General features: G+C 41.9%; 3 protein-coding genes across 3 annotated transcripts; 2 read left to right on the top strand and 1 right to left on the bottom strand.

Annotated features, from left to right (window-relative positions):
- The first annotated feature begins 22,129 nt into the window (after positions 1-22,129).
- On the top strand, positions 22,130-33,489 carry ercc6l2 (excision repair cross-complementation group 6-like 2). The gene is made up of 20 exons (XM_084551687.1): positions 22,130-22,192; positions 22,489-22,919; positions 23,030-23,146; positions 23,251-23,444; positions 23,586-23,679; positions 23,780-23,847; positions 23,959-24,166; positions 24,309-24,449; positions 24,582-24,698; positions 24,782-24,901; positions 24,985-25,056; positions 25,368-25,513; positions 25,690-25,785; positions 25,923-26,022; positions 26,372-26,524; positions 27,033-27,125; positions 28,190-29,150; positions 29,231-29,385; positions 29,902-30,059; positions 31,340-33,489. Exons 1-20 carry the CDS (start codon positions 22,165-22,167, stop codon positions 32,532-32,534), a joined length of 4,647 nt encoding a protein of 1,548 aa, XP_084407813.1. The 5' UTR covers positions 22,130-22,164; the 3' UTR covers positions 32,535-33,489.
- A 6,909-nt stretch (positions 33,490-40,398) lies between these two features.
- On the bottom strand, positions 40,399-52,998 carry hsd17b3 (hydroxysteroid (17-beta) dehydrogenase 3). The gene is made up of 11 exons (XM_084551961.1): positions 51,788-52,998; positions 46,536-46,582; positions 46,211-46,286; positions 46,020-46,127; positions 45,839-45,906; positions 43,578-43,622; positions 43,433-43,467; positions 43,251-43,332; positions 43,097-43,162; positions 42,868-43,017; positions 40,399-42,778 (listed from the first exon to the last, which is right to left on the bottom strand). The coding sequence occupies exons 1-11, from the start codon at positions 51,936-51,938 to the stop codon at positions 42,623-42,625; spliced, it is 984 nt and encodes a 327-aa protein (XP_084408087.1). The 5' UTR covers positions 51,939-52,998; the 3' UTR covers positions 40,399-42,622.
- Positions 52,999-54,600: 1,602 nt separating this feature from the next.
- ipo11 (importin 11) lies at positions 54,601-181,566 on the top strand. Its single transcript, XM_084551960.1, has 30 exons — positions 54,601-54,866; positions 59,094-59,243; positions 61,227-61,327; positions 65,477-65,549; positions 66,828-67,031; positions 73,638-73,770; positions 75,080-75,138; positions 82,352-82,400; positions 85,833-85,903; positions 86,013-86,205; positions 86,628-86,780; positions 87,502-87,545; positions 89,498-89,588; positions 91,000-91,047; positions 95,854-95,959; positions 104,573-104,699; positions 115,080-115,113; positions 115,259-115,299; positions 115,390-115,506; positions 117,429-117,542; positions 121,071-121,186; positions 123,844-123,920; positions 140,286-140,365; positions 140,467-140,547; positions 142,326-142,421; positions 142,740-142,853; positions 143,344-143,465; positions 149,460-149,555; positions 152,751-152,835; positions 179,153-181,566. Exons 2-30 carry the CDS (start codon positions 59,106-59,108, stop codon positions 179,315-179,317), a joined length of 2,928 nt encoding a protein of 975 aa, XP_084408086.1. The 5' UTR covers positions 54,601-54,866; positions 59,094-59,105; the 3' UTR covers positions 179,318-181,566.
- The last annotated feature ends 52,801 nt before the right edge of the window (positions 181,567-234,367 follow it).

The following is a 234,367-nucleotide window of genomic DNA, read 5'->3' on the forward strand; positions in this document are numbered from 1 at the left end:
AGATTAAATATATTATGGCAGAGCACGAGTAAACATTTGCAAATAGAGGGCATATCCAATGAGGGTTGTCAAGATTAAGATTAAAAGACACAATTCATGCATTCAACCCCTTTACCTATATACCTATATTGAAGCAGAAGGAGGCACAGAATGCAATTATTTCAATATTTCATTCCCATGCAGCCACTTGATGGAACAGATCAGCAGCTTGACACCTGAGTCATCTGATCTCAGCAGCGGCTCGTCTGGCTGCCAGCAGCGCCGCACTTACCATCTCCAGTCCAGGTGGGGAGAGCTCTCAGAACAAATCCGTGATTTCCGCACCCCGTGGAGCGCGAAAGGAGTCAGTTATGATACAGAGAAAAAGAGCAGATTTGGTGTTGTGAGGGGAGAAGTGGACGCATCGTAATCCGTCTTAGCCGCAGTCATCGTGTCTCTTCGTCAGAAAGGGTTCACTCAACAATTACACGGCCGTTCCCTTTCTGCCACGTGGGTGGTCCCGTTCGCTCCATAGGCAGGACCCTTTGAGCGTCACGTGATTAGCCCCAATTTTTTTTTTTTTTTTAAATTTTTTTTTAACTGTACCAACCCATGCACAGCAGCTAGTGTCTGGCAATGACACACACACACATGCAGTCAGATATGAGAGTGCACGTCACAAAACTTTTGTGTTTCCCATCAAAGGCACGTGTGCACAGGTGCAGACTCACAAACACAATTTAGCTGTGCACAAATGATTAGTGCACTCATTTCGACACACACACACAGAGATACACCTTTGTGTGCCTGAAGGATCAGAATCAGAAGTCTTCATTGTGATATTGTGATTGCACAGTGTGGACGCCGGTGCACATATAAGCTCAGGAATAGTCTGTGGAGGTATGTGCAAACTGCAAATATAATGACGCATGCACACACAGACATACACTGAATCAGTAGTAAGTTTGGATGTGATGGAGACCAGCACTTTAACTGCTGTAATGATATCAGATATCAATTCAATCAAGGGGGAGCAAAGTTAGGCTGCGGTGCCCCCTAATGCCCCAGAATAGTGTGGGATATGCCCTTCCAGGAAGCCGGAGCCGTAACTGCTGCACCATACCTTTTCTAGACACATTCACGTTTGTTGTCATGACAGTAACGCTGCAGGACTCCATCAAAGTGCCGAGGGCCATGTGGGAAAACAGTCGTCCCCTTTCGAATACTGTAGTGCGGGGGCTGTAAAGATATGCCAGTAAAAATGCTCTGGGAGATTATATTGCAAGCATCTGCGTGAACTAATGAAATACGTATGCACATACGATGCCAAAACACCCTTGACCAAACAAGAGGAGATTTCTCTCTTTTTATTTTTTTTCTTTATTTACCGTTATGTGCTAATATGATTCAGATGGACCAGTTGTTCCCTTTAGGAAAGTTTATTTTAATTTTCTGATGCAGGCAATAGTTTGGATTTCACACTTTATTGAACAAGGAGGGCAACAAGTCCATTCAGGCCTGAAAGTTGTGTTCTTTTAAAAACAAAAAACAAATGTAAAGCCTGCATGTTTCTCGTATTGGCCTTAGCTTCTAGTAAAATAAATATGATCAACCAATCCACAAACATCATGTGGTTCTACTGTTTTACCCATGCCATTCACTCTGGATGCTGATACTAGAAAGTGACAGTGATAAACTGTGACAGGCCTTCTGCTTATTTTAGTCTGCTTGACTACTAATGCTTTAAAAACAGCAACACTCTCACTTGTCGTATCCAACGCTTTGATACGAGCAACAAACTTGTTGACCTCTGTGACCTCTTGGGGCCGCTGGCAAAGAGATAAGGCGCAGCCCTCCGAAAAATCTTTCAACAGCCTAACTTCTCCACATGCTGCAGCAACGTTGAGGTCTACTCCAGGAGTTGTTATGTCTCTGCAAGGACTCTGGCGATTCATTTTTTAGCCTTTCTGTGACCGTTTCGTTTACATCCAGTCCTCTTCTCCTGACACGGGGAGGTTTTAACGAGGAACGGAGATGAAGTATTTGTTTAGAAGCTCGAGGAATTGGGCATTGATCCCGGGATGACTTCACCAGCTTATCACCTTCTTTGACCCCTGGCAGGGCACTTCGCACCCCTCGAGGCTGGTGGCTGGCTAGCGACCATGGAGGAATAGCGGAAAAACCTTGTTTATGATTTGCAGGTGGATTACAGTTCAAAGGGAAGTGTGCCAGCGTGTTACTATCCTTTGCTGAAGCCAAGTTTTCTTTTGCCCAGTGTCATTGTCAGGCCTGATTCAGGGACCTACTGAGATTTCTTATCAACTTTGCATCCGTTACACGGAGAAATGATCAACTTTGGAGCAATATTTCTCATTTTTCAAGTATACATTCATTTTATTTTTGTCACAACGGTGAATAGTAGCAGTATCTAAACATCTAGCAGATGTCTTCCAAAATCAGCAAGCTGTACTCAAGTTAGTTATGAATGGAAATGGCAGGGCAGCTGTGCTTGCCAGCCATCGTAAGACTAGGTGGAGGAGTGGCGCAGGCAGCCACTCACATTTCAAGCCACTCACAGTGGATTGTGCATTGAAAAAAATAAAAAAAGACAGGAGGGAGGAGGGGGGAGGCGGCAGAGAAAAAAGAAGAGCGAGGGAATCCAAACAAAGCACACCTCTTGATTGAAAACAAATGCACTCAAGATTCCAATTAAGTAAGAATGTCCTCTCTCCCTCTTTCTGTCTTCATTCCATCAGCAAGAAAAAAGAAAGGAAAGAAAAAAAAAAACGGATACGGACGCCTGGTAGTGAGGGGTTCCTGGTGCTTAAAAGATCAGGTGATGCGTTCCATTCATTGAGAGAAGCGGACTGAACACAGAGCCCACGAGGCTTTAGCCGCATTCTTCACGGTTCCACCATTATGTGTGCTTGTCAAGTCGACTGTATATGCGCATGCCACAATGTGTCACAACATTTAAACAATAAAGGGTCATTATGAGATAATGTTTTGTCCATAATTTACAATGGGCAAGTGTAATTAATGACACAGTCTTCAGACTTCCACATTACCTAATCCACAACCTCTGAAGGATAATTGCTGCTGTCAGACGTTGGATCGGTTTCCTTCTCCATCGCTGTCAGCTATCATTTCAGTGCCAGGCAACTTTGCTGCTGCTGCGATCCAGTTTATTCATCCATTTTAATCAAATATAAACCCTACAGCAAATAACCTGGGTATTTTCTTTGACCTTTCACCAACAGATCGCTAAACTTGTTTGGTTTCATTCAGCTACAAAATATCTCCTAAATCAAACATATCCTGTCCTCCTTGGATTATTAAGCCACACTTTCATCTGCAACACAAAATTCCCTCTACGCCTGTCTCAGTCATGCCCTACAACACCTACAGTTGGCAGAATACATCTACCAGATCACTTTCTGGGGGCTGGAGCCTTTTCCAGCTGCCAATGGGCGAGAGGCAGGGTACACAGTGCGTAGGTCGCCAGTTTATCACAGGGCTAATGCACGGTGTATAGATTGGCGTCAGTTTGACGGTGTAACTACGGCGTCAGCCCAGACCCTACGCAGACCCTTACGCTGCAGGCTTATGTGCACCTCGCTAGAAATGTAACCACGCACCACAGCGACGAGGACCACAAGAGCGAGATTGGTCCACTTGGTAGTAGGGTATTTCTGCTTTAATATTTCCAGCTGCTTCTACACCGCTGCAATTTTCTAATTGATTGTTTTGGATTAATAATAATAATGGAACACATCGAGGAAAGGTTAACTGAGGAGGTTCGGAGATGCAAACATTTGTATGACTCGGCATAAGTTTCAGTCGCCATTGTTGAAAGTGAAGCAGGAAGTAGAAAGAAAAATTTATCCGACAAGCAAAAAAGAGCGTTTGGGTGACGTTTTTACAGATTGGCAAGCACACAAGTATAAGTGGCTTACACCAGCGTAGGCTTAGAATCACCACTTAACCTAAGGAGCATGTCTTTGGACTATGGTAGTTAGCCGGAGTACCCGAAGAAAACCCACAGAGGCACAGGGAGAACATGCAAACTCCACACATAAATGCCCCAGCCGGCCGGTGGTGTTCACTCTAGCTGTGAGGCGTCAGTGCTAATACTCCTGTGATTTACAGCGATATTCCAAATCTTGCTGAGCACCTTTTAAGGCACTACACAAACTTGCCCCTATAGTGACATCTCTGGGCTTTTAATTCCATACTTTACCGCTCGCCCATTCCTGTCTTCTCATCTTGGCCTTGAGTGTGCCTTTGCTGTGCCAACTCCTACCATGTGGAACCAACTTCCTGAAAGTATTAGGACTGCTGACTCTCTGGGCTGTTTTAAGCGACTTTTAAAGACTCAATTATTTAGACGAGCCTTTTCCTCGATCAACATGCTCGTATTGTCTCTATATGTTGTCTTTCCTCTAGAATGTCTGAGTTGTGGATTTATGCAACGTGTCTTGCTCTATCTTTAATGGAAAGCACTTTATAACTCCATGTTTTAAAAAGTTCCATACGAATAAATAAAGTCAAGTAAAGATCAGTGCAACATACTTCACTCATCTGTAGTTTTCATCGATCTAGTGAGGTCATCCAACCAGATTTTCACCGAAGTGGTTGGTGGTGGATAAGAACTGAAGACTCCTGTAGAGTTTCTGTACTCAAAACAGGTTCCTGCCCCGCTTAAGTCACAACTACCCCAGTAAAACAACTACGCCACAATAGTCAAAGTCCCATACAGGTACTATTTCCGATTTCCTGCTAAGTCATAAACTATCATCCCCCATTTTGATCCGGCAGTGGACTCCATCTCGTCCACCATGGCTGCCTGACTGCGAAACATCGAGGGCTGAGAGCAAAGCGAGAGCCTGCCGGGATGTTTATGCTTCAGCTCAAGATTGTCCTCAATCATACACCGAGCTGTTTGACAGGTCGCAGCACTGCCTGGCCTCTGTTTACCTCTGCCAATTTCCGAAAGGCTTTGTATGCTCAATCAGAGCAGCTCTGAGACGGAAGATTCCAACATTCTCCATCTAAGCAGCAACACAAAGAAACGGACCAGAACGCATCATAACTGGAAACACAAAAATGCGTTTGTTTGACCGGCTTAATCAGAGAAGGTAAACTCTGAGGTAAACAAAGCGGGACAAATGAATTTAAGATACGCAGTCATATGGATATGGCAGAGAAATGAGGACTTACTGGAAGTCAGTGTACACAACAATTTAGGGAAAGGATCCGCTATATCTACGTCTTATAGGCGGTTTATGCTCCTGTGTCAATTTGACGTCGTAGCTACGGTGACAGGCCAGACCCTAATGCTGTAGCCTGACGTGCACATCCCCAAAAATATAACTACGCATCACGGCAATGCAGACCGTAACAGCTGTCATTGGTCCGCTTGGTAGTAGCGTGTTTCCGCTTTGGTATTTCCGACTGCTTCTCCACCTCCGCAATTTTCAAATTGATTGCTTTGGATCAATACAGATGGAACACATTGAGGAAAGGTTAACTGAGGAGTTTCGAAGGTACGGACATTTGTATGACTCGTCTTCGGCAAAATTTCGACAAAATTTCTGTGAAAGTTTTGGTCACCATTGTTGAAAGAGAAGCAGGAAGTAAAAACAAAAATGAACCCAACTGACAAAAAAGACACCGACTAGTGTTTGGGTGGCGTAGGCTACACGCGTAGGTTACGCCGTCTAGTCCCGCAGAGCCTTAAACCATGTTTTATGGTCATCTTTCACAAAAGAAAATAAAACTATTAGATATGTGAAAATGGAGAAATGAAAATCAAAGAGTGCCTGACAGAAAAGTGTGTGGCCACAAATGAAAAGCTACATTTCAGATGAATAGTTATTGTGATTCGAGGGCATTTAAGAAATTCTGCGTCCTATTAGACTCCCTGTAAGAGTCCACTTCGCTGCTTGGCCCACATTTACTGTGAGATCTGGGATAGACAATGTTGGAGCTGGCAGGTATTTAGACAAGGCAGTGGTCTGTTCCGCAGAACTGGCCTGAGAAGCTGTAATTTTTGGAAGCGACCTCAGCCTCCAACGTTAACAGGAAACGTGTTCTGCTCCGAATGTATACACATGGCCTCAACAAATAAGCAAGTATAATACAACATCAACGCTGTGGCTCCACTGAAAGATGGGACACAGAAGAGAAGGAAACAGAGAGAGCAGTCACACACAGATGTAGCTGGCTTCAACAACAAATTCATTCTCAGAAAAATCATAGAAAGAAAGAAGGGAGACTTTGAGTTTCAGATGCACAAATATATTTGTTACGAATCCTAACATCTGCACATTTTGACATTCGCCTCAGTGGAAGGTTTGCTGGCTTCCACTTGAACGGAGGTGGGTCTCTGTGGGAGGCCCACTGGAAAAAGTGACACATTTAAAGGTAAGAGCCTCATAAGCTGTCCAGACCTCCATTTACTCACCCAGACCTCCTGTTCAGTCGAGCCTTAACAACAGCGGGAACTGTTACCTTCCTCAATGGAATCCAAGCTCATAAACAGGCAGCATCAACCTTTATTAGGAGAAATTATTCCAGCAGCACGGTACGCATGGACGCACCATTTTCACGTTCCTGAAAGAATCTACAAAATGTCTCCCACGTACAAGATTACAGTTATCGCTTGCTTTCGGCGCTCCTCACCAGTTATTCAAGCTAAGCCACGGTCTGTGGCGTGTCAGGGGCTGCTTCTCTTCACGGGCTGATGTTTCGGCTTTTGAGTTACATTAATGTAGATGAGACGGTATTTAGACGTGTTTGGAATGCCAGAACTCTTCTGAGGTAGGCTTAGACCTGTAATTACAGGATTTTTTGTGTCAGTTTGTTTGAGGAACATAAAGAGGCCTTTGAAACTTAAATTCCATCACTGTGACCCAATTTGAATCACACGACACACACACAGAGAGAGAGAGAGTTTTGTATACTGTGATGAAAACTTTTTAACCATAATTTCCCGAAACAGCTTACTTGAGTTTCACAAAGATCTCAGCCTTAAACATTTTAAAAAATGGTGACAAATACGTTTTCACTTACAGACAGCGCCAATACACAGCGGACTGAGTTGGACAGCGTGTCTCTCATTACAGAGATTGGGGTGTTTTTAAAGATTTAATTATCTGCACAAGTTGTGTTTAAATGCAGGCGTTCTGACAAAAATTGACAATATTTCAACTGGAAAATGCACTTTTCTTTTGCAGTCACAGCAGATTCTGGATAGTTTTCACCATCTCGACACGTCAAAGAAAGGTTAATGAGGACACGTCGGCCTCGAACTATCGGAACTTGGATCAACTTTTACAAACTGCTGCTCCTCGGTTGGAATATGCAGATGCAACAGGGGAATTTTCACACTCGCAGCTCCCATCAGAATCACGTCCGAGCCTCGTTTTGACGAGCGCCTTGCATATTCACGCTCCCCTTATATGGAGCGGAAGAGGCTTCCGCTCGTTTTTAATGTCACTGCCTTAGATGTGGTGCAGACCTGCGGAATATGCCTTAAAAAACTACCTGCAGCCAAACCACTGTGTCTGCATCAACTTTCTTCTGGCTCAGCAACGTGCCGTCACAGTCATCATCATGTGCTTGTTTTCCCCAAAGTACCATGAAGTCATAGCTTAAGTGGCCAATTAACCAAAACACAGTTCAATCTGGGACGTCTCTGGTGATAGCAAGAGCAGGACGAGGAGGGGTGTTTATAGCTGCTTCAGTGGACATCTGTGACTTGAGGATTATGAAACCTGCCTACTTTATCCCTGCCGTGTTAATTTCGCCCTTGCATTTCTGCGTGCGCGTAACTGTGCATTTTTGAATCGTGCCTTTGGGCATCTTGGCTGCTTCGGTTAAGTGTCTGGTGGAGCTTGCTGTGAGGTCTGACTTGAGCCGGGGGAAAATAGCTGTCATAATTACCCAAGCTTGTATCTTGCAGCAAAAAATAAAAAAATAAAAAAAATCCCTTTTTCCTAATTACAGCCTGCTAACAATCTTGTTAATTTATGCACACTGGTCAAGATGTGGGCACTTTCTTCTATAACTCTCTCGTATTTCAGGAAAGAACTGTTTTGCGGCGAACGCTCGACCACTGTCTCCGCTGAAGACTTTAAACAGATGAGGCTACGGAGTGATGTGTAGCCGCCTTTTCTCTTCTCCCTCAGCAGAAGAATGACACAGCAGTTTCCAAGTCAGGTGTGCGTGAATATGTAAATAAATGATAGTGATGAAATGGAAGTGGTAGCAGCCAGGAAGTCAGTATATGGAGAGAAAGGGGGAACTGACCTGACATTTCCAGATGGAATGGCTGAACGTAAACACAGCTGGATGAGAGTATTTATTGGCTGCATTTTAATTATTGCTTTGCCTTTCTGTACACTGCCAAGGACTGTTGTGTATACACAGAATGTGCCGCTGACAACTTATCTGCATTCGCATTTTTTTTTTTTTTTTTTGCAGAGAAGTTTCAAAAGAAGCATTGTCTGGGACTTTGGTGAAGTCAAGTGTGATGTAGTTGTGTGCGTCTGTTGCAACATCTCTTGATTTGCAGGAGGAATAACGAGAGGAGTCTGAATGTGAGTCAAAGGAGGAATAATTAGACACTGAAATAAAAAAAAGAATCTGTTTCAAGTCTTATGTGACACATCGTGCTAATATCTTGTTTGCGGGTTTGAGTCTGTAGGTGCCAAACAAACAGTCGTTCGTCTGTTCTCTCACCACCATGCTGGTGTGCAGCACAGAAATGTCAAACAATCTGAAACAACGTCAACGTAGGGTGCCTTGCTTCCTGGTGAACGGCAGACTGAAAGCTGTTTTTAGTTTCGTCTGGAGTGAAGGACAGGACGACAGCGAGTGTGTGCCCAAGTGTTGTTTTAGAAATAAAGAACCTTTCTTACAAATTACAGATGTGGTGGCGTTCATCTCTGCCCTCACATCATAACGTTTTAACGAAGGACTCAGCACAGTGTGGAGCCGCCCTGATCCTGACACGCACTGTGGAGCTTCACCGCATGCATAAACAGGCTGTAAAGACACAAAAGTGCTGAAAATACCGTGCTTTTCTATGGGCCTCTGGACATAAAATACAATTGTCAATGACGATCGTTTGGAAAGTTAAAATGGAATCTGGTGATGTAGTGGTTCACCAAAACAAGAAATAGAACAGAGTGTAGCATTGTCGTTGACGGCCTGGACTGAGCTGGACACTGATCATAAATATGTGTGTGTGATGTGCAGGCTTCTCTAGGCTGGAAATACAATGTTAATGGTAAAATACAGAATTAGCCAGAATATTAAAACCTCTGATAGGAAGAATTAAAATATCATTGACCTTCTTGCGGGCGGCACAGTTGAAAGGTGGTTAGCACTGATGCCTCACAGCGAGAAGGCATTCATGTGGATGTTACTTAGACATGTACCACCCACCTAGACCAGACCAGGCACCCCCACCCCATAGCAATGACACTCCTTGACCCTAACCTTAACAGGCACATACGCAAAAACGGTTTAGGAACAACTAAAAAAACATGAAAAACAGCACAAGGTGTTGATCTGGCCTCCATATTCACTAGATCCCAAACTGATCAAGTATCTGTGGGATGATCCACAGAGGCCCCTCCCCTCAACCCATAGGACCCAAAGGCCCCCCACTAACAGCATTCGGTTGCCAGACACCAAAGGACACCCTCAGAAGGCCCATGTCCATTCTCTGATGAGCCAGAACTGTTCTGGAGGCACAAGGTAGACCTACACAATATTAGGAATGTGGTCAAATGTTATGTCTGATTGGTGCAAATGAGTTATGTTTTTGAAGTAAAATTTTAGGTTTTGTTGTTGAATAAAAAGGTGGAAAGCAAAGTTTCAGGACGGGTTCTGAGTCAAAAACAAAAATCCACTTAAATTGCTTATTTTTTAAATAGGATTTGACATAAATCATGTCCAAGCTACACCCAGTGGTTACTGTCACTTCTCTGGTTGCACTGAGTAAGGTTGTGCTTGCCTATAAAGTCGTGAGGTCTGTGAAAGCCAGATTATTTTTTGCTCTTTAGGATTATAGTAATAAAACACACAAAGCTGCTCAATAAACCTGGTAAAATTGCTCAGAAGGCTATTTTGTCAAGATGCTGGCTAAGGTATTGTAAAACATTTCCCTGATTTCCATAGCTCAACACACACATGTACTTACATACATATACATCACACGGACAGCAGTGGGTGTGGGGGACGGGGTCCACATCCGCTCTGCAGAAGTGGTCTTCCAGTAACTGCCAGTGACACCTGAATGAAGCAAAGCGGCCTCACTTCGTTATTGTTATGAGCGGTCATTCCGAAAGAGGTCATGCGTGACTTTAAAGGAAATCCAGGAGGCCTAATCACACACACAAAACCCATTCATCCTTGGTCTGCCTCTCTCTCTCTCTCTCTCTCTCACACACACACACACACACACACACACACACAATGATTCGAAATGTACTTTTGTCTCCACCTGCTATACGCACACACACACACACACACACACACAAGCATTCAAACACACTTAAAAAAAACCAAACCTTTTCAAACTCCCACTAGGACAGTCCCACATGCCTGACATACCACAGAAACGCTCACACAAATACACCAGTCACTCAAACTGTCCGCGGCTGACAACTGATCAGAGACTGCGCCTCGCACACATCTCCCAACACACACACACACACTCTCTGACTCCTCCATGACTTCGCCGACCTCTGACCTTAGGTGAAGGGGGTCGTTGTCTGATGGTGTGGATTCATTCTCTTTGTGTGAGGTCATTTCCTGCCACGGTGACTGGGAGGAAGCAAAAGGGGGCCGCCTCGGTTGACCTCAAATCGAGGTACAGTGTGGGGGGGTCTGATTCTGATGGGTCCCTCCATATGAGCTGGGTTCTGCTCAAGCTTTCTTCCCGTTAAAAGGGAGTATTTCCTTGCCACCGTCGTCTTCAGGCTTGCTCTGGGGGTTTCAGACCGGATTTTGTAAAGCATCTTGAGACAATTTGTGTTGTTATTGACGCTATATAAATAAAATTTAATTGAATTGAAGGATCATAACGCAAAAAAAGCAACACAGTTTTATTGTAAAAATATGTAGCATGCATAATTAATTGATTCTATTGAGACATTTGGGTGTCTTGGACCAAACCTCGCTTGCTCAACATGTGTTTTATCACTCTATTGCACGTCATGTACTGACACACAGTGACAAATGAGCATAGATAACCGTATACTCTCGGAAAATTCAGCTTGATTTTGTCAATACTAATCAAGTCGTCGCCCCGTCCTTTTGGGGGGAAGATGACATTATGGTAGCGTCATCGGCAGAAGTTTAACTGCCACTCAGAGATTCCCGCTGCACTTTTTCTCCTGCGCAGACCAACACAGGCATCCCCGCTGCTCCACTGCTGCCATAAACCATGGCGCTGAGCGACAATTTCTACAAACAGAACAGAACCCAAATCCTCTTTGTTTGCAGTACATGTCAGAATGGGAGTCTGTGTATATAGTTCTAAGGGAGAGGCCAGAAATGAGGAATTTGCTCTGAGCAGCATTTGTAAACAAGACAAACATAATCAGCATCTCAGGAGCCACATCTGGCTCTGGTCGAGCTGGGCCTGGGCTCTGATTGAGAGACCCAGCAGGCTGTATTGTTTTGTTGCATGCCGCAGGAGGGGAAACTAAATGGATGGTATGTGAAACACTGGCGTTCTGTGAAACAAATGCCTTAATACAGAAAGAGGTGGGGAGAAATGGACTAATTGGAGCTCGTTGTGGCATTGCATCCCGTTGGTTTATTTATTCAATCTGTTTGAAGAAAATGGTGAATGTAACAGTCGCTGATTGACGCAGACAATGGAGATTTTTTATTAAGACCGGTTATGTAAGGGTGTAAAAGACTATTTTTTAAATAGATTGTCAAAAACAGCAGCTCAAACATTTAAGCTAATTTTCATTGTACGTACAAAAAAAAACAAAAATGAGAAAAACTTCGATTTTATCCCAGAAGCTGTAAGAATTATGAACAACAGAGGTAAAAAGGTATGAACACCTTTGCACTTTTAGTACTTTTTTTCTTAAATGAATGTCCGGGGTGTTGAAACTGCTGTTAAACCTTGAGTTTTTCTAATTTGAATGTTTCTTTTTTCATCTTTGCTAAATAATACATTGCATTTTAAGTTTCCATTGACTTATTGTTTATGCTTGACAACTCAGTGTCTGTCGTCATCTCACAAACTGCACTGCATTAAAGCAGCACTGGCAGTATGACAACATCATCTGGCTAAAACTGGGAGCATGTACGCTTGTATGCTTTTGTTAACAAATGCATGCTTGTAACTGTCCCACAATAAAAACCCAGAGGATATCAGAGAGGGTTCCTTGTATTTAGCAGCCACTGCGAAGTCCCCGTGTATATACGGAGCACATATATATAGCTCTCCAGAGCTGTGTGTGTAAAAACCATTGTGCTGCGAGAAGAGAGCCCCAAACATGCCCTAGGGGAACCTCCTCTTCTTCTTTTTATAGGGAGGGCCTTAATTCATAGAGACAAACCAAGCCGCCATTATATTTAACAGAGTGTCATAAACATTCCTGTATGCTGGATGTAAATGGTGAATGCGTCTGGTCAGCTGGGTAAACACAGTGGTAGGACCGCGCGGCACACACAGGTCTCACGTGCAGGCGCGCAGACGAATCGTATAGAAAGGTAGGAATGCACCTTGGGCTGCAAACTGGCCTTGTAAAACAACACCAGGACCTCCTCTATGTTATGAGATATTCTAGGTCATCCTGTATCTTGTGCATTTTTTTTCACGACCGCTAAACTTGAGTCCGAGACCATTTCAAAACACAAAAATCACAGGACGCTTTAACAAATATTCAGTATTTGTTTGACAAAACCTCAAGAATAACTCAGCTGTCCATTACAATTTTATACAGAGGGCATCCTTTACTCATCTTTCAGATTATTTGTCTTCTCTGGCTAAAATGTGCAGATTGTTGTCTTCAAAAAAGGTGTAGAACCTGAAGAAGCTGGCTCTCCTGTGTAGAGCCTTGCATCTGCACTGAACCACACTGCTCCGCTTTTTGTCTGCGCTTTTGTTCATTGGGGTGATCAAGTTAGCTCTCAGTGTGTTGCTGCACAGGGAAGCAGTGTCGAAAAATCCTCCTCGAAATCCTCCCTAGTTTGTTGTTAGATTGTTGTTCTGTCTCTCCCTTTGCTCTCCTCCAAGCTGACGATGGACCCAACCTGTAGTGTGGCGCTAACATATGACTGATGGAGCCCAATCAGAGTCTTTCTTTGAAGAAGCCTAGATGGGTCCCTGCACAGCAGCGCTCACATGAAATCTGTTCCTGCTCATCACCAGACCACCTCGATCCAAGTCTTTACAAGACTAAAACACAACCCACATTCAACCCGAGAGACAAAACATCTCTCTTGAAGTGGTTTCAGGGTTTGAGGCCTCTGCCGGTGTTGATTTGATTGAGCACAAGTATGCGTGCGTGCGTTTGATGTTTGTGTGATCTTCTCGGATTTATGAGCTAGTACATGTACTGTATGTGTGAGTGTGCTATGTTCATGCATCTGTGTGAATTGCCTCAGTGTCTTTCTGATACACTCAGTCATTATCTTAGGTCACTGAACACTGTAGCACTGAATGTTCAAGCGACAACGAGAGCGTTTTCTCACCACGTGTGGCCCAGTCTCCCTAAAAAATGTCCAACACGCATCTATGAATTCATTTAGGGATTGTCTTATTAGCTATTTCTTTAATGCCGCTTTTAACCCTTCATAGGGCACTCATTGAAATACTAACACTAATTCTAAATTTCAACCCTAGACTTTTTAACTTTTGTGACTTTTTTCAAAATTCTTCATTTTTATGTAGAAAACCAAGGTTGATGAAGATCAAGGCAACTTTCTCAGGTCAGGTATGGTCTGCAAGAAATGAATGTTGCCTTGATCTTCTCTGATTGGCTGGGTGAAAACCACATGCCTTTTGACCTGAGAGGCACAGGAACGCAATTGAAAATGTGTTCAGACGTTACCAAATATGGTTCCTCGCACTATAAAGGGTTAAGGGTTTTATTGCCCCTTTTTCACTGAACAGTCTATGTACTATATACCTTAAGTGGAGTTTATATAAGTATAAGCCGCCTATTATGTTTTCAACTTTAGTTTTGTAGAAACTCTCAGCAACAAGAAGCTCCTTCAGTTTTTATTTATTTATTCTTATTATTTTTTTGATTTTTTGAATTTCCTTTACTTATTAATTGGGGGCAATTGTGCCTTTGCTTTTAATCCAACCATTCGTTCACATAGTGGTGTGTACACACAGAGCAGTGGGCTGCCACTGGTGTCGTACCTGAGGTTTGGGGGTTAGATTCTTGCTCAAGGCACCTCACCCATGGACACTGAGGGATGCAAAAGTGTGTCCTTACGGCACCAATGCTGCTTTTTCTAACCCCAAATGATGATTCTGTAATGATTCTTTCTTGAGTAATGAAAAATGAATCATAAATATAATGTTGTGTTATGTTGTATATATTATATTTTACTGCATATATTTCATTTGCAACAATTGTACAACAGATAACTTTATGTGGGACCTATGAATTAAAACTCAAACCAAAACAATCACAAACTTCTGCATTTTGAAAGTCCCATGACTCTATGTGTCAGAGAGAAAAAGGCTCCATTCTTCCTGTGTGACTGCCTGACGAAAAAAAAAAAAAAACACTGACTGGTGGGCTCGCTGATATATTTGCAAATAACACAGTAATCTCCGCATGGCGGGCCAAACATGCCAGTGTTTGCTTGCTCGCTCCACATAAAAGAACAGTTCACTCATTCGTGCTGGTACGCAGGCGAAGGCAAACATTCCCTTTATTGTGCAGACTCCTCTCGTTCTCCTTCTTTTATTTTTTCCCCCCTTCTTCTCTGAGCCCAGGAAGGACGCAGTCACCCCGGAACTAGCCTGGAGGTCTTCAGACCACACACAGAGCAGAGATGACTCTCTCTCCTTCCCTCCTTCCTTTACTCCCTTCCTACCTCCTAGCTCATTTCCCACCATTTTATATGGTCGCTCATTCGGCTTTGCTCCGTCTCCTTCATAGGTCTCTCACTCACTTCCCACACTTCACCTCCTCTCAGTCCGGCCCGGTTGAAGCAGAGTAGAGTTTGTGTGCCCGCTATTGCCTCTATTTCAGTTCCAGCATTGTGCTCTGTCCGTCTGTTTGTTTGAAAATGCTGATGTGAACCATAGAGAGGATGGTCACTTGGTATGATATTTGTGCCTGCGGGACCACCCAGCCAGCCGGGCCAAGACACGGAGAGTTTAGGCTTTATTTTTCAACGCCTCCACTGTTCCCAGGGCCTCAGAGCTGAATGAGATTAATCCCTCTCTGTCACCAAGTATGTGCGATTATGACAAAGTCGGGATGGTAGTCATATTTTGGAACATCCAGGTGAAGGACAGGATGTGCAAACAGAAATACACATTGAGAGATGTTGAATTAAAAACCGTGAGTCATGTGAAAAAGTGTTTGTTAAAGATGGTCCTTCTAAAGGCAGAGGATGAAGCAAGGAGCTCCTTTAGAATCCGTGACATTTGGAGACATATGCCCGCTGAATGAAAGTCAACTTAAACATGTCAACACGTCAAAGAGGGAAGTAAATCTACCATGAACAGCTCACAGCTAGAATGGTCAAATTACTGACATAAACGGTTGAAAACGGTTCAACAGTAATCATCTTGAAACAGGGTAGCTTAAGAATTGTTTAAACTGTTTGTGGGACTGTGTTGGACAATAAAAGCAGGAAACCACTGGAGCAACACAGGAAACTTTCACAAAGCCATGATGGAAAACCAGATTCACACTGGCAGAGTGAGTTACCTGTTCCTGCGTATTGAAGTGGTTATATATTGTGTTTGTATGTAACTGGGAAGAGTTCACCGAGGCTGATGGGAGGAAGAATAAAGGCATAAATGGCCTTGAACCGGTTGGTCCGACTAGGTAGCTGATACCGTGGATAAGGAGGCCCGAGCGTCATGTTGGGTGGCACCATGTGTGAGTTGGGGATTTACAGTGTCTCCAGACCACACACAGACAAACAGGGAGAGGGAGGGAGGGAGGGATGGATGTAGGAAGGGAGGAGATATGGAGAAGAAGCAAACAAGGGTGAGAGAAAAGGGCAGATGGAAGCAGAGAGATTGGGGAGTTGGGTAAATTGGGTTTTGGATTCAGATTCAAGACAGCTATAATGTATAGTATTTGACTTTATAGAAAAACATTTTTGAAAGGGATTGTGGGCGGAAAATTATATAGAGTAATGACAATGTCATGTTACTTAAGTGTTCAACACATATGGGCCCCAAATTGAAGTGCAATTACACTGTATGCTCCAACAGAACATTGTCTCTAACTTATGTTTGAGCATTAAACTTTATGTAGCCACGTCAGTGTCCTCTGCATGAATCAAATAGCCTAACTTCTTATCAAACTGGCAGCAGAAGACAACAAAGAGACATATGAAAAGTGCAAGAGGTATGAACAAGTGAGTTTATGGTTTACCTGATGGCCCGATACTGGATAAATGGTGCAGAATGTGCCCTGCAAATGTTCAAATCCTGGACTGGACTTTTTCTCTGGGGAAACAAAGTTTTGATTTTCTGTAATTTTAAATTCAGACAAACATCACCTCTCTTCCACCACTGCCTGATTTGAATAGTTCAGTGTCACTGAATCATTTTAAGTCGGTTGCAGTCTCACATTAAGATATAAATCTGTTTCGGACATGCTTCGTTACATCCTGCAAAGCAAAACTGTGTGCATGTGTTTTAATGACTTATAGAGTCTAAAAGTGGCCTGTCTTTACATTTTTGTTAAGAAATATGTAGATTTACTTTGTGAATGAGGACAGAAAACAGACAGAGACATCATTATTTTAAGCTAGTGAGGCTGATGCCACCCTCACAACCACAGAAATGTGACGTATGGGACGTTGTGACGTTGTTTTTCCAGCAAGAAAGTTAAGAAAATGGCCAAAAGTAGCCACATTTCTCTTAACTCTGCTCATGACTGTATTTCACAACAGTCTCCTTTGACAGACTGCACTAAACACTGCATGGCCGCTGACAGATTTAAACAGACAATATACAGCATCAAGAATAGCATGAGGGAAAGAGGAAAAAAATGTCCAAATATGCCAATAAATACAGATTTGTATACCCTCAGAGCTAGATCCTACTGTGTGTGCCTTGTGGGGCCTTTTCACTGTGATTCACTGTAAAGTTTTCCAGCTCTGACTTGTGTATCTGGAGGAGCCGTGAAGGAGAAAGCAATGTGTGCTAAATGGTCCATAAGCATGGCTTGGCCTGGCCTTTCAAGCCCCTCTGGATCCCATATGGTGAATGTGTGTGCGCTGCATGCATGGACGCATGGCCTAGCCTTCAGCAGGACTGCTCCCCACCGAATAACATCCCATAAAACACTGACACAAATGCAAACACATAAGGGCATTACACATACCAGTGGTGAAAAACAAAAACTCCACATATCCTGCTTCAGTATGCGGCACCTATCAGGGTTGTTACTGGCCTTTTCCTGAAGCATTTTACTTGTAAATGCACCTATGCAGAAAATTTTAGGGTCCTAATCCACACAAGCACATAGATATCTCACACACGTATACAACAACCAAAGAAAAACAAGACGACCCATGCAGCAATGTGCTCCTGTCTCCACATGCTCTCCTGTAAGAACTGAACTACTACAGGCACCACGTTGTACTCCCCCAATTGTGATTTGGGGATCGGAGGGGAACATAATTGCATGCTTAAACGCCTGAGAAATGGACATCCAGTTCTGCTGAGCTGGTCCTTTTTGTGTGGCCTCATTGTTGAGACGTGCAGTCATGCAGTTCTTTGAGTCCCAGTCGGCGTTCATGTTGGGTTAGGGGTGGTGCAGAAAAGTGGAAGAGGGGGAAGTGTTGTCTAGTGGCCAGATATTTAGTTCCAAGATCAAACACTTTGTGCCCGTCCACCATGCCTGGCAATAGGAGTGTGGTTATTGCCAGAATGGAGTAAAAAACAAAAACAAAACAAAACTATGCAGAAATCAGAAGCTCTTTCTGTCGCTTTGTGGTTTAACACTCTTTTCGTCAGCCAACTAATCAGCTGTTTTAAAGGGCCTGCGGAGCCTTTGATAGGAAGACACAGACTACGCAAACACGAGCCTGCGCGCACCGAGTGCCCACATACACACACGCACAGACGCCACAGTCAGTTATACTTTTCGGTTGATGCGCTCGCCGCGGCCAGAGTGGACAAACAAAAGACTCCTGTATGGGCTTCCAGTGTAATGAGAGGCGGTTTGATCGTAAATACGTCGCTCTGCAGACTTTTTTTCCATCTCACTGCAGGACAAAAGAGACAAAGCCATCAAATTCGGGTCATCAGATGCTTCCGCGTTGTAAATCAAGCGGCTGAGCAGAATCAGTTGTGTCATCGGTGCTGTCTGTGGCCCCAAAGTGGTCAACGGGGAGGGACGAGGGAAGAATTCCCTAGTCACAGGTGAAAGTTGTACTGCAGAGATGAGAATGACAAGGGTTTAGTAAATCCTCCTTCTACCATTCCTGCGCTTGCGGCTAAGCCTCATCATAAATCATAAGCACCTGGAGGAGAAAATATGGAGAGCAAGGGGTTTGGGGATGAGAAAAACCTAATAATGTGTAAAGCTGCTAGGAAGAGGTTTAAGGTTTCTTTATAAAAAGGAACTGACACTATTTACACTGACTAGCCCTTAACTATACAACGATAAATAAGACAATGACAAGATGACAGCTGCATTTGAAATACTGCAGCTGTTGCAGCATACGTCAAACGCACCCTAAGACGCTGTGGCGTAGGAAAAACAACTTGTGAATGAACCATGTGGGTGTCAGTCTTACTTGCACTGTGCCTGGGATTTGGCCTATTGTCCAATTTCAAAAGACGTCACCATGGTAACAGGCCAGGTATTACTGACTCAACTTATTTCAAGAAGGAGGAGAATGAATCAATATTTTTCAAGCGTAAGAAACGGGATCTTAGGTTAACATTCCAGTTCTAAAGATTTGCATATACTTTTTTTTGTAGCTCTCTATTACACAAAACTGTTTTCACTATAATTATGTCCCAGCTACTGTGTCAAGAGCCGAGGAGAGGTAAACGTAGCCAAAACATCTCAACTGATATCTTCTAGCTCATTTGATTAAAAACTATGCGTGACATGTTGATTTTTGACATGTTTAGTCACGTTAATACAACTGTTTTCGGTTTCTTTGGGCCAGTACGCGCCATGAATGAATCGAGGTCCCAAATTAAGCGAGTGAACGGGGCGGGGGAGAGAAGGCAAATGAGAAAGAAAAACAGGAAAAAAAAATATGAATTATCAACCTCATTTTCCGTCTGTGCAATCAATGCTTAGGAAGCTGAAACTGTCATTTTTGGCATGGCGGTAATTACTTTTGGCTCACGGCGGACCCTCTGACTCACCAGAGAGAGCGGGAGAAAGAGAGAGAGGTGGTGGAACGTAGGAGTGTTTCCGAAAGCCTTTGAGCGTAGGACAAGACTCCCATTCAGGTTTTCGCTGATTATGACCAACAACAGAAGTTTAGGAAACGTCTGGTCCAACACTGTGTTTTATTCAAATCAAACCTCAATTCAGCCAAATTAATCTGATTGAGATGAAAGTTATGGCTGAAGGAAACACCTCGTCCAGAGAAAAACATTTTCTTAAGTCAGTCCAGGTGGGTTTCAGGAAAGCCGGTGGGGGAATTTCATGGCGGGTGCAAGAGAATGCACCCTCCTGACCTGATTAGAATAAATTATAAAAATGTTCCTTTTCATTACAAAATAAACGTCGGTTAAGCGGGCACCTCACAAAACTCCAAAAAGCTCCCACGGCTGAGTTATTTACACAACCATTTACATGGAGGAAGTGATGCACTTTATGTATTGTATATTGAATAAAACTTTATCTTTTTTTGTTCCTCACAACCCTCAGAAGAAAACACTACCGTTTCTCAGCTACATCCATTAAAACTACGAGTAAAACCCAATGAATACACTGGACTTCTACTGGCACATTATGCATCAACCATAATCTAACTATATCAGATGTAGTGTTACAACCTTTACACAGGTACAGTGTACTTCTTCAGCTAAATGGAGGCACCTTTTATTTTTGGATTTAAAGGTTACTTACACATTTTTTGTGTTGCTGAAAATTAAAAACTTAAAAACTTAAAACTGATGAACAATTTCAATAAAGGAGCATAGTAATTCTTGAGTTTGAAAACCAACATTTCTTTTCTGGAATTAAAACCAAAGGCCCAAAGCAAAAAAAAGAAATCAACAACAATTAGTCATCTGTGAAAATGACTATCACTGACAGCCTCTTATCTGCACCCAAGGCTCTGTTTATCCTAGCTAGATCTGCTAATGTATTACTGCGCATGGGGCCAGAGAAGGCCCTTGCGGTTCAGCGAGAGAACAAGTGTGTGTGAGATCTAGCGCAGTATGTAAACCGTTTGACATCAGTGTTTGGGCTTTCTTTATGAGAACATCTGTGGCAGCTGCCCTATAAATTCCCAGTGTTGAGAAAGCAGGAACACAAAGTTCCATTTTTGTATGGCAGTGTACCATGGCGAGAAGCGGACCTAGCCGAGCCGCATCTGGAGCACCGCGGCCAGCGTTTAGGGAAAGTCAGTTCGGGGATGGAGAGCTGAGACAGTGTTGCTGTGTGTTTATGAGACTGCTCTGCATAGCAACAGACAACTTTAAAGTGACCTCGCTGATTGCCATCATATCAACCCCAGAAGACAAATAAACGTGTTTCACTCTGTTTTACGTTTCTTCTACAGAACAATTAATATCAGATATGTGTGTTATATTCCTGTTAAAGCTGAGAAGCACTGGCTGATGTGATGATATCGCCGCTTCCTCTGCAAGAATGTCTTCAGAACCTGCTCTCTACAACAGCCTCAGACACAAAACTTTCAGAATTTTCCTCTAGATTTCTGGATATATAAAACCATCTCATGGTTGTGTGCATAATGATAAAATTATCTTATAGATGTTTTATGACTCTCAGAAAACTCAAGTTACATGCTAAAGTAGACTAGGAAGTCATGCACACATCCCTTAACATATTATTCATTCACTTAAAGGACAAAAGACCTTCTGCACAGAGTGAACAGAGGGCTATAAAATAATTTTAATACAAAATACACTTCAGATGTTTTAGATTCCAACAGCTTGTTGTCTGATCTGTCCCAAATTCCTTCCGCAGTATGAGGCAATGACCTAAAACATACAGACAAAGACATGAAAGAATATCTTCAGCAACAATACAAACAGTCCTCATCATCAGTGTCTGAATATGAGTCAGTTTGGGACAGAGAAATAAAAGCAACGACCCAATTAATTGGTCGTATTTAATGGGGACTTGCCTATACTGAATTGGGCTAGATCAGTTGCCAAGCCGCTGGAATCTAAACATCTAAAATATATTATTTATTATTATTATTATTGTTGTCCTTTTACAAACGTATTTTATATGCTTAATTTAATTTAATTTAATTTAATTTAATTTAATTTAATTTAAAGAAAGCACTGTTTAGATTGTGCGCAGCACTTTCAACACGATGTTCAACGGGACATTTGCAAGACGAAATGAAAATAACGAAATTAATTTTGAAATCATTCACTCTTTCACAATATGCCTAAAGGTGACTTGTGAATTGTCCACAAGACGTTTTAAATTGTTTTTAAAATCGGCGGACATGTGTCGAAAGTGTGGCAGCGGTTGTGAAACTAGGTAAACAGTCATCAGGCTGCAGTGGAGTTGCTGCCATGGTAGCCGCAGTTTGTAGTCTCTGCCCCTTTTCGTCAGTTAAATGGACATAAACAGAGGACAAAGTATGAACGACGTATTCAGGAATCTGCGACGTACATCAATAAGTTCGTTGTTCCGGGTCTCACTGGAGCATTTGTCTTAAATGTTAGCTACTAAGCTAATCAAGCTAGCTAACAAGCTACAGTGAGCATTCCTCCCCAGGAAGAAGAAGAGCAGAGGGGATGCTTGATGTATCCTGATGGCTTCAACTTCTAAAGCTGCAAAAGGTTTGTAAGCCCATTTTTACTTATTTCTACATTTGACAGCTTTCAAAAACGGATGTAGGCAACGTGAAGTTGAAGAAGCTAATATTTTGATTATACACAAATGGTTTTACATCGATTATTTTTTACGTTGCAAAGTATGATATGTCCTCAGTGTCCCTGTCCTGAAAAGATATTTCTTCACTTTTATATTTACTGTTTGTGCATCTTTTTGTTGTATCTTTGTGGTTTCACTAATTGTATTATAACTATTGTTCCAGGACGCTTTAGATTAATATATTTTCAATATAATTCCACAGCAGCATGGCGTGTGGGTGACAGCTGTCTGGCTCCGAACCCTGAAGATGGCACCCTGAGAGAAGCCACTATCCAGAGACTGACCTCCATCTCTCATAGTAATGACACAGCATGGGTAGTCTTCACTGACAATAATAAAGATGCGGGAGATGAAGAAGAACAGGAGGAGGAAGCTGTACCTGTCTCAAAACTCACAAGACCCGGCATGAACCACTTCATGCAGGAGAAACCTGTGTTTCCCAGCGGCGTCGCAGATCCCAGTCACTGCGTCCCCTTGGAGCTCAGTGATGCCGATGAAGACAGAGTCCCTTACACTATCAACAGATACCTGAGGGATTACCAGAGGGAAGGCATCAGGTTCATTTACAACAACTACGTCCGTTCCAGAGGTTGTATCCTGGGTGATGATATGGGCCTGGGGAAAACTGTGCAGGTACAAAGCATATTAGCTGCAGAACTACTAAAAAGTCAGAATTTGTTATTGGGTGCCTTCATTCAGCTCTCTTGCTTTCCTTCTTTCCACTTCCTTGATCTTTGCTTTAGGTTATTGGTTTTCTTGCTGCTGTGTTGCACAAGACAGGCACATGGGAGGATGTCAAGAACAACAGGCCTCAGTTTCTTCAGAGTCAGATGCCATCGAAGCAAAGTCATCCCAGCAAAGTATGTATTGAAATATGCTACTTAAATTATGAGCTCAATTATCGGATGTGTTCAATCCAGTACATGAACAGCACTCGACTCTGTTTTTCCCTCATCGGATCCAGGTGTTTCTCATTGTGGCCCCATTATCAGTGCTTTATAATTGGAAAGATGAACTGGATACGTGGGGTCACTTCCAGTGTGTGGTGGTCCACGGGCTGAGGAAAGAAGAGGAGCTGGCTCGCATCAAAAAGGGACGGATTGAGATTGCTCTGACCACCTATGAGACTCTTCGCCTCTGTCTGGATCAGTTTAACAAGTACGAACCATCCAGAGAAAAAAAAATCCCGGCACATTTTCTTAAGACATTTTATTTGTTTATTAAATGTGCAATAGATTTATTTTTTTGTAATTTTTTGGGATTCCTGTGTACTAAAATATATTTTTGCCCTCCCTGCAGCATAGACTGGTCTGCTGTAGTTGTGGATGAGGCCCACAAGATAAAAAATCCAAACTCTCAGATCACTCAGGCCATGAAGGAGCTGAGATGTAAGGTCAGAGAGCCAGTGTGTAATTTATAACTAGTCTGTGTAGATTAACTGCTTTGCATTTTGGACACACTTGATTATATCTCTGTGGTTATATCTCCCTCAGATTAGAATTGGTCTCACTGGCACCATCTTACAGAACAACCTCGAGGAGCTGTGGTGTGTTATGGATTGGTAGGTTAACAGACCTGGCAGATTTATAAGCACATTTTTTGTCACTTCAGTCCCTTTAGTGGAATTTATAGGAATGCATATTTTCAAAAATACTTTTTAAATTCTGTTTAGGGCCATACCTGGTTGTCTTGGCCGCTTGGGGCATTTCAAGAACAAGTTTTCAGATCCCATTGAGCAAGGGCAGCGGCACAGTGCGACCAAACGTGCCCTAGCTACAGGGAGGAAGACCGTCAGAGCCCTTGTGAGGAAGATTTCTCACTGTTTCCTCAGAAGGACTAAAGCTCTCATCAGAGAACAACTGCCTAAGAAGGATGACAGGGTAAGGCTGGATACGTCAGACTACAGCATTTTAATGGCTCTCTTCTCTCAAAACTCGCAATTAAACATCTTCATATTGAGATAAATGTACCTGATGTCTCAAAACATCCCTCTGAAAGAAATTCTGTGTTGTTTCGTCCAAGGTGGTGTATTGCTCTCTGACAGACTTTCAGCAGACGGTGTATCAGACAGTGCTGGACACTGAAGATGTGACGTTACTGCTGAGGTCTTCAGAGAAATGTGATTGTCAAAGTGGACGCACCCGCAGAAGATGCTGCTATAAAGTTTGTTCTTCCCTTTAACTTTTGTGTGCTGTATTGAGTCAAACTTGATTGTATTTCAAGTTGTCTAACTTTGCACTGTTTTCCCATTTTACTGAAGACTGACTATGAGATGCTGTTTTTCTTCTGCTTCAGACAAACTCTGAGGGTGTTCCAGTGAAGCACCTGTACTTTAGCTACCTGGCCATATTGAGGAAGGTCGCCAACCATGCAGCACTGCTTCAGTCCACTGCAGGCATCAGCAAAAAGCAGGTAAAATCATGTAATGATGCGTATTACAGCTTTCTCCTCTACACATTTTTTTTTTTTTTAAACGACTCATTTGTCTGTCCTAGGAAAAGTATGTCAGTGCCATTTGTGCAAACGTGTTCCAGAAGTTTCCAGACTTTGTGCAGAGATGCAAAAATGAAGCCTTTGAAGCTCTGTCGGACCCGATGTACAGTGGAAAAATGAAGGTACAGTAGAGAAGAAAGGGCTCTGTCATGTGCTCTCTACAGGCTGTTTCAGTGGACGTTAACGTGTGAATCTCTTCTTTTAGGTTTTGCAGAAGCTGCTCACGCATTATCGGCAAAAGAAAAATAAAGTACTTATTTTTTCTCTTTCGACAAAAGTGAGTTCTCTGTTTTTTTGTATTGCATGTCAATAACTTTGCACATGATTGCAGACATACTTTAGCAGGATGAGAAGTTTTCCAGTAAGAAAATGATTTAATGCTGAGAGTCTAATGGGAAGATAAAATTGAACACAGATTTTTGTCTATGTCTATCTATGTCTATTACCCCTATAGCCAGGGGTGCACCATCAGGACAGGCAGCCAGCGGATATTCTCATGTATAGATTTGTTTGCCGTGATAATAAGTGTTTTCACACTGTTGTTAGCTGTGCTTTAATTCCTTTATAACTGTCTAATGTCTGTCAAAGCTGTTAGATGTGCTGGAGAGCTACTGCATGGCAGAGGGGCTGGACTTCAGCAGGTTGGACGGATCCACCAAATCCAAAGAGAGACTCCAGATTGTCAAAGACTTCAACAGCTCCTCTCACGTCAACCTGTGCCTGGTTTCCACCATGTTGGTAGACAGTAATAACAATTAAGAGTATTTTGTTACAGAAAAGAATATCAAATGTTTTGAACTAAGTGTTGTGTTGTATCTTAATAATATACCTTTATGGTCTGAAGATGTGTTTTAAGTACTTAAAATTTATTCACAAACCTGACCCTAGTGACAAGTGTCTCTTCTATTAGGGCGGGTGGTCTTGGGCTTAACTTCGTTGGTGCTAATGTGGTGGTGCTGTTTGATCCCACCTGGAACCCAGCCAATGACCTTCAGGCTATTGACAGGTAACCTTTGACAGGTTTTCCACTCTTGGCTATATATTCTACAACATCATTTAGCTCATTGTTAATTGTCCCACATAGTATTTGAGTTTTGTCTGTTAATGTTTGTTGTTATTGTGTGTGTTTGTTTATCTCCCCAGGGCATATCGTATTGGTCAATGCAGGGATGTGACTGTTCTCAGGCTCATCTCCTTGGGGACTGTGGAGGAGGTTATCTACCTCAGACAAGTTTACAAGCAGGTAGCAGACATTTAAGACCACAGAAATATTTAATCTCAGCAAGGCACTTAGCTGGGTCACTGGAGTTTTCCGTGTATAGTTTTAGCTTTATAGAAACATACAGGGACGATCCTGCCATCTGCCATCTAGATGGCATAGACTGCAGAAATGTGTCTTTTGTTTACCTCAGGAAAGTGTGTTAAGAGATTAGCACTAACAAATAAAAATAGTAATCAATCTTGCGCCATATGAAGCCAAATGTTTGACTGTCTGCAGAATTACACATCTCTCCTTGATTTCACACGCTAGCATCTAACAAATGTGTGACTTAAGATAACTACCCTTCTATGCATTCCCTCCCACGTTCCAGCAATTGCAGTCGTCAGTCGTCGGCAAGGAAAGTGCCCGGCGGTATTTTGAGGCAGTGCAAGGGCGTGGTGTCCATAAGGGGGAACTGTTTGGGATCAAAAACCTCTTCAGGCTGCAGACCCAAGGGACGTGTCTCACCCGCAAGATTCTAGAGGTTAGATAGCCAACGGTCTTTAACTGTGTGACTGATGATGTGTCCTGTTACGCCGAACTGCCTGGGCTCACCTCATCCCACTGGCTCGTACCCACAGTCAATACAAGCTCTCACAAAAACTTAAGTAGTTTTTGTTTAATACAAGAAGTATGCCTAGCACTCACTAGATCCCAAACTGATCAAGTGTAGGATCCACTGGAACAAGTCTGATCCACAGAGACCCCTCCCCTCAACACATAGCACCCAAAGGACCCCACTAACAACATTTTGTTGCCAGTGACTACAGGACACCCTCAGAAGGCCCATGTTTATTCTCTGATGAGTCACAACTGTTTTTGAGGCACAAGGCAGACCTACACAATATTAGTCAGGTGGTCATAATGTTATGCCTGATCGGTGTACAGTAAACAAACTTTTAGTAAAGTTATGTTCTTCTTATGTTCTTGATTTTGACAACCAATCCAATGAAATGGTTCAGTTTTGACGAATGTGTGCTTCTTCCTGTCAGCGAGAAGGACGAGTGGAGGCCGGGGTAATGACAACGAGCACGCACGGAGGCGTAGAGAAGGAGGAGGAGGAGGAGGCGACGACTGGAGTTGGCGTGAGTAGCTCTGCCTTTCTCAAAGACCCAGAACACAGGGCACTCATCTTTCCCATCCCTCACTCCGTCTCCCTTCCCAAGCAGCCTACTCATCCTCCCATTCCCATGTGAAAGAGGGCATACCTCAAACAGGGACCTTCCTTGTGTGTCAGTCAACAAAGCCACACAATCCCATTTATACATGCCACAGCTTCTATTCTGACAGTGTGAAAATTACAAACTTTTTACAGCAACCGTCTAAACACACAGGCCAAGTGCTGTTTTTGAAAAATGAAGTGCAGTATATCCAGAGCACCACTTAAATGCGTTGGCTCCCAGAAAACATTTTACACTCAATTCTTTGTATGTTAGTGACACTGAAGGTTGAGCTCCTCTTTATTTCACTCCGCCTCTGATGTTGTTTGAAACAGCTGGATAAAATTACTCTCTCGTCCTAATGGAACGGGCAGACCACACTGAAGTCTTCTACTCTTCAGCTATTTATTTACACATGATACCCCTTATCGTCCTTTCCCCAGAGCGGTCGGGCCTGCTCTGTCCGTTTCACGATGCTGTTTGTCCACTGAGACCTTTTATATCATTGAAAAAATCCAGAATACACTAGGGTGCTTTAACACACGCTGAAAGAAGCTTGGGGCTTCTTTGCACACACACACACAATAAAGCTCTGCAAAACAGAGCAAACTTTGTGAAATTAGAATCACTGTTGGTGGCTCACGTAACTCTGGGAAATCTTGTGACCCCCTTCTTTTTCTTGATATTACAGCATTATGGAGGGCATGTGTCACGTTGATGTTTATGGTGATTTATTTTGAGAAGACATCTGTTTTGTATTAAATAATTATATGTCCCACGTACTGGTCCTCTAAAAAAGGGAGATGAAAGCAAGGGAACACTGGATGTGAAGAATTTGTTACCGCTTGTTGCAATTTTTAACCAAATCTCCGTTTAAATGTGGATCATTTACATTTTTCATATGAATTGTCTGTTCTCATATAACCCGTACCACTTTTTTTTTGTCGGTTCTTTTCTTGAACTGTTTGTTTCTGCTGTTTTATTTTAAGAAACATGAAGATTCTTCAGCTACAGATGGCCCCGGACCAAATAACGAACCAACGAAAGAGGACAGAGGTGCAACGGAGGTCCCCGCAGGGGTATTGGACTTCAGCAGTGGGAGTGAAGAGGATGAGGAGGAGGAGGAGCAGCGGCGGCTTAAGAGAAACACCAGTGCAGATGATGGCAATGGGACTGGGAGTTCTGCCACTGCTCCTGGTAGAATGAGTCTCCTCCAGCATGGTTTCTCCAGACTTCTTGAAAGAGTCAAAGAGAAACCAGATTTGAGTGAAGAGGACAGTGGTTCGGACGCTGAAGGAAGCCCCTTGGAGGAAGATGGTGATGATCAAACGGGGGAGAAGACCACTGTCATCTCCAATACAGGAAATGGTGCTGGTGGTCTCCCTAAATTGGGAACAAAAACCTGGGACACATTCAGGGATTCAGATGGAAAACATGGAGTAAATGAAAATGGCGCGAGGCGAGATAAGGTTTCTCTATTGAAAGAGAATGATGATGCTATAAGAAGGAGGCAGGGCCTGAAACGGTGCATTACAGTGGATGAGGAGAGCGATGAAAGCTCTTCACCAAACAAAAAGAAAGCTAACAAGCTCAAAATGCGCCACTTGCAGGGTTACTCAGACGAATCTGAGGATTTTGACCTAGAGGCGAAGAAGGATGCTTCACATTCACAAGACAGAAGAGGAGACAGAGGGGGAGGATGGCTTGGCCGGAACAAAAAGGGGCAACGTGCGAGTGCGAGGGACACGCGAAAATCCAAATACACTGAAAATATTGAGACATTCACTTCTTCAGAGGACGAGTGCACAACTGCACAGATCGAAGGAGCCAGAGTTGGGCGAAGAGCAGCAACAGACACAAAAGAGAGGCGCTCATCAAAAGGTGTTTCATTTACCAGTCTCAAAGGTCAGACATCCAAAGAAAATAATGGCACTATCGATGGTGTGCTAGGTAAGATTCAGTACTTATTTTAATATAGTAAAAGCTTTTAATGAAATCAGTTTTAGTGTTGATGTATTTTTGTTTTAAAGGGGGCGTACAGGAGGTGGCGTATACCCATTCTAACCAGCGCGTGGTTGGTGGGAGCAAAGCGGAGGAGCTCATCAGCAAAGCTGCCGTTCGGGACGTTTTTGAACGCAAAATGTACTCTCAGCTCCCGGCCAATCAGGTTCTAGAAACCCAGGAGGTACAGTATATACAGCCAACACTGGTCTGGACCAGTAACTCTTCAAGCATGTGATATTGAAGTTGTAGTTGCCACCACCCTAATCCATCCTTATGCTGATAGATCATTAAAGGATCAGTTCAAACGAATTAATACCATTAATTACCAGTATTTTGAAAGACTCATGCTTGCCAGAACATGAGAGTGGATATGCGCATGTGCTTGTGTAGCTTAACTCCAGCTAAGTGGTTCTTAGTGGGTATCAGCAGATTACCTACATAAAGCAGCGTATTTACATGCACTATCCTGCTTGTACATCTTAGTCACCAGTACTGAGGGGCGGAGAGAGACAGTTAGTAAATAGGCTTAGCAAAATAAAACACTGCTGGGTGGCTTAATTTTTACTTGTTGTCTTATCAAAGAAAGCAGTAATTGCAGTTATAAAGCTGACTTTATCATCCTAAACGGTGTTTGGATTTTTGAGTCTCGGCAAAAATTTGAAAACTAAACCCTCCACTCTGATCTTGACTTTGCCAGAGCCCGTCGGAGAGCCTACCCGACAGCCAGCCCTGCCCTGCCACCCCCATGCCGCGGAAGCCCAGCGCGGATCATCCAGTCACCTTTAACAGCAGGAGTGTACACCGCACGAGACGCACCACCGTCATCATTGGAGAGACTCCCAATTCCGTACGCAGGTAGTGAAAAGATGTCGAGAGGAGGTGAAGTAAAGAGAAAAAGACAGCAGCTGCAGTTATAAACAAAAAAGCAAGAAAGAAGAAGTAGAAGATGACATGTATTTACCATGGAGAAATAGCAGGAGTAAATGAGAGCAGCGTAGAGGTGATAGCAGGAATAGCAATGGGAAAATGACACTAGAAAAGAGAACCTACAGCAAAAGGAAAGAGGTTTAGATGGAAATAAATCAGGAAAGTGAAAAAGTAGATTAAAGCAGAAAGGAATTCCTGGCAGTGTAGGGAAGTAGGCCAAAACCCACCACAGATAGAGCGTGGAGCGCCCCCACCTGGGTCTTTGTAATTGTCTGTGTGTGTGTGTTTTTACTGAGAGACCACCTCTGAGCTTTCCCTTCCACCTATTTCCCAGCATCACGCCAAAGATTACCCAGTTATGATCAGGCCCGGCAGTGCAGGAGTTTTCCCCCTTCGCAACCACAGCCCTACTGGGACTAACCAAAAATGATCGCCTGAAGACTTCCAAACCCACACTGATATATACACACAGGTCCTAACAAGCATTTACACACACACACACACACATACGGACGAATAGAGCTCAAACACACAGCTCTGTCTGCAGCATCACCTCCGCTCCCCCCCCCTACCTTCCCAAACACTCGCGTACAGACACACAGACACCTCTGTGGCTCCAGTCTCTCTCCCCAAGGGGAACACTGTATCTCTGCCCAGAGACTCACCAGGGAGTGAAAATTCACACTAGTTATATTGATATCACCTCAATTAACCTCGCTGTTTAATGGCTTAAACCCACATGCACGTCAGTTTTTACTGCGCTTACTTTTATTTATTGTTTTTCCAGTGAAAGCCACAAATGGCAATAACACCAGTATAATGCTGCTGTACCACCAGTGACTTTGAAGTATTTCTGTCCCCGGGTCTGGTTAGACCAGCATTTTAATGACTGCCTCAGAGCTCAGGAAAAACACCTCATACTGCATTGCTGTCTGGATATGAGCCTGAATATGTGGAGAACTATTCATCTTAGGTTAGGCCTGACAGACCCACAGAATATCTGATTAATAGTATAGGTCTTGCTTTTTAAAGACATATGTGATGATTTAAAGTACCTTACAGTACTCTCACAGCTACCTAATTCTGGCTTTGTTCTTACAGTGTATGTGTAGATATGGTTTTAATTCATAGGATGTCAGCGGGTGATAAGAATTTTCTTAGTTGTCCATTTTTTTTAACTCTTTTTTTTTTGTGTTCTTTTTGTTTAGGCAGCAGCTTGAGGAAATGGCAGAAAGATTCAATTTCCCCACAGCCCATGACTTTGCAACGGAGATTCTGCGCAGAAACTCAACGCAGAGACTAGCCTGGCTGCAGCAGTACTACACTTCACTGAATGACCCTGACCTGGCTGCTACGGTCACAAACAACTTCCCGCAAACTGTTTCAGCACGAACCTCCTCCGATTCAGCTGCTTCCTCTTCACTCGCCACAAAAACAGCTGCCACAAAATGCCACACAAACACCAGAACCTCACAAAAGGAATTTCCAAAAGCTGCAAAAATCCCCGAAAACACCCGGAAGAATCGGCAACGCAGAAAAGAAACTGAGACTCCACAAAACAGCGTTTCTGCGACGGAGAAAAATGCTAGAATCCCACAAAATGATGTTCTAGAACCCGTCAAAAAGAAAAAGGTTTCACAGAAGAATGTTCTAGAACCTATAAGTGATGTTCTAAGCCCTGAGTCAGGGGACCAGGAGGAGACAGACTGCAGTGCCAGAGGACACAAGAGGACAAAGAGGGATAGTGTTTCTAGCTCTGGAGCCTTCGGAGCTGGTGGTGGTCTTGGCGTGGATCAGGCCAGCAGCAGTGGTCTGGGGTCTGGGGAGGCTGCTGCTTTCCTGAACCGCACAGACAGAGATACCCCTTCTTCTTCAGACCTCAGCCATGGCAGGTCCACCATGGTATCCAAACCCGCAGCGCAAGGACTGGAGCGGGAACTCAAATCATCTTCGGCGATGAGTGAAGCTTTGCAAGAGCAGAGAGAAAGCTCAGAGGCTCCTTCTACCTCCAGTAATTGCTCCTTGCTAACGGATCTGATCGGAGATACCTCGATTCTTGATGACTTGCTGAAACCCAAATCAAAGAGTGCACAACGGGGGAGCACACCAAAAACACCCCCTACTGGTGTTTGCATACCTTCTCAGTCCAGAATCGCTTTAGATCCTGATTCAGGCTCACCCACACGGCAAGTCAAGACACCAGAGCAGGCAAGGAAGGGCGGTCGCAAGGACTTCTGGGACATCCTGAATGAAGGCAATGAGGAGAGTATCAACAGATTAACAGACCTGGAGGAAGTACAGAGAGTGTGCATCAACACTAACATTGCAGCTAGAAGTAGGTCTGGACAAAAGGAGACCACAAGTCTATGGAAAACTAATGAGAAGTTCCTGTGGAGGAAATAATACAGACCATATATTTTAACTCTAAAGATACTCTTAAAAAAACCATACAAACTTTCCTACCTCTGGTTTAAAATTCCATATCATCAGTTCCTTTTTTAAGTGTCTTTTTTTTATTTACATGTTTTAAAAAGTACTCCCTGTTCACTGAGTTAAAGGGGGGACCAGAATTTTACTCAAATAAACAGGGTGTTAACCACTCTGGAAATCTGAACCCGTGTATGATTTATGGAAATTCTTTCTCCTAAACATAACCCTTGGTGGAGCACTTATACATGCTTGAAAGAGGGAACAACAACAACAACAATTCATCCCTCCATCCATTATCGCTTGTCCTTCAGTAAGCTGAGCGGGGCCGGACGTTGACGAGAGTGCACCCTGGACAGGTCGCCAGTCCGTCACAGGTCTAACACAGAGAGACAAACAACCGTTCGCACTCACACAAGTTAGAATTACAAATTAACGTCATGTCTTTGGACTGTGGGAAGAAGCCGGAGCCCTCGGAGAAAACCCACGCAGAGAGAGAGAGAGGGAGGATTTGCAAAAACTCTGCATAGAAAGACCCCATCCAGCCAACAGTGCTAACCATTGTACCGCTGTGCTGCCCACAGTTGTAAATATTGTATTTTCATTACAAAGGTACAACTAAGAATAATTCCCGTGGTCCAATAATCAATTGGACTATGAAGGATCCAAAACTGTGAAAAAAATATCCATCACTGCTTCCCAGAACTAAATCCAATCTGCTTGTTTTACTGACCGGCAGATGAAAAGCCAAAATATGGTTGGTTTACTCTAATACAACTCAAGGAAAAATTATATTGAGGAGTTTGACTTGACGCCTTTCGTGTGCATACTGTACACCGATCACCGATCCTGATATTATGTAGGTCTTCCTTATGCCTCAAAAACAGTTGTGACTCTTAAGAGAATGGACATGGGCCTTCTGAGGGTGTCCTGTGGTGTCTGGAAACATAATGTTGGGGGCCTTTGGATCCTGTGGGTTGAGGGGAGGGGCCTCTGTGGATCAGACTTCTTCCACTGCATCCCACAGATACTTGATCAGTTTGGGATCTAGCGAAGTTGGAGGCCAGGTCAACACCTTGTGCAGTTCGCCTCTGTTTCAGGCTGCATCCCGCTGGGGATCAAGGTGTGTCATAGCTATGGGGTGGGGCTGAGGGGTCTGGTCTAGGTGGGTGGTACATGTCTAAGTAACATCCACACGAATGCCAAGAGTTTCCCTGCAGAACATTGTATTGCCAATGTTATTTACTTCTCCTGTCAGTGGTTTTAATGTTATGGCTGATTGATCGGTGTATGTAGTAGAAGTTCAACTGCTCCCGCACCTGATAAGATGTTAAGCGGATGACGGGACAGAGAAAACCAACCCACCGTAGGCATCAGCCGTTACTGTTACAGGATACCACGACTGCCACCCAAGAATTGTTAGCTGGCCCCGCCGAGGTTTCACTTAAAGCTCCTTAGTGGCTCTTAACGTCTCTGTCACTCTGCACCCCTCGCTGCCTCCCACTCCCCAAGAGAGTGTGCATATAATGTTGATGGCGTGGTTCCCCCTGCAGTCCTCTGCGCTGTAATCTGAGCAGTCTGCGGCTCCAAGGCCCCTCAGAGTGGAAGCTGCTGTGCTATTAGTGAAATAACAATAAGCAGTTGAAGACTCAGTGGAGCTGTGAGAGGAGGGGTGTTGCGAGTGGTACTCACACCCTTCAACCTCCCATCCTTTCGTATTTTAGCTTCAAACTCTGTTCATGTCGTGACATAATTATTTGCACCGTTCCCCAATAAAAAAAAATTAAAAAAAATGTCACTGACATATCAAAGTTGTAGCTTTGCTCTCATAAAACAAAGTTGTTGTGTTTTCTGTGCGTTCGCGAGTGCTCGAGTGTGCCGAAACCCACAGCTGTGTTTGACCTCTTTCAGCTGTTGCTCCGGAGCAAACAGAACCCCCCAAAGAAAGCTGCTCTGTGTAAGTGTTGTGTTTTGTTTAGCAGAAATGAGAAAGTGCTGATAGCTATCAATAAACAAGAGAGAGAATTGCATGCCTCAACAGAACACGCAAGTCGGCGCATAGCGTGTGTGCGTGCTTCTGGGTGGTAGAGCATAGCTGCGCTCGCAGACGCAAGCGTACTGAGGCCACACATCTGTCACACCTGTTTAAAAAAAAAAAAAAAAAGCTTTCTCTTCCAAAACGCTTTCTGCCTTTATGTGTCATCTGAGATTTGCAGATCTCTATCGTGTCTTTTTGTGCTCATTGGTTCGAGTGAGATATCAGAGAGGCTTAGCATTTTGGTTAGAGGCTAATGGAGACCGGCTAACATGGCTCAGTGGCAAACAATGCTCTCTTATCTTTAATGCTATCTGCCGGATTTTTAAAAAGGATCCGGGAGTGAGACGTACAGCTGACCTGAGTGATAAATGACAATGTCTCCGGTCATTCTGATGATTGCATTTTATTCCATCACATACCGTGTAATTTCTACAAGAAATGCCACCAAAGAAGCGTTATTTTTTAGTCCTCCCATTAGCTTCTCGTCTTTTAGAGTCAAGGGCAGGCTGAGAAGCGTGTTTATATTTCCTGCCGCTATAACCTTGGGTGTCTTTCAAGTCTGTTAAATGCTGGACCCCTCAGGTAGAGCAGAAGAATGGACAGCCCCCCGGACCTGTAGGTTTATTTGCAGAAGGCCAGGCTGTGACACCTAGTTTGATTTGATTTGTAAAAAGCTGTGAATGTGTGTTGACCCACGCTGACCCGGGCCTCCAGTCGTCTTCGGCTCAGGTTTCCGTGCGTTCGCTCTGCAAAACTGTCTCTGATTAGCGAATGCATAAAAATGTGCACATGCGCAAGGGACGTTTTTAAGTATCGTTTCAGGCTGTGTATGGTTATTTCTTGCTATATGGCAAAGAAGATGTATTTTTCTGTAAAATATTCTAATCTTGTTAACATCTGGGCGGCACTGTGGTGTGGTGGTTAGCACTGATGCCTCACAGCAAGAAGGTTCTGGGTGTGGAGTTTACATGTATGCATCTCCCTGTGTCTTTGTGGGTTCTCTCCAGGTACTCCGCCTTCCTCCCACATTAATCAAGACTCCTTTATTGTCATAATGTGAGAACATAACAAAATTTTTGGTGGTAGCTCCTGGCAAATATAAAAACAATAGAAGCACTATAAGAATAAAATAAAATAGATTGATTGATTTCACAGCTCTAGGGAAGAGGCTGTCTCTCAGTCTGTTGGTTGTGGTTCTGATGTTTCTGTACCTTTTCTGTGAAGGGAGAGGTACAAACAGTCCATGGCCCAGGTGGGTGGGATCTGCAACGATCCGGTTGGCCCTCTTATGGACCCGTTTCGCTTGGACCGAGTCCAAATCTGGGAGAGAACCCCCCACAATCCCCTGTGCAGTTCTTAACGCACACTTGATTGGTGATTCTAAATTGGCCGTAGCTGTGAGTGCGGTTGTTGATCTCTCTGTGTTGGCCCTGCGATAGACTGGCGACCCGTCAAAGGTCCCGACCCCTGTCCCCACCTCTCGCCCAGTGACAGCTGGGATAGGCTCCAGCCCCCCCCCCCCCCCCCCCCCCGCGGCCCTCCAGAGGTCAAGCGGTTACAGAAGATGAATGAATGTTAACATCTGGGTTGTATTCTTATCAAATGCAGTTGGATCAAATCTAGTTCATCCTTGTACTCAACTTCCTGACCTCACCTCATAGTGTGGAGGCTACCATTCCTCTTACAGTGCTGTATTCGCCAACCTGCTGTATTCCAACATTTGTGAGCATCTGAACTTTTTGATATCACTATCGCTTCCATATCACTGTGACTTAAAGAGTTTACGCTCATATCTGCTTGATTAGGACATGTCCAGTGTAGTTTAAACCTGTTAGAACGCATGTCAACGCCCCACAACTGCGATCAAGTCCTTGTTTTAATGTTTGGCTAAAGTTGTGCAAAGTTCGGTTTTCAAGACAACACAGTCAGGAATGCAGATAGATACGAGAACCTCCCACGAAAAACTGATGTGATTTCAAACTGGATCCGATCGCTAGTACTCCGTCACAGATTGAGGAAAGTTGAGGCGTCAAGGAAAAGTGTTTAATTCCCTTCAAGGAGCTGCAGTAATGTATCTCACTACAATAATGTAGTGAGAACGGTTAAATAATTAAAAACTGACTGTCAGAGATGTTTATGCAGGAACACGATAAATGGTTTGTATCTAAGGACTACTAAAACAAAAAAAAAAAACACAACAACGTTAAGGTGACTCAGCGCGTTAACCGCCGCGTTGGAGGGGCTCCGAGTCCTCCCGTTGTTACGGTAACAGGCAGAGGAGGTCTCCAAATGTGGAAAGGACGAGAGAAAGACTTCTCCTTCATTAGGAAATTACACACCATTTGCCCCTCATTCCTATCCAGTTACCCGGGCAACTGTTAGCTGTAATTTGGGTTAATTCACTGGCTCCTGGGCCCTTCCGTTCCCCCATTGTGCCCCGTCATAAAAGAGATATAACACAGATGCACACATGCGCACACACTCCTACAAAGTTGCGTTTCGAATGCAGTGACTCACGCAGTAAGAGAGACTAATCCTCACTTTGTTTGCTTCTCCCCAACACGGCTGGAAGTAGGCATGTGTGGGTGGGTGGGTGGTTGAATATCAATGAATTGCAGTGAATTGAGATACGGTGCAAAACTAAACTTGGAAATCTCTTCACTTCCAGCGCATGTACCGAGTCCCAGCGAGTGTTGACAGTACAGTTTCTTGTTTTCAAAAGTTCCCCCCAAAAACACACTTGTCTTTTCTGACCCCGCTGAAGGTGGAGGAGATGACAGGAATGGAGGGAGGTCTACTCTCTTTTGGTTCCCTTTCCGAACAAAAGCAATGGAAAATTGTGCGTTTTCCCATGGGGTAAATATTGAGAGAGCGGAGATATAAACGTACAGAAGAAAGGCTTTTTCTGAGCCGCCCGTGTCTCTGTTGCACTGCCAAAGGCCCGTGCGTCACTTGATCCATTGTTTAGTGTAGAGAGGTCTCGGTAAGCAAGCGGCTGCCTCCCTGCTCCAGCTGCAGCCTCTCTACTGTTTATGTTTGCAGGGCCCTTCGCCTTGAAGTGAGGCTATACAAGCAAAGCCCAGCCATATGTGAGCACCGAGCCATCAGAGAAGTCACTGCCCTTTTTCCTTTTTTTTTTCGATCCATCCATCTCTTGGAAACTTTCTCTTCCCCACATCACGTCGCCTTTTTGTCCCATCGTCTTGTTTGCTTTCCATCGCCCGACGGTCCATCCCCCGTCCCTCTGACAGCCCGGAGCAGATGAAGGATTGCAATTATCTTCTTGAGTTTCAAAGACCCTCGCCCTGGACGGCGGAGAAGTGGCAGGTATTATTACCACCGTGAGAAATAATTACGCCTGGAAGTCCTGTGTGACACTAAATGTCCATGTGCTCAGTGGCGATTATGTCACAGAAATATTTCAGCTCAGCTTTTTAGTTTTTGTGCCAGAGAGAGACATCCGTGAAGGAAATATGTCAAAAGCATGATGTCTTTTACAGATCTTTATAGCTTTCCAATAATCAGTGAAAGCGTTCCAGTCTTGGGGTCAGCCTTTTTTTGCGAGACAGGTTTAGTGTGTTCATGTGTGCGAAGGTTACTGGTCCTGACCTTGGCTCCTGGGTGGGCTGCAGTGGCCGCGTGCTTGTCTTGGAGCGTCTGTGGACCTTTCTGTTTGCTGAAACAACAAGCAGTCGGTGTCCAGGGAGGAGAGAGGAGTCACACGGAGAGCATCCTCAAAGGCAGCACCTCTCCAACCCCGCCGCTCGCACACATAGACGCATGCAATCTGAGTGAAGAAAGCCTCCTCTGAGCCCTGACCACCCATGTTAAGCCATGGCCATCCTCTAAAAAGAGAACAATGACTTTCTATTGACCAGTTTTTTTTTTTTAATGAATCTCTCATCTGCTGGACACACTGAAGCTGCTTTCACTCAATGTTTATTCTAATAATGTGATCCCGCTGATGATAAAGCCATTATTCTACAAATGTAGAAGAGCTTTAAAGCTTTAAAAGAAAGTCAACCATCTTGCCCACCCGCAGTCTATCTGCCATAATTAAAACTGTAATAATAACTCATCAGCTTGGAGAACCTCGCTTGATGTTAGATGCTTTGAAACAGTAAATTAAAAGGTGCAGGCACCAATAAATTGCACATCACCTCAGGTGAGGAAAATCCCTGCTCTTGAGCAACCAGTGTAAACAACTTTTGCTTCCAGCTACAGGTAACACACACACGCACACACAAAATGATCAGACTGCAGCTTTTATGAAAATGCAGCTACACAAATATTACAGATAACGCATCTCCTGGAAATTCCCAGCGGTGCGGGGAGATGGCGCGATAAAACTAAATTAAAAAGGCAGCTTAAAAGGGAGTTCAAACAAGGCTTTATTAAAGCAGGGTTATCCAGGGGTGTATATCCTGTTTTTGACTTAGATCATCAACTGAAAATAACATGACACTTGGTCAGTTTATACGAAGAGGTTCATCCCTGCTGCTGATGGATTTTACAATTGGCAGAAAAGGCCAAATGAAACCTTTTCGTTTTCTGCCCTCTAGTGGACGTAGTTGTTACTGCGATCACAGTGATATTTGTCAATGGAAACCACACACGAGATAAATTAATTAATTTCTTGACACCACAAACGTTGTGTTTAGATTTGAAAGATAAAAGATAAAAAAAAAATAAATATGTAGGCTTTCTAGTGGTCTGATCTGAAAGGGTGTTGGGGTTGTACAGACTGAAGACTGACCTCCTAAACTACCTTTTGGTCTGCCTTTGTCAAACATGGCAACACTGCAGTGCACTTACTTTCAACTATTTATTTATTTCATTATTTATGTGCTATTTATATATATATTTTTACTTTTCTTAAATCATTTTCAAATATGATTATGTGGCACTCGTGTCAATGTTTTAAAGTTATGTTTTAGTTGTTTTCTTTTAAACTCCATGTGCCTTTAAAGGAGCAAATGTTTACTGATTGGGAAAGTTAATGCGACAGAAAAATGTTAACTACGACAGCATGATATGATTAGATTTTAAATTATCATCTTATAAAGTAGGTGTTTATTTTTCTCATGTGGGATCATCAAGTCATCAGTGATGCACAACTAGTCATGTTTTAGAAAACTAAGTGGGAGAAAATCACTAAATGTCCGTGCCTGATGTTTGCCAATTTGCAGAACATTTTTTCCCCGATAATTTCACAACTACCCTGAAGGCCATAATCCTCATTCGTGGATGCAAATCATTTATTGCACTCAATAATTTAACTGATCCTCATCTGAAACTCTGTTTGTGTGTGCACCACTTAGAAGAATACACAAAACTCCACGTTGGGTATCATAATTTATTTATCTATTTTAAGTTGTCGTCTACTGCTGACAAAAGCACACCATCTAAGCGTGGACCTTTCTGTATTAAATGTTTAAATACTAAAATTTTGATCAATCATGGACCTTTTGAAAACATGTTTGTTTGCTTCATAAAATTATCAAAAAGTAAAGGTCATATTTATCAGTTATGGATAAAGTGTCATGTGAAGAAGCCAAATATGCAAAAACCTGCCACGATAGTGCAAGAGACTATGTACACTGATCAGCCATAACGTTAAAACCACTGACAGGAGAAGTAAATAACATTGACCATCTTGTGACAATTCAATGTTCTGCTGGGAAACTCTTGGAACTGGCATTCATATGGATCTTACTTAGACATGTAGCACCCACCTAGACCAGACCAGGCACCCCCACCCCATAGCAATGACACTCCTTGATGGCAGCAGCCATCCCCAGCAGGATGCAGCCTGACACAACCACACAAAAATGGTTTAGGAACGACTCAACAGCACAAGGTGTTGACCTGGCCTCCAAATTCACTAGATCCCAAACTGATCAAGTATCTGTGGGATGATCCACAGAGGCCCCTCCCCTCAACCCATAGGACCCAAAGGCCCCTCCACTAACAACATCCTGTTGCCAGACACCACAGGACACCCTCAGAAGGCTCATGTCCACTGATAAGTCAAAACTGTTTAGAGGCGCAAGGCAGACTTACACAATTTTAGGACGGTGGTCATAATGTTATGACAACTCCTTACAAAAGAAATAAATTTCAGGTCTGTTGTAGGCAAAATAAGCGTACAATATATTCCTTCAGTCGTTGCGTTAAAGATTTTCCATTGGGCCAACCAAAGACTATTCTTAATTGAAGTTTGAGTTTTTATTCTTTGCCTTTTTCAAACAGTCAGACCAGGCATGGATCATCTGAGCTCAGGGTCACGCAGGCCCTCCATCCTCCTCCTTCTCTCTCTTACTCTTTTTCTATTCCCTGCTCTGCCTCTCACGGGGAGGATCGTTCATCGTGGCTGTCTAAACACACCGGTCACCCCGTGATTAGTGTCTGTTCTCAGTCAGACGTCTCTCTCTAGGACGTACTAATTCCCGCGATTGTGTGCGTCTGCGCTGTACGCGCGCGGGCGAGTTCTTTAAACACTGTACATCATCCTGCATGCAGCAGGATATCAAAACCCAGGTCTCCGGTGTAGTCTCGCTTCTCAGGAAGCGCGTAGAGGCTCATGCGTTCCTCCTCTGCTTTTGTGCGTCAGAACGGTGACTGACAGTGTGGTCTGGCGGTGTATTCATGTCAGGAAATGTTTCTTCCATTTGGGAGGGGGAACAAATGACGCTGAAGACAGTTAATAGTGTGCTTGTATCCAGGTGTTCTTTGTTTGAGCCCCACAAAGTTAACCCTTCAAATGGTGTTTATCAGTTTTATTATTAGGATTAAGGAAGACGCCATGTGTATGGAACATCTCCATTTAGACACTAACAGAGAATGCATGCAGGCGTGTGGCTGTGTGTGCATGTGCATCCTATAACAACAATGATGTGTGTAAGGCGGTGAATGAATTAACAGAACAGGACGCTTCAGCAGACCAGGCGCCAGACTCATTATCCTTTGCAAGATTTATGTCGAGGGCTACTCACACAAATAAACACACGCACACGCCAGTTGTATTAATATTTAGTCGCATATATTAAATCCAGTGATGTACCGTTCATTTTTAACTCTTAAAGGACGTCAGAGCTTACAATGATTTAAGCTTGAATGCATTAGCAAGTTTAGTTTAATGCTAAATGGCATGGTATTGACTCGGCAAACATTTTCTGCAACAGAAACAGTTTTCCAGGTCTTTCTGCTCAGCTCCCCGTGCTTCATTGTTTTCCGAGTCTTGTCTCTCTTTTGGTGCATCGGCTTTCACATTTAGCTGTACTTGTCTTTTTGGATTACCCTGCCTCACTCTGCATGCAGCGCTTTTTGCTGTCTTAACACCAAGGCTTCATTAAAACAAAGATTCTTTCATCTGGCCCTCTGTCACCTGTGTGTGTGTCCTTGCGTTTGGGTCTTTCCCTCGATTGCTACAACTTGTGACATAAATCAAGACACACGATGACTTCTGTCTCGTGAATTCACAGATCGCTCCATAAAAAATAAAAAAGCGTAAAAACGTATGCTTTTGACACACAACATTTAAATACTACACTCAAGGAGCTAATACACTTTCAGTAAAACTGAGCAGCTCACTGTGTCAAACTCTGTGTCCTTCGGGGCACTGGCCTGAATGTCAGTCAATATCATTTTCTCCACTGTAAAATAAGGTTCAGCAGATTTGGAATAAAGCAGGATTGAAAACGTGACATTTTTAAAGCTGCTTTCCTGAGGTCACCCACAATGTTACAAAATCTGATTATACACAAATACCCCATCTATCTATCCATCTATCCATCTATCTATCCGTCCGTCCGTCCGTCCGTCCATCCATCCGTCCATCCATCCATCCATCCATCCATCCATCCATCTCAAAGGTCCAAAAAGTAGCCTCACATATAGACAAATGTACGAACACAAAATGCCCACTTTACAATGCCACTTCACAATACAAACACTATACACGCCTACTTCGCACACAGGCACATATGCAGTATTATTATTAAGGAGCCAGGCGTCTTCACATTATTTAACGCGTACATTTGCTCCGACCGTTTTCCAAAGATGCTCTCGATGCTTGAGTCAGACCCTTCTTTGCTGCTCGCTCCTTCACGTAGTCCTGTGCTCTGCGTAGGATGAACTCTGCCTGGAGGATCTTGGGAGGAATAGACTGCAGTATCCAGCCCTGTACACACACACAGTCACACACTTGTAACCACAAGTCTGTTGCCTCTTTTTTTGACATTATCAGTCATTCGCGCCCGTACATCTTACCAGAACCAAGTGACAGAGGCTGCCGTTTGTTTTGTCTCCGGTTCGGACGTACTGCAGGGAGCTTTTTACGAAGTCTTCTGGTGACAGTGTCACTGTATTAGTTTTCTGGTAACCTGCCATTCGAGTCGAGACCCCAAACGGAGCCACTGCCTGGGAGAACAAAGAAATTATTTTTATTTTAAAGATGCACCTCTACCTTGAGGTGGAGTCTGAATGAGCATCAGTGTACCTGTATAATTAGTCCTTTATCTTTGTATTCAGCTTGCAGACCTTGGGAAAATCGCTCCACAAACACCTATACAGGAACGCAAATTCAATCAAAGCATGAGAGGGCATACAACAGGACTAGAGGTCTAGAAGTGTACTGGTGCTGCTGAATTTACCTTGGACGATGCATATAGGGTGTACAGGGGGCATGGGATGGAGGTTATTCCAGACGAAATATTTAAAATCAAGCCTTTTCCCCTGCAGAAGCAGAAAAACCAACAAATACTGTATTTTACAGCATGTTATGACTGTACTGCGTCACACATTGCATGTAATGAAGAAAACGTGTGTAGGAAACCTGCTCTCCATGCCTGGAAGGATTATTTTGCACATCTGGAGACAAAAAAAAGTTCATATTTAAGACAAGAACGATGTTTAGGTCACATTGGGAAAGACGGGAACTATTGCTGTGGTCAGCTATTGAAGTCTATTATCACTCTTACCTGGGCCATTGTTTTCACATTGCAGTTTATCACCTTTGTAATTGTCTGAAAGCAAAAAAGGATGATATGTATATGGTTATGATACACTATATTATCAAAAGTATTCGCTCACCTGCCTTTACTCATTCTATGAACTGAAGTGCCATCCCATTCCTAACTCATAGAATTCAATATGATGTCGGTCCACCTTTTGCAGCTATTACAGCTTCAACTCTTCTGGGAAGACTGTCCACAAGGTTGAGGAGAGTGTTTATAGGAATTTTTGACCATTCTTCCAAAAGCGCATTGGTGAGGTCACACACTGATGTTGGTCGAGAAGGCCTGGCTCTCAGTCTCCGCTCTAATTCATCCCAAAGGTGTTCTATCGGGTTCAGGTCAGGACTCTGTGCAGGCCAGTCAAGTTCATCCACACCAGACTTGGAAGAGGAAGGGGCCCGCTCCAAACTGTTCCCACAAGGTTGGGAGCATGGAATTGTCCAAAATGTTTTGGTATCCTGAAGCATTCAATGTTCCTTTCACTGGAACTAAGGGGCCAAGCCCAGCTCCTGAAAAACAACCCCATACCATAATTCCTCCTCCACCAAATTTCACAGTTGGCACAATGCAATCTGAAATGTACCGTTCTCCTGGCAACCTCCAAACCCAGACTCGTCCATCAGATTGCCAGATGGTAAAGCGTGATTCATCACTCCAGAGAACGCGTCTCCACTGCTCTAGAGGCCAGTGGCGGCGTGCTTTACACCATTGCATCCGACGCCTTGCATTGCACTTGGTGATGTGTGGCTTGGCTGCAGCTGCTCGGCCATGGAAACCCATTCCATGAAGCTCTCTGCGTACTGTACTTGGGCTAATCTGAAGGTCACATGAAGTTTGTAGCTCTGTAGCAATTGACTGTGCAGAAAGTCGGCGACCTCTTTGCACTATGCGCTTCAGCATCCGCTGACCCCTCTCCGTCACTTTACGTGGCCTACCACTTCGTGGCTGAGTTGCTGTTTTTCCCAAACACTTCCATTTTGTTATAATAGAGCTGACAGTTGACTGTGGAATATTTAGGAGCGAGGAAATTTCACGACTGGATTTGTTGCACAAGTGGCATCCTATGACAGTTCCACACTGGAATTCACTGAGCTCCTGAGAGCGGCCCATTCTTTCACAAATGTCTTGTTTCACAGTCTGCATGCCTGAGTGCTTGAATTTATACACCTGGGGCCAGGCCAAGTGATTAGAACACCTGATTCTGATCATTTGAATGGGTGAGCGAATACTTTTGGTAATATAGTGTACCATTTTTACAGTAATGATGATGTTACTGCTGCTGTGGACCACTCTCTGACACTACAAATAAGGGAACCACATGCTGCATGGCTGTAGGGCTAGGTGTGTAAATGCAGGACGGGACTAGGATAAATGTAAAAAGTAATTTGTTAATGGAGTAGTGCAAATAAAATAAAAAATAAAAAATAAAAAAAACAGCCTGTAGGTTATTTATTAAATATCTGGGCACCACCTTTGACAACCTGCTGAAATTTCCCCTCCAACACAGCGGGTGTCAGCGACAGCAATACTTCCTGAGGAAACTCAGCTCCTTTGGCGTCAGCAAAGACATTCTACTGACTTTTTTATTACAGTGTCATTGAGAGCATCATTACTCTCTCCATAACCTGCTGGTTCCGGTCCATCAGCCTCCAAAACTGAAACCGACCGCAGAGCACTGTTGCGGTGTGCTCAAAGATCATTGGCCTGCTTCTGGGAACTCTCCCACACATACACAACCAACAGACACTCAGCTTAGCGGGCAAGATCATCAAAGAGCCCTCAAAGACACGTCTTCAACTCAGCATTTGAGCGGCTTCCCTCTGGACGTCAGCTCCAGTGCCTCACCTGCAGAACTCAGAGGAGGAAGGCCACCTTCATCCCCAAAGCTATCCTGCTTCTCTCTTCTTTGTTCCTTAAAAGTGTCTTGCTCTTGCACGTCATGCTGCACACATGTGCCTTAAATTGTCTCCCGGGGACAAAGTTTTCTGAATCTGGTCATGCTTCTGTGTGTACACAAACATGTAGGGTTCATGCAAACTCTGTCTGCCAGTGGGATTCACACACTTTTTGCCGATGTACATGCCAATGTCAATTTGCCATTTAAAGTCAGAGGAGACAAAGATGCTGTAGCTAGCAAATAATTATAGACTGGCGCTGGGTGGAGGCAGTGATTCTCAAGAAAACTTCACAAGGCACCAAGTAGTAGCTGCAGAGGTACCACTGACCTTGTCCAGCTCCTCAGACTCAAGGAACCTGCAGGGGATGATGCTGGGCAGCATGCCTACGTTGTTGACTGGGATAGAAACAAGACACATTTTAACATGCTACAATCTTGAACACTGAATTCTTGAGTATGTGCATGCAGTAATGTTTCACATTAGGTGCGAGAACAAATAAAAACCAGACCTAAAACCCCAATGTTGAGGTCCTTCAGCTGATCTTCAATTTCCCCAAAGATATTTTCGTTTGTGAAGTCTGTTACCATCACTTTCACCTGCTGCCCCGTGCTGTCACCTGCGAAGGATGAAAAGGACATTATGTATTCTTGCAGGTGACGAACGGCGTTTAGATGCTTTGGAAGCGCAGCAGAACGTTACCTATTTCCTTGGCCACCTGATCCAGCCTATCTTTGGTTCTGCTCATGATGATCACGTTCATCCCTCGCTCGGCCAGCTGAGCAGCAACAGTGGAGAGGAGGATAAATAAATATAAATGAAACTTGAATAAATAAAATAAAGTATGATAAAACTTTAACCGGCATTAACCAACTGGACAAAAAAAAACAAAACGAAAAACTCCAGGTTCAGATTTTGTCTAGATAACATCATATTGAAGCTGCAGCTTTAGTCTTCCATATTTGAGTTTCATGATCACAAATATCATACAATCTAACGCAAACATGCTATTGAAACAATCACTTACTTTATGTGCATATGCTCTTCCTATGCCTTCTGATGCCCCAGTCACCACTGAAACAGATGCAAGGATGAGAGTTACGTGTGTTCTCCTGCTGTTCTTATCCCAACCACTAGGGGCACTGTGACTCATTCAATCATTCATTCATCTTCTGTGACTGCTTGTCCTGTGAAGGGGCCGGAGCCTATCCCAGCTGTCATCGGGCGAGAGGCGGGGTACACCCTAAGGCCAATTTAGAATCACCAATTATCCTAACGAGCTTGTCTTTGGACAATGGGAGGAAGCCGGAGTACCCGGAGAGAACCCACACAGATTCAGAGAGAACATGCAAGCTCCACACAGAAGGGCCCCAGTCGGTCTGGTGGATTCGAACCCGGAACCTTCTAGCTGTGAGGCGTCACACTGGGCCACCCCAGGGCACTGTGACTCACTTCTGAAAAGGCTAGGATTGTATTTGTATTTATTTGCCCTACTGTATACCCAACCCACTCCGTTCTAACAGGCTGTTCTAAAACAGCTTGTTCCCCAGTTCCGATAAGGAATTTGTTGAGAAACAGACAGGGTCTGCCTGCTTCTTTAGTGCTTAAAGCTCTCAGATTTTCTTCCCAGCCCCGATGATGGGACTCACCCTCTTCACTACTTTCAGGCACAAAGGGTTGAATGTGTATCAGGATAATAGACGGGCTTCTGGAGGCGGAAAAACTGCAGCAGCTGCAATGGTCTGTGTTTTTTGATGAGAGTAGGATACCTCCCTAAGGATCCCCCACCTGACACAACACTGCACACTCAGTTCTATTACATGTCATGTGCTATTTAAATTAGTTCTGTACAACAATGGCACCCATTTCAAAGTGAAAGAGGAGAAAAGCCAACAAGACTGTGTTAAGTTAATTGAAAGTAAATAGCAAACTGAATGTGACTAATCTCTGCCTTAACTATGGGGTAGAGACATTTGAATAAAATGATTTCCACTATGGCGTCACATTATTTCATCCTTTCTTTGATATGAACATAAGTTAACTCATCCAGCAGAGCAGCGTGTCCAAGTTCTGTGTGGATTTTTTTGTCTAGGGCCGTAGTTGTCTCTGGATTACCTATGATGTATGTACGTTATAACTGACAAAGCTCAAATCTCATGTTGAGGGTCAGTTCAACAACCTGTGGTTTTTTGAGGGTTTGTTGGTTTGCTGTAAAGCTGAAACATGAGACGGTTTTCTAGAAGGTTGGGGTTATGGTTGGCATACTTCCCTTGCCCCGCGGCAACTAAAATTTGAATTAAACGTCCATCTTGAACTTAACGCAGCTTACAATCACACAATTGTATATTTATGACTTTGGGGTAACAAAAGTAACATTGGGGTAGTTGTAAAAAAAAAAAAAAAGTTTTAGCACATTTACTGGAATATACACTGCCTGGCCAAAAAAAAAAAAGTTGCCACCTGGATTTAACTAAGCCTCCTATTGGATAATTACTGCGTGGGTGATAATCTTTCAGCTGGCAACAAGTTATTTAACCCCAACTGATGCAATGAGTAGCTTCTCATTTCTAAAACAACCATGCTGAAAGACACATCCCGTGGTCATGGGAAAAATGTTAGTCTGTTTGAGAAGGGTCAAATCATTGGCATGCATCAAGCAGAGAAAACATCTAAGGAGATTGAAGAAACTGCTAAAATTGGGTTAAGAACTGTCCAACGCATTATTAAAAACTGGAGGGATAGTGGGGAACCATCGTCTTGGAGGAAGAAACGTGGTCGGAAAAAAATCCTGATTGATCGGTGATCACTGAAATGTTTGGTGAAATCAAATCAATGACAAACAACAGTAGAACTCAGGGCTATGTTTAATAGTGAAAGAAAGAGCATTCACACACAATGCGAAGGGAAATTAAGGGATTGGGACTGAACAGCTGTGTAGCCTTAAGAAAAGATTCTGAAGCAATGGAATGTGGTCTGGTGAGTCCACATTTACCCTGTTCCAGAGTGATGGGGGCATCAGGATAAGAAGGGAGGCAGATGAAGTGATGCACCCATCATGCCTAGTGTCTACTGTTCAAGCCTGTGGGGGCAGTGCTATGATCTGGGGTTGCTGCAGTTGCTCAGGTCTAGGTTCAGCAAAGAATGAGGTCAGCTGACTACCTGAATATACTGAATGACCAGGTTATTCCATCAGTGGATTTTTCCTTCCCTGATGTTCACGGGCATATTCCAAGATGACAATGCCAGGATTCATGGGGCTCAAATTGTGAAAGAGTCGTTCAGGGAGCATCATCTTCACCTTAACCCCATTGAGAATCTTTGGGATGTGCTGAAGAAGGCTTTGTGCAGTGGTCAGACTCTCCCATCATCAGTACCAGATCTTGGTGAGAAAATGAATGCAACACTGGATGGAAATAAATCTGGTGACATTACAGAAACAATGCCACAGCGAATGCCTGCTGTAATCAAAGATAAAGGCGGTCCAACAAAATAATAGAGTGCGTGACCTTTTTTTTTGTTTTGGTGGCAACTTCTTTTTGGCCAGGCAGTGTATATGACTTACAAGGTTGGTTTGTTATCACCTGTAGCGGTAACTATTCATGCAAAATATTTGCCCATGTGCTTTCATTGTTCTCCCAACAGTAATATTAAAATGACACTGGAAAATGGAATCAGTGGCAACACTTGTTTGGAGAATCAGTTTCCTCTGGATGGGGACAGTTTACATAGTGCCCAACAAAAATCACTTTTATTTATGCAGGGGCATTATTATACCGTACTACATATCACCCTGGACAAATAAAACTAAAACTATGGGTGGACCATAGTTTTAGACCGAAACATTTATATCTGCAATATTTAGTCTCCAAGCAACCCAAACATCCCAAAACTGTCCAGCATTACTCTTTGTTCTAACCACGATTGGCTACCAGACAGCTGCAAATGAGCAGCAGTGGGAATACTTCTTTTGGAACAGAATCCGAGACAGTGTTTGTATTGAAACTGCTCCCCTGAAAGTTTTTTACTTCCTCACTTTGATGATGTTGCATTGCCACATCTTGGACATCTTGGCCAAAGACGGCGGCACGAATGTGCTCAGGAGGAAGTTCTATCTACTAGGAATAGATTATTACGGCAGTTGAATAATCATTCCGATTTTGCAGCTGTCAGTTTTCCATTGTAAAAAGATAACAGAGCAACATTTTTCCTATTATGTCCCCGAATACATAATTTCACTGCAGGGTTAGCCAGAGGAATCTTTAAATAGTTCTGTATTTTGGGGCTTTTCAGCGTCAGTGAAGCGAATACACAAGCACACAATAATCGGAACACTTTCAAAAGAGTCTGGGACATGAGCTTTATGCAAATGAGTTCATGCTGGCTTTTTTTTCACAGAGTGGCACAGAGTCCCACTGGCCAGTTAAAAGGATAGTGTTAAACCTCAACTATACTCCGACAAAACATTGCCCTGTACAGTATTGAATTTAAATGAAATGACACATAGTGTATTGCGATAGCTCATGTTACATTTGTTGTTGTTTTTTCGGTAGAAACCATTCATCGTGACACTCCCTGTTGGTTTCGTTTAAGAGGCGTAAATTTCTTAGTGCTGACGTCGTGAACTGAACACGGTCAACATGGGGATTTAGAAAAAAATTTGAAGCCAGAGGCCAATTTTGCAAGGGTGCTTCTAAAGTTCATGTTTATCCAGACTCCATTGTTTCCCCACAGTTCTTCCCACGATTACCATATCCTGATTGAGTTTACTGCTCCCTGTTAAGAGAAGCAGATAAGCGAATTACGAATACTGCTGGCCACCAGAGACAAGAAACAACAACCCAACAAAGAGTGACTTCGCAATCACTCGATATGATGTGTGTTCCTGAACTTATAGATAATGCAGGTGCGTCCACTTCTACATGACAAGAGACAAGACTAGAGAAAATGCATGCATAGATATCACGCGGCTGCAGACAAGCCTGTCCTTATGTGACGTCGCATTTGCTCGTGACATTAACCTGTTTAGGAAAGGAAAATGCAATCACTTCTTACATTGTACACGAAACAAGTACCGTGTGGAGGATTCCACCCCATAATTGTATATCTGACCACAATAAATGCACCGGGTGTGTGTGTTTTTTTTTTTTGTGTTTTTTTTCATTTTTACAAATTACACCTCATTGAAATAATTCATTTCATTAATTCTTAACACACACATGCATAAATGTTGTAACAATTCTCTATGTACCTGTGTGTTCAATATTTTTGCAACACGCAATGCATCTTAGGCCACTTGAAAACTGAAAAGGAACACAAACTCGTGCAAATCTGATTTTAAAATTGTAAAGAGTGGCATGAATGAAGAGGGCCGGGGTTAATGCAGCCTAGAACATACTGTTCTGATGTTGTTCTTCTGTGCTGGAATGGAATGAAAGTGGGCTTAGTAGAGAAAGGAAAGATCAGCCTAGTATTCTCTCTGTGTGTGTTTTTTTTTTTTCATGAGGCCTCTTTTAGCACTGTGGGAGACTGAATAACCTCTTCGGAAGATGCCAAATGCAATCTTCTAAGCCATTGAGACAGCTTTGGGACCTGCAGAGGAATGTTACAGGGAGTCTGAGCAGTGAGCTTCAGTGAAAGTTTAGGTTTTTGAGTAAAACTGTTCTCCTTTGCAGCAGTTAGACATTAATGAAGCGTAAATTGACATAGAGGCCCTCAGGTGATTTACTCCTGAGGTTTATTTTATAGCAGTCAGTTCAGATCACAATGTTTTTCTTGCTCTCCCCTGTGTAATCAGTGTTCTTCTGCTTCCAGTCAAACCAGTTTTCCCCACTGCGGCGTATAATTATTCAGCATACATTTCTCAGACGAACTCAGATTGCAAGTTGTTTTGAACTTATTTAATGACTGATGTTAAATCGGCTACGCTGTAAGCAACCGTTAAGTGGGAATGAATAAACTGCTTCAAAAGGGATAGTCATGACTTGTCTCCTTTGGTTCAATGTTACACAAGTGCAATCTTGGGTAACAGTGAAAAGTTTGAACTAGCCTGAGCTTGCAAATCTTCAGTTTCTTGTGTTACACACATATCGTTTAAAAGTAACTGTAATAGTTTTTCCTACATCCATCAGTGATCTAGAGTAAACATCTGTTTTTGTTCATTATCTCTACATGTCCAGGCACATTCTGCTATGTGTAAATCGTTAGGCGTGCACTTGGACTTCATCATGTGTCAGTGCACGCATACATACCTGCACACACACACACACACATGCGCCTCACCTGCCCACTCTCCCATAGAAGTAAAGAAAGTTTCTGTCAGCGGAAACCAAAGTTTTGGCAGAAGCATCCTACTGAAAAGCAGCAGTTTCGTTCCATAGTAGACAACAACTGCAGCCCCGAGAGCGACAAAGAACCTTTCCATCAAATCCATGCTTTTCAAACACAGCAAACTCGGGACTGCAGCCTCTCTGTGTCTGCGTCCACCGTAGGAGGAAGTTTTTAGTCCTGTGACAAAGACTGACAGACAGAGTGTCTAACTCTGCATGAGGACACTCCCACTTCAAGAACATTTCCACACACATATGCACACACACACACACACAGAGACTCTCACTCTATCTGACTTGCATGCAAACACACAGTGTAAGCAGTTGCAGTGCTAACAAGTTATCTATCTTCCTACAATCCACCAGTTTGTCTATCTATCTGTCACAGAGTCTGTGTGGCAGAGCCCCACATCAATCGAAGCATCTGAAAACTTTAGTAAATGAGAGATTTAGGTTTTTGCTTTTTAAGAAAATCCAAAACCTGCATTACCGTGAAACAGTTTTTACTTTGTGTTTGGGCGACGTTGTGTAGCGTGAAGGGAGAAAGTCATTTTAAAGTGAAATTAACAATGCGATGAATCGTGTACAGAGTAAAGAGGGCTGAATAATCTCTGGGGCGACTGTAGATCCTTGGCAAGCACAGAGACAAGTTCTGGGTTTAAAAAAGTGTTTAAAAAATTCAAAAACTTTTTGCCCAGAAATTCGCTGATCTACTCAAATCTCGTCTTGCTGCAGAAGCTTTTTCCTCATTATGTCCCCGAAGACATAATTTCACTGCAGGTTTAGCCAGAGGAATCTTTAAATAGTTCTGTATTTTGGGGCTTTTCAGCCTCAGTGAAGCGAATACACAAATACACAAGTAGAAGCTGACAACACCAGAGGACTCTTCCTGTTCAAGGGATAAAGCACAATCCTGGGAGGTTGGACTCTTTTTCAGTTTTTACGTCATCAGCCAGCCAATTGGACAGCTATGCTACCTTTAAGCTTTGCATGTTAAGACACGGTCTTCAGCTGTAGATTGGGTTTCTGTTCTCAGAAAATAAAATTAAATACAAAGGGAACATGATAAGGATTAGTGGAGCGTGAAAAACAACAGCAGGGAGATTTAGCCCTTAGCCCTTTCTTGGAAAATCACCAAAATCTGACTTCTGAAAATCCTGTCAATCCTGTCCTAACCCTAAACCTAACACTGTCAAGTCCAGTCACTTCCCTGCATAACATTTTTTTTTTGCTCACCAAAGAAAAAGCAGTTCATGACTATATTATGTTATATTTTCTGCAATGATCCTGCCTGTTCTTGAGTTCTGTCGCTGAAAATGTGCCTGCCCTCCATACCTGTCCTTAGGCTCGGCAACTGTTTGCTAAGAGTATTTCGCAAGTACCTCCTAGGTATGCACATGCGCTGTTTCAAAAGACAACAAAGCAAAGTATGTGTTAGAAAGTTGACGAAATGGGACACGTGAGACAATGTTGTTTACGATGCATGACTTCTAGAGAATAGACTGTTTAATTAGCAATGGATAAGCTCACGTCTGAGTGTCTGCGAGTGTCCCTTTCTATCTCTGCCTCCTCATGATATCACAGCGTCTACTGCAGGATAATATAATTTTGACCACCAGATGTTTGTCTGTCCCGTTTATAACACAGCATAAACATATTTTTCTATAAACTATTTACTTGATAAGGTCATGGTTGTGTTTTTTTTTTCTCAATGTCAGAATACATGCTTCTTTTGTTTGAGCTTAGATACATCCTTGGCTGCGAGCCACAGTCGGGAGGACGCATAAGAGAGGAATAAGGGTCGTAAACACCTGGGTTTAGGCTGTTACAGACCAAACTGTAAAGAGAATAGCAGCAATGTCAGCCTCTAAATAGGACGATCACATAATCACTCCAGTTGGACACATCACTCTGTCCTTTGCTCTTTCCTTGCTGAGAGGGGAGCAGATGTGCTGGAGCTGTACTACAGGGTTGTGGTTAGCCCCGTAGCTTAAGCCTAAACGAGTGAATGAGGCCTTTTGTTTTCGCAGTGAGGTATATTCACTGACGGAAATTTTCCTCAAACGTATTCATGAGTCCAGTCCAAATATTACTGCATTTTGTTTGGCTTGGCCCTGTAGTGGGAAACTTCTTGCAGAACCCATGTGACTTTGGCAGTCAGAGGAACGTGTTGTTTGGTCTCTAAGAACATAACCCATGTATACTTGATTAGTCCTATTATCATATTGCCTAAAAATCAAGCCCATATGTGTAAATTTGTTGAACTGTTGCATACCTCTGGGAGTATAACAAGTTAAAAATAATTAGTCCGGTCTTCTGTCACTTGTGATATGCCTGCAGTACTGTAAATGAATAAATAATTTAGTGCTTTAATATGAAAGTGAAATAAGTAGTCTTCAAAATTTTACATCACATTTACCCTGCCAAAGAAGCATGAAAAATCTAGACTATAAAGGGTTTTTTTCTACTTTTTGTTTTTTCTTAAACCATAATTGTTCATACTCATTTCGGGCATAAATGAAAACGTTCCTCAAACGTTCCTGGGCACGAATGTACAGGTTCATGTAGTTATATGTTAAATTTGGTAGTACCATAATGGAATATGTGGAAAACTACAAAACATTCATTCTCTCCATTGAATTATTACAATTTACTTAAAAGAGTGCTCTGAATGGACTGTGGACTCCTCTGACATATTTGTTGATTTTTATGTCACTTATCATTAAAAAAAAAAGTTGCCTCCAACATAGAGCTCAAATAATACATCTACTCAAAAAATATATCCGTATATTTATATATTTATAACTACTAAATTATTAGTACAACACAGTTCTTTCTTGTAGTCGTCTCTATGATCGTCTCCGTTGATTCACGACGTACGCACGCGTTCACGTCATCAGCATGCGTCTACTGTGTTGTCCCGCGCCATTCCTACAAGCGTGTGTTTCCAACTCTGTCTACATTACTGCTGGCAGTGCTTTAGCAACCAGTGCATCAAGCACAGATTCTGTTTTCTCTCGGCATTCTTTTAGGTGAGTCCAGTTTTGTGTATCTTCTCTTGAGCATCACTTGCTGAAGAAATACCACAAGAAGAAATACAGTCGCGGACGTTGTCGGCCCTTGGTTTCGTATTGGATAACTTTAGCTTGCTAGCTAGCACCAAAGTTAGCTTTGGTGTTAAGGGTAATGCACGATCTGGAGCTCTGTAAACCCCGTGTTTATGAGTGAGTGGGTGCGAATCGTATTCTGATGAGTAGACGACAAGCCAGCTAAAGCATGTTGACCTACATTGTAAATATTACACGACTAATGCAAATAAATAGCGAATCGCAGTAGTTTAAAATTGCTCTGATTCTTTGCCACAGGGCTTGCTTTGGTTCCCCCCTGTGCTACCAAAACAAACGAACCAACATCATAGACTAATTTCTCAGCAGATTGTGTCATGCGCTGTGTCTTGGCATCTTTATCACAACATTTCCATGCCCTGATAGAAGCCAGTAGACATGTAGGTGTGCATTATAATACGTGCAGACGTTTGATAACTTGGCTTTAGTCTGTAGCGCTAAAGCTATCACTGTTTAGCGTTAGCTGATAAAGTTATCCCTGCCGCTAGCATAGATGTCCACAGAGCCAAGCGTTTGACAGCTAGCTAATGTTAGTGACATCAGGTAGACTGAGTTAGGAAGGCTATGGCATGTGAAAACACCAGACATTTAGCTGTCTGACATTGGGTTAACATCACGGATTAGCTTCAAATTTTCAATAGAAAACAACTCATTGAAACTTTATTCTCAGGTTCCATAAAGGCCCTTTTATCCATTTGGATTTCTAAATATTTAATCAGAAGAATGATGAAAAAAGATTTGTTTTAAAGGCACAACAGACAGCGTAAAGGCCATTTTTGCAGAGGCAGTTCTTCGGTGTCATTGTAGGAATGGGATGGTTTCAAATTGTGATCCCACCGGCTTGGTAAATTTGACATTTTGACTTTTTTTTTATTACATGTAATTGTGCTGTACCTTCTCATTGCTGACACCGTATGGCATGACCCATCTTCAGATAGGGATTGCACAGGTGTATTGACGATGGCTTGCTTTCGTCAAGTGTCCTCTGAAGCCACAGCAGCGAACCAGCCAATCAGAAGCAGGGCCTCACTTAAGTGGATCGCAGCCATCCTTAATACACCTGTGCCATCCCCACTGTCACGGATCAAAATGTCTCCCGTGGACTCTTGACATTGCTCTGCCCAACATCTAGGTTTGATCGTTAGGTGTGTGTTTGGGTTCGCATCTTATCCTGGTTTCGGTTTAGTGTTTAGTGACTTTTACGTGGTATATTACAATATCTGGTTATTTATATGCCCGTATGCAACATTCAGATTTTAGTCTAAGTTAACAGAATCTGGGTCATTGCAGGTATCAGCCTTGACCTCTCTCCGTCAGTACAAGCAGATATGTTTTCTTCAATCAATAAATTTATCGTTAGTATAGTTTCTCCACTCATTTATAGATTGATTTCTCCTCGTGAAACATCCACATTGCACAATTTTTTTTCTTAGATGTTTAGTCATGTGATTTTGGTTCCTTTTCTTCTTCTTAGTTTTTTGGCAGCTTTGATGGTAGTTAACCGGGATTAAAATAAAAGAGGAAAATAGAAGTTTTGACACTACAGGGATGTGGTTTTTGTTTTGGGACAGAGCTAAAATAAAAACTACAAAAGATCAGGCTTGGTTGAAGCCCCATTCCGATCTGGTCGTTTAAATTTGCCTGGTTTGGCCCCGATACCGATCTGTTCTGATACCGATCAGGACATCAGTAGAAGAAGCCTGTAACTTTTACACTATTCACCATAAAAGTTCAGATTTATGCAGTGTACATCTAATAAACACAGTGTTGTTAATGCTTTAGCTTCCATATCTTGTGTTTATTTTAACTCTGTTAGTTGTCAGCATGTGGTTGCTTGCACCCACTTAGAGCTTAATGTTAATGGGAATCTGTTTAGCTTTATTGGTTTGTTTGTGCATAAAGAAGAAAAACTGTGCAATTGCGCTGGAACAGTGTTGCCATTAGCATCTGCTATAGAGACTCTTTGTTGAGTTCTCGTCTGAAAAACAACAGATAAGGTCTCAGAGGCGACTCCCAGGCACTGAACGCCAACAGTCCAAGTACTGTCTGTGCTGTCTAGTTGTTTTGAGGTTGATGTCAATGTCATTGATTACGCTGATGTGTCGTTACAACCCTAGATTCCAACTTGTTTGTTTTTAGGCTGCATTTCTTCCTGTTTGTGCTGGATTTAATCCTGTCATAGTTTATTTTCTTAATCAGACATTCATTGTTGTTTCAGTGTATGTGCATCATGCTCACACAATAAACACCGATCAGACATAACATTATGACCGCTGACAGGAGAAGTGAATGACATTGACCATCTTGTGACAATACAATGTCCTGCTGGGAAACTTTTGGACCTGGCATTCAAGTGGATGTTACTTAGACATGTATCCTCCACCTAGACCAGACCAGACACCCCCACCTCATAGCAATGACACTCCTTGATGGCAGCAGCCATCCCCAGCAAGACGGAGCCTGACAAAGGCACACACACAAAAACGCTTTAGGAACATCTCAAGAAAACATGAAGAACAGCACAAGGTGTTGACCTGGCCTCCAAATTCACTAGATCCCAAACTGATCAAGTATGTGTGGGATGCACTGGAACAAGCCTGATCCACAGAGGCCCCTCCGCTCAACCCGTAGGACCCAAAGGCCCCCACTAGCAACATACAGACACCACAGGACACCCTCAGAAGGCCCATGTCCATTCTCTGACGAGTCACAGCTGTTTTTGAGGCACAAGGGAGACCTACACAATATTAGGAAGGTGGTCATAATGTTACGCCTGATCAGTGTATCCACAAACAGTGATGATTACAGTAACCTTCATGAAGATAAGATTAAGTACAGGAGTGTTATATTAATGCATTTGTTTTCTTTAGTGTACCCAGTGAACTGTGCATGCATTATCTCTGTTTTTCTGTTTTGCTTTACTGACTGCTTCATGCACCTTCAGCTGCTGATGCATCTGTGCACAATAACCGAGAAGAACTGCACCTGTACCTATGGTTGTGGCCGGCAGAGACATAAATACCCGCCGTTCATGCCATTAAGACTGGTGTTACTGTTACGTTAACAACACCTACATATTAAACAGGGCTTTCTGATAGATGGTTTTACAGAATGAATAATTCTTGGACTGTTTGTTAAACAAGTCACTGTGATGTAACCAGCAGTGGCCACGGCACTGTTACTGAATTCCTGTGCAAGGAGAGCCCTGACGCACACGCAGTCACCACAGGGTTTTGTGGTGGTGAGTGTTTGCTTTTGGATGGTAGGTGGCAGTGTTGCTCCGTATTTTTCCCCCCACTCTTGCTGAAAACCAAGCAATGCGGCTCACTGCCACCGCACTACCTCTGCCGGTCTCACCGATGACCCTTTCTCCTTGTAGCTGTTTGCTTGAGAAAATCAGCCTGTTTCTGATAAGACAAGTATTTTTTTTTTGCACAGTTTCTGTCTGGAATTAACTAAATATAAATCTGACTGCAACGTCTTGAAATGATTAATTTAAGATCACAATTATATATTGGCTTTAATATATTTTTTGGTAGGGAGAATTAACAACCTGGTTAGGTTTTCCCTCTCATTATCGCCACATTTAAATATTGAGGCGCAAGTTCCTTAAGAAGGATTCGTGATCTAATTTTATGCCTGCTCTGGCGTGCGGTTTATTATTCTATCTGAGAATCCATTTTTTTCTGAGGTGCAGAGGCGACGGAGTCAAGAACTTTCTTTGAGAATGAAAAAGACCTTTGGACGTGTGAAGCAGGGGTGCACGGCTCAGCCTTTCGCGTGGCAGAGATGACTGCTAGTGTTTCTATTAGATTTGCTTTTCTTTATTCTGGAGGAGTTTTTTTTTTCTCCCCCTCCCGCTGTGTTTGACAGTGATTTCAGCGGCACTTGATCTATAATAAAGACGAGGAACAAGAAGATGCAGCCACACAGAGCAAGAATGGATTCCTCGTACTGACATTTTCGTGGATATAATTTGACTGGCTCAGTTTTCAGTACATGTTTTATTGTGTTGTTATTTTACATCCCGCAAAACTATTTTGAAATGTTTTTCCCCCCTGAACTTATCCTGAACTTTTTTACAGACTAAATTCTACTTTTTTTTCTGTCTCCTCCTCTTGTATTCTCCCGCAGATATATCCAGCTATGGATATAGACAGTGCCAGTTCAGTGGTGCTGCAGGCCTTAACCCAAGCTACCAGTCAGGACACAGCTGTGCTGAAGCCGGCGGAGGAGCAGCTCCGCCAGTGGGAGACCCAGCCAGGCTTCTACTCGGTTCTCCTGGTGAGGAACGATCTCAGACGAGTGAAATGCATTTCAGTAAATTTAAGGACAGTCAAAAACTTTCCCAGTGAATGTGTTGTATTTCGCAGTACGCAGTACGCCGGGTGTCTCAGGGTTTTATTTTCCAGCTTCTCAGTCTTTCGACACAGCAGCAAATCACAATATTGTGAAGGCCAGCGAAGGCCAGACAGCAAATCTCCACTGAATAGTTTTATTATCTTAACCACACTTCGTCAGTGTCTTTGTGAATGTTCCAAGAGACCACGTGTGGTTGAAAAACCACTGCACTGTGCCCTGACCTGAACAGTTGGTGTGTAACCACCACAAAGCCCACGTTGAGCTGCAATCAAACACTCCGACTTTTCAGAAATATTTGTTTACTATCCCACCGAGACGAGATGGATTTTAGTTTTATCCGTGGGGATTTTGTCAAGAAACCGGCTCAGGATGTGTTCAGCTAAGCTAAGAACAAAGACCTTTTTCTATTCTCAGGAAAATATATTAATTCTGTTGTAAACGGAGACGACACTGACGCACAACATCCTGTTTGAGATTGGCTTAGACGACACATTTTTAGACAACAATGAACTTAACAATCACATCTGTTCAGACCTGTCAAGAGGAAACCGGTACGTAACACCTGCCCCCAAGAAGAACCAGTGCTCAACGAACTTGCAGTCCAGAATAATCTTTAGTTTGACATTTTACTAACTTGGCTAACAAACAAATGCAGAATAAGATACAGGACACCTCCGCTGGCTCCCCAACCAAAAACAGGAAAAACCACGACAAAAACAAACTGGCTTCTCACCCCTACTTGGTGGGACAGCGGTTGAAACATTAAAATCTCATGGCTGTACCACAGGCTCAGATGAAAGGCCCTGAACATGGGGTGGTTCAGCTGTATGATCAGTCACAGGAGAAAAAAAAAAAAAGGGAGAGCGACTGCTCCATCACAGAGGCCTTTTTAAACTGCGCTCAATCAGCTGTCCTCCAATCACTGCCCAGCGTACAAGAAGCTGAAAAGACAAAGGAAGAGCACGGCATCTGTTAGTAAGAGATATTTCCTCTAGTGGCACAACCTGGTACTGCAGTAAATCTACAATACAACTTCATACAGCTACACCTCATGTTGCTTATTGCTTAATGGTATGATATTTACACATTTACGGCTTCCGAAAGGAAGATAGATGGTGACTTGATGACAGATCAGCTAGATCCTTTGACCCAGAAAGACACTTTATTATCATTAAATGCTATAATGTTAAAAAAGTTGGGGGTTCGAAGACGAGACTTTTTGTCTTGTCTAAGAAATGCATCTGAAAAGCCTTCGAGATTTTGTTCCTGACAAATTGAGATTTATATTCGTGCGTTTTGCATCGACGCCATATTTGGTACCAATTACGCCGACGTGCGCGATGTGTCCCGTCTCATTTAGTTTGTGTCTGTACCTCACTACGGAGATGGTAGTGGAAGGACGGCATCGATAAATCAAATGTCAGCCACGCCGGCGAGGTTTCAGTTACAGTGATGGATCTAATAAGTGTTTTTTTTTTTTTTTCCCTGCTTGGGTGTTTCAGTAAATACTTCCACCGTGCAGCTCCGCTAATGATCTCCCGTTCCCTCGACACAGCAGATGGATAATTTATGTCTGTGTTAAAACTAAAATAAAACTTTAAGCCTGTTTTTTTATTAAACTCGTGTTTGTGTCCGCACGAGCCAAGATTCCAATCTCTGATATTACCGTCCTGCCCTTTATGGATCTCCTGCTATTACAGCGTAAAGGAGAATGACTTTGAGAACACTGACAGTACCAGACGTACATTTTCTGGGGTTATGTTTCAATAAATTACAGCAATTAAGAGAAGTGCTCTGTGTTTACATTAGCATTAAGTTGTCCCATAAAAAGTGGCTCCATGGCATCAAACGTCTGCCATTATACATCAGTTTGGTTAAAGTTCTTCCTCTTCTTTTTCTTTGCAGAATATCTTCAATAACCACATGCTGGATGTGAACGTCAGGTGGCTGGCTGTGCTGTACTTCAAAAACGGCATTGACAGATACTGGAGGAGAGTAGCGCCTCAGTAAGTGCCGGCTTGCTTCGCTTTCCCTCCCGCTGCCAGCATCACTCCCTCACTCCTCCAATCTGCTCGTCTTCTTCACCCTTTCCCCTCATTGTCTCATCCACTCGTCTCTATCAGTCGGCTTGTTTTTGAGGGTTTTCCGCTCTCTTCGCGTCTTTTTTGACGCAGATTTGTCTGCTTTGTCTCTCTTCCGCATTGTCTTCACTTTCCCATTGTTTTTCCTTTTTACCAGTTCTAGCTTACGCCTGCAATTCTCTCTCCACCGCTTTTCACAGCTGTTATCTTTCTTTTTTCTTTTTTTTTTTCTTTAAAAGCTTCTATCCCGATTATTCATATCATCACGCTTTGATTTTATACCCCGTTTATTCTTTTGTGCCTCTTTTGTCTGGCTTGGATCGGCTTTGAGAACTCAAAGCCTGCGGTCTGTCTTTGGGTACCTGACTAGGCGGCTTTTGTTCGATTCGAATTGAACATTTGCTCTTAAATTCACGGGACGGCGGCTTGGCCGGTGGTAATCAGTTCTGCTTCAGCGCTCTGTGGCCACTCTTTGACCGCTACAAATTATTACTATTCTCTCCTTTCTTTGCAAAGTTTGTTGCATCTCACCGAAGTTGTTTCACTCTTGTCAGTAAACCTGAATTTCATTTGTGAGAGTGCTTTGCAAGGGCTTTGGTCTTTGGGTTATTTATGTGATTACCTTTGGACCACTGCCATTTATCCCGAGTCTCGACACTGCGTGACACGGCGCGATTCATGTGGTGACACTTTACGGAGCGTAGAAGTCATTACGTAGCATTTATTTTACAGTTATCTACAGTCAGATATGTAATATACAGCTGCTGTGTTGTTGGAACATATTTCAGTGTTGTTAAAATCATCAGAAATGCAAGTCCATTTTGACATATTGATTTCTTATTTCTGCGAGTATCTTGCCAATTTAAATAACTCAAAGGCCTTGAGATAGTCCTCGGGAACTTACATGTACCCAGTAGAGGAGCAGAAGGAGATGCTGAATACAGATGCTTCAGCATCTCGTAGCTGAAACGGCACATGCCTCGCTCATAAAGAAATATGACGAGATTCCATTATAGCAACGACTCCCACCGCTCTGGTCTCGTACCTAATGGCTTACTGGTATGACTGGGTCGCTTAAGGGTAATGGGTAACCATCATTAATGTCATTAGTTCAACCTGTGCTACTGCTGTGTTGGATTATTCTTATTTTTTTTAGTAATGATATCCATGATTTTTCTTGAGCTTCCCGTTTTTCCATGTTGGAATAATGAAACTTTAAAAATGTTAAATGTATTTTAGAACGTGACAGTAAAGCCTTCTCCGTTATTCAAAAATAATTAACAGTAAAACTTAAAGTATACTGGGTCTTGTCACATCTCATAACACAAATAAATAACCAATAATTTTACATATCTCTATAAATAGATTGGCCTTGATACCGGTCTCCTAATACTGACCAGGACATCCCCATAAACATCAATATCAATCAGACTTTTACATGAATGGCACCTTAACCACATAAAGGGCGTTACATGATACTTTCTGCCCAACAAGATGATTACAAGACAGTACAGGTGTGAACGGTAAAGTGAATTTGAGAAACTACAGAAATAAATGGTAACAATAAAATCACAAGAATAGACTTTATTGCCATTTGCACAGATTCAAGGAAGCACATGTACACTCAAATGCTTGCGCGAAGTTCCCCAAGTCAGCCTTTTTATAAAAAAACAAAACAATAAAGGTAAATATTTTAAATAGAAGCAGGAAGAAAAAGAGCATTTATTTGATCTCGCATGAATTACAGCTCTGTGAAATGGTTTCCTCTGCATCGTCGGAGCGTAGTGACAGCCAGGATTGGGTTAAGGGCCTTGATTGAGGGCTCAAGTGTGGCCACTTTGCGGTCCGGACACTTGAACCCCTGACCTCATGATCAGTAGCCCGCAGCCTTAACAGCTACTTAGATCATATGCGAGATGTGATCATAAATGATTCATTGGAATAGATTATGAACTTTAAACTTTCTTCTTTTAGCTGCTCTGAGTCCCTGTTCAGACCTTTGCATTAGTCCATCCGTCCTGGGCAACCCGATAGCAAGTGACCACGTTTAGGTACTCTTGTGTTCATACCTGCCATTGATAGAAGCATGTTAATGCCAGGTGTGAACACACGTATGTGCCTCCAGCTGGCTCGCCAGATCTGATCTCAATTTCATGCTCTGTATGCAAATAATGCAAATTTTGGTTTAACTGTAATAATTTGTGTAGCAGTTGAATGCATTTTATCAAGATTTTATTCATTTTAAATGGAACGCAGACCTTTAATTTTGAATAATGTAAGGTCCCTCCCCACAGAACCAGCTTACACAGGCTTACAGGACATCACACGTTTATATAAGGCAGGTGCAGAATGCATGCGTTTGCATAATTCCTTTCAGTTGCTGACAAGCGTGGTCACTCCTCTTTGCTGATCCATCCAAATAGTTTTTCCAGTGTACTGCAACAGAAGACCTTTTCAAAAGCAGCAAACATTTCTAACGAATTAACACAAAAAGACATCCTTGCAAAAGTGATGTACTTATTGAACTTATAATTTGAGGAGTTTCCTACAGAAAAACGTTTAACAAAGACAACTGGACTTGTAGAGTTTTTGCCACTTATCCAGTGGGAAGTTGAGTTTTAAATAGACTACCTAAAATTACAGAAACCATCCTTGAAAAAAATTTGTTTGACGTGTATTTTAGTGTTTGAGTTTGATGCAAGTCCCATCCACTAACATGGAGGAGGTGGAGCTTTTGACTTATACTGCAGCCAGACACCAGGGGGAGCTCTACTTGCTTTGGCTTCACTTTTGAGTAGTTCCACTGTCCATCTTTATACAGTCTGTGCTTAAGACGGTATAACGTTGGTATACTGTCTCAGTGAATGACTCCCTAGGGCAACTTACAGTTTCAATAAAGAGGTTCACAGTAAACCTATTATTGTTTTGTTTCTTTCAGTAAAATTATTACCTACCCACACGTTACATGGCTGATCTAAAATAGCCAAATTACATTTTATTTTCGACCGGATCATCAAATTCTTTGACTCCAAATGCTTACAAGCACAAAACAAGGCTCAGGCACACACTTGTTCGTATCACTATACCTTTTATTCCTCCTTCCTGTGCTAGTTTAAAGCTCGCCTCTCTCCCAGGAAAATGTAACGTGTAGCAAATCTTGTTTCACTAATTCACACTCTCCCTCTGAGTAGTTTGTCTTCCTTCTCGTTCGGCCCAGGGTTGCAGCACAATTCATTCCTCACATCAGAGGCGCTCAGTCAGCCTACTTTCTGCAGCAGTTCAAAAAGACAGTATAGGGCAAATTATATATATATCATTTGTGCATATTTTAGTTGTCACTGTTTTGCACAAACTACAAGATCTGTGTTGGTGGATAGCGAGGGGGGGAGGTTTATTCAAACTTTCCTAATTAAATCAAGCAGCAGTTGGCTGGTTCTACACTGTAGAATGTGACACATTTAATCGATTTAATCAATCTCATAACAAGCTGGCAAATGGATATCTACATCTTCATTATATTGACGCCTGGTTTGCATGTCTAGCATCCAAAATGAGATAATAATTGGTCTCCTAGGCTATTTATTTTTGCACCTGACAATGCCAGAGCAGCTGGCATCAATGATGTGACATGGAGGTTCAGTACTTGCCACTGTTACCTACAGCCATAAAGCCCTGGCTTCAAAACTCTGTCCTGTATTTTGTGAGGAAGTTGTGTGGATGTCTCTCCTTCCTTATCTGTGTGTATTTTTTTCTTTTAGTCTTACAGCTTTGTGTGTGTGTGGAAAATTTAATGAATCCAATTAATGTGCATCATGAATAATGAAACTGAGCTAAACTGCCGCAAAATGTGTATACCCTAATATTGGCTATATTAAATATTGAATTAATTCACTTAACGGTGGTTATTAAGAAGCACCATAGCCTTACAATTACACGTAATTAATTTCTGTATGTTTGTGTCTGTGTGTGTCTGTGTTAAGAACAGCTTTATCTCTTTGTTTTTGTTTTTTTTCTTCTTCTCTCTCCTCCCCTCCCGACATCCTCTGAACGCCTTTCCTTTTGGTTTGTTGACAGTGCGTTATCAGAGGAGGAGAAGACGTCGTTGCGGGCTGGTCTCATCACAAACTTCAATGAGCCTGTCAATCAGGTTAGTGGGGAAAAATGGAGCTAATATGGAAAATGGAAAAAAAAAGGTGATCAAACGTACCTATGATGTATGTACAAAAAACACATTATGTGGTTTTTGTACATCGCTGTCAGTATTCTACCACAAAGATACCATTCAGGAATCTAGCAGTGCGCGATACATCTGTCTGAAAGGACACGGATGGTGGCCTTAAATGATGAAGATCCATCCTGGTGTCTACAGGTTGTACCGCGTGTCCCTGAGGGACAGCTCTCTAACGTCAGGACTGATAGGGTCCATATGGCAAGCACTGAATACCGCTTGAACACCATATGTCTCATCAGATGCAACCTCTACTTGTCGGATCAAAACTCTGCAAGAGTGTGTGCATGTGAAAGTGAGCGTTCCATGTAGTAGTCCTATAATCCAGGCAAATCTTGGGATCCGACTTTTTATAGAAAATATGAATTATTGATAATTTGCATTTTCATTGATCACGCTGTTAGAAGACGTCAAGCAGTCGTGGAGGTGTTTTAATCATGCATTCTACAGACAGTGCAACAGTTCTCTTGTTTATTTGTGATTTTCATAACTACTGTAAATTAGTTATGTAATAGTTATAATGCCAACAATATGGCTAAATCAGGGTTTTTTGGAATTGACATTGAAGCACAACGTTGCTGTCAACTGCAGCCTCCCAAACAACCAAAAACTAGACTAATGAAGACCCAAATGCTTCTTAGCAACCATTACATTAAATATCAAGTCTGATTGAATACAACTTTCTCTGCTAATGTAAGTTGAGTGGACAGTATTGTAGAAACACGACGTCACCGTCAACTACAGCCTTAATAACCAAAAAAATAGACTAACCGAGCCCAGATTGCTTCTCAGTGTTGTGAAATGGACTGCAGAACTTCCATCTGCGCGAAATCCTGCATTTTGATTGGGCTGAAATGTAGGGGAAGAAAACACAAATGATCGATTGGGAAGTTTTAAAAGTTGTGTTCAACAGATATATGAAGTTCACCTTGATATAAAATCCTAAAAAAACAGATCTTCAAGAACTTGATGAAAGATCTGGAACTGAAGAAATGGACAGTCTTATATGAAAAGTCCTCAGATGGTGAATCTGTGGCAAGGTCATGAAAGACACATAGGATAGTATGCATAGTTTGAAATGTTCCCAATGTAGTAAAATTCTCATCAAGTTGGCTTAGGCATAATCACCTTCTGCCGTGTTAATGCTTTTGCCGCTGGTCATCTTTTCTTGTTTTTTTTGTTTTTTTTCTCCAACAGATAGCAACCCAGATCGCAGTACTGATAGCCAAGGTGGCCCGTCTGGACTGCCCCAGGCAATGGCCGGAGCTCATCCCCATTCTGCTCGAGTCCGTGAAGGGTCAGGATGGCCTGCAGCAGCACAGAGCGCTGCTAACCTTCTATCATGTCACCAAAACCCTAGCGTCCAAACGTCTGGCGCAGGACAGGCGACTTTTCCAGGATGTGAGTCCACAGCATTAGGCTATTTCAGAAACCTAACTAACCTGCTATCTTATTGCTAGTTGTTGTCTGTCCTTCAGAAATTTGTCATTTTGTCTTCTTCACTTTATGCAGTAGTTGTGTACACCCGAGTATACAAAAAGAAAAGTACAGCTTACACTTTATCCCCTGAGCTTTGCTGCTTGTGTTGCTTTTCTTGTGTTCTGCCCTCTGACTTTGTCGTGTACCTTTTTTTTTCTCTGTTAAACCATTTTCTCTTCTTCAGTTTTGTAGTTTGTCTGTAGGAGATGCTGTTTAGCTGCTCTAAAAGACCTGTCAAGTACAAGATTTATAGCAGCCGCTTTCTCCGTGCATGCATGCATTTTCACGCATGGCTCAAGCATGATTGACTCGTTTGGTAATAGATTTCTACGTGTGAAAGGATACGACTGTGTTACAGCGGGAAAATGTTTGAGTGAGTTAAGTGTTTCTTACCGAGAGGCGGCGAATCTTTGAAAATACACGTTTTTACCCTTGATTTTAAAGAAAAGAGTGGATAGGATGGGTTTAAGGGAATGAGAAGATCACATGGACAATCACAAAGACCAGCAGACATGAGAAGCATTGACTTGAGACCAAATACTTGGATGTCAGACAAATGAACTGCCTACGCCAAAACTTTTTGCCCTCAGGCAATCTGAGGAACAAATGCAGCCTGAGCCCCATTAAACGGTTCAGTTTTTAAATCACACCCTGATGAGTTTGACAGTGAAGTGCCCATGCAGTGCTCTCTTCCCTGTCACAACACAGCTGGCTCGGTGGCCATTGTGCCACACTCTATTAATTTCAGTTCCAGCCGTGCGCTTTACCTCCCTTTACCTTTAAGTCTTTTCTCATGTGAAGTCTGACATTTTTACCCTTGAATGACGCCAGTTTCTGTAGCTCTACGGACCCCCGCCGGCCACTTCATTAGGTCTAGTCCAAACACAGTTGAGTCAGTACCACTCTGTTATTTTAAACACATGCTGAAAACCATAGCCTTCATGAAGCTAAGATTTTGTGCAGGACTTTTACATTAGGATGCATGCGTTTTCACTAGTGCGCCTAATGAACTGGCCTTTGTATTTTCGGTACTCTTTCTGCCACAGACAAGGAAAAAAATGAGGCCTTTAATAAAAAGAAAAAGTGGATTGTACTAATTTAGAATTATAATGGGTGGTATAATAGGTGTATAATAACTGCGTGTTGCAGAGATGCAGACCACAGTTGCGATTGGTCCGCTTGGTAGCAGCGTGTTTCCGCTTTAGTATCTCTGGCTGTTTCTCCATTGCTGCAATTTTCAAATTGATTGTTTTGGATCAATAAAGTTGGAACACATCGAGGAAAGGTTAACTGAGGAGGTTCGAAAGTATGTGCATTTGTACGACTGGTCTTCAGTTGCCATTGCTGAATGCAAAGCAGGAAGTAGAAACAAAGATTAAACCGACTGGCAAAAAAAAGAGTCGGCGCAGGCTAGCGTTTGGGTGCCGGTTTTACAGAGCGAGCCAGACTGACGAGCGCCCAAGTATAAATGACTCGCACTGGCGTAGGCTATGTACGTCGGTTACGGCGTCTAGTCCCGCAGAGGTTTAAACCGTCCTTAAGGCACAAACAAGTTAATCAGTCATTGTTTTCCTGTATCTTACCTTTTCCCTCTATGCTATATTTATTAAATATATGGTAAACAGTACAGTATACTGTAGTATGGTCACAGTTTGTGCTTAAGTACAGTTAAGCATGTGTGGGATTTGAAGTGCATACCTTCTCAGAGAGTGCGTACACTTCTCTATAGTCGCAGCTAAAAGAGTTGGAGGCGCATGTTGACTGCATCATGGGAGATGATGCACTGATAGCAGCGCTTTGTTTTACTGTCCCACTTGCCGAAGCTTTGACTGCAAACTCTTCAGTATGCACAGAGATAAAATGCTTAGTGGGTGGAAAAAGGAAAGAAAGGGAGAGGTGGGGAAATGGTTTGGAAAATAAGCGATTGATGTAATCAAGGCCCGTTGGTGTCAGTAGGAGGGATCACCTAAGAAGTTGGAGAAGAGTGTGAAGATAAAGTTTAGGCTGAATTCAAGGAAAAGGAGGAAGGAACTGGGACACTTCTCCGACGTTAGATGTTTTCATTAGTTTAAGCATTGATCCTTAGAAAGAAATAGAGAAAGTTAAGAAGAGGAGGAATGCTCAGAAATGCTCAGATCCTACCGCTTGTGTCTGGAAAAGAAATTTAATATACACTATATTACCAAAAGTATTCGCTCACCCATTCAAATGATCAGAATCAGGTGTTCTAATCACTTGGCCTGGCCCCAGGTGTATAAATTCAAGCACTCAGGCATGCAGACTGTGAAACAAGACATTTGTGAAAGAATGGGCCGCTCTCAGGAGCTCAGTGAATTCCAGCGTGGAACTGTCATAGGATGCCACTTGTGCAACAAATCCAGTCGTGAAATTTCCTCGCTCCTAAATATTCCACAGTCAACTGTCAGCTCTATTATAACAAAATGGAAGCGTTTGGGAAAAACAGCAACTCAGCCACGAAGTGGTAGGCCACGTAAAGTGACGGAGAGGGGTCAGCGGATGCTGAAGCGCATAGTGCAAAGAGGTCGCCGACTTTCTGCACAGTCAATTGCTACAGAGCTACAAACTTCATGTGACCTTCAGATTAGCCCAAGTACAGTACGCAGAGAGCTTCATGGAATGGGTTTCCATGGCCGAGCAGCTGCAGCCAAGCCACACATCACCAAGTGCAATGCAAGGCGTCGGATGCAATGGTGTAAAGCACGCCGCCACTGGCCTCTAGAGCAGTGGAGACGCGTTCTCTGGAGTGATGAATCACGCTTTTCCATCTGGCAATCTGATGGACGAGTCTGGGTTTGGAGGTTGCCAGGAGAACGGTACATTTCAGATTGCATTGTGCCAACTGTGAAATTTGGTGGAGGAGGAATTATGGTATGGGGTTGTTTTTCAGGAGCTGGGCTTGGCCCCTTAGTTCCAGTGAAAGGAACATTGAATGCTTCAGGATACCAAAACATTTTGGACAATTCCATGCTCCCAACCTTGTGGGAACAGTTTGGAGCGGGCCCCTTCCTCTTCCAACATGACTGTGCACCAGTGCACAAAGCAAGGTCCATAAAGACGTGGATGACAGAGTCTGGTGTGGATGAACTTGACTGGCCTGCACAGAGTCCTGACCTGAACCCGATAGAACACCTTTGGGATGAATTAGAGCGGAGACTGAGAGCCAGGCCTTCTCGACCAACATCAGTGTGTGACCTCACCAATGCGCTTTTGGAAGAATGGTCAAAAATTCCTATAAACACTCTCCTCAACCTTGTGGACAGTCTTCCCAGAAGAGTTGAAGCTGTAATAGCTGCAAAAGGTGGACCGACATCATATTGAATTCTATGAGTTAGGAATGGGATGGCACTTCAGTTCATAGAATGAGTAAAGGCAGGTGAGCGAATACTTTTGGTAATATAGTGTATATATATATATATAGCAACCGATCCGTCTCAAAGTTGTGTTGTGTTGAGCATTCTGAGCTGCTGCTCCATTTCAGCTGTACAGAGGGTTATCTTAATGAATATTGCCCCTCTGCCAGCTCCATCCTGTCGAGCCATTTCCCTCTCTCATGAAAGCAGATCTGTCTGCAGAACCACTGCTCACTTTTCTGCTCCTTTCTCTAAGCTGGTGGTGAAAAAAAAAAACGCCAGGAGATCGACGGTTTCACAAATACTCACACCAGCCCGTCTGCCACCAACGATCACGCTGCCGTCAGAGATCACGTTCTGACGCTTGATGTGCATATAAACCGAATCCCCCGAAGATAAGCCATTATCTGGCTTTGTGTTTTTGTATAACAATAGAGGGGCAATATCCTACAGGATGGGTATTCACAAACAGATTGTCAATTGAAATGAACTTTTCTGGGGTGGCTTTGGTGTGTGCTGTAATAAAGACTCTTTTCACAGCTGGGGGAAATGGTTTGCTTTCATAGAAATTTGCCTCTTGTCTTTTTTTCTGTGTTTGTGGAGCAGAGATGTGCACGCACACAGATACACACGTTTTGTAACTGCAGAACTTTTCATATTCTTTTTATGACGTCACAGAGGTGGAAATAATAAGTGTTTCTCGGCTGCTTTGTGATTCTCTTTTTAATGACTCACAAACAATTCACAGAAGTCATTATTTGGAATTCTGTTGGCCAGCTACGTAGATAATCAACTGCTTTTTCTACTTTTAACCGCTTAGCTATCAGCAGAGTGGGTCGAAGCTGTCGGCCAGTTATAAAGTTGCGTTGTTATGGTGACGGGGACTCCATTAGTTTGTGTAGTAGTTTGTGGTCTAAGCAGCATTTTCCAGTTCTTGTTGTGTTGTTTCATAATGCTTATCAGTGCAGTGTGCCACCTGGGGTCACAATGGGGATTGTGGTCTGCCTCAGGAAATTACACCAAGCTTTACAAAGCCTCACCTTCAGCCATGCTGATAAAGCCTTTTTTTTTTTTTTTTTGTGAGTATGAAATACACAGATATGCGCGATTATCCATTTTGTGCTTCCTAGCAAACAGCTGGCCTTCTGAGGGTGTCCTGTGGTTTCTGGCAACAAGATGTTGTTAGTGGGGGTCTTTGGGTCCTATAGGTTGAGGGGAGGAGCCTCTGTGGATCATCCCACAGATACTTGATCAGTTTGGGATCTAGTGAATTTGGAGGTCAGGTCAACACCTTGTGCTGATTTTCATGTTTTTGTGTGTCAGACTGCATCCTGCTGGGGATGGCTGCTGCCATCAAGGAGTGTCATTGCTATTAGATGGGGGTGCCTGATCTGGCCTAGGTGGGTCGTACATGTCTAAGTAACATCCACATGAATGCCTGGTTCAAAAGTTTCCCAGCAGAACATTGCGTTGCCACAAGATGGTCAATGTTATTTAATGTTGTGGCTGATCAGTGTATTTGGTTGATTCATGATCAGCTGAAAACCTGCTTGTTGCATGTACGGCACAGTACACCAAGGGACTTGTGGAATTTCATCGTGGCTTGTCATGTTCAAGTTTCAAATCAATCTGTTTATCTGATTAATTGCTGAAGGAGAAAGCATGACAGGTTATATTAGACTCAGGATTATTTAAAGAAATGTGTTGTTTGAACTCTACTTACAATCTCAGGCTGAATGATGATTGTAAATCTTTTTTGACACCTTCATTTCACCTTTCAAAGAGTTGTCATTCAATGTACAATATGTTCATTTCACACACACAGACTCCTGTTTAAAGGCACCTTGTGAAGGTTGTGCAGTTCTTTTTGCTGTATTATGGGTTAGGAAATCGTCAGTTGTGTAAATGCTGGTTCAACAATGAGGGACTTGAGCTGGGTCTTTGTCACACGGTGGAAGAAAACGAAGGGGGGTGACAAATCTGAAGGCTCTATTATAGGGCACCAATATACTCTTGGAAGTGCCTGGAGAAATTTGGAAAATTGCCTTTTACCCCCATGGTTCCTTTGTAAGAATACTGAGCTGTGAGGTCAGATCTGCCTTTGGCCACAACATAGAACCCACTTTAAAAAAAGAAAACTCCCACTCACACACGAGTTGACTGAGTGAAAACAGAACAGCAGAATAGTGAGAAAGCCGGGAGACGAATATGAGATTGTTTTCTAAACTTGGCTCATCACTTTTAGGTTCCATGTGTTGGATTAGTGTTGGATCTGAGGAATGAAAAGTGGCAAGCTCCAGAGAAATCTCTGCAAAGAAGAAACTTGCCAATCTTGCCGTTTCTGTGAAGAATATATCAAACCCTATGCTGTGCTGTCAAAGTAGGGATTTCTCTTTACCCCCGTTTCTCAGAACTGTTTCCCCACTTCACTCTTCAGTGTAACCCTAGGGCACATAGTAGTTGTTATGGCAAAGGGTTACTCAGTTCATGTACTTGGGATGTGGTGATATAATTTAAAAGTTGATAACAATTTAATTTCATATAAGAACTTTGAGTTGTCCCCACTATATGTATTTTGGTATAAATAATATGACGTCTTACTGTCTCAGATTTATGAAGTATTTCCGCACCTATAGGACCCAAATTCACATGAGTTTGCTTCTTCTTCTTTGACTTTGATTTTTGCCAGCTTTTATGCTAGCCAACCGCTATTAAAACAGAAGAGGAAGAAGAAGTTTTGACGCTGCCGGTACATGGTTTTGGTTTATGGCAGACCTAAAATAAACAACTATAAAAGATCGGGCTTGGCTGCAGCCCGATACCGATCAAAATGTCTGGATCAGCCCCGATACTGATCTGGACATCCCTTCTTGAAATAATACTCCCCATATAATGTTATGACAGTGGCTGTAATATGAAGTTAAATTAGATGTATGGCTCAGTGGTTCCTCTTTGCTTTCTTTTTGTATATTATGTGGTGTTTTCACCAACATCATTGACTGTGAGTCTCAGATGTAGGTGGTGTTTGAATGCATTTAAATCTGGCATGACAATACCTTTGTGTTTAACGTTGTGTGTTCAACAGAGTAACTTTAAATGCATGTCAAAATAATGTTACGAGTGTGACTGACTGCATTGTTAACGTGTTTGTTGACAGCTGGCGTCGGGCATCTACAGCTTCGCATGCTCCCTGTGGAGCCATCACACGGACTGCTTCCTCCAGCAGATCTATGCCAGAGACGAGGCTGCGGCGCTAAGCTCGCTGGAAAGGACACTGCTCTCCCTTAAAGGTAGCAACAATTTGCACGCACTCGAACTCAAGACAAGAATGGTTCGATTGGCGATGTCTGTAATGGCCGAACAGAAAAGCCCATCAGCTGATGGCAGGAGTTGCAAGTTAACAGACTCTCGCCCCAGATACGTGGCCTCCTTTGTGATGTCCTAGTCGCTGGACCGGAGCAGCAGAATGTAGCGGCCCCTGAGAAAGTACCACAAACTGAGTCCTTGCATGCTGTGTATGCTGCCATCAGCACAGATGAATATCTACCAGTTGGAGCCAATTGTCCCTCAAAGCGGACACATCTGCTTGTTTTTTAGCAGGACTACTGAAGTTGCTTTTCGGCCCTGGCCCTATCACTGTGCCCAAGTTTAGATCACAAGCGACCCTTTGCAGGTCATATTATAGATCAAAAGAAGCCGACTAGAATTTATTTTTGAGGTTTCAGTATGATTTAATATATTTTCAAACTTGGTGCTGTGTGCACAATTTCATTTCTGTTGTCTGTGAAGACATCACATCCGGTTCATGGTATGTACAAAAAAACAAGCAAAAACGAGAGCAACTGTGCTTGTAGCTTTTCTTGAAGACGCTTTGACATTCAACCAAGCAGCTTCTTCAGTTGTAAAAGACTGATGTGGAGTTCGGGAAGGCACATCTGTGGGTGTTGCCCATCAGTAACTTGCATGGCTAGTGTCCAAGAACCCGATACTGGTGGATTTAGATATAATCTGCCATCGATTTACAACGCAGTCTTGACATCTGTCAGCAAAAAGTTCACACCTTGAGAATGGAGTTTGTTCTCGCAGCCCTCGTTTGGGAGTTCTCGCAGTTTGTTCTCGACATATCCTCTGGGCAGAACTTTTTTCTCGCATGGTGTCTGGTTTTTATTTAAACTCCTACTCCCCACCCGTCTTTTGGAACTGAAAAAAGCTGATTTGCGAAACCAAGAAAAGCAGTTGTCGTGTTTAAATGTGTTACAAATGTGTATGGGTGCCATTTTCCGTCAATTAGTGTTCAGGTACCAGGTTCAGTTTTCCTGCAAGTGGCTGCAAAAATGCTGATCGGAGCAAATCTATTCATGCACAATGGCAGCTAAATTATAGCCTTAAGTGACTGACTGCATCTTGCATAATGTGATTTTTTTTATTTATTTATTTTTTGTTAATAATGATCCTACCTTTTGACAAAAAGTTAATTAAGTCGTGAACTGTGCTGCTACTCTGGGAGACACTCATTATGTGTGGGAATCGACTTCGTAGTTAATTTGCAATTAGTGACAATCCTGCATACTGATTTCATTTTCAATCTGCCCCTTTCAGTGCTTCGCAAGTTGACAGTCCATGGATTTCAAGAGCCGCAACAGAATATGGAAGTGATGGTGAGTCTTAAGATATTTCGTCTGTGTCTGCCAGAGAACCTCCTCATATTTCCGAAAAAGCTGATATTTTTCTGTTTGTGTTTCGAGTTGAAAATGACTCCAATCACGGCGTGCAAAATATGGATGTTCCGTGGTGATTGAAAGTGCCTTAAGCCTTGTCTTGGTTCAAAGAGTCAAGACTTCTCAATGAGCTCTTCTCCCACCCTCGGTATGAAGAAAGTCAAACTTCATGAAACTGTTAATTCAATTCAGTTTAAATCTGGTTTTTAAAAAAAAAACCTTGAGGGTGTGCCTGGATAGGCTTTGGTTTTCCCCCTATGGCTCAGAGTTAATGAAATCATTTGCACAAAATATCCCAGGCCTTTGAACTCCATCTGCTCTGCTTCCTGCTCTGTGAAAGAATGAAAGTCAATGTTACTGCTAACTAAATGACAGTTAGCTTTTATAAAACAAACTAAACAACAGAAGCAGACTTTTAGAATGTGCTCGGAACTCTAAGATACTGACAGCATCAAACCTTCATTTAAAAACTGTTGGCAACAAAGGCAAACTGTGATGTCAACTCGCCTAGCCTGTGTCTAGGCCAAAAAATGCCACTTGAACACACTGCAACACTCGACTACAGCAAACCACCAGCTGGCACATATGTTCTCCACTTGCATGAAAGGAAATCAGAAGCTCGGAAGGTCTACAAACTGACATACAGAGCAGGTCTCTCATGAATCACATTGATCAGCTGGTCTATAATTGATGAGTTTGTTCATTCTCGATGTTCGTTGTGAAAATATTCACAGATTTGAATGTTCAGGTGACTTTTCATCACTTCTTCTCCTGTACTGTTTTGCTAAGCTGAACAGCCGATCAGAGAAATGTCTGTAACTTGTTCTGCCGCCTGAAGAGCCAGCGACAGGCGGATGATTAGTGCAAAAGGTACGGGACACACTGGAAAAACTAGGGCCACCAACGGCATAACACTTGGAAATGGCAGTCTTTTGGCTCACTGCGTCACAGCCCTTAAACTTTGGGCCGTGATCTCTGGTTTGCTGTGTTTGCCCTTTCAGCCTGTACCTCCAACAGTATGCTATGAACTCTGCAGTCATGATGTTAATAACTATGCAGATGGGAAAATTTTAATTCAGGCAAAATTGCACTTTAATAAGAAAGCGCTTGAAGGCACTCAGGAATAAATTATCTACTGGGACAGAAACTTGAGACAACAGGGCCTCTGTTTTCAGGCTTCCAGGTACTACTTGTCATGCATTTAAACCACAGGCAGTATAAAGGTGGACGGTGGAACAGCTCCTCAAAAGTGAAACCAAAGCAAGTAGAGCTCCCCTTGGTGACTGGCCGCAGTATAGGTCATAAACTCCACCTCCTCTATGTTAGGGCCCGTCCACACGGAAACGCAAAAACGCCGAAACGCAGAAGTTTTTCATCGTTTTGGCCTTTCGTCCACACGTATCCTGTAAACGCGTAGCCCTAAAACGCACTTTTCTGAAAACGGGTCCCAGGGTGGAGAAATTCGAAAACGCGGCTCTTGCGTTTCTATGTGGACGGCGAATACGGGGAAAACGATGACGTCATCGCCACACTCCCGAGCAGCCTTCCACATCCCGCGAGACGTCTCGTAACAACATCAACAACAATGGCGGACTACATGCTAGTTTTCATGCTGGAGAAGATATTGAGCCTATTAGGGTTACTAGGGCAAAATATCATACTCCTGTGCCACCACGCTGAGCAAAAAAGGCGATTTGTAAACAGCGCTGAAGATTTGTGCGCATGCTCCGCCTCTTCCTCTCCGTTTTTGGTGAATTTCTGAAACTGAAACAGCGCCACCTATAGGCCTGGAATATGAAGTAGCGTTTTCGGTCATGCTGAAACGGACCTGTGTGGACGCGGATATTTCTTGAAACGATGATCGAAAACGGAGAGGGAAAAGATCGTTTTCGTACGTGTGGACGTGGCCTTAGTGGATGGGACTAAAACACTAAAATACATGTCAAATAATTATATTTTCAAGGAATGTTTTCTGTCAGTTTAGGTAGTTAATATAATGCTGATACATGTTCAAGTGTTATTTTACGGTGATTTGTGTGAAATAAGTTCACAGTTTGTGTCCATCCTCAAATATGGCTCCCGTTGTCAGAAATGCCGAAAATGACAGAACGAGTTTCGCGGTAGATAATGCGTTATTTAGAGGCTGCGTTTCGGTGCCCCAGTCACTCCCAGTATATGGATATGCACTGATCTAATTATCTCCCGAAGGAATACAAATTACACGAAAGTTATATGGGTGAATAAACGATCGTATTTTATGCCAGAAATAAGGTCCAGGTTGTAAAAAACAGTAGTTCCTCTTTAAATGCAGTATCAAGAATGAATCTAATTTATAGAAATCAGTTGACTTTTAATCTAACTGTGCTAGCTAGTGCTTATAAAGTTAAGCTAGTTCACGTTACGTCTGGAGTCGTTTTCTTCGGGTTTTGACCAACTCTCTTTAAATGTAAATATTCACGGTCTGAAGTCAAGAGCACAAACACTTTTAAAAAGTGGCGGTAATGTAGTGAACACAAATAGCTTCTCATGCTATGTGACTTAGCAAGAAAGTTTGGGGTGAGGGGAGGGAGGGAGAGATGCTTTCAGGAGCAGTAGGACAAACAACGCAAGCACGTTTCATGAGCAACGTTTGTGAAAATATTTCCGATTTGTTTTGAGACCACGACGGAGTAAATAATAGTAATCGTATCGACATTGTGTGGGAAACACTTGAAATGGTGCCTTTCCATAAAGTGTTCTTTTGTTTTCAAGCAACCTTGACATGGAGAACAATCAGTCAAAGGTCAACAAGTCATTAGCTTTAAGAACCTGCTCTCGGTTGCTGTTGAGCTGCCTCTGTCTGTCGGTCTTTTTGTGTGCTTCTATTATCTACCACGTTTATTGCTTTATTAGTTGTTTTTCTTTTGCTTTTTGCTCCTTCTGTCAACTAGGAGAAGGGCGTTCTCTGACAGAAGGAACGCTCCATTATTCCACTAATGAGACAACGTTTTAGCTTGCAGGCTGAAGGTTGCATGGTGGTCGAAATGCTCCCATTAAAATGTCATTTGCCTTCATCTGTCATCGTCGGTTATTCCAGCTCGTCACCGTGGCGTGGAGTTAATATTTCATGTTGAAATATGTTATTTTTTTCTCTCAGACCGACTACATGCAGTTGTCGTGTGCTACCATTTTTCACCCTTTACATTTACATTCAGCTCATGGTGAGTTAACAGAGAAATATGCTTTTGGTACATCCATCAGGCATGTTAGGAATATGCCTCATATTATCTCAAATCAAATAATTATGTGTATTTTTTTGGCTAGTATTACATTTCTTACTTAACTATGAGAAAACGCAGTGTGATCTTTCATATATGTGGGTCTTCAGTTTCTGTTATTGTTAAATTGAGGATGCTCACAGAAACAAATAAGCAACATCCTGCCATCATTTATCAGCATCCACTTACGCACCAGGCTGGCTGTTTTGGGTGGGCCTCTTATTTCCCTCGTTCTTCTTCCACTTCTCTGTATATCGCTGCAAAACCTGCAAAAACCTCCTGATAACGTTAATTTATTATGTGACTTTATTTTTTTGCCCTTCCACTGATTTAACCCACTTTTGCATCTACATACACAGTGTTCAGATTTCCACCTGGATGTGACTCAATACTAGCTGCCATGACTTGGAAAAGAATTGAACTGAAAGAAATGTGATGTTGTTAATAGGAACAAGTGGGGTGAGTCAGACTCATTGGTATAATGGCTCTTAAATTAATAAGATGGATTTTTTATTTTTTTTGGTTTTGCTCAAATAAACCCTGTTCCTGAATACGAAACAGTGATTTGTGCAGTTAGTCACTATACTGCCACAAAAGCTTTTTCATTCTGTTCATAGGAATCCTCATTCGGATTATTTTGACTAATATCAACTACTTCCTGAGCTTTTAAGTCTTAATGTTTTTGAACAGATAAAAGACACCCGAAAAAGTGTTTCCGGGTAGAGGTTTAAGGAGGCGTCACACTCTTTTTCTTTTTTCTTTTTTTTTGTCTGACTTACTGATTAGGTCTTTAACATATTGATGAGTTGTCATCATTCATTTTGCCCTTCCTTTGGGGATGAGTGTGATGCTGGAAAAAAAAAAGAAGCCATTAATTCATATTAAAAGATCTAATTCCATTTCAAGGTTATTCCTCTATCAGGGGCCGTAGAAAAGAGTCTGCAGCAGTGTTCATTTTGACAGCCATTTTTGAATTCGACTAAACGCTTTTTAGTATTAGTTACGTTTTAGTCATTTTTATCTTTCATCAGTTCGGTTTTAGTCTAGTTTTAGTTGACCTTTTTTCTTTTTTCCGTCAACTTTTAATTATTTCATTTAGTCAAACTGCAACTAACAACATTATTTCGGGCAGCCATTATATTATATGTCGTCTTTAGACAAAATGGTAATCAGAATTTTCTCACTTCATACTCATTTAATTAATCTTATACACCAGTCAGCCACAACATTACGACCACTGACAGGAGGAGTAAATAACATTGACCATCTTGTGATAATACAGTGTTCTGCTGGGAAACTGTTGGACCTGGCATTCATGTGGATGTTACTTAGTCGTGTACCACCCACCTAGACCTGACCATGCTCCCCCACCGCATAGCAATGAGACTCCTTGATGGCAGCATCAGGATGCAGCCTGACACAGGAACACACACAAAAAACGGTTTAGGAACAACTCAAAAAAAAAAAAACATGAAACACAGCACAAGGTCTTGACCTGTCCTCCAAATTCGCTAGATCCCAAACTGATGAAGTATCTGTGGAATGATCCACAGAGGCCCCTCCCCTCAACCCATAGGACCCAAAGGCCCCTGCTAACAACATTTTGTTGCAAGACACCACGATACACCCTCAGAAGGCCCATGTCCATTCTCTGATGAGATGATGACAACTGTTTTGAAGGCACAAGGGAGACCTACTCAATATTAGGAAGGTGGTCATAATGTTATGCCTGATCGGTGTATGTATATGCTGGTGGTTTTGCTGTGCAGTGTGTTCAAGCTCAACTTCTTCAAAAAACATCTGTCTTTGTTTGCCATTGGTCCCTTGAACTCTATCTGCTGTGTCACAGCCCTTTAGCCAATACTTTGTGCCTGGGGCCCCGAAAAGGAGGGGTAAAGGAGACGGATTCTAGGGGCCCATGATTGAGGGGGGCCCAGAGATGCCCCTAATGATGATGAAATTATAATACAGAAAAAATAATGACACTAAGTTATTAACTAACATATAATCACAAATGTTTTATTTTCAATGTCCTGGTAACAATAACTTTATTTGTTTTGGAAACATCAACGCCTGCAGGGGGCCCCCCCTCCCCCCCCCTCTATTTATGTAAAATGGTTCAGTCCGACTGGATCAGCTGCAGGTAGCGCACCGGCGGTTTGTCACACAGCGCCACAGCGGGCAAGGAGGAGGAGACGGCAGTATGCCTCAAAAATCAGGCAGCCAAAAAAGAAAAGAAAAGAAATTAAGAGAGGAGAAGGAGTTGAAGGGTCGACAATATGTCACCCGGTATTTAAAAAAAAAAAAAAAAAAGGTGGGTTTGTTAGTTGTGGTGGAAAGTTAAGGAATATTAACTTTGTCCCTGTCTGTGGTCTATAAGCTAGCTCACTTTTCTCACCATGTTATCTCAAGAAAACTCTGGATTTTTACATTTTACTGCTATATTAGTTAAATAATCAATCCAGTCAAACATTTATCAAGCTGTTCTTATTCAATAATAGTTGATCTCCCCTCTGTCAAAATGATGCCTCATTGGTAATGGTAATGATAATCAAAAATACCATTAAAATGCATAATTGTATGTAAAATAGCATCAAAAAATTTCACCGCTGTGTTGGGGGGCCCTGTAAAGATTCTTTTCATGGGGCCCAAAATCCCTAGCGGCGCCCCTGCTTTGTGCCATTCACACACTGGTCTCCTATAATGCAGCAGTGTTGGACAGCTGCAGCGAGTTGGAAAATACTGACTGAGAATGAATAATGTTGTCAATTTCCACACAGGCTGCCTCAATAATGAATTTTAAAAACTTATTTTGCAGTTGAGTGACTTTTTTGTTTTCGCGACCTGATTGTCAATTCAGCCCTGCAGGAAAAGCTGGAAAAGACATTTGAATGGGTTTTGTTAATCACTGAGATGGAAATCACCCAGAAATGATATGAGATTTTAAAAGGCAGATTCATGAACAAACTGCTGCAACTTCCTAAACCCTCAAAATTGCCTGTGCGCAAGAACAAACTTGATCACCCACGGCTGCAGCATTTGCTGAACGTTCCCTTTTCTAAAATGGATCTCGGTTTGTTTGGTTGACACCGTCACTGCCTTTACAAACACCCTCTACATTACTGCTGACATGCCCATTTGATACCCACCACTCTGTCTCCCTTTTCTGTCTTTTTTTTATCTCCGCAGTTAATTTGCAGACATTTGTTTTCATCCTTGTGTATTCTTCCCTCTTGGTCCCTTGAGCCTCACTCCTCCTCCTCTTCTTCTTGTAAAACTTTTTTTTCGTGACTGATCCACTTGAAAATGGCTCTTTTACACTAATTTTCTGTCTTTTATTTCCTGTATGCTTTATGTACTCTCTGTGCATGTGTTTGAATCTACTACCATTCCCCCACCTTGGCTTAATCCCACCATTAGCTTAACAAATACCAGCCGTGAACCGTGTTCTCCATCATCTCACGCCCTCCTCCTTTGACAACCCCCCTTTCTGCCCCGACTCTGTTACGAGCTTTAGTTGCTTTGGTAGGCTGTGTTGGCCGGACGTGTGATTAATGAGACTGCTGTTGACCTCGTGGCTGAACATTAATGCAGAACTAAACAGATTGCGTCTCCATCTATCATCTAATTTCCCCACTCTAAGCTGTGGCTACAGCAGGGTACAGAAAATTGATTCTGTTTCATACTGTGTTGCTGGCACTTTTATTTATACCCGTGAGTGCAGAGGCAAGCGTGCCCACGCGCAAATACACACGACGCACAAATACCAAACTTATTTCCTTGTTAGGTTCTTTGCTCCCGGGCAGTACTTATGAAGCAATCATGAGAGATTCAACTCCAGAAATGTTGAAGAGATTAAACTCTACCTCACCCTCTTCTCATCTCTATCTTTTCAGGGTTTCCTGAATGCGGTGTTTGAAAGGCTAAAACAGTTCTTGGAATGCTGTGAGTACTCGTCTCATTCTCTGTCCTAAATCTCTGTTCCTTGACGTCTCATTTCAGTAAAGACACATAGTTACTGGTTTTTCATCTGGTGCATGCAGAAGGCACTTACTTAAAAGATTATGATCTCCAAAGTCAAGGTCTCATGATAGCTTCACTTAATTCAGGTGTCCAATTCAAAGTTCAGATCCCGCCATCCTTAAGGGTTTGACTTATAATTGCTGAAGTATTAGGAGAAAGAAGATCTCTAAGTACAACCCATGCTCACTTTGATCTTAAGTACGAACTGGACTCAAGGAATAAGAATCTTTGTAATGGTGAGATGAGAAAGACCAGAGTAAAGGTGACATGAAATATGTCTTCCTGGAAAAGCTGGTGATCTCATCGTACAATAGTAGATGAGAACATAAAATCCAAGCTATAAAGACATCAAAAAAGATTAAGTAATCCCACCTTCTGCCCCTCTTATCAATTGGTTTACATGTGACAAGATGTCTCACTGTGTTGTGTCCCAGTTGAATGTACTCCTTTAACAGCAAATACACTTTATATTCAGGTCAAGAAGCTGTTCAGTGGTGTATTTGCTCAGTCTCCAGTGCTTTTTATGTACAAGTAGTTCTTATACCAGGCTTAATATGCATACTCACCACCAACGGCAAAGGAGGGCGTCTGCAGGTGGACGACAAGTGGTCAGATCAGTCACCTGAAAGCAGTTTTATTCACTGCACTTCCAAAGACGGGCAGCTGAACACTTTAGAGCAGCCCTTAATGACACATTCAGAGTTTCCTGTCAAAAATGACAGGAAGCATTCAGTTAACACGACCCCCGGTTTTCACAGACTCTACCATTTACTTCTCAGTGACAGCCTTTGAGCAGGAGCTCCTTTTCAGTGGTAGGTATTTGCCGTTTTAGACCGAAATGTTCCAGGTTCTAAATACCACAGAAACAAAATTGGAAAGTTTAGGCAAATTAGAATTTTGTCGCCGTCAGTATTTTCTTCATTGTAAACTCTGCCTGAATGATTGTAAATTTCTAACCCCTTAAGGGCCATTTAACCTACGCTCGTAGTCTGCACAGATGGCTCGCTCTGTAAAAACACCACCCAAACGCTAGTTGCCGCTGTGTCTTTTTTGCCAGTCAGGTTAATTTAGTTTCTACTTCACTTTCAACAAAGACGACTGAGACGAAATACGCTACTACCAAGCAGACCAATCACAGCTCTTGCAATCTGCATCGCTGCAACGTGTAAAGGTGGTTTAGGCGTCAGTAGCTGATGATTTTCGCCGAAGACGAGTCAAACAGATGTTTGCATCTCCAAACCTCCCCAGTTAACCTTTCCTTGATGTGTTCCATCTTTACTGATCCAAAACAATCAATTTGAAAATTACGGAGATGGAGAAGCAACCGGAAATACTAAAGCGGAAACACACTACTACCAAGCGGACCAATCAAAGCTCTTGCGGTCTGTGTCGCCCCAGCCCCTAGTTACATTTCTGGGGAGGTTCACGCCAAGCTACAGCGTTAGGGTCTGTGTATGTTCTGCGCTGTCTCCTTAGCTATGCCGTCAAATTGAAGCCTAAACCGCCTATAAGATTACATTAAGAGCCCAGTTCCTCCAGTGGAAACCAAGATAAATGTTCTTTAAAATGTTCTCCATCTCGTTCAAATGTTCCATTACTTGAAACGACAATGAGTGAGAACCCCCATGTTCAGCTGCAGCTGTATAAGTTAAATTATACTGTCCTACCTCTCTATCAAGGGTCTCTATTTTCCATTCCACACAAGTTTGTCGTAGCATAGTACCCAGTGAGTGTGATGAATCTCAGACGCAACCCCACAACTTGCGATAGCAGCAGGCATTAGGAAAAATACAATTTATAGATATCAGCCCCAACTATCAGTTTTAATATTCACCCTGCTGATGGCAATGGAGACAGGATCGGGGGCCTGTTGGTATTTGGGCCTGGCAGATAGGGGAATCGGCAAGGCAGCTCACAGCTCTGCTCAGCCTGATAAGGTCAGCTGTATAAACTGCTGTCTTTTGGGCAGTCTGTGCGGTCCATTCAGATGTCTCTCTTCCTCTGTATGATGTTTGTCCTCCAACTCAGGTCACCTGTCTATTTTTCTAAATCACTGCAGGCTATTGTTGAAAACTTTATTTTTTTCTTTAGCTAAGCTACTGTCAGAAATAATGAATACGCCTTTGTTTCGGCATCATCCATTCCCGCCTGGGTCTAGATTGGCTTGTTGTTTCAGACGTATGACCCTAGGTGACTTTGATGTCTTTGCACAGCATCTGCTAACAATACTAGCTGTCACACACCTGCAAACACAGAAACAATGGCATGGACACAACGTCAATAAAATGCAATAGGGTTTTTGATCTGCATATTCCCTGATCTGTACAAAACCAGAAAGTGGCAAGTCAGCAGAGCTAATACTTTTACTGAATCTATTTTCAGCTTAAGTAAGTAACTTGCCGATAAAGCATGAGGAAACAATGACCCTGCCTGTTGACAAATGATTGAGGAAGGTCAGAGACTGATGGGGTCTGTGCTGGTTTCATCACGCAGGTTGACAAGAAAGTAAACAATGTGGGGCGTCTTTATTGGCCCTGGCATCGGGAGTGGGTTTATGGAGCCAAAATGTAGATCACAGGAAGCAGGTCATTCATTTTTGAGTCGTTTCATTAATGTATTTTATTAGACGCACCAATGCGTGTGATATACCCATGGGACTGTAGCAAACTTACACTGAACGTAGATCAAACCGAGCATTATAAAAATGTAAGAATCTGACTAGACAATAAAATCTCACGTTGAATATCTTTTCTTATCAAAAATGAAAAATTGTTACTGGTTTCTCATACTGAAAAAGAGCAGAAAGTCATAGCACATTGTGGAAGAGATCTGAGAGTCTGTATGCTGCAAGGTTAAACGGTTATCGCTGGCATTTGGGAGGCATCAGCTCACCTGTGTCTTCATCTTTAAATCCTTGGTGTCGAAATGTCTGAGATCTTTAACAGCTTTAGCTGAGATCAGAGCTCATAACCCGTTTCTCACAGGAGAGGTTGGCCTTGAAAGTTCCTTACTCCAACCGCGATCTGGGGAAGACTGATTCTTTCCACTTTGCTACCGGCAGCACAGCATGACACTCGTTCTCGTGTGAGACTCAGAGCTTTCATTATCTAGGATTTCTTGATACCACTGTCACATTTCCCCTTTAAATATACACAGGTGTATATTTAGCTGTGGTCTTGAAGTTAAGAAGCAGCTTTGGGACTGTAAAGAATTTATCCATGAAGGATCAATAAAGTAAAGAAAAATGAGCGTCAAACGAGAACAATAAGACGAAACTGGTCTTTATATTGCCAATATAGGATTGTCCAATGATGCTGCACGTTTGTGTGAAGTCTACTGCTTCTTGTGTTTCAGGTCGCCAGGTTGGTCCAGAGAGCACATGCAGAGAAAAGCTGGAAAAGACCATCATATTGTACACTAAAGTTGTGAGTTGATTCGTATATAATCATATCAATAAATTTCCACCGCGGATGTCTGTCCTGTTTTTAACGAGTGAGCTTGTCGCTAATATTTCTCCCATTCTCTTTGCCATAGTTATTAGATTTCCTGGAGTGCCATCCGTGTGCATTCATACCCCTGATCCAACGCTCGCTGGAATTCGCCGTTAGCTACGTTTTCACGGCCGCCGGAGAGGGCGTGACCTTTGAGCGCTTCATTGTTCAGTGCATGAACCTCATCAAGATGATTGTGAAGAATGACGCCTACAAGCCTCCCAAGAACATTGACGGTAGGATGTGAGACCTGTGGAAGGGCTAAAGGCCAAAAGAAGTGATATATAAGAAAGTAAAAAGACATGGCAGCTTTTCAAAGCTTATCTCCAACAGGGATTTGAAACGCGCAATGCTGTAATGCCATCACTGTACCTCACCAGAGTGCAGAGTGTTCATGTTTATTTCTAGTTGTTGGGCGTCTCCAGTGCTTTATTAGAAATGGAGCACATCACTTGGGCTTTGTTCTGTCAGCTAGTATAGTCTTTGTTGTTCTGTACCAATGAACTTTCTTCTGAGCAATCGTTTTAGAGAACAGAGATACGTTTCTTCTCCAAACTAAAAACAATACGTCGCACCATGAACGGTAAATTCAATTATTCTTTTTCCTTCATTAAAATTTTTTTCTTCCCCGTCCCTCCTCTCTCCACGCCGCCTTTAGAAAGCAAACCAGAGAGTCTGGAGGCTCACAGAATCAAGACGGCGTTCTTCACACACCCTACGCTGACGGAGATCGGACGCAGGCTAGTCTCGCAATACTTCCTTCTTACAGAGGAAGAGCTGGCAATGTGGGAAGAGGACCCTGAGAGCTTCGGTAAGAGCCCGCGCCTCCATCCTCCCCAAATACACACTCTGAATCCAAATGCCCAGACTTATCTGAACTTGCAGAGCCAACATGTTTTCTGGGAATTGAGAAATGTGAGGGTTAGCCTGTTTGGCAATTCACGAAGCCAACAATATGCCTCCGGGTGCAGGCTTCCAGCAGAATAATTCCGGCAGTCTTTTTTTATTGATTATGTAGTAGTACTCTGGTATAAAATAACTCTTGTGATTTATTACTGATAATATGTAGCATCAAAAGGAAATGCATGATTGCATTAGAGCATTTCTAACTGCATATCAAACATTATAATTTGTAGTCAAAAGCTGATATTTACAGTAGCATCGCTCCATGTTTTTAGTATAGTGCTCATTTGCATTCTCCTTAGAAATGTGTGCAGTGAGATAGATTATGGGGCAGAGAGTTTGGTATTGGGTGCAGCTATGGCAGCAGCTGAGGTCTTAGTAGCAGATTTTATTTTCCTTGCAGCTCGGCGCCCTCACAAGCTCGGTGTAATGACACCGACCACTCAGACACAGCACTTTACAAAGTTGAAACCACAGTGTTGACATTCGGATTCAGCTTTAGAGTCAGCCCCGAACCACGCAAGGGTGGAAAAATACATCTGCCGTCCTCCCAGATCTACAGTTTGAAACCACCGTCGTAACCTCCAGATCATTTCTATCACATAACACATTTTCCATCTCTCCTGCAGCTGTTGAAGAGACAGGTGGCGACTCCTGGAAATACAGTCTGCGGGTGAGTAAAAGACAAACTTGTGTGTGCAGAGAAATGGTCCGTCTTTTGTGTGCAGAGATGGCGGTCGTGCCCGCCGCTCTGCATGACGAGCTTGCCGTCAAAAAGAAAAAAAAAAAGCAAGATAAATATCATAAAACTACAGAAGAGGAACGTTCAAGAGGCAGAAAAACTAACCGAATGTATACATATTCTAAAGTCAATCTTTAAACTCATAAAAATGCAGATTAACAGAAGCATGACAGCTGATTTGATTTCAGTCTCATTGCTCTAATATTAATTGTATCATATTTCAGAAAGCTGTGTTTTATGTGATGGCAGTCAGAAGACCGTATACATTTCAGCATCATAAAACAGCCAGTGGCGCCTGGGGCTTCATAGCTCGTCTCCGTGGCTGAGTCTAGCTAGTCGGCGGAGGCTTATCTTCAGCTGTTGCCGATGCATGACATAATCTTTTATCCGCTGTCTTTATTTTTTCTCCCTGCCCCTTATTTCGCTCCTCTTCCCTCTCCGTGTCGGGCCCCATTTCACTTGCTTTCATCACTTTAGATGACTAACTTCTGCCCTGCTGCCTCTTTGAAGTACAGCGACAAACGCTTTTTTTCTATCGAACCTCGAGCTCTTGTTCATTTAAAGCATGAGGCAGTAGAAGAAAAGTGGGATTAAAGCGTATGAGAAGGTCCAATGTGAAGGATTTAGGAGCAACCAAACAGAATTAGAATTAGAGTGAGCCTGGTACATCATATACAGAGGGAGTTGGTTCTCCTCCACAGAGCCGGCAACGTCGCGCTGCCGTGTTTCTACAGTAGTTGGGAACAGACAAACCTCCAGAGAGAGCCTTTTGCATTTTTATGTTTTCACCACCACCATAGCCTCTCCCACGCACTTGGAACGGTAAGGGGCGAGGCAGGGATGATCAGTTGGTAGAAATCTGCTACTTAGCACATACATGCAACTTAATCTTACACGGTGGACCTTTAAAAAGTACATTGCATCACAATTTAGAGAGCATCTTTCTTTATTTTTTATGCTGTCTGTGTCTGACTTTGTGGCTCGGTGGAAGAGAGTTTTCATTTTTGGCCGAGGAGTTTGAGATTTTTATATTGCCGCTGTTTTTAAATCATACTTTAAAGTTACTTTTTGGGACTCTCACGCCTTAATTTGTGAGGTACTAATGGAGAGAGACAGGCAGGAATGGAGTGAGTGTAAACTTCTGTCATTTCTACCCATTAAACCCCATTAATGTTAGGACGTCGAACACAAAAAGGCACAGAGGCTTCCCCGATAGCTCAACTGGTTGCGCAGGATTAAAGTAGCATCTGAGTGTTTCACACAATCTGCCTTATACGTGCACAACCCTTGACTCGTGCACTTCCTCTTTTTGACCTTCGTATTAGCACATTGTCAACCTCAAGATCGTTCATGGATCAGATGTCAGTGTCAATCAATTCTGTCCATGGTCAGCAATTCCAACTGTTGATTACAGATGACGTTCCCCTGTCAATATAACTGTCTGTGTACACAGAAAAAGAGATTTGGGTTTTTTGACTTGCTAAGCAACCTCTGACCTCTGACCTCTCGCCGTCGCAGAGTAAAGGTTATGCTTACATGCTTGTGTTCACAAATTCACACAGCTCATGTACTTGCACATTTGTTTTTATTTAATATAGATTTTTTTTTTTTGGTGACATCTAAAATCAATAAATGAAGGCGGGTGGACCACAGAAATCCCACCTTTTGACTTTTTATTGAACTGAAAACTCAATGCATTGTTGACCATTGTTTGTGTGCATTTATGATGCCTTTTCGTATACGTGTTTCTGTGCTCCGACCCAAACCACAGTTGGCCTTGGGAGTTAATGACCTGCTGTGATGACTTCCACATACAGTGACGGCATGCGTTTGCTTTTCTGTTCAGCCGTTTAAGATCTTTCTTTTTGTCTCTCTTCTGCTAGCCTTGTACGGAGGTGCTGTTCCTGGATATTTTCCACAACTACAGCCAGACCCTGACGCCGGTGCTGCTGGATATGGTTCAGAATCTCCAGGGTCAGTTAAAATTTCAGTTGAAATGCTATCGCCATCCACTAATACATCTTCTCACTGTAAGAAAAACGTGTAGTCGGTAAGCATTCGGTTGGGTTCTATGTCGCTAAATCTAATAGGCGGTTAGGCTTGTGCGTCAGTTTACCCTACGCAGACCCTAACGCCGTAGCCTGACGTGAACCTCCCCAGAAATGTAACTACAGCGATAGTTTATGCCTCTGGGGGACTAGACGCCGTAACATACGTACGTACCTGAAACTTTTGCCGAAATTTCGCCATAGACGAGTCATACAAATGTTTGTATCTCCGAACCTCCTCACGTTCCTCAATGTGTTCCATCTTTATTGATCCAAAACAGTCAGTTCCAATTGTAGCGTAGGCTACGTGCGTAGGCTACGTGCGTAGGCTACGTGCGTAGGTTACGGCGTCTGTGTCCCGCAGTACCTTAAATGAGACTTTATCGTCTAACCCAGCTTTAAAATAAATAAAAACATTTCGTTTCCCGTCATTTTGGAGGAAATTTGAGGAAATTATTTTGTTTTATATCTTAAAGATAATCTTTTTTTCTATTTTTTGGATATATTTTATCTTGGTTGTGATATTTCTTAAGGTATTTACTTAAATAAGTACTTTAATGGCCTCTGTTTTAAATATCTCATACAGATACAATTGTCTCAACTTTCACACTCAGTAATGCATCAGTTCATCTGTTGCAAAATATGTTCCTCAGGCCTCACACCCGTATTTCCCATCGTGAAATGTGGCGTTGTTAACTCAAAGCCAGTGATGCGTATTTCATATATCTGCAAAGCATGTAGCTTTGTCACGGTGTCTGTAGCATGCAATCTGCGGTCTTGGCAGTGCTGTGAAATCCCACGGTGACTACCATTACAAACACCACTCTCAACTCTCCAGTCACTCACTCAGTCGCACAAATACATGCGGCACACCGCTCCTAGTCTCCTGGGGATTGGGGGGTAACGGCGCGCAGCTCTCGCTCTCTTGCTGAATTAGTGATGCCATTGCTCACACTGGCAGATTGCAGGTCGAGCGTCTGCCCTGCCTCTCGGGCTGCTTCCCCTTTTTCAAATGACAGAGTGGAAATTGTTGTGTTGGAGCAAGGAAAACATCAGATTGGGTAATTCTACGGCCGAAAGACGGCATCTATTGATCTTGAAACCTGAGTGCACAACAAGCCCTAATAGAGTGGGAGTGAGCAGAAGAGTAAAATGACAAAGGCAAGACTGATCTACTGGAGGCCGGGGTTCTTTAAGTTTTAACCCTGCTATGATACGATCCATTACGCGTCTTCTGTCGTGACTGAACAGCGTTTGTCCAGTAGGTGACACTCATCCTACAAAAGCTTTGCCACAGAGATTTCATCCGGTGTTTGTGTGTGTTTGTGTCTTTGCAGGCCCAACCAATGTAGAAGACCCTGTTCAGTTGATAATGAAGGATGCAGGTCAGTCAAATGTTCACCTACTCATCATCAGGCATGCAAACTCCTCACCTTTCGGCGAAATTCGCCGTTTTCAATCCAAATTGGGTGACTTATGTGATTCGTGCAAATCCGAGGAGAAAATATTTGGGGGGGGGGGGGGGGGTAGCCTACTCGTTGACTTTTATTTTAATATATTTTAATAATATAATAATATAATGTTCTATATACCGTAAATCCTCTAATATTGGCCTGTATTCCATTAGCGGCCGGGTCTCCAACATTGGCCGGTCTCGCTGTCAGCGAAGGTAAATAAAGGCCGGTCTCTAATAGCGGCCGGGGCTATTATTAGAACCATCTCGGCGGGTCAGGGTTTCGGCGGCACGGTGTGGGAGGATCCCCTCAGCGGGACCTCTCCCCGGCGTCGGCCGGCCCCTGCCAGGCGCATTTCCTCCGTGGCGGTGCGCGGCCTGTAAGTGCTCGGGGCGAAGGTGAGTCCGGCAGCGGACTCACTGTCCTCAGTGCGCTCCGACCGCGTCGCGCCGCTCATTTGTTGTTAACTAGTGCAGTGCCCGTCGGAAGTATGTATTGGGAGCTGAAGAAGATTTTTCAGTTGTGACCATTGTCGTGACCCATGTCTCCTCCCCACAAAGACATTAATTGTAGTGTTTTTACTGGTGGTTTTAATTGTATAGCGAGACACCTGCCCAGTTTCAAATCAATCGGGCCAACGGTTCGCGAGATATGCGTGCCACAGACAGACAGACAGACACACACACACAAACACAAACTCACCAAATAAGTTAAAAGAAATTCTTGATTTATAGATAGATGATAAAATCACTCATGTTTTGTCTGTCTTGCTGTTGCGATGAATAAACTGTAAAATAACGTTGAGTCTCCGTTGCCATGGTTACCATCTAGCGTTTGAGCCAGCGCAATAATAATTCATCAGTTAGAGCGGAGAAAACCTATTTTACCGATATATTTTACATAGCAGTGCACATCTTCGTGCCCGTAGCGAGACACCTGCCCAGTTTCAAATCAATCGGGCCAACGGTTCGCGAGATATGCGTGCCACAGACAGACACACAGACGCTTCTTGATTTATAGATAGATAGATAGATGTTCTGTATGCATACCATGTTATGGTAACTGTACGTTTTCAATAAATGAACCTAGTATTTTATAGGTTCAAATATACACAAAATCTTGTTTTTATTAATTCTACTCGTAGTTCGTTTTGCTCAAATAGAAATTAAGGCCTGCCTCTAATTCTGGCCTCCTTCCAATAAAGGCCTGGACCGCTATGCGCTTGAGTAAAATAAAGGCCCGGGCCTGTATTAGAGGAAATACGGTATATATAACCGCTGACTTTATTTACAGACGCGAACACATATTGAAATGTGTTGTCAGAGCCCCATGCGTAGCCCCTATGTGTTTATTAAACATGCACAGACTTTACCCGCCACTTGCAAGCGCTATGCACGTCACCGATCAATACCGCAGTAGCTATGTTACAGCAATTCATTAATTCAGTCTTCGACAAGGGAGAAGCAAAAGAAGACGTTCAGACGCCGGAAATCTCTCTGTTTTTCACGGCCCCAGAGTTGAATCCTCGTTCAGTCCCATGAATGAGATTATTGACGGAAGAAGTGGAAACATGAAAATTGGCACATTCAACTCCATTCAGACAGTGAAATATGCCCTTCAGGCCCGAGGAAAAACAGCCATTGAGCTGTTCAGGCTCAATGGCTCAAAAGTTATTTTTTTGGTAAAAATTAGTGAATTTGTAGTCTGTTGTCTTTGTAAATCTCTGTTTACCAAGCGGGGGGGGGGGGGGGGGGGGGGGGTTCGTGGCCATTTCCCTCTTTGCGCACTCTTCTCACCTTTTTGACCCCTGACCAGTTTGCATGCCTGCATCATTCATCATGTATTAACTAAATACAAAGTGTCAAGGTTGTAATATTTGCTTAGCTATGCTTAACTATAATCCCAGTCAATGCAAACAGGTAAGTGTCAATTGAGACATATTTGCACTTACATAGAGACTCATTTGAGTCTTGGATAAGACAAAGTCTCGTAAATAATGTCACAGAAATCGTACTTGTACTTATAGATTGTTCTTTTTTTGAGGTGTATTCTTATAATTTGATTCATTCTTGCTACATCTGCATCTAGTCGCCTCTTCATTTCTTTCTTTTTATTCCCTTCCCTACCTTCTTTTACTATTTATAACTCTTTGACAGGCCAGGGCTGCTACTGCTTTTATGGCGCGCACAACTAAATCATTGCCTGCTCAGAGGGCCTCTGTTAAAGCTCGATGCCCGTAGAGATCTCAGCAGCACGTTGACAGTGTTGAGAAAACAGCGGGCGCCGCTGGGACGACGGAGCTCTGCTGCGGTGGCAGATAATTGTGGCTGCGAGAGCCGAGGCTGGTTCAAGAGCCGGCGAGGCACTCGATAAGAGCAGCTGCAGATATTTTTTTTGTCTCAGGGGAAGAAATAAGTCAATAATTATAATAGTGGTAATGCATTTCCAAACTATGACATTAATTACACTGCTGTGAAAGACGGTCCTGTATTTTTCTCAGCCCCCAACCGAACATTTCTATAAATGCCTGTACTTGCGTCAGTGAGCTGAAGGCTGGTACAAGGACATAAATCCAACCCACAGTATATGCTGTAAAGCTATTTGCCATAAGTATTAATATACTGTGCTGCCAAACAACCACCTTTTCTACAAAGTCACAAACACCTGGTTAGACTTTTTTTATAGCTCACATTGCTGCAAACTGGCATTTAACCCAATATAAAGTTAACTTTTCCATTTTTGTGGCTTGATTCTTACCAGAACTTTAGTCTGGTAACACAGGTTATCCATTTGTTTCAACTGATAGGGGGGAAAAAATACCTCTACCTCTTTTAATAGAACAGATTGTGGAATCTAAACATCTCGCTTCTTCGACACTAGTCATAGTGTTGTCTTCTGCATAAAGCCCGCCCAAACAAGTCTCGACTGTAGACCAAAATTACCTTAATAAGCAGTGCTTATGCTTCTGCGTCAATTTGACACTGTAGTTACAGCGACAGCCCAGACCTTAGGCAGACCCTCACGCCATAGCCTGACGTTCACATCCCCAGAAATGTAATTACAGCGTCACAGACCGCAAGAGCTGTGATTCGTCCTCGTTTTTCCGGCAGCTTCTCCAGCACCGCAATTTTCAAATTGGTTGTGTTGGATCAATAAAGGCGGAACACACTGTAGAAATATTGACAGAAGAGGTTTGAAGATACAAGCATTTGTACGACTCGTCTTGGCATTTTTACAGAGCGAGCCAGACTGACGAGCGCACAATTCTAAATGCCTCGCACCGGCATACACTACATGCATAGGTTACGGCGTCTGTGTCCCGCAGAGGTATAAACTGCACTTTAAAGCTAAAACTTTAAAAAAAAAAAAAGTAGATGGGAGAGACTCGGGCTTTCAGGCTAACATCCATGTGGTGTTTGTGTAATTTTTTTGCGGCTCCACATGTGACAGCATTAACTTCGTCTGTCAGGAATTGTTGTACATCAAGTATATTTTCGTCCTCCATTAGCTCTCTGACATGGCTTTTAAATATTAATAAATAATAGAGTAGAAAACATCTCGTTTTGGGCATCCACAATAACGTAACATCAGTCTGGAACAGGAAGTGATTATTTTGTGTCCCGAAGCTAAACCAAACTGCGTCAGTAACACAAAAACATAGTGCAGTATTAATAACAACTACAACAAAATACTAATGAATAATGAGGATCAACATGCTATAGTACAGAGATCCCAGCTGGCTTTTCATTCCACTCTTCCACATGTGCTATTGCTTTTGAGAGTTTCTAATTTCCTGTCAGTTTTATTTATCTGTAAATAGTCCCTCAGAGGTTTTTGCGATAAGAACTAAGACTGCAGGATTACCACCCTTTGACCATCCATCTCCCCTCCCCTTCCATCCATCCTTTTTGTCATTAAAAATGACAGAAAATGCCGACTGTTAAATGATGAGACGGGGCTTATATAAGTCGAACCAGCCTTAGTCTCATTATGTGGCAGCCACGCCTCATATGCCCGATCTGCTCCGTAGAACTTTCTGGATGATTCTGCTGACAGATGCAATGAATTTCACCTCTCCCTTGCTTTTTTTGCTTTCTTTTTTCCCCTCGCACATACACTCGCAAACATATATAATAAAAGAGAATTAAAGTAGTGGGAAAATCTGTTTCCCTCCCATTAAATGCTTTCTCTTTTTCTGTTGTTGTTCTTTTCGTCCACTCTCGTTTTCTTGTTTTGTCATCTCAAAATGAATTTATCGTGTAGCTATAAGTTATAAATAGTAGCACGCTCTACTTGTATTGCTTGAATCTTTATCTCTCTAGTTTATATCGCTCTCATACTGTCACTCTTTTTCTAATCTTTTTCTAATCTTTTCTTTTCAGTTCCCTCCTATGTGTCACCATTACATCCTTTTTTTCTGAAGAGCACTAATTAGTGTTACTTATTCTATGTTTTTTTTACTACAAATTTTACTACGAATAACATACAGTGCTCATCTATAACCGTTTTTGCTTTTCTCTTATGGTATGTCAAAATTCACATGTTTGAAAAAGAGATTTACTGAAATTGTTATGAGTTGCTCTGTGGAGCCCAATTTTAAAGCGTTTTCACCCACACAGAGCAATCAGTGTTACTATAAATATGGAGACTAATTGTAATTGGTATTCTGACTGTGTTTTTTTTTTTTTATTTATTATTTTATTTATATATTTTTTTTTTTTTGTCATTTGGCCTCAGTGTACAATGCTGTGGGACTGGCAGCCTATGAGTTGTTTGACAATGTGGACTTCGACCAGTGGTTCAAGAATCAACTTCTCGGAGAGCTACAGGTCAACCATCACAGGTACTGTGCCGGGAGGGATGCAGTTCTTTCAACAAACAAATCTTCAAACATCATCCAACAAATCTACCTAAATTAAGAGAACATTTGATACTCGCGTTTTTGGCAACTCCATCATAGAAGAGTTGGACCGCATCAGATTGGCTTCATAACACCTCACAGTGTTTATATTTCCAAGCATCAGTGAGTGAACAAGATGACAGAACATTAAATCACCAATCTGTTAGTATTTTAATCTACACTCACATGCCAGTGTAGTAGGTACTAGCAGAAATCCAACTGTGACAGCCCTGCACTAAATCCCCCTTAACGACTGTCACAATGTTCAGCTGATCTTGAAACAGCGTCAGAAAGGTGGTTATTCAACTCGATGATCATTTTGGAGGAGGAACTTTGTTATTCAGCCTAGCCCACTGACTAAAATGGGGTTGTTGAAATATTAGCAACGTGGTTCAAATGCAGGAAATAATTTCTCCATATGGGATCAGTACAGTATAACAAAAAACATAGTTGGTACGACACAATACAGTTCAACAGTACTCCAAAACCTTGGATGTCCTGATCAATAATTATTTTTGCCCTGATCCGATTCCGTTGTATGTGATGATCTGTCCTGATCTGACTTCCTTTGTATGTTTTGTAAACATAAACATGAAGTTTAAACCAAGATTTTAAAGCCAGACAAAAAAAAAAAAAGTGGAACTACCTCAATCTGACTCACTTGTTTTAAAAATTCATCCCATTACATCAGCCTCCAAAATGAAAACAGTTGAATCAGCTATTCTCTCAGTCATTTTAAACAAATGCGGAATACAATAACTTTTATGAAGATTTGGGGCGGGACACATGGATACAGAAGCCTGGATAAATGCTCTAAGAGATCAAAAAGTTGTTTTTGAGGCTATCAAATCAAAAACCTAGTGCAGTATTCTTCGACATTAATTTATTCATATTTTACATTATTTATTGCCATATTTTGTATGATGTATTGGCATCTCATGAGTGTATGTGGTCTGTCTTTTGTTAGTTTGTATTGACTTATGGGATATTTGGCACTTGCTTTGCATTGTAGCACTCTAAACCACGTATGTACTTGTGCAAAGACAATTTATACAGCATGTGACCTCATTTTCAGACTGTAGTGGCGTCTGACGTGTGTCATAATTAGCATTCCTTCCCGTGTGACACGTGTTAATTAACTATTAACCTTTCTCCAGCTATTTCTTACCGTAAACAGCATCGTAAACCCATATCAAAACATCTTTAATACTCAACTGGTAATTGGAGTCAGTTTCAATCATGGTGACAATTCACAGCTTACGAGCAGCAGCCACATTTTTCATCAGCTATCAATCAGACACATAGCATTAGAAAAATAGCTGTGGAAACTGATAATGGGTCAACAGCTGCCAGATCAGTATGTGTTGAGGAGAGAGTGCAAGGAGCAAGAGAGGAGAAGAGTGGCCAGGGGTTGAGATGGTCTGAGTGATATATAGAACAAAGAAGTGTCCTGCACACACAATCAAAAGCAAAAAGCCTGCAGCACTCAAGAGGTCGGCCTCTTGGGCCGGGGGTGACGTCAGAGCGCGGGCATGCTTATGTCACTGCGGCCTTCCTCCCACGCGATGCAGGTGCGAACAACCCCTCCACTGTTAGACTGGCCCTTATTCTTTGATCTTTTTTTAAAGTTAACACCCCTGACACACTGCAATATGACCAGGTATGTCAAACAAGGATAGTGTTGCGTGAGAAGATATCCTGAGGGAAAAAAAAAACATTGTTTTCTATTGAGCACTTTGCTTTCCATTGCACAAATGCAAACACTTGTATACACGCTCCGCTCCTACAATAAGAGATGGGCAAAATAAAGGGCAACTGACAACGGACACTAACACAGAGCAATAGGGCAATAATAAGAATCCAGTCAGAAATCCTGCTGGTTTAGGCTCAGGAAATGTGTCACATGTCATAACCACTCTTCGACTGCCCAGAGATGGCAGAGTTTCGAGTCACAGTGAACGTCCGATGTCTGCCAAGAGCAGCGACTCTCAAGTGTTCAAACATTACAAGGTTATGGAGTATGCATCTTCTGCATTGATGGCATTGAAGGAATAATGCAGTAGGTAATAATTATTTATTAGGCTGCATAAAATAAATCTATGCATAGAAATAAAGGCCTATGAATGTATGAATCTAAATTCATCTCTTCAGCGAAATTGTTTATCGTGAAAACGGAACACTGACCTTATCCCTCAGCTGCCAAGAGAGATGCCTTCAGATTGTGAACCTATTGCTTTGTGCTTAGAGGAATTTTTTCGTCTAATAAAGCCAAGGTTAGTTACATAAATGACAGCGGATAAACTTTTCAACTTCCTTCTGAATTCCCTGTTCTGCAGCACTAAATGAAGCTGTGTTTCTGTCAGGCTTTAGATGCTCCTACAGTCTTTAGAAGAGGCTTCTGCAGTGGGAGTGCAGACGTTAAAGCAGCGACATGTTTGATGTTCCCCCTCACTGACTGGCATGTCTTCCGTGGCAGTCTTGTTTTGTGCATATGTATGTTCACAGACTTACTTGCATGTACCTTAGTTACCCAAGTGCGTAATGTCACCTTGTTTCACCTTACTGAAAGCTGCATTCTCAAGTTTGTAGTTCCTGAAAACAAGAATACGCTTCCTCAGATACATGTCTGTGAAGGTTCTCAGTCATCCAGGTCATGGTATATCCAAAAAAGGCTAACCATGCAGACATCAGTTCTTTGCACACCTGCCCAAAATGTCAGTGTGGCCGTTCTTTTTGGCTGGTGTCTCTTTAAGGCTTATCCCATATGTGTTCAGTAGGTGCATTGGTGCTGATTTTGGGATTGTCGGGACCAGGGCATTTGCAATGTATGCCTGTGTCAGGCTGCATCCTGCTGGGGATGGCTGCTGCCATCAAGGAGTGTCATTGCTATGGGTTCTGGATGCCTGGTCTTGTCTAGGTGGGTGGTACATGTCTAAGTAACATCTACACGAATACCAGGTCCAAAAGTTTCCCAGCAGGACATTGACTTGTCACAAAATAGTCAATGTTATTCACTTTTCCTGTCAGTGGTCATAATGTTATGCCTGATCGGTGTATAAGCAGAAAATATATGATTTTTAAAAAATGTTTCTCTTTGCTTTTGCTGGACTGTTGTGCTTTTGGATTTATTTCAAATGCCTGAGAGTGCTGGGGTGATGCCCAGGATGGAAGAGCTGTATTCAAGCCAGTGTATTGTTTGTCCACAGTGTGTTTACCTTATACACAATTTGTGTATTGTGTCTTGGGAAATGGTATTAGGCTGGAGAGATTATGTTCCAATGATCATTGTCGTCAGCTGCCACCAGGTTACCATATACGCTTAATAAAAAGCCTCGATGTACTACAAAATCATGTATCTGTAATATAATTTGGTTTTCTATTGTGAGATTAGTAATGCAAGATAGCACACAGCATACGCGTGGCTGCAGAAATATTGCCCCAACTTGGCAGCGTCTCACAAGAAGCAGAAGGACAATACCTATTCGGCGCCTGCCAGAAGCCTCATTCAAAGCAGATTTTCTGGCCGACACACTTGCCGCTGTTACCAGAACATTCCCAGATGCTGCACTGTCTGCCTTCCGTGGCCCTCTGGGTACTGGCAGTTGGAGCTTTTAATACAGCATGCTTGTTTTGATCTTCACATTTTCACACATTCCCATCACAAAACAATAAAATATGAAACACGTCCAAGTATGAGCTAAGCAGGGAGTTTCAGTTAAAAAAGAGTAAAGTCTCTTTCTGTTGTGAAAGGAGTTTCATTAGATAAAAAATAAATGTCTGTGGCAGACTCAGACTAAAGGTTGGGGGTAGAGGTCCTTATCCACCTGCTGTCACACCTGCGGGATTTTCTGCTGCCCTGCTGGCTTCTGAGCTCACAATTTGTACGCGCCCTTGACTATCCCTTGGGGTAGGATATCCTTTGGATCTCTATTGATTCTACTCCTGCTCATCATCTCTGGTTCTGATTCAATTCATAGGACATTTTGGGATGTACTTAATCTTCCAGCTCCTTGCTAATCTCCACCAACACTCGATGAATATAGCCGAACAAAAATCACAATTCAGTATGAACCAGTATAGCAAAGTAAATAAAAAGACTTCGTCTGTTTTTGTCAACACCAAGGACAGAGCCATCTTGATTTAAAATGAACATTGTTGGATTTGTGAGTGGGCAAAGTGAGCGGGGGTGTTGATGTTTACACTCAGTAGTCAATTGACCCATACACTGTGAGTAGAGATGTCAGAGACTCTGCCCGGCTGAGAGGGCCAAATAGAGCTCAAACTCAAAGTGCTGTGTGAGCTACCACATCATACATATTTAATAAAACTGACACAGTGTCTCCTCAGCTTTCAAAACTGATCCTAATAACTTGACGTGGAGAACAGTTCATTCATTCATTCATTCGTTTTCCGTAACCACCGCAATCCTCCAGAGGACTCATTTGGCGAGAGGCGGGGTACACCCTGGACAGGTCGTCCGTCCATCATCGCTAAAACAGAGAGACAGACAACCATTCACATTCACACCTACGGCCAATTTAGAATTACCAGTTAACCTAACGAGCATGTCTTTGGACGGTGGGAGGAAACTTGAGTACCCAGAGAGAACTCTTGCAAGTACAAGGAGAACATGGAAACTCTGCACAGAAAGGCCCCAGTTGTTGCTGTGAGGCATCACTTCTAACCACTACACCACTGTGCTGCCCATGGACAACAGTTGAAGTATCTGAACAGCCTTCTAATAGTAATTGTTTGCCTCATGGTGCATAAGGAACCCAGGGAATTTTATACAGAGCGTTACTTACCCAAAGACTCCAAACAAACACACACACACACTGTCACACAAAAGCTACATGTGGCAAATCAATGTTTTCTCAATCCTTGTTCCATTCTTGGGGGATAGAGGCTGCCTACTTGACTTTATAATGCAATGATGCTCTTGGTTATAACCATCCTCTTTACTGATTGGATTTAGGAAAACACCTTGCCTGTTGAGGACCATACAGATGTAATTTCACATGTCTTTGATGTCAGCTTGAATCAACCAGCGGCTTTATTTGTCCCCCCATTTCAAAAATACCAGTATTCCCTAGCGCTGCAAACATCAGGAATTTCAAGGCTCAGGACTTACTCGTAACGACGTTTAAGGGTGACATCGGAATATCTAAACTGACGAACTGAACAACTGAAACTTTCTTGGCAATCGACCACGGTATACGCAGGATAAAACCCTAAAAGTTCGTACGTTCCGTGATTGTAATGGATGTCTCTGAGGTAAATAACCCTTTGCTCTACGTCAAATGCTTCTGAGCCTATGCACCATCCAGTACATACATGGAATGCACAACTTGGAGGGTAATCTTTGTGACTGCCTTTGTGCCTCTTAAAGGTTTATCTGAGATAAATTTGAGCATTCTTCTGTCCAGATCCCTCTGTATGAGGTAGCAATAGTATAGATATTACTATCATCTTTTAGCAAAACGCTTGTGTGTGCTTGGCCGTCATTATTTGGCATAGTGACTACTCACTATAGTCCTACTTATACATTCATTGACTCGTCTACTTCACTTTTGGCTCAGTCTTGTCCAGAACAGTTGACGTACGTGAGTCATGAGTCATAGTGCCTTGGAGCATAGAGACGAAGGCTCATTGATACAGATACACATTCAAAGCTAACGCAGGACTCATTCCCGGACATGGCCACATTCCCTTAAAATCACTTCCACGGACTTCTTAGCAACGCCAGCGGTAGCTTTAGTGTCACCTACACAGACAGTGGGACAGATATAGAGTGTCTTCTGTCAGACTCTGTTGGCATAGACAGCCGTGAAACGCTTTGACGTTGCCTTTTGTTGCTTGACCTTTTAGTGTGGAATCAGAAGAGTCGCTCTCTCTCCTGGGTAGCCGATGGATGCTATAAAATAACTGTGTATAATGGTTCTCTTCGATTTTTTGCAATTATTTGTGGATTAAAAACATCATTAAATTTGGTATATTCACATGGGGTAAAATGTTTCAAGGTGTGACAAAAAAAAAAGCACCACACATTTGGCTTTTAAATGAATTCAACTCGCCAGCCTGTAGTTTGTGAAGGCTGTTTAGCGGAATGACTCAGACTGGATGGCTTTTTATACAGCCGGGTTTATGACTTGATCTCAAATATTGTTGGGAGTTTCCGTTCTTACACCACCTTTAGCATAACTGCTGTCTTTTGTTTCTTTTGTAACTGTTCCCGATGGGACAAGGTTTTTCACCTGGTGTTGACACCATTAAGTGAATAAACTTCTCAGTCCCATTGAGCATACTGACATTTGCTCACAGTGCTGTAGCTAAAAGGCCACACAGGAGTGCTGTAGAAGAGAAGTAGCCTTAGCACCTTCCACTCAGCCTCTACTGCCTTTTGACTGGATGCAAAAGGACAAATACCGAACAAAACGGTCTTAGAATTACCTACCTTAAATGACCTCATTCATATCAAGGAAACTGGATTTCCCATTCACATCAAGGAAACTGGATTTCCCATTCACATCAAGGAAACTGGATTTCCCATTCACATCAGATTATTCCAAAAACTCAACTATAACACATCATTTAAATGCACGCAAACATGCAAAATATGAAAGAAAAGAAGCGCCTTGCAACATTCGAGCAACCCATTTCCAACGCATTGCCCCAAACCAAGTGCAATATTCACAGAATAGCAGCACATTGTCACATTGCTCAAGGATAACGCATAATTAGGACACTGCTATTTTTGTAGCTCATAGTTTGTCCACGGATTTCCCTTGTGTTTGCCAGGATGATGAGCAGGGTTCCTGACAGCTGTGTGAAGTTATGGAGGTGGAGACAGGTTTAGCGTCGGATGAGTCATGTCTGACCTTTGAGTGACAGACAAATACCTCTGTCAACCTACCTGTCTATCTGCCTTTCTGTCCTTTTCTTCCACTTTGCCAGTGCACTAATAATAAACCGTGCCAGCTGTAGTCTCCCCAGCTCAAGCAGGTATTCTTTATTTGTCAGTCAAAGTCTGCGCGGATTTGGCCGCGTTTTTTGTATGGCATCCCGAGCCGGGAACAGTAATCTTTTAGTCACTCCCACAGATGCCATGAATGAATAATAATTAGCATATGGATGATGGTGTTGTCGGGATTTATTTAGCGTACGCTCGAGTATCGCGTAAACTCTCAGACATAAAGCACTTGCCAAAGGTTGTCTACTGCGCCATGTTACAAAGAACCGCCCATTTGTTGTCTTAAAGAATACTCCAAAAAAACTTCTATTTAACTTGTTTGTGTGATATTGTGACGAGAAATAATCGCCTAATCTGATCATTTGCATCACTTGTTATCCGAGCATCGGTGTGCTGGTGCCAGGCTGTCGTCTGCGAGCTGATTCCAGAGTTGTGGGAATGTGCCCATGTGTCGTCCACTGGCACAGCCACACCTGCTCTGTCATCGTCTTTCAACCGTCCCATATGTTGCCGCCTAAATAAACGCTTGTAGAAGATCACATTTGTCTGAGTGCCTGTTTTTGCTTTTTTATTCTTCTTGCTCCACTGCCTACGAGCAGTTTAACCCAGTGGAGTTTAAGTCCCGTCCCATGCGTTTAAGATGATGAGAAATCAAGTCCAGATGGCATTAAGCATAATGCTTTTGGCGATGGTAATCTGCATGCTAATTTTAAGTTCTTATCAAGGCTTTTGTTCTTAATCACACAGCCAACCTTGTCTTTCCTTTCTTGCATGCTCACACACACACACATTGATGCGCACAATATTGTTTGCCACCTCAAAACCCTGAGTCATCCTTTTGTTTGGTGTCTTCTGGCTAGCAGCCCAGACTTTGGTCTCTGGCTCCCCGTGGATTTTTGACAAGAAGCCAACAAGAGCGCCATCCGCGATCCTTTAACCTCTCATGTCTCCGTTCCTACGTCCCTCCATCCTCACAGTTCTGTCGGGGCCGGTCCTTAGATGCAGGTTCTACCTCGGTTACAAAAAGGGCAGATGCTGAGGGACACGAGCTCAGTGCAACTGTGGAAAAACCACCGCCTCCCAACATGTAGTGCCTCACAGTTGGGACACGGCGGTGTAAAGCATTTTAATTCATATCACACTTCACTCGGCCCCAGTGGTATTTTTGTCTGTTTTCCTAATTAGGCTTTTTCCCTTTACTTAATGTTTAGTCACTGGTTTCACGTTTCCTCCGGCTGACTGTCCTTTGCTAATACACATTCATTTTCTTCATCTCCTTCTCTATTTTCCTCAGGTAATCTAAGTAATTTGTTTTGAGACACTTTTATGTGTAAAGGATCACAGTGGTCTTCAATATCCAATATAACGGTAGTCATTTCTGCCTCTCCCTTGTGATGATGTGCACACACACATGTCCTTTAGACATAGTTTTTGAGTTGGATAAATGTTACACAACACTCTCAAGCATATTTAAGCCACTGATAGAGAGCCAGGTGATTCATTTCTCCAATTTATGATATGGATGAGTAGTGCACGGAGTATTTTCCTTCAAACAAAGCTTAACTGTCTCTTCTGTTCTCCTCCAGGTACAAGCTGATTCGCAGACGAGTCATCTGGCTTATAGGACAGTGGATCTCTGTCAAGTTTAAATCCGACCTCCGACCTTTACTCTATGAGGCCATCCTGAGCCTCATGCAGGATCCCGACTTGGTGGTAAGGCCTCTACAGGCTAAAACTTTCTTGTTTTTTCACTGCATATTGTAACTGGAGCACTGGCATGCCTCCCAAAAAACAAAAAAAACCCAAAAACATCGAATTCGTATTGACTGAAATGGGCCGTTAGTGAAAGTGCACAGTCAGCTATAGAACACAGTTCTCAGCTTAACAGCGTGGAACCACAGCCATTATGCTGCCAGCTTTCTACAAACGGAACCAAACATAGTGAGTGATTGTGATGAGAGTTTGTCATCTTATTTCTCAACTTAGTACTTTAAATGTTGTTGTTTTTTTTTAGTATATGGTAGTTAACAGACCCTAATCATTTGAGGTTCTGTTGGGCATCTCCCACAAATACCTTTTTAAACCCCAATTCCCCATCAGTCTTTGGACCTGAAGAAGCTACTTGGATGAGTAGCAAAACTCTACAAGTCCAGTTGCCCTTGGTTCAGCTTGTTTTTTTGAATATACCATGACCAGGATGACTGAGAGCCTTGACAGACAAACTGCTTACAACTTAATAGACTGGAAAGCAGCACTGCCATTGTAGAGATTAGCATCAGCTCCAGAGTCTCGACTGAGTTCTTTTCTAAAACACCACAACCCAACAATTGCTCTCAGGCACTGAGCATAAACCAACAATTAGGCAAAATCCACTAATAGTCCAAATACTGGGTGGGGGGTGGTTTCAGTTTTAGTAAGTGTGACAACTTTTACTTTTACTGCCCTCCACATGATAAAACTTTTAACAACGACATGTGGCTCTGAAGCATAAGGGTCTATGTTTAATACATTTCCTCACTTTTGACGTTTGGGTCAGGGCTTTTTCAGTAATTGTGGCGTAACATTGTGACGCATCAACATAATCCTCACAAATCAACTGCGTATTCGATAGCGCGTTGTTGCAGCTCTACGGGACTGATGTGTTTTCCTGTACAAAATTAAAACGTGTATTAAATGTGGCAGATTCTGTGCAGCATTTTTTGTGCACTTCAAAGAAATATTACCGTTCGTAATCGACTCTAATGAATCGCTGGGTTCAAACTCGGAGTCTAATTGCCTGTCTTACATTATAATAGGTCTTTGTGTTGAGGCGCTTTTAGATCTATGTTTATTTACGTGCCTCTTGCGATACCCCTACAGTATAATGTGATTATATAGTAATGAAGAGTAGGATGTAATTAAGATAATAACACATGTAAGGCCGGGCCCACGCAAACGGCAAGGTAAAATGAGTTTAATGTGATGGAAAGAATTATAATCTCACTAACATTTGTTGAACTCTCTGATGTTAATTGGATATCCCCAGTAATGACATACTGCATGTGATGCATCATCCATTCTGAGTGCTTTAGTTTTAAATAAACACCAAGGATAATAGCGATAGATCTTGAGCTTTTGCTACAGATAAGTTAACTGATCCAGCTGCATTAAAACCACTGACAGGAGGAGTAAATAACGTTGACCATATTGTGACGGTTTAGGAACAACTCAAAAAAGCATGAAAAACAGCACAAGGTGTTGACCTGGCCTCCAAATTCACTAGATCCCAAACTGATCAAGTATCTGTGGGATGCACTGGAAAAAGCCTGATCCACAGAAGCCCCTCCCCTCAACCCGTAGGACCCAAAGGCCCCCACTAAGAACATTTTGTTGCTAGTCACCACAGGACACCCTCAGAAGACCCATGTCCATTCTCTGATGAGTCACAACTGTTTAGGAGACGCAAGAGAGACCTACACAATATTAGGCAGGTGGTCATAATGTTAGGTCTGATCGTTGTGTGTATGTATATATATATATATATATAATGAATATTGAAGGACTCATGAAGCCATTTTGTATAGAACATGCCTGTCACTCCCCAGGACAAGGTTGTATATTTCATTTGCACATATTTTGCACCATCTTTTTATCCACTGAGGCGAGCTAAATGGTTACAGAGATTACTCATGTAATAAATTGGAATATGCTCTAAGGTTCATGAGGGTAATGATGGCTTTTACAGTTTCAATGATGTTTCTTCATGCCAGCTTTGCTGTTACGTCACTGAGCAGCTCACCAATCATGTTGTTGTTTCTGATCAATAACGTCTGGGCCAGTTAGGACCTCTTGGGCAGATGAATTATTGATCATAAACTTTTAATGGGCTAATGGAGAAAACTACCCTCTATCAATCAGTCCAATTAGTTATCAATATGTATATTGCTATTTGTGTGGTCTTTGTTGTTCTCACGAATACAATACATCACTCAGGATAGCAGTTATATTTATCTCACATGGCTCAGCTTCTGTACCTCATTGAAAGCAGTAATCAGTTTATCGATTTACCCTCAAGCGCAGGCTTCAGCTTGGTCACTTAGGCTTTATTATGTTACATTTTTAAGGGAGAGAGATGTTGGTAGGAATGATGCCATTTTTTAGAAGTTATTGTTGCAATAAAATGGCCAATCAAAATGCCTGTGTGCAAAGTGAGAGAAGCATTCGGTAGAACTGGCGCGGAAGCCAATAAATGAACTGCTGTGGACGGGGTCAGCGGAAAAATCTTATTTTAGCTACCAAAAATGAGGCCCAACAGCCTTTGGGGAACTGAAGCTTATACGTTTACACCAAAGCCAGGAGTCTCCATTTACAATAGCAGTAACGAGTTTTTTGGGTGGCGTTTTTACAGAGCGAGCCAGACTGATGAGCACCGCTGTTGGCTACATGCGTAGGTTATGCCATCTTCGTCCCGCAGTACTTTAAATGAGCCTTTAGTAGATGCGCTCCAATCGCAACACCGAGTCTGTGTGGATTAGTCTCAATCAGGCTTGTCTGGACACTAAAGTTTTACTCCATTCTTCTTTGTGAAACTATCAAGTTGCTCTGGCATCAAGGCGAACAGCCCTTTTCAAGGCGAGCCATAAATCCTCTGTTGGATCGAGGTCTGGGCTTTGACTTGGCCTCTCCAAAACATTCATTATTGTCTTTAAACCAGGTCTTTCTAAAAAAAATACATCTTCTCCCTAGTCGTAGCTCTCTTGCAGACTCAATCAGATTGTCTTCCAGGATTTCCTTATATTTTGCTCCATTCATTTTACCGTCTGCCTTTATAAGATGTCCAGGGCATGCTGCCGAAAATCCCCACAGCGTGATGGTGCCGCCGCCATGCTGGGGATGGTGGATTTGTCTTGATGTGCAGTGTTTGGTGTTGGCCGAACGTTGCGTCTGGTCTGATGGCCAAAAACCTCCATTTTGGTCTCATCAGACCAAAGAACCTTCTGCCAGTTGAGTTTGGTGTCTCCAATAGCTCTAGTGCAGATCTAATTTCTCGTTTCCAGGCTCCCATAAAGCATTGTACGCTGAGTTTGCTGCATCTTTAAAATGTTTCAGTGGAGTCACAGGGTGTTGCCTTGTTACTTAGTTTGTGAGGACGGTCTGCTCTAGGCAGATTTAGACATATGCCATGTTCCATTTTTTTAATCATGAATTTAACTGCAGGGTTTTTTGGAAGCCATCCCCTGACTGTTTGGCATGTCCTCTTGTCTTTATGGTGTAATTGTAGCCAAGAACTAGAACTAGAACTAGACTTAGATGGACTTTATTGATCCACAGGGGAAACTGCTTGGTCACAGTTGCTCAGTTGCACATAAAAAAAAAACTCTTTTGAAAACCACAAATAAAAAGGATAATAGATGTAAAAAAATAAATAAATAAATAATAATAATAATTAAAAAAATACATAATTACAAAATAATAAATAATAATAATAATAACAAATACATAAATAAAACGATAATGATAATAATAAAATTGAAATAAATAAAATTCAATATACAAGATTTACGTATGTCTGCAAATACAAGAAACAGAAATAGAAGTAAATAAGAAACAAAAGTAAACAGAAATACTAAATAACCAGTGAAAGGACCGTCCAGATACTTTACATTACACATGTTTGATTAATCACTTTACTTTCTACAAATACCTTTTCAATTTGACGGTTGTACATTTGTACAAATTACATCATCCATATCAGTCCTACCAACCATCCTACTTTCCGTAGGCACTGTTTTACGTCAGTGTTACAGCTTCATTTCCCAACAGGAAAACACCACATATAGCTAAATAATTCAAAAATAGAAATCAAACTATATCTTTAATAGGCTGACGCGGAATAAGTGTGAATAATAACAAGCTACTCCCTTTATTATTAAGTTAAATGTTTTTTTATGCTCCTTTTTTCCCAAGGAATCAGAGTATAGCAATAAAAGTCCAGTAAGATATGTTTTGCTAGGCGCATGATGAATTGCAGGTGCAGAAACGGTCTATGTTTTTGTATTATAGACCATGTTTTTGTTAATTAGCATTTCACCTGACTTTACTATAGAAAGATAAATATCTGCAATAAATGCATATTATTCTGGTAATTCTACACACTCTTGTAGCTTTGTGTGTGAGGAGTTTATTGCCCTCCATTAGCGGCTTTCATGAGCTCCATCATAGATCACAGATGCCTGTTGCTTGCATTGTGCCAGTTTTCCTTCTCATTTCCTCCAGTGTGTTCTCTCTCTTGCAGCTGCTGTTTCATCACAGATTCTGTGTAAAGGCTAAAATAATCTTGGCGGCAGGTTTAACTCCTTCTGCTTTTGGGTCGTTTGTGTTCCCAGCGGGAGGCAATATTTCCTAGAATTTGCTCTTAAGCCAGCTTTTGACGACGTCGAACCGACGCCTTGCTCGAATTTTTTGCTCACTTTGCCGTGATTGCAGAAAAGCTTAGAGGTTTTTGTGGGATTTGCGCCTCTTGATTCTAATCCCACTTAATAGTGTTTTTTGGTTACTGTACAGTAAATGCTCTATCCTGACTGACATCAGTTTTAAACCAAAATTTAGAAGATCAAAAGTCTGACAGCAAGGAGAGAACCTGACAAACATGAAATCAGAGATAAATGTAATGTTCTAGATCAAAATTTGGCTCAAGCACCCTACAGTGCGCTGCAGCATGTGGCTTTTTTTCCCATCCCAGTCATAAATATTTATCTTCAGTTCAACTGTTACGTTCAGTTCTGTAGCTGAATCTTTGAATGAGACAACTAACACAAATAATTAATCATTTATTTAAAATAGGTTTTTATTATTTAGCTAATTACACCTGAGTAATTGAATTTAATGATAAGCCAGCAGTAGGAAGGGTTTTTGTTATTGTTACCTGCCAGAGCAGTCTGTTTTACATTATTGCGTATGCATGCATTTATTTTTTTTAAATATGCATATAAAAGCTATCAGAGAAGCACTTGCCAAAACATTAGGTACACTAGCTACTATATTCTAATATAACAGCCCTGCACTAAATCCTCGTTCATGACTGTTCTTATGTTCAGTTTGTAGCCTTATTCGCACAGGTTTAGTTTTACCTGGGGATGTCACGTGATTCACAAATCACTCCTCTACATGTGGCGCATTTGCACAGGATAAGCAAACTCTGTGCTTTACTCAAATTTAATCTCCACCCCACTCCGTGTCAGAGGACAATTTACACTTTTTCGCAGCTTCAGTTAAAAACGTATTTTCGATTCTATTGATCCCGAGGCAGAAATTACGAATGATTACGAATGACCTGGCAGTATATAAATCATTCATCCATCTAAATGGTTGAATGTGCCAGTGGCATCTCGACTTTGCACCCAAACGTCTGTCCAAACTTTGATTTACAGCACATCCTTCGTAATTCTTGAGTGACAAGAGATTACAAATTACAGACACGGCCACCAATTATTACAAATTATCTGTGGTCCCCAGATAAAACTAGTCCCGTGCGAATAGGGCTTATGTTGAAACAGTGTCAGAAAGGCGGTGATTCAAATGTATGATCGTGTAGTTGTATGATTGTGGTGTTGTTGAACTAGACTGAATAAAACACTAAAATGTTTCCGTTATTTAACCTAGCCCACTGACTACAACATAACACAGCTCACTACTACAACCACTCACAGCCTCTAAAATGAAAACACAGTTAAATCAACAGCTCTGAATACCATAATCTCCACAAATCTAAGAATTAGTGCAGGACTGTTATATTAAAATGCATATATTTTCACTGGTGTACCTAATGAACTAGCAAATCAATATATTTACCTTGTAAGTCTGTGTGAATTTATATTAGTTGACGTGCTCGCAGTTCGGTTAGATACATACTGAAGCTCCTCATCAGTTGGAAGTTTTGCTATTTTGGATCTAGTTTTCCTTTTCTTTTCATAGTTGCCAATTGAAGATTTTCTTTTCTTTTTTAAGATTGAGTTGGTACACTCACCGATAAAACCTTCAGCCTCATTTTCAGGTTCAGTCTGAACTTGCCGTATTTTTTTCCAATCCCTCAGACATTTCCAGAGTGAACAATCATTTTCAGACATTGCGTATGACCCATCTGAGCGTTTCATCAAGCGATCCATTATCTTCTGCGCTTTGCCGACCCGGAATGCAGCTTCTCTTATTAGTGTTTTGAATTGGCAACAAAGCCAGTGCTTGGTGGCAACTGATGGGCCTTCTTCATCAGCATCTCTCCTTTTGTTGCTTGTTAATATATGCGCCATTGCTAAAACATTATTCCGCATTTTGTGGTCCTTTAAGCACAGGGGCTGCAATTTGCACAAATCTCCTAAAATCGTATTTCGGCAGTGTGTATCTTGAATGTGCATTTTTTTTCTGTCTTTCAACAGCAATTGAAATTCATGTGACCGAGGGCAGTTAGGTCATAATTCTTTTTGATCGATTCACAGTGTCTTTATGCAGCAATATTAAGTTTTCTGCCACGATGCAGTTTGGAGAGAGGATGAAATGAGATAAAATGACCATATTACCAAAGCCTTATTGTGTGTGTGTATATACATATTATATTTAACGGCATTCCATTATTATTATTATTATTATTATGCAAATACATCTGTGCATGTAAGTTAATTAGATGTGTTTCAATAACTTAATTTTATACAGCATTCATTCACTCTTTTGACAAATCCATGTGAAATTATTGGTATTGTAGTATTGTTTTCAGATGAATATGATCATGGCAGCCTCATAATTTGTGTCACTCCTTCCTAAACACAGACTTTTATCAGTTAGTAATAAAAGTATAAATGCTGTTAACTTTGTGGTTGGATTCTTTGCAGCAAGCAGCGACAGGCCTGTGATAAATATGGATTTTTGTGGGAGTTCTTTTTTTTTTTTTTTTTTTTATAAAAGCGTGCCGCTTATTTAAATCAGCCAGTTTATAATTGGAGAAAATGCAACAGCTAGTGAAGTGTGATCCTACAGATCGTTTGATGCCTGAAAACACACGCACGGCGCAAAATAAGTAACTTCCTGGAAGCTGACTTACCTTTGAAGTGAGCTAATTGGCATTTAAGGCAGAGACTATGAAAAGAGAAATGGCAACCACTTCGATAAAGATGATTTGTACGTCTTAAGAGACTCAACCAAAAATATGGATATATTAATGATTTGTGAACTGAAAACTAAATCCTTCGCACATCTTCTTTTCACAAATGCATGCTGTCATCCAAAACAACGTAATAATGATAATAACCTACGACAAACCGTATTTAATAGATGTAAATACATGCATATAGACAGATTTATTATTTAAATCAGGTACTGCTGGACAAATTGTGCTTTACGACCTGGTTAGGTGGCAGTAAATATTAACACAAAGGTTTTTTAGTGCTACTATTAATCACATAAAAGACCACTGTTAGCCAAGCTCTCCCACTTCGCTTCTTCTCTTTTTCTTTTTAGTCTTTAACTAAACTTAGTGCATCACTTGGAAAGACAAAGGTTTATGGCTCACCAAAGTTTTCATCCAAATAGTGCAAAATCACAAATTGGCCTGAAGGGGCTTCACAACCTGTCCTTAGACCCTCAGTTTGAGTAAAAGAAAACTGAAACAGAGGACAGAAAACAACTACAAGGCTGGTTCGAGCTGAGAGAAAGGCGGCAGTAACTGAAATAAGCCCTCAGATGAGCATCTATGAACACGCATAGATGTGGAGCTTTGAAGCAGATGAGCTGAAGCAGCAGAAGACCTCACGGCTTTCCACTCTTGACAGTTGACAACAGTAAACTGAGGCTACAGCGGCCGCAGGCTCACCAAAAGTTGGACAATGAAAGAGAAAATATAGCCTGCCTTAAATCACGTAAAAGCTTGGCTCTGTCTTGTATCGTGTGTTCAGGCTCGGGCTGGTGGTTTAATGATGTAGGGGGGATATTTTCCTGGCACTCCTGGGGCACTTTGGAATCACCTTTGGAGTCCAATGTACTGTCGCCGGGCATCTCCATCCATTTACAGCCATGTTGTTCCCGTCTTCTACTGACTGCTTTCAGCAAGATGATGCGCAGTTTCATAAAGCACACACCTTCTCGGGCTGGTCTCTTGGACGTGTTTGTTACAGCCCGGGTTTTGTGCCTCAACTCCGTGGATACGAGAGCCCAGCCCACAATGACAAATACTGCTGTGCTGGATGCTCAGGGGATATGCAGCGTCTGTGTTGTTGGCCGTCCAGCGTGGTCTGCCTTTGGTGCATAGCTGCATGTTAGTGGTTGGTGTTTGGGACTTGGGTGCTCCGGTGGTCTTGGAACCGGTCACGTCATCAGTGAATGCAGCTGACTCTGCCGGGAGAGCGATCTGGCGGTGGGCTTTGGAGCTGAGGTTGCCATTTGGATAACCCTTTTGTTTATCCGTTTCTGCTCGGGGAGGCTCGGGGAGGCTTGGGTCTGCTCGCCACCCATGGCGGTGCTTCTGCATCACTGCCCGGTTTCCCAAACTGCGGGTCAAGCCGAGGTTGCTGAATGGTTGCATGTAAATCGCACGTTAAAAGAAATTCTGCTAAAAGGGACCAAACAGGCCTTCATCCACTACCTCTCAGGTGTGGATTATTGAGTAAATGAAGCCTGTGTGTCATCCAAGGACTCTGGTTGTGCCATTGCAAGGCCGGTGGAGGAGAAGAGTTACAATAGCAGTGAGATCTCTGTTCTTATATTGCCTCCGGGGTCACCAGATCTCAATCCAACAGTGGATGCGGTGGCATGAGAAATTGCATCGTGAATCTGCAGGAACTACGTCATGCTGTCATGTCGATATCAACCCAAGGAGACCCATTATGCCTTCTTATTTTGACCCAAACTTGATCAAAATCCCTGACTTGCGTTTTAATATTTTCCCATTAATCTTATTCAATTATTCCCAATAGCCTATTCTTTTCATTTTATGGCTTATCTGTCTCTCAGCTGTGGTGCTGGCAGTGTAGCTTTACATCAGAGCTTTTATCCAGTCATGTTTCAGCCATCATGTGTCGCCAGAGAAGAAATCTGCCTGAGCCTTCACAATTAAACAGCAGACGGCTGAAGCTTGAAACGCATTGTAATGATGGTGCCCCTTTAACCAATCACATTTCAAGTTCGTATTCATAGGCCTTCTCTGTGGCCTACGGTGGCGTCAACGTTTTCGCGTCCTCTGAATGGAGGGTCAGAGAGCCGCTCCGTTTAAGCCAAACTAGCGCTTCAGGCCTTGGGTGGAAAGTGTACGCCCCGCCACTGGTTACAGTGTTGGACATTTTTTCATTATTTATTATTTATTATTTATTTAAAGAGGAGTGCCTCTTGAGATGTGTCATCTCATTTTCGAGAGGATCCTCATTAACGACACAGTATGTCAAAGTAATCCAAAAGCTCAGGCTGCTTGTTCTTGTTCTGGCTCATCATCTGACCTGTGCAGCGCAGTCAGTACGGCTCACAAGCGTTTGGGTGCTGGCCCAATTCTAAAGCAAAAAAAAAATAAATAAACGTGTCCCACCCGGCACTAGCAAGGCATACTTAATAAAGTGGCCGGCGTGCGCATGTGGTGAAAGGACTGGCCGTAATTGAGTTCTCAGCCGCTTACCTTCCTCATAACTCATTTACCGTCTTTAATCTCTCCTCCTCCATCTGATGACTTTCTCCCTCGTGGACATTTCCACCTCCATCACTCTGACACTGCCAGATTACGCTGCTGGGGTATATAAAAATTGAGGGCGCTGCTTCCTTCTACAACATTAGATAGCCCGCACTTATCTAAACTCGCTGAAGGCGCGCGCTGACACATAGCGGTGGTGTCTTAAAAGCCGGTTGTTTTGGTCTTTTCCGAGGCTGCCATTAGAGAAAAAAATCTAATTATTTTCTTTGTGTTCGGCTGAATATTACCCTTCGTGTTAATCTTTTTTTATTTCTTTTGATCCATGTGTTTTCTTTGTAGGATCAAACCGCAAACTCTGTCTCTCTCTGCTGCTTGGATTAGCTAATAATCCAGAGTAAATGTGTGATCCCTAATTTTGCCTTTTATAATGAAATCTTGTTTTTTTTTCATCATAGGTGCGGATCGAGACTGCCACAACCCTCAAACTCAATATCCTTCCTTATTTTTTACACAGTTTTTCAGTAGAGCTGATGAATAGATCACGCTAATTATGCTCGCTGCACCTCAGCCAAAGCAAATGAAGAATGTTTAATCTACCCTAATCCGTCTGGTTTCATCTTTAACTCACGATCACCCGTTGATGACTTTGAGTTCCGGACAGAACAGTTCCTCCCGGTGAGTACAAGCTTTGAGGATGAGATGAAAATTTTCTTTTCAATGTTTCTTTTTCCTAACGATGAATTACTCTGCTCCCTCTCCGTTTAGTATCTGGAGTCCATCTTTGGGCTGCTCTTCCAGCTGCTGCAGCAGGTGACCGAGTGCGACACTAAAATGCAGGTGCTCCATGTCATCTCCTGTGTCATCGAGAGAGTAAACATCCAGGTGAGTGAGTAGTCATCGGGGCAAACTTGAAATATCTGGTTCGGTACAAGTTTCTCCCGCTTCGTGAAAAGCAACCGCGCAATTTGTAGTTATTGACTCAGATTCTTCAGGGGGACGAGTGTGGCTTTGGAGAGACATTACAGCACAGGTACAAGACATTTGTCACCTCGTGCTACCCAGACCGCCGAGGTAAAACAACCATCTGTCATCAAAGACAGCCAGACAAAGGCATTTGCAAAGTGACTGAGTCCAATTTGTGACTCAATCACAAGGCCTCGGGCGGCGCTTGTTCTGATGTCTGCTCTCATTTACCACGGATATACAGCATCCCCTCCGCCACCGCTTTGCTTTTGTGACCATATGGATTTTTTATTTCTTTTGAGCATCCGTTCAGTCTTTCTAATCCATTTAACCGCCAACCCTTAAAGAAATTGACCTTCCTCTTAACCCCCTTGGGTTATTCTCGGATCCGTTTAAGCGGCCCCTTAAATGGTTCTCTGACTTAAGTCTGTCACAGAAATGGCTTTCATCCCAGTGAACTGTCAGTCTGGTTAAGTCTGCCCCAGTCACCGGCCTGGGCTAAACTTCTGGAGTCAGTGGCACTGCCATTAAAATTCTAACCCTTCTCACAAGGGATTTTAAACCCACAAAGACTGGCAGTCGCTGGGAAAACCAGGCAATGAAACCACGGGCGCAGCTAGAGTTGAAATGAACATGATGACAGATACGGTGAGATTGAGCTCCTTCTTATGCTGCCAGTCTCACAAATGTCATCCTAGGCTGGTTTGTGGCTTTGATTTTCTCATTTTGGATTGCTCTCCTCAAGGCTGTACATCTTTTTATTTTTTTATTTTTTTTTAACTGACTTGCCCACTGCTTACAAGGGTGCAATCGAGCAATAAATCCCAGTGTGGGGTCCGCAGCCTGGCCACATAGCCACTACTGGGAATACGAAGGGGTCGGCACAAGTCGGCACAAGGAAAAAAGGCAGAACATTGTGTCTTACAGTCGGCTGTCTGCACAGTAACGGCACCTAAATTACAGTCTGCTGTCGCAGTTTCCAGTTTCACACAGGAATTAGATCGATGGCATCCATTTGGCGTCTAACTACCCAGATATTTTAAGCACTTAAAACAACAGAACTCAGTGTAAATTATGAAGAATAGATATTGGCCTCATTTTACTATGCAAACATGCTGATTGGATGAGAATAAGCTTGGACAGTTTGTTTGGTTTTTGGATGCAGTTGCATGTTTCATACACCCAGCTGAGATGTTTCATATCCTCTACGGTTTAATCAAGTGGTAAAAATATCAGTATATGAAAGGCTGAAACATTATTCATTCTCTTATTTGTTACTTTGGTTACTTTAGCTGCCACGGATTCACAGATCCACTGACGGCACATGTCAAGAAAATTAGCTTATACTGACCGAATAGCAGCATCGTGAGATCTTGTGCTTTCAGCTTGTGTCCTGTATTTTGTTTCTTTGCCATTTGACTGTTTTGAAGTGTCTGATTTGGGCTGAAGAGTGATGAAGGAAACAGGGACCGAATTTACTGCTGTAACGCTCAAATCTTCGAGGGGGAAGCGTTACACTAATTGCACTGTTGCGCGTTTTTGCTTTATCCCGCATACGCATTGTTAACACACTTTCAAGGCCACACAAGCGCTTGCTTGAGTGGCTCCGAGTGTTTTTAGGATAATTATACACACTACTTTGCTGAGACAGCAGCAAATCAGCCACCGTCCCCCCTTTTGTGCTCCCAAATGAGACTTTTAATTTCTGCGTTTTCCACAGGAGACTTTAACATAAATTGGATATGGAGTCGAAACAAATTATCTGGTATTGAACCTGTAGGCTGAATTGCACTCGAATGCTTTCTTTTCTTATTTGCCGATGAATGTGTTTTGTTCTTCAGATCCGGCCGTACGTAGGCTGTTTGGTTCAGTACCTGCCCCTGCTGTGGAAGCAATCTGAGGAACACAACATGCTTCGATGTGCCATACTCACCACGCTCGTCCACCTTGTACAGGTACGGTGCATCAACATCAGCTGTATGCTTATCTATTTTATGCACGGCAGCATGTTTAAGCAGAACAACCAGGTTCAGCACTATGATAGGTTGCACTGGTCAGTGGGTCCGGCAATAGTTCAGTTGTTGCAGAAAACTCCAAAACTAAGTTACGGATTGAATGCTAAGGTGAGGTTATATTTCACCGGAAACACTGGCCTCCTTTGCTTCACTTTTATTCTTTTTACTTGGCCCTCACCTTTTAAAAATTTGTGACTTGGCTGGATAAGGAATCCTTGAGAGAGGCTCTCCGCCTTTCCTGCAATGTTATTCTCAGATCAAATCAAATGCTCAAACATGATTTCGGCAACACATATATATTTATAGGGTGAAGTCTCAAGCTGCGTTTGCCGGAGATTTTCTATGATATATATTTTTCCAATAATTTGCCTCGAAATCACTCAGGTTTATCCCTAACTTTAGTAAAAAAACAAACAAACAAAAAAAAAATCCATTCTCCATGGCATTGAAGCTGCCTGTCTCTGCCCTCAGTAACTTTTAGACTCCATCACTGCTGCGGCTGCATTACATCCCAGCGGGACATGAAATGCTCAGTAATAAAGACGGGCTCTCTTTGAGAGATTAGCACAAGTGCACATCTGGCAAACTGAATAAGACACTGAGGGTGTTGATCTGCAGGGTCTTGGATTATCCAACTGTGTTGCCACATACTAATTAGATGCAATAAAATGCAGATGTTAAAAAAAACGTATGGTATGTATTATTCATTTCTAGTTGCTGTATACAGACAAACAGTAGACATATCTTTCATCATTGGGTTGCGCGGGATGTTTTTGTTTTTTTGTCCGCCCACTGAACACACAAATAAATAGTCTGGCAACCTGCCCAGGGTGTACCCCACCTCTCGCCCAATGACAGCTGGGATAGGCTTGTTCCCTGCATATTTAGGCCACATTAATGTCATCAGACGAACAGCGTTGACACTTCGGAAGCACAACTTTGGATTCTCTGTGGCCTTGCACAGGTTAATCCCTCACTACGCCCACACAGACACACATGCATATTGATAATAGTAATAATTTCTCCATCACTTGGGGAACGCTTTTTGAGAGTTATCCTAGACATAGGCTTCACCTTAAAATGGAATCATTTATGTCACGTTCCCCTCGACAGGCACAAAGGTGAGTTAAGATGCGGTCACACGTACCTAACACCTTCTCCTCATTACCCTCTTTCACATCCTTCTGCGAGCGTTTTCCGTGCATACACAAAGTGGCTGAGTAAAACTTGAAGCGATGGGGCGCCTTGAAAGGGCACGGGTTTTCATCGACGGGCAGAAGTGTGAGGGCATGTGTGAAGAAGATGGAAGTGATGTTTCAAGGGGAGAGAGTGTTTCGTCTAGACTGAAAATGGTTGCCGGTGCTAAAGGTGGCGACTTCAAGAGCAAGAGCTCGTGGGTGGATGCAAAAGTTTTTGTGTGCTTGTGTTTGAATGTGTTGTCAGCAACCGTGCTGACAGTTTTGCTTAAGGGTAGGTTATTCTTTGATGAAATAGACTCTGGTCTTTCAGGTTTTTTTAAGAAAAAAATAAAAAATCTATTGTTGGGGCTTATCCAAGTCATTCCCCAGTGCTTTCCCCTAGTTATTTACAAAATAAACAATACAAGTAGTATAAGAATAAATAAATGATTAAGTAATCTACCTTTGATTTGTAGCTGACAGTTAGTTACTAGTGGATGTTACATGCCTTGCATATTTCCCACCAAAATGGTTCACCTGAACTCAACGCAAAGAATGCAGCCATTGTTCAAATGGTTACATACATATATTCTGTTCCTGCGTGAAATTAAATGATTCTTCATACCAGCAGTTGGCAGTAGTTGATATCTGTCATTCAAAAGGGCGAAAGCTACAGAGACTTACAAACCGCTGTGCAGAGCTTGCCTCTCCTGTGTAATGCTGATAAGCTGGTCCACAGTTTATTCATTCTAATGAATTATTAATTAGATAAGGCCAAAACCCGCCCACCAAACGGTCCAGTATGTCCCACGGGAGGAATTAGCAAAGGAAGAAGAGGAGGACAAGAAGGAAGAAGGAGGAGTAGATGGGGGAGGAGGAGTAGATGGAAGGCAGGAAGACGGAACAAGAAGCAGGGGGTGGAGGAGGAGTTGGAGGAGGAGATAGGTGAAGCGAGAATGATGAAGAGGAGGAGGAGAAGAAGGATGAGGAGGACAAGGACAAGTAAATGGGGACGGAGGACTAGGAGGAAAGGTAGAAAAAGGAGAAGGAAAAAGGAAATGAGGATGAGGAGGAAGATGAGGAGAAGAATAAGAAATTGCAAAATTTCATAGAAGAAATTAAATTTTTTGTCAAATTGGCACCTATTCCTGATTTGTCCTCTAAGAGGTGTGGACATAACACAACCCCTAGGGACCCACATCTGAACTGTAGGTGGCAGCAACGCCCCGAAGTCGCACTTATTTTTCCTCAAAAAATGACTTGATTGTCATGTGAAAAATTTTCAAAAATTTGGAAGCTCAGATTAGACGCAGCGATCCTTCTGTGTGCGTCCGCTTACTTCTGCATTTTCTCACTTTCCTTTCTCTTCTTGTGCAGCCATTTGCTCAGCTCAGCAGCCACTCACCAACATGGTGAATCAGATTAACGGGGATTAACGCAATAAATTGGCTTTGGTGATAGGAACCGCGCTCAAGGACGGTGTTTCCTTGGGGACATTTGGGGAACTTTGTGAGCGTCCTATCTCAGTTGGCTGCATCACTCGCTCCCACTGGTTGCAAAATATATCTGATAATATTACAGACATTACGCCAAATATATTCACTTAGTCTGCATTAACACTAATTAATATTTTAGTGTTGTACCACAGATTAGACAGATTTTATTCTGACTGTACGTTGCAGTGTAAGAGATCATGTGTCTTCTGTCCCAGTAGCACTATCCTGTAGTCTCCATCAGTTAAAGGCTATGCGGTAATGTAGAAGTCAAGATGACACACTGCTCAGCTGCTCCATCCACTTCTACATCTTACAGTATAGGCACGTACTTGTGTATTTTGCCAAAGGGAAAATCCACATGTTGTACTTAAAACTGCCATCAAATCTGAAACATAATAATCTCAGTGACCACTGTGTCACCTGTGACTTAGCTCTTGCAGTTATACCGCAGCGTATATTGCAAACTATTAAAGTGAAGGGCGTAACTGTTTTAAAAGGCCAATAAAATGAACAGAAACAACTCTTGCACCTTAAGGCAAGTATTCTGAAGCCAAACAAAAGTCCTGTGAGTACAACTAACCACTATGTGCACCAAGTGCACCTTATTATTATAAAAATGACTCTCTGACCACCAGTGGAGCATGGCAACCGTTGCTGGGAAGACCAATGATACGTAAATCCGTCTTAAAAAAAAAAAAAAATAAAGCCTACAAAGTGCAGTTTAGTTTTTTTTAAGGTTCCTGTCTGCATTTTTTTTTTGTCCTTGACCTTCCTGAATCTTTGCTTCCCCACAGGGGCTCGGGGCAGAGAGTAAGAACCTGTACCCGTTCCTTCTTCCTGTCATCCAGTTGAGCACCGACGTTTCCCAGCCGCCACATGTGTACTTGCTGGAGGATGGCCTGGAGCTTTGGTAAGGACACCCATGCGCTAACGTTTATGAGTTATAGCTCAAAAACTACCCGAGGCAGACATTTGCGAAGCACTTAGTGATCTCATTTTATCCTTTGCACACACACTGCATGGATGCTATGGCTATAGCTGTTTTTTTTTTCTTCTTCTTTTCTGTGTGCCTCAGTTCATTTATGATGTAATTTTTTTTTTTTTCTTAATAGTCAGAAGCCTCATTTACTGACTCATGTTGAGGACCTGTTTTAAAACGCAAATGCAAACACTTTCTGGACAAGTAGTGTTTAATGGGCTCACTGTTATGTTTGAGTCATTTCAAGGGCAACCTCTCATGTGGCTCACAATCTTGCCTTTATATTATTTTTTATTTTGGGAAAAATGCCATCACAAGAACCTGCTGCAGAACAGTGTGCTCATTTTTGCTAATGCAGAAGCTTTGGTTCAGGGTTACCTTTTGTTGTAACACAAAGCCTCCGTTAGCCTCAGCCTCTGCCTTGTGTTATTTCCTGCCTGACAAACAGCTGCTCCTGAGAAATATTTGTTTGCTTTGTTTGCAAATTCAATGTCATTTTCTCTTGCTTGCATCTTCTATCGTCTGTTTTTCCACTTATATTCCCCTCGGAGTACCTGTCGTATCTTATCATCTTCATAATCTACTTTTGCAAGGCGCTGTAGAGTCTCGATCAGACTGAACATGCTGTTCACACACTATATTGCCAGAAGTGTTCCCTCATCTGCCTTTACACGCATATGATCTTAAGTGATATCTGATTCTTAATCCATAGGGTTTAATATGGCGTCAGCCCACCCTTTGCATCTAAAACAGCTTCAACTCTTCTGGGAAGGCTTTCCATGAGGTTTAGGAGTGTGTTTATAGGAATTTTTGATCATTTTTCCAGAAGCGCATTTGTGAGGTCAGACACTGATGATTGCTGAGAAGGCCCGGCTCGCAGTCTTCGCTCTAATTCATCCCAAAGTGTTCTATTGGGTTGAGGTCAGGACTCTGTGCAGGCCAGTCAAGTTCTTCCAAACCAAACTCGTTCATCCATGTCTTTATGGACTTTGCTTAGTGCACTGGTGGGCCGTCATGTTGGAACAGGAAAGGGGCCATCCCCAAACTGTTCCCACAAAGTTGGGAGCATGGAATTGTCCAAAATCTCTTGGTATGCTGAAGCATTCAGAGTTCCTTTCACTGAAACTAAGGGACTAAGTCCAGCTCCTGAAAAACAACCCCACACCATAATCCCCTCTCCACCAAACTTCACACTTGGCACAATGCAGTCAGACAAGTAGCGTTCTCCTGGCAACCGCCAAATACAACTTTCAGATTGCCAGATGGAGAAGCGTGATTCGTCACTCCAGAGAACGTGTCTCCACTGCTCTAGGGTCCAGTGGTGGCGTGCTTTACACCACTGCATCCGACGCTTTACATTGCACTTGGTGATGTATGGCTTGGATGCAGCTGCTTGACCATGGAGACCCATTCCATGAAGCTCTTACACACTGCTCTTGAGCTAATCTGAAGGCCACATGAAGTTTGGAGGTCTGTAGCAACTGACTGCAGAAAGTTGGCGACCTTTTTCAACTTTCATTTGTGGCTATGGAAGTGATTGGAACACCTGAATTCAGTTATTTGGATGGGTGAGTGAATACTTTTGGCAATATAGTGTACAAGGGAACACAATAGCTGCTGATGCTCCTTATATATTTTTTTTTCTTATTCAATATATCCCTTGATTTCCTGAAATCCAAATTTCCTGCAAAATTATGACCTGTCGCAAAACAGCTTGCAAGTGCGTGTTGAAGGCGTGTTAAAACTTTGTCTCGATCATGATGACTACCGGTTGCCATGCCAACCACTCCATGGAGCAGTCACGTGGAGCTGTGAAAGTTGTGAGAAAAAAAATAAATAAGTACAGTGTATATAATCCAACATTTCCTTTTAATTAGTGGAGGTAGAGCAGAGTGCAGTATTAATTAAACGAAAAAGTGTGGGCGGGGCATCGATAACGCATTTTTTCATGGCTCCGCGCTTGGACCATACTTTGACCAGACTCTGGATCCATCGTTGCAAGATGGTGTCGCCTGTATCCCCAAGAAAATAACGTCAGCTTGGCCAATGCAAGGAAGTGGGGACGCATTGTCCATATTTATATACAGTCTATGCCTTAAACACATAAACATTCTTACTCTGTTTAACATAATACCAAATAAGAACATACGTTTTAATGAATTTGTGTCGTCACTATATTTTAATGCACAGGATAGTCAACTGTAACGCAAGCTGATTTTATTCCATCAGCATTATTTTAAACTTTTCCATCGTTGTTGTGTCAGTACACTACTTGGAACAGATTTGTCTTACACTGATGAAACCACTAAAATTTCTTCCCTTTCGTCCTTTTGTCTTTCACATCTCCTTCACCCTCTGTTACCTTTTCCACCTCTGTTTCGTCTTCTTTCTCTGTGTAATTTTTCCTGTTGTATTTCTCATCCCATGTCTTTCGACACCTATAATCTATGTCTCCCGCACCTTGTCCTGACAACTTTACCCATTTTCTGTTTTATCCTCTGCTTTGTGCTCTCTCTCTGTCTCGTATTTCTTTTTTTCTTCCAACTCCGCTGTCTTTTTACTTTCCAATCCTCCCTCTCATCGTGCAGGTTGGTGACTTTGGAGAACAGCCCAGCCATCACCCCGGAGCTGCTGAGAATTTTCCAGAACATGTCAGCTTTGCTGGGTGAGCTCGTATGAGATTTCTTTGTTTGCCGGCTTCTCAACCTGTGTGATTTGTGTGCAGATAAGCCCCCCCCAACCACCACCACCACCACACACACACACACACACACACACACACACACACACACACACACACACACACACACACACACCCACACACACACACACACACACACACACACACACACACACACCTCTCAAGTAACTGAACAGGATTTTGCATTAACATATAAATGAAATTACTTGTAAGAAAGGAAGGTATCACAGTAATATTAAGAATAATGCAACTATGATGAAGTTTGGATAAAAAAATTGCAGCTTCCAGTGGGTATGTCTTTGAGTGTGTGTAGTTCAGGAGAGACATGCAACACATTTCACATCAAAACAGACATAAAGATAAAAGAAAAAATAAATAAACAGCCGAAACAAACCGGTGTTATATGACTGATTACTTTTAAATGGAGGAATTAAGGAGGAGTAACGTTGAAGCAGCCTGTGCAGTGGAGTTCATTTCCATAGTTTCATTACCTACGGGCTTTGTAACTTGTACAGATCACAGTTGTGGCTTTGCAGTCGCCTCAAGACACCAGAGCCTCCTCTCCAGCTCTGTAGGCAGCTGTGAGGGGTGGCAGATAGAATGGAACTGGCTGGATGATTTATCACAGGCCCAGAGCATCGGGACACCTCACATGCTGAAGAGTGTGTGTGTGTCCTTCGCTGTGATGGGGAGCAGTATTGACTTAGTGAGTCAGATTAATATGACCACAAGTGTAGCCTAATTGGCTTGCTGAAGCATTCGATCACTTGCAGCACGGATGGGGAATCTGTGGAACACAGAAGAGCAGAGACCTCGAGAACCATAGACTGTAATGGAAAGGGAGGAAATTAAAGAGGATCAAGAAAGGGAGAGTTTGATGAAACCTAACAAGGAGGGTTGTGAAAATGAATTATTTAAGTGGCGATGGCAGGAAAATTCATGAAGCAAAAGTGACTTTAAAAAAAAAAAGAAAAAAAGGTTATACATCGGAGGAGCTTGGACACGAATGGATGGGAAGATAAGAGGAGCCCTTATCTAGTGCCGAACAGAAACGGGGAAACCGAGGCGCAATGTGCAGAGCAGAAAGGAGAAGTTTTTTATTTATTTACTTTTTAAGCTGTGTTAAATTTTAGACCAATCACAGGAAATTACACAGAGGAGGCTAGAAAGTGTCAGAAACAACAACCCCTGCAGCTAGGAGGCTTCTTGCATAGAGGCATGCAAAACTCCAGCAAATATTATGCTTTTTAGATTCAGTTTAGGGTATTTAGGCAAGGTATGACGGGCAGGGTGAACACGATTCATCACTAATCAATGATACTAATGCTTTAACATTCATCAGTCTCAATAAGCAAGGACAGACCTAGTGAAAATCTCTCTCTCTCTCTCTCTCTCTATATATATATATATATATATATATGTATATATATATATATATATATATATATATATATATATGTATATATATATATATATATGTATATATATATATGTATATATATATATGTATATATATATATATATATGTATATATATATATGTATATATGTATATATATATATGTATATATATATATATATGTATATATATATATGTATATATGTATATATATATATGTATATATATATATATATGTATATATGTATATATATATATGTATATATATATATATATGTATATATATATATGTATATATGTATATATATATATGTATATATATATATATATGTATATATATATATATATATATGTATATATGTATATGTATATATGTATATATATATGTATACACACACACACACACACAGATAATGTATCTACACTCACAGAAGAGTGACAGGTGGACCAAGGGCCGTCAGCCCTCATTGCAGTCACATAATTGATGAAGATCTGTCAAGTAATGAGTGCCCACTAATCAGCTGCCACATCAGTGGAGACGGATTGTAATATTGGAAAAGAGTGCTGGATTCAAGAACAGAGGGAATGGAAGGTTGGATGATGGCAAATGAAAGAGAGAAATGCGCGGACGGATAATGCGATGTGGCCTTGGACGAGGGCGAAGCACGGGCTCCAGAATGGAGTAATAAGGTGTGCTTCGAAAATAAAAGCGCCACCTTATAATTGTTTTTTTCCTCCCAGTGATCCAACATCGGTCTAACATATTACAACTATCGGACGTGGTAGAAATACATCTCTCTCATCAAACTTTAGCAATAGAGACAGATTTTTGCTCTTCTCTTAGGAGATATCCTGTTGTACCCATCTTGGTCAACAAAACACTGAAATATTACTTTGTGACCCAAATTTCCCCAACCATTACTATCATTTGTCTGTGTTTACCACAGAGACCTTTGCCTCATTTTTTTTCAGTATTTGGCTCAGTGTACATGAGTTCCACTTTTCTCAGGCCTTGACAAGCACATTAAAGCCAAGAAAATGAAAAAGGCCTTCACATCTCTCCAGGTACAAGGTAACAGCATCCATCAGTAAAAAAAAAAAAAAAATGGTAAACCCAACAAATGATAGGCAAATGCATTGTGGGGCTATTTTGTGCATTTCACAACAATTGGGCTTTTTTTTTGTAAAAGTCACATTTGCCCATTCCTTCTTCGATTTATGGAGTTTTTGCTGAAGCACCTTCCATTACTTAAACATCTTGTGCATGCTCTGATACTGCACTTACATCATTTTTATTCTGTCTAATACGGTTTGCCAGTGTCATATCAGCCATGCAAGCTTGTCATCTTTTCATATTCATATGTGGTAATGTGCCTAAAATAGATTTAAGCTCTTTAATGTTATTAATCTGTGACGGTAGTTCACATTTTATTAAGTGCTTAACTAATATAAATTGAACCAGAATTGTGAATTCTCACCACAAGGTCAATTTCCTAACCGTTCTTGTTCCAGTTGCCGTGCACTTTTAATCTTATTGCACTCGCACTCTGCTGCCGTGGCTTCTCATTGACTTAAAAGTTGAAAAGTGGCACGTTTCATGCTGACCAGCAGTTGAGAAACCAGTGTGATACCGAGATCCGTCTGGTAGATGTTGTGAGGTTTTTGGTCAGATCAGGAGCGATCTTTGATCCAGTCTGAGATTATCTCCTCAGCTGCTGTCTTCAAAGGTCAAAAAATCTTTGAAGCTCAGTTGGTCGGGGCTCAGGCTCAGCCTTTTTATCCCCGTCTTTGTCACATTTCTGTTAGCCGCAACATCACATCCCAAGTAAATTCTTTAACACTGCACTTGAGTGAACCTAAGATGTGCTGTCATGCTTTGTTGCTCACTTACTCTTAACCTTTGCTATTATTATTATTATTATCCTTGGTCTTCACATGATCCTTTGTTATCAGTAGATCGTTTTTGCCTGTAGCTTTTGTGACGTCTAACATTTGCGTGTGTGCAGCTATTTTATGTTGTTAACAGCCTGCGTTTTCTCCTGCAGTACGTTAATTAGTCAGATAACCTCAGCAGTAAGACTTAAAAAATAACAATAATTACAGCCGCCTGTCAGCGCTTAGTAGTCTCTCCACGCCTTGTTCCCTTTTCCTCTCTCATGTCAGTGTGAAAAACATAATTTTTTTTCTTAAGGTTACATTAGCACATTTTAAAGCACATTAACTGCATTAGGTGCAATTAGCTTGTCAATGCAAGTCTTAGAGGGAAAATTCAAAGCTGCTGAGATGAAAGATGATCGCTCTGAGGTATGGTCGAAGGTCAGAACAAATTAGCACATGGATTTTAAAATTATCCTTTAAACATGGTGAGCATAAAAATAAGTAGAGAAACATTTTCAACGCTTCTGCATCTATTTGCATATATTTATGTTTTTTTTTTTTTTTTTAATTTAAGAGGGAATGAACTTGTCCTTTTAGTCACTCTTTGGTCAGTCATCATCTTTGGCTCGCTTTCACTAAAACATCTGGCGGTTCATTTGTTTAGTCCACGGAGAGCAGTGGAGGGATGCGGGCCATTCAGAGGTCTGGCTCGGTTAGATGTCGAAGCTTGCCAGGTATGTGGCCTGGCCTTCCTGATAAAGAGCCCTGCTCCATCACTGCTAAACCGGGGCAGCGGATCCCCTAATTAGAACGTCAAGAGCCTTGTTTTGGCTGAATTGTTAGACAAGCTTTACGCTCTGTATCGCTGCCGCCACGCTCTGAACGAGGGCACATTGCAGGTGTGTGGTGGTGCACTGACTTGATGATGGAGAGCGAGCAGGCAGGGTTTCTTTTCCTTGTTGGCATCATACTGGTTAATGTGAGCAAGAGATACAGTGTTTACTTTCCAAGCCATTTTATTTTACTTTGCCATGTTTCTCACATTTGAGAAACTCGACACTTAACGCTTGTTTTCACAGCAAACACCCTCTAGCCTAAGTAAAAGCTTATGGTTAATGAACTACCAGAGGGTTTTGGTTGAAAACAGAAGGAGGAAATGTTACGTTGCGAGCTGCAAGATGGCAGAACATCACAAGGCAGAATTTGGTAGTTAACAAAACATTGTTTCTACATTTTAAAGTAAATAAATGACGCATAAAGAGAACATTTAAACATTTCAGCATTACTTTTTCTGAAGTTAAGTAATAGCAATTAAAATTCAGCAATGCATTGCTTGCTGGTCATCATTAAGAACTGGTGTACAGCCAAAGACACTCGGGACCATCCCGGCTAAAGGAGGGAATTACTAACATTCCTCATTATGTGGTCTCACAGTTAACTGCCCGGCTAATGCGCTTCATGGATCAATCCGGACATCCCCATTAGAGGACAACCTTTTTATTACAGGTGTCTCAGCTGGAAGTAATGACTTGGGTCCCAGCTATTGTAGACGTTGGTCATATTTGGCCGCATTTAACACCGCAACTAAAGAAATTGTGACAATTTACCTTGAGAGTACTCTGTATGATTAGCCTGGCGTTGCCACACTTGGTTGTTATCACAAAGCTTTTGGATTTTATTATGGGGCATGTTTCAACCATAGACTGTATAAATATGGACAATGCGTCCCCACTTCCTCTCATTGGCCAAACTCGCGAATATTGCGCCTTTCGTGTTTTCGTTGAAGTAATACTGCGCTCTGCTCTACCTCCACCAGTTACAAGGAACTGTTGGATTATACACTGTTGGCATGGCAACTTGTAGTCATTGCAATGTCACATCCTTTTTCTGTAGCGACACTTAAATATTCCCCAGTATATAATAACTACCCAAAATGAGGGAAACAATCAATCAGACCCATTTTGTTGTAAACATATTCAACTCTGCTCGCTGTCCATCACCACATAAAGCCCGCCCAAACAATGTGATTGGCCGAGCAGATATTTGCCAGAGCATAATCAGTTCCCAACAGAGCGAACCCAGGGGTGGGTGGAGAAAGGTGGGCTGTCTTCCAGGCTAGTATATGATACCTGTAGCGGTGTATTTAACGTCTCTGTATTTGTCTTTTCTGTCACTATTCTTAAACTTTTGTATCAGAATTTGTAATTGGTATCCCTTTGTCTTTGCATTCAAAAACTTAATTTTCCCTATTCAACCTCGAACTAAGTGAGGATTTTCATTTTTTTCCAGGTGTAGTGTTGGCAGCTTTTAGCTTTTCCGTCGTTGCTGTCATCTGATACACGGTGGTCTCCATGTAAAGTTGAATTTTTGTCACTTCACAGCCTCTCTCAGGCATGATTACTCATCCGTGACTTTTTCAAAGACTCAGTAAAGCGCCAAAGGGAATCCGCTTCTCATCTTGCGACTATAGCTAAGGCTTTTGTTGGCTGTGTTGTTTTTCATGTTCTTTGTGTACAGTAGAACCTGGCAAAGTAAGCTGTCTCTGTAGGGCTGCAGGGTTCATTTTTTTTTCTCCACAGAAAATCATCAAGGAGTAGCTTTGTGGCAAGGCAACCTTAGCACTCTGTAATAACATATTTTCAGAAATTCTCTCCAGCTGTTCTGAACTTTTTTTATTATTTAAATTTAAAACAAATAAAGAAGTTTGTTTCATGCATATTGTGGCTGTTAAATCACCACAGCTTTGCAGACCTTTGTAGCTGCCTGACTTGAAACATCCCAACAAACCCTATTTGTCTTGGTAGCAGATTTTGGCACCTTTTTTTTTTTCTTGTATCTCTCAACTTTCCTCACTTGGCTAACATTTTCAACCGCAACACACGTTGCGAATCGGGTTGGAAAATGACCACACATTTTAGCAGCGTACCCAACAACCATTAGAGGTACTTCAGAAGCAGTTATCACAGTCAGATGTGAGGCTCATTTTCCTGTTAATGTTGATAACTGAAGCGGATTTTGCAGCATATGCCCAGGGCTGTGAAGGATGTACTGACTAAAGCTTAATCAGTGCTTTCGCAGCTGTTTTTGTGACTATTTGATTATAATGCTGCGTGTCTGCGTGCGTGTGGGGAGGGTGGTTGTGTCCTGCCTTGCTGTGTCTTTGTGAAAATGTAATTGCTTTTATGGTATTTGGCAAAATGGCGTGTTCTAATTCAGACTCCAGTTTCCGATGTGTTTGTCCGTGGGCATTTCTACGCATGGAAGAACAAAATATTAGAATACACTTCAGTTTCATTCAATCCTATCCAAATATCACCTTATAATGGCAGCTCTTTAATATTTTCAATAAAAAAACATGACATTACACTTTTTGTGTTATTGCATTATGGCCAGATAGACTTTTATGTGTTTTATGTGTCCTTTTTTTGCACAGAGGGCGTAAACAGAAATATACAAGGCATGATTATCCTACATTTAAGGAATAATAAAAACAAAAGATGCAAGGAAAGTAACAACTATCGGATTTAATTTTTCATATGTTGTGGGACTAGACAACATAGAGCCCAGGTGAGATTCTTGAACAGCAGCGGACTGTGAGACTGTGGTTTATCGGGCTAGGGTTATGGTCTTGCTGAAGAAAAGAAGCAGATATGCAGCAGCTGTATGAGTAAATCTGCTTTTTCTTTTCTCTCTGTTGTATTAGCTCGGAAAATACTTGTGGATGCAGTGCGGAAATGGAGGTGAATTTACTTCTAATAACCAGATGCAGTTTGCATTCATACATGGACACTTGGTTAGCCTCGAATTCATTTGCAATAAAGGGGAATTGTGGGAATGATGAAAGCCTTATCAAGTCCGAGCCTCAAGTTCTCAGAGCTCCATGACCTACCTCAAGCCGAAAATGAGAATTTTTTTCTTTTTATATGAATACTTGATGTGAACTTCTACCTCCCCTTGCAAGGAAAATCATAAAAACTCCACTTTGGAGGATATTGCTACAGTATGAACACAGCTTATCAGCCAGGCAAGTCCCAGCAGTGGTTGTGGTTGTGCCATTATGGAGGCAGAGATCTGAAAGCTGTCATGGGCATTTCCCTCTTCTTATTTTGCCTTTGGCATAAAGGCAAGTAGGGCATGGGAGACTATACTTGCTGAAAAGTTTCGGATGTAATCATATTGTCTCACTGAGGTGTGATACAATGGATGACAATGCTTCTAAAGGCAGAGAACAGAGTGTTCTCTGGTTCATGTTTGCATTGGAGTTACACAATCGCTCTCTTCCAAATCAGAATCTAATGTACTATATCGTTGCATGCACTTTGGATGACTTCAGAATTTTCATTGTTTTTTTGCGTTGGTATCATAGACTGTATAAATATGGACAAGGTGTCGACACTTCCTTGTATTGGCCAAACTGATGGCAAACTTTTCCCGGGGATATGCCAGAGCCAGCCAGAGTCTGCGCTGTACGGTCCGAGAGTGGAGTCATGCAGAGCCGTCTTATCAATGACCCGAGTTTTTTACAACTGTCACAGTCCCATGGCATGGCAACTGGTTGTCGCATTTATTTCACATCCTGTTTCTATAGCGTCAAATGACTGGCACATGAACATGCATCAATATTATATAGTATTTGACGTGTGTTTTAGTGTTTTAGTTTGGCGAAAGTCCCATCCACTAACATGGAGGTGGAGCTTATGACCTATACTGCAGCCAGACACCAGGGGGAGCTCTACTTGCTTTGGCTTCACTTTTGAGGAGCTGCTCCACTGTCCATCTTTATACATGGTGGGTACAGACATGGTAAATAAATTGGTTATGGTCACTAACCCCGTCACGTATATATATGGAGGAAACTGTTCAAACCGAGTCTAAAAAGTCTCAAGTTCGTAAGTGCATTATTGTTATTATTATTATTATTTTTTGTGGAAGAATTACATTTTGTGAACAGCTAAGTTAGCAAGCTCATTCACTGAGCATGCCTGCCTGCTAAGAGAGCAGCTGTGCACACACACCCCATGAATTGGATTGTGGATTACTGGATTGAATTTGTAAGCCGTGCATGGGTTGGGTGTATGGATTGTGTTTCATAGGCGATCTGACAACTTGGGTAACGTCAGATAAACATAAAACACAAAAAAAGAAATTATAGGTCTGTGTGTCAGAACAATTCATAATAAAGTTTCAGGACCATAGTATTTATGGGAGTTTCCTGTGACAAACTACAAACTATGGGGCATCAAGAAATGGCCTTGAAGTATGGGGGGGAAACACAATAAAGCAGCCATCACCTCATCTGGACAGCATGAACTCTAAACAGGGAACAGCTAGATGGCCGGCCAAGTATGGCAAATCCTTAAACTCATTAGGAATCTGTATGCTATCTGCACTATTTTTATTAATTATTGGTAATCAAGTAGTTTCCGCAATTATGCTGATAAATTAATACTTTTAAGGTCAGTCTGTTAAGTGTGTCGGTATAAATTGGTAGTTAACACATTCTGTGTATGTGTTGTAACCACTTGTTTTGTGGTGTGTATGAAGCACACATGGCACCCGGGCTCGTGTGTGGACTGCCCAGCGTATCCACTAAATCGCTGATCTTTTAAACACGCATAGAAATCAGGCAAAAGTTGTTCCGAGAATTAAAGGTCACGCGTGTCTGAGTTTATTTCTCTCATAAGTGGTTACAAGCGTATTCAAAATGAAAGCCAGCCGTGTAATTTGCAGAAGAGAAAAGTAGAAATAATGTGGAAAATAACTATAATAATAGCAGGGAAATAACAAAATAAATTAAGACGTGACACTGAACTTTAACGCTTTGCCAGCTGAGATAAACCAGACTACCAGTCCAACTACTCTGCTGTAACTCTCCTACACACAGCTATTTGGGCGTTGGTGCGGTATAGCATGTGCTCTTAATTTAAGAGGAGCAGTCAGTTTAGTCTGAGGTTTTCCGTCAGATCTCTTCATCCCTAGGTTTCATTCCAGATTTTCCAGATCTTTGCATCTTTGGTATACTCCACTAGTCCCTCTGCCATCTGACTGGAGTTGCTTTTTTTGTTCTTTCTACTATGCCTGTAGTGTTGACTCATAGCTCACTCATAAATGTCCCCTCCCATGGTTGTGCCGTTCCGGGTCTTTGGAGACCTGCCGGTGGCATGACGGCCCCAAGCAATAATATCAGATTCTGGTCAGCTGTCGCTGGAGGGCTGCTGGGAGAGCTGTTAAGGTATGTGCCACCAGCTGGAGCCCACCAGTGGTTTTAAATCCTCTTCTTCTTTTCGACTCTCAATCAGTTACTCAGTGTGGATCAAAGCGTATTTTGATCACGATATGAATGAGCTTCATCGGTTGCTCATGCTGCAGCTATCAGCACTGCGTTTTCTGAAATGAGATTTGCGACTTGCTTGAATGCATTTTAAATCAAAGCTACAAGCGTGTAATCATTTTCACTTTTATTCTTTTTTTGTTTTGCCTTAAATTGCACAAAAGGACAGACATAGGAGCTGTGTTCAGCACTTTAACATATGTTGATCATATGTAATCAGCTGGCCGCTTTTGAACAGAACAGCAATTCTTTATCCTGACCAGTGTTTAGATGGCTGTGTTGGCGTATTTTTCAGTGGTTGCATAAGGCGTCTTACGTGTTGTTGGATGATAATAGGGTACAAGTGGCTTAAAAATGCTCATTTGTATATTACCGTGCCTCAAGGCTGTGATTTTGTGTGCGGTTGTTGGTATCCATTTACAAGCATGTCTATAGTACTGTCCCATTCATTTGCACTGTGAACGGGTATTGTGAAGGCAAAAGGAATAGGTTTGTGGTGATTGGATAATAGTCGATGATAAAAGCCTCTTTGTGCCGTTAACAGCACCAAACAGAGAAGAGCCAGCAACCCGTCTTTTTAACTATTGTAGATTCTCAGTTGGGATTGAAATAGGACACAGTGAAAGAATGGGACAATGCTGAGGCTGTTGAAATTAATATTTTCATCCAAAAGTTACATTTTGTGTCATCTACTAAGCCACTGCATTATGGATTTTGAATTCGTATCACTAAGAATTTAAAGGGATACTCCACTATAAATTGTACCTAGTTTTGCTCTGTTGAGAAGGCACTGGCAGGTATGTGTTGTGAGAGGACTATCCCATGCTAGACATCTGGACCAGTCCATTTGTTAATCTGTACACACTCAGCATTTACGAGTGTTCTTGTCTGCAATTGTGGGCTTGTGAAACGTCATCACACACTCCCCAAATACTGTTCAAACTCAAAGTACGCATCTGACACCATACGGTCCAAATACCCAGATTTGTACTTTCCCTGACTGTTTTATCGAGGATGCATTGGGCAGTAAGTTCTGTGCACTTGCTCCTGCCAGGTATCAGAGAATGCAGTTTGCTATTGTCATTGAGTACGTTATGTCTGTGAAGGTTCTCAGTCATCCAGGTCATGGTATATCCAAAAAAGCATTCAAAAGGCAACTGGAGTTTTTTGAGAAGGAAACTCTTCCAAGTCCTGTTGCCTTTTCTGAAGGATACTGAGTATGCTACACTTCCAATTCCAGGATGAATGTCCCTTTGTTCTTAGCCGAAGGAAGTCAGTTCCTACTTCTTCTTGTCATCATCGAAAAAGTGACCTGTGAGGCTGATGTATGGCTTGGTGATCCGTCATACTTTTTAGATTTGGATGATACATAAGTCATCAAAATTGACGTACTATTGAAGTTTCCTTTTGCTGGCAAACTTTCTGTCTCGGTTTCTCCACAAGGTTCAGATATTTAACTCAAATTTGGAAAATAGGTACCTTCTCCGTTGCTGGTGTAAATGTAGGCAAACGGTAAACTGCCACTTGCTTTATATTCTAGTGACACTGGCTTCATCCTTCACCGTATAAGGAGAGTGGCCTTGTGGGTAATGTAGCCTGTAAGTAACTTGTGGGCATTGTCAGAAGTGTGTTTGTGTGTTAAAATTTGTAGGCTTTTGGAGACATTTCTACCAAAAGAACCCCAAAACAACATTTGAATCGCTGTCGGTCTCCATCTCTATTTTCAGTTTTCATTGGAAAGCACCCATGTTTTTTAGCAGGTTTGTTGGATCAGAATTTTATGTGGTTGGAAGGAAGTAAACACTAAAAAAAACACTATTTGGTATGCAACTCTGAGAGCACAGTCTCATTTTTATGATATTTTACAGTAAACAAAGTCTGTTTGAAACAAGGGCAGCTTTGTATGTTCCTCTTGTAATTTTAAGTGAGACAAAAATACATGTAAAGTGAATACAGGTGCTGATTATGCAACCCTCTAAAGACGTTTGAGACAAAAATTTGCGCTCAGTCCTCACCCACGGACCCAGTCTCTTCTGCAGCGCTGCACACTTGTTGTGCTCTCCCTGTCCAATGATCCGATGTGTCCTTGTTCACCGTCTGTTAAGCAATCTGTTGCTTTTACTTTATTCTTTTAGGAAAAAAAAAAGACTCTGGTTGGACCAGAGGGAAGCGTTTAATGTGTTGGATCTTTTCTGTCTTTTTTCACAATGCATCCTCTACCCATGGTATTGTATACTGCACTAAATGACAAACTGCTTTCTGCACATCTGAGTTACTTTGACTTTTTATCCATTGTTTGTTGTTGTTTCTTCCTTCTCTTTTTTTCCCCACATATCTTTGCATCATACTATATCTGGTTTCTAATGCAGTCTTTGTCTTCCCTTGATCTATGCTCACTGATGAGCCAGCACACTGCATGTGTTTAGCGTTATTATGCTGAAAACAATATTTGTGGTGTTGAATATTCACATAAGCTGATGCGTGGACTAAATTGGTCCAGGAATACATTATGTACCTGGCAACGTAGCAGATGGCGGCATACATTATCTTCATTACCTTACTATGGCCGACAGATGGCCAGAGAAAACATATTGCATGTATCAACATTAATGCCTCTGGAACCTGCATAGTCAGACTGGATTCCGATCATGCTGTTCACCATTGACTTCTAATCTTTTTTTCACCAACCTGCAACTCTCCAGCAGTAGTCTTTGGGATTTGTGGAGTTTGGAGGCCGGGTTAACACCTTGTCGTTCTCTTTGCGGGGTGGCGAGTCACATTGTCCAGCAACTGGAAGCTATTGCCTTTGGGAAGCAGTTGTTGCCATTTGGAATTGTGGTCATTCTTAATTTTTAGATGGGCAGCACATGTTGAAGTAAAATCAGGATTTACAAGCAGAACATTGGATTGTAATGAAAGGATCAATGTGTCATTCGCTTCACATGTATGTTAGACTGAAGTTCATGCAGGGAAGGTTTCAGTTCTCTGAAGTTGATGGTTTTAATTGTTGACCAACTAGCCTTGGTTGACAGAAACTTATTTTTTTACAGCCTTTTTTGTTTTTTACTTTAAACACCCATAAATTAAGCAATGTCTCCTTGTGACAACCTCATTAGAGGTTGCAACGGTTACTGTGATTCCTCTTTAACTTGGTGTGTAATTTATAAAACTTTCAGAGGTCGCAACAATTGGATAAAAGGGTAAAACATGTGTTTTCTTTTGTTTATTTACCTTTAACGCTTTATGGGGCGAGGAAACACATTTGGTAACTTTCACACACATTTTAAATTGTGCCCCTGTGCCTCTCAGTGATGTCGAGAAGCATGTGGTTTTCATCGAACCAATCGGGATAGATCAAGGCAATGTTCTCAGGTCAAATGCGGTCTGAGCATAGCTGCTTTGTTAGGTGCCATGAAGAAGTGGCCTGATGTTGTGATGATGTGTATCTTGACAAGTGCCTGAATCGACACTTATTTTCTAATTGTCTAAATATATGTTTACATTTGTTTACCACTTAAGGGCAAGGAACCATATATGGTAACTTCATTGACCTTGATTTTCTACATAAAAATGTCACAAAAATAAAAAAAGTCTTCTTATTCCTTACAGTATCACTCCAGGGTTGAAATATCGTTTTGTCACTACTTAAGTCGTTTATACTTGTGCGCTCGTCAGTCTGGCACTGTGTCAGGGAGTAGAAAGTAGAGCTGTGTAGAAAGTGTCAGATTAACGCAGAAACATGAAACGCAGATCTTCTGTGTTAATGACAGCTCTTGGTTGTTGTATTGCAGGTGTTTATAAATGTGTCAGTTCTTGTCTTGTACATCTTTACGAGGAACTGTTAATTCTTTCTTTCTTTTTTACCCAGCCTGCTTATATTACTGTCAAACCGTTGGTTATGGTGTAAGTTTGGGCATTATTCGTATAATGCTCCCCTTTTCTTTGGACCAGCTGTTACTGCTCATGTCCTATAATCATTACTATTTTTATTTTTTATTATCTGTGCTGTGCATTTGCAAACTGGACTATAATTTACTCCTCTCATTTGTTGTTTTTTTCCCAGTTGTCCTCCTCTGCAGCCTCACTCATGGCACTAGAACGCCAGAACTTTTCCTCTCAGCTGAGTTTTGCTTGTTAAACTTGCTCTGTAACCTGGCAAGCTGTTGCAAAAAACAAAATAACAACAACTGTTACCTTAAAAAATTGGCTTGGTTTGCAAATCTGTCTTTCTCCGCAACACTTATGTGAATACATTTAACAACACATAGAATTTCAGCAGCAGCATTGTCCACTAATGATTATTATACAACTGGTGTTTGAATAGTTGACACTTTGAGCGATGGTAATAGACTGGCTATAGTCTCTAGAGTGCACGCACTCTCCAAAAGTCAAACCCTTCACCCCATCAGTCCATCCTCCAGTGTGTAATTGTCTAGTCCAAAATGTAATGTGTTTGGTAGTGCTACCTTGAGGGCATTTTCCTTCTTGATGCATTATCATATCTGCACAAAATGCCTCATGGTCAACCTTTTCAGAGTGAATTGTTTTTGAGATTACCCTTGCTGAGCTGTTAAAGTGCATCTCCTCTTTTATGATGATAAAATGCTTTGGCTTTTTGGGCTGTTATTTTACAATAGACATCGTTGTCCCCTTGAGTTTCGTGTCTGTACTATTACTCTTAAGAATGTGGGGAAAATACGTCCTCATCTGTGAGTCTGTTAGCGTGTACGCGGACAGCAAAGGTCAGGCAGAAAATCAGAGACAAAGCAGAACATATTTATTGCTACGGGTAATGATGCTGCAGAGGCAACGGGGTGCTTAATAATTCAGATGCCGTTCTTGTTAATAGAGTCTCGTAACCTCTATTAATACAAGCAGATGAAGAGCCAGTTGCACGCTTATAAAACTGTTGCTACAATGTTCATTTGTTGCATCATGGATATATTGAACTGAGCTGTTAAGAGGCTCATCGAGCAGTTTTGTTTCGGAGTCACTTCTATAAATCAGTTTTGTTTTTATATTCCTGTAAAATACATATCTTTTCAACTTGTGATAGCACTTATAGATGCACTTAAATTGGCGTTGTAAGAAAACAACTACATCTAATTGATTGTTTTTACGAACAATGTTTTTCCTAGTTAAGCCTGTTGTAACCCTTGTGTAGTTATCCAAACAGCTATATATGAGTGAGCTTATGAGTGAACATCTAATTTTGAAAACCAAAGTGGCTTCTACGCCATCTTTCCTGGAAAATTTCTGCTTGATATTGAAATATTTTATGGTTTCGTTCTGAAAGTTTGGTATTCCCATTGACCTTTAATATTGAAGATCAATGGCGTGGATTCTTATATCCACATGTTTTTATAAAACATGTACATATTTTTTTCCAGTACTTGTGTCCCAGCCGTAGACTGTATAAAGATGGGCGACGGAACAGCTCCTCAAAAGTGAAGCCAAAGCGAGTACAGCTCCCCCTGGTGGCTGACTACAGTATAGGTCATAAGCTCCACCCCCTTCATGTTAGTGGATGGGACTTGGGCTGAATTTCAAGGATGTTTTCTGTCATTTTAGGTAGTTAATATAATGTTGATACATGTTCAAGCGTCAATTTTTGGGTTAAGTTTCGTTTTAGTTAGTTGTTTGACACTATAGAAACAGGATGCGACATAATGGCAACCACCAGTTGCCATGCCAACTGACCGTGGGACCGTGAGAGTTGTTTAAAAAAAAAAAAAAGAAGAAGAACAATGTATAATCTATAATCCAACATTTCTTTGTAACTGGTGGAGGTAGAGCAAAGCGTAGTATTAATTAAACAAAAACGCGAGTCAGTCTGGCGGAAGTGCGATTGTCATTGTCATCTGCGTTTCTCCACTCTCGGACCGTGCTGCACAAACTCTGACTCCAAACTTGCAAGATGCCGTTGCCCGTATCCCCGGGAAAATAGTGGCCAATGCAAGGAAGTGGCGACACATTGTCCATATTTATACAGTCTATGATCCCAGCCCTTGAGGAGTGCCAAGCAACCTAAAATAAAGCCACTCATTCGTTTAGACATTATTATAGAAGTCAAATGGTGATTATCATACTTTGTGAAATTAGTTAGCCGCTCAGATATAACATCAGTGTTATATCTGATCTCTCTCAATATCAGATGAGCCATCACCTCATCTACCCAGGAGCCACGTGTAAATGAAGATTATATCAGATTAATTTCTTGCTAAAAGAAATGAGAGAAGATCTGCTTGAGCCTGAGGAGAGTTTCATTTCACTAAAAGCCGTGACAAAAGCTGCCAGACTTGGTTCCGGGTCTGTGACCTTGTTAACATTTGGAAAAACCTGAGCCCAAAAGTGATTCAGACTGGGGCAGGACAAAAATCGAGTGAGTAAAAGTTACTGGAGCTTGCTTAGGCCGATGACAAGCTGGATCCAATTCTGGATACAGTTGGACAAGCCTGCTACTTAACGTACCCCCCGGACAACATCGAGTCAGAATGGATTATTGTTTTTAATTTCTTGACCCTGAAGCACTGAGCATTTTTCATATCAGTGAGAAATTCTGGTATTATCATCCATCCAGTGTGCAAATGTGTGAAACCACTTGTCCAGCTGGATTATTCACCCACGAACACTCTATACTTGCTTCATCAGTTGTTCCTGCCTGTTTCCATCGATCCAAATTGAAGCATCATCTGATATTTTTTTTATTTTTTTCCCCCCAGAGTTGAGCTCCGAGAACCTGCGTACCTGCTTTCAGATCGTTAATGCCTACATATACTTGTCTGCCACGGAGTTCCTGCAGGTGAGACACACATGCTAATACTTAACTGACACAAACGTACATCATTTATGTAGAATTTCCCCATGTTCAGATGATTTATGTGTTTATTTTCCTCTTCACAGAACTATGCAGAGTCATTGTGTCGTTCCTTTTGCGATCTACTGAAAGACATCACGAACGAGGGACAGGTCCAAGTGCTCAAGGTGCTGTCAGTCCGTTCCTCTCAGACACAGTCAAGTCTAGTCAGTTGTATTCGTAAAGACTGTGTGTCTCTGCTCTCGGTGACTGGTGACTGATTTGTTTTTGCTTCTGTTGCCCGCTGAAAAGTAGATGCACCTGAGAATATGCAATATACACAATACACACAGGTAGTGCTGTTTGTCAACTGACACCAGATTATAGTGCCGGAGGAGCCTTGAGATTTCCGATATTGTTAAATTATCAGAGTGTTATGTGTGGTGCCTCATTCATCTCATTCTTTATCTGTGTTGGGCAACGTAACAGTATTAAAACAAGGCTGTTAACTAAACATTGTAATAAGATAAATGTTTCTTATAACATTCAGAGTTGCAGTTATTTAGAAAGTTGTTTCTATATTACTTAATATAGTACTATATTTCTATGTGGCTTTTGGTTCTTATGAGATAAGTGTCATTTAATTTCACTTTCAACCAAATTTCAGCCAACACACTATTGGCACATTGCCACTTCTTAGTTTGTCTCTTCTCAGATTACTGTCTGCAGACGCTCAACAGCCATCACATTCTAAACCTTCTTAAAGTCACTCAGGTCTCTGCAGCTGCTGATTTCTCCTCCATCCGAACATTAACTAGGAGAACCAACACTTCGCTTACCTGCTAATAATACGCGCTAATCGGGCATAACATTATGACCACCTTCCTAATATTGTATGGGTTTCTCTTAAGCCTCCAAACCAGTTGTGATTGGGTCCTATGGGTTGAGGGGAGGGGCCTCTGTGGATCAGCCTTGTCCCATTGCGTTCCACAGATCAGTTTGGGATCTGGTGAATTTGGAGGCCAGGTCAACACCATGTTTTTTTATTTAGTTGGTCCTAAAAAAAAGTTGTTCCTAACTCTGATTTCTCACATGTTGCCTTTATTGCAGAGAATCTGCTATTTTCTTCTTGAGTTGCATACAAATGCACAAAAGCTGTAAGACCTTTTTTGAGGAAGTGCAGCCGACAGTCTACCTTTGCTCACCAGTCAATTACGTTATTATTATCTTTTTAAATGCAAAACATTAGAGTTGAATTGGACCTAATTTAGCCCGTGGTCCAACCGTAGGAAGCCTGATGAGGATGAACTGATTCTTTAGTGCTTTAGATTCAATCCTCTCAGACACAATAGTGTTTCGGTAAGCTGGCACGCTGGCAGACAGTTGCACTGCGAGGTGAATTCGCTCATCTGCAAATAATGATAACAGCATAACAGTGGTATGTTGCAGATATGTAAATATGCTCTGCTGAATTCACTCGATTCCTCTGCATGCATCTTAGATTCATCTTTATCTGTTAACAGTGGGAAATGTCAGCTGTCAGAGTAACACTTGCCTCTGAGAGGACACCAAGATGGATTCTACATCGCTTTAGTCTTATTACGGCTTTTACGTTGCTGTTCTTAAGCTGATTTATGAGTATTCTTTGTTCTTTCAGCTTTAATCTCTTTCAGAGCACTCATTCACATTTCTCGGGAAAGTAAATCTGAAGCGACTAACACGGTGAATGTCAGGCCGTGACTAAAAGCGAAGATTTTCCTGTAGTCTCTTATAATCAACTCCCACTAACACATTTTTACGTCCTAGCACGCTTTACTCTCTGTACATTATTCTGTCACTGACCCTTTTTACTCCCTTTCTGGCTCCCTCCCGAGTCGTTCCCATCTGTTTCCTTTTGCTGCCGTTCCTTACCCCGCCCCTCCTCTGAGTGTCGCCGCTCATCCTTCCTCCCCCTGTGTCTCTGCAGGTGGTGGAGATAGCTTTAAAGGTTAGCCCCATACTGGGAGCCCACATGTTTCAGCCCCTGCTGCCAGCAGTCTTCAGAGGCATCGTGGACGGCGCGGTGAGTGTTACCTCTACATCCTGCACAGATCTGGACTGGGATTATATAAAAACGACAAACTAAAGATATATTGTGGTGAATTTCTTTGAATAAGTGTTTACATATATACCTTATTAAACCTTCTGACACATTGTGAAGACCATATAGTGGAAGTCATTGATCAATCTTCTTAGTTAAAGGTTGCCTTCAAGGTTCCTGCTGTGTCAGTGAACCTATCGTCCTTTTTCTTACTAAGCTTAATGACCTGTGCCTTATGTAAAACCAATTACACGTGGTTATGTTTCTGCACCTGGATGTGTGTGTGTGTGTGATGTACAGAGATATCCCGTGGTGATGTCCACCTACCTGGGCATCATGGGTCGCGTCCTGCTCCAGAACGCCAGTTTCTTCTCCTCGTTGCTCACTCAAATGGCCTCCGAGTGCAGCCAGGAGGTGAGGCTCGACGTCTGCCCTTCATTCCTGTCTCCTCAGCACACTCTCTCTGAAAAAACGCGACTGCAAAAGTGCCCGTCAAAAGGGAATGATTGCGAACGGGGCCGAGCGTAATGATCCAAAGCATTGCAAACTGTACAAATTTTCAGGCCCTAAATATAGAGTTGTCCTCTGTCACAGTGGAGATGATCCAAATGGATGTGCAGACTTTGATTTGCCTCTAATGTTGTCTTCCATTATGCCAAGACGAGACAGGGGGTTAAATGAATCAGCAGAGAAGGTCATTTTGCAGACTTTTATGACGGCATTACGACCATATTTTCCAACATTAAAAAATATATATACATTAGTATTCTGTGTAGTGGCTGTCACTTTTTTTTTTACCATTTCTTTCTTCTTGATACTTCATTGCTTTTGTTTAACCCCTGCATTCTCTCCTCTGTCTCGTACTCGTGTCTGTCTCTTCACCCGTCTCTCTCCTCCTCGTCAGACGGACCAGTTGTTGGGCAGTGTGATCGAGATGTGGGTCGACCGCATGGACAACATCACTCAGCCCGAGAGGCGGAAGCTGTCGTCGCTGGCTCTGCTCTCCCTCCTGCCGTCTGACAACAGGTGAGAAACATCTATCATTCATTAATCTGCCTGTGGGGCTCTGAGCTGGTCACACTGATACAGCTGACACTGCGAATTAAGGGGAAGCACATCAGCTTCCCCTTAGCTAGAAAGTTTCACCGATCAACTTACGCCAATCAGGCATAACATTATGACCACCTTCCTAATATTGTGTAGGTCTCACTTGTACCTCCAAAACAGTACTGACTCATCAGAGAATGGACATGGGCCTTCTGAGGGTATCCTGTGGTGTGGGGAGGGGAGGGGCCTCTGTGGCTCATCACAAAGATACTTGATCAGGAATTTGGAGCCCAGGTCAACACCTTTTTTTTTTAGTTGTGCTGGGGCTGGCTGCTGCCATCAAGGAGTGTCATTGCTATGGGGTGAGGGTGCCTGGTCTGGTCTAAGTGGGTGGTAAATGTCTAAGTAACATCCACACAAATACCAGGTCCAAAAGTTTCCCAGCAGAACATTGCATTGTCACAAGATGGTCAGTGATATTTAATTCACCTGTCAGTGGTTTTAATGTTGTGGCTGATCGATGTATGTGAGCTGTGTCCCCTTTGCACTAAATGAGTGCCAGTTATCCATCATCTGAGCGACGTATCCTCTCATGCACATTGCACTCAGGCCTACGAAACCTGCAGGGCTTCTAGACACACTTAACATGCATGGGAGTGAGGATGTGTTTTCAGAAAAAGAAAACTAATGCCCCCGCACACAAACACACCAAGCGGAGTTAAAATCGAACTTATCGCCTCTTTCTGGACTTAGTGCCACAGGTAAGAATATGATTTGGGGGCTTCAAGCCATAAATTATCATGCCTTAGCAAGGGGATCAGACATCTGTGCTCGGGTTGGCCTCCTCCTTGTACGTTTTTCGCCTGTTAATAGGAACACGCAGAGGACCGCGGGTGTTAAGAGCAGTGGATTTTTGTGTTGAGAGTAAACACCATCTGGGCAACATCTCTCACCGTGCTGATGAAGATCGGAACATGTACACACTGGCGAACGCGCAGAAGACAAGCCCTCTTACATCCAAAGTATTTATTTGCTTGTCAAGAGTTTCCTCACATCATTTTCTCTGTGAAACTTCTCTTGAAGTTGCTCAAAGGGGCTTTACTTAACTTTTCTTGTGATGTCCTATCTAACTGTATGATGGATGATGGTGATGCATGTTTTTTTTATCAAGATTTTGCGATGTTCAGTGTTCTGCAATCCAGTTATAGTAATCATGGACGTAGACAGGCATGAAATCCTTTGTTCTGCCCCCCATCCTTGGTCTGCAGCAACAATCGACTATGACAGCCTTGGCTGGTTAAGTGCTGCGTGTCAAATCAACTTTCTCAGCTGAAATTGGATGAGGTCCATATCATGTCCACAGCTGCCCCAGCAGAGTATCTCACTTTGGGTTGAGTGGTTAGCCTGCTTGACCAGTGTCGTACTTCATGTACAACAATCATAAGGATTTAACTGATGCCGTACATAATAATGTACTAACGGTGCTGCCTATTTATGTGATTATATGGGTCTGCCTGAGAAGTGCACCACATCCCTTCATATTCCCTAATTATTACCAAACTTTTTATTTGTTTTATGTTGGATGCCATTAGAAGAAAAGCTGTTATCTGGAAAAATGGTATGCCTCTGTACTTTGACAATGAAAAGAGTAATCACAGCTCATATACAGGCCAGATAATCACAGTGTAATTAAAGATCATCGCAGCCCCAGTGTTGATTGCCGTTGCATAATTGGGTTGCACAAAAATATTTACGAACAAATGAAAGACCGTCCCCTTTTTTATTTCTAAGGTCATCCCTGGTAGAGAATGGTTGATTTGCAGCATGAAATATCTTTAGCGCTTTAGCTCCCTCGTCTATTGGAGAAAAAGTGAACCATTATTAGACATTCAGTTTCTAAAATGTTACAGCAGGAAGCACCACTAGGAATTTGCTTTAAGGCATAAAGCAAAAAAAAGAAAGGCACGGATAGATGGCTGTGAAACAGCTGCAAGCTTGTGATATAAACAGCAGGGAAGCTTTCAATTTTAGGCATTTCTTATTATTCATTCTTGCCGACCAGTTAAAAATATCACATAAGAAAACCTACAGTTTGTGTATTTCCTTTGTGTTATGGATGGATAATTTGCCCATAAATTGAAATTAGATTGAATATATTATTATCACTGCCTGCAGCGTTCAGTAGTTTCCTTTGTGTTGCTTTTGAGTTCAATCACAATCACCTTTCTGACTCTTCTGCACAACTTGTTTAAATAAATCACCACTTTCGTTATTTTTTCTGATGAGGTTCCGCTCTTCTTGAATGTTTAATATTAATATTGTTCCTTGGTGAGCTAGAGTTTGTGGAGACTGACTACCAAGCAGACAAACTTTTCTGAGGGCACTTAAACGTTTCATTATATATTTAACATGCACAGCCGTGAGGTCATTTTCACAGAAGGCTGCTTTATTCATCAGAACCTCTTGTTCAGCCTTTTTCTTCTTGTACCAGTTCATCATCATCACCGCCGACAGTTTGAGTTCCGATGGGCGAAGCTTCCGTTAAGATACGTCAATAGTCGACGAGAGCAAGGACTTTAGTGAATCAATATGCGCATCTTTGGACCTGCCTGGACCTGCTGAGCTCACATTTTAGGTCGAGGTGTTTAAAACTAAGTTGGTGCGTCGTGCTCGGAGGATTTACAATCTTCTTGCAGCTCTTTTCCTCAACAAAGTTTGGATTGGTTTGTTTTAATCTATTCAAGACATTCATGCTTTGCGAAGCGTTCTTTAATAACTCACAGATGTAGGTTTAAACTGATGTTGCATAAAGGTTACGCTTTCATACAAGCATACACCAATCAGCCACATCGTTATGACTGTAGAAGTAAATAGCATTGACCATCTTGTGGCAATACAATGTTCTGCTGGGAAATGTTTGGACCTCGCATCAATGTGGATGATATGTACCACCCACCTAGACCAGACATCCCCAGCAGGATGCAGCCTGACACAGACACACACACAAAAACGGTTCAGGAACAACTCAAAAAAACAGCACAAGGTGTTGGCCTGGCCTCCAAACTGATAGTATCTGTGGGATGATCCACAGAGGCCCCTCCCCTCAACCCATAGGACCCAAAAGACCCCACTAACAACATCCTGTTGCCAGACACCACAGGACACTCTCAGAAGGCCCATGTCCATTCTCTGATGAGTCACAACTGTTTTGGAGGCACAAGGGAGACCTACAAAATATTAGGAAGGTGGTCATAATGTTATGCCTGATCGTTGTACATACTTGCATGTGCATTTTTCTTCTCACATGCAAACATTAAGTAAACAAGTAATTATTTGCCTGTAAAGTTAAAGTTGTCATTTAATTATTCGTCAAACGCAAATTTCCCAATGCAGCAGTTGAGTCCCAATTAAAGAACGTTTACCAGCTCGTCAGTCAACCCCTCACTCCACCAAAGCTCTTGTTTAGGGTCAACTTCCAGTGATTCAAATCCATTTAGAACCGCATTTGCATTTTCTGAGCAGAAAGCGAGTATTATACCAACGCTATCACAGCTTCTCTAAGGACCGAAAAGAGACGGTTGATTTGGATGAGGGCTTTATTTGCTTTGACTAGGTTGTCTGTGCATGCGGCCTATCATCTTTCAGAACATGAATCCACGTATCGGCGATTTGAATGACAGGCACGGAGCGGCAGCACTCGCCAGCCGCTGGAAAGTAATCACTGGAGAGGTGTTGGGCTGGATAGGATTAGAATTGATGGACGTGTTTAAATGTATGATAAGGGATCTTTAATACAATGCCTTCATTCAGTTGTTGCTATGGTTGCCAATTTGAGACTATTGTTAGGAGCTGGGCGGCAGAGGTATGCAGGGATGAGTTTTACTCTCCCAGGATGTTGGTGGTGAAATGTTACTGAGCGAAAGAAACACAGAGACAAATGTTCTGCTCACTTTCAGAAATATTCTACTTTTCTTTCTTCTTTATTCTTATATAATACTATATGTTAAAAAAAAATGATACTCAGTGGAGTCACAAGTTTCACATTATCATAGCTTGGATGGCAATTTTTACTCTACTAACGTGCACATGAGCCCCAAAATATTACTAAAATAACGTTAATCATCTCGTGAACAGTGGTGCATGTCACGGTGTGGCTCAATGGCTAAAATGCAAACTGTGAACGAGGAACAGGTTGCTCCTCCAAGCAGAGGTTGCGCTAGACTTTTTCGTTGTCTGTCATTTTGACTGACAGGGTCATAAAAATCCCGTCATAATCATTTTTTCCCTGTCACTTTAAGTTTTTTAAAATGAAAGATTCGGCTCATATAACCGGCCATCAAAGATGACTCAAGAATCGTGAATCCAGACGTCTATTTAACCGGCTCAATTGAGTCCTACCACATTTGGTTGATATATAATCAATAAACGGCACCATTCAAACATCTTCCATCTAACTCGGCAGAGAAACAAAACATAATACCCGACATGACCACTAGCAAACTAAGGCACTCAGCCGCTCACTCACTTACGCACAATACGCAGAGAAACGAAACTTAACCGACTCATAACCGCTGTTCGTGGATCCCTGTTTAACCGAGAGTCAGCTGCCACTCACTCGGCCGGCAGAGAAACGAAACTTAAAAGACTCTTAACCGACGCTTAACCGACTCTTACACTACTAATCAAGAGAGAAGAGAGCCAATTAATATGCTCACTCGCCACCAAGTGGTCTGGGGTGTGAATTGCAATCTGTCAAAATGACGGATGACCTTCAGATTTTTCCGTCGCCGTTTTAAAAAAACGGTCAGTGACGGAAAATATTCGGTTAACGCGACCCCTGCCTCCAAGCGACGTTTGTTGTTGAGCTGAGTTGGAGACATGTTACGGTCTAACAGGTCATAATGTTTTGGCTTACCTGTCTACTTCAACAGTTGATACGAAAAAGATTCCAACTCTTATGAACTAAGAATCAGGTCTTTTTTTTACTGTCTGGTTATGTGTGTGTCTTTCATTCGGATTTTCTATGTTTTGCCAAACTTCATACTCAGTGAACTTCATGCGACGTATCCTGGGGTCTACCTAGCCAAGTACTTGAACTGACAACCTTTGATGCATCAGTGCACATACCCACATATAGCCCGTCTTTGTTCTCTCCCTTTGTATTCGTTCGCCCGCCCCACTTCATTTCGTTCCCATTGACATGGGAAAACCCACCATCTTTCCACTATTTTCAAAGATCAACTCAAATAATTCATCAATGATTGCTGCTTGTCTCCAAGCTCGGGTGGTGGTGGTGGTGGTGGTGGTGGGTGTTGCAAGCCAGCATATTTTAAAGATCTCAGGTTCTGCCAGCCAGCGAGCTTCGTCTTAGACTGAAAGAAATAACAAAAGAAAAAAAAAAGGAAGAAAGCTGTGTATTAAGACCATAAGCCTCATCAGTTTTTATTTTTATGCCTCAGAATATGTGCTTTGGGACTGTAAGGCTGCCTTTACGGCTGGAAAATCACCCTTATCGCATGTGATTGATCAGTACAAAGGAAGCATGTGGCGGCAGAGTCATAAAAGTAAAATGTTTTCAATGCACCATTGCCCACATTATGGTTTGGACTTTTTTGATTACCCTCTGTATTGCTTTCTTTTTGAACTACACATGCTGAGCAGAGAAGCAAATGGGGTGGGTGCGATGCATGAAAAAAAAAAAAAGCAAATGTTGACATATGTGCTGCGACGTGAGTTGATAGATGGCCTTTTCAAAGGATGGCCATTTGATCTTTTTGGAAAGCCATTTTATCACTTTCAGCCCGGCCGGGATTTAACCTTGCCATTGATCTCTGTTGTGGTTTTACTCCTAATTCGACAATTTGCTCTTTTGGACCCAACACCCGGCTCTCTCATTCAAACGCACACAAACACGCAGCTGTCGGGCTAATGGTCTCATGACTAATGAATTGCGTGCAATCTGTGTGTCATCAGCGTGATCCAGGACAAGTTCTGTGGCATCATCAACATCAGCGTCGAGGCACTGCATGACGTGATGACAGAAGATCCAGAAACGGACACCTTCAAAGAGTAAGTGTTCACGTTTTGTTTGTCTTTCAAACTGAAGAGAGAAGGGAAAAGTAAATCAAATGTATAAATACTAGTACATCATACAATCCCATCTCCCCAGTGGACCTTTTCACGAGTGAATGACGTTTTTAATTTTGACAAAACTCATGCATGAAGAATGAAGAAACTTGAAGGTAGTTGAAGCAGTGCAACTGCAGATGTGGAGCTTAAATTTGTCAAATACCCAGAAGAAAAGATTTTGTCGAAAATTAAAAACAATCTTGAAGACGTGCTGACGAAAGGTGAGGAACATTTTAATAAACTTTATTAAATCAGTGGGTTGTTAACAGACCCCAGTCAAGTGAGTTTCAATCGTGCACCACCCGCAGATGTTCCTAATAAAAATCTAAACTTCCCACCAGTCAATTAGAATTGAAAAGAGATGAAAACATCTTCAATAAAGAAAAGGCAACGAGCCCAATTGATTTTTTTTTTGGATTTATTTAATCAGGTAATTTTCAGACCTCTTTTGCGCATAAGGCATGATAACAACATTTATCTCCGGGCTACGATGATAATGCTCTGTTGAACATCCCAGAAAACCAATAATGGATGAAATGCCGACTGCAACTGTCAGCTTTGAACCTCCTCTGCCCCGCCACTTTCAAAATGCTCGGAAACCCTCCTCCGATGGTGTGAAATGAACTGCAAAGTCGGCTATGTAGAGCAGTTAGTGTAAGTGTTTCCTGTAGCGATGTGATGAATTGTTTTGATTCCCCGTTGTGCTTCATAATGGACGAAAAACCTATTTGTGGATGCACATTTCCTCTGAGTTGTATTCACTTTTTGGAAAGGAAATCAACTGAGGCAGACAGCCGTGAGCCTTGCCATCTTCCTTGCCCGTATGTAGGAATTAAATAAACTTTCATTTTTTCATTTCATTCTTTTTATTCCACTGTTCTCATGAGTGGTTTGGAATCGTGTTTTTTTTTTTTGTGCCGTGGAAAAATGCAAGTTCTTGCTGCCATGGATAAATTCACTAAAATTACATGCCATTTGGCAAGCCGATTCAGTATGGTGCTGTACTCTAGTGTAAATGCAGAAAGTCAGTCACTTATCACAGCTATAAAATAAGGCTCCAGTGTCTTCTGTGCTGCACTGAACTGTATAGAATATGTAATATTTGGTCACAAAATATAGAAAGAGGAAAGCTGATGTTAGCAACGTTTAATCTGCAGAAGGGCTGAGAGTCGCTGCTGATCTCCCAAATCGATTCACTTCAGATTCCCAATTTAATAGATTCAATGTAAAAGATTCAATTTAATACCGATTCATCATATATTCATTACTTTTTGGGGATTTGCGGTATTTGCACAATATTTGACCTCTTAAAATTGAGTCATGTTTTGTGCAATATAGCTTTAAACATAATATATCCAGTTTAATCAGTTTTTGGTCCCATAGAAAATAAATTTCATTTCAATTTTATTTATATAGCTTAAATAACAATACATATTGTGGCGAGGAAATACTCTCTCTTAACAGGAAGAAACCTTGAGCAGAGCCCAGCTCACATATGGAGAGACCCATCTGCCTGAGGCCAGCTGGGTGGAGAGACGTATCATTTACCCTTTAAGTGATGTCCATAGCCAACAGTTGCTTATTTACTCATCTGGAAGAACAATATCATTCATATGGAGTTTTTGGGGCATTTGATAATCACGGATTCAAGTATTCAAGGTTTATTGTACAGGTAAAGCAGCAGTGAAATTAAATTGCAGCAATCAACACTGTGCAAATTTGGTGGGTTCCTAAAAACTAAATTAAATAAAGGAAAATGATAAAAATAAAGAATGAAAATAAGTCTGAATATTTCAGGAGAATGTCTGTACAAGTTGGGTCTAGAGGTGGATCTTGTTGGGATGGAGCTGAGGCACAAGTGTTCATAGTCCATATTGCCTGTGGGAAGAAGCTCCCTCTCAGTCCTGGTTATAATGGAACAGAGCTGCTTCCCAGAGAGCAGCCATCTCAACGGTCTGTGCTTTGGATGCTGAATGTCTTTAAATAATCCACTGTGCCTCGTTCCTGCAGCTTGGGCAGGGCAGATCCAGCCTCCCTTCTAGATGATCTTTCTCACTAACAGGCGGTTTAAACTTCTCTGTCAATTTGACGGCATAGCTACGACGACAGCGCAGAGTATACGCAGCCCCTAGCGTCGTAGCTGACGTGCACGTCCCCAGAAATGTACCGCGAGAGCTGTGATTGGTCGACGTGGTAGTAGCGTGTTTACACTTTAGTATTTCCAGCTGCTTCTCCATCTCTGCGATTTTCGAATTGATTGTTTTGGATCAATAAAGATGGAACACATCGAGGAAAGGTTAACTGAGGATTTGTGTGACTTTCAGTTTCAGTCACCATTGTCGAAAGTGAAGCAGGAAGTAGTAACAAATTAACCCCACTGGCAAAAAAGACACAGCACCGGCTAGCACACAAGTATAAATGGCTTGCACCGGTGTTGGCTACACGCGTAGGTTACGTACGCTGGTATCCTAAAAAAGCCTTAACTCCTGCTAAATGCCCCACTATGTTCATGGGGTAATCACTAACAGTGTATGTCTGTCGTTTGGTGCAAAGCAGGTGTTGTACAGATTCTACCACTGAAAGCAGCTGAATGATGTGGCTATAAGAGCAATGAACTAAAGCCGTGAGCTTAAGCTCTTTGTAAAGTTCTTTAAAGCAGAGAAGAGTTGCAGATTTTAGTGATAACTCTCCAAATATTCATTACTATGGGAAATCTTTTCAAATATTGATCATATCTGCTCTAAATATGTGTTTAAATCAGTGATTGCTGTCGTTGGTCTGTCTTTTTTTAGGTGAACCGACCTTTGTCATTTCAGTCTAGAGTTTAGGCAGCATTAAAACAGAATTTCTGATCACGAGTTACAAGTTGCTATGTTTCAAAGTCACAGAAGTCACCTCATCTCTACTGACAATAAATATTAAGTAACAAAGACAGAGGTTTCACTTGTAATTCTTTCTGCATGCAGATGAACCAATACGAATAGCAGGCAGAGCTGTGTTTAAAACCAAAGTGCCAGAGGGGTTCAGCCTTTTTTTTTGTGTGTGTGCCCCTGCCTTCATGTTCTCGAACTGACTCCTGCCGTGCAGCTTTTTGTGTGGTTATTAATATTGAATTTAATATTATTGTGTTTGCAGCTGCATGCTGATGAGCCACTTTGAGGAGCCCAAGCTGAGCGATGATGAGGAGCCACCAACCGAGCAGGACAAGAGGAAGAAACTGGTGAGTAAACACACGAATTGCACACAGGCAGTACGGATCCAATTGAAAAAAAAAAAATAAATCACTCGCACACACACACACACACACACACACACACACACACACACACACACACACACACGAGAAAAAGATCCTGTTCCATTCGCAGTTTTGTTAAATGCGCAGCTCCAATAATGTGCTCATTTCTGTTCATATCGCTTTTATTCTTATTCTCTTCGCTCAAGTGCCTTTTTCCATGTTCCCCAATCACAAAAATTGTAATATAGTTCATTGTGCGCTGGCATGCGTACAAGATTAAAACGCACCGAGACACGGGAAGCGCAGAGGAAATTGTATTTCTACAGTTAGATGAGAGGAAGGTGGTCACTTTGTGTAATAGTCAGGCACCAATTCAGAGCCAGCTCCCAGTAGCCGCTACAACTTCGTTCATGTAGAGCAACACATAATCACTTTTAAGCAAATCCCCTGGATGCACGTCCTGTATCTGCATCTTGTAAGGCTTCCTGCAAGTCTTAGGTCAGCATGAACGTTGGCGAGTACCTACAAACTATACGCCTCCTAGCTGGGAGGAGTACCCCAGTTAAACTGTGCAGCTATGCGCATATGCATGAGAACGCTTTCTGTTTGAAGATGCATTCGTCTGCTACTCCGTCACGCTGTGGAAGCTTTGAAATTGTAACAGCAAGTCTTGTTTAATTATACTGCTGGTGTCTGTGTGCGCGTGGCCTTCACCAAATGAGTGCCTGGGCAAAATTAAATTTCTATACAAAATTGATTTCACTGGCATTTAAAAAAAACATATTTATTTTCTCGTGTAACAATTCGTGTGACTTTCTTCTCTGTGTGTTTGTTTGCTGTGTGAAGTATCCTGGTGCACTTATCACCTCAGCCCAGACCTTGACTTTTTGCTCCAGGGAATAGAGAAGAGGAAACTTAGAGTCGCACCTCTCTCTGCTGTTTTTTATTTATTTATTTATTTTTAAATGTGCACTGGTCTGCGCACTTGGACGCGGCCACGAAGGCATGTGTATGGGAGTGACTGGTGTGCCCACGTAAGCCAGTTTTCAGTTCAAGGGGAGAGTTAATCATAAAGGACACCTGTGACATTTCTGAACACGTTTGACTCCTGTTTGGCAGGTGTGTGCGTATCCGTGTGCAGGCATGTGTGCATGAATCTCCGTGTGTTTGAGCTACTCTGAAAGCGCTTGTGCGAGACTAAAGGATGTTGTTTGTTGTGACACTATCCAATACCACAAACTCTTGTTTCTGCACCAGTTACTTGCTTCGTTAGATTAGATCAGACAATGGGCCGATGCAGTAACGCTGATTTAATCACTACCGTGGGTAATCTTGTGCTAACATTTGAAGCAGTCGCATTGCTTAATTACGTTTTAGGTGTTTTTGCACTTCGTGCCAGGGAGTTCTTGTTTAGCCAGCTCTCATCTGAAGGCGCCGTGTGTCCGCCATCTGCGGGGTTAGGTGGTCTGGTGCGTTGCCAGTCAGGCAGCAGGTAAAGGCAGAGAACCCAGACGCTGGCGCTCCGGACGTGAAATGTCACCTCTCTGGGGATGGAGAAGCTTGAGATGGTGGAGGTGTTGAAGCAATACAAAAAAAAGATTTAGTTTGTCTCTGTTTGGTTCTTGAACTGAACTCCTGGCCAGACCCTGGACTTTGTCTTCCTCTGTCTCAGGGCAAGTTTGTGGATATTTCTTCCAACTCTCTTACTGACATATGGAAATTCAGTGAATATTACATTTACAAAAGCCATGGTTGTATATTACAAGTTTATTCCTCACCTGTACAATGCCTTCGTCTGAAGGTCAAGCCGATGTAGATTATTAGTAATCAAGGACACCGATTCAGAGCGATTCAGATTCATTTATATTTCGAGTTAATATTCATTTGCTCTTTTTGTATTTTTCTCCTGGGATTGCTTGTCCTCTCAACTGAAAGTAAAGTGCATTACATTTATTTTACGTGTGCGCTAATGACTCGAGGCAACCATAAAATTGTTATAGGCTGAATGTTTTTATGTTTGCCTTGTTGCATGCCTCTTAGATTATGAAGAACTTTTGAAACTCAAAAGTCTTCTGCCGGGTTAGAACTGTAGCAGTAGATGGTGGAGGAGAAAGCTGGCGCGTCCCCCCCCCGTCTGGAGACATGCGGCCTGTCGCGATTTAAGAATCATGTAGTGAAGAAAGATTAGGCTCACTGGAGCAAACACGCACACATGAACATTAGGCCAAGTCAACTGAGATTAAGGGAGCAACCGTGCGTTCGTAACTACTGTTATGTTTTACTTTTCGCACACCAGGCTATCAATCCTTGCATTTCTCCTGTGGCCTCCTCTCCACTTCATCAACGCACCAGCCATTTATCACAGGCAGCGTATTCACACCCTACACTATTGATAAGTCAAATATCTATTTTGGTGTTTTTATGTCATGATAAAACTATCCTACCTTCAGTTGTCGAGGAGCTAAAGCACGTGATACCTTCGTTCTGTTCATTAACCCTACATGTCTTATTAAATATAGCACCGCAACCAGCAGCAATGTTTTTACAGCCACTGAAGTTCATGTATGACACTGCCTCTTGCAAAGGCTTGTACAAGTATTGGAATGAGAGGCGCAAACTGGTGCTTTGGTTAGCCTCTGCTCTACTTTTTGTATTTGCGTCCTGAGCAGAGCTAGCATTTGCATGTATGCGTTTGTGAAAGAGACTGAATATGAAAAGTACAACTGATGCGATTGCACACACTTTTGAGGTTTGATGAACGCAGAATGAATGAATGTTGAATCGTCAACCGTGGCGTCTATTGCGTGCCTTCCTCTCATTTTACCATTCCGTACGGAGCCTGTTGTCCCAGGCGCGGCGCTTAAGATTTATAGCCCCCACGGGGAGAAAAAAGGCTGCTTCGCCACAACTGCTGTCTTCTGATTTGTGCCCGAGTTGGGCTTGTTTTTCTGCGCGTGAATGGGGAGTTTGTTTTGTGTTTTGGAGGCCGCTGACGGTTCCACTCTGTCTTGTCAGGGATTTGTAAGGGTCTCTCACTTTGATCTGAGTGTTCCAGACAACTAGACCAGGCTAACTGATGCTGTGTTTGGACCTCTGTACATAATGCATCATTTGATTCTTGTGCTTCATCTGCAAGGCCAGTACCATCAAACAAGAAGAAGAAGAGGGGACATCAAAGACTTTCTCCGCTGGGTACTAATGACATGGGCTCCGTCTGTTGTGCTGTGGTGGCGCACACCCACTTGAGCCTATTCTTTTTTTTTTTTTTTTTTGACTACACAAATGTACGTGCACAGCATGCATACAGGTTATTGTACTGTGTTTGTGTGAGCAGTTGCCAATGGCTGATGAGACTCCAACATAAAAATAGAGGGCGAAGGTGCCTTATTACACACCATTGTGCAGAAATTGGTTTTGCGTAGTGAGGTGTGGGGGCTGTTTGCTAAACCAACCACCGTATGGGGATAGAAGCCACATTCTGTATGGTATCATTTTGTGAATTATGGCCAAATGCATAAACTAGAAGGCAGATCTGAGCTGGCTGAATAGGAAGATGTCAAACAAGCAACTGGAAATAAACATCAAGCAAAGTCACTCACACTTTGAGCATTGTCCACCCCCCTTCCTGGCTGATAGACCATTTTCATGTTGCTTAAGTGCATGGATTTTGGACTTTTTGCCTTCCAGTGAAGATTCTAGATTATTCAATGAGGGAGAAATACTGTTTTAAATAGAAAACTATGTTTAATCTAAATCGATTCTTTAAGTCCTCGCAGTACAACTGACATCTCCACATCAGATTTATCTGTGGGCTCCCTCACAATGAGACGTGCTGTTACTGGCCAAAAGAATCGCTCTGTAATCTTTCTCTGGTCTTAGGTGAGCAGAACAAAACACTTCTCTGCTAAGTTCTGCAGGAAAAATACATATTGAGACTCTTTTGCGTGCAATTGAGTCTGTTGACTAGTGCACCATGGCATCAGTGTGATACACAAGCACAGACTACAAAGCCTTATCCACCGTATTTTCTTAATGATTTACGGACTCGATTTATGTGACTGTATTGTGGTTGCAGACAGCACATGTTGGCATTAGTTTTCATACCAATCAGATGCATTTCTTGTCATGGGTTTATATAGTAAAGCTGCGTTGCAGCATCATATGTGCAGACAGACTGCCCATCCTCAAGTTTTTGGTTTTTCTGTTTTTGTTTAATGAAGTTTTGATTTCTCTGAACAGAATGCTCGGTTTAGTCATTTATGGCATTTGCTCAGAATGCGGAACTGATGAGTTTTTTGTTCCAGGCTATTAGGCTAATGAGTTGGTTTTCAGTAGTGCATCTTACGGCAGTTGGTATTGGTAATAATCTGTATAAATATGGTAGCATAATAAACATTATTCCCACAGTTGGAACAGTTGTTCTCGGATGTAAAATTTAGACGATTTTGTTTCCGATGATTGAAAATGTCGGCGATTTTTGGCACAGCAGAAATTGTCTGCCGGTCCGACTAAAAACTCATACAGGAAGCAAATAGCTGTTATTGTGTTCGTGTGTTACTGTGTTAATTCCCAAATGCATTAAAGCTGTTCCTGGCATTTAATCCTAGTGAGCATTCCTTGTCATAGGTCACTCAAGATTACTGCTTTATTTTAGGAATAGGAAATTTCAGAATAATAGAGATTTAATTCTGCTTTTGTTAGTTTCATCACATTCCCAGTTGTCTGGAAGCTCACATACACTTAGTTAGTTTTGGGTAGCGTTGCCTTTAATTGTTTAACTTGGGTCAGATGTCTTGAGTAGACACCCGCAACTTTCTTACAATACCTTTAATCCCATTCCTCCTGACAGAACTGGTGTAACTGAGCCACGTTTGTAGTCCTACTTGCTTAGTTTTCAGTTAGACCCACACATTTTCTATTGGACTGAGGTCAAGACTTTGGCTACTTCAATAACTTGACTCTCTGTAGAGGCATCATTGTCATTGTCTTTCTGAAAGACCCATTTGTGACCAACCTTTACTTCCTGGCTGATGTCTTGACATATTGCTTCAATATATCCACACAATCTTGCTTCTTCTTAATGACATTTATTTTCTGAAGTGTACCCGTATCTCCGGCTGCAAAGAACCTCCACAACATGATGCTGCAAACTCTGTGCTTCACAGTTGAGATGGTGTAAGCTTTGCAAGCCTCGCACATCTTCTTCCAGACGTAATGGTGGTGATTATGGCCCATCTCTAGAGTGGAAAAGAAATCACTTTTAATGACTTCAGCTGTACATATTGTGTCTTTCCTTTAAAGAGTAGCACCATACACCGTGATTTATGGCATTTATGTAGTTTGCAGTTTTCTAACAACATCAACAGTAATTTGAATTAGACCTTGATGAGAATCAGAAGTCTTATAGGCAGTTTAGACTTCTTTGTCAATTTGACGCCGTAGGTACGACCCTACGCAGACCCTAGTGCTGTAGCTAACATGCACAAGAGCTGTGATTGGTCCGCTTGGTAGTAGCGTGTTTCTGCTTTAGTATTTACGGCTGCTTCTCCATCTCCGCAATTTTCGCGTTGATTGTTTTGGATCAGTAAAGATGGAACACAAATTGAGGAAAGGTTAACTGAGGAGGTTCAGAGATACAAACAATTGTATGACTTGTCTTTGGCGAAATTTTGGCGAAAGTTTCAGTTGCCATTGTTGAATGTGAAGCAGGAAGTGGAAAGTGAAGCAGGAAGTAGAACACGACTGGCAAAAAAGACACAGCACCGACTAGCGTTTGGGTGGCGTTGTTACAGAGCAAGAAAGACTGACCAGCGCACAAGAACAAATGGCTCACGCCGCCATTGGCTATGTGTGTAAGTTACGGCATCTAAGTCCCGTAGTACCTTAAATGAGCCTTTAGCAACAATCACCTCCAGTGTGGAGAAGAGAGTATGAGAAATAGTTTGTTACCTGCTTTGAAATTTTAGAACAGGAAGATAAAGCATTAAACACATTACCTCATTGCCCCATAGCTATTATTGCTCGGAGTGAATGTAAAACATTTGCAGGAATAATTATTAAGTCCCGAAATTGTTCCTTCGTTTTCATTAAATTGTAGATAAGCAATAACCGATTCACTCCCCTTAAACAACTATTCTGTTAAATATGCATCCTTTTTGTGTTTGAGAAAGTAAAACGATATCTGAAATGATTGGCTTTCAAAGCCTCAAAATTACCCGCAAAAAAGAAAAATACTTCTTGAAGCTTAGATGAATTGCAGATGAATCATTAAATTGGTCTTGTCATTCAACCGTTTTTCATCGCTTCGTTTTAATGAACAGTCAAACTGCCTCCAAGAGTCCTCCAGAGGTATATATTTATAGGAAATGAGTTTCGGCGTGTTATCAATTCACACACAAGCATTAGTAATGAAGACTTGCATTATTACTGCTCCTATTCTCAAGCAGGCCATCAGTGTCAGCATAATTTGGTTTTGTTTGAATAACAGACCTCGGTGACAGTATTATTTTGCAGCACACGATATAAAGATTCTCCTTTGTGCTGCCTAAGGCAAACAGAGCGATAAAAATTAGTCTCCTTCTCTGTTGCTTTTCAGCTTTGCAGCCATTTGTCTGTGAGAGCAGTGGATGTAGGCTCTCGTAGTGCGACGGGATGCTAAATAGTTTGCAATTTATCACTTTTTTTTAAATAACTAAGAATGAAGCACATAGAGAAAGCACACTACTAGTACTTATTCAAAAATACATAGAGTAAATTGCATACAGTTTGCGGACTTTGATGGGTATCTAGACTATTTGTCAGTTGGCTGTTATTGATATTTGTAAATTGTTTTGTTTAATCCACTCTTTAGATCATCATACACATTTGTAGTTAATTATGATAGGTGACCGTCTGAGTGTCATAACTATATTTACTACTATCAACTGCATGGCAAAAACTACACCGATGACATCATGCCGGCAGTGGAAAAATGCTGCACTTTGACAAGAAATGTGTGGCACGTTCTAATCAGGTAAAGGATGCAGGAACATTTCCGAGACGCTCAATATCCTTCGGGGTGAAATGAGGGCTGTCCTAATAAAAGTGAAAATATATAGCACAGCTGTAAATCAAGAAAGTTGTCCCAACCTGAGTGTCGCTATAAAAAAAGAAAAAAAAGAAAACACTAATCGGGGAGGTAACCAAGAACTGATGCACAGCTCCAGTGTCATTGTATAGTACATGCAGGTGACCTACGTGTCCACTCCGCACGAGCTTCTTCTTTACGTAAGAGAGTAAAATAACAGAAGATTAAAAACAGTAAATCTGTGTGGAGTGATAAGGAGACTATACACCGATCAGGCAAAACATTATAACCACTGACATGAGAAGTAAATAACATTGACCATCTTGTGACAATATGATGTTCTGCTGGGAAACTTATGGACCTGGTATTCGTGTGGATGTTAGACATGTACCACCCACCTAGACTAGAGCAGGCACCCCCACTCCTTGATGGCTGCAGCCATCCCCAGCAGGATGCAGTCTGACATAGGCACACACACAAAAAGGGTTTAGGAACAACTCAAAAAAACATGAAGAGCAGCACAAGGTGTTGACCTGACCTGCGAATTTACTAGATCCAAAACTGATCAAGTATCTGTGGGATGATCCACAGAGGCCCCTCCCCTCAACCCACAGAACCCAAAGGCCCCCACTAACAGCATCATCAAATCAAATCAAATCAAAATTTATTTATATTGCACTTTTCATGCCTTTTAAAAGCAACACAAAGTGCCTCACAGAGGCTAAAAACAGCAAAAACAGAACAAAAAAATAAATAAAATCGAACCCTCCCACCCCCATAAAAACACAGAGACACGAGACACAAACACAAAAAGTCTGATAAAAACTACTAAAAACTAAAAATTGCTAAAAACTGAGGGACTAAAACTGTAAAATGGGAAAGAAAGGAACAATATAGATAAAATGCTTTCTAACGTACCATAAAAACATATTAAGAGAATCAATTAAAAGCTTGGTTGAAAAGGTGGGTCTTGAGCCTCTTTTTAAAAACATCAACAGTCTCTGCGGCCCTGAGGTTCTCCGGCAGGCTGTTCCATAATCGGGGACCATAATAACTAACATCCTGTTGCCAGACACCACAGGACACCCTCAGAAGGCCCATGTCCATTCTCTGACGAGTCACGACTGTTTTGGAGGCACAAGGAAGACCTACACAATATTAGGAAGGTGGTCATAATGTTATGCTTGATCGGTGTAACATTGAGATAATACAGGGAACATGCCAGAAATGCCATCGCGTTTTGTACGTTGACTTCCACCTGAGGGTTGACTGATGCTCTTTAAATCACTACATCTCTTGCCACCATCTTGTTCCGTAATAGCTTTCTGGAGCCCGACAGGTGAATTACTGCCACCAGCTGTTTATCTTAATGCGCGCTTTACTTTTATGTAGCAATGGTGGACGGGAACACACTCATCAACTCATGATAAACCCACACAAGTTCTAATAATAGATTTACCTGACTATATAATGATTACATACATGATTATATATATGCTTACACCTCCTTTCAGCACGATAAGGGCGTGTAATGAAGACTTTGTATGACTGACATCTCCTTGACCTCCCTGTTGCACCTCCTATAGCGAGACAGATTGTTCCTTCATCATTCTTATTATGATTATTATACTTGGAAATGCAAAGTTCCCATTAGGGTGTTTCAACTGGAACAACCCCACGGCTCAGATTTACAGTGTTTACTTTACTGTAAGACAACTAGTGTATTTACACACACACAAGTAGTACATTTGCAAATTTAAGGAGTCTGAGTTGACTATTAAGAGTAGTCCTGAACATTTATCATTAGTTGTGACACATGGATACAGCTGTTGCATGGTGGCACTAACAGGACGATAACCTGCTGATACTGGTATGCTATAAAGAGCAGCCTTTTGTCAAAATGAAATGCATGCACCACAGGGGAAAGCTAGAATCATTTTGCCCTCTTACCTCTTTTTTTTGCCTATGTTGCAGCTGTGTGGATCAGGTGATGCGGTGGAAAGGTGTTGAGTATTTTCACCTGTCAGCGCTCCGGATTTATTGGGAGTTAATTAGCCTGATTCAAGTATTGAGAATAATTGATCTATGCTCTGACAGTTCGCAGTTGTTAAACTGATCCTAATACGTCTTAATTACCAGCGGGGAGCTTATTCATTCTGCATATGGCTCATTACAGTGGGAGCTAATCTCTGTGATTTTGATTGTCTCCTGCGAGAGCTGTAAAGGCAGTCTGATATTCTCTCCCAGCTACTTTTCTCGTCCTCGGCTGTGTTAACTCACATTCACGACACTGACAAATGAGTGATCCTTTGGTCTTTGCCCGGGACAGGTGGATTATTGAATTGACTGAAGCATTAACTGTGATTGACTGAGAGCTAATGTTGATCCATACCAGAGGTCTTCCGAGTTTTTCTTTTTTCTTTTTTTTTTCCCCATGGGAGCGACATTGTCACAGAAAAATCTTTACAATGAAACACCAGGAACTTTAAATTTTGGTTGCATGGTTTAGACGTTCTACTATGCTGTGATTGGATTGAATTGCTCATTCAACAAAGGGCTGCAACAGCTCAGATTAAGCTCAATTATCGTTTTCCTCATTTAGTTTCTCTCAGTCTGGTTTGTGGCTTTGTTTGATTAGAAATTGATCAATGTTTATTATACACTGCACAAGAGAGCGATACTGCCAGATTGATGGCAGTTCCCTCCCATTCACTTTAATTGTAATGCTTCGGAATGCATCAGCATTCTCAGTTCCCCGGAAATAGGCTGCTTGCAGCACATTGTAGTGCATATTTCTCACTAATAAAGAAAGGAATCAGTGTGTGTGTCTTTTTCTCAACAACAAGTCTACTACACACTTCACAGCTCTGTGGGCCAAAGTAAGTCAGTGTCAAGTTGTCTGCATGGGTGGCTGTTGTGGGTTTTTTTTTTGTTCGTTCCGCTTTCACAACAGTATGTCTTCGTCCTCGGTGGATATTCGCCATCAGGGGCCACTAACATCGCATTCACAACAGTTTTCAATTACTGTTTTCTCACATAAAGTCACACTTGGCCAGTTTTGAACAGACGTGGTTTGCGCGGCGCTGTTAGATGAAATATAGTCAGTCAATGGGGCACAACTAGCTGAGTCCAGCTTATTTGATCTTTTGCTTGGATGAGGGGTTCTCAGGGGAAGTTGCAAACCACAGTCGGACTGTTCTTTACGTGAGCTTTTTGAACAGGCACTGCACTTCTACACCGATCAGGCATAACATTATGACCATCTTCCTAATATTGTTAAGGTCTCCCTTGTGCCTCCAAAACAGTTATGACTCATCAGAGAATGGACATGGGCCTTTTGAGGGTGTCCTGTGGTGTCTGGTCTGGTCTTGGTGGGTGGTACATGTCTAAGTAACATCCACATGAATGCCAGGTCCAAAAGTTTCCCAGCAGAACATTGAACTGTCACAAGATGGTCAATGTTATTTACTTCTCCTGTCAGTGGTTTTAATGTTGTGCTTGATCAGTGTGTGTTTGTGATTTCTGAAAAATGTATTACAAATTCTCCTACACCAGCTAACTAATGAATCCAATCACCCCACTATTTTTGGACATACCATGACCTGGAATGACTGAGAATCTTCACAGATCCAGTCAGTTAGAGTAACTCCTGTGTGCGAGTTCAGTTTTGGGCATGAATAATGTAGCTGTTATGAATCCTCAGCTATTTATGTGTATTTTCATATAATTAATGTTGCCATATAAACTGCCAATAAGAGATTGGTGAGCCGCAAAATGAACAGTGAAGATCTGCAGTATGTCAGCCATTGGCTTTTTGCTGTCAGTTCAACAAACTCTGCCCTTGACATAATTCGTTTAGTTTTAAGTGTGATGTGTTTGGTAGAAGAATTCTGACTGACTACTTTGCAGGCAGCAAAAACATTTTGATCATCAATGATCGTTCATTTTCTCACTTCAGACAGTATTGCATTCTTTAGCTGAGTGTAATTTTTAAAGCTTGGCCGGAAAACAACCGTGTTCAAAAGATCTAAACAACCAAGAAAAGTTATACTAAACAATAAAAACTGTTTAGACTGACTCAGTTGCCCGCTTATGATTTTTTGTTTCAGTTTAGAGAGGCCTCTTAGATTTAACACGCCATCTAACAGCTGTCACTGACCAGTGTTGCGTGCTGGAAAAATTCTTTCAGAGCAAGCTGCACTTACAGTGTCAAATCAACAACATCCGCGGCCTCATCTTTTATTAATGTTGTTTCCTCTTCAGATTCTCTTGCATGAAATCAGTCGCATTTGTTTGTTTAAGATATTTCTCAGTCTGTGCCCCGGCTTGAGATTCGGTGATATTTGGGCAAGCCTGCGGGACTTGCTCACATTCTCTGTCTGAGATGGAGTTTTATTCACCAGCACTGGGGATTCATCAGTGCAAAAAGCAAAAAGCAAAAAGCCCACAGCTTATACACTTTACCGGGCCTGGCTCATTGACTTTTTTTTTTTTTTTACACCTCTCAGAGAACAGCTGCACCAAAATATAGTCAGTTGTGGGGGGGATTTCTGTTTGTACCATTAAGTAATGTTTAACTAAGCTATCTCATTTAAATATCACAGACAAATTCAATGAGATACTCTCTGGGAAATGAGTTGGCTGAATAACAAAGAGGACGTCTCGGTGGCATTGTCCATTGAAGGAAATTGGTCTGACAGCGCTATTTGAGCAGTAATCTTAATTCTCTGTCTGCAGTGGTCCTTTTCTTTGACTCTGTTTAAGACAATGACAAAAATCAGCTGATCCAAACGTCATCCTTAAATATCTGTTTTTATCGAAATAATAATTAAAACAAGTTGTACCGAAGGAAACACATTTCAAACTTTCCTGTCCACACATGAAAACATGAATATTCCACTGTATGTTTGCTAAGATGCTGCCTTCTGGTTTGCTTTTGTTAGCAGTTTATAGAGGGATCTGTGTGTGTTCAATAAATTAAGCAATGTAGCTAGATTGTAGATTAATTTAGCTGGACTTGTTTTCTGAAAGCTCTGCAATTAGGCATCCATAGTGGCAGTGTAAAACAAATATAAAGTAATAAATGGCATTTTTGAATGCAACTGGATATTCCAAACAATCAAACCCGTTTTGTGGCATCAGGGAATGGACATGGGCCTTCTGAGGGGTGTCCTGTGGTGTCTGGAAACAGAACATTGTTAGTGGGGGCCCTTGGGTCCTATGGGTTGAGGGGAGGAACCTCTGTGGATCTGGCTTGTTCCAGTGCATCCCACAGACACTGGATCAGTTTGGGATCTAGTGAATTTGGAGGCCAGGTCAGCACCTTGTGCTGTTTTTCATGTTTTTTGAGTTGGTCCTAAACCAGCAGAACATTGAATTGACACAAGATGGCCAATCTTATTTACTTCACCTGTCGATGGTCATAATGTTGTGGCTGATCACTGTTACTCTTCTGTTCATCACTGCTTAAAGTTCGGCCAAATGATTTGATTGCCCTAGTTTATCTTCACCGCTGCCCAGTGTAACGACTCCAGGCCAGCTTCCTCCCACAAAAATGTTGTCGGCAGGGAAACTTTTGTCGGGCTTCCATGTTTACATTAACTGTGTTGATAACAAATTTTCAATATAAAGTTTTTTATCGTATTGACAAATTGCAAAACTTGACCGTCATTTGTCCTTGGTTTGATTGTAAAACGAAGTTAGAGAGCTCCTAACTGCAAAAAGTTGCTGACTGCGTCCTTCCACTTCTGAGTGCCCTCTTACAAATAGAGAAATTGGTCTTTTAGTGCCTGCCAGATGGTACACCACATTTTAGACAGGATGTCTCACATCACTGTTTGACCCATCTTGTCACTCAAATCCCCAGCTGCAAGAATCCCTCAAGTCACAACCTACTGCTTCACCTAATCCTCTAGAGTACAGGAAAGGCTTGCACGGAAGAACTTAAAAAAAAGCCAGGATGATCTTTAGATGATGCCATCCTCCTTTTTTTATTTTTGATGACACTCTTAATTGCTGTACATTAATGCACACATGGATTTCCATTCCCTATAAACATATGAAACCCCCCTGGACTCACCTTGGACACATTTTATGTGGAAATAAATGGGATGGTATTTTGTATTAGTTGATTTTGACTTGCGGACTTAAACATTCATGTTCATTCAGCAGTCGTGAACTTCTTCAGAGCAGGTCTTGGTGGTTCCCTCCCCACTGTCCTTCTCAACACGACTCCTGTTTTTGAAGTTGGCGTTCTCCAGACAGTCCACCCCGACCCCCTCCCATTTCTTGTTACGCAACAGGGCAAATTTGTGTCCAGCAACCTAGACAGACTACTGCCTATAAAGGTATACGTCTTATAATATGCACCCGTAGAAAAGACTGCTCTTACATTTATGCTCTCAGTACAGTACTAATTAGGGTATTACCATTTGTGCTGCCTCATTGGGTGAGGAAATTACTGCAATCAAGGCCTAATCTTTCGTCTAAGTCAAGAGACCATAAACTAATGAAGCCTCTGAAAAGGACAGCGAGAGGTGTGTATGTGTCTGTGTTTGCGGGGATCTCTCTCTCTCTCTCTTGATGTTCTTGTCCTTGTTTGGCTCTGTCCTCCTCTGTCTATTCTTGTGAATGTAATAACACTGATGAATGTGAATGACCTTATCTCTCAGCTCACGTTCTGTCTCACGCTTTTGTTCTTTTCTATATTGTCTCACTCTGTTTTTGTTTTTTTTCGTACTGTGCAACTAATAAAGTGACTATATCTTGCAATGTTTTACCCAGCTTTGTACACACTGAAAGACCATAGCCACACAGCAAAAGAAACAAACTCTCAGGGTAGATTGGGTGTTTTGTCAAATGTCTCTTTATTCTGCTATTGATATTAGGGATCGACCGTAACCAGATCTGGTATTGGTGTTCTGACGCACAGCCTGTCTCTAAAGGTTACTGCCTGGAGTCTTTTCCAATGCCCCACACACATTTTCACATTGGTTATGCCACAAGTAAATAGCCAATTAACGCTGTCCATATTTATGGGAGAGACATGGGATAGAGGAAGCCAGAGAGAAGGAAGCATCACAGACTGTGTGCTGCAGATGTTACTGACATTGCCGTCCGCATCACGACACTGTGTCCTGATATTAATGGACTTTGTTTTTATATGAATTTAATACAAAACATTCAAAAGTGATTCTTTATTGAAATGATATGTAGTATACAATTTTGAGAAACAAGAAGATCAACAAAAAGTCGGCACCTAAATGGGCATGTTTTTTTAAAACCTCCATAACCCTCCATTGCGCTGCAATAAGTGGAGAAACATTCACAATGAAAACACGCCGAAATTCTAGTGCGCTCTCTCCCGTATGCTCTCTTTCACCGCGGTGTGTTTTTATTGCAGCAACACTTGAACAGTCTGTCATAATAAAGTGATGCTGCCGAGCAGAGGAATAACTTAACAGCATCGATTACAGTCCTTTTTAGTAGTCAATAGTCGGGCTCATGTCGGGCCTCATGGTTCTGCTGGTCCACTGATCTGTTGTAGTTGAATAAAACATAAAAACCTTCTCCAGCTGCACCTCAATCTTCTCTTGTGTTTTTAGTACAAACGGGGTAATGCTTGGAATTTTGCTCTGGATGGTTCATACTTTCAGCTTCTTTGCCAACCCAGGCTTTTATTTCCTTCGATCAGTGCCCTGTGTTGTTGTACGGGGTGACAATGGAAATATATTCTCGCTTCTTAATTGTGGTTTTGTGGCTGAGTTGGGAGCTAGCATCAGAATCTTACCTTAGACGGTATATAAATATGGACAATGCGTCCCCACTTTCTTGCATTGGCCAAAGTGACGCTGTTTTTGTGGGGATACTGGAGGTGCCATCTTGCGACTTTGGAGTCAGAATCCACGCAGTACAGTCAAAAAGTGGAGCCACGTGAAGCCGCGATATTGATGACCCCACCACACATCCGCCAGTCTCACTAGCATTTCCGTTTAATTAATAGTGCGCTATCCTCTACTTCCACCAGTTACAAAGAAATGTTGGATTATACACTGTACTTATTTAGTTATTTTCCCACTCTCACGGTCCTCCACTTCATGGAGTGGTTGGCGTGGCAACTATGTAGTGATCATCATGTGGCGTCCTATTTCTATAGCGTCAAATAACTAGCTGAAACGAAACTTCTCCGGAAAATGGACACTTGAATATGCATCCGTATTATATTAACTACCTAACATGACTGAAACCATCCTTGCATTTATATATTTATTTATTTATTGGACGTGTACTTTGGTGTTTTAGTTTGGCCCAAGTCCCATCACTAACATGGAGGAGGTGGAGCTTATGACCTATACTGCAGCCAACCACCAGGGGGAGCTCTACTGGCTTTGGCTTGACTTTTGAGGAGCTGTTCCGCCATCCATCTTCATACAGTCCAACATGCTTTGTTTCAGAAGCTGCCACTGCTCTGCCGTGCTGCTACATTTAGTTTTAATAAGCTCTTTACAAACTTTACACAGCATAGCGGCCTGTTCCACCTCATACATTGAAACCCAAGCATTATTACTATATATTATTTTGGCATCTTCAGCGGCTCTCATTACTCCAGGTTGTTCTGTATTGGCAAAACTCAAAGGAAATGTCTCTGCAGAGAACAGTTACTTTATTTTGTCACTTAGACACTTTTCATAACATACAAAAACTTTAATAATGCAAGTAATTTGATATATCCAGGCCCGTACGATTGACTATACCATCCTACCAGATTTTCATTTGTCAACAGTCATGTTTCTTTAACAAGGAAAGAAACTGGAAAAACCTGAAGATGTGTTGTGAACTCATTTATACATAATTTGCATTTTCAGAGTATTTCTCTTTATTTTATTTGTGTGTAATCAGAAGTGCCTGCAGTGTCCATAGTCAAGTAGAGCCTGGACTTTGCACAGCTTTCAAAAACAATTTTACTTATCCTGATATTTATTGCTCTGGTCATATCTCATCTGGAAGCTTTTATGAATTTATTTGGGTTTGTGAAAAATAGTCCTCCGTCATCCCATTCCTGTTCATGTAATGTGTTCAGCGCTGCATCATTGTGAGCAGGAAAGACGTGCCTGCTTTTTTTTTTTTTTTTTTTTTTTTTTTTTTTTGAAAATTTGGTTTACCAGAAACAAAGACAAGCTGGTCCCGGGTTAAGAGGGACCTCATCCCATCCAGAGCATGGAGAGCCTGTGGTGGGCAGCACGGTGTTGGAATTGAATTGCTCTCCATCTTAATGTGAATAACCATCATCTGAGAGTAAATGCTAGCCACTACAAAGTTAATATTATGCTTCTTCATCCAAACGTGGTTGGAATATATGTGTCTGTGAGGTTTTTATGCGTCTCTTTGACATTTAAAACCTAAAGAATGTGAAAATATCGGCATTTCTATTTTTTATTTACATCTCAAATGGCTTTAGATATATGTGTATGAACATGCATGTAGATGTCCTTCAATAAGGCCTGCGTTTATTGGGACAACAGTAGATAGCTGATATCTTCGGGAGTTGGAGGAGAAGAAGCGTGAGGTAATAGGATTAGTGTCAGACTCTGATATTCAGCGGGCCCATTTCCACCGAGCCGGCCCGGCGCAGCTCCGCCAGCCAAACACATGGCACACATATAGAGAGACTTTAACTCTCTTACGTAACATCCATTAGCCACGCGCTCACATATGCTTCCGTAAATACTGGCATACGCTCTCGTTGGCAAACAATCCTTTGCTATCCTTATTCTTTGATGTTTTTAATCGGGGGCCGCCCTCTAAACTTTAATCTGATGCGCTACCTCGACTGGCTATTCTACATTTTTACTGTCAAATAAAAAAATAAATCCAAGGGGGAAAAGCAAACTTGACAACCAGTTAATTTCACTCTCAGTACTTTCAGTCTTCCCCTGCCTTTCCCTGGCAATCATCCACGAGATCATTTGTTCCTACTGAAGATATAGTGCAGATTTGTTCCGATAGTTATGTATTGTAGCAGGACAGAGTGGGATCAACAGTGTTAATGGTGATCAAGGAACCCACTGTAAAGGTTTTGGGCAGCAGTGGAGGTCTGAGATGCAGGGGGACGAGCTTATTTTACACTGAGTACAAAAAAATCTAATTAAGATCGACTAAAATGTATTATTTAACAATTTGTGCTGAGTCTCTTTTGATAATGGTTTATGCTTTCCAGCTACTGAAGGTACACTAAGTACTTTTTGAGGAGAAACCACTCGGTTCCAACCAAAGAACTTTAATAACATTACTCAAACTCTTATTTGATTTATGTCCCAGTCCAACTAGTGAGCCAGCATGTACTTTGGACTCTAAAGAGAGGGGGGTACTATGATCAAAACGATCCTTTCATAGCCTACTATCGTGTTACTTTTACTGTGTATGTGCTTCATTCATTCATTCTTTTCCGGCCGGTTTGCGTAAGAGGTTTATTTCACAGACAAAGGGATGTGCTTAACTTGCAAGCAAAATGTGTGCAGAGGGCAAAATCGCACGTTACTATTAAGGATTTGTGAAACCCCAGCAGCTGTTAGCATGCCAACGCCGGTCAAAGCCGAAATGCAATCACAAAAATGTTTGCCAATCTCCTTTTGGGAGTGCCAGAACAGATGGGACAAGTGTAGTCTATTTTACCGTGTCTTTTGCTTAAGATCACAGCGGACAGACTTACCCTTACCGCTGTGAGTGCTCAGCATTGTGATTATTATTATCATAATTACAGCTTTTATTTCTCTGCACATCTTGCCTACTTCTTTATTCTGTCCTCTCTGCTTTTTTTTTTTTTTTTTTTTGCTCTCTTCATCTGCTCACTAGGCAACTACCAAACCCTTTCCACTTTCTTCACATCTCATCTGTCTCTCTTCTTTTCATCCTGCCTCTCATTTATCTTCTACTCTCTGTGGCATGAAGACCATAGCTTCTTTATCAGCGAGCCACAGCAGGGAGCATGTCACTCTCGCTATCCCTTACTCTCCTCATCACTCCTTTCCTCTCATCATCACTCCACTTCTCTTTCTTTCTTTTTTTTCTCCTCCCAATTCCGCTGGTCTCATCTTTCCTTCTGTGCATTTTTGCCGTGACTGGAATATTTCGTTCGTGCACCATCAGGTCGGTGGTTCTTCTTCTATTCATGCAGACGTTTTTTGTCCCTCCATTTAATCGCTTGGTCAGTTTTCTTCTGCCCAGTTGTCACTCCACTTGTAGCTACACCTCTCAAGGCAAAAGCAAGGCAAATCACCTTTTCCTTCTTCTTCTACTCCTTCCCCTATCATTCTGTTACCTTGCCTTTGTCCCCCCCCCCCCACACATCCACCCGCCCCATTTACTCCTGTTTCATCTTCCTGACGGTGCACACTTCAAAAAGGACAGCTTGCCTCAAATGACTTTTACTAAGTTAACTCCCATCAAACAGCTGTGCAAATGACATAAATAAAAACGTGCTGTCAACTCAGAAAAATCTACTTATTCATGCGGCATTTGTATCCTGATGGATTAGTTTTTCTTTGTTTCACCCTCTCTTCCACTCTTTATCATCAGACTGGTTGAAATTGCCATACTCTGATGGATGTATCAGAGAACGTATTATTACCTTGAAAGAAAAAATTGCATTTATGGAATGACAGGAAAGTTTTTTTTGTTTGCTTGTTTTTTTTTTGCAGTTGAAACAAGAAATGATAAGTCCACTGCCGGAATTTTTGATTAATGCTATTAATGCTATTAATGCTTTCTGACTGACCCAGATCGCCACTGTTTTTTTTTTTTTTAAGTGCACCCTGAAAAAGAGTTGCCTTCATTTTAAGTTCACGTGTTTGTAGTTACTGTTGTGAGAAAGGTCAGTGCACATTTCATTATAGAGAATGCGATATTTTTAATAGATATACGCCGCTCAATCACAACATTAAAAACGCTGGAAGGTCAAGTGAATAACCTTTCTTCTGGGAAACCTTTGGTCCTGGCATACATTTGGATGTCACTTTCACACGTACCACCCACCTAAATGTTGTTGACACTCCTTGATGGCAGCAGCCATCCCCAGCAGGATGCAGCCTGACAGGCGCACACACAAAAACGGTTTAGGAACAACTCAAAAAAAACATGAAAAACAGCACAAGGTGTTGACCTGGCCTCCAAATTCCTGATCAAGTATCTGTGGGATGAGCCACAGAGGCCCCTCCACTCAACCCATGGGACCCAAAGGCCCCCACAGACACCACAGGACACCCTCAGAAGGCCCATGTCCATTCTCTGATGAGTCACAACTGTTTTGAAGGCACAAGGGAGACCTACACAATATTAGGAAGGTGGTCATAATGTTATGCCTGATCGATATATATGTATTAGTTTAAACACTTGTTTTTGGTTACTGGTAAACATGACTAACGTTATTTAAAGGCCCTGTATACCCTTGACACAACGGATTGAGGCACTTCTCAGGAGTGCATGGAAGTGTGCAGACTGTTTGATTGGCATCTTACCAACTCCCCTGTTGGCACTGCTACATCTGCCAGGGTAGCACAAATTAAACCTTCATCATTCTCATCGGTGCATGGAGTCTGGGGACCCGACTTAATTTCCAGTATGACTTTTCCAACCTTCAGCTTGAATGTGGGTCTAATCAGCCAGGGGGGCGAGGGAAGTGGGAAACCTGCGTTGGTGCGCAGGGCGCTAAAAGTTCATGAAATGTAAAGCATTTATCATATCGTATGGATTAAAATTAAAGTAGGACAGCGCTCTTTTAAATAGTTTATTCGTGCATTGCGCAGATGTCTTGGGAAGCCGCCGTTCCTCGGCGTGCAAACTGCCTACAGTGTTGCATCAACGCACAGGGGAGTCACTAAGAATATTAGTTGTGCATCAAGAAGAAACATCTGTGCAGTTCATTAATCTATTTACATCGCATGCTGTCCTACTTGTAATTTTTGACTGATGTCTCAGACCTTGTCTGTGCACACTGGACTTGAAGTGTGTTGATGAAAAGAATACAAGTGAACAGGCTGATAATTAGCCTATTTAACTGTATGTTGGTATTTACTTGAAATTAACTTGTATTCAACAAGGAACAGTGGGCACAGACTCACCAAAACTGGACAGCTGATGACTAGAGAAGTGTTGCCTGTCTGATGACTAAAAAAGGCCCACAGATAGTAAGGTCATTTGGTGTCAATAGCATGAATTCATTGTGTCAACCGTCCAGTAGGGGTTGTACCGACTAGCCGACTTTACTGCTGTACCGTGACGCTTTAAGCAGGAAGTCGACTAGTCTCCGAACACGTGACAATAACAACACAGACACTTCTGAGAAGACAGTTGAGGAGCCCAGTGGGTCATTGCAGCAAGGCTTCACTAAAGATGAAGCCCAGTCTACTGTGACATGCAGAATATGCAAGTCAGTAGTGAAATACAACTGTGTGAAGTACTGTTGCAATTCACACTCATCTGAAAATCCTCTCTACAGCAGTCAGTTAACAACTTCATTTGCGGTAACAGAGAGAAGGAGGCTACAAATCAGCAGTTTGACGGTGAATTTCATTGTCTACAGTTATTAGACCTTGGAGACCTCGGAGATATACTGCGTTATACTACATTATATCACGGTGTGAAGCATTATTAAGCGGTTGAATTGACGGCGCTGATTTATTTATTTGCCACCGAGCGAGAGCCACATATTAGTGTTTATGGAGTTGGCGTCGAAAGCATTACTTTCTACTGTGTTTTCATGTGTGGCGTCATCCACTCGTCAACGCCGACTGGACTTTCACCACTTGTTAGTCGACTTTAAAAAATTGGAAGTCGTTCAAGCCCTACCGTCCAGGCTGTAGGTGTCCGTGTAATGGTGTAGCGAATGTCTTCTTGAGAGACACTTTCGTCCCCCTTAATAAATCATTGTTTGAATTTCACAACATCAGTATCCTTGCTGACCGCGTCCGCAAATAACAATCAAAATTTTCCCAAGGCACTTTACAGAAACAAGAGCCTGAACCCCCCCCAAATTAATCACCACACAGTGACAGTGGCAGGAAAATCTCCTCTTTAACAAGAACACACCTTGAGCAGAACCAAGCTCATATGGGGGGAACCCATCTGCTTGAGGCTGGCCGAGTGGAAAGATGATCAATGGTTGCTGCTTTTGTTATTAAGTTATTTGATGCAGTTCTTCTATGAGCTCTTATTGCAATCGCAGGGAGCAGTGGATTTCTTTAGTCTTGTGTTGAGATGCACTTGTCTTGAAGGAACTTATGCTCTGAGGAAAATTTGACGAATCTAGTTAGAGATCCTGAAGGCGTCTGCCGGGCGAGGCTGTAGATCATGTGTCATAAATTAGCTGATGAAATTAACATCTGCCCGCAGTGTAATCCATTAAACCCTGCGCTGTCAGCGTCCGCCTTCACAATACAGACTTTGGTTTGCACTTCAATACATCATGCGGCCTCATCGCTAATTGCATCACACTGAAGCCGGTGCGTGCGCTCGCTCGCACGAGCACGCGCTGTGTTTGTGTGTTTGCAGTTAGACGTGAGGCACCTCGGGATGAGATAAAGAAGCACAGGTCGTTGCATCATTAACTCCAGTTAGCAAATTGCCTGCCTGAACTTCGTTTCCTTTCATAGCTTCTCCTGCGGTACAAATGTGCTTTTCTCTGGACAGAGTGGCCTGCTGTAGTGAATAATGGCTGTGAGAGGATGGTTGGAGAGGTCAGAAGGTTAAAACAATGGATTCTTAATCGTCTGTGAGTTTATCTTTAAAATTATCTACCGGTTAATCACAGATTTCCTTACAAATGGCAACAAATGGTTCTGGTTTTAGTGCCACGACATGCCTTGGTTCATTGCCACACTTCACAGTGTGTGCACTAAAGGTAACTAAGGCTGTTTGCATTAGCAGGAAATGTTTAAAACCTCCGGCACAGGGTCATTTGAATACCGCTGGTGTGTTTATTGTAATAATGTAGGACTCTTCACTTTGTTTGCTTTGGAAAAGGGCAACAGCAGTCCAGGGATTACTTCAGAGATGAGGGCTTTTACCGGCCCTGTCATTTCGTCCGTCTCCCTTCATCTCTGTTTCTTCTCATGTTTCCCACTCGTCTCTTTTCCCGAACAATGAGGTACTATGAGCTGCCACTGCCCACTCTCCGCGGCCCACGCCGTTGTGCCAGTTCCTGGTATCCTCATCTTCTACGTCAACGTTCCCTCTTTTCACATCTGTGTTTCCTCTTATTTTTAATTCATCATCCCTGTTAAATATCCACCAAGCAGTCGCATCCTACTTGCTTCCTTTGTTCTTCCTCCACATCTTCTACTACTCATCTCTGCCTCTGTTTTTCCCCAGGGATTACAATAGATCATACTTACCTTTCTCGCCGGTTGCGGCCTCATTTCAGACTGGTTTGTATCTTCATCGTAACGGTGCGTACGCAGTCTCAGCACAGCATGATCTGTGTACATTGCCCTTTATCTCGGCACTTGTGGGCGATGTAGAAACGTTCTGCTTTTGTGCCCGCATCTACTTATAACATGTTTACATTCTTTTTTTTTCAATTTTACCCTCTCCTCGTGCGTATCTCCTTTATCTGAAATCCTTTTCAATTTGCACTACCTAAGCAAATATTTATATACGTACTTATCCAAGCACACACTGTCAGCTCTTTGTTTTATTACTTTGTTTCTCTTGCATTTCACAGAAGGTCATTCCATATATACATTGATCAGGCATAACATTATGACCACCTTTGTGTAGTATTAATAATATTGTGTAGGTCTCCTTTCTGCCTCCAAAACAGTTGTTACTCATCAGAGAATGGACATTGGTCTTCTGAGGGTATCCTGTGGTGTGTGATGACAGAATATTGTTAGTGGTTGAGGGGAGGGGCCTCTGTGGATCAGGGTTGTTCCAGTGCATCCCACAGATACTTGATCAGTTTGGGATCTCGTGAATTTGGAGGCCAGGTCAACACTTTGTGCTGTTTTTCATGTTTTTATTTGTGTTGTTCCTGAACCGTTTTTGTGTGTGTGCCTTTGTCAGGCTGCATCCTGCTGGGGATGACTGCTGCCGTCAAGGAGTGTCATTGCTATGGGGTGGGGGGTACATGTCTAAGTAACATCCACACGAATGCCAGGTCCAAAAGTTTCCCTGCAGAACATTGAATTGTCACAAGATGGTCAATGTTATTCACTTCTCCTGTCAGTGGTTTTAATATTGTGGCTGATCGCTGTACATGTAGTGTGCAGTCTTGTTTAATTGGATGCATTGTGGCTGAGACATTTTAAGCTGCACATACAGACTGCTTGTATTCTGAATAAACCACTACTAATCTATCATGGTTATTGGGATTTATGCAGACATGTATCATTAGCATTTTCCCAATTAGATTGCAGTGGATATTTAAGAGGTCATTGGGATTAAAAATGCGTGCCAGGATCTTTCTAAATTTGCTTGAGCCATTGCGCCTCAGACTCCTCAATAGAGGATGCAGTCCTACGCACACAGAGCCACACACAGTTCCACCAAGTCCTTGCGCTGAAGGTAATTATGCAGGTTAGATGACAGCTTTTCCATTAAGCCTCTCTCCAACCTTGACTCTTTACTAGTGTGATTGCGCTGTAATGACAAAAAACTAATTAGCATGACAAGTATTGTTTCCAGCCATTGGTTAGAGACTTAGAGTTGTCCTTTCAATATTCTGCTTCTGAAAGGACTTCAAATGTTGTGTGGTTTTTGGGGGGGTTTGCAGTCCTCCTTTGTGGCTGTGCAAGTTAGAGTGGATACCCTTGGCAAAATGTCAAGTTTGTGTTAGGTGATGAAGGAGATTAAGTCGCAGAGGGAGTTTGTGTTTGTGAAATTCAGCTCTCTGATCTGCTTTCAAATGTTAGGTGGAGGAGGGTCAAGCCACATCACATAATAACAATAATTAATCTTACATGCTGAAGTGAGGGAGCTAGAATATGTTCAGGTATCGTACGTGCTGCATATCTGGAAGAAAATGCACCCAACTACTGCTGGTGCTATTTTCAATTATAGTATGAAAGGAAAAGACAGGCTTTCAAACATTTCCATGCTGTTGTTTTCCTCTGCCCTTGCTACACTTCACAGAAAATAAATGACAGTGTGCATGCCGACAGAAAAGCGTTGGCTCTCGTCAGCCATCCAACTTTTTCCTGCTTTTTTTTTTTTTTTTTTTTTTCCCTGCTCTATTGTTAAGGATTATTTTCTCAGCACATTCTTCGGCGTGCGATGAATGGCATCCCACTGCATGCGCTAAATCATTTTCTCCAGTGCGTGTTTTGTGTCAAAGTTGGAGACATGTTTGAGTAAAGTCACTTAAAATGCATGTGAGGGCGTTATTGGCAAATGTGCTTTTCAGCTACATTTGCGGGTATATTTAGCAAGAATCAACAGAATAAAGAATATTTAGAGAATTTGCCTTTTAAGGCAAATTAAGCTAAGCTCTAATTCATGTTTCTAGGTCTTTTATTGTTAAAAAGGTAGAGTAGGGCAGGTAAGGTGCCTCTGTATGGACGTATGTTTGTTCCGGTCATAAGCCTTGCGTATAGGGCTTGGCTTTATCTCTGTGTATACTGTGCAATACCAAGAACGAACGTGCATTAGGGACAGGTAATATGTAACATGTAGCTGAGTTGCAGAAGTCAAACAGTCATATGCACCCTCTTTATAGAGCATAGAGATAATCTACAAAATGAGAACACACTGTACCAACACAGCAACTGAAGATAGTGGTTGTTGTGTACACCAGTTAACATGTACTCACTCTCCAAAAGAAAGTTTTTAATCAATCATGTCAATGCGTCTTCTTCGGTAATAAGGCGATGCTACTGATCAGAAGAATAACAACATAAGATCACTGTAAGGCTGCATGGTTCCGCTGGTCCAGAGATCTGTTGCTCGTAAGATAATGCCTTGCTGCACCGCGGTCTTCTCTGGTGAAAAATACCCCCAGCTCAATGGGTTCGTACTCTGGTTGTTTTCAGCATATTTACAAACCCAGGCTTTTCAGCTGTGTATTTGAGTACAATGTTTTCCCCGAAATGAAATGTCAGCACTTCTGAAATATCCTTTCATCTGTTTCCTGTCCCGTCAGACAGAGTGACACTGGAAAATGTGGCAGCTAAAGTTTGCTGCTTTTTAGTTCTGAAACTTGTAGAGATGCACATCTCCTACCATTCATTGCACACTGTGTTTCAGGTGCTGTCTCAGGCGTGTGTCGTGTTGCCATGTTTAGTTTTAACATGTTTCCTGTCATCACCGTGTACCTTTATTTGTTATTGTTTCTTCCCCAAAGGTCAATTTCACTATGATGTCGTAATGTTCTGCAAGATAACTAATTACAAATGTGAATTCTATACAATTCGTGTACATGTATGTCTGACAGTGCTGTATGCGATGAAGATGTCAATTTCCCTGCGGGAACCTCCCAGAGGGATCAATAAAGTTGTCTATCTATCTATCTATCCATCCATCCATCCAATCTATCTAGATAGTCTAGACTGAATGTCTTATCCATAGACTGTAAATAAAGATGGATGACGGAACCTCATAAGTGAAGCCAAAGCGAGTAGAGCTCCCCCTGGTGGCTGGCTGCAGTATAGGTCATAAGCTCCGCCTCCTCCATGTTAGTGGATGGGACTTGAACCAAGTCAAATAATTAAATTATTATTTTTATTTTTTTTTCAAGAATGGTTTCTGTCATTTTAGGTAGTTAATATAATGTTCAAGTGTCCATTTTTCTGATAAGTTTGGTCTTAGTTAGATATTTGACGCTATAGAAACAGGATATGACATCACGATGAGTTCAAGTTGCCATGCCAACTGGACTATGAAGCAATCCCATAGGATTGTGAGAATAGTAAAAAAAATAATTACACTACAGTGTATAATCCGACATTTCTTAGTAACTGGTGGAGGTAGAGTACAGCGCAGTATTACGCAAACAAAAACAGGAATGAGTCTGGCGGAAGTGTGGGCGGGTCATCGATAACGTGGTTTCGCTTGGCTCCACTCTCAAGTAGTACTGCGCAGACTCTGGCTCCAACCTAGCGTCAGTTTGACCAATACAGGAAATGGATACGTGTTGTCCATTTATATACAGTCTACGGTCTTATCTACGATCTTCCTGCTTTGATAGTTCTTCTGATGGGACCCAGACTTTAACGTGTTCTCTCCCATTTCTTTGTCCCACTGCAGCTGGCCCTGGAGGACCCGGTGCACAGCGTTTCTCTCCAGCAGTTCGTCTACGAGAAGCTGAAGGCGCAGCAGGCCATGATGGGGGATCAGGGCTTCGGGGTCCTGATGGAGACAGTGGACACAGAGCTCGTCAGGCAGCTCCAGGAGTTCCTCCAAGGCTTCTGAATTACATCCACGGCCCTTCACTACCTTACACAGAAATAAGTCTTTGCCTAATGCTACCTTCTTACCCCGTTTTTGAAAATGTGCAGGAAAGGCTAACAATCTGCCCGACATGTGGACTCCTAGTTCAGACCTTCCCAACCTTTGCCCATGCTATGCCTTATCTATACTCAGACCTAGCCTTGTCGACTGTCTTCAGCTAACACCCTTGCCCCTTTCCGTATTGTCTAGTTTCCTTTTTTTATATATATATAATGATGTTTATGTGGGTGCTTAAAGAATGTCAACGTACGCGAACATTTTTAAAACACCCATATGAAAGTATCGCCACACTAGAGCTTCCATTCAACTCTTCTAGTTTCTTCACTTTCGGTGGTTTTGACATGAAAACAGGTGGAAAAATGGAGGAATGGTATAGATGTCGGGAGGGTCGGGGAGTGTAAATCAAATATCAGCCGGAGCCTCGGACTATTTTCTACGGAAAAATACACAGATTGTAGCAGGGACGTGGATGAACCAAACCCGAAGGACCTAAAGCAGTGTTTACAGAATCTATTCTTAAAAAAAGAAAAAAAAGAAATGTAATTTTGTACGTATGTAAAGTATGGATGATATTCTGCATGGCGATGTTTTGATTTTAGTTTGTTTTACTTTTAATTTCTCTTCCATTATTATTTTTTTTAAATATATAATTTTGTCACAACCAGAGGTCAAGTTGAAGTAACTACTGAGAAAACGCAAAAAAAAAAAAGTGTTTTTCTTTCTTTTTAAGTTGGATTTATTTTTCTGTAAAATGAGGGGAGGGGGTAGTTTGTGGGATTTTTAAACTGGTTGATTTGTAAGATGCTGAACCACATTTATATGTATATACATACTGCTGCTAACTGATGGTGTGTCGGAGCACTTTAATAACCAAAAAACTGTTTCACAATTTTTATTTTTATTTTTTCCATCTTATCACATCAGTGTACTGAAACACAGTGGCAGGAGGATTGTGCGAATTAGACTGCAGTTAAGAGACCCCCGACTTAAAGTGTTGCCATTTTTCACATCTCAGTGCTCTCATGCACGACGTACACACTTATTGCAAATGTTTTGTGTCGTTAAGTTGAGTTTTATTTGAAAGTAGCTGACAGAAGTGGCTGTTTAAAAGTCACATTGTGCGTCTATGTGTAGTGAAATCGATCACTTACAGAAAGTTGTGTGTAGCTGTCCTGCTGCCATGACCTTTTTTTTTTTCAAACTTTTTTGACTTAGCATATAGATGAAGCTTTGATATGTTTGGTTTGACAAAAGAACATTTATTTGGAAATTCGGCAAACACATTATGAAGAAAGGTAATAAACAACTGCATATTGGCACGTCCTTAACTGTTGAATAGATGCATTTATACAATAGCACGTGAACATGAAACAAGGTTTAAAAATTTATGTTTTGGTCGTTTAAAAATGAATTTAGAGGAAAAGTGGTTTAATTTTGGTCAAAAAAGTTTTCACTCTGCCTTTAATATCTGATTCATATGGATTTCTCGCTCTCATTAGGTTGGACAGCCTCCTAGGGGACGAGATGATCCTGACACTAGCTCCTTTGACACTGTGATAGAGTTGAGTAGCAGTCAGAGTTACAGCCTTATGCTTTCAGCCTTACCTATCCTTGAAACACGAAGAAAATACCTTTTTACTATCAACGCTCACTTCTTGGCTAGTTTAACATTATCAGGTTTCTTTACTTGTTCTCTGTTAAGGACAGCAGCTATGGAGTTTTGAAAACCACGCGCAGTAGATGGATTTGTGGGATTACACATTTGGTTATGTTTTGATGGGAAGTAATTCTTGTTGCTTTTTCCAAAGCCTTCAATAAATTGCAGTTATCAGCCGGTTGTCTGTGCCTGTCCATTGCAGATGTGAACAGATTGGAACTGAAAACCCCGGTCGTACTGAGTTCTTTTTCTGCTGTCCAGTTCTGTTGAGTGTATTTCCAGCAGGACAGACGCCGTGGCACAACTACCAAGCTTAATGACTGACAGGTGGTGGAGGTGAGACGATGGACTTCCAAGTTACCCAGGATGCAGCACCATTGAGAATCTAATCACAATAATGGCAGCAGAACAGGGGGAGGAAGAGGAGCGCCTCAGCACACTAAAAGAGAAATATGATGGTAAGCATACGTGTACATACATGTACTCCAGGGAATGCATCATATTTTATGTGAAAGCTGTGATCAGTTTTGGGATAGACTTGGTTAGAAAACAAAGACGTAGAGATGTAATTTCACTGATTGTAAATATGATAGAAGAGAAACCAAAGAAAGATCTTTAACTGAAAAATCCTAGGCTTTACAGCCAAGCAAGGGTAGCAAGCATATTATGCTGCTCACTACTGCACTGTTTTTACACAGAATTGGTAATAAACCAGAGTACAAGACTAATTGTAAATATGATTTTAATGATGGCGCCACATAAACGAGAGTCTATTATTCATTCTGACAGGTTGACGAATGTCGGAAATTTCATCCAATAGTCGTACAAGTCATTTCACTTTAAACAATAAATGACGAAAATCAGGGAACTGTCACTAAAGTCGTTAAGATGCCATATTGTTGGAACATGACTAAGTACAAAATCATGTGCTTGTTAGACACACTAAGTTTCCCCAGACTGTGATATTTTCTGTTTCATTTTCGGAAGTGTAAATTAGGTAGGACAAGTGCAGACTGTGCTAAAGTACTTGAAAGGAACTATCCCCCATTCAGAGAACCATTGTGTATTTGTAAAATACTGAGAAATGGTCAAACTGTGCTTTTTTTTTTCTTCTCGCCTCCATTTCAGTTCGACTGTCGCGCTACTGTCTGCCTCCCCTGTTCCGCCTTGGGGACGCTTACAACCGATTTAATAAAAAAAAAAAAAAAAAAAAGCAATATTGCTCTCTTCATACACTGTATTGCTGTGGGGGAAATCTGTAAATGCTGCAGCACTCAGCAAAAGTTGCAGTAATAACCAAGTGGACTCTTTAATGGTTACATCTGTAGCTGTTGTACCAATAGCTCTGCTCAGTAACTACAGGCGCTGTACAGAAAATAAATCTAGTATGCTTTTCTACACTGACAACTACTCTGATATGTTCTGGTACAAACTGCCTTTTTTATTTTTTTTTGCCAAAGGATAAGAAAACAAAGGGCAGCAGTGGCCAGCATCCACCAATTTGTCTTAATTGCCTTAGAATAAACTTACTTCTGGCAAGTGGTCACTTCAGTGGTTTATAGAGTGCGAAGACCCGATTAAGGATTCAACACCAGCCTTCACTCCCCACCCTGCCCTTTCTTCCTCGCCAACATTATAAATCCAAGCGACACGGCCATTCGTCTTTCTTCTCCCACCCTTTCATCCTTATACATTTACTACCAGCGGTGTTCTTTGGGGTCAGATAAGAACCACAGGTAGACTATCAGCCAAGCGTTGTGTTAATTACCCCGTGGTGTGTGTGACAGAGGAGAGCAGGAGGATTAGCTCTGATCAATAATTTCCATCCTTCATTGCTTTCCCACTTCAGAGTATATCATTGCACAGCAGCATGTCTCCATCTCTCTCTCTCTCTCTCTCTCTCTCTCTCTCTCTCTCTCTCTCTCTCTAAAACGTTTGATCATTTCCCACGATTAAATATATATTTTTGAATATCTTCTTGTTTACCTGAAAACTCTATACAATCTCATATCTGTATAATACATATGGAGCCAGCAGCCACTTAGCTTAGCATAAAGACTGAGTAAACAGGGTGAAAATGCTAGACAATTTTTACACTTCATGTTTGCATTGATAAAACTATCTATATGTTAATTTTATTGAGCGCATTATGCATCTGTCCCAAACTGTGGGAAAATGAAAATGTGTCTACGGTACTTGAGACTCCCTTCCCTATTCATTATGCAGCCTTTGAATCCAGTTAGTAATTTCATGTTAAAAAAACAAAACAAAACATAAAAACAACTGGATTCTCTTCACAGAATGCCTTGACGTCCAGGTCATAGCGTATCCAAAGTTGAAACGAGGGCAACTGGACTTATAGAGTTTCTTGCAGGTATTTCGCCACCCACCCAAGAAGCTTTTTCAGTTCTAAAGACTGGTGAGGGGTTGGGTTTTAAATAGGAATATCTGTGAACCTTGGATGACTAGGGTTTGGCAGCAACCAGATACTTACTATTCCTCATTGGAGGAAACAATACTGTAACCCGTTACCAGCCAGAAACTCCAGTTTCATGGTGTGAACCGAGGTGAAACTTCTTGGGGACAGGTGATAAGGACAGACCCTGTCCACCAGTCCTTTAGGACTTAAGAAGCTCTTTGGATGGGTGGCGAAATGCCTTCAAGAAAGTCCAGTTGCCCTTGTTTCATCTTTTTTTTTTTTCTTTAGTATACTACGGCCGGGATGACTGAGAACCTTCGTAAACATATATTGCCACACCAGGGTTTCCAGTACAATGTGGCCCACCAGGGTCTAATTAATTCCACCATGGTCTTATAACAAATCAGAAATATTTTTGCACGTCTCAAATGATGTCGTGCGTGTGTTGTGTTTTTCCTATTGCTCTTATCTCCGGCTGCAACACCGGTTGCTCACCTGCTCTATACTTAACCTAGGGAAGAAAACGGCACGGGCAACGTACAGAACTCACATAGCATGTGAAGCCCTTTTGTTGTTCACTAATAAAAAAATTATGTTACCGCCACCATTTAAAATCCAGCGTGTGTGTGCTCTTGATTTTTTAGGCCATGTAGATTTAAAATGATTTTAAGAGAGTCTGTGGAAGGAGGAGATAACGCAACGTGAACTAGCTTAACTTTATAAGTGCTAGCTAGCAAGGTCAGATTGAAAGTCAACTGTTTATTATAAATTTGTTTTATTTGCTGATACTTTATTTAACCATACATACATTTGTCCATAGGATGCCACTTCTCAACAGCCTTTTGTTTAGTGATTTAGTACTTAATATGAACTGCACAGGCTGCTGCCATTTGTCGCTAAATCCAATATTCGTGTCGTTACGGTAAGGACGGACTGATAAAAACGCCTGTTCTTATTAAATGTGCAGACATTTTTCATATACTGTACAAATTGTTTTTTTTATAGCATCATAATTAAGGTTTTAAGACAGGTTAAGAAAAGCAGTTTGATATCACAGAACCACGCTGATCACTTGACTCTTCACTCACACATTGACAAAACATCAGGCATTCCTCAAGGTTACTGAAGTCTTTTCACTGAGTCTTCACTTCAAAATAAAGACAAGTACAGATCACAGTGCAACTGTGCTTAAACTCTCGCTTTAAGCACACTTAAAGCATGCGTCCTTCCATTGCTGGGCTTTGACAGTTACCTGATTGTGTCAGTCTGATTGTTCGTGGGATTCTGCAGCGGGAAAGCATCAGTGACAGTGTGTGGGCGAGCGCCTATTTGTCTCAGTGTATTGATTCTGATTAGAAGTGGCAGTTTTTGTCTGCCTGTGGTAGCCTGTAATTAAAATCCGAAGTTCCGGGCGTGTGCGGTCATTACGTGGCCCGCGCCGCCGCGAGCCTTACAAGTACATGTATAGATGCGGCTGCTATTGATGAGCTGGTGTCTTTATGTGCTCTTGTGTACGCAGTGCCTTGCTCATGTCTGTCATTAAGGAGTGTTACGGGAATGTGAGAAGTCGGCTGATTAAAGTGTCACACTCCGGCCCGCTGATTAATGAGTTTAATAGGGCACGTGTGACAGTTGCATGGACACAACCAACAATGGCTTTGAAGCTCCTCAGCCCACACTCACTCTTTACAAAGAGCCCTGACATGAGACGGATTACCTCGTGCTAGACAGACATGACACCATGTGGGCAATGTGTGTATACGTAACAGTTAAAGACAAGGACACTTGTTGCTTAATAAACAAGTTCTGAATGTGAATTCATTTTGATGAAATGACATCTAAATTAATCATTAATTAAATGTCATTTTCACTATTTCCTTAAAGTTGATCGACTAGAAGTTCGATCGAACATTTGGCAGGATTGGACTTCTAATGTGATAATTAATGTAGCCCTATGTGATGCGGTCTAGGCTGCAGCATTTTAATTCCTTAATGGGGTTTTTGGCACCGATGCAAAGAGAAAGTAAAGGTCTCGATATAATATTGTCATTTCAATTGAATAAAATGTTGTCGCACAACTTTTCAGTCATCAGTGCCATGTCAACATAACCGAATGTAAATAAATATTTGATGCGAAGTAAAGCTGCAGGTTGACGGGAGTACAAGAAAAACAAAATGTCACACGCCGCTGAAGAAAATGGGACACGCTCTGGTTCTGCTTTCCCCCCTCAGAGTATATAATATGCTGCAGGCTGTGGGCATTGCAGCCAATACTAATTACACAGGTGGGCACTAGGCGTTCCTCTCGCAATAATGTGGTATTGTTTCTGCCTCTTGTCTCCCTCTCGCTCATATTGTATGGAATTGGACTCGCAGCGCAATCATTTTACTTCCACACTTTTGCCCATTTATCTCCACATTGCTGGTTATCTCAGGATATGACTCCGCATTTTTGAGCCGATGCCTCCAGCTGGATATCAACCATCAGCAAGTCAAATATTGAAAGTCACTGAGACTTGCTTGGTCAGAGGTTTACTTTTTGTTATTCTTATTCTGTGGTGAAATATTTCTTGATCTAAAGCAGGATTTTCTTTTTTATGACTTTCTATATTCAAGCAAACTTCTACTGTGTTGGCTGCATATGTTCAGACAACATAAGTAAATGTTGCGTTGAATGAAAAAGCGTGCCTATACAGTTGGGTCCGTGTATGTTCGGACAGTGACGCATTTCTTTTGTCATTATAGATGTCAACAAACAGTTAAGTTACAGCTATATAATATGATAATATATGAGCTTCAGATGTCAGCTTCAATTTGAGAGTGTTCACATCCCACATCGGAGGAAAGGCGTAGGACTTGCAACCATTTTTATACACAATACCCTATTTTTGGGGGAACAGAAGTGATTGGACATGTTAACATAATCAGAAATAATATATATATTTTTTGTACATTGTCGAGAATCCTCTGCTGCCAACGAAAGCCTGAAGACTGGAAATTATGGCCATCACCGCAAAGAATGGGTTCCCTCATTTTCAGAATTTTTTTGACAGGGCCTTTACTGCTGCTGTCTTCAGTTGTCGTCTGTTCGTGGGCCTTTCTGTCTTTAGTTTTGTCTTCAGAAAGTAAAATATAGAAATGAATGAGGACATGTGACTGATTTGTCCATTGCAGAATATTCCTCCCCTTCAAAAGCTCCTGGGTTCCTTTCACATTATCATTTTGGGTCATTGTCTGTGTGTACTGGACCAAACAAGTCCAGCAGCTACTGTAACAAGAAACCCTAGTGACCCGGTGCTGCTGGAAGCCATACATGCTCGTGCATCATACTGCCTCCACCCTATTCTATAGATGATGCCTTCTCCGAACTCTTCTCTTCCCATCATTCTGGCACAGTGTTGATCTGACTTTCCTTCCATCTAAATAATGCTGGGCAGCAGAAACCGCTCTGGCTCATAACATGTTTTTGACAAAGTCTAATGCAGTCTTTCTATTCTCGAGCCTTATGAATGGTTTATACCTTGCGGTGAACTCTCTGTACTGACTTGCATGAAGTCTTCTTTTTATAGTAAGCTTGGATAATGATATATCTACCTCCTAGAGGGTGTCCTTCACTTGTCTGGATGTTGTGGAGGGGATGTTCTGTACCAGGAAGAGGATCTTAAGATCATCTGGGCCTTTTTATATATCGGAGTTCAACGGTCTGTTCTTATTTTCTCAGGATATATCAAGCTGTTGATTTCACTCCTAATGTTCAAGCTATTTCAGATGCATTTGTTTTGTTTTGGATGTGAATACTCAGAGTTGATTGGACCATTACGTAAGTGCACCTAGCTATGTTTCTTTAAGCTAACAGAAATGTTGTAGTTTGGTGTTTAGTAGGATTTTATAAAAAAAAAAAAAGAAGCTAATTACACTCCACACGAGTGATGCCTTTAAGTGTCTTTACTCATTTAACTGTAATTCATTTCACAGCGGGTGGGTTAGAATGGATGGAAGCCACATGTAAAGGTTTTCCTGGTACTGGTCATGGGTGATTCATGGAATTGACCATTGTATTGATCATCCTGAAGAGCCTGGGGTCCTGGTGACCTGTGGGATTGCTTATTTCACTCTGACTGCTGGCGCCTTTAAACTGTTGATACATTCCTGGGCAGAAACCAATCATCTATCTCTTTGTTCTACGGTACAGTTTTCCAAAGCTGTTTTCTTCAAGATAGAGTTGTTATATTTGAGGCGCCAGAGGAGATCTCTGCTTCGAGCACAATCATCCCCTCCTTTTGTCCTGATGTCAAACTCCGTGATGCACTGTAATGAGCCCTGCTACTCAGCTTTGGCCGGGCTGAATTAGATGTTGACAAAGAAGTCAGTCTTGACAAGTATGCTTCCTAGTGGCTGACACGAAAAGAAAATATCAAAATAGTGCTTCCCACGTAGCTAAAGCATAAGAATGTGAAAACGGGTTAATGCTTTTCGTCAAGGCATACGGGTAACTACTTCTTAGTAACGACGATACATTCTCCTCACCTATAAAAGAAAAATCTTCAGTGCTTGCACATGCTGGATATTTTAAGCTGTGATACAAGCTTTTAGTTCAGAACCCAGTGAACAACAGTCGGATAACTATTTTTTTTTTTTTTGTCACTATATGAATGAGTCTTTTCATTTAGAATGCACATTGAAAGGAAGCACCTTTTAATCTAATTTCATTCCTAAAGATTTTTTATCTACAGGACCGTGCAAATGTTTCAGCCACTTTAAAGATGCAGTGCAGAACGTTTATCGCCCTCTTCTGGCAGTGAGAGAAATTACACAAACTCTGTAAATACGTGCATATGACTGTAAGCTCTGCAAGATCTGCAAAGTGTTGAGAAATAGTTACAAAAACACTTAGAAATGTGCACAATTTATCTGTAGATCAGAATTTATCTGTTCTGGCAGAGTAAATGTAATGCCAGTTTAATATTTTATAGATACCAGCCTGTTAATGAGTAGTAAAATGACATCTGTGTCTGCCCTCAGTCCCTTCTTCAAAACAAAGCCACACTGGGTTTGTCCTTGGCGTTGATTGTCTTTCTGTTTAGACTGTAATCCTTCCTCTAGACACTATCCTTCATCTGAACAGCAAATTGCTTTTTTTTTTTTTGGTCTGTTTATTATCTGGAGCGTCAGAAACTTTTCTTGGATGCCTTCTGGGGGTTTTCCTCCATACGTTCCGCCTCGCTCCATGTTGCTCCCCCTTCGTCACTACGATTGCCGGCAACATAATCACTGCCGGTACATAAAATTTCTGCGCCGTAGCTTTAATCAAACATTCCCGACAGTAAACTCCTGTTTTCTCTGCAAGACACTTTTCTGTCACGAGTTACTAAAACTATTTTCCTCTGGCACATCCTGCTCAGCATAGCAGTTTCAATCAGTCAGATGATTAAGATCGGAAGAGAGGGAGACAAAAAAAAAAAACAATCCCATCATGTTTATAACCCCACTGTACTGCAAAATACAGAGAGATTTATCTGGCGCTGATAAACTTAATCAGCATTGTGTGAACTTGTTTGGTAAGGGCTAGTGTGCAATGTTCATTTATGTGTATAAGTCCCATACTCCTCCTTTTAATTATTAAATGTTATCATCACACAATACCAGTCGTGTAACGGGTACCGATTCCATTCTGCAGTGACGACCCCAGACATAAAGCCAGACTCATAAAGACATCAAGAAGAACAAAAAGTCTGTTAGCGTTTTTTTGTGTGTGTGTTCGAGTAGCAACATTTTAAGTTGGTTTTAAGAGAATTGGCGGATATCATCAAAAAACTGGAAATAGAACTCTTCCAAACAACTAAAGAGCGTTAAGAGTACTTTACACAACAGCTTACGCTGCACATTTGCACACACAGCTGACACTCAGTGACATCAAATATTGAGACGCTGACCATTATCCTCTCTGCCATAAAGGGTTGACTGGATTCTTTCAGTACAAACTGAGTGCTTGCCCTAAGTGGAAATTTATTTAAGTTCCCCCACCACCCCTGTAAATAGACGTTTCAGGCTGTCATTGTTATCACATTGTACTCCTACATGATAGCGCAAATGGATGGGATTCCGGAAGCGAAATAATCCTAAAGTAAATCTGGTCCTAATCCCCTGAAATGTCTGGAAAGGAATCACTGATAAGCGGTAGCCATAAAGGAAAGTAGATAAGGGCTGTATCTAAAAAGACGGCAACAAGCCCTTTATCAGAGGTATTATAAAACTAAAATGTCCCCTTATCGGTTATTCACTGTTTAATGACACTCAGAGCAAGGTGAACAAAGACAAAAAAACAAAAGAATAAGAGTCGAGAGTCATCCCTGAGAAGGCAGAGAGCCTGACTGTGTGTTTGTCTTTGAGGGTATTGATGCAAACTCAGGACTAAGTAGCTATTAGTAACAAGATGACATAAGAGAAAAGGCACTTACAGTAAATTGAGAAGAACACAAACAGAAAAAGAAAAAAAAAAAAAAAGTGATTAAATGTGAGAAAGTTGTTCCTCCCTGTAGTGTCTGGGCTTTTCAGCTCCAGCTATAGGGAACACGAGTCAAGTACGACATGTGCAGCGAGCTCTCGGCTAATGTGACAGTGCCGTCGCCGTGAAGGAAGTCCATTAGCAGAGCAAGAGGCAAACATGAATCCAAATGAACGTAAATGCACTCGCAGAAACAGAAAAACAACTCTGTGTCGACGGATAATATTCTCATCACACACATCGCGGGAGACGGCCAATTTTATGTTGTATGGTAACAAAAAATATAAAAGCACAATCTGAATCTGTGTTTGGCTGCAAGATGGAAATTTCCCTTTAGCGTTTGGTTATGTGCAAGTCCTTGAGAGATACAGTTAATGGGGCATCTTACACCACATGAGCATTTTCAATCTCTGGAATCGAACTATTGTTGTAGAGGTGAATGGATACCTCTGACAGCATCTTCACAAACACTTTCAGCTTTGCAAAAGTATCTTAGTGTGTCTGCAGCACTTTCCTACCCAACTTAATCATCCTACATGGGTGTTTTTATTATTGCGTCCACCTTTCCTTGGAAAAATTTCACTCGATTGCTCGCAGCTCCTGCTGAGAGACTTGTCTGGTGCAGTTCCATATCTTCGTAGGCTCCACTTGGCTTCGCTCTCCGTGGACGTGTCGGTGCTAATTAGCCGAACAACATCCGAAGATAAAAAGCTGTCGCTGGTTACTTTTACAGCATCTAATAGGCTGAAAGTGTAACCGTGGCGCGGCGATCCACAGCGTCGGCGAGTTTTTGTTTGATATGGATTGTGATAATCAAGCTGTCAGCCTCTTGACAGATGGCTGAAAGAGTGGTTACAGGTTCAGTGAAGTACCCGTTACTGAAGTGTGTGTGATCAGAGAGCGGGGAAAGTGGAGTGTGAAATCACCACATACACAAACACACACACACACAAACACACCACATCCTCGCTTTATCCATCTCTCCCTTTGACCCCTCTATTCTTGCTCATTCTCTGTCTCTCTCTGCTGGTGGCTGATTAATATTGGATGGGAAAGCTGTCATTATTTTCCCTACCGGGGAAAGAGATTACAAGGTTCCATATACCAATATAATTCTTTCTGTAAAGGTGCACATCTCCATCCTGCTCCACGGTAACGCTGATACTATGCTAGAACTCTTGCTGTCTAATCGGAGCAACTTGACAAGAGAAATGTTTTCTCAGCGGGGGTCTCGCCGCGTTTTCCCCAGCACGCCGAACGTTGTTGTCTGCCTCCAGCTCCCCGCTCGTCGGCTGTAGTACTCCCACAACAGGGAGGAATCACAACAACAGATTTATGGGTGCCCCGGAGGTCCCGACATCCTGTTGGATCACCTGATTGCCTGTGGTTTCAATATCGCATTATAGGGGATTTACAAGTTCAGGGAAGGTTTTGATCATGTGGCAGATCAAATAATTATTATCCCTCTCAAGATGATCTCTTGCTTATTATCGTTTATTAACTCTTTATGGTTGTGTTGACGCACATGATGGTGGTTTGTGTTTAAAATACTGACGTGCAGGTTTCTGTGTAGCTGACTTTTTGTATGTTTGTGCCAGGTGTGCAACCTCCAGGACTGAAAAATGAAGCTAACTCACAAGTGCCCAAAAAAACTGTAGTTCCTCGAATGGCCGCTTGAGGGTGGCTCCAAAAGATTTGACGACATTCGTGAGTTTACCACAGACGTGAACATTACGTTTAGATGTAGGCGCTAGTATTTTAGAGTCAGTGGTACCTAACTTGAGTTCACTAGGCTCTATAGATAAGATGCAAACACCAATCAGCCACAACATTATGACGGTAGATGTAAATAACATCCTGTGACAAGACAATGTTCTGCTGGGAAACTTTTGGACCTGGCATTTCTGTGGATGTTACTTAGACACCCACCTAGACCACCAAGACCAGAGCAGGCACCCACCCTCACCCCACAGCAATGACACTCCTTGATTGCAGCACCCATCCCCAGCAGGATGCAGTCTGTCACACACACACACAAAATCTGTTTAGGAACAACTCAAAAAAAAACATGAAAAACAGCACAAGGTGTTGACCTGGCCTCCAAATTTACTAGATCCCAAACTGATCAAGTATCTGTGGGATGAACCACAGAAGCCCCTCCCCTCAACCCATATTAGCCAAAGGCCCCCAGCAAAAATATCCTGTTACCAGACACCACAGGACCCCCTCAATTCTGGAGGCACAAGGGAAACCTACAAAATATTAGGAAGGTGGTCATAATGTTATGCCTGATCGGTGTATATATAGCCAGTAGATTCGGCTAAGGGCCAGAATGTTTGGAAAATCACAGTCTGTCCTTGCTGACTCGTATGTGGAATAATCTGGATCCTTTTCTCCTGAATTATGTAGCCAGATTTAATTTGCATGCATCATCCTGCCTCGCTTTCTATCTATAGCTCAAATAAAGTTATATAACTCCACAATTCTTTTCCAAAGCAAAAAAAAGAAAAATGCTTCATCATTGTGTCACGGCGCTCTGGAGAGGTTCTTTATGAAAGTGCTGTCATTTGCTATAAAATATGTTGAACATATGGATGAGGACAATAGATGGTGAAGAGGCTGACAGGTAAAAGAGGAGACGGCATAATTGAAGAGTAAAGCTGCTTTAGTTAAAGAAAAATAATACATCCGGGATGACAGTCTTTGCTTTCACAAAGGACTGTCTTCTTTGTTGAGCCGTTTTTGTTGTCCGCCTGTAGATTTGTCCCTTTGTTAAGTTCACACAATGTAGTCTGGTACAGAGATATTTGGAGCTCTTTCTCCAAATACACCTCAGATGTACGATTAAAACCGGAATGACCTGATCCTCTTTAACACCGTGCTCTTGAAATTTGTGTAAAACTGTGATTGTATAATGAAATATTGTTATTCTATCAAGGGGTTAGGGCAGATCAAACTTGAAACTGAAAGTAATGGTACTTCTTGACGTTTATCAGATCTTAAAGGAAAACCTACACCCGTCCTCTATCGCTGCTTGCTTCCGCTTAATTATCTTTTAAATATGTTTGCATGCTCGTCCTCATGTTGAATACTGATCGTGTGCTTCTTCTGTTCTTCCCACATCTTTCCTGCACTCGTCCGCCCTCCTTTTCGTTGTCTTCTCTTCCTATCCCTTTGCGTCTCGTACTTTGAAGCCTTCTGGTAGCGGAACTATCGCCCGGCCACCCACCAGCTAGAACAGTGTGCGTGACATGTTTGGAGTATTACGGTTTCTAGCAGGGAAATGCGTCAAAAAACATAAATTAGCAGCCGTAAGTCCTTTCTCTCGTTTGTATTGTCTGTGAAAGAATTCATCATCACACCTTTAACTCTCTTCCTCCATCTCCTCCTCTGCTACTGACAGGTGTTTAAAAAAAAAGAAGAAAATGATTTGTAAGTGTTCTGCAAAGTGAGGTTAAGAGGCAAAGAAAGTTGATATTAGGGAGTTCATTGACAGTCATCTGCGATTCTGCGGTGAGATGCGAGCGGAAGAAGAAAAAGAAGAAGAAGGGCTGAGATAAGAGGGAGAGGCAATCTCAGAGGCGAATACATTAAAAGGCTGAAGTAGTCTGGTGAAAGTTGTCGGGAGCGACGAAATACATAACAATGAACGGCTCGGCAGCTGCGGCCCTTTGTTCCGGTTATCATAACAGATTGATAAGCAGAAGCAAGGTGACTGTTAATGGTGTCATTCGGCGCGGCGCTTAAATGCGAAGGATATCTTTTATTTCAGTGATAAAAGCGCATATTCGCGTAGTAGTTGACCCTCTGCTGCAGCTTTGATTGAAATAAGAACATTTTGCATGCTCATTTTTGGTGAACGGCAGGCGCACCGGTGTAGGCTCAACAGTTTACGGAAGCCCTGTGACCGCTTGACTGCTAGAATCTGTCGGAGTGATGCATGAGAAAACTATATGAAAACATATTCTAGGCTACACAAACACTCTAAACCTCTCTTGTCTCTCTCTCACTCATTGTCTTGCACCTTGTTTGCTCAAGCACACATAATCCCCTGCATCAGTGTTCTCCTCTGATACTCACATAACACTCACGCATGTAGAAGGTTAACAGCAGTTGGTCTTTCTTGGGCAGCATGAGGTCAAATCAGCTTTAGAGGATTTAAGGAACAATCGCTAAACTAAGCCTTTGAGGAAAACACAACTTCTGCGCACAGACATGCATGAACCAGTTTTGTTTTATTTATTTATTTTTTGGCATTTTCCCCAAATGCTTCTAGTTGCTGTCATCCTTTCCTATGGCCGTGTCTACCGCCTATACACTAAACAGTTCAATGGCCCAAATATGCTGATACTTTAGGTGTGTGTGTGCGTGCTGGCTGTCTAAACCTGCCGTGGAAATTTATATTTATATAGAGCTCTTTTGAGGTAGTAGGTGTCAAGGTCTGCTGTCTTCATGCTTCACAGGAGAGGAGGAATCAGCTGCTGGTCATGCTTTATATTGGGCATACCTATATAAAAATCATGCACGCACACCCACACACTGGACACAAATGCACCCAAATCCCAAACCTAGAATTTCTAACATGGTGTTAAATTTGCACAGCGTGTAGGTAGCAGCAGGAAGCCAGTAGCGGGATAGATAGGCAGACGCACCATTGGAACAATCCATTTGACATTGAGAGAGGTGATGTACGCGCACAGAGTGTGAACCATGCAGAAAGATTCAAATCTCCCCCCTGTACACCACCGAAAAATAAATAAAAATACACAAAGATCCGTTGGATAGCGGCACAATGGAAGGGCCTGTGATGCCAGCAGATTTCTAACAGTCACAAAATGATATTGTTCTGTTCAGCAGCGGTGGAAGTTTCTGCCCTGCAAAATGTTGCATCCCGTAGTTTTTTTTCAAATCGCAAAACATGTTTGATTCTTCTTCTTTGATGCAGAAGCTCTGTGTGTACTTCAACTTGCCCGTGCTGCGTCTGATCCACATCTACATGTATATTTATGTGTTCCAGTGTTAAATAATGCATGCCGTATATTTATAACGGTTTATAGCCCACACATCTGTTTGCACAAGCACAAGGTCGGGAAGAGAAATGATGCGTTAATCGTCAAGGGGTTCGACGTGAAACATTGGTTAATATTAGCTTTCTGGTATTTTTTACCCGCTGTCGTCTGGATGGATTTATTTATTTTTTTTCTCCCTTGGGATTTTCTTGTGACAAAAATCTTTTGTTCTATTCAAAGATACGGACGAAATGACCAGATTGACAGTTACAGACTATCCACAGATGCCGGCTTTATTAAAGCTGAGATAAACAGGCAGTGTTCTCAGGTAATGAATCTGGGCAGCCTGGCGGAAATGTTGTCTCATGATATGTTCATTTCACGAGGCCCTTTTTTGTGTGGTGATGATGTTCCTGAAAGTAATATTTCTTGCGTTGTTTCTTTGAAGTGTGTGAATCAGTTATTATGATTCAGATTTAATCATCTTCTGTAACCGTCCTGTGAAGGGTCACGGGGGGGCTGGAGCCTATCCCAGCTCTCATTGGGCCAGAGGCAGGGTACACCCTGGACAGGTCGCCACAGAGAGACAGACCTCGTACATACTGTATGCAGTTGCACTGGGACCCTTTTAATTTTACCTTAGTCAAGCCTGTAAAGTCGATGACTGCACACCTGTTCATCTGTAGCTGTTTTAAATGCAAGAAACTGTCAAAACTATTCATTCACTGAGCAGTAATACCTTACCTGTAGTGCTAATAATGTTAAACTTCTAAATTTCGATCAAACTAATGGTTTAATTCCCGGCTATGTTGGTGTTTCACATATCACATATCCTTCATTCATTTGAAGCCACTTGTGTTGTCTTCAGTGTTACATGTATCATGTCTGTTTATTTTCTATCAAATCAGATGATTTATTTCTAAGGTTTGGCTGCCAGAGAATCTAGTGTCAACTTTTCATCTGAAATAAAACTTTCTCTAAACCTCTATCCGACAAAGCAAACTTAAAGTGTTTGTCACTACGGGTGGATGCCTCCTCAGAGCCAGACTTTACTTTTCTTTGTTTTACAAATTTATTCAGCAACCTCAGGCAAAGAATGACTACCAGATTAATACGTTTCCTGGTGTCCCGTGGGCTCTTGTTGTTTGTGTTTGGCACAGCTGTGCTTTGAATTTCGGCAACTAAAAAAGGCTTCCCGTACTGTAAGTCATGGCTTGGAGGCCTCGGTTTGCATATTAACATCTTTAACATTATCCTGGTGGGAACCCTGGTGTGTTCTTCTGAAATCTCACTTTACCTGCTGTTGTTCCAGGTAAGAATACCTTCAGGGTGGAAACAGGGTGTTGTTCTTGTAGTGCTCTTAATGGAAAACCAAAACTTAATATGATGTGTTACAACATTTTATTTAAAGGGGAACTACTGTTTTTTACAACGTGGACCTTATTCCTGGCATAAAATATGGTTGTTTACTCACCCATATAACTTCTGTGTAATTCGTATTCCTTCGGGAGATAATTAGATCAGAGAATATCCATATAGTGGGAGTGACTAGGGCACCGAACGCAGCCTCTAAATAACGCATTATCTGCCACGAAACTCGTTCATTTCACCAATATTTTGTTACTGCACACTAGTGCTATTCCCCACTGAGTCCAGAGTTAGCTGTTATCACCATCCGGGTCTGTAGATTGGATGATGTACACCCGCGATGGTCGGCTTGTTTACCTGTAATTTGCTACCGCTATGGTTCGTCAACAACCTCAGAGTCCCACTACAACTCAAAAAACAGGAACAGCACAAGGTGTTGATGTGGCCTCCAAGTTCCTTGGAAGTTGCAAGTATCTGTGGGATGTACTGGAGCAAGCCTGATCCACGGAGCCCCCTCCCTTCAGCCCATGGGACACTCTGTTATAATGTTTTGCCTCACTGGTGCATGATGCCACTGCTTGAAAAGAATATATCAGTTCAGTCTAAAATTCTTTTTCTGTACGGTGGAACAGTGTCAATTTCATTTAAAATAAGAACATCAATGTTTACTTTGAAAACCCCTCAGAGAGGATCGACCTCTTGCTTTAGCACGACGGAGATTCAAGTAGCCTTGAGCAGTGTATATTCCATGGTGACGTCAAGGCGTGAGGAGAGAAAGAAGAGGCCTTGGAAGTCTGTGTTTACTCGTCTTCCTCTAGTCTGAAGAGGCCACCAGTGGCATACATGGATATGTAATCATCTTCACGGCCATCATGGCTGATGTTAATGAACACGCTAGCACCGTCATTATCATTGTCAACACATACCTGAGGTACGAGGTCCACTCGAACCTCCTCCTGATTGCTGAGACGATGGCGACGCTTTTAAGTCGTACAATATTATTTTTAACCCGTAAAACCACATACGTCGAGATGACCTTTACTGAGGGCATAAAGCATCTTCCCTCCCCGAGGTGATCGATCAGCTTGTTCGCAATCAGTCCAGATAGATTTCTGGACAATTTCTGTCCACGCTGTAACTACTGCGTGATAGATGGTGGCAAGTGGTTGTACATCACAAGAAATGTTTTTCTTGTTTCTTGGTTGTGCTTGTGTGGCTGCGTGCTGCTCCTAGAATGATGAAGTGTGTGTGTGTGTTACAGTACTTCTCTTAAATAGACGCTATTCTAGTCAGAATAACAGCTTACCAATGATGTTTTTATTTGAATGTGTGCAGCATCGCCAGGGAATGTGATGAGGGCAGTTTCCAGGCTCCGACATTTTCTTGAACTTAGACACGAAGCACATGGTAATAGACAGTTTTAGGAACTTTCCGGATAAACAGGCTGGCAGTGCCCATCTATCTCTCCTGGTCTTGGGAACCCGTAAGTCATTTATTATCTGTGATGCATGGTACCTCTCCAATGCACTGTTGATTCTTAATGTGTTAGTAAATGTGTGTGTGTGTGTGTGTGTGGAAAGCTGTTGTTTTCAGACTTCGGCACTGGGTTCCCACTGGGGTCCCTCTCTCTTACACCATATACGCTACATTAGGTAACAGTGCATTCAAGTGTATGTAGGAGACTCCATACACTTGAATGTACTGTTATGACGCCACTGCTATAAAAGCCATCAACAACATACGGCTGCGCAATAAAACAGGACTTACCCAGATATCTCATAAAGTGAGATGAATGACATTAATAAAGCAAGAAACTCACTTAGAACAATTCAAAAAGTCTCCTCCTGCTCACCCCAGCTACAGCTTCGCACCAGCGCCACATAGTACGTCAACGCAGCAAATAATGCATTATTTAGAGGCTGCATTTCGGTGCCCCACTCACTCCCATTATATGGATATACGTGGACCTAAATATTGTACAAATGACTCCAAATGACACCAAAGTCGTATGGCTGAGTAAATGATCGTATTTTATGCCAGAAATAAGGTCCAGGTTGTAAAAAATGGTAGTTCCTCTTTAATAGAAGTATCAGTACTTATAGGCCCTCTGTGGCAAGTACTAGTCATACACTGGAAAATAAATGATGGCAGCGTTTTTTTTTTTTAATTATTTTTTTACCTGTTTATCAGTAACATGTAAAATGTCACTGAACTTAATACACCTAATCAAATATCTACAACGTGTACTCCTACTAGCTTTTGAGTTTTCTCTGGGCAGGAGATAAAATCCACAGTTAGATCCTTTTTGACATTTGCCCCCACTAAACCGTACAGACCTGTTCACATTTTCATATAATTCCAGGTAGATTACTCCTCTCAGCAAGTTAATTAAAAACCAACAAACAAAACCTGGTCCCTATTGGGAAAAAATAAATAAATAAATAAATGTGAGCATGAAGCAGACTTGAATCAAAAACACAAAAATGTGCTGTTATTTTCCCTCATCCTGACTAAATAACAGCAACTACAGGTGTGAACGCAGACCAGAGGCTCTCAGCTTGTCCTAAGTTCTGTCTCGGTCATGAGACATATGTCTTCCTAGAAAAACTAAAACCTAATGACCATGCTTTGCCGTAAGAGCCTCACTTCTGAGAAACTTTTCAATATTCAATAAAGTTATTCATGGAGCATTATGGAGAAAATCATCTCTGCTCCCCAAAATGATAATAAGCCAGAACTACTGAGTTATAGAGTTCTGAATTAATGGTTGCAGCTTCTGCGTCAGGCAGACTGCCAAAGGGACACATATTATTATATCTTGTCTGAGGCATTTGATTTGTATTCAGTAAAGAGAACACCTTCTTCCGTAGGATTTAGCCCCAGGTGTTGTGGAAACACGCTGTGTGGCAACACCTGGCTGCAATTGATTTACATTGATTTTTAGCAAGGTCTCTTGTACTGTGAGATCCTCTTTTTCCAGACAGATGTATTGTTGGAGTTGTTATTATGAGTCTGAGACAAGGTGGATAAGATTTGGATAAAGGCCCCGTGGCGTTTTCCGAGCTAACCGTGAAATGATTTGCTGTGTGGGCCAGAACCAAACCTGTCAGTCATTTCACTGCTTATCCTCTGTTTCTCTTACTGGATGATTGTCTGTGCTTTCACATGCTGAGCTCCGTCAAGTTTTTTTGTGTGATCTCTGTCCAGGGCGTGTGCGCGAGTGTGTATGCACACACATGCGTTTCTACATGCATGACCTGTACACTAATATATTTTTTTTGTGTGTGTGTGCACTGGTGCTTGTTGGAAGTGGTGCCTTTGAGTTGTAATGATTAATCTGGAGGCTTTGCCTGACAGACTGACAGACCGAAGTGATGTGATGAAAATTGCCTTTGACCACCTTTGTTTCTCATCCACCTCCATGATAGATAATCAGCTGTCAGCGACGGCTGGCTGTGCCTGACTCCTAAAAGTTACTTGCGCACAGAATCTCCTGTGTTTTCAGACGCTATGCAATAGACTTACTCATATGAATAAATCAATGAATGCAATTTCATGGCAAAAATATGAAAAACACAGAGTTTTGCCTGCAGTGTGCTTTTTTAGTTTTTAGTTCAGTCCCGTAGCACAGAAGATTTCTAGAAACACGAGACTCTTGGCATCTTTTACCACGGGTCTTGAGACTAGAATATATATATATATATTCTTGTCTTTTTCATAAAATAAATAATCTTTACATCAATATTCAAGACTCTGTCCCGACACCAGATACAGACGCACTCATTTTGGAAACAATAACAGTATAAATAACCCTCAGACACAAACGGCATGTAACCAAAGTGATAATTGATCTCATCTCTCCGTATTCCGACATGTCTCCCAGCCAAGGCATTAAATCTTAATTTGAGGCTGCATTTCCAGCGCATATGCCCGAGTACGGACACGGTGCCATTACTAATGTGTTCTGTGGCTTGGCAGCTTCTAAATTACAGACCATCAGTAACTGGCAAATCTAACACCAGCATGGCTCTGCATGATTTTTAGCACTCTGTTCTACTCCCGGATTTACAACCTGTCTCTTGAGTGTAAGTCAGACTGATTAAGGCTGTTTATTAGTCCCGGGCTCCTGACTGTGATCTAATAATCAATCAGATACTTTATAAAAGTCCTGCACAGTCTGAAAAGCTAAATTGCATGTCTGATCTGTCATCATTCTCATTTCTCATAAAATATAAATCCCCCACTGAAACAGAGAGCACACATATACAGTATGTGTACCGTATATACTATATATATATAGTATATTCAGCAAGGATTCGAGAGTATCAGAAGCACTATCCAGGATGATTCAAAGAGCATCCATGACTACATCAGGAAGATAGCCCCCTGGGATGAACTGCTAAGAGAGTGCCTCAGGCAGTGGAAGACAGAGGGTGATGAGTGGGATAAAACAACATCCTGGAAGACCAAGCCCCTGGATGCGATGTATCACCCACAGATAGATGAAGTTCCTGACATCAGGAAATCCTACCAGTTTCAAGATAGGGCCTTTGCTAGCCACTGTACAGCACATGCTCCCATGATAGCAACAAAAAAATACTAAAAAAACTGTCCCAAAGTACCGTAGAGGCAGGGGAAGAGTCGAGATTCAGGCTGTGCAAAATTGCAGGGCGCTGCAAGATTTGCAAGATTTTGTGTGACTGAGAGACATAACCGAGTGGAGAGTACAGGAACATCGGAGAAGAGTCCTTTAAGCCCCAGTTGGACAAACCAGAACTGAACAAGATTTCTGCTTCTGTGTCTGAACTACACTGCAGGTGTGCATCCTACAGCATAGGCCTAGAAATGTAACTACACGTCACAGCAGCATGGACCCCAACAACAGACTAATTCAGAATACATTACCTTCTCCACATCTCTCACTGGCTGAACGAGCACAGAAAAGTCACTCTTCTTCTGGCTCAGTAGGTTTAGTGGTTGTGCATTCATCTACCCAACATGAGCACCTCAGTTCCAACGGTTTAAAGAACGCACGGCATAGGAAATTGTCCTCCAAATAGCATAAGAGCAGCCTCTTTACAGAACGATGATGAAACATAGATGCGTAACAGCTGTTACTGTTCTTTCACACCTTTTTTAGCTGTAAATGCTCATAAAGGTGTGAAAGAAGCTTAAGGTGCTGTGTCCACCAGGTCAGGAGAGATTCCAGGTGCAACATCTGAGGTCTCTGTCCAGAAGACTGTCTTCCTAGAAGCAGCTCAGATACTGCGCAGAACCTTCAAACTTCAAGGAGAAGGCAACCCCCTTTTGTTTAGTGTAATATGCAGATGAGCCTTGGATTGTTCACGATTCTCAGTGGGGAGGAACTTTACTGGCACACAGTGATGTTTTTGCAGCCGAAGTGAGCAGTACTCCTCCGTCTTAAATTTTATGAGACTATAAAGCAGTGAGTTTTATTCCAACTTCAGTGGCCAATCGTGATCCTCGGTTCGCAGATGACTCATCCTGTTTTCTGAACATCTCGGGTTCAGCACATTCTGGCACGCCGGTAATTTTTGTGCCTCGGGGCGAGCATGCAAATGAGCGCGTTTCTAATTGCAAAGCATTAAATGTGATTGTGTGGTATAAATTGCTGAAGCTGAAGGTGATTTTTCTTTCATTCTCTCCGTTTGAATCCCCTTAATAAAGGCAGAGGGCAGATTGGAAACTTTTAAGACACAGATAGAGAAGCATTTTCACGAAAAAGATACGGATCAAAGAGCAGGTCCTGCTGTTTGAAGCTCGATGCAGTCACTCTTCCTGTTTTAGAAAATTATAGCACACTTTCACTAAAAGCATTGGCTGAGGGAAGCAGCAGCCGTGCCCCCCTCCGCATCTCAGTCCCATCTCTGCATCTCCGTCTAAATGTCTGTGTCTGCATCTCTCAACAACAAATGCGCGGCTCTCGTATCTCGCACTTCCACCCGGAGGTGTGCAGGCAGTAAAGTGGCATTAGTGTATGACGTAGTTTGGAGTTAATACCGCTCAAAAATAGCTGCAGAGTTTTTAATTTCTTTGATTTGTTCCGTTTCGGCTTGAATCCCTCGATCGAGTGCGGTGCCGTCAGTCTGAAATGAATCGAAGTGGATGGAGGCACGGAGCTCTTGAGTCATGGAGAGACTTTTCATAAAAAAAGCCTCCAGTGCAAAACACTACGGCACAGAACAAAGAGCAGACCCCGTCGTTTGAAGCGTGGCACAGTCCCACAACCTCTTTTTTGGGGGGTGGGGGGGACTGCAGGCGCACACAAACAAACACACTCCATCTCCCTTTTGCTCCTATTACCCCTGACTTTCTCCACAGACACAGAAATGCACTATAGAAGGGGAAATAATAAAAAATAAATAAAAGAAATACGTCCCGATGTGTTCCAGTTCGCCTTCTGACATTCTCTGTCAAAATCAAAAATCAAAAGAAGGAGCTTAGGATGAGACAACGGCCTTGTCCCTCTCTATGTGTCACTATGTGTCCAAACAGGAAAGCAGCTTTGATATATGCGTCACCCGTCTATTTCTGGATGCGAGATAAATAAAAATGTTTCATTGGGTTAAATAAAATGTATGCTTGTCGCTGTCGATACACAAAGAACACAACGTACGCCACTCTGTAGTCTCTGGATTTAACCCATTTGAATTAAATCAGTATACGAAGAGAAATGTCAATACGAGACAGAAATGACAGAATTAAGATTAGGACAAAATTATATTTTAAGAAAAACCTTAATTTTGAGAGCTATGCTGATAATTAGGACATCACCTATGGACTTTTTGAGGTGATATAACAATTAAGGCACGCGAGATGATTTGCATGGCCTTTTTTATATTAAAGGGGAACTACCGTTTTTTTTTTTACAACCTGGACCTTATTTCTGGCATAAAATACAATCGTTTACTCACACATATAACTTTGGTGTCATTTGGAGTCATTCGGGCGATATTTAGATCCGCGTGTATCCATATAGTGGGAGTGACTGGGGCACCGAAACGCAGCCTCTAAATAACACATTATCTGCCGCGAAGCTCGTTCATTTCACTAATATTTTGTTATGATACGCTAGTGCTATTCCCCGTTGAGTCCGGAATTACCTGCAGCGGTTTGCTGTTCTTTGGTCAGCTGTTCCTCTCTCTGCCTCCGCATCCTCCTTTCAGCGAGCTCCTCATCCGTATACTCTGGCTCAAAACGGTTAGGACATCCATCATAAACAAAGTCGTCGTCCACAACCTCAGAATCGGAAAAGGTCAATCTAAAGAGCCCGGATGATGATAACAGGTAACTCCGGACTCAACGGGAAATAACACTAGCGTATCATAACAAAATACTGGTGAAATGAACGAGTTTCGCGCCAGATAATGCGTTATTTAGAGGCTGCGTTTCGGTGCCCCAGTCACTCCCACTATATGGATATACGCAGATGTAAATATCATCCGAACAACTCCATATGACACCAAAATGATATGGGTGAGTAAACGATCGTATTTTATGCCAGAAATACGGCCCAGGTTGTAAAAATGGTAATTCCCCTTTAACATAAAAAAATAAATAACTCAAAACATGATGTGACACAAAAATTAAACGGAAAATACGTAAACTGACTAAGGGTGTAAATCGTTTACAGCATACACACATTGTTTAAATACCGAAGTCGGGCAGTTCGTAAGCTGTTTAAAAATTCATTTGACGCTAAATAATGGATTAAAGCATAAGTTTTCAATTCTCTACTCAATATCAAGTACATCCACATAAAGATGCAAGATGGTGTGTTTCAATATTGATGCTGATGTGGAGAAAATGTTGCGCTGCCTTGTCTATTGAGTCGCGTACGCCGTAAATATAGATGAGATAAAGAGCAGAAGAGTGGCGTTCGTTTAGAGCCTCTCAAGTTGATTTGTTTGTAGCTGTAGCTGTTCCTCAGAATAAAAAAAAATATGTCAGATCGGCTTCACCGCAGACAACAGATGTTACTTTATTACGCATATATAGGCATCAAACACTTGAAATAAAAACTATTTGGAGCCACGTGCTTTGTCCTACTGTAATTGGTTTTTCTGTTCAGTTTGATAAATGTGTGATGTGATACCTAAAGTTTGAAATCAGTAGCTCTTTGTTCTTTGAACATGCTGAGACTGCAGGTTTCTTATCAATATGGTCCAGTCTGCATATCTAATGAGCAACAGTTTGAACCGAACAATTGAAGTATTTTGTTGGATGTTTAATTAAGGCCCCAGAGAGAGTGCACAGTTTGGATTCTTTTATTTGGCGCATTTAAAGGAAATTCTCCCTCTGTAGATATTGGTCATCACCTTCTGAAGCTCTGTGGCAAAAGCAAAGAAAATTTATGTATGCGAAGATACCCGAGTCGAAAGGTTATAAAAAGGGGTTGTGTAGCTGGAGGGCTGCAGATCTGTTCAGATCTGTATTATTCAAATACAGCTGCAGCAGAATTGCCTTTCAACAATGCATTTAACCCCGCATCCCTGATCGTCTTCCATGTTTCTTGTGCGCGTCTTATCTGATTTCTCTTGTGTGCTTTACCACAGGCTGCAGCAGGAGATTGAGTGCAACAGATTCAACCCTTCTCACTGAGAGAGAGAGAGAGAGAGAGAGAGAGAGAGGGTAAATATGGGAGACGGATGCTGCCCTGCAAATGGACTTGTGTTTACCACGTCCACAAGTAAGTTTCAAGTTTCCAGGCAAGACACTCTGTCCTGTTGAACTTCTTAACAGCAGGTACCACTTGAATGCTAAGTATTTTGTTTACACGGCTTGCCATGATGGTTGCACATACAGTGTTTGTCATTCACCCATTCACACGCCAAATGTTCACCTCGTCGTAAGGTTTGTTGTTTTTCTTTTTCATTGTTTCCTTGATTATTATTTTTTTTTTCATGCTTAGTTCTCAGGCTTTTATTACAGTTACACCGCCCCGGCTCTCCTAATCTCTTCGATTAAACATTTATTATAATCTCCTTGGGAGTCGTAACACAGTCAGATGCTAAGTTAATTCAGATCCTTTAAACAAAGGCAGCAATGTCAAGACGTGAATGTGGTTAATTAAAAGTAAATGTTGGTCGAGCGCCAAAATACACTCAAGTATTTAGAGTAAAAAGAGCACACTTTGACTTTGATGAATTAATAATGTTCTAAACTCCTTGTCTGGCTGCTCGGCTTAAGCGTCCATCCCATTGTGAGCACATTTAAAGTGATGACAAACAGTTTCTAAAAGTATTCATTCATTCGTTTACAGAAAAGTCAAAATGAAACACTGATGGATGAAATTACAAAAAGGCATCAAATCATGGGTGGACAAATAGATACTCTCAATGTGAAATTTATATTTTTAAGGGTTACATTTAATTAGCATTGGTCATTGTGTGCAAAACTGAAACACTTTATAGAGTGTTAGCCGGAGGCAAGTCTTTTGAGGCCCTAGGCAAAGATTTCCACAGAGATGGGCATCTCTGCTTAGAGTTAAATCATGTCAACCATTAAATAAAGAACATACAAAATAATGTGAAGATGGTGGAAGTTATTTTTAAGTTATTTCTTTTTTTCTATTATTACTCCCCCATAGTTAATTGAAGACTAGCAGCATGCATTAATTTAGCTATTAAGTATTATTATTGATTGTCATTATCTGCGTCACTTACCAATGTCTTACTTTTTTTTCTTCACTTCCTCTTTCCTTTTCTGTCTTTTTTCTCTCTCAGAGGGATTGTCATTTTGAATTGGCCGCCGTTCTCATAATTAACTGCTTTATACACCGACCAGGCATAACATTATGACGACCGTCCTAATACTGTGTAGGTCTCCCTTGTGTCTGGTAACAGAATGTTGTTAGTGGGGGGCCTTTGGGTCCTGTGGGTTGAGGGGAGGGGCCTCTGTGGATCATCCCACAGATACTTGATCAGGAATTTGGAGGCCTAAACCATTTTTGTGTGTGTGCCTGTGTCAGGCTGCATCCTGCTGCAGATGGCTGCTGCCACCAAGGAGTGTCATTGCTATGGGGTGGGGCTGCCTGGTCTGGTCTCGGTGGCTTCCCAGCACAACATTGTATTGTCAGATGGTCAATGTTTTTTACTTCTCCTGTCAGTGGTTTTAATGTTGTGGCTGATCAGCGTGCGACACAACTTGTTCTCATTTCCATTTTTTTTTTGTTTCCGTTGACGAGGGTGAATAGTGTCTGAATCGTGAACCTTAAAGGCTACATGTTAACCAGAAGACTGCGTCACCCGTTCCTCCTGATTCGTAACATGGTTGTAACACAATGAATGCCCATGTCGATATTACACATTTGTTCACAATGAGCCATTTCTTATTTTTGTTTATAGTATCATCTCTCCAACACCATTTTTTAAATTTGCCTTCCTCCGACCCTTCTTGACCCTCCACCATCCCATCCTTCCTCTTCACCGTCCAGAAGTGTCTCTTCCCTTCACTCTTCATCACTCCACTCTGCTCTTCGTTTTTCCTCCTCCCCCCTTTCCATTTGCCCTCAAGTGTGAAATGAGAGTGCAATGAGTTGACTTTGAGAGCAGGGAGGATGAGAGCGAGCGGTCTGTCACAGGAGAATGATCTTAACAGGCCTGTCCACCTCCAAATCCCCAACCCTCTCCACTATCTACACAAGCAGGTGCACACACACACACAACCTGGTTCATGAGTCATGGAAAATTCTCCAGTGACACGGCGGCCACTGATTGGTCTGTTGCTGATCACGATCAAACCGGCCATCCAGGCGGCGGGAGACGACGCCAGTACAGTACCTGATATCTAACCAGGAGTCGCTGATAAAGAATGTAGAAATCATTCCTTAAGTGTACACACACACACACGCACACACACACATAAAATTAGCATGGGATTAACCGTGCATGCACCCACACATCAACGATTTCGCCAAGGCCTCTCTCCATTTTCAAATTGGTTTACCCTCCTGACGACAAACTCCTGTAGGCTCACACAAAATAATAACTAGATGTAATTGGATTTTAAGGAGAAACACGTTCTTCCAAGGCTGGAGCTGCAATGCAATTTCTGAATCTAAAGCAGTAATAAATATTGATATATAGTGCTGACATAATATGAAAACTCATAACTTGAATAATGAGGGATGGCAGCAAAACGCAAAGGGAAAAAAAAAAAAAAAAAAACAGGGATAAGCGAGCCGACTGGCCACCTGTTGTGTGTCTGAAGCCACACCTGCTTGAATCCTCGAACCGAATTAATCGACTGCACGCGAGCGGTTAACTATATTTGGCAGGTTTCACGCCTGGCTTGTGGTAACCAATGGGTGTCCATCACCACCTCACTCACAAGCACACATGACAAGGAAAGGAATAAAAGAAAAAGGGAAAGAATGGGGGGGGGGATAAGGAAATAAAAATGCAGGGAAACGATAAAAAAAGGGAAAAAAGAATTCCTTAATAAAAGAAGGAATGAAGGAAATTACCAGGAGGAAAGAATGCCTCATGGACAGAAAGGGAGTAAGGACGGAAGAAAAGTAATTATATAAGAGGAGATGTAGGGGAAATATAGGAGAATAAAGGATGGAAGGAGTTAAGGAAATAACGAAATAAGAAAGAAATTAAGGGAGGAAGGAAAAGCCTTTCACATCAATGTCTTGGGCTTCAGAATTACTTGTTGACTCAACAAAAACGCTGGTGACTTACAGCCTATTTATCACACGACTGCCCAGGAATACTAAACAGGCTCATGATGGACAGGCCCAAATGACATTATCCAGTCTATTTTTGTTTCATCCGTGCATTTGCAATGGTCATAAAACATCATTACCCTTCATCATTTCTATAGCGATCGCAATCATAACCGGCCGTGACAGCACCGCACTTAGACAGGTGCAGCCGTGATACGGGTACCAGTGCAATATGTGGTTAAAGATATACCATAGCGGACGGTTTGCATCATGGTGGCGAAATCGTGGACATGAAAATATTACCCCGGAAACCAATCAAATGTCACTCGCCCCTAAAAAACTCATCAGTTTTTGACAAACAACCTCGTGACCCTATGTGGGGGTGGAGGTCAAATGTTTTGCTGCGGGGTATTTTTATAGTACAGACATTTACAGCCGTGTAAAGCAGGTAATTGACAGTGCAGGCGTAGAACCACATCACACCTCACAGTCCAAGCAAATGTACAGTGAAACTGCCCAGCATCTGCAAGAAAACCCCCGAACTAGCGGTGACCACTTCTTTTTCCTGCCTTTGCCTTTTACTATAGGTCATGTTAGCCGGGCACCTTGAATTTTACAGCAACGCTTAAGAATCAATCACTGCATTGACTTCAAAAGATAAGACGTTAGAAAGACAGTATTGGAAGGTAATTGTCATCATTATTTGTACCACGAGCTAATGGTTTAAAATAAAACCCACTTATTTAGACCAAAGAATCTATTTTTGACTCCACTTCAAATTTTCCTCAAGCCTATCAACCCCCTGGCTCCGTCTAGGCAGCTGGTTTAAAAATACTTCACGGCTCTTTCGCTTTCTCTCAAACCTGCCCTGCGCTCACTTTCGTCCCTCTCATTTTGGCAGGACTTTGATAATGTGGATCGTCAGATGAGCTGGGCCCGTGAGCCAGTGCTGAAATTGGGCTACGCTTATACAGCCAGTAAATCATCTTAGCGGGGCTGTGAAGAGGGAAGGCTCGGCGATAAAGTTCAGCTTATACCACCGACCAGAACACAGTGTGATCTGGAGAACGTGCAGCAAAAGGCGTTCGAACTCAGACTGAACAGTGTTATAAATTTTAATTAATATTAAATTATTTTAATAATAACAGACGACGAAGAAGAAGCTACTTTCCCTAACTTCATTTGCAACACAGAATATGCTTTCAATAGTGCTGCCCACATTCTGGCTTCCACCTTTTCTTTTGTTTGCTCCTGACATGTTTCTGTCCCTGTTCACATTACCTGATGTTTACCCAGTATGCATGGGGCAAACATGCTTAAGAATGTATTTATTCCAATCAGATATAAGTGATTCATTAATTTCCTGTTCAACGGATTATCAAAATGTTTACACCAACCCCTCTTTATCGCAAATTCCTTCTGGTCAAACCAGTCTGCTCCGATTCAGGTGATTAAATGAGGCGTCTTTGTTCTGATTGAGAGATTATTCTTCTTATTTGCTGAATGTTATTGTCTGTGCAACTAACTCACTTAGCCACTGATCTGCAAATGATCTGCTCCTAATGTTTAACTATTGGGAAGTGATCTTAGTCATCAAACGGCTGTTAGATCAGGACATTTCACATTTAATGCTGAATCCTCAAACAAAGACTGTCTTTCTTTTCGTGTGACTGAAGTTCTACACATGACGAGATCTGGACCAGGCCCTATTTTCTGATGACGACACTGAGATAGGGTTGCAACCTTTGAAATAGCTAGAGGAGCCATGTGATTATTTCATCCCACATTTTTGATGTTGTTGTATCTCATCCTGTGGGCTTCTACAAACATGCTAAAATATCTATATGGTAATGATTAGCCCTGGCAGAGAATATAAGTTGAGACTTTTTGTTTCAGTCAGTTTCTTTCCTATGGCACCCTCTTAACTAACAGAAAGCTACAAAGGCTTAGACTTGGAAGTAGCTAATATTAGTTTGCCGGCTCTAGACAAAATCTGCCTTGCACTTGGCATTTGTTTAAGCTGTGTGCACTGAGTGCTGCAACAGAGTTTCTGTTGGAGCTGACAAGAGGTGACAATGACAGATTTGCGCTGTGATCTTGGGATAAGTCTGAGTGACTTTCAAAAGTCTTTCTTAACCGTGCTGCTGTGATTTCGCGCGCTAGCCTCGGTGTGATTGATTGACAGTGAAGAAGCGTTGATAATGTGTTGAATTCACTGTGTTTCAGTGACGGGGGGTGTCAGAAGATGACTTTGGGATGCTACTTATTAGTAGTATTAGTAATATTAGTAGTAATATTATGTCGAGTAGGTGGTTATTCTGATGTTTGATCTGACTTTGACACATTTGGATAGAATTATGGACGTTCAAACTCAAAGTCTGTTTCCCTATGTACGGTATTTGCCCAGACTTTTCCTAAGAACGTGGAATTTGTGTCTATTCTTCTCTTTTTTTATTCCAGGTTTGTCGAGAAGGAGAAGAGAAGATGCAATGTGACGTGCAACTGGAACCAAGAGTACAAAAGTAATCTAGGATTACAGACGGCAGATAAAGGAAAGGATGACTGACTCGTGTTTAAGATGAAAGAGCTGTCGAGAAAATGCTCTCATAGGGGATATGTAAGATAGGAAGAGGATGAGCGGTCCTGGATAGGTTTTACGTGAGGAACAAAACGAAAGTCTAATGAATTAAGTCCTCTGGCAAAGGAGACTGAAGAGCCGGTGTGTGAATGTCTGGGTATGCATACTACTTATGCGGGGGAAGCGTCAGTCTTCAGATTATACATACAACATACTGCATGTGCAACGCAGCATGTGCCTCACATGTCCCTCACATGGCTCATTAAGATCTAAATATATCTGGGTGGGAATGCTTAGTCGTGCATATGCATGTGTGTAAGCATACTTTGCCGTATCTGTAGCCGGATGATAAACAAAACCATTATTACGTGCTGATTTATTTTCTCATTGCCAGACCCTTGTACTATCTTCCTTCTGAATACAGAGTACAGCTGATTGCACCTTTAAAGTCCTTCTGGAAACCCAGGCATTCATGTGAAGAGTCAGTCAAAAGGAAGATATATTCATCGACTGGAGGACCAAGATGCGGAATATTTCTAAATAATACTTATGAGGTGCTAAAGTGTGAAGGGTGCAAAAAATGGAGCAGAATAACTTGTTTTATTTACCTACCATGTTTTTCCCTTAGAAACCGCCTCTACAGTGCATGAATAATGAATGCATTAGCCTGTATGAAAGTGTACAGATGCTGTCTGGAGTACGACTGTGTACTTCAAATGTATAGAACGCTCCGAGAAAAATCCCTAAGGGCTCTCCGGAGGATTGAGCTTCCTGCTTTCTGCTGTACAGTTTCTTATCAAAGGAAGGTTGAGGTTTACGTGAGGTTTAGACGCCGATCGTTTCCCCTCACAGTTATTTATGTACCTGTTTCTAAATGCATGATAATCTGCAGGTGTACCCTTTTGTGAATATGACACATGCAGAGTCCCCACAGACGGTATTTTTAAATGTGTGCACTAAAACCTTCACTTCACATGTAAGGATGCAGAGCGGCGCATCGGCCTCTCATGTGGTATTTATCTCTGCAGATACATACATTAGAATCGGTTGCAGAAGTGCATTTGTGTAATTTCCAACTAAAAAGTGCTTCCACGTGTAAATTACAGAGTAACCAGAACACATGAAGATGGCGTGGGAGGACATTTTTGCCAACATGGGGGTTAAAGCACAGTGGGGGGGGGGGGTTCGGGTCGGGTCCAGATGCCAGCCGCAGCAGATGCAAGCAGATGGTTGGTTGCATGCATTCATGTGTGTGCAAGTACATCCTAGTACAATACCAGCATGTGTATTACAAACACATGAACAGGACATGGATTAAACATCAAAGAGCGGGAGGATTAGCGCACATCATCTGTCCACTCGCAGTGAAATCAAAGTTGGCCCGGCACTTGTTGGGAACACAGAGGATTTTTGTTGCCTGCATTAGCAATAATTTATCAGACATGGCTTCGAACTGTGAGGAAAAGACTAGTGAACAAACGCGTTTGGTAAAAGGCGAAAAAAAGGCTTGAAACAAATCAAAATGTGATGAATTTTTATCTTAAATCTACATCTTAATGCTCTCTGTAGAGAGTTTTTCTTTTCTCCTCCCGCGGTGCAGAGTCTAGAAAGATGCTCACGGCTTCACGGTTTAATATTTTATGTTTTTGACCATGAAATCGCAGTAGCTTAATTAAGCAGAAAAATAGAGAAACTTTTTAAGGTAGAAGACGGAAAATTCGCATCAGGAGAAATTCACTTGAAAAGAAGACGGGAGAGAAGCAGGAGAGGAAGAAGAAGAAGAAGCAGAGGGCGAGTTGTGTAATCAGATTCCACAGACCAAAGTTCATTCATTCATTCATTCATCTTCTGTAACTGCTTGTCCTGTGAAGCCTATCCCAGCTGTCATCGGGGTACATCCTGGTGGACAGGTCGCCAGTCTATTGCAGGGCTAACACAGAGACAGACAGACAACCATTCACACTCACATGCACACCTACGGCCAATTTAGAATCACCAGTTAACCTTTGGACAGTGGGAGGAAGCCGGAGTACCCTGAGAGAACCCATGCAGACGCAGGGAGAACATGCAAACCCCACACAGAAAGGCCCAGTCAGCCCATGGTTTCGAACCCGGAAAATTGATTTATTCATTTTATTTTGAAATATCCTCTAGAATTAAAAGAGAACAAGATCAATGGTGATGATGGTTATGTTGATATAGATGAGCTAAAATTAGATCCAGAGAGATGAGATATCATCTTTTTGAAAAGATGTTTACTCTGTCAGGCTTAAACTTGTCAAGAAATGCTGAGAGAAAACATTTTTTTGGAAAAAAACCTTCAGTAATCCTGATCTGTATCTGATGCAGCCCATTTGTATTTATGTCCATTGACACTCCTCTCCAACACGGTTCACAGCAGCAGGTGCCCTGTCAGGCAGAGCATCGCCACAGGCAGTCTGTGGGTGTGGTGTCAGATCTCAAACTCAATGAGATACCGGACGAAAGAATTCAAGCCTGTCACTCTTGTACTTGAGGCCAGATGAAGTGAAAGCAGCCGGAGCGTTCAGATGTAATAAGGCTCGCCTTACAATTCTGAACAGCACCGAATAGGCTGGTTTGCTTGAATATCAGACACAGCCACCCTTTGCATGCAAATGTAAATCACTGCTGTGCACCCAAGTAGGATGCTTCAATTTGAAATATTTTGAACGATAAATATGAATAACTTCTAAATTTAATTTGAGTTCATTGTCCCATTGTGATGAGATCAAACTGTTTTTAAGAGATAAGAAATGGATTCAGCAAATTGCACTTATCCACAAATTACACAAACTTAGCAAGTCATCACAGGTCTAAGCGAAGAATCCTTCGCACCCTGCCGTGTTCGAAATGCAGTTCTCGTCTTAGTCACACTCTGCACATCCCCACAATCTCTGGTTTCCTCCTCGTTATCCAGTAATAAACCTAACCTTACTGTCACTGTTTATTACCATGCTATTTGTCATGACCTAAGCAGTTATGGCCCAAATCTAGTGTCTGCACAACCCCGTGAACCCCAGACCTTGCACTATATGACACGTTTCATCCACAAAAATACGACGTACCCAACCCTGCAAATTTATTCCACAAGTCTCATTCCACTCACCGAAGTGTCCTCACGGCGCACCAGACCAGCGCGTATATCACACTCTGCGGCTTGAAATGTAATATAGGCCCTGCCGTTCAACCTCAGGTACATAAAATGTTGTGAGGAAATATTCAACATTTGGCAAACCTACACCTTTAACTGTTCCAAAAACGACCACCTTGCCCCCGCTGCTCATCCTGCTCCATTTGCATTCTTCTGCTGGGCCAGGTTCTCATTTATATTTGATTGATTGTACCCTTTACCACCTGCAAGTTTTTATCAATTACAGGTTGGCCAGCTGCAACTGCCTCGTCGCTGGCATCCGTGAACGGGCTCTGCTCATGTGAATACTTTGCGTGTAAGCTCCGCCGCACCTGATGTCATTAAAATGCAGCCCATGCAGACTCTAAACCGTCGGACTCAAACTTTCATGTAACATGCAACACTTTGTTTTCTTACAAAGTCACCAAGGCTACCAAATCCATCAAGACTGTAGCATCTGAGTTTAATGTATTTGCTTGACATCTTGACGTGCTGCATACAGGACTTTCCAGTCTCCGTGTGGACTCTCCACTGCTCAAACGTTACTGGTCAATACTACTTGGACTTTATATTCATCTGTATTCATTCATTCATTAATTTTCTCTAACCGTTTGTCCTCTGGAGGGTGACGGGGGGGCTGGAGCCTATCCCAGCTGTCACTGGGCGAGAGGCGGGGTACACCGTCGCCAGTCTATCACAGGGCTAACACAGAGAGACAGACAACCATTCACACTCACACCTACAGCAGATTTAGACCTTTGTTAAGGTTCATATCGCATCAGAAAGTAGCTCAGCAGCAGTGCTAAGGACAAAGGACCCCCGGAAGTGCTCCTTCTTGCACTGTGGGTCCAGCAGTCTCTGCCTGAAGGAGCTACCTGAAGTCCCAGCTGTCTCATACAGGGGTGAGAGGGTTGTTCTTAATGTTTGACAGTTTGACCAACATCCTCCTCTCCCCCACTTGCCCCACTGAGTCCAGAGGACAGCCCAAGATGGAGCTAGTCCTCTTTATCAGTTCGCATAGTATATTCATATGAATAGTCTGTTTATAGGGGATTACAAGACCACAGCATCTCCGTGCCTTCAGGCTATAATTGCAACATATCTTCATTAATAAATAGATTGTTGATTTCCAATTGGTATTCCTTGCACAAGTTAAGATGCAAAATTCACCTACAGTTGAATAAACAATGACAATGTTCCAACCATTCTCCGTATGCTTTAAATAAATTTGTTCATAAAGTGTATCATCCAAACTGCTCTAAATGATCACACGAGGGACGAAAGGCCAACCGCATAGCGAGGGAAGGAATCTCTCGTTGATGACATTCGTAGTGTCGCGCCCAGTTCTAACGGGAAGAATTTAAAAGGAGAGCTTGGGATAGAAGTTCAAACCCTGCCTCCTTTCACACCTCCGCACCCCCTTCGGCCTATTGCCGTGTAAATGAGGCACGGGCGAACGGCGACTTGAAAGGGTGGTTCGGATGCTGACAATTTGGGCTGCCGGCTTTCTGCGCTGACCTCGTTCCCGAATGTTTACAGCGCCACGGTGGAATCGCACCATGTCGGCCTTTGTCCTTAACAAATGCCAAATGTCGCTTGTCAGGAGAATGGGTAAACATGGCCATGTAAGAGTGCGAACAAACTACTGATGCTGTTGTTTTAGTGACATTTCAACTCCAGTCTTTCTGTTCTTACTTATCCCCACCCTGACACATCTCCCCTCTTGCGCTCCAGTGGAGGCACATTCTGCACTTTTTCAGGTGTACGTTCTCATTCTGATTCCTGACACACTTTTCCTTCCTATAGCATATTATTCAATAATCCTCTGTGTTACTCATTATTTAGTTACCTTCCAACTCATTTGTCGCACATGTAAAAGTATTCTGATTCTAGAAAAACTCTTCAGGGAGCCGAGCTGCAATTCATTTCTCCATGTTGAACTTTGCCGAAGATCAACATCTCTTGGTTATAATGAGATTGCGTGTCTGCGGACTAGAAATTATTTCTGAGAGTTTTTCAGCTCCCATGAAATGAAAATGCCAGTCTGGCTCTTAAGGGAGCAACACTCCAATCAATTTTCTAATGCTAAAGTGAAAATGTCAAGAACATTCCACGTTGATTTGCCCTGAGGTCCTCTGTGTTCATCTGAAGCTCATTATTATGTGTGTATACTGTAAAAATTTTCTATGTAAACATAAAACCACTGGTCATCCCCAAGCTCTGGCTTTCTTTACATGACAGCATCGTGGAAAGGTGACGATCCGACAGGTATCCTGCCGATGTGTCATTTTGCATTTCAGATGGAACGATTTAACATGAGGCAGAAGAAGATGAGAGTTGATGATGAGGAGGAGATATGACCAAATGGGTGAAGGACATTGTATGGTACGTGACACGGTACATAAATAAATAAACACTCTAAGATAGATAGAGTGGTGCGTGATCTGATTTGATCAATAATCTCATATTGTGGCACACTTAGTCTTACATTAATCAACTTTAAAATCTATGCAATCTGTGATTGAGATTTATACTTTGATTATAATATCAATACTTAAGGCATGCTTTCATGATTTAACACGTCTGTGGCCAACTGCTGCTGGAGTTGTTCTGCAGCAACAGTGTGTTTAGCAACCAGATTCCCAACAGTACGTCCGACTGATATAGTACAGCGACTTACATGCTCATGTTTGATGCAGGGCTGGTAAAAGACAATATTTCTTCAAATCAATTGAAGCTCAACAGATTCATTCGAAACTGTTAACAAGGACATAACATAAACGATCCAATAAGTTACACACTGGGTTTGAATCCAGGCCTTTCTGTGTGGAGTTTGCATGTTCTTCCTGTGTCTGCGTGGGTTCTCTCCGGGTACTCCGGCTTCCTCCCACCGTTCAAAGACATGCTGGTTAGGTTAACTGGTGACAAGTGGTTACAGAAGATGAATGAATGATTGAATGAATCTGAATCATTTTGGGGTAGAAGAAGACAACTTAGAGAAGAGAACTTAATTCATTCAGTAGAACAACATAACCAAGATACGATTTTGTTTTTCACACACTAGTTTGGGCAGTTTTTCATGGCTCAGAAAGAAAATAAAGATCTGATCAAGTGTTTATTAACCTATTAAGCACTAACATGTTTATAGAGATTACGTTGCAGCTTAAACAAAGATACATAAGAAACTCAATCATATTTCATATTTTTTGTGTGTAGAAATATGAGTATAATAACAATGTCCACTGTGACTGGCTGAGTGTGATTAGCATGCATTGAACATAACGGGTTTGCCCTGCCCTTTGTAATTACTTGCACTGCAGTAACATAACAGTGTTACAGCGTAATCCTGCCATTACTTTGGTGTGATACACAAATGAAGCGCTCTTTCTTCACATCCCGGATGTTCTCATCGTATTTCATGAAATCCAGGTCGTTTCAAGCAGAGTGACTGTGTTTATATAACCGCCTCGGGCTTCTTGAGGTGAACACTGGTTGCCCAAAACTGCCGATCCCTGCTGCCGAGCTGAATAAGGTGAACTAGACCCCGTCTCCACCTGCCTGATAAATGGCTTAGACCCAATTCCCTCGGTTTGCTTTTTTGTGTCGTCACCCGTCTTTGATGTCATCAGATAATTGCTCCTTTTAGAACTCGGAAAGGGCCACTCAGCGCTCGCAGGATGGAAGAGTATCCATGGTGACAATCTTTGTTATTCCACACTGCCAACAACTGTTTATTGTACCACGGATGAGGGGAGCGCTTTTGAGTGGAGATACTGCACATCTGGGGTTCAGGAAATAGGGAGACAGAGACCGATGGAAAACAGAAGGAAAGAAATGGTGGGGGAGAACAGACAGAGATGAGAGGCAAACTAGAAAGATCGTGTTGGCGTGTGTGAACAAGTGACAGAGAGAATAAGAGACAGGATCTTAGATATATTGTAACGGGGGAGAGAGGGGGAGAAAAGAAAGCTGGGCAGGGATTGTACAGGAAAAACAAATCCGCAGGATTTTCTTTCCTGTGTTCACAAAAGATATTTATGTAAAGTGCATTGATCCTAAAAAGGCAGGAGATATAATGATGTCCACATTTGCTGTGGATGCATAGAAAGACAATCCCTGCAGATGGCAGACACAGACTGCTGTTTTTTAAAATAAATATGAAGTATTTCTTACATTATTTGCCACTATCCTCGTGTTCTGCCTGTATTTCACTCCTGCTTTAGATACCTTGTTCCTAATGTAAGAGTTGTGGGTGTATTAGTCTCAAAGAAGCTGCAGACACTGGAGCTCTCCCTCATAACTTTTAGTATGGAGCCATGCACAGCAACACTCCCGGTCTCCGGCCCGTGTTTTCGGATCCCGTTCTTGCTCTCCCCCCAAAAACCAAACACCCACAAGAAGTCTCTTCTTCCCTGGACTTTAGCAACACACATGTAAACATGAATGCCTGAGCATTAAATCAAATAAACCATATTAACTAATCATTAAGGTACTGTAAATTACACAAATTGTTTTTTAATGATTGCTTACACTAGTATTATTATTAATAACCACACACACACACACACACAGTGTGAATTATTTCAGGTCAGCCATTTAGAAGTCCGTGATTCTGCTGGGTCCCTAAGCCCCCTCAGGCCCCCCTACCTCTTTTCCCGTATTAGACTTGATGACCAAGCTAAATTCCACTATATGTCACAGCACTTTGAATTACAGTCCTCTTCACACTCCAGTGCAACAATGAAATTGGCCGTCCCACATTTTGCGGTTATTACCATTAGATATTGCCAAATGCAATTATGGCTGGAAATGCATGTCTTCCAGCTAAGGTTTGACTTTGACTGGCTGCCGTATTAAGTTTATTGTATCTCTACAAGGTGTGCGTCAGGCATATTAATGTACCTGATTGATACAAGAAGCACACACTAGCCTCCAGTAAAATAGGTGAGACCTGAGCCAAGACTATGCTGGACGAGTCTGTGTGCACGTATTTTATGAATTTCCTACTCACAGAACACTCTCAGTACAACTTTTACTGCAATGTCTGCTGTTGTGGATGAATTTCTGATAACTGGAGAATGTTGACTGCAGTTCACAGCGGGTTCAATTTTAAAGAGGAGTTAGATGGTGATGGATTTGTTAAAAATATATAAGAACCTAGCGAGAAAAAACACTCACTCTGAAGGATTGGATGGATTACATATTTTCAGTAAACAAGTTGGAAGCCATATCGTGTGAAATTGCTCCCTGTCTACAGCCGTATAGCGAATGATCTGCCCACTTCATGTTTGTATGCGGAACCATTACCAGCAGCACTTATTTCAGTGGGCCCTCTATGAAGTCCCTGAGGCCTGGAGCAGCAGTTACTTCCCTGCACTGCATCTCAATGACAGAAGTTAGAAAAAAGGAAGCAGTGGAGAGGAAAGAAAAAGAAAAAGCAAGGAAATGTAGCAGAAAGAAATGAAAGGTAAGGAAAGGAAGCAGAAGAAATGGAGAGGAAAGGTGGCAGAAGGAAAAGGTTGAAAAAGTAAAGGATATGTAACAGAAAGAAATGACAGGAAAGGAATTGCAGCAGAAAGAAAGGAAGGGAAATGTAGCAGAAAGAGATGAAAGGAAAGAAAAGAAAGCTGAAGGAAAGGAAATGTAGAAGAAAATGAAAGGAAAGGTTGTAGGAAAGGGAGAGACTTAGAGTTAGACTTAGACTTAGATAGCCTTTAATCATCCACAAGGACAGTTGCTTGGTCACAGTAGCTCAGTTGCACATAAAAAAATAAAATAAAAACACTTTAAAGAACCTCAACTGAAAATAAAAACAAAGAAAAAACAGTAACATTAGCAAATAATTTAAAGAATTAGCATATGAACAAATATGTTTAGAAATACCAGAAATAGAGACGGAAGAATATACATGATATACATATTAAGGTGCAATAGTGTCCATTAACATTAAGAACATGGAGTTATCTGTTGCAGAAAGGTGAGTTGTTGTATAGTTGGACTGGATAATGGTATGAAAGAAGTCCTGTAGCTTTCACTGTGGGGGCAGAGCTGAATCAGTCTGTTGGAGAATGAGCTCCACTGTCCCTCTATAGTCCGGTGTAGTGGATGAGATGGATTGTCCATGATGGAGAGCAGTTTGTCCTGTGTCCTCCTGCTCCCCACTGAGACAAACGTCTCCAACTCACTGCCAATAACGTGACCGACCTTTCGGATCAATTCGTCGATCCTACTTGTGTCCTTTTTGCTGGTGCTGCTCCCCCAACAAACCACAGCAAAATAGAGGGTGCCTGCAACAACTTGCTGCATACATTGAAGGACCTGAGCTTCCTCAGGAAGTAGAGTCTACTCAGGCCCTTCCTCTGAGTCTACTCAGGGGAAAGGTAGCAAAAGGGAAGGGAATGGAAGGGAAGGTAGCAGAAAGAAAGGGAAGGAAAGGGAAGGAAAGGTGGCAGGAAGAAATGAAAGACAAGGAAGCAGAAGGAAAAGAAAGAAGACAAGTGGAAAGGAAGCAGACAGAAATGAAAGGAGGCAGAAGGAAATAAAAGGTAGCAAAATGAAGGAAAAGAAAGGTAGGAGAAAGAAATCAAAGGAAAGTTAACATAAACAAATTAAGGGAAATGAAAGGTTTCAGAAAGAAAAGCAAAAAAAGCAGAAAGAGAAGGAAACAGCAGAACAAAATCAAAGGAATGGAAGCAGATGGAAGCAGAAACAAATTAAAGGAAAGATTAATCACCATAAACTGCTCATTATTACAACCCAATTAATTTCTTGTCTTTATTTCTCGTGCAGATTAGCATCCAATGGCTTGTAGATGTATTGCATAAATATAATGTAATGAAAGGCACTCACCAGAGTGCCTGTCAATGGGGCAGACTACACAAGGTAGCTAGAGATCACAGAGGGCAGCACTGATCACATGCGCCATGTGTGTGTTGTGTGCGATCAGCTGTCTAGGGAGACATCTCAAGACTGGATAGCAAGTGGCTCGTTAGCTGCGTCGTACGTTCGGGGGTGGTTGTCCCAGTTGGATTCAAATTGCTCACATTCAAGATTCCTCGCCAGACAGCTTAACACGCATTCACACCTTGCCTCACGTGACCTTAACGGCACACATTAAGGCCGGGCGGCTTGTACACATGTTAACCCATCCACACATGTGTGAAGTACCATAACCTCAATGACTGACAATTTTCACAGTCAAGCTGCCTAATCTCTTTACAAATCCACGTTCTTCTTTGCAGTGTGACATACTTTTTCCTCAAGGTCTGTCTTCTAGTCCATATATCTGACATCTATAGACCTTTTTTTCCTGCCAGACATCATGACTTGTCCCCGTAGGGAACGCAGAAGCTGTATTCCAATTAGGGGAGGTTTTGGTTTTGCGCATACTGGTTCATTGTCACGGTTACTGAGCCGAAATGAATACACCAGCACATTCCCTTCTCTGACAAGTAAAAAAAAAAAAAAAGGCTCTATTTCATGTCTATCCATCTTGGAACAAGGATCCATCCTCTGTTCTACATGAAGACTTCTCTGTTTCATTAAAACAAACGAACAGTTGTCTTCCGGTAACATTGTCACAAGGCAAAAAGTCCACAGACGGACTGAAATGGATATGTGGGTTGCTCAAAGGGTTATGTGTATGTATTAAAAGCCCTTTGGGTCAGTGTTGTGATATTGGGTAATATAAATTTACTTCAAGTCAAAGAGACACAGAGAGGGGAAGAAGATATGAGAGAATAAGTGACGGAGTCAAAAGGTCTAAAATGGAGTACTGCAATCTTAGCATGGCCTGAAAGAAAATCACAAGGGTGAGAAAGAGAATAAGTGAATGATAATGATTGGAAGGTAATGGAGCTGGAGGGCATCAAAGCAAGCCAGATAAAAAGCGGAGGGCATTCTGGAGAAACCTGAATATAGCCTGGAGCGTTATGTGTGTGCATGTGCAAGAGTTCTTATCTTATGTGTGCTTGAATAACTTACAGTATCGAAATGCCTGCGAGCATTTTAAAAGGCAAACTTTCCCGGTTTCCAATTTGCAGAAGTTTCACTCTCCCCGTGGACTCTCGCTCAGTGAATTCTTGTCATTTTGTGAGGCTGAGGAGTTTTGCAATCAGTGCTCACACATGTTAATCCTGGTCTAGTCCTGATGGATTAGAACATGCTATTCCTCTGGGATCTCGAGGCTCAACTTTATTGATACTGAGAGTTGTCGGGGGGGGGGGGGGGGGGAGAAAATCTTGTGGCTTAGCAGGAGGAGAATCAGATATTATTTCACTGTCTGCTGCCTCCATCCATTTTCCAATAACTTATCAGTGTCACTTTCTACCCATTTTGCAATTCTTCTTAAAGATATTATCACATCTGTGGGGAGATGAGACAGGAAATTTGGGATTTATTTTTTTTGTGGTATGCAAGGGCACATAAAGGCAGCTTTGCATGGGGAGACAACAATTAAAGTAGATGTGACATGTTCATAATTATATTCACGACAAATTATCAGCCAGGAAGCTTGTCTGCATAATTCATGTTTTTGTCAAACAGCATTTTTATGAAGAGAGCAGTTTTCTCTTTCGCCCATGCTGACGGAGAACACGACCCATGTCTCTTTTTATCTGTGTCGACCCTCACGTTTATCTGATTATAACCCAATTGCTTGACGTCCTCTCTGACCTTTTTTCCCCCAAAAAAGTTTTCCATCCAAGTCATTAAAGGGGAACTACTGTTTTTTACAACCTGGACCTTATTTCTGGTATAAAATACGGTCATTTACTCACCCATATAACTTTTGTGTAATTTGTATTGCTTCGGGAGATATTTAGATTTGCGTATATCCATGTAGTGGGAGTGACTGGGGCACCGAAACGCAGCCTCTAAATAACACATTATCTGCCGCGAAACTCGTTCATTTCACCAATATTTTGTTATCGTACGCTAGTGCTATTCCACCATTGAGCCCGGAGTTAGCTGTTATCATCATCCTGTAGATTGACCTACAGACCCCGGATGATGTCTTCTGACCTGGATGATGTCATCGGCTTGTTTACCTGTCATTTGCTACAGCTAGTTTGTTTGCAACATGGCTGAATATTTAGCAGGTAACTCTGGATTCAACGGAGAATAGGACTAGCGTATCATAACAAAATATTGGCGAAATTAATGAGTTTCTCGGCAGATAATGTGTTATTTAGAGGCTGCGTTTCGGTGCCCTAGTCACTCCCACTACATGGATATACGCAGATCTAATTATCTCCTGAAGGAATACGAATTACACAAAAGTTATATGGGTGAGTAAACGACCGTATTTTATGCCAGAAATAAGGTCCAGGTTGTAAAAAAATCAGTCGTTCCCCTTTAATTTTCCTAAAGTTAACATGGATATTTATTTAGTTTCTTTATTTAGTACTTAACCAGCAATTACAATTCTGAACGGGGTATGAACTGTAAATGAATAAATCTTTTCCCGAACAAAGAAAAGAAATGTACATTAACATCAGCATGAAAATGACTTTTGCATTTTAACAATAGATGTCAGTAACTAATATATTTCTGGTGACAGGAAAACTAAATGTCACATTTATGTCAGTTGAACGATGCAACTGAACGATGGATGACCCTCCTCATCTCTTACGCCTTTGACCCAGAAAGTTCAGCTACATGTCATATGTATCATTTCCATATTTTGTTGTATAATACGGAATTTTTAATCTGATAAATTGGCCACTGCACAAGACTACACCATCAACACCACACACATACAGACACATACAGACAAGGCAATAGTGGAGCAGTTCTCCTCGTATTCATTATTCATACACAGCAGCACTTTAAAGTGCATTACAAATTACAGAAAAGAAGTAAAAGCTTTCAAAGAAAGTTGCAGTTATAATAGGTCATTAAAAATGAACGGTTAATGGTAAAACCAAACAGAAGATAGTAATTAAGTCTCGTGGTAGTCCTGGCATGCTAATGAATGCCACAGTCTGCATAAAGCAATGCTGATTTTATTCCCTTTCAGAACTTCAGTATCCTTCACCTCTTCAGCCTCAACTTGTATTAGCATGATGGTTGTTTTTTTTGTTTTTTTTTTGCCTACGATAGTGTTGCCAGCGTGTTGGTCCACCATTTGGCCCAAATGTATCTCGACAGCTGCAGGGTAGCTGGAGATGAACTTTTGGGGAAACATTCATAGTTCCCATAGTTTGGATGAATCCTAATGAGTTGATGCCTTATTACGTCAATAATGGTAATGATGCGTCACTTTACTTTTACACATATTTGTGATTTCAATAAATGTTTCCTTTAGATAGATATTCATGTTGCCCCAGCTTTCATCTGGCTATTGTCATGTCAGAATTGACTTTTTTAATTACTTAATATGGTGCAAAACGAATGCAATTCCATTGTTCTCATCTGTAGTGCACATTTTATTCTAATTAGCAGTGGACACATAGGTTTTAGACATACAGGATAGGTTTAAACATTTTAAAGATGAATAGTTACACATACACTGATCAGGCACAACATTATGACCACTGACAGGAGAAGTAAATAACACTGACCATCTTGTGACAATACAATGTTCTGCTGGGAAACTTATGGATCTGGCATTCATGTGGATGTTACTTAGACATGTTCCAGCCACCTAGACCAGACCAGGCACCCCAGCCCCATAGCAATGACACTCCTTGATGGCAGCAGCCATCCCCAGCAGGATGCAACCTGACACAGGCACACACACAAAAACGGTTTAGTACAACTGAAAAAACATGAAGAACAGCACAAGGTTTTGACCTGACCTCCAAATTCACAAGATCCCAGACTGATCAAATATCTGTGGGATGATCTACAGAGGCCCCTCTCCTCAACCCATAGGACCCAAAGGCCCCCACTAACAACGTCCTGTTGCCAGACACCACAGGACACCCTCAGAAGGCCCATGTCCATTCTCTAATGAGTCAGAAATGGAAATTGGAGGCACAAGGGAGACCTACACAATATTAGGAAGGTGGTCATAATGTTATGCCTGATGCTTAATAAATGTCCATTCATGAAGACATAGCAAATTTGTTTAAATTACACTCATCACACCACAGGGGACTATTACATAATTTATATAGAATGTGTAAGTCTGAGCTGTGCCGTATAAAATGTCCTCCAGATGCGGCAAAATAATATTCTCAACTTTTGCATAGTAGAAATGTAGTAGTCTTGCCATTTCTTTTTTATTAAATGTCATCATGACCCCTTTTTCACACTTATTTCATCACTATCTCACAGTAATTGACAGTTTCAGTTGCGTTTTTTTCCTGCTTCTCTTTCTTTTACATGCTGTTGCTTTCCTTTCCCATCAAGAATTCAGCAGCACATTTTGCATTGTCCTTTGCTTTTTACCTGTATCTCAAAGCCACAATGAGCTGCACCCGTGCTGGTAAGAAACTTGTTAAGCTTGTTACCAGATCACAGGACCTTTCATACCAGCTATATCTGTGAGAGTTATGCACCTGCAGCCTGTTCATTTTATCATAACACCTTGAAGATGAAAAAAAAAGTAGCACAAGAGATGGCATGCCAGCTGTCAGACAAGCTGAGAGCGTGAAATTTAAATCCTGTTGTCAAAGAGAAATCTGGCGTGGATGACTGTATTTGTGCGCGCATCACTTATGCATACATACGAACCCCCATGTACTAACAGCTGTTAATGCAACCCTCATGAACCTCGTCAGAGACGAAGAGAGAGTTTGGAAATAGCTGTAATACAGGCATACAGAGTTTTCACTGACTCTGCAAACTTTTCTCATGAGTCCACCTGATTAATAGGAGCTGAGTAGGCATACATTATCCATGTACTGTATATACACCGTATGCATTCCCATTTATTATGAAATATTTTCCATAGAAAGGATTTTTCTACTGCTTTGCATCAATACTTTCTCATATTCGCCATCTGTTTGCAGCTTGTAAGTGTGAAACTTTTGCATATACATTTTTGTCTGTTACTTTCAAACCCAGGCCTTGAGTTTACACTCTGGTGATCAAGCTAATCTGTGGCAGGTAAATCGCTCTGTTTTTAGCAGTATACCAGAATTTGAAATCTGGTGTCTGTGGAGACATTCCAGTGGTGGGGATGCTTTTGATTTCAGCAAGCAATGATTGTTTTACCAGAACTGAATAGGGGAGCAACCGTAGGGACAGAGACAAAGTAGGCTACGGAAACTAAGAGCACGGCAAAGCTAACAGAGAAACAAGAATAAGAAAAGTTGTATGAGTTCACCATCTCTGGTGACCGGGAAGAATTAAATAGAAGCTAGGAATCATCCAAAAAAAAAATAATAATTCTGATCCACCAGATTAAAAAGAAACTCTGCATTCAGAGGCAAGATAGCTAAAAGGGAAAGTGATGAAGGTTGCGGACAAGCACGGATTGACCATTTTGTGTCTTTCACTTGCTGAAGAGACAAGAGTTTGTGTAATTACTCTTACTGCCAGGAGGGAGAGACAAAAGTTCAGAACTGGAGCATTAATATGCAAAGTATCATGCAAAAAGGCAAACTGACTGAAATGTGTTGTCTGCACATACAAAGCATTTAAACTCAGCAACTTAACATCTTACTGTCACGGTTTCTTTATTATATTATATTATATTATCCTTTACTATCTTTGCAATGTGCAAATAATTAAAATAGTTACGTTTTGATATCTAGCACAACATTTGGTTGTCAGAAAACAGAAGAGTATACTGATGGTACAGTTGCAATTGAAATTTAATTACTGTATTCATTCTCTTTTAGTGCAAAATAAATACTCTTTCACAGCATTCGTTGCATCATTACATTTTGAAATAACCATAACGAAAAGTGCACAATAGTGTTGTTAAAATGATCAGATTTGATCAAGCCGTCTGTGGATAATCCTGTATGAAATAGCGCTGCCTCGCCTTTTATTTACATTTTTCTCCCGCTGTCTCAGTTTCTGTTTCTCTCAACAACACTTAAAGGGTCTCTCAACATTCAAGACAGGGTCCACTGCTCAGAAAAATGCAACAAGTGCAAAAGTCAGGGATTCCTGCCAGCCAGGCGGCAAGTGGGTGCTGCTCTTCTCTGACCTGTTTTTTTTTTCCCCCCCCGCTGATGTTAAGTGGAAAGTCTATGAAACCAGAGAGACCACAGTAAGAGAGCAGTGAAAGTGTAACAATTGAAGCATGGAGGTGGAAAAAGAGATGCAAATACGAGAAAACAGGAAAGAAAAAGGGGTTATATAGGTGACTCCTGTGTGAGTTGACAAACATTACTGTAGTCAATTCATACCAAATTCCCATAAACCTATATTTATTATTCATGTTTAATTCATAAGGATTGATTTTATAAAAGCCAGAAATTGAGACTGAGACCAAGAAAAACATTTTCCTAATAAATAATGTGTGAGACTGTATAGAGCTTTATAGGGCAGGGATTTGTTAAAAATACTGAAAGGCAGATATTGATCAGGATGCCTCCAAAACGCTTCCCTGTGGAAGTGACCTGCGTCAACTGGGAAGAAACCTACGACCAGACCCAGAACACACTCAGTCTGCTTGTCCTATCTGAGACCCCTCAGGGTCACATGCCAGATTTACTCCCATCACAGTTGAATGAATTCTACAGACGGCTATTGCTGGAGATGTTTATTATTCCTCATATATGGGGCCTCCCATGTGTAAAGATGACCATGCATGAATACCCACAGAGTTCGTCGCGTGCAGTCTCATATGCTATTTATCTATGCTAAATGGTGAGCACCCTAAGATAAGCCCCCTGGCAGCTGTTAGTGCTGCATGTATCTAACTGGCCTCGGTTAGAGGCTCAGTTTGCGAATGATGAAGTGTCAGCTAGCTCTTTTCCTTTAGCTACTGCCGTGCTGTGGAGGCAGAGACTAATGATTAGACTTTGCCATGGGTACTTCAGCACATACGTCCACTCAGTTTCTTACACAAACACGTGACAGTTTCACGCAGGCATACAAACATCCTGAGGGCGCCTACTCAAGTCCAGACACGTTAAATTGACTCAACACATACATACATGACCGAAAATAGACAGTGGAGAACTGACTTCTTGTACACATGTGCACGCTGCAGAGGCTTCCATCTGGGGTTTCATCTAAGCCTTCAGCTTAGCCTTAAACCCGGACTCTGCTTATCCGTCCACATGCTCAGTAGAGTTCCTTATTGACGCAATTGACCATTTCAACGTAAAAAAATCTTGGCAAAAGATCCAAGCTCTTACAGAATACTAACCTTGTGGGGGCAATTTTTGTGGCCCAACCTCTAGGTTAGGATTAGAATAAGAGGCCAGAGAACACATTATGTCAATGAAAGGTCCTCACAAAGATTGAAATGCATTTTTTTCCCTCATCTCTACAACCATGGTGTCAGTTTTTCACTCAGTAGTCATCAGCAGAGCTCTCTCTCTCTCTCTCTCTCTCTCTCTCTCTCTCTGTCTCTCTCTCTCTCTCTCTCTATCTCTGTCTCTGTGTTTGTAAGTGCCCAATTAAAGTGCACGTCTTCTCCCCGTCTCAGTATCTTGTTGGCAATTAAGACAACATGACTGAAAGCGAAGACGACGTCTCAGAGGACCCAAAACCACGAGCATAGCAGAAGATGTTGTTATCAAAGATCAATGACGCAGCCATACAGCCGTTGTCACTGAGGGCACAGGCACTTAACTTAGAAAAAGAATGCACGCCGACCTCACCGACACCCAGTGAGGAAATGTAAAATAAATCAGTGTCAGCTGTTGAGGAACCAGGGCAAACTGGAGAAAAGTGGGCTAGTGGAACAAGACATTCAGCCAAGAGATAAGAATATCCAAGATCTCTGAGTGCAGTACTAGAAACCGTTAAGATAATACGTAGGACCTTGGAGCACCCAGGCCACCCACAAGGGTGAGGTTCTGCTTGCATACAGTATGGACACAGCTTCTCTTTCAGTGCGTTTTCTCTATTTTTCTTATTTTCTACATGGTAGATTAATGATTAATTGGATAGAAATGAAAGCACACACACGGGATTATGTAGTACACAAAAAAGTGTTAAAAGAACTTGAATAGTTTGATAACAGCTTCACACACTCACTTTCTCGATAAGCTTCACGAGGTAGTCACCTGGAACGGTTTTCCAGCTGTCTTGAAAGAGTTTCCAGAAGTGTGGAGCACCTGTTGGCTGCGTTGCTTGCCCCCTGAGGTCTGTCTCATCCTAAACCGTCTCAGCTGGGTTTAGGTCTGGTGACTGTGGAGGCCAGACCATCTGATGCAGGACTATATCACTCTCCCAGTCCCCCAAAAGTGGCCCGACGCCATCACATCACCTCCTCCGTGGTTCGTGGTGGGAACCACACATGTAGAATCCATCTGCTCCCCTTTTCTGCATCTCAGATGAGACAGTAACCAAAAACCTGAAATTTGTACTCATCAGACCAAAGTATTGATGTCCACTGATCTATTATCCATTCCTTATGTTTCTTGACCCAAGCTTTTCTTTTCTTTTTTCTTTTTTAACAGAGTTCAGTGCTGTTAGTTTGAGGTTGGTAACCTTTGATGAACTGATCTTCTGCAGCAGAACTGATCTTCTAACTCTCGGTCTTCCTTTCCTCATGAGAGCCAGTTTCATCACGGCAATGCACTTGAAGGTATTGTCCAAGTTCCTGAAATGTTCCAGCCGACTGACCTTAACGTCTCATAGTAGTGATGGACCACCGTTTCTCTTTAACTTAGTGGAGTTGTTGTTACTCCGATAAGAACAGCAGATGAATAGGTTTATTCCCTGTAGAGAACTGTGCAGCAGCCCGCAAACTCCACAACACAACACAAACCTGTTGAGTGAAAATCACTCCCGGCGACTGCCTCATGAAGCTCACTGAGAGGACGCCAACAGTGTGCAAAGGTGGCTACCTTCAAGAATCTAATGTGACGTACTCTTTTAAATATATATATATATATATATATTTAAAAGAGATGTTGTCCCTGAGCTGAAACCCTTACTTATTATTTATATTTAGACTGTGAACACATTTAGGACACATGGTGAGATTCTGTGGAAATGCGTTGCGAGTTGGCAGTAGATGAAACGAAGACGGTGGGAGCATTTTTATTTATTTATTTATTTATTTTTTGGTAAAAGAGTTCATTTTAAGGCAATAGATCTTACTCTTGGCAACAGATTTTGCATGCTGACGGGCACTGGTAATGATGCAATAAGCCAAGCGATGTTTCCTGTCCAAGATCCTTCTCTACCTCTCTGTCTCTCTCTGTCTCTCTCTCTATCTCCTACTCTGTCTCACAATGCCATTAACAAGATGTAGTGGACAAGCATGGTCCAATACAACCAGACGCTCTGAGAAACACACTTGCAAAGTTGTCATCCTTTCACAAAGAACTCCAAAAAGTAAATATCGATGAGTTTTAGATCTCAAACTACCTAACAATAATGAGCTAGTACTATAATTTTTTTGTATTCTTGAGTTGTTTCCTATTAAAGCAGTTTGAGTAAGTTTGAGTGACCCCTTCACCTCTAAAGGGAAGTTTTACTCCGAACTGTTTGGGACAGGCGAGAAAACCAGAGTTTTTTCTCTGAGGCAAAGAAAGTTAAGGTGACTGTTTTTCATTTTGTCACAATGATAGATGGCTTATGGATTTGCCTGTACTTTTAAAATACTTAGTGTATTATGACGGCCACTATGGAGTGGGGCAGTGTGGATGGAAGATATTGAGTGCTACATTATGGTTCAAATGATATGGAGGTAAATAGAACAACTTTCTTTCAAAATTTAGTTCAAAGTGTTAAACCTTGGTATGAGATATTTTTGCTTTACCTCAGTATTCTATTTTCCACTTTATGGAAATAGGCCTAATGTACTTTTCACTCCACTTCATTTATACATGTATGACAGCTGCAGTCACTGGATACCTACAGCATGTTTGATATTCGTCATTATCTGTAACCGCTTGTCCTGCAGAGGGTTCGCGGGGGAGGTGGAGCCTATACCAGCTGTCACTGGGGGAGAAGCGTGGTACATCCCGGACAGGTCGCCAGTCTATCTCAGTGCTAACACAAAGAGACAAACAACCAGTCACGCTCCTGTGTCTTTGGGCGGTGGGAGGAAGCCGGGACCCACAAAGGCACAGGGAGATCTTGCACTTTGCACAGATAGGCCCCAGACAGGTTTGAATCCAGTGCAATGATTACTGTATTATACCATGAATTAAGCCACCTGCCGTCTTCTAAATTTAAATGCTTCTTGTATGCCACTACATCAGTCATAATAATCAATGACTGTATACAAAGATGGACGAACCCCCTGACTGTGACAGCGTTCCTGAAGGGTGGTTTTTAAGCTATGAAATGGTCAAAGAAGCAGACTTGTGTGAGTTTTCCATCAATAGGGGAATTATTAAACGTGTTTATTTAAGATATAAAGCTGGACATTTTAAAACTAAGGTCTATGGGGATTGGCCATTAGCCATTAAAGGAACTCCGGAGGTTTACGCTTGATAATAATCCAACAATATAAGATAAGAAAAACACTTTAATAAGTTGGGTTTGAAATGTAGAATTACTACTTTTACTTAATCAAGTAATTATATGGACCACTGCTCAGTAGCAAAAACTGCAAACTGCTTTTGTACAAATATGAGGACTTTGAAGTCTATTGTTACGTCATGAAACTTATTCATTTTCTGTAACCGCTTATCCTCTGGAGGGTCACGGGGGCTGGAGCCTATCCCAGCAGACAAGTCTCCGGTCTATCACAGGACTAACACAGAGAGACAGACAACCATTCACCTACGGCCAATTTAGAATGACCAATTAACCCAAGGAGCATGTCTTTAGACAGTGGGAGGAAGCCAGAGTACCCGGAGAGAAGTTAGTGAGTAATGACACTGCTGTTCCTTCTGGTATCTGGACTCCAGCAGCCGCTCCACTGCCCTCCTCAACACACACATACACACACACACACACACATAGAGAGAGAAGCAACTGCCTCCAGGCAAACTCACAGGGCCTTGTTTAGTTTGGACTGGACTTTGATTATGTCACGCACAGTCAGTGTTTGTGTCACAGCGCTGCGTTTGGTGCTCCACCTCTGTGTCTGTCCACGTGCTTAATCCTGTCAAACTTTGAGCTGAACAGCACTTGTTAAAAAAACAAACAAACAAGAGAACAAGCACCGAACAGAGCAATCCTCTGGGAGGGATCGGGAGGTGAAGTGTTCCTCACTAGCTGTGATACCAGCAGCCATGGCAATACGGACTTCATCTCTCTTATGCTGTGGAACTGTTTGTGCAGAACGGTGCAGAACGGATTAGACACTGTTTGCTGTTGCCTTTCTGTCGTGGTTGCTCTTGTCCTCCATCACAGTGATGAGTCTGTGTGAGCGACAGTCAGCCTTACTCGTGTTATTAACAAATCTGTGTCGCAAAAGAACATCTCTGAACGCAGCCAACCCCTCCTATGTCCACGTCAGAGAACAGGGGCCATTTGCGGGGCCTCTTTCTCAGGCCTGGACGGGGAGATTGAGCCTCTGGTGTGTGTGATGAGCTGTGGGCTGTGAGATCCTTGAAAAAGCTCTGACAGATCAAAAAGACCCTGAAGTAGGAGGAGGGGGGCGAAGCAGGAACATGTGTTCAGTCATATCCATTTCTCTCTTACTTTGTCTTTGTCTTTGCCCGTTTTCTGTTCCCATTCCCTTTTAAGCCCTTTCCTCTCCCCATCTTTGCAATTTATTTTTCGTTGCACCATTTTTCTTTGCAGTTTTCTTCTGTTTTGCTTCTTGCTTGTCCAATCATTCCAGCGTGCTTTCTATATATTTCTCTCCTAACCGGTCAAAGACACACACACATGTCATCAGCACAAGCTAGAGTAGATTCTGTTTGTTATGTCTGCTTTATGAAATGTTAAAGAACAAATTCGTGTAAATCCAATGAGTCAAATAAACCCTGATCCCAGTAGTTAAGTCAGTGTGGGATGCAGTGGCTCAAATATTGCATATGGTACACACACACACACACACACACACACACACAAAAAGACGATTATTCACAAATCTAAAAACAAAAAACAATCAGATCTGAACCGAACTGATCAGATCCAGTGATTAAAATCTTACCGACATATTGAGCATGTTCACTTCTACACCTTAGATTGCTCAAAAATGATTTATCATCGGTGTCAGAAAGCACAGACCGAATATTTTTGAGATTTCTCTTTCAATTACTGCGACAGGACTGAGTTAAGTGGCCGCAGATGAGAGTTAGTTTTTCTTAATGATTTTTGGGGTGCTTGATTTGTTTGTGCAGTAGAATTAGCTCCACGTGTAAATGCAGCGCGGCTCTTTGAGTAATCGCGCAAAAAAAAAAAAAAAAAGTTAATAACTTGCCTGATGTTTCTCTTTTGGATAATTGAAAATTGAGAGTCCGCACTGGCTGAGAAAATGGACAATACTGGCCCTCATGCAGCCAACTGCTACCTCAGTCTCAAGTGCCTATTAGCCAAAGAGGACCACTCTAAGGTTCCCTCCCTAACAGCATGGTGAAGGAGTGAGCCGCAGAATTCGAAGTTGGCAGGAAGAGTCTGGAAATTAGCCCCTTCCTGGAAGACCAGCGACCGCTGACAAGATCTATGACACGATCTCGACAGATTGTCAAGTAACACAACAGTACAATGCCACAGAGCTGGGCATCTCACAGAAATGTGCCCATGCATGCAGTTATCCACAATAAACTCCAAATGTCCGAGGTGACAGGTTCCCCAAAACTCCTTGGCCCTGATGACAATTGGACTCAGCACAAACATGTTGAAGGACAGTCTTGTGGTTTTGGAGCCAAATCCCGAGAGATGTCTCCGGGAGTTTCTAATCATGGATAAGACGAAAGAACAATTGACAATTGAAAAACACCCAGAATCCCTGTGTCCTGAGAAAGTCAGAATGGTATTTGGAGGTCCAAGATACCAACTTCTACAAATAAAGGAGCCTTATACTCAGTGAAATAGTTTTCTATATCCATTATTTTTCCTTAAGCCACAGACTTATCAATCACCCCTTGAATTTAAAATGTTGTTTCATCCATATCAATGCCATATTAGTCTAAAATACATTCTGAGACTTTCAGATTCCGTGAATTTATTCTAAGTTTGAATAAACCTACATATAAAATCAATTTGATCCCTTTGTTTGGTCCAGTACCTTTCTTCAATCTCATCTCAGAACAAACTCAGTATCAAAATAATAAGCACATAAATAATTCAATCCATATTTAAAAGTAGATTCGCTTCCTTAAACGACTCTGCTCGATGCAGCTTCCGGTGTGCCGCCTTAAACCGTATGAATGAAATCCATACCTCTGGCACATTTTCACGAGGCTGATGTTGTTTTATATTGATCATCTGAAAGCAGCGCGTCGAGGAAAATAACAACCGTGCATCCAAATTAAATGTCACTTTGCAATTGACATGGTTGCCTTCCGTCCTGCAAAATCTATAAATATTTAATATGTCATGAGCTGTTAGAGGAGAAGGTTGGCAGTTTCAGAAACAAGAGCTCTGCATTTGCTCTGGATCGTTCTTATTAAAATGCTTTTTGAGGTCCAGTGTTAAAGTA

The sequence above is a fragment of the Chelon labrosus genome, assembly GCF_963514085.1.
Source record: "Chelon labrosus genome assembly, chromosome: 9".
Taxonomy (NCBI): Eukaryota; Metazoa; Chordata; class Actinopteri; order Mugiliformes; family Mugilidae; genus Chelon; species Chelon labrosus.

What these genes read in the sequence shown, in the direction of transcription:
- ercc6l2 (XM_084551687.1), top strand. Translation starts at nt 22,165, where the DNA reads ATGGCTTCAACTTCTAAAGCTGCAAAAG. An exon ending in TGCCTAAGAAGGATGACAGG is followed by an intron (nt 24,167 to 24,308) that starts GTAAGGCTGGAT and finishes GTTTCGTCCAAG; the next exon opens with GTGGTGTATTGCTCTCTGAC. An exon ending in TCAGACAAGTTTACAAGCAG is followed by an intron (nt 26,023 to 26,371) that starts GTAGCAGACATT and finishes CCCACGTTCCAG; the next exon opens with CAATTGCAGTCGTCAGTCGT.
- hsd17b3 (XM_084551961.1), bottom strand. Translation starts at nt 51,938, where the DNA reads ATGGATTTGATGGAAAGGTTCTTTGTCGCTCTCGGGGCTGCAGTTGTT. An exon ending in GAAGAGCATATGCACATAAA is followed by an intron (nt 46,287 to 46,535) that starts GTAAGTGATTGT and finishes GTTGCTGCTCAG; the next exon opens with CTGGCCGAGCGAGGGATGAA. An exon ending in AGTCTGAGGAGCTGGACAAG is followed by an intron (nt 43,623 to 45,838) that starts GTCAGTGGTACC and finishes TTTTGCTTTCAG; the next exon opens with ACAATTACAAAGGTGATAAA.
- ipo11 (XM_084551960.1), top strand. Translation starts at nt 59,106, where the DNA reads ATGGATATAGACAGTGCCAGTTCAGTGGTGCTGCAGGCCTTAACCCAA. An exon ending in CTGCCACGGAGTTCCTGCAG is followed by an intron (nt 140,366 to 140,466) that starts GTGAGACACACA and finishes TCCTCTTCACAG; the next exon opens with AACTATGCAGAGTCATTGTG. An exon ending in CCTCCGAGTGCAGCCAGGAG is followed by an intron (nt 142,854 to 143,343) that starts GTGAGGCTCGAC and finishes CCTCCTCGTCAG; the next exon opens with ACGGACCAGTTGTTGGGCAG.